Source organism: Drosophila biarmipes, chromosome X (assembly GCF_025231255.1).
Source record: "Drosophila biarmipes strain raj3 chromosome X, RU_DBia_V1.1, whole genome shotgun sequence".
NCBI lineage: Eukaryota > Metazoa > Arthropoda > Insecta > Diptera > Drosophilidae > Drosophila > Drosophila biarmipes.
In genome coordinates this window covers 6,593,981-6,863,965 of record NC_066611.1, presented here as the reverse complement: position 1 = coordinate 6,863,965, position 269,985 = coordinate 6,593,981, and the positions used below count along the sequence as shown (strand labels likewise).

At 39.3% G+C, this 269,985-nt stretch overlaps 7 protein-coding genes, 3 long non-coding RNA genes and 1 other non-coding gene across 15 annotated transcripts; 6 read left to right on the top strand and 5 right to left on the bottom strand.

The window, feature by feature from the left end:
• Positions 1 to 5,938: 5,938 nt before the first annotated feature.
• LOC108024440 (ubiquitin-conjugating enzyme E2-17 kDa) lies at positions 5,939 to 7,503 on the bottom strand. Its single transcript, XM_017094358.3, has 2 exons — positions 6,828 to 7,503; positions 5,939 to 6,273 (listed from the first exon to the last, which is right to left on the bottom strand). The coding sequence occupies exons 1-2, from the start codon at positions 7,305 to 7,307 to the stop codon at positions 6,040 to 6,042; spliced, it is 714 nt and encodes a 237-aa protein (XP_016949847.1). The 5' UTR covers positions 7,308 to 7,503; the 3' UTR covers positions 5,939 to 6,039.
• Positions 7,504 to 7,880: 377 nt separating this feature from the next.
• LOC108024292 (uncharacterized) lies at positions 7,881 to 11,748 on the top strand. Its single transcript, XM_017094192.3, has 3 exons — positions 7,881 to 10,099; positions 10,435 to 10,852; positions 11,453 to 11,748. The coding sequence occupies exon 1, from the start codon at positions 8,232 to 8,234 to the stop codon at positions 9,999 to 10,001; it is 1,770 nt and encodes a 589-aa protein (XP_016949681.3). The 5' UTR covers positions 7,881 to 8,231; the 3' UTR covers positions 10,002 to 10,099; positions 10,435 to 10,852; positions 11,453 to 11,748.
• Positions 11,749 to 19,481: 7,733 nt separating this feature from the next.
• Positions 19,482 to 21,056, top strand: LOC108024291 (serine/threonine-protein kinase GA29083-like). The gene has a single exon (XM_017094191.3). It carries the CDS (start codon positions 19,563 to 19,565, stop codon positions 20,790 to 20,792), a length of 1,230 nt encoding a protein of 409 aa, XP_016949680.1. The 5' UTR covers positions 19,482 to 19,562; the 3' UTR covers positions 20,793 to 21,056.
• A 3,273-nt stretch (positions 21,057 to 24,329) lies between these two features.
• On the bottom strand, positions 24,330 to 37,337 carry LOC127011557 (uncharacterized). The gene is made up of 3 exons (XR_007764613.1): positions 37,214 to 37,337; positions 36,757 to 36,913; positions 24,330 to 24,621 (listed from the first exon to the last, which is right to left on the bottom strand). It is a non-coding gene; the product is annotated as an uncharacterized LOC127011557 (long non-coding RNA).
• On the bottom strand, positions 35,861 to 35,933 carry Trnar-ucg (transfer RNA arginine (anticodon UCG)). The gene has a single exon. It is a non-coding gene; the product is annotated as a tRNA-Arg (tRNA).
• Positions 37,338 to 50,778: 13,441 nt separating the features above from the next.
• LOC108024290 (uncharacterized) lies at positions 50,779 to 53,987 on the top strand. Its single transcript, XM_017094190.1, has 3 exons — positions 50,779 to 51,149; positions 51,680 to 52,232; positions 52,998 to 53,987. Exons 1-3 carry the CDS (start codon positions 50,779 to 50,781, stop codon positions 53,985 to 53,987), a joined length of 1,914 nt encoding a protein of 637 aa, XP_016949679.1.
• A 2,623-nt stretch (positions 53,988 to 56,610) lies between these two features.
• LOC127012493 (uncharacterized) lies at positions 56,611 to 60,901 on the top strand. Its single transcript, XR_007765986.1, has 3 exons — positions 56,611 to 56,713; positions 57,004 to 57,178; positions 60,187 to 60,901. It is a non-coding gene; the product is annotated as an uncharacterized LOC127012493 (long non-coding RNA).
• On the bottom strand, positions 57,364 to 58,649 carry LOC108024403 (casein kinase I). The gene has a single exon (XM_017094315.3). It carries the CDS (start codon positions 58,537 to 58,539, stop codon positions 57,505 to 57,507), a length of 1,035 nt encoding a protein of 344 aa, XP_016949804.1. The 5' UTR covers positions 58,540 to 58,649; the 3' UTR covers positions 57,364 to 57,504.
• Positions 60,902 to 112,003: 51,102 nt separating the features above from the next.
• Positions 112,004 to 258,945, bottom strand: LOC108024497 (teneurin-a). Of its 5 annotated transcripts, none has more exons than XM_017094432.3 (18): positions 258,857 to 258,945; positions 258,434 to 258,643; positions 229,555 to 230,139; positions 180,212 to 180,517; positions 177,214 to 177,320; positions 165,388 to 166,569; positions 164,779 to 164,973; positions 161,976 to 162,185; positions 159,679 to 159,864; positions 155,444 to 155,590; positions 154,970 to 155,177; positions 152,544 to 152,570; positions 138,231 to 138,350; positions 133,427 to 133,594; positions 132,786 to 132,978; positions 130,459 to 131,843; positions 127,020 to 127,594; positions 112,004 to 119,902 (listed from the first exon to the last, which is right to left on the bottom strand). In XM_017094432.3, exons 3-18 carry the CDS (start codon positions 229,698 to 229,700, stop codon positions 116,034 to 116,036), a joined length of 9,024 nt encoding a protein of 3,007 aa, XP_016949921.1. In that variant the 5' UTR covers positions 229,701 to 230,139; positions 258,434 to 258,643; positions 258,857 to 258,945; the 3' UTR covers positions 112,004 to 116,033. The 5 variants fall into 5 exon arrangements, with proteins under 5 accessions (XP_016949921.1, XP_050746070.1, XP_016949920.1 ...); XM_050890113.1 differs by having other exon boundaries at positions 258,797 to 258,927; XM_017094431.3 differs by having other exon boundaries at positions 258,434 to 258,932.
• LOC108024498 (uncharacterized) lies at positions 223,732 to 224,966 on the top strand. The gene is made up of 2 exons (XM_017094434.3): positions 223,732 to 224,356; positions 224,412 to 224,966. The coding sequence occupies exons 1-2, from the start codon at positions 223,822 to 223,824 to the stop codon at positions 224,885 to 224,887; spliced, it is 1,011 nt and encodes a 336-aa protein (XP_016949923.1). The 5' UTR covers positions 223,732 to 223,821; the 3' UTR covers positions 224,888 to 224,966.
• Positions 258,946 to 264,517: 5,572 nt separating the features above from the next.
• LOC127011860 (uncharacterized) lies at positions 264,518 to 269,624 on the top strand. Its single transcript, XR_007765322.1, has 3 exons — positions 264,518 to 264,620; positions 264,918 to 265,103; positions 268,369 to 269,624. It is a non-coding gene; the product is annotated as an uncharacterized LOC127011860 (long non-coding RNA).
• The last annotated feature ends 361 nt before the right edge of the window (positions 269,625 to 269,985 follow it).

The window sequence follows — 269,985 nt, the reverse complement described above, 5'->3', positions numbered from 1 at the left end:
AGTCTGTCTGTTGCGATAAGGAGCGAGTGCTTTTGTAGTCGCACTTTTGACAAACTACTCCCACCACTCAACTCGACTCGACTCGACTCGACTCGACTCAACGCAGGATGCGGGCCTCGTCCTGGGGCAGTCACACTGTCACCGGCAGAAGTCGGTGCTCTAAAACAATTTGCCATTAACATTAATGACAGCAATCGCCGGGTGTTCATTATATTGGCCCGAAAAGGCAAACAAACCGGCCAAGCCATGGCCTTACGGCCATTTCGGCCATTTCGGCCATTCGGCCCTTATGATGACGTTACTCCGCCTGATGGACATGAATCTGTAATGGAATTCAATAAAAGCTGAGAGTGCAGAAACCGTTTGACACGGAATTCAATCGACTCCGGCCCCTGGCCATGGAAGCAGCCCGAAATCGAGGGGGTTTTCCAGGGCGCCTTTTCCGGGGGGCGTGGGCCACGAAACTCATCAGCCGGACGCTTGTCGGGCTCATTTGTTAATTTTGTGCAATATCGGCGAGTGGCCACCGCCCTGCAGCCGCCTCTCTTCGGCTTGGCCGCCCCGAATCACCGCATCCCCGAGTCCTGGCGCCCCCCATCCCCCAGTCCCCCGACTCCCGAGTCCCTGAATCCCCCGGCTCGAGCAGCCAAGTCCCTCCCATCGTCGGCGGGCGAGGGGCGAGCGAAACATTTAACATGCGGCAATATTTATTGCCAGGCGACACACGACAATGGGGTACATCGGCTGGAAGGTGGATGGAGTCGGCCCCGGAGATGGGAGTTTATTAATCTTCGAGTAGTTAATCAGGTACTGCCTATAATTAAATATAAAAAAAATAAAAATAAATATAAAATAACTAGGATATGCATTCAATTTAAAGAGCATTTGAGATTAAACATTTTTTGCAAGCTATTTCAAGGCCATCATAAAATATGTTCTTTATAAAAAAAGATTAAAATGTTACTATTTAAAATATTATATTTATATTTACTAAATATTTTAAAATACTACTTTTTGAAAGTAAAATACTACCTTTTAAAATTACTTCTATTAATTAATTTCAAAAGAATTTCAACAACCACATTACAAAATTATTTGGTTAATAAATATAGATATGTAAATATAATATTAATAATAAGTAAATAATAATAAATATAGATAGATATTAAAAATATATAAATAATAATATATACATTTTACTAATAAAAAAAGCCCATTATAGAGGCAATTATTTAATGAAAAGCATGGTAATTTTTATTTATTTAACAATAAAATGAAAAACAAAATTTAAAGCGAACAGTGAATTGCAGCTTATTTAATTTGGATTATTATTATAATTTATTTTTCAAATATTCTTACAGGCTTAGGAAGTATCTTAATAAGTAGGTGTATTTTTAAATACTTTAAATTACTTGTACCGCAAAAATCTTCATTGATTTGTCTCCTATTTAAAGAAATATATTAAACCATTTTTATAAAGCACTTTTTTTCTGATGAATGCATTAAAGAATAGGAAGGATATACACATTGTTTAAACAATAAATTAAATAAATTATTATTATTATTATTATAAAGTGTTCGACTATAATGTAAAATTTCAGGCGAACTTATGCGAGAATTATAGGTTACTGAAAAATGAGAACCTTGAATGGTTCCCAAATTATTCCCACATTCGCTCAGTGACCAAGTTTCGGCTGCTTAACCTTTGATCCCTCAATTCGGCGAAGCTGTAGATTTCGAATTGAATGCAAACTCAAAGGGGCATTAGCAGGGCCGAATTAGCTGGCCATGGAAATTGCAGTAAATGAGAATTGGATTGCGATGAGAACCGCAAACGGTCCGCGGCGACATTTCCCAAGTCCCCGGAGCCGGTGGTCCTCCTCCTAATTAACCGCCCACTCCCAGGACACCGCGTGCGCAATGCGATTATCGACCCAAGGCGCACCGTCCCACATCCCACATGGCCACAGCCCATCCGAGTCCCCATCCGAGGCTCTGACGGATTGTCCAAGTTATTTGCCTGTTTGCCGGCCATCGCCAATTGGCAATTGGCATCGGCTAACCCACTGGCATTAGCCCGGGTGCGAAGGCAGCGACGCCTGCCCGGTTGACACATTCGGCGGCCGAGGGTTAAGGGGCCATGGGGGGTTAACGAGAACGGGCGCAGGAAGTTCGAACGGAGTCATCACTTTTGTGGTTTGCCCCATTTGGAGCCACGAAATGACTGTTCAGGCTGGAAGGAATGGGGAAAGTCAGAGGCAGAATTTTTTAAAATTGTATTTGACATCAGGTTGGGTTTTTAAATTTTTCTATATTTATTATATTATTATTGTTATTTAAAAGAGTTTTCAATGCAGATTATCGTTTTAAATTAAAAAATAATATATATATATATGTATATTATATAAAAAAATATAAAAAACATTATACAAGATCCTTAATAGCAGGCAATAATTTAAAATTGTTTAAAAATTAAAAAAAGTAACATAATTAACATACAAATTTTTATTAATTATAAGAAAATCGTTTAAAATTAAATTGTGGAAATTTTACAGTTAGTTTAAGTACCAAATTTATATAACATTACATTTAAAATATTAGAAAATAGTTTGAAAAGTTTAAAAAAAAATAAAGATGTCATTATTTATACCAAAAGTGATTTTAAATAATATTTTAAATCAAGTCTTTGCTTTAAAAACTTAATTTATATTCGATAATAACAAAAATGGTCGAAATTTGTTTGTTATAGTGGTGAATAATACCATAAAGCTCAAAATTTAATTAAGACAATTTAATAGAATAAAATAATCATTTTAAGTGTACCTGAATAGTTTTTTCAAAGGAAGACTGGATTTTGCTGTCCATAAATTTTATTTAAATTTCTTTATATAATGTAGAAAATAAATTTCGGTAGTTTTATTTGTACTTTCTGTTTTAACATTTTTTAATCAATTTGTTTCTTAAAAACTATATATATTTCATAGTAATAAAGTTATATAATTAGCTAATTATTATAGGTAAAGGAAATTTTCTCCATTGTTTTGAGTGGATAAAAATCCAGTTTTAGTTGTTTTTTAATAAGTGATTTATAAGTAACATATCTTCATAAAATGTGGCTCACTTAAAAGTAATAAAATCATATGTGCATTATGGATGAAGGGCATTTTCCGCGTCGTTTCGACTTGGTCCTGAGACTTGGCTCTCATGCAGTGGCACTCCCATCTGCCGGCTGACTTCATTTTTAACGGTCAAGTTGTCTCGGTGCGAGCAACTTGCTTTTATTGCATTCGCCCGGGAAGAAAGCCATGCTCATCCTCATCCCCAGTCCCATCCCCAGCCGATCCTATACCATCACAGCCATCCCAGCATCCCATTCGATGCGATGCCATGCGAGTGGCCAAGGACTTTGACGGCCAGCCCGGATGTCGTTTCCAATAAAGGGGCATCGGGACAGGCGTTAAGCTGCGAGCTCTTTATACACTGTGTGTGTTATGTATTGTATGTGCACCGTATGTGGGTAATGTGGGTGGTGGGTGGTGGGTGGCAGGATGGTGGGCGGTGGGCCGTGGGTGTCCTGGCACTTTAATTAATTTCTTTAAGTTCATTAACGTTTGACTTGTCGGGGAATAAGGGACAGACAAGCGGCAGACAGGGAATGGGCGGCGATATTGGAAAGAGCTCGGCACTTTGATGACATTGTTGGCCAGACTCGGTTTCCCAGGCACTGGCGGGGGGCCGGGTAAAGTGGGGGCCGTCCTGTCACTGGGGTTATGCGTTCATCACCCTGGGACCCACGAGATTGCTGTGCGTTCCGGCATTTCCACTAACTGACAGTATCAATATTGTCACTTATTGCGGCGACCAAGCGGAGCAGATGTTTCTGTTTTATTAATTTTCCTGGAAATTCCATCATGACATCATTAAAATGGATTTGGTTAAAATATATTGCTTGATTTTTTAAGGTTTTTTATAGTCTATATACATAAACTTAATAAAATTTTCAAAATTTTTTAAATTTTTTTTAGCATTTTATATTTTTTTGAAATATGTTTTTTTGACCTTTCTGAAATTTTGTAATAGAACTCGGTGTTTTATTTTCTTAACAATTACTTAGACCCCTCCTATTCTAGGTCTCCACAATTTCTCGGTGAAGCTTAGGCCAATTTTCTGTAAAAAATAATTGTATATAAAATATATTTTAACTATAACTTAACTATAACTATAATAATTATAATTTCTATATTTAGGTTGTTATATTATAAATTAATTGTGACTGGGTTTAAATTAATTACTTTTTAGTGTAAGCAAACTTGAAGTAAATGAAGAATTTTTATTTTGAGTACCAAAATTTATATGGGACTGTTAAATATTAATAATGATCTTACAGAAACTTTCTGAACAAAATAATTGTATATAAAAAATATATTTCAACTAGAACTTAATTATACAATATTATAATAATGATGTAATTTTTCAATCCTATCATTTTTTAAAACAATGTTAATAATAAGTTTACTACACTATAGATTTAGTTTGGCTAAATCGTAATTAATTATTTTCCATTCCTATTAAATTGAAAGAAAATGAAACATTTTTATTGTTAATAAATTTGTGTAGAACTAATATATGTTAATAATAAACTTAAATCAATTTTTTGTTTTGAAGTAGATGTGTATAAAATATGTTTAACATTAAAATTAATTAATGTGTTTATCACACTGTAAATTTATTTTGACTGCAATGTAAATAATTTATTTACAATCCCATCAAATTTAAGGTTAATAAGGCATTTTTAATTCGAATAAATTTGTGAAAAACAGATAAAAAGGTTGCTTAAACATAAAGCAACTGCACATTAATGGGTTCGAGGACATGCCCTATTTATGCCCGAGCCTCCTGTGCTCTCCTCAGAAGTCCTCCTGTGCACACATGGACAATCTTGCCTGCTGCCTTAAGTGTCCTTTCTGCTCGCAGGACATTAATTGTGTTTGCCCTTCGCGCTCTCCGTGCTTAGTGCCATATGGGCATTAAAGATTGCCGGCTTGAAGAGCCCGGCAGTCCTCCTGAGTACGCCTGGCCCACTCCAGTGGGTGACCCCGTTTGCGTGGAAACCCTTTGCCGCCGAGGTCCTTTGAGCCTGTGTCCTGCGTCCTGTGTCCTGTATCGCTGATGGCCTGCATCGCCATCTTGGTGGAGGTGTTGGCATCCTTAAACCGTTCGCGTTCCAATTCATTTTTCAAAGCCAACCAAAGGCAACCCACCCACGGCTCCATTGGGCCGTGGTGTTTTTCCAACGTTCATTTTTTGGCAGCTCATGAATATTCATAGACATGAGCGGCCAAAGGACCGCGTGGACTATCTGACACAGTCAGCGATTCTGAGGGGGCTGGGGCATTCGAGGTGGCACATTACGCCGGGAGTATTTTGAAAACTGCTCGCCTTGAGGTGCCGGTTCGAGGGGTCGAAGGGTTGGTGGAAGCTCTCAGCTGGCTTACATTTGCGGCCCTGCGAAAAAACACATTAAAGCGAAGAAAGTGCCCTCGAAAACGGCTCGAAACACTTTAATATTTATATTGTGTCCAGATCGTACTTAAAGGGGTTAGATTTTAGAGCGCCATAAAGTTGTGTTCATCTCCTGCCGTTGCTAATTTGAATATGTATCGGCTTAGGACAAGAAGAATACAATATGAATTATTAAACGGTCTTCTTTGAGGGGTAACTATAAAAAATATCACACAGCTTCCAGCGCCTTTCAATGTCAAATATTTATTCTGGTATTATATACTAACTCTAATTTGTTAAAATAAAATAAAAATATCACAACCTAACCTAAAAGTATGCAACAGTTTATTTTGTAAAAGGAATTTCAATATATTTGTTCTCAAAAGAATAAAAACCTAAAGTTACTTTTACTGTGATTTTAATTAATAATATTAAATTTATTTTTTAATTTTATTTTTTTATTGGAATTGTATTGCACAGTAATTTAGGAGTTTTGCTTTATATTTGGTCCTTGGGCGTTGGATGTGTTTTCGACTTTTACTTTTCCGACTGACTTGCCACTGGCTCCTGTTTCTGGCTATCCTCTTGGGCCTGATCCTGATCCTCCTCGCCATCCTTGGTCTGCGCCTTGGTCATCGCAAACAGCTTGGTCCAGTGCCTGGCGATCTTGTCGTGCTCCTTGCGGTTGGTCTTGTACTGATCCGCAATGCACATGACCAGCGGATCATCCGGATTGCACTCACTCATCAGCACGTAAATGGACAGCAGAACCTAGTAGTTAAAGAAAATAAAAAAAATAAATTAAAAAGAAAAATACAACAAACTTAATTTAAGAGGGGCATGAGAGAAAATAAATCCTTTTTATGTCAGCTTAAATAAATAACAATATAAAAAGCAGTAAATAACTTAAAATATAACAACATTTATTTTAAAACAAAGTACAATTTGACAAATAGGTATTTTAAAAACTTTGGAAGACATATTTTTTAATAATTATTTATTTAAAAAAATTTTATAAGATCAAAAACAATGTTAAGAAAGTGATAAAGAAAATTAACCATTTTGTTAATAACATATTTTTTTAAGTTAAAAAAGAAGTTATAAAGCTAAGTTCAAAGAAAATATTCTTAAATTAAAATATAATAAAAATAAAATCTTTTTTTTTAATATATAACAGTTTTTAACAAAGATAAAAAAAAATGTTTTAAAAATGTTAAACATTTAATTAAAAAATTTTAAGAAACTCTGTACTCCTTTTAATTGTGAAACTAGATGGCGAACTTTAAATAAATTTAACAATATAATTTACAAGGAATCGAACCCACCTTGGACACATTCATCACCGGCGACCATCGCTCCCCGAGGACGTCCAGGCAGATGGCGCCGCGGCTGTCCACGTTGCAGTGGTAGATCCGGGTGGTGAACCGGATGCGCGGCGGCCGGAAGGGATAGCTGGCCGGGAAGCGGATGTCCAGCCGGAAGTGGCCGCCCTCGTAGACGGAGCCAGGCGGCCCGTTCACACCGGCCGTCCAGCGAAAGAGATCCTCGTTCTGCATTTCGGCGCTGCAGTTCGGCGGCGGATGCCTGCGAATGTCCTGCAGCTCGTGCTTGATTCGCACCACACAACCGCTGAGCGGTGCGGCGGTTTTGCCCGTCCGACTGGTGCTGGGCGCATTCTCCTCCACGGAACTGGCCACACTGGGGATCGAGGGCACTTCGGCTACCAGGGTCTCGGACTCCGCTTCCGCTTCCTGCTCGTGGCTGCCTTCCGCTTCCGGCTGCTGGGCCTGCTGCTCGCTGGACATCCTGTCAGAAATTCGAGTCCTCGTTTTCTACTTCGCGCAATTTAGACCTCGAGTTCCGCTGAGAATTCCACTGGCAATATGGTTTCGCGTAATTTTGAGAGTGCGGGGCTGGCTCACATGTTTTTCGAAGGCTCGTTTCCTGCCAACGCCAAAGGCCCTACCAGTTTTGATCGCTCGAACTGTGAACTATAACACTTAGGTTACTTAAGGGGAGAGGAAAAACTATAAGTAAGTAATATTAAATTAATAATACATAAATAATGAACGGTCTACGCCGTAGAAATACAACATTTTTCTTATAATTCCCAATAGGTTCTAGCTAAAAGTCATGACCTTGCGGAGTTTTTAGGTTAGCTATTAATTAATGAAATCAAAAGCTAATTTAGGAATTTTTATATGTTTTTTTATATTAAGCTTATTTAAATTATTATTTATTAAGAAAATATGGGTATTTGTTTAAATTTTTTAAAATTTTTTGTTTAAATACCGGAAACTACACAGTATAACCTATAGCATGCCTTTCATTGTCATTCACTCTCATTCTACCCCTCAGTTTCACTTTCACTCAATACTTCGTAAAGACAGCATCAAAAACTCTACACAAGTAAAACATACATATATAACTTTTTTTTTCAATATTTTTTACCGTGAATTGTACGGTTTGCACAATCCTTTCGCATTTGTGCGTGCCTGGAGAAGCACTGTCAGTGTCTTGATGGCGATGAGGCGAAGAAGTTCATCTGTGGAAAATGTGGCAGTAGGACCTACCCCATACACGTAAGAGTAGGCATCGAAGGATCCAGTTCCGAGAGTTCCGACGGGGAATCGCTGAAATCCGTGATTAATCGAAATATAACCTCCATTTTGAGCAATCAGAGCAGTAGAGACGATTCGAACAGCTCAGAAGACGGGGATTCTGAATCGATGGATGCTTTCGAATCTCCGAGCAATTCTTCTCTTGGACAAAGTAGTAGCTTGAGTGGTACCAGAGGAATTATGGAGATCTTGCACAATAGTTCCCACCTACTAGAAGTGAGTGTGGTATTCGATGAAGAGCAGTTCGAGGGTTATAGTTCTGAGAGTTCCGACGTGGAACACCTGCAATCTGTGATAAATGAAAACATAACCACTATTTTGAGTAGCCCCAACAGTCGAATCGACTTGAACAGCTCCGATGATCCTCAATCTGAATCGATGGAAATTTCTCAGATAAGTCAGGAAGATAAGCCCATGGAACTTATGCAGAAAATTCAGATAGCTAAACCTGTGGAAATTACACAAAAACATGGAGAAAATGTACCTGTGGAGAAAGTAATGGCCGAGACTTCATTCATTTCTGCCCAGGATGAACCGGAAATAGATACTTCTCAAGGAAATGAGGAAATTCTGCTTTCACAGGAAACTCACGAGAGTGAACTTATGGAGGAAATAGTGGACGAGACTTTTATTGTCCAGCATGATCCGGAAATGGAAAATTCCAAAGGTCAGGAAGATAAGCCCATGGAAATAATTCAGAAAAATCCGGAGAACATACCCATGGAAGTTCCCCTGCAGAGTCAAAAAAGTGCACCCATGGAGGAAACGACAGTCGAGACTTCACCTCTTACTGCCGTGAATGAACCGGAAATAGCTACTTCCCAAGGAAATGTGGATAATCCACAACAAAGTCAGGAGTACAAGCCTGTGGAAGTTCCACAGAAAAGTCAAGAAAGTATGCCCGTGGAGGGTAAATCATCCGACACTTCATTCATTTCTGCCCAGGACCTACCGGAAATAGTTACATCTTTTAACAACGAGTCTACAAATTCCAAGCTCCTTGGCTATCCAAAAGATGAAGACTTATACTCATTTTATAACAGCAAGGCTCGAGTGGAACCACCGCTTCCTCCTTTTAAGTATCCAGTGGTTTATATCAGAACAAAGTCACCATTTGCAGAAGACATTAGATCGATTACTGAAGAGGAGAGGTGTGAGAAAATAAAGCGCCTTAATTCGGGGTCCATATCATTATCATTAAGTCTACAGGAAAAATACCTGTACTTAAGCTGTCAGTTTTTGGCGAAACATCAGTCTCTGGGATGGCCCACTTCAGAAGCAAAAAGAGGTTTGCAAAACGATATATCTCAAGTACAACGTGTTTGCTTTATAGGCTCAAACTCTGATGGCAGTCCCACGGAAATAGTGGAGTGCCCCGAAATTTTCGTTCGCAATACCACAAAACACGTGAACTTACCCATTCCATTCGATCGTTTGGACGAGGACAATGTTTTGGTCCAATGCCCTGATGCCAGTTGCCAAAAATACCTGAATAGGTCGAACATCAATGGTCATTTGGCACATGCTCATTTGCTGTGGACCGTGATGCAATTAAAACTGAATGAGTCTATGACTTTTGACCTCGATTTGGCATACGTCTCTCGGGAAGCCAACTGCCAGGTGGTAGTTCAGCTTGAAAGAGTGATCAGCGGAAGTCCTTGGATGAATGGACATCACGAGGATGTGCTACCAGTCTGCATTATGACGAGGCACTTTTATTTGAAGGATAGGGGAGTTCGCGAACGGAACCGGCGACTGACACTGGTTTGGGCTGCCACTTTTGTCTCACAGGCGCTGCCCTTGAGAGTCAGCCTGACATTGTGGCCCAAGTCGGGAAACTCCGCCGGAAGTATGTTTTCGTACACCGGAAGTCCATAACTGATCCACAGTGGCTCGGTAATCATGCTAACTGCAGACCTGGTGGCCTCCCTAACGAGATATGGCGAGGAAAACGCATTTATTGAGAAAAAAAAATGGTAAATAAATTGGTAATAAAAAATTTATAACTAACTAATAACTCTATCCAATATTTTAAAACATTTTTTTAATTAAACAAACCTAAAAAAACCAGTGAAATAAAATTATATTATGACATTGACTCAATTTACATTTTAGTATCCTTATTTTAAAATTGGCAAAATATTATAACAAAAAAGTAAAATAAATAAGTTTTTGTGTGGATAACATTTAAATTTAATAGTAATTTTTAAAGATTTTTAGTTATTGTCCAAGTATATAAATTACCAAGCTTTTCCAGCCCTCGTTCCTTTCAAGCTTTCCCTATTCTTAAATCGAATTGGCTTCTTTTTAGGTACTTCTTGGCATTTTTCGCGCTGTCTCTTTTGGAAAATTAGAAAAGTGTGAAAACAGGACAGGATGATGTGGCCAGGACGAAACAGGAGGGCGAATAGATCTAAGGAAAGCGACACTCAATTTGCGAAATGCAATAAATTGAATGAAAAGTGTGAAAATGAAGAGGAGTCATCAGCATCGGCGACAACACTAACGACCAAACAGAGGCGGGAGATAGAGCGAGCGCTAAGAAAGCCAGAAAATGTAAATGAAAATTCAAGAAAATTTAATAATAAAAACATCAGCATAAAGTGAAACGCATAAAATCCAATGAAATGTAAAAGGCGCCCGCTGGACCTTCTTCTTGTTGTGTTCTCGTTCGCCGTCTCTTTCTACGCCCCATCACCCGTCTCTTTCTGACGCCGAAGGGCAGTGGCGTAAGTAGAGGGGGTGGTTACTAACACAATCAATTGCTTTGGGGTTCTAAAAAGATCTACCTTTTATATACAATAATTTATTATAATTTATTAGTTTTTTGTATAAGCGTAATTATGATGAATTGGTTTAGCATCAAATTTTTAAAAAGGTACCTATAATATATTATATTAAAAATACTTTTACCGATTTATAAAAAAGAATAAAAAAATCTTAAAGAAAGCTAGGCAAATTAATGTTTCTAACATTTATTTTGCTTTATAAAATGTTAAATACATAAAAAATGAAAAAAAAACAATTTTTGGTTCTTGGTTCCCAAGAAGTCGCGTTTGTATGGAGTTTTTTAATTTTATTTTATTTAAATCAATTAGGTAAAAATTTTAAATTTAATTAATTTTTAAATGTATTTGTTTAACAGTTAAAAAAAAATTATAATGGAAAATATATTAAGACAGAAGCTGAGTTAGAAATTATTTTAATGCTTACTTAAAAAAATTAGCAAAGATTTTACCATAAAAAACACTTAATAAGTTTTAGGCTATCCACGCTTACCACTTATAGATTATATAAAAAAATTTTAATTTAATTAAATTTTTTTTCAGGTCCCCTGAAGAGAGCCGAACTCTGCCTACGCCCCTGCTCGGATGTATGTGGAAAATAGCGTCGGGTAATCACATTTCTCTGGTATAGTATGGCAGTATGGCAGTGTCCTGCAGCCGGCAGGATATGCTCAATTGAACATGTTGATTGCTGACAGCGCGTCCTGACCCACCGAATCCGAGCACCCACCACCCACCGCACCACTGCAAATGAGGAGTCAATTGAAAATCAAGTTAGAGCTGGCTTTAATGGAATTAGTTCTACATGGCAACGAGGCATCTGCGAGATGCAAACGCCAGCCCGGGCTCAAAAGCGAAAGCACCCAAGGATGTATGCGAGCCCGGCATTATAGTATGGCTCCGGAAGTTCCACTTACTTACCTCTGAGTATCTGTGCGAGTGCTTGGGTGGCTCTGCGAGGGGCCGCACCTAGGCAAACATTTAAATGGAGCCCGATTGGAGCGCCGGGGAGCGTTGAAAAGCGTGTAAATGAAATTAGAGGGCTGCCACGCCCACCAGGCCAGCCAACGCCCCTGACAGGATGGCATTAGTTTTAACCCGAAGATGAGCGCATACGCTACCCTTTGGAAAAATGCGAGTCCCTGCAGATGAGCACTTCATCGAGCTGAGTGGGGCGTGCCAAGGCAGGTGTAGATTTCAAAAAGTTCAGTCCCTTGGGATAATAAATCTCTAAACTACAAACAACTATATTAATCTTAAAATGTGGTTTTAATCTTGCACAAAAATATTTTCTGAAAGGTAATGTTCCTGAGTCTAAAAGAAAGGTATTTGATTTGGAAGAAAGGGTTTATATAATACCAGGATTAAAAGTTAGTTGAAATAAGGGATATCAAAAATGTATAATATTTAATATATTATAAAGCCTTTTAAAAGAGTTCCTTTTTTTTATTAATAAACATTCATAATTATAGACAATATTATACAGATGTAAACTCAGTGTTAAACAGGTTCTTTATGTGTATATCTTCAAATCTTAAAGAATTTTATATACTTTTTAATGGCAAGCTTAGCATAATTATAATAATAGACTTAGTTTATCAGCAGAATAGATCATAAACCATCAAACAATTATTCTAAACATATGATGTTTATGTTAAGTTCTTAAGATATTATAAAAATGTATATTTTATTTGTAACAAGATATTCTTAATACTACTATATTATTAAAAAAAATCACTAATAAATACACATTTTTTTAATAATATCTTCTTAAATATGAAATATATATTTTTATAAAAGATATTATAAAAAGGTGTATTTAATATGTAATAAACATTTTTATAATAATATCTTAAGACTTCTTTGTTCAATATTTATGGGAGAAAATACCACTTTTTAAAGGATGCATTTTTTATAACAAACAATTGTAATGTTTAGCTATAATGCTTTAAAATTTCTATAATTTCTTAGCCAGGTATATATTTTTAAATTTAATTTTATTTTCAAACAATTTATCGGACCAAGAGTTGGCTAAAACTACAATGCCATCTTGAAGCATTTTCCTGCTGCAAACTAAAGCGATATCGTCGAGGACTCGGCAGAAATGATTGAATGAGTGTCGGCTTGAATGGCTGGGCGAATTGGTGCATGAATCAATGAATGAGTGAATGAGTGAGTGAGTGCACGAAGGGCAGTGCTATAAAGTGTAGCCACCGTAGCTTTAGTGGGTGCTGGTGGGTGGTTCGGGGTGGTCCTGGGTGGTGCTGGAAAACCCCGGGCTTTCGCCACGCGACAGCTGATGGGTTATTGGACGCTTGTGGTCCCCGGCCCTCGTGTGTGCGATGGTTCGAGCTGGCTGCCTTGTGCTCTGCCAGTGCCTTTGTAGCTTAATTGAATTTAAGTGCGACGCACAATATGCAATATTGCAAAACGAATCATCACATGTACACATGTACTGCCACCCACTCGCTGGCAATTTTCCACAGCTTTTCCTTCACTTTTCCGACCGTTTTCCACCGGCTGAAGTGCATTTGACTTTGTTCCACGATTTGTCGCCGTACTCGAAGCGTTGGCAAACCATCCGCCACTTGCCGAATCGTCGGTGTCACAAAGGCCACCTTCTCGGCAAACTTTGTTAGCCGGGCCGAAATAGTTTCATCAACTGCCAATGCATTGCAGTTGATAGTGTTTTAGTGGGAGGATATATTCAAAGCCCAGATCATGGGGAGTAACTGAAGGATTTAAAAAAAATATATTTCATAATATTTATAAGCATATAATAAATATCTCAAAATAAATACAAAAAACAGTTTGGCTGGGATATTTAATTGCAAGTATTTTTAAAGGGCCTGCACAAATGCACTCATGCCGTAATAAAATGAGGGAAATAGTTTTAGGACCATGAGAAAAAACAAAATACAATATATATTTAAATATCTGTAGGTTTTAATACTGCAAATTTGTAATATATAGTTGGTATATCAATAAGTCAAATAAACACTTTTATTATTATATTTCTGTTCATTTTTTGTGACCAGTATATTACAAAATATATAGAATTATTTATCTAGCTTAATATAATAAATATTTAGATATGTGTGTGGGTTTTAATTCTGCAAAGTTGTACTATATTATTTGTATATCCATAAGTCAAATAAAAACTTTTATTATTACGTTTATAATAATTTATGGTGTAATATACAGGATATTATAAAAAAAGAGATAATTAATTTTGTAATTTAATCTAGAGATTTATATAATTATAAAAAGAATTTTATCATTTTTAAATTCATTTTTATTATGTTATTATTCCTTTAAAACTAAAACGTGTACATTGCCAAAGAAAGCGAATCTCCTACTGATATGAAAGATGGCATCATTTAAGAACGACAATACTTAGTTTCTTCCTTTAATTACCATCTTCATGTTACAATATTCTGTATCTTGAGAGGCCATGTTCGAGTGCATTTAATATAAATAAACCGGAAATCGTTAACTTTAACCGAAGGTCGATATTCTTAACTTGAAATGCATTCCATACACAACCAAGGAGGCACTTTAATTGCTTTGGGTGCCCAGTGAGTACTCGCTGGACACATGATTTCCAGTTCGAGTGTGGGCGAGTAAATGAATGCACTCATGTGGCACTCACTCGGCCCTGGGAAAGTGTTGCGCTCAACTTAAGGGCATCGTTAAATGTCGCTTTAAAAAGTTTTGTCGCCGTGCCCGGTTTTTCCCGCCCCTTCCCCAGCCACGCCCAGTTTTTCTTATTTTTTCCACATTTCTCCCTGCCCCTTTCTCCCTTCTTGGCCACCGCCTTCTCACCAACCAGTTACGGCACATAAACAAACAGTGCCAAACAAACAACTCCGATGTACGGTTCCACCTTTCTCCGCTTTCTCCGCCCCCCACCAGCCCGCTCCCTAGAATGGCAAATAAAAAGCACTGAGCGAAAATCGATGTGCATAAAAGAGTAGCCAACAAGTGAGCGAAACAAAACAAAACAAGCCAACGAAAAAAGTTTAAAAAACCACGGAGGAACAGGAAGAAGGAAACTTGGACCAGTCCACATTAGGGCCGAACACTCCCCTTCCGTAAATAAAAAAGAAAAATGTCACACGGTTAAAAACGGAGACACTTTATTGGCAATAACGACCCTGAGGTACCCCTTGTATTTGTATTTGTAATTTGGGATAAAAAAAATAAGAATCACAATAAAATGCTGCAAAACATTTATTATTAACATTTAATTGAATTGAACACCAATGGTGTTGCTGTATATTTAAAATCTAAGAAGAAAGTTGATTCTAAAAATAAGAAAAATTAAAAAAAAAGCAAATTTTAACTTTTTAGATTTATTGAAAAAATTAATGATGTCCCCCTTAAAAATAACTAAATCCAATTTTACGCCCAAAATATTCAGTTTTTTAGCTGCCATAAAGAAACTAAACGTCAGATCGTTGTTTAATTTCCAATCCACTGGCACTAAAACCTAAAAACGTAAAATTTTTGAGATTGTAGCAAAAAAAAACACTTTCAAAAAATGAGAAATTTGCTCAAAAAATACATTTTCCCAAAGGTAATAGGGATCTATAGTAGATCCGCCGCCAGCTGCTCGAGACAGTCGGTCTTTTAGCTGTACGCCTTGATTTGGCCAAGCTATGGAGGAAAAACCACCAAAAAATGTGAATTTTTCGCTAAAATTGGAACTTTATAAAAAATATGGAAAAATTCTACAAAAAAATTAGAAAATTTCTCAAAAAAATAAAAATGAAGTGATAGGGATTGATAAGAGAGATTGATAAGTTGCCAGCTGCTCGAGACAGTCGGTCTTTTGGCTATACGCTTTGATTTGGCCAGGCTACGAACAAAAATCCACAAAATAAAAGATTATTTTTCTGAGTTTTAAAAAACCATAAAAATAAAATCACAAAAAATGTGAAAATTGGTCAAAGAAATTTTTTTTTTAACTGCTAAGAAACAAAACAGTACGACTTGAACTGGCGAAACTACAATTGAAAAACTGCAAGAAAAATTGTTTTTTTGAGAAAAAAAAATCGAAGTTTAGAAAAACTTTTAAAATTGGTCAAAAAATAAATGTGCCTAAAATTGATGCATAGTTTAAGACATAATACTTTAAATACTATTTTGCAGCGCATATTCGGTGTGGGTACTTGTTGAAAGTGTAATATTTTAAGCTTCAGCCATAGTTCTTCCATCTTTAAATATAATTTCTACATTTTTTATTTATTTAGTTATTATATACATTACTTTTTGAGCACAAATATGCCCCTAGAGCACCTGACAGCTGCGGGGTATAAAAATACAGGAGAGGAGAAACAATTTGTAGGGCCGCGTTTTGGCGACCAACGCAAACACTTGGCACTTGGCACTTTTTGATGTTGTTAGTGGCCATGTCTGCTCTCCAGTCTGGTCCTGGGATCTCGATGGGCTGCCGGGCCTGGGGAGTAGGGGGAGTCCGGGGAGCAGCCAGCTCCGGGCTGGACTGGCCGGTCTGGGGTGACCATTCCTGCAGGTGTCGCCGCGCAGACTTGCAAACTATGCACATGGCGGTAAATACTCCGCTCGCCACGTGGCCAAAACCGCGTTCCATTGCCGCTTCCGCTGGCCAACTCCTCAACTGCTCGTCCTGGTCGTCCAACTGCACACGGCCAGCAAGGAGCAACTCCTGGCGGCCGCTTAAATTTACTGCCCTCAGGCATTTCATTTGGTGTCGCGGCTAAATGGGGGAGGAGTGTCTGCCATGTGACACAAAAAAATGGCCAAAATGGGTGGAATGGGGGGAAAGTGTAGCAACAGCAGCTACAGATAGGTTAGCATTTTTGGCATCGGCCCTGGCTGAGAACTTTGGAAGGCAGCAACGAATATTTTACGGCTGCTAGGGCAGGAAGTTAACTTAGGGTAGCTATAAAATAATATAAAAAGTATATAGTTTATTTTTACGTACATATATTTTACATGGATGTTGCAAAGGTTATTTGTTTATTATTATATATTAAAATACAAAAGCTATATAATTAAATTAGTTTTCTGTTTAAAGAAGCTTAAGCTCTATGAGTTAAGCTATCAAAAAATAAGATTATATTACTTTAAAAAAGAATAAATTACCCAATATTGGGTAATATTTCTTGTTATTATTTTTACAACAAAGACATGTGTTGAAAAATCATATTTAATTTAAACTTAAATTATGTTTTATATATCTTTTCAAAATAGCAATTTAAAGTAAAAGTTAAATTTTGCTACATAATATAAAATTCGTTATAACCATTTATCAAAGAACACAATTATTTATTATTATAACATTTTTAATGACATGTTACATTTTTACATGTTTCTTATTTATTTGTATTTTAACAATACAAATTTGTTATACTCATTATTAGGGTTTTATTTATATTTTATAGACATTAAAAGTAAAATATTGTTAAGCAAAGTAAATTATACCAGATTATTTTTATATTATTATAAAATATCACTATATATAATTTAAGTAAAATATTGTTAAGCAAACTAAATTGTACCAGAATAACTTTTATTTACATAATTTATTTATTATTTTTCAAGTACCACAAAACATTGAAATATATCATTTAGGCAAAATATGTTTAACCAAAGTAAACTTTACCAAAATAACTTTCATGGAAATATTTTATTTATTATTTTAAAAAAATAGATTTAAATAACGAAATATATAACTTTTATAAAAAGCGGCAATACATTAATGGACAACCCTAAAAACAAGAGACACATTTTTTAATTAAATTGCATTTAAAGTAACGCATTCAAAACAAAATCAGATACATTTTTTATGTTGTTTTCCCAATTCCAACCAGTGACTGCAAGTAGTTTACCTATTTCTTCGAAGCCCTTCGGTTCAACAAACGCGCATTCGATTAGTTCGGCTTATGGCAGTCATTCGATTTACTTCACCGGCGCGGAGCTGCGACAGCGACATCCTGGCGCTGCCATCCAATAAGCCGCGGCTAATAATAAATTGAATCAACTTTAATTCGATGCCCCAGCCCAGGGCTCTGCCTGGCAGTGAGTTGGGGCGCCACCCACATCATTTCACGCGGAAATCAAAGACGCTTCCTTATTTTTCTTTAGTTTAAATTGCAGGAAATTACTTTCCAGTGGCGGAGTGCCATCTCCCTCCACTTTGCCATCATCTTTCCCGCTGATATTAAACCCAAAGGTGGGCCACCCCCCGCTTTTGACCATGCGGATATTGAGAAGAGCAGCGAAATCTTAACTGCTACTTATCGAGTCGCGCTTTCATTTTGGCCCCGTTGCCACGGAAATTCATCAAAATCATATAAACTTGTTCCCTGTTTGCTCGACTGCCCCGCCCCCATCCATTTTCCTCGAAACTCATCTCGGAATCTCCAGACTCGAGACCCGCGTCCCTGGCCCTGGCAGCACTGCGGTCTATCGCCGGCCAAAAACTTTCCTTTGGACCATCTGCATGTTTTCTTACACGGTTTTCCACGATAATCGGCTTGCTGTTGTTGTTGTTGTTGTTATTGCGGCTTGCCGGCGCTGCGGCTGCCAGTGGCACTTGAGCAATATTTGATTTTCCTCTTTGATGCCATTAGTTTTTCTTTCATTCGTTTTTCCATACCCTGCGGAGAAGCTCCTGTACTTCTCGGGGTTGTCTGAAAAGTGTCTGTTTCAGTCGTTAGAAAATTATACAAATATATAGATAATATATATATTTTTGTTTGTCTTAAATTAGGAAATTAAAAGTTCAATATATTACGATGAATAGGAAATTTATTCATATACTTTAAAGTGAATTGACCAAACTTATTCTTGTGAAATGTTTAGATAAACTTTTTTATTTGTCAGAATTGGGTTAGTCCATAATTTTTGTATTTATTTATGATTTTAATAATAATTTTTAAAATTGTAAATTTTTTATACAAATTTGAGGACGGCGCAACTGCACCTGCTCAAATTGAAGGAAAAAACGGGTAACGACTTTTGATCTTTTAAAAATCGTTTTTAAAACCCATAAACATTTTAAAAATACTTAAAAAAAAACGAAAAAAAATATTTAAAACCAAAATTATTTAAAATTTAGGAACAAAGTATGATGTTGTAAATTGCAGATAAAATAACTTGGCATTCTTTTTTTAATATACCTAATAATTTTCTGAATTAAATTGTCCTAGTTTATATTTATGGTTTAATGCTTAATATTATATATATTATTATTACTACTTTTGTTATATTGCCAATTTTGAAATGTATTGTCCAAATTAATATTTTTATATTTAATATTTATTAAAATACATGGAATTAAATTAATATCCATATTAATAATAATATTTTACCCTTAAGTCTGTAATTGAGCTTTCCAAGATAAGCCTCTATTATAGTCATAGCTATGAACCCCCAGAATAGCCAGTTAATATTGATAACCACTCCTCTCAAAAAAAGTAAATACTTTTTTTTTAAATAGAAGGCTTTTCTACGTCTAAAAGTTTTCCTTATGAAGTGTCACATGGGTTTTGCTCAGTTAGACGCGAGATCGACATAGGTAAAGTTCTCCCGAACAGCTGTGATACGAAAACAATACTTTTTTTTTTACTTTTCAATACATTGGGTATTCTTGTACTTTTCCACGATGTCGGCGAACGAGAAGTGTTTACACATCTCGCGGCTACACCACCGTCCCCTGAAGGCGTTCCGCGTGTGCTTCCTGCGCAACGGAGATCGTCACTTCGCAGGCCTCAACATGGCCATCTCCATGACCCACCTCAAGCACTTCGAGACCCTGCTGGAGCAGGTGACCGTGGCCATGCGCCGCCACGTGGTGCTGCGGTCGGCCATCACGAGCATCCTGCACATTGACGGCTCCGCCCTGACCCAGCTGAGTGGCATCGGCGAGGGCGACATGCTCATCTGCTGCTGCCAGTACGAGGAGATGATCGACATGGAGTACCGGGTCAACAAGGACTTCCTCAGGCTGCGGAACCTGCAGAACCGCTTCGACGGGAGGAGGATCTATGGCGACACCCTGGAGAGGGTCAAGCCCACGGATCTGCCAGAGGCCATTCGCCAGGAGCACAAGAACCTGCAGCCCCTGGTTCAAAACCCCAGGACGGTGATCTTTTGCGGTTTTGCCAAGATCACTGGGACCAAGCGCGTCGTGAAGATGGTGAACAAGCAGTACATGGAGCACAACAGCGACGATCCCTATATAGAGGGCGAGGCACTGCGCATCCTCAAATCCCATCCAAATATCGTGGAAATGCTGTACTCGGTGAGGGATGAGAGGCATCTGTATATGGTCATGGAGTTCCTAGAGTGGGACGTCGACGAGGTGATCCAGGTGTTCGGTCCCATGTCGGTGGCGAATGCCCGAAAGGTAACCAAGGATGCAGCAGAGGGCTTACTGTATATGAGGAAAAAGGAGCTGGTGCATCGGGACATCAAGCCCGCCAATCTTCTGATAAGGTATTCATGCGAAACTGGCGTGGGAACGGTGAAGATCACGGACTTTGGCATGAGCGCCTACTACAAGGGCTGGAAGCTGTACTGCTGCTGTGGCACCCCCGGCTACATGGCTCCGGAAATGATTGGCGTGCGCGGCTACGACTACCAGGTGGACGCCTGGTCACTGGGCGTCTCGCTCTTCCGCATGCTCTATGAGGAACTGCCCTATGCCTATAGCTACCAGACCCTCACCGAGATGTATGCGGCCATCATGGGCAGCGCACCCGGCTATCCCCAGGAAATGGTGGAGCACACCGATCCGGAGGCCAAGGAGTTGATGGATGCCTTGCTCGTGAAGAATCCCAGGAGCAGACTCACCATCGACGGGGTGGTGAAACACCCATTCTTACTCCATTAGTTTCGTTAACACATTTGTCAAAATTCACAGTGCTTCCGGGTTTGTTGGGGTTTCCTGAAAATTGCAAATGTTACCATTGAGGTTAGAGGTTGTTAGAATACACATTAAAATTCGTAGCAAACTAAGGATTGTTTGGGTTTCCCATTGGGCATAAAACCCGAGTCCTAAATTATTAAATTTACATTTTTTGTTACCTAATTTCTTAACATTTTTGATACTCTCAGGTTTGTTTAGCTTTTGCATAGATTATAATAGTCTCAAAATAGGGCTTTGTTTAAATTTGTAGTTATAGTATAATATAAGTTTTTTTTATTCAGAATTTAGGCCTTGGTAAATTATTTGCCATACTTCATAGTAATCTCAGGTTTGTTTAGACCTTTCAAAATCTAGAGCAGTTACCATTTAAAATGTATTAGAATATATCTTAAAATTCATAGTACTCTCAGGTTTGATTTGTATTTCCATAAATTATAATAGTTAACAAAATTATTAATAATTTTATGAACTAGTTCATAGTAATTTCTTGTATATATAAATAGTATATATATTTCTTAACCTTTAATTTAGTATTATTTAAATTTTGTATAAAATTTACTTTCGTGTTTTACTATACACTTAAATATTATTTTGATAAATTTTCAACTAAAAGTATTTTATTTTTAAATATTTTTTAAACATAGTTCGATTTTGTTTATATATAAAAGAAAAAATATAGAGCTTTCACATAGTATTGCTGAATATTATTAGTTTTTGGGAAAGGGTATTTGAAGATGCGACCACCCGAGTCTGACACTTGATGGCTTGATATTTTTCGTCCTGAGCCTGGTCCTTCACCTGAATCTGGGCCTCCTCCACCTGGAGCCTGGAGTCTGGTCGCAGTCGCATTCGCCATCGCAGTCCGTTTCCTGGCGCAAATCGCGCACTCCAAGATAAACTTTTGTAAATGAAATTGCAAAATATATTTCTTTGGCTCCGCTTTGCGCTCTCCACTTGCCGATTTCCCGCATTTGCCCCCGTATTTCCCCCGCATTTTCCCCCGCAATTTTCCCCCGCATTTCCCCCCCTGATTTCCCCGATTATCCCCCGCCACTTCCCACTTTCCACTTGACAGCTGAAGCAGATAATGCGTTTTGCCACTGTTGCATTGCCCCAGAATGGAGGCGAACGGAAAGATGAGGGGTCCGCCCGTAAAAGGGTGGCTTCTGCCGGGCTTCTGGGGGTGGCTTGGGTGTTGTGGGCGGCCCGGGTCCCCTTTTGGTGCTTAGAAACCGTTCGAGTAATCAAAGCTCGACTACTCGCAATGCCAAGGCAATCAGCTGTCGGGCCCAGGGAGCACCTGGAAAAACAGTTTCCACAGCCCCCCGCGTGTATTTCCCCAGCCAGAGCCCCTGTTTATATACGTATATGTATCTAAATATTTGAGTTGGCAAAAACAATCACGATTCGAGGTGTACTGGCGATGTACGATGCTTCGGGACACGAGCTTTAGTTTTAATATACGATTAACCCAAAATAAAACAATAAGAAAAAATTTAATACATCAATTGGTTAGTAGAAATTATTTTAATATTGTACTAATATTCTTAAATTTGATAAGTAGTAATAATAAATTATTTTAATAACTGTTCGTTTTTAAAAATATTTTTTTTTAATTTTGCAATGGTTCTAAAACCTTCGGTTAATACATTTTTGAATATACCACATCAGTGTTATATATTTCCTTTTATATAAATAAATATAAATTAAATTAAGTTAAATTATATAAATATAATTTGCACTATTTTGGACAATCTTGCTTTTACAATTTTTCTTTTGAAAATATTTATTTTTAAGTTTCTTCAAGGTTTACTAATAAATAGATTTTTTAATCCACTTCTTTAAATGTGTTCATTACATTTTCTTCACAGAAATATTAAATATTATTATTATTATTATTAAATATAAATTTTGAATTTGAATTTAACTTTGAATTTGTACTATTTTTATAAAATATATTCGTATATTATTTCTTTAACAGTATTTACACATATATTTTTTACTTATTCTACTTATATACTTTTTTTTTCATTAATCTTCAGCAACACAATAAACGTGTCAAATTTAAGCAGAGTATCTTATGTTTGTTTTATTTGTTGCTTGCAACTTATATTGTGATGTAGTGGCACCACACAAAAAGAGGCCAAAAAACGAATTTCCAGATTTATGCACCTCAAGAAGGCAAAAACATCGCCAAGTTTTCCACGTCTGCCATATGAGAAAAATGCTCGTTGGCTGCACAAATATATATAGCATGTGCAGAAGTAGCTGGCACACGTGGAGCAGCGCAATCTCAGTTGCATTTTAATTACCGAATCAAAAATCAGGGAAGCGGAAATACTTATGAATTTCTTATGAAGGAGACGTCGACCAAGAAGGCGTCGCCGTCGACGTCGCAGTCGCTGTCGCTGCCGGCGTCGCAGCTAATATCAAAAAGATGGCCAAAAAAGAGCAACAAGAAATTTAGCAGGAAAAGCTGAGGAAAAAGGCAGCAGCTGCTCGCATAAAATTTCAGCCCAACTCCCCCTGCCACGAAAACTGCTTTAGTTTTCGACTGAAACGGAGGACGGGAGATCGAAAAGTTCTTGGATAAATTACTATTTATTTATTGGCTTATATTATGACTTTATAATATTAAAAAAAAAGATTTACTCAAACAGAATTATTTACTGTAAAAATATATATTATTTGAAGCTTCTATTAAAATCAAGAAAAAAAAATTAATACAATATATATTCGAATAATTATATATTTTACCTTAATTTAGATAAATACGTTATCTATTTAACAAATCTTTAAGATACTCTTAAGATTATTTTGATACACTAAACAAATTAAACAAATTATTACATTATTTAACCTGTTTAGTAAATTATTTTCCAAAATCAAAGTCAAATATTTTTTCGGTGTTGTTCCTAAGATACTACTCGATATTTACTTCTATGATACAAATATTATTTTAACAACAATGTAAAAGGCTTTATATTTAAAATAAAAAATTAATACATTTGTAATATATTAAGAAATTAATTAGATATTGGGATGTGAAATTTTTTACATTATACTGTCTTTTTTATTTTTAAAACTCCCCTCGCACTGGGGGACAACAAAAAGAACCACAGCAAGCTCACTAACACATCTGCAGGCAGTCAGACAAATTGGTTTAACACACACAAGTGCAGGGCGTGTGTGCGAGTGTGTGTGGCTGTGTGGGTGCATAGGGAAGCAGGATTCTACGTACGATTCCGAAATGTGAAAGATGTTTAATTCAAGTGCGGGCGTTTTTGGGCCAACTTCTGTGCTCGTATCTGTGTGTGCCGCTGTATCTGTGTCTGGCCAAATATCTGCGAGTGTGTCTGTGTGTGTGTGCTGCCTCGTTTTGTGTCTGTGCACTTGTCTGGGGGTCTGGGTCGAGGCCACGCACCCTCCGCCGGCCGCCCCCTTGCGGCTGCTGCGGTTGCACTTCACTAAAAAATGATATACTACTGACATTTCGCATGTCTACTGCCCGGGACTTTGTCTCCGCGCCGGAGCCGGCATCCTTTTCGGGATCCTTGCATTACTTTCGCCACATCCGCAAGATACTCGCACTCACATTGCCACTTGGGCGGCCATTAGGGTGGAACCTATTCGGCATTTCGTCCTTTTCAGGGCGAAGAGGAGCCCTTAAGAGCTTAATGAGCCGTGACAGGCGGTCTGGATCCAGTTCGATTTGATATCCTTTGTCTTCGTTGGCATGCAATCAAGTGAGATGAAGTTGAGCTTAGTATTAAAAACGAGCGTACCATTCATGCTGTAAAATATATTAAAAGTTAAAGATACATTTCAAAGAAGACATTAGAAACCTGATTTTCAGATATTTGTCTTTATTGTTCTTTGTTATTTTAATATTTTTCTGACCTCTTAATATTTTTATTTTTTTGAAAAACACAACTTTTAAGTTTAAAATAGTTTAGTATTAAAAACAAGAGGACTATTAACACTAGAAAATATACTAAAAGGTAAATTTACATTCGAAATAAAAAAGTAGAGCCCGATTTTCAACATATTTGTATTTATTTAACTTTGATATTTTTTTTGTTTCAAAAAACATTAGTTTTGAAGCCTTTACATTTTTTTTATATACAAATTTTTAACTTTTTACTTCGATATTTTTAACAACTAAATGTTTTTTTCTTTCGAAAAATATTACTTTTTAAGCCTTTACATTTTATCTCTTCAAAAACTTTAATAAAAACAGACAAGCAGACGATTGAGATTCAAGTATTTTTTTATTATTAATAATATACAAATTCAGTTGTGGTTAAAAAAAATAAAAAAAATTACGTATACGTAATTTTAATAAATATAATAGCTTTGCTTAAAAGCTTAAATTTATATATAATATTTCAAATGTGTTAATGTATAAATACAATTAATTTCTTAGATGAACAAAAGGTTTTTAATCGGTGAGAGAAATTTAAAAAATTATATAAAAACCCCACAGGTACAACACGTGTAAGCACACACCCAAAAATTTGGCCCTGAGCGGGTTGAATTTTATTTGGAAAGGCCGCGTTGGGGGTGGCTCCTTTTTTCCTCTTTGGGGGCGAGGAACTTTTGGCAACATTTTTACCCGTTGGTAATTTGTCTGCTGCTGCTGTCAGTGCAGCTACACATATTTGCGCTTAACAATTATTTATTTATGAGGTAAACATCATTTAGATGCAGCGACGGTGGCTGCTTTATGAATACATAAATGACACGCCCCCAATGCCCATTAGATTGGCTGGCTGGCCAAATGACCGTTGCAAATTTGATTGCATTTACATATGCAGATACAGATACTTGTGCCTTTTGGGTGCCACTGGCGGTGGGAAAAGGAGGCCAAGCCGGCGTCATTATTTTCGCTTGCGGGACGACTTAATCCTTGCCACCTCATAAACAAACAGGCTAATCACATTTACAAGCGGCTGACAAATGAAGCAAAAAATATGGAAAATATTTTAGTACACCGAAAAATCTTTCTCACAAGTAAGGCAAGTGTAAATATGAATATAAATATGTTCTGGGAAAGTTGTAAAATGTATTTCAATAATTTAGATATTTGTTTGCAGGCTAATAAATGTAAAGAAAGCACAGAAATGTTAAAATGTTAAATAAAAGCAAAATTGCCATATATCTGATGTATAATATTTTTTAATATTTTTTTTTAATATAAATTTTTTTTTGTGGTTAAAGTTATTTTTAATAATCTGATATAATGTATGTTTTGCTTGAAAAGTTATTATTATTTGTATATTATATTTATTTTCGATATCTTTATATAATAATATTATCTTTAATTTTTGTTAGATTAATAAGTACGAATTTTTTAAACCTATTTAAGCACAGATTTTTAAATTAGCTTGGAGAGTATATTTACTAATTAACAGCTTAAAAATATGTAATTAACAAGGCCTCTTTGCTCTCACCTTAGCCAAATCCGACTTGAGCCCAGGCCCACCCTAAGTATGAACCCACATATATATTAGCCGACTCGAATCGGCACTATATTTGACTGTTGGGCGGCTCAATATGTGGATTTTATTGTGTGGGCCGGGATAATTGCTTCGGAGCTGAGGCCCGTCCTCCCAGGCCATCCCCTGCCATCCCCTGCCATCCAGCCCCGTCCAAGCCCATCTCAACGCGACTCTTCCCGTCTCAAAACGGCTTTGGCCCTCAGATAGAGCCGGGATATCCGGATGGATATGTATATATATGGGGATGGGGATATACACAGGGATGTGTGCTGGCAGTGGGACTCGGCCATTGTTTGGCTGCTGCTCATTTGGTTTTGGCTTATTGGAATGGCGAATTGGCAATTTGCTGCACTTGCCGCGCGTAACAACTGAATATTGAATATGAAGCGATTGCTTGGCGGCTTCCCCTGGCACGTCCATAAATATTTGATGCCGCCCCCCGGTCCCCGCCCACCTCGCACACACACTATTGCACGGCTGCAGGAAGAAAAATGTGTGTAATTGTGCACTACTCATATGCGATACGGATCGCAGGGGGAGAGATTTCATGAAATGCCACAGATCCAAGGAGGAGCGGCGCCTAAATTCAGAAATTCATTGCGAATCCCGGAGTCACCCTAGCTCACCTATGGTTTTGCAGGAGGAGATTCGCCATTTACACTGCAAGAAAATGTTCGCTAATTACTTATATTTGAAGAAAATATTAGAAAAGGTGCCTTTTTAATAATAAAATAATATACAATTTTTTAATTAATTTTTAAATATAACAAATATATTTTTGACTGTCTGTTATTTTTTACAAAATATAAATTTGTAACTGACTTACATTTTTAAATCATAAAGTAAAAATACTATAAAAATAATGCAATAAATAAACATTCAATAATATTTATACCTTTAATACAATTGATGAAATAATATTTTAATTTAAAATGTGATATTTTTATGCGGAATTTCGCTTTATAATAAAAAGTTTTAAAGGGTTTAAAACAGAATTCAAAATAATACAAATGGGGCTTACAAATATAAATTTTTTTAATAGTCTAACCATTAAGTAATTCATACTTTTTACTGAATTTTACATTTTTTAGCCGACTTTTTTCACAGTGCCCATGTTTTATTCAGCGGATTGGGCTGCGGGAGTCGGTTATTGTATATCGCAATATTCTTATTTAGTTTCATTGTGTTTTCTTGGTTATCCACCACAAGGGGCATAAATATTTGAGCACCTTTAGTGCCCGGCATCCTGCGAATTCCCATCATCCTGTTTTTCCCTTCCCATTGCCCATATTACCCCTCCGCTTTCCACTTTCCCCTTTCACTTGGCCTTTTCCTGTTGGCCCCGGGAAAATATTTGAAATTGAATGAAGTGTGGGTGCGAGGAAGCTAAGGAATTGGCTTAGGCCAAATGAAATCGGCTGGGAAACATCGTTATTTTATAAAGAGCGAAGTGAGTTTGCATGCCAATTTTCCCCAGCCGGGAATTGTTAATAAATTATGCTTTTTTTTGCTCAGAAAAGATATTACAGAAACCGTAGGAATTACTTAATTAATTGTATATAAATATATGAAAAAATATATAGATTATATATTTATTTTAATATAATATACTTGATAAGTCCCGAAAGAAAAGCCATTAGCAGAAATACTTATCTATCAATAACTTATCCTAACATTTATCATTTTAATATTAGGATTGCAGTTATCCAAAAGGTTTACAAACTTTCTCAATGAAGAACTTCTATGCTCTTCGAAGGGCAAGTCTTTTAAAAGCCCGGCTAGTCTCAAAGTTGACGAAGTGTACTCCCCTGTAACTGTCGAATGCCACAGGATATTTTGCCTTGAATCGAGTCAAAACCAAACCCGAATCGTTTAAAAGTTAAGGCCAAGTTTGAGCTCTTTCAAGGCCCTGCGTCTTTTGACAGGAGACTAATATGCCTAACGAGATTTTCGCCATGATGGCAAAACGCTTCCCTCGACTTTGGGGTCATTAAATCGCTGGAATGTGTGCCAGTTCCTCCGGTTTTTTTGGTTATTCGGTTTATTTTATTTTCGGAAAAGGTTGTGGAAAATGCGAAATGCGTTTGGCAAAAATGCCGACCGACTCATAAAATGCAATGCTGGAATAAAAACAAATTCACGCGGGTGCGACAAACCAAATGACAAGCCCATTAAGGACTCGCCCACACACCTAGTCATCCCCACACACACACACACAGATACTCGGCCACACAGATACTCACGCACACGGGAACACGTCTGTGTTCGTAACTTTTGCAATGATTTCGCCATTAGATTTTATTTGCACTTTCGTTGACATTTTGCGCAGCCCAAAACAACACAAAAACAAACAACCCAAAAAGGATACATGTTGGTGTGGGGCAGGGGGGGCTTTTCCAGGGGTGGTGGGCTGTCCTGTGGTGCATAACGTTTTAAAGCGGCTACAAAATCTCCAAAGCACACTTGAGTTAAATCCAAGGAATGTGCCACGACCTGAGACAGGTGCTCCGGCAGTCGAAGCATAAGGATGTGGACGTTGGTGGCTTGGGGGCTGGGGCGGTTCGAGGGTTGCGGAGTCCTGTTCTGGCAAATACGGAGTAGTGGATGTGCCATTACCACAGTCAGACAGATGGAGATACATCCAGCAACCACATATGACACTTGTTAACCCAGCAACAACAAGGGCCTCCGAAGGGGGTTCAAAGGACGAGTCCTGCAGATCCTTAAGGGGCTGCGGAAATGAAATGGCACTGCTGACGCTTGGCTAGAGCAGAAATTAGAAAACTGGCGAATTAAAAATAAAATAAAATAGGTATAGAATGTATTATCGGTTTGTCGAATAAGATACTTTTATAAATTAAAAAAAAACGTTTCCAAAAGTATGCAGTGAAAAAACATGTGTTGGAAAACTAGCCAAATAGTGGGTAATATTTATATACTTCAGTTTGTATATTTAAAAATATAAAGCTGCACATTTTGAAAAAAATTTAAATTATTTTAATCTTATCAAACTTAAAAAATAAAATAAATAAAAAAAAGTATCAAGAATTTGTTGATTATTATTTATTGTTAATCTAATGCGACTGTCTAAAAGTATGCAGTAAATAAAAGTCTTCGAAAGTAAAACATTAAATAGTAAAATTGAAAATATTTGGTGCATACTTTTTGGCACACTTAAAAATATTTTTAATATCTCAACGTAAATGTAGTTATTTTTAGCTCTAAAATAGCCAATCTGGCAGCTCCGCCGGGAAGAGCAGGTTTATAGAGCAGGGATTCCAGAACGGCGGATGGCTATAGGGGAAGCCCGGGGACCAAAGCACATTACACATGGAACTGGACTAGTTCAAGACAATTCTCGTCAGGATTTTGGACAAACACAGGCCACGACGGAGACGGCAGATGGCCGTTAGAGGATGACGGGCCGCGGGACAGAGAGGGCGACACACGCACGCCAATAAAAACAAACGAAACGATAGGACATTTGGAATCCTCATTGCAACGAAAGTGATTTTAATAATAAATGAATTTTTTGCCCTCTCTCAGGAGGGGCGGCGAAGGGAGGCCGTGGCCTTAACCTCAGTCCCGTTTTGTGGCCAACTATCCAGGAACCTGGAACCTGAGGTCCCCTGCTCCGCGCGAATTTTAGGACTCTTTTGGGTAAAATCGGGCGAGTGCCGCATCAGCAGAGCATGGAAATATTGGATGGTTTGGGGCACAGAAATCTACATTACACATTTGGCATTCAAAGAGTATGCAATATGTGCTTGTTGCGCTGTAACGATGGAAATATTTAATAAGAATATGTGATATGATGTCAAGTTCATAGAAAAAACTAATTTAAAGGGATAAACAATGAGTTATATATTTATTGAAAATTCAAGTTGTTGAAACAAAATTTAGGAAGCTGCTAAATTAAATTATATAAATTAATTAGAGGGCTCAAAATGTAAGAAAACATAAACCAGTCCGCACAAAGCTGATTGGGAAAGTTGAGTAGGTAAGGCCCCAACTCCTTACTTCAGAAGCGAGGATTTATTCGGGGAATCGACTTACCCATCTGTCAATTGCCGTCCACATTACTCATTCGCCTGGTGGCCGCTCTTCATCCAATTACTCGAAGGCTTCCCCAGCCTTTGGAATGGACTGTAAACTAATCCGAGACCGCGAAACGAAGTGCTCAAAAATTAATAGCCTGCCTGCGAACATAGCCTCAAAGAGCCTAGACCAGAAACTCATAATTATAAGGGGGCGGGGCCCTGCCTTGGCCATAACTCATAAACATAAATTTAAATTAGAAAACAAATGAAAACCGCGCCGTGTCGTTAATTTCCTCCAGCCATCCCTAACCCATTTTTGTGAGCTTGTCTGCCCACTGAATTTCCATCCGCCCCTTTCGAATTTTCCTCCACCCAGCCATCGGGCACTCTCTTTTAATTCCACTCACCTCAGGAAAATCCGCAAAATCGGGAAATATTGAAATGAATCGAGCGAAAGTCGGCGAATGGGGTCAGCGGGTCAAGGTATGCGTTCGGGGATCCTTTAAAATGGAGCAAATGGTGTGAGTTAATACAATGCATTCGGGTTAAAAGGTTCTTTGGAAAATCTATATTTTTAATATACTATACAAACATGTTTTTACGTAAAATATTTTGATTAAAAATACATACAAGTGTTGCCTTTCCATGTTTGTATCATAAAATAAATAGGGTTTTTATTTTAGGTTAGTTTACTTTTAACATATATAATAAAAATATTCACTTTAAATATTATAAGAAAAATGTAAAAAATTGTATTCTTCTTGGTTTTCTAGTTTATTGGAATTACAATTATTGGTATTATTTCTTAGTATTGTTTTTCAATTAATTATATATAAAATAAGATTTTTAATCAAACCAATGAAAACACAGCAAAAAAAATGTTAAATTCACCTTCTTTAATTAGGAAAACATGGACTTCTTCACCACAACACGTATGAAGTAAATCTTGTCTTGTCCTTTTATTAAAGGACTTCTTTTTTCTATCTTCCACCGTATGAAACTTCTTTCATATATTTATGAATTTCCATCCAGTAGTCATATTGGGGATATATGAAAACCGCAAACGGAGATAAGCGGATGATGAAAGTTTCGACGGACCGAAACGGAATACAACATAAACAACGATGGGGATGGGTCCTGAAAATGGGGTGATGCCGGAAAATGGGGGCTGGAGTGGCCTTGCCTTTGATGTGGCCAAAAAGCAGGACGAACAACTTTTTATTCCATTCCACTTGACTCGACTCCACTTTGCTTCGCTTTTTGTTGGCGGATCTTGATTATAAGCCACATTAATGCACAGACATGCCCCGAGAAGTGGCAGCGAGGACCCACAGAACGGAAAACGCGGGGGAAAACTAGGTACAGCTCTTTGGCGGTCAGCACTTTTAATTAAAACAAAACAAAACAAAACAGGGCAAAATCCAGCAGAGAATGGCGGACAGAAAATAGTTAAATAATGCATGAAGTGCGTGCGACAGGGACGGCATCAGCCAGAAAGAAAGAGATGGACAGTTCGCAGAAGAAAGAGACAGTCGGAGCCAAATGAAGAAGTTCCAAGTTTGCAGTCCGCAATAAAATGTAGACGCAAAATGTGCGGAAAATGTGATGGTCAACAAATTATCAACAACAATAACACCGAAAAGAAAAGCAGGAAGTCGCAAAAAAAAAGAGAAAAAAAAGGGAAATATAAAAGAGGAACGGCGAATACGAAACAGAAGCGGAAGTGGAACGGAAAACTGGACGGGTCGCAAAACAAGTGGCTGAAAAAGGCGATACAAATGAACAGCTGTGAACTATGACCCCAGTTTTTCTGCGCTTTTTTCAGACATTTAGCAAGGCCAAAAAAAAAAGAAAATAAATTATATGTGTGCATTGAAAGAAATAGTTCTATGTATATTTTTCTCGGTTTTTAAGAGGTTTTTCTTTGAATCTCAAACTAAAGTATGCTACATTTTGAATCTCTTACTTGAGTGCTCAAAACTATGCTACATTTTTGCTATTTTCACAGTAATTGTATTTTACTTTTGAATGAAGCTCTAGGTGCATTATTATTGTTAAAATATATACATTTTGTCTAGAAACTATTCCAAATAGGAAATTACACTTTAAAATTATTAAAGATATAAAAAATATTACCTTATTTTGACAAATAATTAGGCTTCTGAAATCTTCCTTTTGGAAGTAGCTTATTTGTTTTATTAAAACTATGAATATGTAATAAGAATTAATAACTATTATAATATACCTTAACTGACTTTTTCCCAGTGTATATAGGTTGATATAAATAAAAGTGGCCCACAAAACGGACGTAGGACAAAGGCCAGCCACTTTTTCCCCGTTATTTAAGGCGCTTGCCTTGGCAGCTTGAGTTCCTTTTCCCCTCGCGGTGTTTCTAAATTGGTATTATACGGCTTAAGTGGGCGTTGGGCGGAAAAGGGGGCGGGGCGGGAAAGGGTCAAGGGTAACTAACAAAGAGACACCTGATGATAGTTCTTAATAGAGCTTAAGGGAAATGAGCTCGGGCAGCCGGGGCTTTTGGATAATTTTTAAGCCAAGTATTCCAGCGTAAACCGACCTAATTTGATTTTTTAATTAAAGGTTTTTTTAGCCTCTATATATTAAATACATAAATTTTTCTGCATTTAATTTTACTATTTACTACCATAGCTGGTTTTTAATCTAATCATCTGTTTAAAAGGCCCTTATTCACTTTTTGGGTTACATTTTAATGGTACATTATTCTTTGCTAAAATTCTATTTGGTTTAAGTTCTATTTTTAAGTCATTTCCTCGTATTCCATTAAACATCTGCGCAGCAGAGATCTATTCTGTGAATTCCATCAATGGGAATCTTATCAGCTTAATTCTGTGTCCTTTATATGTTGGCAAAACTGAAATAATGACAGAGAAAATGTGACATTTTTGGAGCAAAATGCTTACAAAAATAATTTCTATAGAAAAGTAGGGGCGTTATGGACAAGTTTTGAACTTTCAAAAAGCCCCAATCATCTGCTAGTTGCAACCATTTTTGGCTCTCTGATTGATGGAGTAGGTTTCAATGTTTCAATGGATTGCCAATAAGCGAGCGGTATGAATTCAAAAGGGTAACCAAGCAGCAAGCGGTGGAAAAGGCCAGTAGAAATTAAGTTGTTACTTTTGTGAGCTCCTCTTTCTGTGTTTTCCGTGTGCTTTTCTTTTTCACTCCATCATATTGTCCCAGCGACGACGGATGGCAGACATTGAAGTGTTTGTGCACGGAGAAAAAATATTTTGGTTGAAGATTTAATATTGTATTTGACTTAAAACCTTTTCCCAGATGACACTTGAAAAAAATAAAAATAAATAGCGTTATATATTCACTGTCTAATGTACCTAAAAGTATGCAATATTTTACCACTTTTACTAAATATATTTATAAGCCACTGTATACTTTTAGGCGCTTTTATAAGTGATTTGAAACTTCTGAATTTTAATTCTTAATGCTTATGCGGATTTATATGTATTAAATAACTCGGAAAATATAAAAATCTAAGTTATTACTATATTAATTACACAACATGTATTTTCCTAATATTTGTCGTACTTTTTTTGCCGTGTGCAAATAGAGTTTTCCCGGGCCAAGACCGTTTTGGCCTGGCCCTTTTCGCCTCCTCAACTTGCCACTGACTTTTTTTGCCCCTTGGCCCGGCGAAAAACCTTTTGGTCTTTCATTTCGGTCAGCTTGCACTTGGCCAGCCAGTCGCTGGGCATGTTTATTGTTGCTGCCGTTGTTCTTCGCCTCCGCCTTCGACCCCACCCCTTGCCGCCTCCTTTTTTGTGGCTAAATACAAAAGGCAGCTGGTTTTTATGCCTACACCCCCTCTCGGGGGCCGCCACTGCCAAAGTAGCAAATGTCTGGCTTTCCGGGGGGTTTCGGGTGCCGGAGCCCTTTTTTTTGCGCCGGCTCGGTCGGTTGTTAGTTGCATGAATATGAAGTGGTCTTATAATCCACACCAAACAACAAAATGACCCAAGTGCGAAATTAAAAGGCGAAAATGTGCCAGGGGCGGGGGCGTGGAAAAAAGGCGGGGGGTTTGGGCGGTTGGGGGAAAGCAAAGAGGAAAAGGAAGCGGGGTGAAACGTGATGACTGCAAAATGAAGACGTTGGAACCGGAAGCCTCGAAATGTATGCGACACAAAAACAAAACTCCCGTCGCCGCGCCCCAAACAAAAAGGCGAACAATATAGTTGATGTTCCGGCTATAAGATAGCTGCTACTCAGGTTGATTTATTGTCTGTGGATTTTCGCAAATTAATAAAACAAGAGCACGGAAACTGTGGGCTTACTCAGCCTTAATGCCTATCCAATTCAAAATGGTTCTGTCTGGGTAATTACATATTTTATGGGGTTTGTTCTTTAATAAATCATACGTTTTTTTTATATTTTGTTTGCATTTTATTTTAAGAAATAGCAGAAATAAATAAGGTATTTTTAGGGCCATCCAAGTGGCTTGTATTTTCTTCTAACTTCATTTGCCAGGTAATGCACTTTTTTTTTATCTATATTGTTATTATAAATAGTTGAAGACAAAAATAAGTATTTTTATAAGTCATTTATCATTCTTCCCTATCCATTTTTTAGTACTTTAAACCTTAAATTTGCACAAAGACAGACAGAATAAATAAAATCCAACTCCTTCCTTTTCCCATTACTTGATAAAATGAAAACAAATACTTCACGTTGAGCTTGTGGAAAATCCTTGAGACTTTTTATTGTGTTTTTACCTACATTAGCACTGCCAGTGATTTGTTACTTCGTGTAATTGAGATTTATTTGCTTATATGGATGGAGAAAAATCGGGATGAAGGGTTAAGTGTGTGGGCCCCAGCTCAAAATTTAGCTGATATTTCGGTTAAAACAATGCTGTTCAAAATAAAAGCCGGCACGTCTCGAAACACTGTTAACCTCTTTATTAACAGCGATTTCTCCATTTCTCCCAGATTCTGCGCATTGCGAAACGAAGAGATTTGAGATGCTGTTCCTTTATATTTCAAAAATTATGGTTGGGTGTGAAACTTGGATAGGTCTATGGAAAAGTGGATGAACACAGAAAGAGAGTTACTAGTGGGTTTTCCTGAAATGAAATTTTCTCTTAGCCACTGTTACTTTTTGGTCATGCGCTGTTTTGACCCATAGCAGTCTTAAACTCTTAGTTCTACATAGCTTGCTCTTCGAATAATTTGTATAGCAGCTGTAGGATTATGTCTCGGCTAATCTTGGGATTCTAGCTCTTTTTTTCGGAATCCACAAGATACTTGTTGCTAATTTTATCGCGGATAAAAATTAAGACACCTTGATCTTTTTCTCCACATAATTGGAATATTTAAGGGAGTCTAATAAATTTTTTAATTGGGTTTCCGTACTTCACTTGGCTTACATAAAACAAAAACGCTGGTATTTAACAGTGTTTTTTTAAAAAACTCATAAGTCAATCGTCAAAAAAACTTATTTTCGACCGTGACAGGATTCGAACCTGCAATCTTCGGATCCGAAGTCCGACGCCTTGTCCATTGGGCCACACGGTCGGTTATATAAGCTGCATTATAGATTACCCACATAAGTAAGTAAGATCATGTTTTTCTGTGAAAAACCTACCATAAAAATTTCTACATTTTTATGTCAATGGGCTGGAATTCTTACATTTACTTGCATTATGCACTTATTTAGTTTTGTTTCAATAAAACATAATGCAGTCTCTTATTAAAAAGGATTTTTTAGGTTAGTCCAGCAAGTCGAATATTACACACCCTGGTTTCTACTATAATATATAGTTGTTTTAAGAACTGGGGATCTGAATTAAAATATCTGGATCTCCATTAAAATACTAAATATTAAAATATATTACTAATACTAATCTAAATGTATTATATATAAGTTATAAACTATTTAAAATAGAAAGAAAATTATTGAATGCTGTTAGATTAGTTGTTTATATGGGCTATGATCTATAATATTTATTTGTGTCCAAAGGTCTTGAGTCCATTAACAACATGATTAAAAGACAAACCGTTTGTGTATTTTACCAAATAATATAAATCAAAAAATTCTTATAAAATTATATTATAACTAATTAAATAGAAAAGAAGGCAAATTTTTTATGTAAAGATATTTGCATTAGCTTACAGAAATATTTGCAAATAAAGATATCAGAAAACATTGCCAACAGCCCATGGAAAGAAATTAGCCAATGCCTTACTTGGCAGCATTTCTCTAGAGACACTAAACTCTTTTGTGAAATGTAATAAGCCTAATTTTGTAGAAGCATAGTTCTTACTTAAGGCTTTTCTGATTGGTTTAGCTTAATGGGTAATGGGTAACTAAAAATATTTAATTCACTAAGGTACATACCTGAAAAAGTTTTCGATCCTCTGGTGTCTTAAATGATGACATCTCCATGTATATATCCCGTAATCATAGCAACACCTCCATGTCTATCCATACATATCCAGTGATCTGTCGAAAAGCAACAACACACACACAATCATTCGCTGGAACTTCCGGTCAACTTGTTTTTCGAGTGACCATAGCATCCATTTTACCAAGAAAGAAGAAGAGATCAACTTGTTATTAGCATTATTAATGGACGTGGGCAATTTAAAATTAATAAATATTACATAACAATTACATGCTTAACGTTTTATACAACACAAAAAATTCAACATATCTTAAGTTGTATGTTGAATGTTTTAAGTTAAATATATGTTACATGTTGGATGTCACATGTTGATTATAGATTTAAAAACTTTGCACATTGAAAGTTGCTTAAGTTTACCATTAGTGGCGACCATCAATATTTAATAAGCACCTGCATAACTGGATAGGATCTAGATGCACTGCATCCTGGAGTCCAGCTCTACCTCCATGTATATCCAGTCATCTGTCCAAGAGCACCAACACACACACACACAAACACTCGCCGGAACTTCCAGTCGACTGATTTTGGGAGTGACCATAGCCCATAGGTCATGCATTTTTGAGCTAAAACCAATTGGGAATTATAAGCTCCCACAGAAGAAATTAATTTGTAATTAAAATTTTCGATGACGTGGCCATTGTAAAATTTAAATATTACTTAATAATTGAATAATTTGAGGCTATTTTTAAAACAGATAACATTCAACATGTTGAAGATGTTAGTTGGATGTTTTATGTTGAGTGTTACATGTTGCAAATAAATTATTGAATTTTGCATGTAAATATTACCTAATATTTGCATAATTTATGATTATTTTCACAACATATAACATTTAAGGTGTAACATTTAACATAAAACATCAAACTAACAACTTAAGACATGTTGAATGTTATCTGTTGTTCGTTATTAGTCAATTATTAAGTAATATTTTTAATTTTACAATGGCCACGTCATCGAAAATGTTAAGTACAAATTAATTATTTCTGTGGGACCTTGTAATTCCCAATTGGTTCTAGCTCAAAAATGCATGACCTATGGGCTATGGTCACTCCAAAAATAAATTGGCCGGAAGTTCCGCCGAGTGTTTGTGTGTGTGTTGGTGCCTTTGGACAGATCACTGGATATACATAGAGGTGGAGCTGGACTCCAGGATGCAGTACATCCAGATCCTCTCCAGGTATGAAGGTGCTTATTAAATATTGATGGTCGCCACTAATGGAGAACTTAAGAAACTTTCAATGTGCAAAGTTTTTAAATCTATAATCAACATGTGACATATAACATTCAAAATAAAACATTCAACCTAGAACTTTAAATATGTTGAATGTTTTATGTTGTATAAGTACCTTAAACATGTAATTGTTATGTAATATTTATAAATTTTATAATTGGCCACGTCATTAATAATGCTTATAACAAATTTATCTCTACTTCTTTCTAGGTAAACTGGATGCTATGGTCACTCGAAAAAACCACTTGACCGGGAGTTCCAGCGAATAATTGTGTGTGTGGTGGTGCTTTTGGACAGATAACTGAAAATTAATGGATAGAGATGGATGGAGATATGGAGGTGTTGCAATGATAACTGGATATATATGAACGGAGTAGTCATTACTCAAGACTCCAGAGCATCGATAACTTCTTCAGGTATGTACCTTAGTGAATTAAATATTTTTAGTTATCCATTAAGCTAAACCAATCAGAAAAGACTTAAATCGGAACCATTTAAGTTGGAAATGACTTTATATACTTGCTCCCTTTCTTTTTGTTTTTGTTTTTGGGTGAGATAGACATTTTTTTTGAATGCTTTTACAAAATTAGGCTTACTACATTTCACAAAAGAGTTAAATGTCTCTAGTGAAACGCTGCCAAGTTGCTGTCATTTAAATTGGCTAATTTCATTCCATGGCATGTGGCAATGTTTTCTGATTCTTCCAGGATGTGTAATTTTCGGCTTGCCCATATAAGATTCCCTCCTTACATTTACATTTAATTACTACATTTAAAACTTCCATTTCCATGCCTCTTGTCTGAAACTGAGTCCGGCTACTTCGCAGCTTTGGCGAGGGCAAACAATTTTAAAGGTAAAAAATGTTCAGATTTTAAAACCAATTTATAAGAAATTTTACACTCTTCAGTCTGACTTCTATTTTTATTACAGCAGCCAAAATAAAAAAATTTAGGTCGGAAAACCCATATCCATATTTTAGTCAAAATACGATTTTTAAAATTACTACATTTGAATTCCATTGGATTGGATATTTAACTACAAGCTCATGGAGGTGTGACATTCTTCATTTGCACCTTTATTCATTACCATCTGGGTTTTTCCAGATGTTAAGCAAGTAGTTACATAACTGTAATGCTAATGTAAAATGCAGTGATCAAGTAGCAGTAACTTTTATTAACAGATGTTCAGGCTGTTTTAAAACATGGTATATCGAAAAACATAGCTCCTCCAGTTCGAAAGCTTTTGGGACACGATGGCCTTTGCTCGGAAAACTTTTCAGAACTTTCCATGTTCCGGAAAGGACATTTTCTGGTTGGGAAATTAATGAAACCAATCTGGGCGGGACTTTGCCACCCCCAACTGACCAACCCCTAAGGCCCACCACCCCCACCCCCGAGGACAGCCTCATCTCTTGGGCATAAGTGCTGGCGTTTCATAATTGCCCTTGTTTGTGGCCGCGTATTAAGTTGTTCTTGTTCCTGCTTCTGCTTCTGTTTCTGTTGCTGATTGTCCGCATTGCGTATACGCCGCGTGGCCAGCGAAAGAGAGGGAAGACGCGTATGGGGCAAGGCAGCGGGAGAGAGACAGCGAGACAATTGCATATTGATTACAGCAAAACTCCCCTGTCGACAACTCTGCAGTGGATAATAAATTTCCAATTATGATCGGTCAGCGGAGGAGTCCAAAAAAAATGCAGAAAAAAAACTCCCAGGCTGCGAAATTTATATGTTGAACAAATTGGATTAATTATGAAACCCTGAAAATGAGGTTAATTCCTTCTGGTTAAATAATCGTTAACTATTCGACCCGGCCTTTAACCAAATCCAATCCCAGACGTCCGGGTGTTTCCATATGGCTGGACACGTGCAACATGCAACGTGCAATGTGCAACTGCATCGGTTGCAATTACATGTGGCGTTAATAAAAACAAATGAGTTTCGGGCGGAGAGATCGGCCGCCATTAAATGTAATTATTTTAATACGATTTACAGTTTTGGACTCTGGCCACTGTCTCACGCGAGAACAACACTGCGAAGTGCTTAACTGGCATTTATGTTTTGATTTTCAATATATGCCATTAAGGGCGTCCTTCTGCACTCGGGGTTAATGCTTCTCCGTCTTTGTAGGCACGGAAAAAATATTCATATCATTAAACATTTTTAGGTTCGCAAATAGGTAAAAGTTACAATATCAATGTAGATTTTTTAAATATAGTTTTAAAAAGAATAAGAAAAAAATCACAAAAAAACGTAAGTCTAATATTCTGTGTAAATTCTACTTATAGAACACTTAAAATAGTTTTAAAGAATAAATAATACATTTTATTATTTTGCCCTGCTGTTACATTTTTTATACACATATACATTAAAGTGCAAAATTGTATAGCCTACTTTTGCGCACCTTCTGCACTCGGGGTTAATGATTCAGTAAAGCTACGTCTTTAAAATCATAAACAAAAATTATTAAAAAAGTAAGATTTTACTATATTATTTTACTATATTATATTAAAAAATGTATTGGGAAAGACAAATTTATAAGTTTAATATTCACTTTTAGGTCTACCTAAAACTGTGTAATTTATTAAAATAATAAATTTAATTATTTTGCTTTGGAAACGTTTTCGGTGGGACGCAGCCGCCACTCCCCAAATTTGGATTCCATATCTCCAAGTTGGTGCGATGATTTGTTGATAAATGTGCCGCTTGCATCTTAGAGATAGTTTGCTTTTCTTGTTTAGCATCCAGAATAATTGGTTCCGCTTTAGGTTGCACATTTTGACGACTCTGGCAATATGTTCTCGGAAGGTTAGGCGTTTGTCCAGTGTGAGGCCTAGGTATTTCGCCTTAGTCGCTTGCTCTATGTCCACATTATTAATGTGGACCACCGGAGTTGTTTTTCGGCGTAACGTAAAGCAAACGTTTACGCATTTGCTTTCGTTGAACAAAACATTAAGACAAATCACTGGCTGTGAGTGGTTCGTTAGCGGCCAAACGCTTCACAATGACCTAAGCCTGAGTCTTGTTGAAGACCAAATATCGTTCTTCTCAAGCAGGTACAACGACCGTCTAACTGCCCACCGTAATCGTCTAGCCCGGAGATTACAGGGGGCTATCCCAATTCGCAGGCTCAAAAGAAGACATTTTGGGCTGCTCCTAAGAGACTAATATGAATATATTATTTACTTGAAACTAGTCGTAATTTGATCTACTCCTATAGACCAAGTTGAAAACTAATTATAATTTATAATTAAGAGATTATTTACTTAAGAAAACATTTAGGTTAAAGGCTTTAATTAGATCTGTTCCTGGATTATATTAAATAAAGATGTTAATTAAAAAAAAAAAAAAAAAAAAAAATTATTTTGCTTTACTGAAAATAAATAAAACTCTAAAATTTTATAGCCTACTCTTGAGCACCTTCTGAACTCGGGGCTTATGGTTCCTTGGAGCTATGTCTTTATAAGCACAGAAAAAATATTCATGTCAATTAACGTTTTCAAAATAGGTAGAGATTACTACATATATCATTCAAAATCAAATGTATTAGCCACCACAATTTCATAGTCTGCTTTTGAGCACCACATAATATTATCAATTTTCGTAAGTAAACCCCTTTTTTTATATTTTTTCTCACTGTGTTGTCGATGCATCTGTAATTGGTATTGTTGCTATCCTGACTTAACCGATTTCGTGTTGCTGTCATTACCGCTATTGCAGCTCCATTGCATTTCCGTACTATTTCGCTCGGTACTTACAGCTTAGTCGCCAATGCGGTCTTTAATGCATTTAAATTCACAGTTTGCTGCCGAGTGAGCTGTCATTAACCTTGTTCAATTAAATGTTGTCACTGCTTACATGTTGTGTAACTACTTATTGGGCTCTTATTTTTACCGTCATTACCACTCATATATAATCTGATATATATCATTATATAGACCAAGTCTTTCGCTCATGTGTTTTTTATTTACAGCACTTTGTTTAACTGCCATTACAAAGTAGTTGAACATTAAGCTAAAATTAGAAAGGTATACTAAGAAATCACATTAATATATTGAGCTATATTTGTTTTAATAATACATTATTAACTATTTAACACTATTTTCATTTAACAAAAACCCCATATCATTAAAAATTCCCCTGCTGACTTTGTTAAGCGCCATCTGTTGTTTGAAAAAATTCAGCTGTTCCACTAAACGCCAGAGGGCGTTTTTCAAAGCTCTCGATAGTTCAATTTATTTACTATTTTGCAATGTTATTGATAGCTTTTGTACAATATTTACTACAAATCCTTAATAAATCATTTATGTGTTTAAATTCCTTGAGATTTCTATAGATTTATTATATATTTAAATATATACCAAATAATTTTCTTTTAAATAAATAAGCATTGCTTTTAAGCCAATTACTTTTTTTTACTAGAAAGTTAAAAATCTATAGGTAAACTTCTCATCCTCTTAAATTAGTAAAATTTTGGCATTTATAATTCCTCGACATGACATGACCTGAACCGTTGAGGTTTTGCCAATTTTGGCTTCATTTTCTGGTAGCTAATCAACTGCCAAATACCCGTGGAAGGGGTTTTTTCGGGGTTTTTCTGGGGCATTGTAATTTATTTGAATGCCTTCAATAAATAATGTTCTGCCCGTCGACGAGGCAGCGGCATGCATAATTTTGCGATGATTGTGTTTTAATTAATGCAACACACAAAAAACCATGGGCCAGGGGGGTTGAGGGGGTGGCAAAAGAGGCGGGAAGGGGGTTAAAGATCGAGCCGTAATAGTTGCAAAAAAACAAGCGGCCAGCAAACTAACAAGGGGCTATTGTTTGGCCACGGCGACAACATTTACATGCACTCGCATTTAACCCCCCCGCGCCCCTTACACACACACATGTGCAGAAGGACACACATATTGGGATGCACAGCGAGAAATAATTTCGTAAAAATAAAAAATAACTAAGAAAATACTAAAATGTCATTTTTTGCGATTTAAATAATATAGGGTAGGGTGATCTATTAATATTTGTTTTATATACAAAATAATATACTTTATGCTCTTCTAAAACATCCATTTTATTTTTTATTTTGGTAACCACAAGATTTTTTGAAGATTTTTTTGAAAAAAAAAAAAAATGTTATTGTTAAAAAGGATCTTTAATTGTTTTTGTAATTTATGTTTAAAAGGCCCAACATTATTTTGCAAACTTTTTAACCAAAGAATAAAAACTAAGAAGAATATTTTGTTTTCTTTTTTATTATTTAATTTTTAAATATAATCAAACGATAAAAAAACATTTAAAACAGCCTTCAAACATAATCATTAAAGTATCCCTCTCTAAAATTGGATTGGATTCCATTCTAAAAGCCATTGGAATTACAAAAAAATTGAACATTGAAATATTTTCAAAGTGTAAAAAATGTTTTTATTGAAAAATTTACCTTCGTAAGCTTTTTAAATAAATTTTAAAAACTTGTTTTCCCGCTTTGTAATTTGTTTTTATTGAAAACGAAAATGTTTTTTGCTTATTTTATGTAACCCAGTTATTTTGATAATTAGTTATAAGAAAAAACAGTGAGAAAAGTTTGATATTTTGTTGCCTATTTTAATGATCAGAAATCTATAAAAATATAAGATTATGTTTTATAAACTAAAAGTAATAAATATCAGTAAATAAATTAAAAGATGTATATTGTTGCTTTTAGTTTTCCAGAGTTTTCCCACTTTTTATCATATTTTTTGTTGTCTATAGCTTTCCCGTAAATGGTACCGTATTTTTTGCAGTGTGCTCGCCTTAGAACAATGGCCTCAAATTAAAAGCTGAAATCAATGGCCGCTCATCGACCCCTGCCGACCCCCTCTCCAATTTTCATTCAGTTTGTTCATCGCCTGCATTAAACATAATGCACGTAATTATTATCATTTTGCGGCAGCTTCTACATGCAGTCACACACTCCGGCTCTCGCCAATCGAAATTCAGGAACCCCCCGATTTTCGGTTGAAACTGCCAATTTATACTCCATTGTGAACTATTTATTAGCGCATAACTTTATAAATGAGTGGTGCTGGACAGGAGTTTTCGAATTAAAGAGGTCGTTGCACATGCATGTACTATATATACAAATAAATCCATTGATTTTGCCATTATAATTCGGACCAAGCTAAGTCCGTTGGCAACAGCAGTGCAGTCGGGAGTTTGGGCCTCCAGATCGGATCATTAGCCCTCGGGAGCCACAGAGTGGGCGATGTGTAATGATTATTTTCATGGATTTCTAATTTGTTGCCCAATTAGCGGCATTGAATTTTACACTGAATGCGTAGCCATTAATCAATGCTTCGATACTTGGACGAGATGACCACTGAATCGATCGGAGCATCGCCTGATTGATTGAGGTCCTGCCTAATTGAATTACTAGCTTGGTGTGTATTTCAAAGTTGAGGCAAGTATGCCTCACTTCTCTGTGGAACTTATTGGGAAATAATTGTCTAATAACCGGCACTTGAGGCTGACTCATACTTCAGTTTTAATTAACTTTGTGGCATCAATTTTGAGTCGATTTAGGGAACTCAAATTGGGAGTTTATGTGGCGGATATTTTTGATTTAATTAAATATTTATCTTTTCGGTTTTGAACATTTTTATGTATAATTTAATGTATTTAGGGGCTTGTAAAAAATCTGCCCTGCTCTGAGTATTTTTATTTATAATTTATTGTGTTCAGGGGTTTATAAAGCAGCCATTATTTATTAATTAAATATTAATCTGTCCTGTTTCAAATATTTTTTTTTTTTTAAATATGTTTTTTATAATTTAATTTTATATAATTTAAAGGAAAAATATAATTTGGCAGATATCTTATATTTTGAAACTGTATTTTAATTTTGTTTTTGTAATATTTTATCTTTTTTCATAAACTTAAGTTAAACAAAAATAAAAATATTTTTGCTGACATGGCTATACTTTTTCAGCTTAAAATTAAAAAAAAAAGAAAATAAAAACCATGTCGACCTAATTTTCAATTCAAAGCCATGTCATAATTGTTTTCCCTTCAAATTGTAGGCTTACATATTTGCCATTGTATGTTTAATTTAATATTTACCTTTTTTTTAAATAATTTCTATTTTAATTGATTTAAACATTTATATGTTTAAATATTTTTAATTGTGATTTATTAGCTTTTAAATGAGTGAAGAAAAATATGGCATTTTCGCCAGGTTTTTAACATTAAAACATTTTTGTTTCTATTTTTTGTGAGTTCTTATAAATTGTTATACTATCATATAGAGGTAAATTAAAAATAAATCAATTTAAGGTACCATTTAAACTGCCATTAAATGCCCTGGGAACTATTTCGACCTGGTTCTCGAATCACAGCCTTATCATAATTGTTTTCCCCTTAATATTTTTTCATTTCATTGGCTTTACTCTCCTCGGACCTAAGCTGTTCACCTGGCAGGAAGACAAAAACGAAGGAAACCCCCATGGGTCTGGATAATCCAGAGTAGTAGATATGGGTGCGGAATGGCTGCCTCAATTGCCGCTGTCCCCGGAGAAAATAAAGAAAGTCCCTAATCGCATTTGACTTTACCAATATCCCCAGCTGGCATGCGAGCGCAGTCTTGGCTCGCCCCAGTTTTCCACTTTTCCTGGGCTTTTCCCTGGGCTTTTCCTCGGGCCTCGGCCCATGTTTGTAGCGACAAATATGTGTAGCCGGCAGAATGCCAACAATATGCAGGTGCATATTGTAAAGGCAGATTGTGGTTTGTCGTTCCGAGTGCCTAACAAGTGCCAGCAAATGTACCGTGAAGAAACCATTTAGGATTAGTTTAATATGATACACAGAGCTGAAGGCAGGCGGAGGAGGTGCCTAGATAACGCTCCTGGAATGAGCAAACAGTACTTAAAACTGCCGGGCCAGGACTACTTAAGACGGGGGTGGTCGGGAGGCAGGAAAAATACAGCAAAAAAAAAGAAGGAATTTATATATATAGAGAAAAAGCCAGAAGCAAACGGACCGGGGACTCTGGCAAAATATTGGTGAGATAAAGCCAAGGCTCAGCCCGAGCTGCACAAAGGAAAAAAATGACAAATTTGCAAATGTTAAGACGGAAAGAAAACATCAACATAAGTTATAGGCTTAGTGCGTAATCGTTTTTCGCAAAGGACCAGGCCAGAGTCGAGCCAAAAAAGTGGGTGGTCCTCGGTGGTTGGTGGTTGGTGGTCGAGGGCTGGTGGCTGGTGGCTGCCATGTGGCAACATGGGTAATGATGCCACCAGCGAACAAGCTGTGCGATATTTGCGGTTTAGCTGGCAACTGGCAACTGGCGAATCTGGCCAGGAGCAGGGGATGGGGGCAGGGCGGCTCCCAAACTGGGGCCCGGCATTAAGTATTCAGGAGATATGCGGTTCGATGGGGTCATCCAAGGTGCACGACCCTCGATGTCGTTAGCCCAAGAGATTCAGCCGTCAATGGATACTCATTTATGCAAGCTAAATACCCATAAAATATATTTTATGGGTTTCACAGCGGTTTGAACCGTATGAGAAAGTCTTATAAATTATTATGATCATATCTACTGTTAAATTAATATTAATTGTTCTTAAAGGTTTCTAGGATACAAATATCAATGGAACCTTATTTATACATATAAATATACCTATAAAATATATTTCATTATAATTATTATATTAGAATCCAAAATAAAATAATTTTTTATGTGTTACATTTAAACTTCAAAGAACTAAAATATTTTATTTTAAATTTAAGTAGTAGTTGTGGTAGTTCTCAAAATGTTATATGGTGCCCAAGATAAAGCTATTAATGAAACCCCATTTATAGGGCTTAATAGACATTTAAAATCGTAAATATTTTGTATTATGTTAAAACCTTATTAGCACCTCCTATAAATGATTTTGTTTACCTTTTTTTAAATGCCAAAAAATTATTTTGTTAACTTATATATTATAAATGTAATTATAATATATTAAAAACAAATTCAACTTAAAAAATCTTACTAAAATGCTTAAGAAATTTATTTATTCACTGAAATGTATACTTAAATAGAAAATACCAATCCAGAACAATTGATATTAAACTAACTTTAAAAAATATTATTTTAAAAAGGTATATTTTAGTATATAAATTATATTTCTTAGTAGTACCTTATTTTATGATTTTAAAATTTGTATAAAACATTCTCCAACTTATATTTCCTGGTCGTTAAACTTTCTATCCATGTTCATGCCGTAAATCACGATTTTCCAGCATGTAATTGACATTCGGAGTATAGCCACTCCATCTATCTGTCTCAGATCTCAGATCATCGACTTATCTGCAGGCCACGGATACCTTCTGCCTCCATTAGACATTAGCCATGCGGATTTCCCTGGCTATTCAAATTAAAAATTCATAAAAGCAGAAATGCGAAATTATGATGATAAAATAAACACAGAAAAGAAGCCGCAGACGGGGCGACGGCCAGCGACAGGCTAAAAGAGCCGGAAAAGTGCACTGGCAGAAAAAAGAGTTATAAGTTATAAGGCAACAAATTAGAAAAAAATGATGGGATATCAATTTAAAATTATATTTAACATTTTTTAAATTAGATGATATCCTTTTTTAAACGAAATTATTTTTATTAACAAAGCGTGGACTTAGAAAAAATGTTCAATTTTGAAAACGTAAATATTCGAAGAGAAAAAATAGATTTTAAATATATTTTTGTAAAAAATTTGGTAAACAAATTTTTTAAAAATTTATTAGAAGCGTGAACTGAAAAATATGATAATTAAAATATTTACTAAATTGTTATTGTAGAAGCTTTAAACTATTTTACTATTTAGAGATAAAAATATAAATAATAAAAAATAAATTACACATTTTTACTTAAGCCTCTTATTAATTTCTTGATAATGCTTATAATAAAATACTATAAAAATATTTAATTAAATTAAAATTTATATGTAAACTATATTAAATTTAATTACAATTTAGTTTAAGATTTCGAAGGGTTTCTGAATAAAGTAAGTGGTTATACAGATATATCTATAATAGCACATAATTTTTACTCACAGTGTACATCCAGGAGGCGGAGTGCCGAGTGGGTGGCGAGTGGGAACAGAGTGGGTGGTGGGTCTGAACGTGACATTGGCCGGCTACTGTGAGAAAAAGCCAGCCGCAGATTCGGACCAGCTCCGGCGACTTGAGCGCTGATGATGTGGATAAAATAAACATGGGACATTGGTTTCGTGGAGGGGCGGCGAAGTGGGCGGAAAAGTGGGCGGAGGCTGGCCGAAAGGACGAAAGCGTGTTTAAACATTAAAAGGACCATTAGATACGCCTTAAAGTATGCTTCAAGTAGATTATCTTCCATCAGTTTTGTTTGCTTACTCGGAATTGTTTCGCTTCATTTTTCTCGTTTGCAAACACACACATAAACCAGGGTTTACTTAGCCTGTGAGCCAGTGTGTGTGTGGGTGGGTGCGCTTTTCTTTTGGCCAAGGGAAAGCATCTTTCCGAGGAGAAAGCCAAAGCCAAAGACGAAGAAAAGCCCGAGACGAAGACGACGTTATTATAAATTGTGCGCGTGTCCTTGTAAAATAACATCTAGTGAACCCAAAAGGCCCTAGAATCACCCAGAGCCACCATAGACCACCCTGAACCACCCTAGAACACCCAGCACCACCCCGCACCACCCAGCACCGGCCTGCACCACATTCTGGTCAAGTCGTGGCCCCGGCAATGCTTCTTAAATTACCAAGAAGTGCGCTCTGGGTGCCTTTCCTTTCGGCCATGGCTCACGGCTCATGACTGATGGCCCAGTCGCCGGATGGGCGGTGCAGAGTGGGTGGTGCCACCCACCGCCCCCACTCGCCAGCCTTGACTCAATTTAAAGCCATCCAATTGCTCGTAAATTTCTATTTCCGTCCTTGGCGACTCGGACGCCCGGAGATCGAGAGGTTTATCTTGAAAGAACATCATGGTCTTATACCTGGCGAAACGCTTAAGCCTCTGTGCCGGGGAAAGAATATTATTTAAGCACATTAGGTTTAATTTAAACGCAGCAATTAAATGAATTATATAATTTCTAGCGGTCATTTAAGTAGGGAAAAAATACTACTTATTTGTTGAATTATCTTTAATTTATGAACATCTACTCAATAACATGTTTGTGGTTATTTAATGGTGAGGTAATCTATAAAATAAATATTTAAATTTGAAAAAGAAATACTGTTTATTTATATTATGTTAAATTTACACACGAAAATTGAATGAATTACATTAAAAAATCGTTGATGCTTAATTACATTTAAAAAACAGCTTTTAACATTTTTAAAAGAACTAAAAAAAATGTGGTTATTTTTTGGTGAATTATAATATAAATAATTAAATTTAAATAAAAAAAATAAAATTTAAAATACTCTTTAATTATATTATGTTTAATTTACGCCCTAAAATTGAATAGGTTACTTTAAAAATCGATTATGGATCGATTATCGAACAAAACAAATGTGTATTTATATTTTGGAGAGGTAAAAATAACATTAAATTAAAAAACTTAAGGAAAATATTTTGGCCAAGCTTCCTCAACTAAATAAAAAAAGTAAATTACCAGGATTTATAAGAATGCATTTTTTTACCGTCATTTATAAATTACATTTTACTAGAAGCAACTTTCTGTTAAAAATAAAAATGAAACAAATAGTAAATGGTTTCTGAAGTGCGGCACATTCATTTAGCAGCACTTGAGCTCTGTTTCCTTTTCGAGGACGTTTTCTGTCCTCTTTTCCTATGAAACATGTACAATCGATATTGGAATCTTGGGACTATCCGCAATTAATTAACACCTGCAGAGTCCTCGATTCTCGTCCTTGCTGCATATCAGCTGAGTGCTATCACCAATTACATTAGCACTACATTAGCAATAACATGTTTGTGGTTATTTAATGGTGAGGTAATCTATAAAATAAATATTTAAATTTGAAAAAGAAATACTGTTTATTTATATTATGTTAAATTTACACACGAAAATTGAATGAATTACATTAAAAAATCGTTGATGCTTAATTACATTTAAAAAACAGCTTTTAACATTTTTAAAAGAACTAAAATATATGTGGTTATTTTTTGGTGAATTATAATATAAATAATTAAATTTAAATAAAAAAAATAAAATTTAAAATACTCTTTAATTATATTATGTTTAATTTACGCCCTAAAATTGAATAGGTTACTTTAAAAATCGATTATGGATCGATTATCGAACAAAACAAATGTGTATTTATATTTTGGAGAGGTAAAAATAACATTAAATTAAAAAACTTAAGGAAAATATTTTGGCCAAGCTTCCTCAACTAAATAAAAAAAGTAAATTACCAGGATTTATAAGAATGCATTTTTTTACCGTCATTTATAAATTACATTTTACTAGAAGCAACTTTCTGTTAAAAATAAAAATGAAACAAATAGTAAATGGTTTCTGAAGTGCGGCACATTCATTTAGCAGCACTTGAGCTCTGTTTCCTTTTCGAGGACGTTTTCTGTCCTCTTTTCCTATGAAACATGTACAATCGATATTGGAATCTTGGGACTATCCGCAATTAATTAACACCTGCAGAGTCCTCGATTCTCGTCCTTGCTGCATATCAGCTGAGTGCTATCACCAATTACATTAGCACCGCTTTGCAGATGTCCTGGCAGCCTGGCAGCCGGAGTCCTGGCATTCAGTCATGCGCCTCGCTATCCTGTGGCTGTCCTCCGGCTGCCTTCTGCTGGGGATTCCAGTTGGGGCATCGAAAATCGGCCAGGACCTGCTCATCTCGAGGATGGGCCCTTGGCAGGATGAGCTGCACACCCGGATGTTGGCACAGGCCACGAGTTACCTGACCAGGCGGTACATAGCCGACAGGATCAACACTTTGGTCGTACGGCGGAGTTGCCAGGGATGTCCCTACGAGATGAGCCTCCGCCAGCGGCAGCTCGTCGACCAGGTCCTGGAGAGCCTCGCCCCCGATCTCAGTGTCCTGCTGCACAGGGGCAAGCAAAAGGAGACCTCCTGGGAGTACACCCTCTTCGTGGTCAAGGACCACACCGCCTTCAAGTCAGTTATTAAGGTTATATGAAAGTTTTCGGTTTATGTTATATCTATATATATAATATGATTAATTTTTTTTTTAATTTATTTTTTTTGTTTCTTTTATTTGAAACTGTAAAATTAATGATATATAAGACTGCTGAGCCTTTTGATTTTCTTATGCTTTTATTGTTATATTAAATATTTTTTTATCATTTTGAATAATAAAAAAAAATAAATAAAAAAAAAATAAAATTTACATAAGGAGAAAGCTTAATGTTTTTTAAAAAATAATCATGCAATAAAAATATAATTTTTTATAAATTGGGAATTATTGCATGCAGTAGTATTCAAAACAGTGTTGATAAGTTCTTTGAGAAACAAAATCTAGGGTTGCCATTGTTCACAATAATCTTCTTATGATGTAAATAGCTACTTAAATAAAAAACAGATTTTTATTTTATTTATTTTGTTTATATTATTAGCTTATTATGTATTAAATATATTATATTTCTTTACCTTTGTACAGTTTCCTAAAGTGTCATCCACTTTTCCAGAGGAAAGGCTTTCTCCTTTCCCTACGAGCTGCTGGAGCGGGAGTTCTTCTGCCTGGTGGTGGTGACGGAGTTCCAGAGCCCCGAGACCGTCGAGCGGACGGTGGGACGCATCGTGGCCTCCAACCTGCGGCTGCCCCTTGTCAACGTGGCCGTGGTGGCCCAAATGGAGGACGGCTCGGTGGCCACCTACAGCTACAAACTCTTCAAGGCCAACTGCAAGCCGGGCATCACGGTGCGGCGCATCAACCACTTCGACAGGGCCACCGGCAAGCCGCTGGAGAAGATGCCCGATCTGTATCCCGTGCGCCACGGCCACCTGGGCGACTGTCCGCTGAACGTGGGCGCCAACCACCTGCCGCCCCACTTCATCTACAGGCGGCACCGCCACCCGGCGCCCGCCAACGAGATCGTGCCCGCCCAGGAAGTGTCCGGCATCGACTGGGACCTGCTCCAGCTGCTGGCCAAGGCGCTGCGGTTCCGCATCCAGCTCTACATGCCCCACGAGCCCAGCCAGATCTTTGGCGAGGGCAACGTCTCCGGCTGCTTCGCGCAGGTGAGTTGGTGTTATATTAAAAATAAATATATGCATGCAAAATATTAAAGAATTCATTTTAGATCAAGACTAAAATATAGTTATTATTATTTTCTTCTGTTGCCTTCTGATCTGTACATCTTCAGTATAGCAATAAATAATATTTGGAATTAAACAGCCGCTGCTTCCCATTTTATTGCCTTTTTATATAATATAAAATTTGTAATTTGTAATTGTAAATATTTTCATTAATAGAAGAAGAAGAGCTGTAAGTTTAGTACTTCCTATTTTCTATAAAAATGTAATATTTTCTCTATTATCAATGGGCTACATTAATGTTGTATATAAATATATTAAAAATAGGTGACATTATAAATTTGAAACAGTTGATTTGATCATAATAAGTATTATTATATAATTTTAAATTCTTATTTTTGATTTAAAATAAAATTTATTACAGATATTTTGTAAAATACCATATTCAATATTTAAATCTTCTTATGGAAGTTTTTAATTTTCTTTATTATACTTAACAACTAAGCTACATTTTTGTTTGGTTAGTAAGACTAAGTCTAATAGAATTTAAAATTGTTTTGTATTATAAAAAGGGGGAAAAATATTTTCATAATGAGATGGTAAATAATATATTTTTAATTGTTTTACTATTTTATAATATTTTTATATAAAATACTTATGTAGTTAAAGTTTAAGAGATTTTCTCTATTTTTTTAAGGTTTTTTTTTTATTAATTTTAATTGGGATTATTAATTTTTTTTAATATTTAAGCTGGCCGATGAGCGCGTGGCCATAGCCATCGGTGGCCTCAGTGGCTCGGACAAGCGCCGCTGGCAGTTCTCCCGCTCGACGGTGTACCACCAGAGCCACTTCGTGATGGTGGTGCGCAGGGATCGGTACCTGGGTCGCTTTGGACCCCTGATCCTGCCCTTCCGCGGCAAGGTGTGGGGCGTGATCATAGTGATGCTCCTGCTGGCCATCCTGGGCACCTGTGGCCTGAGATCCCGCCTCGGGGTGCGACGTCCCCTGGAGAACCTGCTGCTGGTGAGCGTGGGCAACCCGGTGCCCATTCACCGGGTGCCGGGAATGGGATTCCTGCGCTACCTGCTGGCCAGCTGGCTGCTCCTGACCCTGGTGCTGCGGTGTGCCTACCAGGCGCGGCTCTTCGACGTCCTGCGCCTCTCGCACCACCGCCCCCTGCCCGAGGACCTGCTCGGTCTGATCAGGGACAACTACACCCTGGTCTCGAATGGCTACCATGACTTCTATCCCCTGCAACTCACTCGCCGGCTGGGGGAGTCCTTTGCAACACGCTTCGAGCGGGTTCAGAGGGCACCTCCGGGCGAGCGACTGACCACCATTTCGCTGATCAGCAATCTGGCCTACTGGAACCACAAGAACCGGAACATCAGCCGGCTGACCTACGTGCGCCAGCCCATCTACATGTACCAGCTGGTCATCTACTTTCCCAGGAGCTCCTTTCTGCGACCCGCCGTGGATCGCAAGATCAAACAGCTGCTCAGTGCCGGCGTGATGGCCCACATCGAGAGGCGGTATCTGCAGTACGTGGACAAGCCGGATGTGGCCGCCAACGACCCGGACCTGCTGCCCCAGATCACCCACAAGATCATGGCCGGGGCCTACCGCATCCACGCCCTGGTGATGGGCTTGGCCACGGGGATGTTCCTCCTGGAACTCCTCTCGGGTCGCTGGGATGGCAAGCTGCGCCGCTGGATGGAGTGGGTGCACAAACCGGACTAGGGGTCAGCACAATAACTTCGCTTTTTAAATAGCATAAAATGTATACAAAATAATTAATAATTTGATTAACATTCTTTACATTTTTAAATTGATAAAAAATTACAGTTTATAATAATCCATTTTAGACTATTTTATAAAAAATTTGACTAACCCTTATGAATATTTTTAAAGGTTCTTCTTCTTAAAGCTTGCTCTAGAATATATTTCTTCTAAAAAGAGACAACAAAAATATACTCTTAATGCACAATGCAAAACCTCAATTTAGATTAAAAAAATTAATACAATTAAAAGGGGATGTGAACATTTTTTTAAAATACAAAATTACATAGTTAGTCAAAAAAATAATAATAAGAATTAATTATAAGAACAGTAAAAACATGTTTGCTTTTTCTATAAAAAGTGTTATTATAATTATTAAATTGTCTTTATTTTAAATCACTACTAAAAATGTCTAAAAGTATGCAATGAAAAAAAGATTCCGCTATTAGTACAACTTCTGGTCTCAAAATACAAATTTGTGTGTTTTAGACACCTGTAGAGATCTCATTTAATTATTTCTATATTTTTTTTATCAATTAAAAAATATAAAAAAATAAAGACCAGATAATTTTTTAATGGTGGGAGAAATTGGCTAATTAAAAGCGCCGCCTGAAGTGCATTTCTCTGCTTATCCTGGCTTCTAAATTAAAACCGCCGAAGGGAATAGCCCACAAAGCCACCAGATGTTCCAGTTCTTTCTTCATCGATGGAGAAATCCGCAGAGGAATCCGTGGAGGAATCCGAGGAGGAACCTAAGTGGTTGGCGCCTAAGCCGGACATGCTGCACTTAGATGGATTTTTGTGCGGTGGCCGGCTGGCCTTAAAAATTGATTTAAGTCTTGTAATGCAGGCGGGGTGGATCCTCCTTTTATTTCCACCCGGTTTTTTTTTCTTGTTTTTACCCAATCTGCCTGCACCACTCCACCGGCCACTCGGCACCACTCTGCACCACTCTTAGCCATGTGTGAGCAGCGGCAACTGGCCAACTGGCCGAGCGGCACGGAGCGGCACTTGAGTTAAGCTGTGCAAACGTTTGCATAATCACGTTCCAATTTAAATTGCTCTATTTGCCGGGGCTGCCACTGCCCACTGGCGTTCCGCCCACCCAACCACCCAACCACCCAGCCACCCATCGTTGTCGCCTCTCGAATTGGAAAAACCGAACCACTTTTATTAGCCGTGGGTGGGCATGTCTTCCACACCCCCATCTATCCATCCATCCATCCATCTATCTATCTCTATATCTCTGTACTATATGTATCTGTATCTGCCCCATCTGTTTGCGGAGACTGGGGAAAAATGGAATTCCGTTTTTACTTGGTCGCCATCCATCTGTGTGTTCGCTCTTCAAATCACTGTTTCCTGTCGGTGCGTAAACAAAAGGCAACAGTTGATAGTTCCGAGGAAAAGCCCATCGATTTGATTTACATAGCATGCATATTCCGTCGAGAAGCAGTCTTGTCCGACACAAAGTCGACATAAAAACATTTCGGTTTTAAATGGGGCAAGAAGAGCGGCAGAAACCAGCCGGATATCATTTATTTAAATTAATATTTACAAGGGGGCAGAACTTTAAGCATTCAAAGTACTTTACAGTGGCTCCCAGGGAGATTCGGACAGGTGAAAGTATTATTATTATTTCAGCAAGTTTTTTCATAATTTGTAGATCTAACATAGCGAATAAATGTAAATAAATGCAAAAGACCTTTTTTACGCTCTTGTCAAAAAGGAGGTCATCAGATCACGGAGAGCAATACCTCGTTGTTTAATTTTCAATCCATTGCCATTAAAATCTTGAAATTTTTAAATTTTGACTTTTTATGCAAAAAATCCTCATACAAAAAAATAAGAAAATTTCTCAAAAAATAAATTTTCCTTGAAGTGCTAGGGATCGATAGTATACTGCGCCAGCTGCCCGAGACAATCGGTCTTTTAGGTCTACGCCTTGATTTGGCAAAGCTACAGACAAAAAATCACCAAAAAATGAGTATTTTTTGTCGAAATTTGAATTTTACAAAAATATAATGAACCCCCTTAAAAAAATGAAAAATATTCGCAAAAATTAAATATTTCCTTAACTGATAGGGGTCGATAGCAGAGGTCGTCAGCTGCTCGAGACAGTAGGTCTTTTAGCTCTACGCCTTGATTTGGCCAGTCTACGGACGAAAAACCACTAAAAAAGGAGCATTTTTCGAAAAATTCAAAATCCCAAACATAAAACCTCCAACAGAAAACATCCAACTAACAACTTAAGACATGTTGAATGTTTTATGTTTAGAAAACCTTAAATTATGCAAATATTAGGTAATATTTACATGCAAAATTCAATAATTTATTTGCAACATGTAACATTCAACATAAAACATCCAACTAACAACTTCAACATGTTGAATGTTATCTGTTGTAAAAAAAAAACCTTCTATTCTATTCAATTATTAAGTAGTATTTAAATTTTACAATGGCCACGTCAGCGAATATGTAAATTACAAATTAATTTCTTCTGCGGGAGCTTATAATTCCCAATTGGTTCTAGCTCAAAAATGCATGACCTATGGGCTATGGTCACTCCCAAAATCAGTTGACCGGAAGTTCCGCCGAGTGTTTGTGTGTGTGTGTTGGTGCCTTTGGACAGATCACTGGATATATGTGGAGGTGGACCTGGAGTCCAGGATGCAGTGCATCACCAGGTATGAACCTTATTTAGGTGTTAGTTAAAAATTTACAATCACCACTTAAGGTGTTCTTAAGCGACTTTCAATGTGCAAAATTTATAAATCTATAATCAACATGTAACGTTCAACATGAAACATCTAACATGAAACATCCAACATGAAACATCCAACTAACAACTTAAGACATGTTGAATGTTGTATAAATAACCTTTAACATGTAATTATTATGTAATACTAATGAATTTTACAATTGGCCACGTCATTGAAAATTTTAATAACAAAGTGATCTCTTCTTCTACTTCTAGCTAAAAATGGTCACTCGAAGAACCAGTTGAGCGGAAGTTCCAGCGAATGTGTGTGTGTGTATTGGCGATTGTGGACAGATCACTGGATAGATATGGAGATTTTGCATTGATTACTGGATTTATAGAAATGGAGATGTCGTCATTCAAGACTCCAGAGCATCGAAAACTTCTTCAGGTATGTACCCTAGTGAATTAAGTATTTTTAGTTGCCCATTAAGTACTTAATACTTAGTTTAGTCTTTGAATCAGAAAAGCCTTAAATCAGAACCATTTTAGTTGGAAATCATATATTTGCTAATGCCAAAAAATGGGGTATTTTTTACAAACATCTGAATCCCATGTTTCTTTCCCTAAAAATAATTTTTTAATGGAATATAAAACCCCATTTATTTTTTCAAAATCCCACTCGTTCCGGAAAGTGAACTCATGAATTTGCAGTGACTATGAATTTGAACAACACACTTTGACTCGTCTGGGCGGGATGCGGGGCATCCCTCAAGTTCATGGCCAGTAGTTGCACTTCTCGTCCTTGACGATCGGCTCACCGCTGCGGCCCTCGTCCTGCGGCTGCTTGGGGGGGAAGACCCGGTGGCCGATGCCAGGATTTATCTGGGTGTTGTGGAACTTCATCATCAGCATGTCCCAGTCGTAGATGAGGCCGGGCCGGAGGTTGAGCCCGTTCCGCAGCATGCGGAACATGCGGCAGATGTTGTCGTAGTGGGGCCTCTCGTAGAAGCCCATGCCGCGGCAGTAGTTCAGGTACATGGTGAACTCGCAGGGGAAGCCCTCGCACAGCACCTCCACGCTCACCGAGATCTTCTTCTCGTGGATGCGCTCGTACTTCTGCATCTTGGTGGAGGCCTTCATGTCCTGCCAGGGCAGCGAGCCCCTGTTGAAGTACATGAGGACATAGCCCACGGACACCATATCGTCCCGCCGCGAGGATTCGATGCCGGCGTGGGCGCAAATGGAGGCATATCGGGCGGTTCCGGTTAGAGGACGTTCCTCACGATATGGTATGTGCACGCCGGTGGTTATGTCCTGGAACTTCTTAGACAGCCCGAAGTCTATGAGGTACACCTGCTTGGACATGGTGCCCAGACCCATCAGGAAGTTATCCGGCTTGATGTCGCGGTGCACGAAACCCCGGCTGTGGACGTACTCCACGCGGCGGAACATCTGCTCGGCCAGCAGCAGCACCGTCTTGATGGTGAAGGCCCGCTCGCAGAACTGGAAGAGCCGCTCCAGCGAGGGTCCCAGCAGGTCCATCACCATGGCCTGGTAGTGCTGCTCCTTGTGGTAGTACCTGATTCTGGGCAGCCCGGGGGCGGGCCGGAGGGCCCTGTACAGGCGCCGCTCGTAGTTCAGCTGCGGATGACGCACCCGGCTGCTCTCCACCTTGATGGCCACCCGCTCGCCGCTGTGGATGTAGATGCCCAGGTAGATGTCGCCGAAGGAGCCGCAGCCGATCTTCCGCACCACCTTGTAGTTGCCGATCCGCACCTCGCGGCTTTGCGACGATCGCAGTCGTTCCATTGTCTCGCTCTCGGTTCCGGTTGGGATTAGGTCGTTTCCGGTTTGGATTCAGGTCGTTTCCGTTTCTAGTGTGTTTCTATATCGATCCGAACGCGGCTACTAGAAATAAGTGTGTGAGTAGGACAGAAAAGTCATAGGGTTCTTGGATCCCTAATTATAAATTTTAAAAAGCAATGGTATAGTGCATTATTCATAGATAAAGGAGATAATTGCAGTACTCCAATGTTCATTTAAATAACTTGTATTTTATTAGTTTATAATATGGAAATTATTATTAATTTAAAGATTTTAAATCCATTTTTTATTAACGTTTTACGTTCTATAAATTTTTAGAAATCTCATAAAACACATGTTCAAATTTAGGCAAATGTATGCAATGAAATGAAATACCTAGTTTTTGGACTGCCATTACTTAAAACCTTTAGTGTTACATAATCACAGACACAATTATATTCTGGAATATAAACCTCAAGTGGTTTCATGGACCCCCTAGAAACATAATACATAAATTGATTGGCATAAATCACAACAAATTGATTTGAAACGTAGAGTCCTGGACGATATTAAGTATCCGCCCCGTTGATCGTAGTTAGGAGCTGCACTTTAACTGCGACTCAAGCGATATATATATACATATACATATACATATACATACTTTAACTTCGACTCAAGCGATTCCCTGGCTACTCTCGAACCCAATCCTTTAATGTGCCATCCTGTCGGCGCTGTTTGTGTGGGTGTGTACTTGTGCGTATCGATTATCCTGGCAGACGGCGGCATCCGTAGACGGAGACACAAATGCACAAATGAGGAGGATGTCGAGGAGGTGGTTGGAGATGAGGTTGGGGAGCAAGATGGGGATGAGGGCAAGTGGAGGCGACGAGGACGGATCAACTAGCCAGTAATAATGTCTTTCGCTGAAATTTGACATTTTGGCTATATATCACTCACATTGTGACAACTGGCAACTTGGCATTCAAATATAGCAGGAGCACCAGGAGCCGGGCTCTCAGATGTTTAAGAACAATAAATTTGTGGGCCTTCGGCCTGTGCGTGCGCCCCCTGCTACCTCGGGCCTCTTTCACCGCCATATCCCCCGATTTGCCTATCCCCCGGATCGCCCCGAACATATAGACGTGTATATCCCCCCGGCAAATGTTCGGCAGCAGCCTTACTGGCCGTACTGCCTGCAAACCCAATGACAAGACGGAAGCGACATATTTGAACTGGAATGAAGCGGGATTGAGGCTGCAGCAGGGCCCATTATCATCATCAGTACAGAGAGCGAAATTAAAGGGTTAAAAAAGCTTAAAAAGGTTTAACATTTATTGTAAAGTGATACTAATATTTTTGATATTTCATTTTTTATTCTAAATATAAGTAAATAAAACAAGTTTATTATACAAATTTAAAATATTTTTAATAATTTTTTTAAATGATTTTTAGTTCTATTTAAAAAAGAACAGTTTCCAAATCTATAGTCAACGTGCCTAAAAGTATGCATTAAAAAAATAACACTGTTTTTTTAGAATGAATCCGTTGGAATTTCGGACTAAAAAATATGATTGCATACTTTTCTATGCTTATTTAAATGATTTCCAACAAGCTTCTGATTGATTCTCGATAAATTCTTTATTTTTCCCACAGTGCCCGAGCAGGAACGAAATGAAGAGCTGGAAGCCTGGCATTTACATCATAACATGGCCGCCTGATGGATAGACAGATAGCCAGGCATTAGCATTAGTGGCCACCACAATGGGCATGCCGATGATGATGATATTGGGGATGATGAGGACGATGGCGGTGGCTGCGATGCCTGATGAAGATGATTGCCATGATTACGATGATGGGCAGATGATGATGACGACAGCCAGCTCAACTGGACGAGGATGAGCCAGGAGCTCCTGTGCCTGCCTCAAATTCGGATTTGGTCTCCGATTCGGATTCAGATTCAGTAAGCGATTCGCAAACCTATTGCGATGCCGGTTGAGATCCGGACTCAAGCCTAGACACTCCGTCTGGGCGTGGCCGGCGCTGATGTTGAAACATGCGGGTGAATTATCTTTTCATTTCATTTCCATCAATGTCGTCGTTGTCGTGGCTTTCGGTACGACTGCTGTTGTGGTGAAAATTGCCACTTCCATTCGCCCGGACGACTCCCCCCTTTTTCGACCACCTGCAGCTTGTAGTAACAACGGCCACACATTCGCCAATACGGGGGACTGAAAGTCGCCATTCAATTGTTTGGCTTGCTGTGTCCTTTTCGCCACGCCCCCGCGGCAGCCTCTGAAATTTTGGGGCATCATTAAGAAGGAATTGGGGGCCATTAAGGAGATGCCAGCACAAATGTCGCCCATTAACAGGGTCCTGTAAATTAAATTGATAAATTTTAACTAAAGTCTAGCGGAAAGGTAAGTAAAACATACCAAGTTCGAAAAATAACTACCTAAATTCTCAGCTTAAACTAGAGTTTTCAAATCTCTGAAAAAGTTTACCTAAAGTATGCAGCAAAAAAATAAAGAATCAATTCATATAACTTTCTAAGATCGCATTCCGTCTAACTGCCCACCGTAATCGTCTAGCCCGGAGATTACAGGGGGCTATCCCAATTCGCAGGCTCAAAAGAAGACATTTTGGGCTGCTCCTAAGAGACTAATATATATATATTATTTACTTGAAACTAGTCGTAATTTGATCTACTCCTATATACCAAGTTGAAAACTAATTATAATTTATAATTAAGAGATTATTTACTTAAGAAAACATTTAGGTTAAAGGCTTTAATTAGATCTGTTCCTGGATTATATTAAATAAAGATGTTAATTAAAATAAAAAAAAAATAAGATCGCACACATTGCTGCATACTTTCAAGCGCCTCTGCATAAAATACCCCTTTCTTCTGTTGTACTTTTTAGAATCCATTTTCTTAAATAAATTAAATATAATTGTAAGTGCTTCGATTGGTAATGCAGGCCGTTAACCCCTTTCCCTGACGTCCAGCTTAATTTCCCCCGTAATCGATAGCTTTGCCGGGTGCAAATGAGTATTAATGAATATGAAACTTATCCTGTCGCCGAGCGAACTAACTTGCCAACGTGTCGAGAACAAACGTGACAAAAGTTTATGTAGAACCGGCAATTGCAGGGCCAGAAAGAGACGGCGAGAGACAGACGGCACGGCCGCGAAAGAGACGGCCATAGGGGGGTCAGAGAGAGACACCAGAGGGAAAGAAGTCCGCTTTGATGGCGCTGAAGTTGGACGAACAACAAACAGCAAAATATAAATGACTTTAATAGCTCATCAATGATTCAGGCGGAAATCCGGGCTGTCCAAGTGCAGTCGGTTTATTGGATACCGGAAAGGCATTATGTTGCTCTCTCTCTCTGTCTCTCCTGCCCTCTGCCCGTCCCGCTCTATTTGTGTATTTGTTTGATTGTGCCGACTGGAGTAGTCTGACTTTCTGGTCTGGGGTTTTTGGATCGAAACCGTTGAGGGGCCGGGAGGAGGGTGCTCCGAGGTTCGGGGCCTGCCGTCTGCTTATCTGCAATGATTTTCACGCTGCCTCCGAAAAGTATGCAACAAAATTTGCATATTGTTTTGCTCCTGCCTCTGCCCCCTGCAATTTGTCCCGCTCCCTGTTTTTGGCACCCCTTCCATCAGCTCATCATCTGCCGTTGCACGAGAAGAAAAATTGGTTCGCAATACGAGTATACCATGCCTCATAATGAATCTTAAACGAAAAAAACAAAAAAAGGTGTCCAAAAGTATGCAATGAATATATGATTTTCCCCCAAAATGAGCACAAACAATCGTGCTTACTTATAGACACCTTTCCCTATAATTTTAAAAGTACACATTTTTAAAATAAAACAACAAATAATTACTAAAATATACATTTTTTAAGGATTAAATTTTTTTGGCCTTACATTTTTTTTAAAGATGTTTGGTTAGAAGAGTGTTATAATAAATGGTTCAAGTGGTTATTTAATATTTGTGTATCTTTTTTTCAAAACAAAATATATTATTGAATCAATAAATTTTAGTAAACTCTCATTTTCCACAGTGCGTTCTGGCATATGCAGCCCATTTGCATTTGTGTCCAAGTCAACTCTCACTTCAATTGCCCCCCTTTACACCTGTTCGGGCGAGTGTGTGCCGTGTGTGCATTTGCATCATTATTATCATCATTATAGATGGCACATGGCCAGTTTCCCCATTGGCCATGTGACAGTAGCCGCTTGGCTTTTGTGTCTCATTTATTATGCAAATCCGAGCCAGGGGTCGAAAACGAGGCGTGTGGCAGGCGTGGGGTTAAGTCCGGATGAAGGGTGGCCGATGGGAGTGGGATTGGGATTGGGACTGGGATTGGGGATCGGGGACAGTTTCCTTTATTCCTTGGCTGATTGTCCGGTGGTCTGGTCAAAGAGTTCAAGTCCTGCAACAATTATGCCGCAATAATCATCGATGTGTTGCAGTCTTTGCTGCCACATGTAGTACATGCACTCTGGCATTTGCGCAGGAACAATAATGCTTATCGCATATTAATGAAACGACAGCAAATATTACAAATCAACGCAATTGGAAAATTTATTCAGCTCCCTTTCCTTCGCCGCAAATGTTATTTAAAGTTTCGGCAAACACAAATCGAATCGGACAGAAGGGCTTTTCAGTAAATCGAAGTCTTGAATACACTTCTCAGGCCAGAGATTGTTATTCGTCTATATGTATGATAAAATAGGGCACAATTCAACCATAGAACTCCATGGCAGTGCTCACTTTTTGTTACTTAAAATAAGCTTTTAAATGGCAAATTCGAAATAATTGTAATCCCTAAAAAAAAGTAGAGCATGAGCTTATGGATAATGCAAAAAGAGGGAAGTGTGAGCGGTGGCACAATAATAAAAAGTAAATATAATTTCAATTTTTATTCTCGCTTCAATGTTAATCAATTACGTGCTTTAATTGAAATCGCCAAAGTCAATAGCGAGAATCAAGTAAAACCAAAAACAAAAACCATTTCGGCATATATACGGGAAACACACATATTATTGTGCGCGTCGCATGCATCTGTTTATTTATCTATGAATTTTTAAGCGGCCAAAAGATCCCGTCCGGCCACTCGTTCACTCATTCACTCATTTTCACTCCGGACGACAGTCCGCCGATTGCTGTTTGCCTACGAATTGCTTTTCAATTAACTCTAAGCCGTAAAAACATAATTGAAATGCGGCCGCCCCTTCTCCGCGACGCCACTGTCATTGGCCAGGCCAGCGCGCAATAAACCAGGAAGATGTCACAGGCGGAATGTCCCGACTTGGAGGTACCCATTACTCGAAAAAAGCAATCAAAAAGTGCTTCAAACAAGCTGAAGATAGTTTTATTTTTATAATACTTATTTAATGAATTAAATATTAACACACTCCAACTTTTTAAAAGATGATTGGATCTACAAAATCTACTCTTGAAATTTAATTTCATTATATATAAAAAGTTAGCCAAATGATTTTTTTGTTTAAGATGTTATTTTTTTGAGTTTCTGAAATGGGAGAGATGTATTTTATTTATTTATAAGAAAGTACAATGCCAGATATATAGCTAGTTATACTATAACTTTGTAAAATAATACAAAATATTTTAAAAAAATTAATCCAAACTTATTTAACAAGAATGTATTATTTTAGAAACATATATTATATTATATTATGTTATATTATTATATTATAATATGTTGTATTTGAAAATATTTAAATTATTTTTTATTAAGCAAAAATACCAAGATTCTTATACTATATACTTGCTTAAAATTTGAAGAGTCTATGCTGAGCCCAAATAATAGTTAGAAAACAGCTTTCAATTTTATAAAATATATTCCCACTATAGTATAACTGATTTTGATGCACGAAAGAAGTACCAAGAAATACCAAACTTAGTATTTTTATATAAATTACTATTTTTGCTTTGGTAATTTATGGTTAAGGTAATACTTACTTTAGTATTTTCTAGTTTTAATTATTTTTTATGAACAATTGCATAAAATTCAATAAAAAATAGCTCTAGAATTCTTATCAGGCTCTTAGAGGCAGGAAATTGTCAAGCCAGGTCATGAAAAATGAGGTCAGAAGCGTATAGTTGAGCCTCTGGATGGTGTCCCGGCACTTAACATCCTGCCTTACCTAATGTCCCGCTCCCATATACCATATACCAACCATCGCCCCCATTCCCTGAACTAAACCGAGGCGAACTCGACTTGACTCGAATGGGCCTCCTGTCGTCTGCGGCTGTAAATGAAGTTGTGTTTTAATTAAAATTCCAGACTTTATTTCTGTAATTATATTAACTCGCTGTTCGAATTCGTTTGCTCGTCGCCGAGCGCCGGGCCTTCGCTTTCTCTCTCGATCGATCTATGGGCCGTGCCGGTGGGCGGCGGTGTCCTGGGGCTGCGGGCTGGGGGCTGGGGGCTGGGGAAAGTGGGGAAAAGATAAAACCATTAACGGTAAAGTGGAGAAATGTGGAAAACGTGGCAAAGGCATGCGGTGTTCTCGGCCCGGAGTGCTGGTCCTTCGGCGCCGGGAGTTGGCTCCGGAGAGCGGAGTCCTGCGTCCTGCATATCCTGCTGTGTCGTCATTGGCATTGGCATCGGCATCGGCATCTTCGGCGGGGTCAGCTCACCCCTTGGGTCCTGCGGAGTCCTCCGTCCTGCGTCCTGCGTCCTGCGTCCTTTGCCCTGCCAGCTGCCCGACTGCAAATGGTGTTAAAATTAATTTAATTGAATGTGAAATGAAATTTGTTTTGACACACACCGGCACTAGCACTCGGAGTCCAGAGCGCCCCACCACCAGCCAACCCGCGCCCACCTACACCCACAAGAGCAACATCAATGCCAGCTCGAGCCCCAGCCCCAGATGGTGCACTGCGAGAAAAAAGTTCAAGTGTCGGAATGGCTGGGGAACTCTCAGATCAGTAAGTCACTAATGTTTAAGTTTCACTACATTAAAATAAAATATTATTTTTCTCTTATTATTTAAGTGCTTTACAGTTTCTTCCTACTTAAAATGTTAATTATTTCCTATCTTTATGATAATTAAATTAATTAAGCATCTATTTTAATAAATAATATTTTTTAATTATTATCTGTTTTTACATTATTTATGCAATTTATTTATATATTAAAAAAATCTTCCATGTAAAAAATATCATGAATATTTTAAAGGTTTGGTAAAAATTAATATAGGTATTGGATTTTATAAAAAATATCATAAATATTTTTGAATTCCTATTAAAATAATAAAAACCAATTTAGGCTTCAAAAATATAATTTAAGTAATGTATTACATAATCTTTTGGAACATATTTAAGAAACTTAGACGAAAGATCACATTTTTAAGATCCATTTTCCAATATTATCATTTTATTTTTTATTTTTAAATAGTTATTAAGCCAAAAATATTTAGCTCAGCATTTTTTGGTTTTAAAAAATCGTTGGATGATCTCCACCCCCTGTTTCTCCCAGTGCAGCATCCCAAGTCGCCCGTGGATTGCTGTGGATTCCTTTTGGCCTCTGCTCCCATTGTTTTCCTATCGCTGCATCGTCGCATTGTCGCACAATACAAATGCCGCCATTGCATTCTGAGGAATTGCGTCCCGCTGTCGGAATATCGAAATGCGAAAGCCTTGCATAAGTGGGAGCTTATTGGGTGTTTTCCGGAAATGGCAAAGGGGTTAAGTTCAGGGCAAAGGGCACCGGGGCCGGGCGAAGGGCGGAGAAGTATACGGTTCGCCAGGCAACGCAAACGCTTGACCAATTCCAACTGACGCCTTGCCAGAATTTAAGTAATGAACTCCCCGAGGCATTTTTGGCTTAAATATACCACCGATTTTAAGTTTGCACATCCAAGTAAAGCAACACAAATAATATAACATTAGCATTAAATAAATACCCCTAGATTGTGTAAAAAAGAATTATTATATAATTGTAAGTACTACAATTATTATTATTTTAGATAGATTAAAAACGGCTTAGTTTGCATTTTGTTTTGGGCTAAATATTTATTGGCATATATATTAAAAATACTATTTTTCTATTTCTATTACATAACAATATTTCATAAATAATATAATATTTACTTAAATCAAAGTATACCTTTTCAATCTGTTAAAATAAAAAAATAGGATTTATATAATTACAAATATTATTATTATTGCTACTTTATATTTACTCGTAAAGTTGTTTTACTCAATATATAAATAATTTATTTATAGTTCTTAAAAATATTATTTTTACTATATTGTAACTAAACTTAAACAATTTAATATTAGTATTATTTAAAATCGAAGTATGTAAGAGAGCATGTGTTAAAATACAGAAAAAAAACATCTTATTTATTTGATTATAAATATTATTATTATTATTGTTATTATTGATAGCTTACCAAACGATTTATAAATTTGTTTTTGGCGATATATTAATTAGCATTTATATGTAATTTTCAAAAAATATTATTTTTACCATATAGTAAACTTTTTAGAATTAGTACTCGGCAAGTTAAATTTGGTATAAAAATATGTTGGTAAAGTTTAAATTAAAATAAGTAATTTATTCCTTTTTATATCTTAAGGGCTTTGTTTTATAAACCTAGTTCTGGACTCGAAATGCCTTCACTTACCCATTTTAGATATAGGACTTTACTATCTCTTAGTATTTTCACGATCCCTTTTGGGTTCTGGTCGAAGATATATCTCTTAACCCATGGCATCCCTTGGCGGCGCCGCTCCTTGCCACACATGGCCGTGTGTTTGGCATTGCTGCGTTGGTTGCCTAATCAAAAACAGAAGCTCCGAAAGCCGCAAATTTTGGCCAGCGGATGCTGTCAAGTGCATGCGTATGTGAGTGTGCGGGTGTATGGGTGTAGCCGTGTGTGTGTGGGTGTGTGTGGGTGTGCACGTCCATTTTGTGGCGGCACACGTTGCGTATGCGCAACGCATTTCTATCGGCAGCAGCGTTGAAACAACTAAAAGCTACAATTTTTGTTAAAATTTGCTAAATTTGCATTTTTTGACGTTTTTGCGGTGCGGGGCGTTGTAGCAGCTAGAGCAAAGGCCTACGCCTCCCCCTTCTATTGCCAACTCATCCGTCCGTCCGTCCATCTGTTTGTGTTGCAAATATAATTTTTAATTTAAATGCAAATTTTGGAAATCATTTTCGAAGCATTATGTGCCCATATTGATACGCAAATTGCTGTCAGCACACGCACACTGTTGTCCCGGCCTAGACGCACACAGATAGGATAGAGGCACACAGATACGAGGACACACATGCAGATTTAATAACGCATACGCGTCAGTCAACCGCCGGCAAAAGCCGCAGAGCCAACAGTTTTGGGAGTTTTGGGAGCTACTCCTCCCGGCGGAACATGTCTATATGTGCGTCCGTGTGACCGCCGTCGAGGAGCTGACAACGTCAGGCGCCGCCTGCCCCGCCGGTTTTCCCCAGTTTTCCCCGGTTTTCCCCCAGTTTTCCTCAGCTTTCCCGTTTTCAGTTTCAGTCGCCCATCGATTTTGTGAGGAATCCGGCGGATAGTTGCTGCCGGATTGCCAGAATATCTGGTATTCCGTTCGAATTGCCGCTGCAACAGCCGCCGCCTGTCAGTTTTCAGTTGTCGACGTCAACGCCTGTTTTTAATGTTTATTGGCGGTGGCAGCATAAACACCGCCAGACCTGCGGCGCAGCTCTTGACCAAGAAGTCCCCGAATCGCCCCCCAGGTAATTTAGAATTGCCTCAGAAATATCTGTGCTTCAACACAGCCTAGAACATAAGCTAATCCATTAAACAGGCTAAGAAATACATAGATACACCTATTAGGAGGCGATTGCCTTTCCTTAAGTTAAACATGGACATAGAAATACTTTTGTTTTGATATATGAAAATATTTCTAGCAATTTATCATAAAATATTTTGTATAGGTCTCAAGTACTTAATAAATATATTTTATTTAGAAATAAAAAGCAAACAAAAAAATCCTAAGAAGGAAAACGCCTTAATTCCTAATAAATCTCAAATAAAAGTTTTGAGACAAACATTTTATAGAAAAACAAAGCTTACGAAATTATTACATATTTAAACAAGCAAATATATTTATTTATATTTTACTGCAAAGCATTTAATTTATAAGCCTCAGGGACTTCCCAAATATTAATATTTTTTAAAAAAAAAAGCAAAGCATTTGTATTTTAAAAGACTAAACCGGAAATGACTCAATCCCCAATATATCCCTAAAAAAGTTAGAGTTTTAGACAAACATTTTATTAAAAAAGAATCAATGCTTAAAAATAATAATAAATGAGTACATGAAAATACTTAAAGGATTATCAGTAGAATTTACTTTAATTATGATCCTCAGGGACTTACTTTATATATGTATACTTTTTTAAATAATATGCCAAAATTGAGTGGCATGGTTAATATATATTTGAAAAGCCTAAATCCAAAATGCCTTAATCCACCATAAAAACAATTAAAAAATGTACATAAAAACCAAAATGTATTAAAAAAAATATAAATATATTTCTAGATTATGCCTACAAATCCCCAAAACAAGTGGCTTGATAAAACCCAAAACAATATAAATAATGTATTTAATTTACCCCCTAAAAACGCTGATAAAGTTCGCCCCGAAAGAGACAATAGGCATTCCAGGAGGGGTAACCTAATTTAATCCACTAATGCGGCAAATGAAAAAGGTAAATTTCACATTTAATCAGCGGCAGCGAGGGCATTTCAACCATTTACATGCGTAATTCAGTTGCCCATCTGCCAAAGAGGAAACCCCTTGAAATTCCCAATTCCCCGGCCAACCAATCGGTGTCATTTAGTTTCTTTTTTTTTGCCCGCCATTCGCTCTGATGATTATAATTCCATCGGACTGAACGCCACCGAACACTGGCGCATTTAAAACCATTTCACAAGTCGTCAAATCCGATTATGAACTCATTTCACTATTCACTCGCCAGCGACTTTGATGTTTAATTTGCAATTTCATTTTAATGTGCCTACCGCGTGCCACGCCCCCCGGCGGCCAACGCCTTCCTTCCGTCCGCCATTAATAAAGGCACCCCCCCCCCCCCCATAAAACCGCCCCTTCCGGTTTTCCGGTTCGCCATTTTGTGTCCACCTGGGCGTATGAGCAATTCATAAAGGGCAGCTCCCTTTTCCCTTTTCGGCGATAATTTTATTATTGCCGCCAATGTTGGCGTTGTATTTGCCGTTTTCACTATTACTTGGTTGCCAGCAGCTGGCCATTAGCGTCCATTTAGCCCGGTAAGTCGGTAACATTTTCTAATTGCCGCAGCTGGCTAAAACAGCGCAGGTCAAGCAAATAGCACCAGCCAGGCGATTTACGAACAGCGAGATTATTGTTACTATTTATAGAAACTTTGCTAAGTTATATAATAATACATTTTCAAGCTTAAAATATCATTAATCATAAACATAATTTTTAGATTAACTTGAAAGGACTCAAGGTGCCAGGTCTTGAACAATAATTTTTTTTAAATTATAATTCTTATTCTTATTCTTTTTTGTGTATTATTTTTATATTTATATTGAAACTTTATGTATTTAAAAAAAGTTTGTTTTATTGGACTTTCCAGTCCTAAATTGTTTTTAGATTAATTATCACCCCAAGTAAAAAAAAAATTCTAAATCAAAAAATTTTTTTTTAATTTTAATAAGTTTGATTTTGTGAATATCAATATAACTACAAATAACAATTAAAAATATTTAAGCAAAAAATTAAAGTAAAAAATTACGAATTTAATTTAATTTATATTATTGTGAACACCATAGTTAATAGTGAGTGGAGCGGTGTGACTTGAACGTTGATTACAACTGACAGCGACAACAGCAACATTACGGGAAAACCGGGTGAAAAGCTGTGGAAAAGCGGGGGAAAAGCGAGTGAAGAGCGCACCGAGCGGGGAGCTAGAGCGTTTTGCATGCGATGGATGCGATGGCTTTGTTGCCCCTGCCAGTTGCCATTGATTTCACCCACTTTGCCCGCCAGCAATTAGTGCAACTCCAGCAGCAACATCAGCACACCAGCAGTGTAAACTTTCAACCTCAGAGGGGCTCTGCCGGGGGGCTCTGCGGCACGGGGCTGTGGAACCCCACCTTATCCCATTAGCACCCGACAAACTCTTTTTGCATTCATTTATGAATATTTTAAAATTCATTGCTGATGTTGCTGCCGTGCAAGTTGCTGATGTTGCTGTTGCACTTGCTATTGCTGCTGCTGCTGCTGCTGTTGTTGTTGTTATTATTGAAATCCAGTCGGAAATTAAGTTGTCCCGCTCGACCGTGTGGCAATAATGGAGTGTGGAACTACCCGTAAAGGCCAATCCCAGTCCCCTTTTTCTGCTAGTTACCTGAGACATCTTAATGGACATGGAAGACCAAAGTTCGGCCTGGATGCAGCTTGATGTACGACTAAAAAGCCAGGGCACAAAGGGTTTTACATTGCATTACTCTGTCATTTGTGCAAGGTGAACAGTTCCAGTCAAAGGTTTCGGGCGAAAACATGGTCAGCAAACTCAGAAATTCGCTTAGATCGAGATAACTGAAATTACTGAGCCAGTTTGTTATGATTTTACGTACTTTTGCTGCATTTCTATTGAGAACTATACGTGTTTCTAATTTGTATATATGTGAAAAATTATTTTATCTTAATAGCTTTTGATATTCTGGTGCCAAAGGCAGGCAAGACTTTATTTCTAAAGGCATTTATATTTTTAAATGGTTGGCAATCTGTTTGGTTTACAATCGATTTAAAAATAAATTGTACTGTACATTCACATGTATTTTCAAGCTTAAATAAAATAAGATTTAGTTAAAAATATATTTTTCTTGACAGTGATCTTTTAGATTCGAGTGTTAGAACTTTATTTTGCCTATAATTCAAGACAACGGATTTTACCTAGAATTGTTTCCTACAAAAAAAATGTTGTTTGCTAAAATTATTAATATGGTTTCAAAAGATCATAATAAAATAATTATGCATTTACTTTTAAATAAGTTTAAAATTAAAATAGTTTTAATTTAAAATAAAATCTGACTTCTATTTGTTGTCATTATGATTAAATTAAGTTTGATGTGTTTGAAAAAGTATACAAATTATAGCTTACATTAATTTAAGATTTGTATAATTTTTGTAATAAGTTTCCTACCTCCCAAATTTATAAATATTTTTTTCATCAAGTGATGTCCTTTTTCAAGTGTATATCTCAGGAGTGGCGAACTGAGCCTTACATCTGGCCTTAGAATTTAGGGTGGAGGTCCTTGGCTGTGCATCTTGGTTCGAGGCTCCGTCTCCGCCTCCGTCTCCGTCTCCTGCTTTCTGGCTCCAGGTCACGTGCAGGATGCTGACGCTCCTCGGGTTAACAAGTAACAAGTAAGGACCTCCGGGGGCCAGGCGAGGTGCTGCGTTAATGTTTCTTTTACGTGCCCACAGTGGAGCCCCCCTAGGTCGCACCCTCACCGTCTGCCCGGGCACTTCTTAGGTAATGTAAGTTAATAGCCATTGTTGTGCCTGCCCCTCGACCTTCCGCCCGGCCACCCAGCGACCTCCACCCCTTTTCTTCCTCTAGCCGAAAGCCATTCTCCTTCCGCCCAAAAAAAAAGCAAGCAAAAAGGTGGAACGGTCAGGTTTATTGATAATTATTGTGCCCGGCTTCCTTTGCCCTCGCACTCGCCCCTCGCCACGCTGTTGTTGTGCATAAATTTAATTTGGTTAATTAATTAAGAAAAGCTGCAAGTGTGAGCGGGCAGGTGGGCGCGGAGTGGGTGGGTCACTTTGCGAGGCACTAATTGAAAATAAAGACCAATTTTTTAATTAAACTTTAAATTAATTTATTGAAGTGCTCCTGCTGGAGGGCAGGCGCAAGTGGGGGCAAGGGCCGCGCCCAGCTTGTCGGGGATTATGAACTTTGACCCGCGGACATCTCACCTGCTGATCAAAGTGCTCGCCAATTAACTGAAATAAAACGGAAATCATTCAAATACTCAATGGACTCAGCAGCCATCACTCATACGCAGCGTTGCCGCTGGAAAATGTTATTTACAAAGTTGTTGGCTTTCAAAATAGGCTTAAATAAAAGCTTAAATATATTTTTATTGCTGGGAATATTTCACATAATATGAAGATTAGTTGGCATATATTTGTTCTTATTTTATTTAATATTTAAATATCTCTTTTTGGTTTTAACAAGAGAACTTCATTTCTCTGACGCATAGGGAAGCCATAAAATATTTCAATTTCGGGAAATATCTACTGTGCACGGCTGAATCCTCTCATCCTAATAATAAAATTTAAATTCCGGCTTTCATTTTAGCCCTTTTAGAGGGGTGCGTTGGGCGGTGGGGGCGCTCCACTAAACCAACAATGCGCTAATGCTCATTTAATGCGATTTCGCACGTTTGCATTTTCTATTAGACGCACACACACAAACGCACTGTCATAAGACCCCGCACCCACACCAAGGCGGGAAAAGGGACATGTGTGAGCGGGGTTTATGGGATGGCTAAAATGGCGTATATTTAGTTGTAACCTGTTCACGAATTATTCCTCTGCTAAAGAACAAAAAAGTATTTTTTTATTTTAATTAATTTTACTAGCTTTTGAAATATAAAAATACACTTTTTGAAATAAATATAATCAAATGTATAATCAAATTCCTTGACTTATTTTAAAAATATTTAATTATTATTAGTAGTTATAAAAAACAATGTAGAAATCACGCCATTAAAAACAAAGAGTTAAAAATCTAATTCGAAAAAAATCATTTATTTAATTATAATTTAAATAAACTAATATTGTCCTATTTACTATAGCCATATTTAACATTTATAAAACTGCAGTGAATATAAGTATTTCCTAAAATGAACACAAAATCTTTCAATAAATATTTATTAAAATCAATACAAATATTTTATTTTTAGTTTTTGGTCTTATAGTTCGAACGTTATAAAGTTAGATATCATACCTATTTAATTCGGCAACTTTTGCTTTTTTAAGGATTGGAAATTACCTTTACAGTGCCAATACAGATTTTAATCAGAATTTGTTGATATTTGTGGAGGGTTTTATTGTGTAAAATATATTTTTTTGTGTAAATATATGAAAATTTAGAAGTGCTTACCTCTCTCATCTTTATCGCTATTTATGTTGCACCCATAAACGATCGCAGACCCATCTGCTGGCCATGCAAAGTGCATTCCTAAAACGTATTTATCTAAGTTTTACGCAATATTTGCACTATATTACATAGCCGCAATGTTCCCACCGCCAATGAAGCTCAAAATGAAAAGCTAGCCCATGCAAAAAACTCCAAGAGGGCGGTGGGCGTGGCTGGGGGCGAAAGTGGGCGGTGGGAGTGGCAGGTCCGCTGCCGTGCAAAAGGTAAACACAAATTGTTGCATGGGCGCGCTCAAGCGATGACTTACACTGTGGTATAAATAAAAAAATATAAATAACCAACAATTATCTTGAATTCTTAATGTTAAAAAAATCACATTCACTTTAATATAATATTTTATTAATACAGTAACATCACAAAAATAACATACAACAAATAACATCTCTATGCAAAGAATTTTAAAATATTTGAATAATTAATAATAAATAATCAAGTACCAGTTATACATAATATTTTTCAGAAATAAAACATTGATTTTCCCAAATTTAAAATTTTTATAGTTCTATTTTTTTAATATACAATTTTTCCCAGTGCACTATTTCCCATAAAATACAACAAGGTCCGCAAAGAGATAGAGTTGCGAGGCGAAAATCTGTGCTGGCCGGCCGAGGTACACGTGGAGAAAAAAGGGCGAAAATATTAATTAAATTAAAACCACAAAACCAAGCCCGCAAATATCCGCATACAAAATGTTGTAATCACAATTTATGCTGAGTTGGTTATTTACACTTTGCACTTAATACACACAGCCCATCCTGCCGCCGGCGTCCTGCGTCCTTCGTCCTGCGGGAAATGTGCATACATGAGTGCATGTTGCACACGTTGCGCGAAGCTTTTTGCATGTTTAGCAGAAAATAATATGCAAATTATGCAATTATTTTAGCTTCGTCTGTGTGCGTCCTTATCGCCCACTATCCACCGTTGCACCTAGCCACTATGCCACCTTTCCAGCGCCATCCCCACCCCCTTTTGGCAGGTGACCATCGCCGGACACAGCAGCAACACATCCAAGGCACAGCAGCAACAGCAGCAGGAGTAGCAGGAGCAGCAGGAGCAACACATCCCCCGCACGGCAGCAACACGGAGGCACTTTGCCTGATTGCACCCGTCTGCTCGGTGTCCAATTCCATCTAGTGTCTTCCAACTTTCCCCTAATCGCTTTGGTGCCGGAGCTAAGGCAGGAGTTGCCTGGGGGGAGCAGGAGCTCCGGAGAGGCGGTTAAGGCTACTTTTTAACGTTCCTGATTTCTGGCAGATCATTTGCCAACTTTGCCAAGCAAGTTGCTCAGAACACACCCCACAGCCGGCGAGTGTTTGCCATCTTTTTTTGGCCCAGACTACCGCACTCGTTGCGCTTTGTTTTTGCGCCTTTGTCCCCGGCCGTTTGGCACGGCACATTGTTTCCCAGCACTTGCAGCTCCCCAGGAACCCCAGGCTCCCCAGGACCTCCGGACCCGGCTTGCAGGTTTGTCCTGTCGGCGCCAGAAATTTATGACAGCATTTGGCCAAAACATATGCCGGCAGACGGGCATTAGCAGCCTTTGCCGCCGTCATCTTAACCTCAAGCCGGAAAATCAGCAGGGACGGACGGTGGTGATGGTGGTGGACCCGTGCTCGCAACATTTCGGTGGAGATGTCACTCGGTGGGCAGCCCGACCGGGGATTTAATAATGCGAATATCATCAAATAAATTGCCCCTTAGAATTTACAGAAATCAGTTAAAGTGCTTTCCAAATGTAATACGCATTGAGTGTCCAAGGGACCTCAGCTAATATGTGCACTGATAAAAAAGCATAAGTAAATGTTTGCATTGTGAAATGAATAATAAGTATAGTATTTACCATTATTAACTGATGAAATTGCATGACTGAAGTTTAAAGTTAAAATATATTAAACACAATGTTAGTCATATTTATTTTAAATATTATATGCCAATAAAAATTATATTTAAATTTAATTTAATATTCCTAACATAATAAAAACGTCATGGATACAAAACACATTTAAATCTTTAAATTTTTTACTTATTTTATAAGTGTATTCCAATTTAACTTGTAGACAAGGGCATTCGGTGTGAGTGTTAATTGCTTTTAGTCCATAAACTCTATTTAACAAACCATTTGTTTATTGTTTGTCCCAAATTCAAAGCTGAATTGAGTTATTACATTTAACCACTCAAGTTAATGAAAGTAAATTTAGAAATAAGACTACCCTGTTAAATGGGATAAGGTTTATTATTTAACCGATTAATTCGAGTTATTGTTAATTTTGAAAATGGAACAATGACTGAAATTGGCCTTTAACGCTGGAATAAAATAAGAAATAATTTAAGTTGAGCAATTAAAATCAGTTTAAAAATATTATTAAAATTTAATTAATTATACAATTACTTGTACTATTATTATTTAGTTTTATTATTTCAAAGTTTATACCTATTCTTGAATATGTTTTGTTTTCGAAGTAGATGTGTTTGTATTCATTGCAAATGATAAATACCCAAACCACTTAAATTCAATATACAGATGAGTTTTATTTTTTGTTTGGATACTGATTTACTTGTTGAGTTCGCTTGTGACTTTTGAAAAACGTGTATCGCCAAACTATTAAATTTATTGAAATTTTTCTATGACTAAGACATTTTCCACTTGCTCAATAATTCAAATGCATTGCTTTTCAAGCATAAAGTTCACTTTTAAGCCCACCTGCAACTGACGGACACACAGATACGCATCCCTTTGAAATGAACAGCTTAATTTGAATTAATTATAAATATTATTTAAATACATTGCTGTTTTTAAGCAATCTTCCATATTGATTCATACGAATGCGGCCGGCCACCGCTTCCACTTCGCATTTCCCCCGAGGAAAACTCTTCCGCTCGAATGGCAAAATCAAAATTCACTTATCCGAGTGGCGGGCCGGGGATGGGATGGATGTGAGGGCTCTTCGCTTATTAAGGCGACTCCTTGAATGCCTAATGAGCGGGATAAAACGATGCGGGGGAGTGGCAAAAATCCGTGTGTGTGCGTGGAAATTATTTATTGACTTTCATATGCAATTTGGCAGGCCGGCGAGCAAACAGACAAACAAATGCTAAATTATGCACCCCCGTTTTCTGGTCCGCTCTCATTCCGACTTCAGACATCGCGTAACCATAACAAAGTCACTTGTCAAATGCAGCCTGAGCCAAATATCAAACCGAGAAATTAAAAGACTCGGCACACTTAATGCCAAAAATATGGATAATGTCCTTTTTCTATCGAATGCCCGGCCCCCGTGCCGAGAAAAACCCATCCCCACTTATTGGGCCCGTCGCTTTCCGCTTCCTGATGTGATTATGATAAAATATCCTCGAGCTGCGCCTCGCTCCTTTTTTATGATTTATGACTTTGAATATGGCCAACAAAACGGCTTCGATTTGTGTGTGTGTTTCGGCAGGGGCGGCGCTGGTGGCAGGGGGCGTGGTAGGACAATAAGCACTCGAGTGCGTCGGCATAATTTATCCTTGTTTGCCCGTCGAGCCGCAATTTCGCATTGGTAAAACTTTTCCCGGCTCTGTTTTCTCTCCCCACCCCTGAGTGTTTTCTCTTTCCTTTTTTTTTTTTAATATTTCCTCGACCAGCACCTGAAACGGGGGTGTCTGGCCACCCCTGTTGGCTCGCAGGTCCTTCGAAAACAAAACCCCATCGATACACCCGTCTGGCCATCATTTTTCGCGCATAATTTGCTCTATTATGGCGCTCGAGTTCCAGTCCGAAGCCCGTGTCCTTGTATCCCTGTATCCTTGCCTCCTTGCCGGGGTGCCTTCGATTTTCATAATTTGCGACTTTTTTCGGGGGTGCCACGAGGTCAACTCACTTAGCACTGTCACGCCCAGCAAAAAGTATAATAATAAAGGCGAAGTGAAGGCGGGCAGCGGTGGAAAAAGGATGTTCTGGGGGCAGTTTGAATACGCTTGAAGGGAAAAATTGATCATGAACAAGGGGTGAAATCTTATATGAGGGTGTGGATTAGCAGGATGTAATATTTTTTTAAATATTTTGAATATCGAATATATAGAAAAATCTCTTACATATATATAGATTAGATTTTTTATTTTATCAAATGTTTATTATATTTTTTATATTGCTTTTTAATCAAAGCCAATGTTAGTCTATGTTTGTAAAAGCCATATAAAAATATAAATGTTCAGAAAAAGAAATCTCTAACATATGTTTCATAATGTTGCTATTTTCCACACAATACATCAATTTTTTTTTTTTTTAGAAATATTTAAATACTACTACCCATTTAACAAAATTGTTTTTATATATTTTGCTTTTTTTAAGTACCATACAGTTTCATATTTAATTTGTTAAATTATTTCATTAATTGAACTAGAAATAATAAGCTGTATCCACAAAAATACCCAGCACAAAATGAAACCCTGAGTTCATGGGAAAAATTCAATAAAAGCAAGGGGATAAGAAATTCCTCTTTGACGTACTCCAGTAATGTACAGAGAATTGAAATAAAAGCCAAATTATGGTGTATTTTTCCATTTCCCCAGAGATTTTGCCCCGGTGCGAAGGTGAGAGGACCAGTGCTTGAATACTTCTAATCAAGCGAATGCAATCAGTTTTCCATCGAAGAGAAAGGCCAAATCAAATCAGGGCAGCACACTCAATTACCATATGAGTTGGCGAGTGTATTCATTGCATTCGTTTCGGACATAAAGCTCGACTTGTTTACATCCCAGCATCCCGGCATCCTTCACTTCAATCTTGGGCCACTGACTTTGCCCGTAGATTGCGTATACGCCATGTGCAACAAGCCCAGTCTGGGCTTTCCGTGGGTCTAGACGGCCTCGCTTTTAGCCCAACGTCAACACGAGTCTTCGCCCTCCGCAAAAACTGGCCATGGTCAAGTGCGGCTGCCTTCGAGGGTTGTAAAGTGGATGGGTTTTGCTGGGTTGGAGGGTATGATATGAGCTGCTGGGGGATGGTGTGGGATGGCAGGGCTTGTCCGCGAGTCCCGACATTGTTGAGCCCCCTTCACGTCTCAGCTGGCCAAAATTCCTTGTCATCAAGCGCGGACTGGAGGTGTGGAATTTGTGTTTTAGAAGGCTTTCTGCAGGGGCTGCTTCGCTACACAGGCAAAAGTTTGAAGGTATAATAGATGCTCCCCCGTTAAAAAGGATTATTTCAATGTTTCTTTATCTAAAAATAAGAATGTATTTCTTAAGATGAATAATATAAATGAAAAGCATTTACCTATGTTAAATTATAATTCAAAATAAATATATTAACATTTATTTTTTATTTTTTTAAGGTTCATAGTAATGAGAAAGGTACTACTTAAGTTATGTAGGTTTATCATTGTTGGAAAAAACAAAACATTTTATTAAAAATTTCCTAACAATTTTTAAAATATCTTTTAAGAACCATAAAAAATTCTGGTATAGTTTTTATATATTGATGATCTAATTCTCTTAAAATTTTGTATTAATTTAAAAAATATAAAAGAACACCATTACTTAAAATATCTCTAAATCCCCATTAGATAATCCTGGTTTTTATATAATGGGGGTATACAAGAATTTTCTATTTATTAGTTTATTGCTCTCTTGAAAAGTTGTAATAACTTACAATAAATCAACTAATACCCTTACAGTCACATGAATATTTAATTATTTGCAATTTATTAAACGTGACTAGAAGGTGACTTTATATTATTTTTTCTCCGTGTGGAAACATTATTTTTGCCACTCGAATTTGGCTTTTTCGATGGCCCCGCTGCATTGGTCACGCACAGATGTCACATACCCCCAAATATATCACCCAGATATCCCCCAAATACCAACCCTGCGATTTGGCAGACGAAAGGTGCACAAATGAGGACGCCACCGCACAGCAGACATATGTACGAAATGAAACGTAATGAATTTGATGATCTATTGTCAAAGTGGGCTGCAACTTCGGGGGCTTCGGATTGGACTTATCGCCGGGAACGGTGCTCCTCGTAGGCCTCTTTTAAAGTCACTTCGTTGGCTTACTTTGTATGCGTGTCTCGCAGAATGCCAGCGAGTGTGTGGAGTGCGTGGAGAGTGTGCATCCTTAGCATCTATCAGTCTGTAGAGCTTCCTTCCTTCCTTCCTGTGCTCCGGAGCGAACGTGCGGCAATGCGTGTGTCTGCCCCTTATCCAGCCACAGACCCAGCCCCCTGCCATCCATCGTTCAGTGTTATTTCGGAATGCGTCGCCTGATATGCATATGTGGAGGTGCACTGGGAGAAAACATGGGAGTCAGGTGGATAAAAATAATGTTATTAAAGGAGTCATTCGCGGAGTCAAGCTGGAAAGCTAGTAATCACTAAAACGCAAAATGCTGAAGTATTCGCGGTTTTATTGAAATAAAAATGAGCATGTCTTGGTGAATTACTATAATTAAAAAGTAATACTTTTAAGTGTATTGATGTGGAAGAATCCACGTGCATAGAATGAAAAATACCTATAGAAATAAAAAGTGCAAAATGCTAAAGAATTCGCGTTTCTATTGAAAGAAAAATTAATCGTATATTACTACAATTTAAAAGTTAAATTTTTTAGTGTGTTGCTGCTGAAGAATTCGCGTCCAAGGAGTAAAATAATAGCTGAAATGCGAACTTCTATAGAATTCGGGTTCTCATATACACGAAGTATATCTGATGGATTGATGCTGAAGAATTCGCGAGCAGAAAAAAAATTTCTAATGAAGAAAAATGTGCAAAATGCTAAAGAAGTCGCGTTCTTGTTTATAAAAAAAAATATACATCAAATTTTATTGGAGCAAAAGAATTCGCGTTGAAAATGGGTTGACAGTGACTACAAGCAATAAAATGATGCCAAGGAATTCACGTTTTTTTTTAATCAATAAGAAAAAAGTTGTAATAGTAAAGACTATTTTTTTTTTTGTTGATTTCTTAACTAGATACTGTTTTTTCCAGTGACTGTCTGTGCGGATTCAAGCAGGGACAACACGACACAACCACGGCCTCATCGCATCCACACCCACATGTGTGCTCATTCATTCATTCATTCATTTCGGAACCCAGGAAACCGGGAGGCAAGGAGTCCTGGAACCCAGCCCTGGAACATCCCGGATTTGGATCTCGGGATCTGCTCTGCTCAACTCAGATAGCGATAGACTGAAGGGGGCGGCCACAGAGGCATATATGCCAGTGGGCTGGACACGGGGGCGGGGCAGATCGGGGGCATATTCAATTTAGCAACACACGAGAAGATGACAAAACGATTGCTTTCGACTGCTTGTCATATGGATGATGAATTGTTCCTGTTCCGACCAACCGACCAAGTCCCAGCCACCAGCTCCCAACTCCGCCGTCCTTACAAAACATCCTTTTGTTTTTGCTGCCGCTGCCAATGCTGCATATTAATGCCGACTGCGTGTGTGTGTGACAAACTTAAAGCGGAAATTAAATTTGGGGCAATTAAGGTGCGTTCCCCCCTGCGAGTCGAAAGTGAAACGGCAGCATCTGGAGAGCCGGCTTGTTTTTCGAAAGGTGTGACTTGCATAGTTGCCACATCACTTTTTGCGGTGACTCGAGGAAGCTTGGCAAATTGAAATAGTCTTTTCGGCACTCGAATGAATGCCTCTGGCATTCAAATAAAACCAGTTGCTACAAATGATGAAGAAAACAATAGCTCTACTTTAAATTTAAATGTATTTTGGAATTTTAAGTATTTAAAAAAATGTTTCAAATGATAAATGAATTTAAGAATATATATATATTGAAAACATAGCTGCCACAAACCTTCGGTACACAATTTATAAAATTTTGGACTACAACCTTTAATAATTGTGAAAATAAAAAGGTTAATGACTACTTCCACAAGTCATTAGTACAAGCTCTATAAAAATGTAGATTATCGACCTTAATAATTTTAAAAATAAATAAGTATATTGGCATAATTAAAAACTATATTCCCAAATATCTTTAAAAAAACCTTATAGAAATACAGACAATAACCTTTACTGAATCTTAAAATTTATATGTATACATTACCATGCTTTACTAATAATTTAAAATTTATTATTAAACATGTTTACTAAAAACTTTATAAAATTATTTACAATAACCTTTAATAAATCCTAAAATTAGTAGGTATATTAACTTACCTCACTAGGAATTTAAAAATGTATTATCAAAAATCTAAAAACTTTATACAATTATTGACAGCAACCTTGAATAAATGTGAAAATAATCGGTAAAATTTACTTACTTTAATAATAATTTAAAACATTACTTCCACAAGTATTTAGTACAAACTCTATGAAAATGTAGATAATCACCCTTAATAATTTAAATATTAAATAGGTATATTGGCATAATTAAAAACTTTATTCCAAAACATCTTTAATAAAAACTTTATAAAAATACAGTCAATACCTTAAATATATTATAAGATAATTAGGTATTTTAACATACTTAAATAATAATTTAAAAATGAATTACCAAAAATCTTCACTAAAACTTAAACAATAACCTTTAATAAATCTTAAAAAATAAGTAGGCATATTTACATACTTTAATATTAATTTAAAACATTACTTCCAGAAATCTTGGCTAAAAACGGTGTAATAATATTGACACTTACCTTTGATAAAACCTAAAAAAATAGTTTTATTGTCATACTTATGACTAAAATCCCTCTGTTTATAGGAATTAATTGGAATCCCAATCAGCCTAGGCCATCGAGCATTTTCATTAGCTCGAGTTCAGTTTATTTAGAAATTGTCATTAAAACTGACCCCCTCGCGGCGGCTGCAGCGGGTCCTGTGGCTTCAGGCCGGAGTGCCGAGCTCCGGGGGCGTTGTGGCCCCCGAAACCCCTCGGAGCGGAAGCCGCGACCCCTCCACCCCTCCACACGGGCGCTGGCGAATCAATTAGTTCAATGCATGTGAAGAGCGCAGCGTTGGCTTTATTTGCTCTGGAGCACTTCCGCTGCTCGCTGCCAACAAACAAAACTAATTACAAGCATTTTCATTAACGCCTACGAGTGAGCAACTCCCCATGCACTTGCATCTGGCCGGGAAACGCGGGGGCAATGGGCTTTGGAATGTGGGGAGTGGAAAATGGGGTGTGGAAAACGGAAAATGGGCGGGGAAAGTGCTCCGATTTCTGCGGGGATGGGACAACTACTTAAAAGTCGATGCGCAAGCAAGGCTAAAACACTTTTGCAGTCACTCAAGTGACAATGCAGACGGCCAGTGGAAAAGTGGGGCGGGAAAAGCGGCTGGGAAATGGGGCTACCAACTGGGAATCACAACAAGCAGCTCGCCGAGGCATTGGCCAATATTAGCTAACAGCTAGGTTTTGGCAGTCGAGTTCGAAAAATGTGTGCTTTAAATATTTTATTTTTAATTTATAATTATATATATATAATTTTTTTAAATGATGATAAATACTTGAACTATTATATAAAATAATTATAAATACTTGAAAAACTATTAAAATAATTATAGACATTGCAAAAATTGTATAAAAAGTAACTTACTATTATTTATGCTTTCTGAATTTTTAAATACTTAAATTCTAAAAATAACATGTTTTTAAATTCCATTTTTAAGAATACGTTCTAGAGAACAAGCTTTTTTTTTAGTTTTGCCTTAAAAAGGATTTATATAATATTGCTTAGTGTTATAGCTCATTAACTAAATTAAAAAATTTGAAAAGCGCTTTCAAAATATATTTAAATATATAATAATAATTTACAATGCAATCTTAATAAAATGTTAGTACTTGTAAATTGGATAAAGAATTAATGATATAAACATGAGAAAATATATATAATATATAAATATATATATATATATATATATATAATATAAAAATATACCTTATAACACAAATAAAAGTAGATGATAGGACCTGTAGCTCTCCAAAAATATAGATATTAAGAATTTGTTTTAACCTAAATTCAATTGTTTATAATATAAATATTAATATTACTTATATTTTTTATTTCTGAACTAAAGAAAAAAGACCTTAAATTATTTTAAATTATTAAATTATTTTTTTGAACAGACTTTTAATTAAACAGAGAAACCCTTTGAATTACGTGCACCCCTTGAACAATGGCTAATAACCCACCGAGTCCGCAGCACTGAAATGGAAAATTGGGTGGGCCAGTGGACCCGTGGGCCAGTGGGCGGGGGAAAATAGTAGAGTCACCGGAGACGACGACAAAGTTCGGCGGCGCAAACTTTACCGCCAATGCGGCGCATCCCGAATCTGTGCCGTCAACAAAAAATATTCGACGCTGCGAGCGGCGAGTAACCCCAAAAAAGCGGGGAGGCCATCCAAGTCCGAGGTCCTGGTCCAGGAAAATCAGGAAAATGGAAAAGCCAGGGGTTGGGCCGGGGAGCAGGGGGAGCGGGGGGAAAAGGGCGAGTGAATTGTCTAATTACAGCTGCCAGCTGCAGGGGAAAACAAAGGCGGCGCTGTCAGGAGCAGCGGGAAAATCCGAGGCGAACTGCGCCTTTTGTCGCCGCATCGTCGCCAAAGCGAGTCGAAAACATCTTAAGCACATTTTTAATTAATTTAAATGCGTTAAGTTGCCTGTCACTTCATTTGGCGCCCAGTCTCTCAAGGACCCGCACTCGAGTCCACGTTTCGGCACTTCAGCACTTTGCCGTTGGTGCGAAGGGTCCGCCTCGAGGACAGGTGTCCTTCGAGCCAGCCGGACAGCCGAGTGCTCAGGCTGCTCAGACTGCTCAGGATGTTCGCGAGCCAAAAGGTCCTGGAACCGGGAGAACCAAGCCCAACTCCAAGCCGTCTCGATGACGCTAATGGGCTTTGTCCGAGCCCCGAAAAGGTCACTTTCGCTTAGACTCTAAGCTCCCCGAATGAGCGGAGGGGAAAAAACCTTTTAAAAATCTGTAAGGATTAGCCAAAGATCAAATCAAATTTTATTAAAATTATGACCAAAGTGGAAAAGTAATCAAAGCAATAAACACTTATAAATAACATTCCATTTGAATAATATTTACATATAAGAATTTCCTATTATAAGTAATTATTATGGGGATCAAAAAGTTAATTTTGTATCTGATTTTATTTTTTAAGATATTTTATTTTTATTTTAAATTTTTTAAATGAAAATAATACACATTAAATTGAAAAGAAAACTTGCCTAAAATTATTAAATACAATAATGATTATGACAAATAATATTAATTCATTTTTTTCGGGTTCTGATCTTACTGTGATCTTACTCGGGTGCTTTACTGAGAACCCGAAAATATTTAAATATTTTTATTTATCTGCCTAGGTAGGCAATTTATGAAAATGTTTGGAATGGGGGAATACATTTTACTAGCATTAAAAAAATGTTTAAATCAGAAATCTTAATTAAATGTAAGTACATCGTAACTAGAAGGAAACTATTAAAGTGAAGTATAACTTACAAGTAGTTCTTGTTATTTGTAATTTTTTTAACATAAGTTACATATTCTCAAGTCTAAATAATAGATAGGCATTAGGTTGTGAGTGTTTTTTTAAATCAGTAAAAAATATGGCTGGTGAATAACATTCAAGTTGGCCATCCGTCGGCAGACCGATGAATATTTTCAGGTTTTGGTCAGCGATGGAATGAAATTCCCCTTCTGCCCCCCGAAACTATAAGCCAGGATCTGTTCTTTATGGATGCCCTCACACATATAGACACAACAAATGTGCCACAAATAACCCGGGCTCCATCAAACGGCGACTACTGGCAAATGGGCCAAAAACTCTATTATTCCATTCCATTCGCAACGACTGGCTACAAATTGTCCAACTTAATTAAAGAAACGCTGTCTTACTTTGTAATTGAGCGGCCGGCGCATACGACAGCGCCATCTACCGGCCCATCACGAGTATGTGTGTTTGCGAACAGTGGGGGCCACAAAAATATATATAATAGGTTTAATTATAGAATAGTCTATTCATATATTCGAGATAGAATTAAATATTTATTTATAAAAAAATTATTATGCAATAAGTAAGTAACTTAATTAAAACAGTTTTTTAATTACTTAACAAATTTTATCTACTATATATTAATAAATTGAACTAGAGTACTTCAGCCCATATAAATCCCAAATATTACCAAAATATTTTATATATTTATAAAACCATATCCACCCAACCAAATAAACCACTCAATTATAATAGCAACACTCTCTTTACATTTGTTTTCCCATTAAACAATGTATCTATTTACAAATCTGTCGGACAAACAATACCTCTTTAAAGAGAATCTCTTTCTGCCAACACAAATAAGGTATGAGGGCCACCTCTTCCTTTTAATATTTAATTAATCAGAAAATACAAATATTTTGGTGGCAAAAACTAGAGATAACAGCTGTGATTCACAGGCCAAACAATTTGCCCGCGGCTGTTTGGTGGGTCAGCCGAAGAGAGATACAAATAGCTATCCATCCCGCTTGCGCCTGCAACGTGGCATGTACTTCATAAGCTGGCCGAAATAAAGCGAGGAAAAAAATTGAATACTGGCCCGAAAAGCAAAAACCCAGTCGCACACTCAAAGTGAAAAAAGCGGGGCAATTTCCGTGTGTGTTGACGGCGACAACATCGCAACTGCAACAGCAACAGCAACAGAAACAAATATTGCAGCTGGGATAAAAACAAGGGGGCGTGGCAGCGACATGAAATTGTATCTGGACAAAAAGTGCACCGTTGCTTTTAATTGAAAACGCAAATTGGTCATCAATTAATTTGACATACATATAGACGTTGACATTGCCCGTCGGTTTTCCCTTACAAAAACAGAAGAAAAAAAATGGCCAAACAAAAACCAAATAAAAACTGAAAAATTGGAGGGAAACCCCGTGGAAAGCCCCGGCCCACCTCCTGTTTGCCAGGTCATTATCCTCGAATGGCTGCGATCAAAGTTGCCAGCATTTTGGCTGCCTTATTTTCGCCGGCGAAGGCAAATGCAAATCCCCCGAAATTCGTTTAAACGGTTTTGATTACTTCAAATGCAGCCGCAAATGAAATGGCGGAGCCGCGCTGCAGGAGCGGTGCACAAATAAATAAGTGTATGTATGAAAATAAATAAGACGGTGGCCGCCGCTCTGCTGCCGCAGCTCCCAATGATTATCATTATTATTTTGGCGCTTCCTTTGTCTTCGTCTGCCAGCGTTTTGCTGATGCTGCTGCCATGGCGTTCGATTACCCTGTAATTTTGGGCGAGAGGGGTGTTTTGGTAGGGAACCCCTTTAATGCTTCCCCAAAGTGGCTTGGTATTAATCATACGTCATGTGTCCCCGGGTGCCCGTAAAAGTATGCTATAATTTTTGAATTCACGGAAAGTAAGGAAAATGTATTTCTAAATGAAAGAAAATTATTGTAAAAACTTGGGGTAACATTTTTAGTTGCTTGAAAATATTTTTTAATAGAAAGCTATTGTACAAACTTGTAATAATATTAAGTAAGCCTCTATATGTTTATGGGAGTGGAAATTTTATTTAAATGAATTCATAATTATGTTTATTTTGTAATCCCAATATCCACTTAAAATTAACTAATCAATTTATGATCTTATAATAAATAATTGCATATTTTTAAATAAAAACATTAATTATAACAAGGATTTATATTTATTTAAATTTACTTTATGAAGTTAAGTATACATTTTAGAAGAAGATAATTTAGTATTGAAACGATTATTAAAAACATTTTCTATCAATGCATACATTTTTAAAAATACTTATTATTTATTTAAAGTTGTAAATTAATTTAAAAAATTATGATGTCTCTAAATAAGTCGGATAACAACATTTATTTTGTCAAAGAAATAAGTTTTAATTTGTTATGTTTAGAAGAAAATAAATCTAATATATGAACTAGATATAGAAGGAAAACAAAATCTTCTAGCTGAAAAATATTAATATTTTGGATAAAACAAATGTAGATTTAATGAGTGCTGATCTTGGAACCTAATCACTCTACCATTAAAAAAATATTGAAATAGATAAAATGGGTGTTGGAACTTTCAAAATTCAAAACTTCAACTTGCGAATAAGATTTCACCCCAAAGCAAAAATTTTACCTGACTAGAGGGTATCCTGCGGTCCGTAGAGCCCTTCGGCTCCATCCACTTGCCGTTACTGCTGCAGCTTATGCTGCTGCCGCAAATGTTGTTGCAAATGCTGCCGCCGTCGCCGCTGGCGGTGCATTTGCAATGGAAATGGGCTGCCAGGACGGCTACCAGGAGGGCTCCCATCGCCGCCGTCATCATCATCGCATGCGAAATGCATTTTAAATGCGACTCGAGCCGAAAAACGGATCGTATCGGTACGGAACGGGGCGAAACGGTTCGGTTCGGTCCGGTTCGCCTACCCAAAAACTCGTTGACAATTCGGCGACGATGAAAATAAATAAATAGGCGGAGGCAAAGTTATGTCCCCCATTTGCAGAGTTTTCCCACCCCCAAAAGCCTGCCCCCCGCGCTGCGCCAGCGTAAGCATGCAAATATTTAGATTAATGCAAGACTTTTGCAACAAAATACGCGGCGCGCATATTGCCAAACGAATTTTTATTTATGCCAAGGGAGGAGCCGCGAGTCCAAGTCACTTGTCAGTCGCAACGCCAACGTCGCTGACAAAATTAGTTTTGGTTTTCCCCGGCTTTTTCTTTAGTTTGCCCTGCCATTTCGGTTTCATCAGGGGATGAGGGTCCTTTTTCCCTTGCACACATATAATTTTTTATACCCCTAGCTACATTTGATCCCTGTAATTAACAGCAAATTAATAAAGTTTCAAATAATAAAAACAGTTTTCTCAACATATTGTTGGTCTTTCGCCATTCTATTTTTATGTTTACATTTTTATAAATTATAGGTATCTTTTAATATATTTTTTATTTTGTTTTTTTTTTTAAGTTGTATAATTAAAACTCAAATGCTTTTTAAAGCTTAGAAATATGCACATTTCGTTTTTTTGGGACTGAGAGAAATTAATTTATTTGACTTAATATTTTTAGTAACCTATACCCACAAAAGGCAAAATATATGTAAAATATGTTAAAGAAAGTAGCAATTTATTTCAAATTTATGTTGCTTAAAAGTCTTAAAATACAGATTTTAATATTTTTAATAGTTCAAAGGCTTTGTGAAAAGTAAAGATTTTGGGAATGATAAAAATTCGCACCATTGTTTTTTGGTGCAAAGGAGAATTTTATTTATTAGTAAATTTCTTTCTGGTTTCTTTCCCCCACACAAAAACTAGAAAACCATAAATTTATTATGCCTTCTAATAAATCTTGAAGCCTCTTTACTAAATTCAAACAGACTGGTCCTTACAAATTCCATAGAAAATATTTCAGGCAAAAAAAAGAAATTTGCGGGAAAGGTGAGAGAAAGTTTTTTAATTGCCAATCGATTGAGATGCCGACAATGGCCTGAACTTACTTCGTAGGCTTGGCAATCTTTGTTTATTACAGCTGGGAATCCCCCTCAAAGGGGGTCCTATGTAACTCCCCCATTTTAACAAACTCTCTTACTCTCTTGTTCGGCTTTCTCCAGTGAAAATTTCTCTCTGCATCTGCCATAAATCTCGCTGGAATTTGCTATAAAACCTGCCTGCGCTGGTTTGAAACCCAGCTAACGTTCGGCACAGAAGTGTAATTAGAAACTGACTTTGCAAATGCCTCAGCACCTGTAATTCGCCAACATCAAATTGTCTTGCAGCTGCCAAAGCTAATAATAATGATGGCTATACAATTGAATTTGAAGCTCTGCAAGTCAAAGATATCACTGTCTTGCTGTTTTCTTTTGTTTTGATTTGGAGGAGTTCTTGGCAGTTAAATGCACCTGAAAAAATTATTATTGTCGGTAAAAATGGTACATTTAAATAATAATTTTAGGGGAATCAGACCAAATTATATTACTTTAAAAACTAAAAATGAATGCCTATATCTTGTCCGAAAGTATTTCATTTAGTTTTATGCCTCTATATATTTTTTAAAAATTATTTACTTTGTTTAAGGAGACAAACTTAAATGGCTGTTAATTTTTTTTTAATTTACTTTGGCCTAGCGTTAAAAATATGTTTTTGAATATTTAATGTGCATTAGTACTTCACTAAAAAACTAGTAGTCTATATATGTTTATAAAAATATTTTCTTAATATTTATGTCCGTAAATATTAAAAAAAAATATTTACTTTGTCTAAAGGGTAAAAATATATTTTTAAATATGTAATTAAGGTATTTCACCAAAAAACTACTAGTCTAAATAAATTAAAAAAGTATTTTCTTGAGACTTTTATCTGTAAATATTAAAAAAATATTTACTTGGTCTAAGAGGTGACAATATTTTTTTAAAAATATTATTTAAGTATTTGTAATTAAAATAAAATTAAATATATATTACTCTATTATTTTGAAATATTATATTATATTTTCTAAATAGAATTTTCAGCTGCCAGTGGATACTTCTCTTTTAATATTTCTTCAAAATTATTTACTTTGTCTAAAAAAATGAAATGTAGGTATTTTACTTAAGAATAGTAATGAATACAGTTAAAATATTCTTTTTTTTATTATTTAATATTTTGTAAATAGAGTTTAAAGCTGCCAGTGGATATGCCCGCCCAATGTCTGTTTTAGCAGTGTCAGGCTACTGACGTGGTGCCACTGCGATGCATATGTGAATTTGGTTAGCCGATAAACTGGAATTGCACTTGAAACTTAATTACGAACTGGTGGCCGACTGGCAAGCAGCAAAATGCAAATGCAGATGCAGATGGAAATGCGACTGCGAATGTTAAATCGGAATACCTGACAGCCGGAGAGCTAAGGCTGAAAGCCGAAACTAAGTGCCACTCGCCCCGCAAGCCCCGCCAGCCACCCGATATTCCGTATGCCGCATTCCGAGCGCCGACCCTCTCGTCATACATGGCGTATGAGCAATGCTGCCGACCGGCTGCCAAACTAAATGTGTCCATAATGCCCCATAAACCCGGTCCATCCGCACCTCCCACTGCCCCACCCCGCTGACACACTTATGTAATTAAGTGTCTTGTTAAAACGGAAATGGAATTCGGTTTCGGGTTTTGATTTTAATTTACATTAATTGCAGCTGCAACTGCACTCGCCTTTGGGGGGAACGGCGGGCGAACATGGCCAACAGGTAAGGCCAACAATGGTGTCGATTTCGAGGCATTCGTCTTGCATTCGGATCTCTTAAAAATGCATGAAACGAAAGTGGATGGCATTATTATTACTCGGGCAGGGGACTTGAGTGGGCCAAGGCACACGCTAGATATTCCATTGTCGATCGTGCCTCACTTATTCATGGGCCAAATGAAATCAAATCGAATGAAATTAATTTCGAGTTGGGGGATGAGCTTAGAGAAATTTGCATCCGGCCAGGATTATAATGGTTCGCACATGGGCGATGATTTTAAGACGTAATGCCACGTAAACAGACCAGATTTACCAGCTGCACTGGGCTGCCACTGCTCTGATGTCCGAGTGGATAATACAATCCAATATTAATTTAATATGCGGCGCAGGGGTCGTCCTGGCATTGAAGTGGTTGTCTGAAAGGCATCTACTTGAGCTAAAAGTCCGAAATATGAGTTCTTTCTTAAACATTTCACGTTGAAAATATATTTTTAGAATTCTTTTTTGATATTTGAGATTTTATAATAAATGATATACTGTTTTTGTAATATATATGCTTGCATAACCTCAATTGCAAAAATTCTTCCTTTTCATTTTTTAGATTTAATGTGTATTTTTATTAAAGTCGCTTCTAAATGCTGAAAATGCTGGAAAAATATTTCTAGATACTTTTGTTATATTTGAGGTTTTGTAATAATAAAATGACCTTTAGTCTGTACTTATCATAACATCTAATAAAAAAAACCTTCCCTTTCATTTTTCTATATGTTATTTTTTTTTATTTATTTGTTTATTCCAATGTATTATTTAAATTTAAAATGTTTGAGGTCATTATAAGCCATTTAAACTATATAAACTTTGAAGGCTCACAAAGTGTGGGTCTTAGAAAAAGGTTAATTAATTATATTTTAATATTTGCTAAACCAAAAAGCAATTATTAAATCTTTACAGTCAGAAGAGAGTCTAAAATTATAATTTAATTCTTTTTAAAATTTAATTTAATTTTAGTTTTATTAATTATTTGTTGGGCTCACGCATGGGGAAGTTATGAAGTTAAGAAATCATTTTTACTATACATAGACTTAACAACGAAATCGTAAAATTGTTGGAAATAAAATTAGAAAATTTAAAATTTTGTCAATTTTTGTATTTATAAATATAGCTATTTTTAAATTATGTTGCCTAAATATCCTGTGTTTAAAATGTAAATTCAAAACGAGAGGCTGTAAAATTTGCAGTGCCTTTTTGTGCCCTTCGTCGTAACTGTGGTCACAATTATGCGGCGGCAATTGAATGCATCCTTAATTGCCGGTAATGTCGGACGGCATTGGTTTTCCCCTTGATTTTCCCCTTGATTTCCCTGCGCGCCTCTCCCTTAACCCTTGGCTGCCCCAGACGCAAACAAAACGCCCGCTGCGAGGCTCGCCGCTCACCTGGCTTTGGGGGTTTCTTCGGGTGTGGGGTGTGTGTGCACCGCCCCCTGAGCCACCCCCGAACCACCCCCGAAAAAACCCCCTTGGCAACCCCTCCAACCAAGCAGCTTCACATCATTTGTTTGCATATGCATTGACGTATTTGCCGAAGCCAGCGGAGCGTGTGATTAAATTTAAAATATTTAAGCATATTTTACGCGTTGGCCAAAAAAAAATGAGTGAAGGCATGGAAAAAAGGAAATCACACAAAAAGCGAACCATTGACCAGATGGAGGAAATGGGGGGCGTGGAAAAGGGGGCTGGGTTTTTGGGGGTGGTGAAAAACCAGCAACAATGAGCGCGAAAATAATAACAATAAAAAAATTAACTGCAAGTGCAAAAAATGGCGCGCAAATTAAAAAGAATAAAAATCCAATGGAAATTGCTCTCTATAAAAATGTAAAAATGCGGCAAGCATGGCAAAAATACAACAACAACAAATGAGGAAAAATACAAAAATGAGTGAAAAAAAGCAAGATACAAAAAAAAGGCAGCAACAAAAGCGCAGTACAGTAAAACAAAATAAAAGGAAACTGTAAGCAAACGGCGATGAAAATGCGCAATTGTTTATGGCGCACAGTGGTGGGGGCGGGGGAAAGTGAGCAGGGGCTGCCCGCCGGCGCCTCTGTGTTTGAGTGACTGCCAAAGGGGGGCCCAGGCGGGGGGTAATGGCTGCAGGGGCGTAGGCGAAGGGGGCTCCCGCCAAGGGCCGCCCTTGTTGTCTGCTAGGCATGTGGAAAATCAGCGTCAGCCAAGCGGAGACGGAGGACGGGGTACGTAAAAAAGAAGGGGGGGGGGGGGGGGGGGGGAACCAGGGGCGTAGCAAAAAAAAGGAGATACGTAAGCCCCCCACACACACTCACACACACACAATATGTTTCCAATGTAGCACATTTAATATTAACTTTTCGAATTTATTTTTATTTCCGCCCGGCGCAAAATACATTTGTTGCCCATGTGCAACTGTGTGCGTGCCCGCGTATCTGTGTGTGCGTGTGTATCTGTGTGTGCCACATTCATTTCGCTTCATTTCTTGCTTTCTTGCAGGAAATTACAGCATGTAATTTGCATTCAGTTGTAAAGTGAAATGGAATAATTTCACGAAGCTGCCGCCGTTGATGGTTTCTTCTTCACACGAGTGTGTGTGCGGGTGTGTGGGTGTCCTGGTGTGTGTGTGTGTGTGCCCCGCCTGTGTGTGTATTAATTTCTCAATCATTCAATCATGCATTCTCGCAGGCATTTGCCCACCCCACAGCCGCCCTCCGCATCGATTCCCATCTCGATGTGCAAAAATTTGACATGCTTTTAGTCAAGACGACATCACATGCTTATGAGTGTGTGCAGCGTTGTGTGTGTGTGCTGTCTGTGTTACAGGGGGGTGTACGTGTGAGTGTGTGTGAGCGGAAGTTGACACTTTCGCGTCTAATGGCGGCGGAAGGAAGAGGAAGAGGCCTAGGGGCCAACCAAGCAAACTGAGATCTCTGCCTGGCGGAATGCTTCCATAGCCTACTTTTTGGGGCTCCGTATTCATACGGTTTTGTGGCGGGGAAATATTAAGAGGTTTCCCCAAAATAAACATCTGTCGTGGTATTTCAGAGGGGGTAAATAAAGGCGATGCAATGTGTTTGACCTAAGATTTTTCCCCTTTTGTATACTATTATTTTTAAGCGATATAATAGTGTTCTACTTTCCAAATTAATCAATTGTAATGTTGGGAAAATAGTAAAAACTAAATACCATATTATTTTTCTGGGCTCTATATTCATAAATATTTTGTGATGAAAAAATTATTTTAGAATTCTATAAATATCCAGTGTTACTTTAATTGAAAGGCATAATATTGCAGTTTATATAAGGTGGATTATAAATGTAATTAGTTTGTTTCTAACATAACTATTTAAAAAAAGGAAGGGAAAATACAAAAAACCAATTCAAGTACTATGTTTCTTTAGGAGGCACTAGTAGGGTTTCTAACTTCCATAAAAATGTATTAAATTATTTTCTATTATATAAAAATATCATTTCATAACAGCTAAATAATAATTTGAACTTAGCATTTTAGGAACAAAAAATAAGAAACTCTTTATTATTTAGTAGATATTATTTAAAAATATTAAGGTTTAATGTTTATTATGGCTAATATTTATCCAAAAAAAGCCCCATATCGCTTTTAAATTCTTAAAATATTTTTGAAACTGCTTCTTAAGGGAAATATATTTATATCTATTTAAATTAAAGTCTGTTCCGCTCTTGTAAAGGACAGTTCCCTGCGTTGTAACCCAATTTCCATGCGAATCGAACTCTTATTCAAAAATATTAACTTGCTGCCAAAAGCAAAGGGTCAGGCATAAAAAGTGGGACGTAACCCAATTTGCACTGCCAGTTGACTTAAATGCTCGGAAAACGTGCGCCTTTAAGATGAAGTTTTCCCCCGCCCCCATCTCTTTCGCCCACCTCCCCCTCGCACTTTCTTTTCCCACCCCATTTTTCTGTATCTTTCACAGTGGTCAGCATTCATAAGCACATATATAAATATATGTGGAAATATATAGAAAAGCCATTTTGCGAAAGAAATCAAATTAAGTGCTCGGGGCAGCCATTTTGAACATACGCTATATCAAATTATGGCCACATGTAAACCTATGTAAGTGCATTTATATAACAAGTATATATGTAAAGGGAAATGAAAGTGTGAGGGGGAGGGGGAGCGGGGGTGGACGAAGAAATGCATATCCCTTTTACCGTTAAACGGTCAACAGTCGCGGCCATGCCAGTGAATGCTCATTCGCCGCTTAAATTTTTAATTGAAATTACAAATTGATGTCAGCAATCCACTCTCCCGCTTTCCCCTTTCACCTTTCACCTGCCAAAAGGACAAGTCCGCAAAAAGGACAAAGAGCGGTGGAGAGTGGGGCGGGGGGCGGTGTGCAGCAACAAAGGACACACATGGGCGCTCTTTTTGCTTTTGTGTCGCCGGCCACTTGAAAAGGTAAACGGAACAAGATCAGCCGCCATTGCCATTGCCAGCTCAGCCGGATCCGGAATACGGAATCTGGAATCCGAAATACGCAGTCCGGCCACACATCGGCGCAGCACTGAGAGAAAATTCCTGCTAGCATTGTTTTAAACATCTTTAAATCGCCCATTTTGGTATTCGATTAATATTTTTATAACATTTTTTTCAAATGTATTTTTTATAAAATTTAATTTAGTGGTCCTGACAATTAACTTTAACCTTTGCTTATTTATTCAAAAATATATATATAAGATTGTTGTAAAGTCTATATTTTTTATTTTAAATATTTAAAAAAAAATACTTACTTACTTAACCATTTACTAAATATAATTATAAAATAAATTAAACATGAGGAATGCGTAAAACAAATGTACCACATACTTAAAAAAAAAAACAAAACAAATTTAAACCCAAATTAAAATTATCTATTTAAAGGGAGAAAAAATCTAACCATTAAGTTTAAAATTCAATTCAAAATAATATAATTTGATTTATATTTTTATCATTGAACTTTTCCTAAGAAACATAAATCAAAAAATACTTTTACTATTGTCACATTTTTTACCAATTCATAATATTTTTTTCAGTGTCCCTTCAGTTGGAGCTGCAACAACAACAACACTCGGTGGCGACCGCTCTGCTCTTTTGTTGTTGTTGAGGTCAGAGCCGCATTTAATACCAACACGCCTCGTTCATTATTAACAGCTGACGCCAACGCGGCCCACTGTGCGAAGGATTGGGAAGGATGCAGTGCGAGCGAGGGAGAGGGGGCGGAGAGAGAGACGGGTATATGGGTCGAGAAAAGGAGGGCAACAGTGGCTGCCAACGCCATCGCATTGACAGTTATTAAGGCGAGTGAACGAGTAAATTAGACTGGTGCCAAAAACTCTGCCATGCAAAACAATTCGCTTTTATGCGGTAATTTCCCACTTGAATGAGATTGGAGTCCCACTGATTGCGGGAAAACAAGTGTTCAAAATGGAAAAGCAACATTTAAAAAAGAGGTAATATAAATGTGAGGCCTGGAATTAGAAAAGAATGCTAAATATACAACAGAACTATGTTGTTTATAAAGAATTGCACCTTGATTTTAACAAACTAACACAGTCAAATATATTTTTATTTTATGAACAAATGTTTCGTGTCTAAATATTTTTATAGTAACATTTTATTTTAATTCTATGAATAAAATGTATTTATAAAAAACGCTTTTCTTCCTTACATATTTTTGTTTCTTAAGAATATATATTTTTTATTTATATTGTTTTATAAGTAAGAATTTTGTATTCTAAGGTAAAAGGGTATATATATATTTCAAATCACTTGATAATTAAAAAATGTATATTTTTTAAGACAGCTGCATTTTGGCAGCGTTTCTCTGAGCTCTGGATAATATTTTAAAAAATACAGTCCTTTACACATGTATGTAAAAAATATGAAGGATGCAAGACCAGTCAAAATAGAAAGGGCCTTTAAAAATGAATGTAAGAACAGAAAAATTTGGAAAAGGCAGCAGAATTCTAGTAAAAATAGGCCCTGAACTATTTAGAAACAATTATGTACTTTCCAAATTATTTTTCCAAATAATAAAACGAATGAAAACATAAAATTCAAATAATTGTGGCACAAACTTAACTTTTCCCACTCCTTTTATCAATAAATCCCATTTAATCCAACCCAAACCCACCCCTCAGCGGGGCTTAACTCCTTGAAGCCTCACCTGTTGCCCGGGCTAAAATGCGTTTTTCAATTACACCTCCTTCGCCCGGATCCATCTTTTTTATTTCACACTTCTCGCGGCCAGGGAAGTCGGCTGTTTCGGGTTTGAATGTTTTGTTTAACACCTTCACGTGATTCCGGCATTTATTAAATTGCTTTGTACTTTGTTGCCATTTCCGTTTCGCTGCACGACAGAAGCCAAACATGCGACGTGACGAATGCGAATGCTAATGCCGGGCTGCCTTTTTCCAGGGGCGGGGGAACTGGGGGTCGCAGTCCCCCGTTTTCCAGGGGGGGTCCGCGGGTGAGTGGGGCCACCGCAGCGAGCAGCACAATAACAATAATGAGGTGTACTTACGAATGCATCTCTGTCGCCGAGCTCGAGTGTCCCATTCCTTTGATTGTAATGATACACTGGGGAAAAGCAGCTGCGAGATTGGCCATTAATTTGAGCGGTTTTGTAATTGCATTTGGGAATTGTGCAGGTACTAAATTCAGCCATGAGTTAATACATTTAAAAGAAATCCTAAAAAACTTGACATAAATATGTCACATTTTACCATTTCTTTGTCAAATAAATTTTTAAACTCAGATGTGGTATACAAAATATATTAGATATTCCTAAAACTAGTTAAATCCTTTATATATATTTTTTTATTTTGATATTTCCTTTGCTCTATTTCATATTTTCTTAATTTAGAGATATTATAGATAGTTCTCCTCCTTATAGATAAAGCTTTTTGTGGGTGCCTCTACACCTCCTCAGCACTTTTTTCATCACCCCACCCCTTACCAATTTCTTCAGGGATACTTATGGATAGTTAGGCGGTTCTCCACCTTATAGGTAATGCTTTTTGTAGGTGCCTCTACACCTCCTCAGCACCTGGTTCAGCGCCCCACCCCTTACCAGCTTCATCAGCGTCCCAGGCGACGCAAATTTGTCTTTTAAATTATGCGCATCTCTGGGACTATGGCTTGGGCATGGCTCTGGCACTACGTATGTCCACGTGCAGGGGCGTAGACGCCGCACAGGCTTACCCCGTCCTGGGACACCGGCGCGTTTTAAAATGCGACGCATGACTTTCATTTCACGTTGTTTACTTCGCATGCGGTCGCGTGATTTTCATACGGGGGCGTCTCAGATCGCTTCACGGGGGCTCGGGGGGGAGTGCCCCGAGAGGGGGTGGCACAGGGCGGTGTTAAGGCCGCGGCACGATGCGGCACGTGTCAACAGTTGGAAATGGGTTTTTAAGGCGCCGCAACGTATGCTACAGTTTCTTTGGCTACAACTTTTGTTTCAATTACGATTACCTGTTACCGCCCCGGCCCCCCTCAGACGCCAGTGCCCTGGCTTTGGCCCCCTGTGGCCCCCTTTGACCCGCCTTAACCCCCAGCATCCCGCACCGCATTTGCATGGAGTGTCACGCTCCAAGATACCACACTCCCAGCTCGCCCGCGACTTTTTAGCCCCGCTCCCCAATAAGTTTGTTGATGTATTTTGATGATTATCTGTGTTGCTAATACGTGGCCAGTGTTGGTAAGCAACCGCCGGGGAGGGGCTCTGGAGGGCAGGATCGTGGGGAGTCCTTAGACTTGATTAATATATAATGGAGTCTGCCGGGGAAGGAGGTCCAAACTGCTGTGTGCCTACTTTATTTTTGATTTTTTGCCTGGCTTTGGGGATTTGCTTTTCTTTAATATTTGAAGTTGAAATGCAGTGTAGATTTCTTTAAAAAGCATTAATTTCCTTTCCATACTTCAATGAAAATAATATAAAATAATATGTATTTCCTAGGTGATTAGCCAACAAAAAATATTCAAATTTTGTACAAAGCCTAAACTGTTTTTAAGTAAAAAATAACTATATATAATTATAATAAATGTAGTATATAAATGTAATATTAAAGTAAAGTAATATTAAAGTAAAGTGTAATATTAAGTTTTGAAAAAATCAGCTTAAGCCCTTGTGATGGTAAAAAATCTTTGCAACATGGAAAGAAAAAGAGTGTAGCCTGACATTTTAAGAATTTATATATTAAATAATTTTTTTTTAAGTAAATTCCGTAAGTTGTTCAAAAATCAAGCAGGTGTCACCAGGCCTTTGGGCTTAAGCCTTCCTTCAACAGTGCTTTCCAAACGGCAAGGGAGACTCTGCTGACTCTGTTGACTCCGCTCAATGGGGGTGGCAACCCTGAAACTGGATACCATTACAGTTGCCCCGAAATCTGTGCAGCCTTCGTTTATGTCACCAATTGCCACCGAAAATGCCAGGGCACCGAAATAATTCCTTGTCATATTTTTCGGGAATCCCCCTCAGCTCCTTTCTGGCTATGTGTGTATGCGAGTGTGCAAGTGTGCCATGTGAATGTGCGCTGTGTGTGTGTGCCAGTGCACGTGGCATATTATACACCTAAATGCCGCCAGAGCCATTTGACTCCGATTTCGGTCTGTGGCCAAGTGAAATTTATATGGCCAGACATAATGAACTTGAGGCACTGGCACGTACACCCCCACCCGGCTCCCCATTTCCGCCCCCCTTTCCACACCTCTGCGCCACTGCAAGTTTGGTAACATTTCACTTCGGCCCAAAGTGCAGTTTGGCTGGTTGACTGCCTGGTTTGTTTGGTCCTTCGGGCATTTCATCCTGTCTCGAGGAAAATTGGGGTCTTGGTGGTCGGCGGTCTGGGAAGTGGGGCCACCCCTGTTATTAAACAGCGAGAAATACGAATATCGATAGGACTGTGTGTTCTTAGTTGATTTTTGGTAAGTTTTCACAATAAATATTATTTTTAAAATGCAGAATGTCCACTGAATTAATTAAAGATTAATGTATTAATTTTGTATACATTGGTTTTTAGATTTTTTGTTCAAATATCATGGTTTTACACTTTCATAAGTAAATTAGATCAGCTAATGTGATGTGAATAAATTCTTGTATATTTCTTTTAAAATTCAAATGAAATAATAAGATGAAAAGAATATAATAAATAAAATAATAATATTAAGATGAAAAATTAAAATGTTTAGATGACGATGCTCATTTAAAACTTTATAGATTTTTAGTAAAAAATACAATTCCTTTTTTTTTAATTATTTATAATACATTCTAAATTCATAGCAAAAAAAATGTTATTTAGGGACTTGAAAAATTGAATTAAAATGTCTAAAGAGCTATTTTTTAATCTGGAAAATTGTTTCAAGTGCAATTCTTCCTGTGTGCGTGATGCAGGAGCTCGAACGGCAGTTGCCAATGCATTTGGTACATAAACTAAACTGCGCCGTGAGGGTTCCCTTATCATCCTGCTGTCCTGCTCCCCTTGATCCCCCTCTCTCTCACTCTTTCACTGCCTCTCCGCATGCCCCATCGCTTTCACCATTTCCCCATTTTCCCTGTCTCCTGCCAGGGAAAACAGCATGAAAATCATATTATAAATAAATTATGCAATTATAATTACACAAGAAAACTACTTGGGGCAAAACACGCTGCACGGAGGGAGCAAAAGAGACGGTGGCGTTTTGCGTGAAAGAGACAGGTGGCCCTGGGCAGAGAGGGACGGGCATACACATGGACATTCAACGCCAGGAGCCAGGTTGCCATGTGTGTGTGCGGGGAAAAGAGCGTCCTGAGTGGGGCTAAAAATCCTCAAAGTTGTCATGCCAGGCGCGCGAAGCTTTCCCATTTCCCAACTTTCTCCACTTTCCCAACTCCCCACCTCCCCCTGCCCAGGCCCACGAGTGTGTGTGTGTGTGTGTGTGTGTGAGTGCCGGGCACAAATAGCACAAGTACAGGAAAATAATTACATTTTACGTGTTCCTATTAATCTTGCTGAGTTTTTAGTTTCAGTTTTAGTTTTGCCCACTAATTCACTTGCCTTCCATCCCTGGCAGCCCCTTCTCTGCTCCCTGCCCAGCCCCTCTGCAGGACCTTTCTTCACCCTTTCTCGAATTCAATTTTCTTGGTTGAGTTTGCTTTTTACTTTAGTTCAGTTTTCCCCTCTGCCATTTTCCCCAGAAGTTCTTTGGCAGTCCAGTGACAAACAGCCCTCTGAAGTGAGTCATTCTCAGAGGCAGTTTTCCGGGGAGAAGGTCATCCGTTGGCTAGGGGAAAAACAATATCGAACCCTTACGATGGTCCCAGGTAATCACTTAGCCGGCTCGCAAATGAAATTAATTTGGCCATGGCCAACGAAAAATTTACAAAATCATTTGGCCTAATGACAAGTCATGGGCTGCGGTAAATAATATGGGCTGTTGATTAATTACCTGATGGGGTTATTAATTGTACGAACATGTGTCAAGATGCACATGCCATTCATTAATATAACTTAGCAGCATAAACACACAGAGGAAGCTTAAAACACTCGAGTAAAGTGCCTTAAAAGGCGGGTTTATAGATGTTTAGAAATAAATACATTTGAATAAAGATTAAAAAAGAATTCTAAGAAAATAGAAAGACAGAACATTTATAAGATAAAACTGGAAAAAATTATTTATAGAGCTTAAAATATAAATATAAATATTTCGACCCTTTAAGCATTTATAAAATACTTTTGTTTTCTTATAAAAAAAATGTTGGGTATTTAGAAGATTTCTTTTTGATTTGTAAAAAGATAGAAAATTATGTTTTAAGACAATACATTTTTTATGAAGCTAAGAACAATATTTAAAAAGATTATATATCCTTTAAATATTTTTAACAGGAGGAGGACTGTTTTCCTAGAAATACACGATACATTTTTTATACAATTTCAGTAAAAATAAATAATTATCGAGGAGAAAAAAACGAAATGAGCTGGAAAAGCTGCAGAAAACAATTTTCAGCTTTCGACTTTAATGGGTTTCCGGAAAAGTCCTTTTCCCTTTCGGGGGGTGGTGAGAAAGGGGGCGTGGCATGGCGTGTGTGTGTGAGTGAGTGTGTGTCAGTGGCCATGATGTTGCATGCAACTAATTATGCTTTTTACCATTCGGTGGTTTGCTCTTTTGCCACTTAGCAACAACATAAGCCGCTTAACCCACTAAAGCCGCAGAATACACGAGCACACATACGGGCGCACTTATGCACTCACACAGTCGCAGGCAGAGCGAAACACACACGCAAATCTCATTAAAGTTGCGAACATGTTTCAAAATTAATTTCAGTAATTCTCCACTTGACTGCGGCTCTGGGCGAATGTGTTCACCGCTCATCGCATTTGATGTGCTCCCTTTGCCAGCCCCCTGTTCCGGGACAGGACCCTGCGCCCCATCCCGCACCCTGCAGCCCGCTGCCCTTCCAGGACCCGACCCGAACCCAGGACAACCGCAGTTCGAATGCAGCACTCGCAGGATAATCGCATCACTCGAAAGTCTCACCGAAACGGCAGCGAATACAATTGGATTGCAATTTCGTAGTGTTGGGGGTTATAAAAGCCCCATATATGCACCTAACGGCCGTATAAACATCTGAAATCAGTTCGGGCAAAAATTAAAATGCATATAAGGTATATCTTGAAAAATTAATGGGTTGTGAGCAGTTCGGAAATTAGGCTTAAAGTACCTTAAATTATCTATCCATATTAAAAATGAAAGACACATTTTTTACATAGCCACCGGACAATTTGAACGGAAAAATCAGCTGAGCTTTCAGATGCAAAAACGGTTTCATAATTTTAATAAAAGGTAAACGGTTCTTGAAAATTTTATTTTGTATATTTTAACACTCTTTATTTTAATTAAATATTTTCAAATTTATTTGTACTCTAGAACAACGCATATTTTCTTTTTTTTATAATATATTGAATGAATTAAACAATATGTACAGCACTTTGTTACGGTTTAATGTAGTAACTTTTAAGATTAGCACATAATAAAAAATGTAGCTTATGATAAAAATTAACTATTACTTGAATATAAAAGCTTATGCTGAAAAATGTAATAACATAATACTAAAAATGTAGTTTATAGCCTGATAAAAACTTATCTATTACTAAAAAAATTAGCTTATGCTAAACATAATAACTCTTCCGCCACAAATATTGTTTCTCCCTTCAAAAATTTCCCACTTAATATAATCTATAAAACACATTTAAAAAGTCTTAAAGGAAAATGGAAATTTCCTCTTCAGGGCATCCGTAACCTAGAAGCTCTGGCCGGGATTCCGGCTGAGTGGTGACCCCGATGCCCGCAAAATGGCTGCCCCGGCTCAAAGTGCCCTTTTAGATCCCATTACCACTGCAGGCATCCTGGCGAGCAGGGGGGCCTTAGCGGGAGCACATTTAGAATGACATGTGGTGGCTGCGGAGTGGATGTGGTGACCTCCAAGGTGGACCGAAAGCCAGGAGACTGCTTCCTGGATCCACGAGCCGGCAGCCAGCAGGGCGAACTTCACTTAATGTCAACTTAATTGCATTGTTTCAGCCACAAATTACAAAACGAGTTTTGCACAAGGCAGCAAACATGTCGTCACTGGCTCCAGTTTCCAGCTCCTCCGGCTCCAGCCGCCTCTGCTCCTCCTGCAGATCCTATAGTTTCTGTTCCTCCCACTAGTGCGCGTTTTACCTATTCCGGCACTGAGAGAAATCGGGATGAAGCTTGAGTTTTAGTACCAACATTTGACGATTACAACAATTGTTGTATTTTTATTGCTACTGCAATGTTTTTATTTATTTTTCTTTAAATATATTGTTCAATAACTAACTGATTTTTAGAATATAATTTAATAAATATAAAAACACACCCTTTATTCTTCTTTTCTAAAAAAATTAAAAGATAATCTGTAGAATAATACATACCATAGAATAAATTAATATTATGAAATTATTAAAGATAATGGACATGAATTATCATATAAATATAAATTAAAATTGTAGCTCACACAGGTATTTAATATTTATTAAAAATACTTTCCAATTATAACTTTAATAAAGAAAATAAATATAAAACATGAAAACTTGGAGTAGAGGGTGCTAGAAAACATCACACTTCTAACCATTTCAGCACTTAGGAAATACTAAATCTGTGGGAAAATGGGGCCCATTTTCTCCCAGTGCAGCTGCAACAATGGCAGCCTGTGTGTGTCTGTCTGTGGGTGGTGGCCCGGTTGCCAGCACCTGTAAAAAGAATCAATTGTGTGTGACCAAATTAAGTTCACTGACTCACACACACACTCTCTTCGGGCGGAGGAAGGGGCGGGGGGAAAGGGGCACGCTGCCATTGTCAAGTGGAAGCCAAATGGGGATTCATTTGAAAAGAGTGGCGACCACGGGGGGTGGGGCGTGCAGCGGGGACTGCAGGTCCTGCCAGGACGAAGCTCACCTCCCTCCGAAAAAGGGGCTGCCGTGTAAATGGAGAATGTAACCAAATTGAAAACAGAACAGAGCATCACTCTGAATGCACTCCCCCGAGGGAGGACGCGGGCGGCGGGGACTGGCGGAGTGGAGGTCCTGCTCGTCCTGGCTCATCCATTATCAGACCTGGTCAGAAGCGTCCGACTGGCAAACGCTAATTGAGGCCGCACTTTAAACCGCTTTCGATCTCAAACAACCCGGCTTGATCGGCCAAGGGGAAAAAGGTTGCAGCCTCGGTCTCCATTAGCGCATCAAGTCCTTGCCTCGATGAGCCTTGCTGCTTAGTCACTGAGAAGCGAAGATAATAGTAGAATGTGGTTAAAGTTCATAAGCCTTTTCGGCTCATAAGTTTTAGCATGGCTTATAACCTGCTCAAAAGAATCGCTCTGTCTGGTAACGACTTCATTTGGCGAAACTACGATTAATAACCAAGAAAAAAAAATCGTATTTTTGACAAAACTCTTAGTCCCATATTTTGCCCTAAATAATAAACGTTAGATCAGGGATTGTCATAGCTCGTCGCTTAAATTCCAATCTACTGGCATTCAAACCTAGAAATTTTAACTATAGAGATTTTTGAATACATGTATGATGCACCCCCTTAAAAATATCTAAATCCCATTTTTCGCCCTAAATTTTCAGTTTTTTGGCTGGTATACAGAAACTAAACTTCAGATCGAGGAATGTCATACCTCGTTGAGCTCGTCGCTTAATTTCCAATCTATTGACTTTCAAACTTAGGAATTTTTAACTTTTGAGATTTTTCAACAAATTTATGATGCACCCCCTTAAAAATATCTAAATCATATTTTTCGCAATAAATATTCAGTTTTTTGGCTGCTATACAGAAACTAAACGTCAGATCGAGGAATGTCATACCTCGTTGAGCTCGTCGCTTAATTTCCAATCTATTTGCATTTAAACCTAGTAATTTTTAGACCTTTAAGATTTTTCGAAAAAATTTATGATGCACCCCCTTAAAAATATCTAAATTCCATTTTTCGCCCTAAATTTTCAGTTTTTTGGCTGCCATACAGAAACTAAACGTCAGATCGTGTAGTGTCATACCTCGTTGATCTCATGGTTTAATTTCCAATCTATTTGCATTCAAACCTAGAAATTTTTAACTTTTGTGATTTTTTGTAAAAATTTATGAAGCACCCCCTTAAAAACATCTAAGTCCCATTTTCGCCCTAAATTTTCAGTTTTTTGGCTGCTTAACAGAAACTAAACGTCAGATCGAGGAGTGTCATACCTCGTTGATCTCACCGCTTAATTTCCAATCTATTTGCATTCAAACCTAGTAATTTTTCGACTTTCAAGATTTTTTGTAAAAATTTATTATGCATTTTTACAAAAAATTACAAAAGTTAAAAATTTTTAGGTTTGAATGCAAATAGATTGAAATTAAGCGGTGAGCTCAACGAGGTATGACATTCCTCGATCTGACGTTTAGTTTCTGTATAGCAGCCAAAAAACTGAATATTTATTGCGAAAAATATGATTTAGATATTTTTAAGGGGGTGCATCATAAATTTTTTGAAAAATCTCAAAAGTTAAAAATTCCTAAGTTTGAAAGTCAATAGATTGGAAATTAAGCGACGAGCTCAACGAGGTATGACATTCCTCGATCTGACGTTTAGTTTCTGTATAGCAGCCAACAAACTGAATATTTAGGGCGAAAAATGGAATTTAGATATTTTTAAGGGGGTGCATCATAAATTTTTTGAAAAATCTCAAAAGTTAAAAATTCTTAAGTTTGAATGCCATTAGATTGGAAATTAAGCGACGAGCTCAACGAGGTATGACATTCCTCGATCTGACGTTTAGTTTCTGTATAGCAGCCAACAAACTGAATATTTAGGGCGAAAAATGGGATTTAGATATTTTTAAGGTGGTGCTTCGAAAATTTTTACAAAAAATCTTGAAAGTCGAAAAATTACTAGGTTTGAATACAAGGAGATTGGAAATTAAGCGGTGAGATCAACGAGGTATGACACTCCTCGATCTGACGTTTAGTTTCTGTTAAGCAGCCAAAAAACTGAATATGTAGGGCGAAAAATATGATTTAGATATTTTTAAGGGGGTGCATCATAAATTTTTTCGAAAAATCTTGAAAGTCAAAAAATTACTAGGTTTGAAAGCCAATAGATTGGAAATTAAGCGGTGAGATCAACGAGGTATGACATTCCACGATCTGACGTTTAGTTTCTGTATAGCAGCCAAAACACTGAATATTTAGGGCGAAAATGGGACTTAGATGTTTTTAAATAAATTTTTTCGATAAATCTTGAAAGTCAAAAAATTACTAGGTTTGAAAGCCAATAGATTGGAAATTAAGCGACGAGCTCAACGAGGTATGACACTCCTCGATCTGACGTTTAGTTTCTGTTAAGCAGCCAAAAAACTGAAAATTTAGGGCGAAAAATGGGATTTAGATATTTTTAAGGGGGTGCTTCATAAATTTTTACTAAAAATCACAGAAGTTAAAAGTTTCTAGGTTTGAATGCAAATAGATTGGAAATTAAGCGACGAGCTCAGCGAGGTATGACATTCCTCGATCTGACGTTTAGTTTCTGTATGGCAGCCAAAAAACTGAAAATTTATTGCGAAAAATATGATTTAGATATTTTTAAGTGGGTGCTTCATAAATATTTACAAAAAATCTCAAAAGTTAAAAATTTCTATTTTTGAATGCAAATAGATTGGAAATTAAGCGACGGGCTCAACGAGGTATGACATTCCTCGATCTGACGTTTAGCTTGCTTATGGCGGCAAAAAAACTGAATTTTTTTGGAGAAAAATGGGATTTAGATATTTAAGCTTAATAGTTTATAGTTCAGCCAAATCAAGTCGTATAGCAAAAATAACGACTGTTTTTGTAAGCTTACATTATTCGCTAACGATTCAAGGAATTCAAATTATTATTAAAATAATAACTTTGCTTTATTTAGATTGAGATCTGCTTAAGTTTATTTGTACTTGAACTAAATTATTTTAGCTTGGTATGCGAGCGGCTTTCTTCAAAAGAAGACAGCTCTTTGACCAGGTTCGGAGTCCGCATTCTCAGGAGCCTTGGATTCTGGGCCTCGAAAGGATTCAGCCCTGTGGGGTGTGCATGTGTGGGTGTGTGGGGAGGGGTTGGGCCCTTCTGAAGAAGGGGCGATGGCAGGTGGGTGGTTATGGGTGGCTGGGTGGCTGTGGCATCTGGGCCTTGGAAAAGTTGAGGTCGTGTGCATATGACAAAAGCATCTGCCTTTTGTTTGGCTGGCGCGCCCTTGGCTTTTCCCCCGCCCCCTTTTGCACCCTCTTTTCCGCCCGCTTCCGCCCCCTTGCCATGTGTGTGTGAGCTGAAGCATTCAAATAATTAAACTCATCAAGCCGGCTTCTTCTTGGCCTCCGCTCCGTTTAGTCTAATCTTCTTTGTTTTCTTTTTATTACAGGCCGGAGTCCTAGGAGCGCTTTTCCTCCTCTCTCACCGCATCCGGAAAATACACACACCCACACTCGCACCCAGCCGCACCCAGCCGCACCCACACACATGCCAGTGGACTGAGCACGCATAATCCTTGATCTTTTGTTAGTTGTTTGCACAACTTCTGGGCTTTCAGCCCTCCCCCGCCGACCCGCCAGCCGAGCAGCCTGCTCTAAATTATTAATTAAAGTATTTAACAAATATGCTAAAGTTTGCCATGGCTCATGAGTCTGTGCCCATCCCCGGCGCCCTGCTAATCCCGGAACCCGCCCAGGAGTTCATTCTGCCGAGTTAATAATGTGGCCAGTGCGTCTTTGTGTGTTGACATTGCATCTTTTTGATGTCCCGCTGCCGCATCAAAGGCGACTCGCAAAATAGTTGGCATTTCCCTCCTTTTGTCCCCGCTCGCCAGCGAATTCCTTGGCTTTGAAATGCCATTTTCCCCATTTCCCCTTGCCGAAAGATCGCTGCTGTGAAATACCTCGACTCACACACCCCCGCCCATCCAGCCATCCACCCATCCACACACACGAACAATTAGGACGAGGTCCTTTGACACCGTGCTGGGAAAATAAAATGGAATAGAATGGCTCTCACACTTGCCTTTAGTTGGTATATATTTTTTTTGCAGCTCCTTTGTAAGCGACGATTCAAGGAAAATACTTCACATAATCAATTTGCCCTCCTTGATTTATTGCACTTCACAAAGAGCAGGAGAACAAAACACAAATATTTCATATTTCCCTGGCAAGGTTTGCATATGCGTTTCTCTTTGCCCCAGTTATTTTTTTGATTTAATAAAATGCATAACAAATGGATTTTGGCACAAAAATTCCAGGGCTTCTATTTATAAATAAAGGCTCTTCCAATTAGGTTGGTGAAAATGGTTTATAAAAGAAATACACATTTGTAGATGCTGTTGCTGAGGGCTAAAGGAAGTTTTATTACTTCTAAAGGGTTTAGGAAGGGAAGGCATTAAAAAAAATCGATCAAAAAAATATAAATAAAAACCAAATCCTTAGATTTAAACTTCAGTAAGTATTCGATTTAATACACCTTAGATTCTGTTTAAACTTATATTTTTCTAATCTTTCGGTGCTTATAATGTTGTGGCTTTCTAGTCTCTGTAACCACATTTAATCCCTGCCACGTTAATTTACCTAAACGGATTACTTCTCCCATTGGCCCAATGGCAAAGTTCAGGGCCTTGGGAAATAACATGTTCACGTGACGGAACCAAAGCCTCATTAGAGCAGGCAGCGTCGTCGAATTTCAGAAATCATTCCGTATCACAGACGCAGGCCCACATGCCCGAACATATGCATTTATGGAAACAAAGTAAGCACCTGCATCTGTCAGATGCATTTGGCCCAGGGTCGTAGATAATTATGCCAGGCAGTTTATTCGATGCGAGTGGATGCATCTGACAGGCCATATATCCTGGGATTGCCCTCTGCTGATTCTCGATTTGCAGCAAGGCGAAATCGCTGATCCGGAACATTTTGTTTATACTTTATCCAATCAAGTATATTATTTATTGATTTTAACTAGTCACTAAATTATTTTATGTGGTGTTGAGAAAGGAAAGGTTGGAATAGAAATCTTTATTTATTTTAAATAATAAGCTTAGATAAATAGTTTTACACGATTTAAATCACCTAAATGCTTAGTTTGTAGTTGGTAATTCATATAATAAGCTTAGATAAATATTTTTACTTGATTTTAAATCACTTAAATGTTGTTAACAAGATTTTTTAAAAAATCAATGAAATAATTTTGAACTTCTAAAGTTAATCAAGTCTCTTGGATTTATGCAAATCACCAGAAACAGTTCCTAAACTAAATAATTGAAGACCTTGTCATATTTTAATTGGAAATCAAAGTGAAACTGTTGGCATTTTAAAAGCATTTACTGGCATAATTAATTTTTTATTGCGGGAATATAATATTTAATATTTGTGTAATATTAGCTTATTTTAACTGTAGTTATTTTAAAACAAGAAATACGTTTTTAAATATTTTAAAGGGATCTTAAGTTACAAATAAGACCTTTTTTATTATTCAAAATTTATAATCTATAAAAATTCCAGCGAACTGCTAAAAATCTTTTCATATTATAAGATATTGTGGAGCTAAATTATTTTACTTTTATAAAGAAGGTATGGATAATAAGATCTTCCCTAATTTTATATGACAAGCTAAGAGGATAGTTTTTTAGGGAAAGTAATCACAAGAATGAGAACTTTATTAATTATAATTCAATTTCTTGAAAACAGCAACGTTTCTAAAACACTAAATCCGTATGTTTTTTAACAGTTCCCGAGGAGAAGACCTCGACTTCGAGAACCAACTAGCTGTTGATGGGCTCACCTGACTCGTGTTCCGGGTCCTTCTATTTGTTTCTGGCATATTAACATTCCGGATCGAAACTGCTGTGGGACTTTGACTTCTGGCACTTCTTTGGCGCCGGCTCCCAGCTTTTTTCCCCCATTTTTGGTATTCGGAATTCGGCCGGGTGTCGGGTCTAGGCTAGAAAACAGCTCCTGAGGCTGAGGTAGGTGCATACTGATGATGCAGATGATGATGACGGAGGTGCAGATGGGGCTGGAGATGATGCAGATGATGGAGATGACGGAGGGTGCCAGCAAGTCTGTAATTGAAATGCAGAAAATGGAGAGCAGCCTCGACCCGGCTGAGGTGAGTGCCCCGCCCCCCACCGACAGCCCCCTTTTCTGGGGATAAATAATGCAGCAGCAGTCCCTGAAGGAGGGCGAGGGGGGAGATGGTGGCTAGGGGGGTGGGGGGTGTGGGTGATGGGTGGACTTTGGGGGGCAGGAAGTGGATGCTTTCTTCATCTGTCTCGGCCTGAGCCGCTGTTGACACATAGTTTGTAGTTGGTAAACAGGCAACACACAACTGCTCAACGAGCACCTGAAGATGCTTTGTATAAATTTGAATATTTAACTGCAGCTGCGGATGGAGGTGGAGCTGCAGAGCTGCAGAGATGCAGATGCACCGGCACTGCCGGTCGCTGGCAGCAGTTACAGGGCCCCCAGAATCCAGGCACGAGCCCGGGAGTAGCAACATTTCACTCAAATCTAGTGCAGCTGGCTCCGGCATCGTGGGCCTGGCCAAATCTTTTGGCAAATGCCGGTTCCCCTTAGCCTGCCTGCCCCTCCCCCCCTCCCCTTTCGCAAAACTCATTTGGCATGCATGTGTGTCAACGCTCTGGCCAAGACAGCAGCAACATCCCGGCAGCAACAGCAACATCACGGCAGCAACACCAACGCAGATGATTATTATGTATGCATTTCGGGGGCTTAACTTCCTTGGGTGGCAAATGGCTCGACTGCCAGGCACCCACTGCCTCAACGATCACGTTTCCAGGGTATTTGAACAGCGGCATTTAGGATGATATATATAAAGGCCACTTGGTTGGTCTGCCATCTATACAAAAGCAGGATCTTTGGGGGTCCAAATATCGAGTTTTCATTTTAAAGAACCCTACTAGGAATGTATCTTAGGCAAGGTATTATTAAAAGTACTTTAAATATTATTTATAATAAATTAAAAAATCCCTTTATATAATTTATAATAAATAACATTTTACTATTTTATTAATATTTTTATAATAAATAATATCTAAAGGGATTTTTATCTGAGAGGCAGATACATTCCCTAGGATACATTCCCGGTAAGGTTCTTTCAAATGTATTTAAATATTATAACATTTAAAGATTTAATTTTATTCCATATTTATACTTACTTAAAATCCTGTATTTTTTGTATTAATTTTATTAATATTATTTATAGTAAATAATATTTAAAGAGATTTTAAACTGAGAGGCAGATGCATTCCCTAAGATACATTCTCAGAAGGGCTCTTAAAAATTATTTTAAAAATTTTAACATTTTCCTATTGTGAAGAGTTATAAAACGCTACATCAAAATACATATCTGATAGATTTAGATGTATCTCACATTTATACTTACTTAATAGCCCGCACTTCAAGATATTCCACTCAAATAAGAACACAGGTTTATGGCTTCACATTTAGTTTTCATATTCATTTATTTATTTTTAATTAATTCATTAGTTTTTATTTATTCTTAGACCCTTGATATCCTCAGAAGTTGTGTTGTGTGTGGTTTTCTTTTTGTTTTGGTTTATTTTATCGCTTGTCGCATTCTTTTTTTTTGTTTTTCGTTTTTTTCCATTTATATACTTTCATATATAATATAGTTCAACTTAATACGCTTAAAATATTCTCGTTTCGCGTTGAAATCATTACATATATGGTATATCATTATCATTATTGCAATAATTATCGTAATTATTTTTACTTGATGTCATTTTATTTTACTGTTCTGCTGTGGTAATATAATGCCATATATAATTGTTCATTTACCGATAGATATATGCATATGCCTAGGGGGATCTAGGTGATGAATGGGGGAGGGGGGGTTGTTATCGTTTATCGTTTGCATTGACAATTGCGGGGGGCTGTCATGGGTGGCGAGGGGGTCCCCGCCCCCCGGGTTCTCCACTAAGCTTACACAGACAAAAAAAAGTGGGGGTGCCTTACGTTCTTTTCCGTTTTTCGTTTAGTTTAGTTGAATTTGCCCTACAATATTCCTTAGGTTTGCTTGGTTTTGCCTCGGTTTATTTACTATTTGTGAATTACATAGTTCGATATACTACAGATTCCTCTTCTCTGCTATTTTGTCTAATAAATATAATTTGTTCTCCGCTTTTTTGTGTTGCTCTCCGCTGCGCTTTATTTGTTTATAATAAGTATTTCAACTTTTCTTGTTGCGTCGCTGCCTTTTGGTTGGTTTGTTTATATTATTTTGTTTCGTTTATTTGTTTATTATATCTCATAAATTCTTGTTGTTGCTAAATTTTGTTGTTTGCTTTGCTGTCGAGTGTTTCTGCATCTGTATTGCTGTCGCTGTGAGTGTATCTGTGTATCTGTGTGCCTGTGTATCTGTATCTGTATCAGTTTCTGTATCTGTGTCTGTGTGAGTTGCCTTCTAGTTGTTGTTTAGCTTGTTCATTTTGTTTGTGGTGTGCAAAACGTTTAAATGTTAATTTATCTCAATTGTTTCCCTGTTTCTTTATTTGCTAAGTATTTCTCCTCCCTTCCGCCCGCCGACTTTAGCATTAGTTTAGGTTTAAGTTTAGGTTTAGTTGTAAGTTACTCCTTCGGTTTGAGTTGAAGTTCGTGTAGCTCTAACATAAATATCCTAAAATACTTGGTTTTTTTTCAGTTATGTACACATAAATATTTGTTGATGCGTCTGCTGTTCATGTTTTATTTTACTTTTACTTTTAGGTTTTACTTGTAATTTATTTTATTTCGGTTTCCGCCGTTCTCAAGCCATTTCATAGTTCGCTCTAATCCGTAATATTAATTTTAGTGTGCCATTTGTTTATATTTTTTGTTTGCTTTTGAAGCAATTTCATTTCGTTTTTTTTTTTTGGTTTTTCATTTTGTTGCTTGCTTGCTTTTTATGCTTGCCAAATTCTAATAGGTAACTGACTCCTGCTCTTTTTCGAATTGTTTTGGTTTGCCAATCAACGAAACGGAAATGGAAACGAATCGAAAACCAGATGGGAGAAATTCGAGCGGAAAGTACAGTGGTACCCCGCACACGTACATCTAACACATAGACTCCTATACATACTACATATATATTAATGTATATATATATATATATATATATATATATATATATATATATATATATATATATATATATATATGCCATTTATCCCATAGCTTGTCTCGTTTATTTTACATCTAGTTAGGCGCGACAACGATGGAGAAAAAAAAGCAAAAAAATTGCGCACACCTTGCGTGTGGGCCACTATTTTGTTTGTTTCTATAACTAGCGATTACGATGCACGGTGCCATATACGATATAACACTAGTTTACGTTGATTAGCCTTAATATATATACACAGATACTCCGGCAAATATCGGGAGACACCGAATTTCCTTTCTTATATTTTGATATAACGCTATCGCACGCACGCGGACCCTACCTCTCTCGTGAACGGACACCGTCTCTCTGTTGAGCGGACACGCTCTGCTATCCGGGCATTCGCTCTCTCGAGCGGACAGCACTCTCTCCCTTATGCGGACACTCATACGGACACTCATTCTGCTCTAAGCTGCGTTCTACTTGGCTGGCTCCTGCAGCTCCCTTCTTGTCCAACTGATCGCTCGTTTTGGCCTCGTTTTGTGGTCTGGTTTTCCGTTTTCGAGTTGGTAATTTTTATAAAATTTCGTTTTCTTGCTCGTTCGCAACTAATTCAGCAATCTTTTGTTTTCCTTCTCTACGGGTTTTTATTAGCAACTCTTCGCTTATTCTCTAGGAGGCAAGGAAACGATCAACACACACGCGATTATTCAACTATAGCTACACATATAGTTGTGGCAATAAATTCGATAAGCACCAATTCATGGAAAACAAGGGAAATTCGGGCTGCACAAATGTGTGTGTGGTATTCTCAAGCGAAGCAAAATGGTCGAAAATCATCCGATTAAGTTCTACTTTAATTGGCATCTAACATCTCTCTGGATCCCTGGCTATCTCAATCAAATTGGACGGAAAGCTCAACGATCTCGATCAAGGTTCCAAGCTGAAATCATATATCTATTTCGTGTTTGTGTTGTTTTTTTTTAATACTGTTTTTTTATAAGCTTTATTTAGTTCGATTCGTTTTATGGTTGTGAGTCTATATATGGGCCGCATTGAGCTGAGTTCGAGAAAAGCAGACTTACAAATAATAACATAACATTTCACATTCCACACAATAATAGCATTACATTAGGTATAATTAAAATTAGTTCGATATATATTTTTGACGGTTTTCTCTCTTTTTTGGATTGTGGATTTCTGTGTGTTTGCCCTTGCCTCGGCCATATGAACAATAATAATGAATAAATTAGTTAATTAAGTAGGACAAAACTTAAACTTATCTATCAGGACATTACAGCTATAGGTTTCTCTCTATAAATATGTGTGTGTGTGTTTTCTATATTTAATGTATATCCATATATATGTTATTAAAAAAAACACTTTGCCTAGCAGCTAAATCTTCTTCTTCGATCTCTATAAATACTTTTGTTTTTTTTTTTCATTTTTTCAATTTTTCCCATTGAATTTTCGAAGCTGACACTGTGCAAAGCAAATGAGAGAAAGCTTTCGCTAAGCAAAAATCTCCCACAACCCCAAAACCGGTTGTCTAGTGTAGTTAGTCCGTCGGTCTGTGTGTGTGTGTGTGGGTTTGGTCTGAACTGTCCCCCGAAATTCCACCTCCACTTCCGTTTCCGGTGCGCCCACCACCCTCCTCCTCACCACTTTATGTACACTTGGTTGGCTGGAATCGATGGATCCGCGGGATCAGCTGCTGAAGGTCCGTCGGTCGTTCCCGTTGGTTTTGTTTAAAACTATGCCAGTCTCAAAAAGCTCGAGTACCACGAAAAAAAAGGATACGCCCGCCCCGCCCCCGAGTGGTGAGTGGCCCGCCTTCGCCCCTTATTGTGGTGAGTATGCATGTACATATGTCTTGTATGTGGGCTATGACTACTACACTATGCTATCCGTTATCTGTATATCCTCATTACATATATATATCTGTATATCTATAGCTGCTCTATATCCGCGGCCGTGTATTCTTTATTCCGTATCTGTATCTCTATTCCGTATCTGTAGCTGTAGCTGACGTCACACACACACACATATAAACGCACATGCAGCTACATGGGATTATGTTGGCATGTCGCTTCCTTAATTTCCATTACTTTCTCTTGTTCTTTTACTTTTCTCTAATAGCTAACAATAAAAAAAAATATTTTATGTATACGTGTATATATATATATATATATATAATGTTCCTTGACATCAAAAAACTGGTTCGATAACATAGATTTATGTACTATATATATATATACTTGAATATATATATATATATTTATAAATATAAATAATTATGTCTCCTGTTCCTCGGGTTCTCGGGTCGCTCCTTGCGACTTAGTGGGCTCTCCTCCGCCGTTGAGCTAACAGTCGACCTCCTCCGCCGCCTGGACAGGATCGATGGGGTCGGTGGATCGGCGGCGCCGCCTCCGCGAATTTGGCACCCCCGCGGCACCGCCGGTGGCGCCCTTCTTCTTCACGAACTTGATGTTGTAGGGGTCCTCCGCCAGCTCCGGATAGAGGCTCACGTCGTGGATGTACTCACCCTCGTAGTTGTTGGCATAGCTCTGCTTGAGGATCTCCTCGGTCTCCTGCTGGCTCCACTCCAGCGTGGTGGTCAGCCCGCTGCGCAGCGCCTCCTTTTCGCGGTGCCACGCCTTCCGCACCGCCGTCAGCTTGGCGTGGTGCATCAGCCGCTGCTGCTCCTTGGCCACGGTGGTGCCGTACCGCAGATTGATGATGGCATGCGCCCCATGGATCTTCACGTCCAGATAGTTGCCGCCGTTCGCCGCGGAGGAGCCGCTCGACGACGAGGAGGAGGAGGTGGCTGCACCGGCGGCACCGCCACCACCCACAGCCGCCTCCCTGGTGATCTCATGGAAGGTGGTGTTCACCTGACCCTGCAGCCGCTTCAGCTGCTGGCGATCCTCGGTGGCCCGCCAGGCGTCCTCCTTGACAAAGAAGAACGAGTCCTGCTGGGCATTGTGCACCACAAACGTGAAGGGCAGCAGCTTGGAGCGATTGAAGACACTCGTGTAGACATCCCGGTAAATGGCATTGGCGGCCGGAACACTGGACACAATGGCCTGGCCGTCGGCAGTGCGCGATACGACGATGCCCTTGCCGAATGGCGGCTCCGTATCCGAGCCAATGGTCTTGGGCGAGGGATCCATCACATCGCACTTGAGGGCCGACCTTGGCGGCGCCGACAGCTGCTCAAAGTCCGACATGCGGCGCACATTCAGGTGGGCCAGGAAGCCGCTCTCCACCGCCATGGTGGGTATGTTGTCGAAGGGCCGACGCAGATTGAGGGCCACCGGATTGGCCGGTGGACGACCCCACAGCGCCGGCGGTTGCCACAAGTCGCGGGCCAACTGGGGCACCAAATTACCCACATTGTAGCCCAAGGTGCGCATCCAGGCGGCAAAGTCCTCGGGATAGTGACGTTCATGACCCACATTAATAGGATCATTGCCATTGAAACGGTACAGATGCAGCCTCGTGGGCGTAATGATCCTCTCGGCCACCCTCTGCCAATCCGGCGACATCCACTGGCCAATCAGTGGGTCATACACCCGGCCATCGCCCATGTGCACCAGCGTGGTCACCTGGTCCAGAATGCCGCCACAGAAATCAATGGGCAGATAGAGATAGGGATTCGAGTCGTAGACAATGTGGCCGAAGGGCGAGCGCATGATCTCGCGGATGCCCTCGCCGTACTGGTTGAAGAGCATCAGCGGAGTGCCACTCTGGTCGGTGGCCACGTAGTACTTGTGCCTGTACACCTGCGCGTAGATCAGGTGACCCACATCGTCGTAGGTCAGCGACATCAGCTTGCCATCCCGCGGCGAGTAGATCTGGCTGACCTCGTAGGGTCGCTGCTGGTTGGTGTAGAAGAACTGGGTGACGTTGCCGAAGTTATCCTTCCTGGTGGTCAGACGCTTCAGATGATCGTAGTAGTAGCGCACATCGAAGCGACCTCGCTTGGAGGCCCTCACCAGCAGGCCCTGGGTGTTGTAGTGGAACCTCTCCTCCCTGGCATTCTGGGCCACCAAGCCGCGGGCATCGTACTTGTACTGCCCCTCGCCGAACTTCACAATCCTGTCCTGCGCATTGTACTCCATGGGTATGGTGTTGCCCCGGTAGGTGAGGGACAGCAGATTGCCATTGTCATCGTAGCGGAAGCCCCACGGCTCCTGGGCCTCCACTCCCACCAGCTGGCCATCGCAATCCCAGGTGTAGTTCTTCACATTGGTATAGCTGTTCACTGCCATATTCCTGGTGTAGGTCCTGGTCTGGCTGATCCGGCCGTGCACCCCGTAGGAGAACTCCATGCGGAACACCTCCAGCCGGTGGATGGCCAGGGCCATTCGCTGCGTCTGGAAGCGACCATCCACTGTCCTGGTGAAGCTGGCGGTGCCATCGTGCAGCTGCGTTTGATTCTGCGCCGGCTGCGAGAAGCGGAACTGGCCAATCAGCGAGGGTCGCCCCGTCCGAGGATCGTATGCGAAGGCCTGTGAGGGCAGACTCTGACCCCCGATCCTGCCCTGCAGGGCCACCACCCTCAGCTGGGAGTCGTACTCGTAGCTGAACTTGGCATTGCTCAGGCCCGTCTTGGCCACATAGTCGATGCGCTCCTCGGCCAGCAGGCCGGCGGCGTACTCAAAGTCCCAGCGGTACTCCAGCTCCCGCTCCGTGTGCGACACTGTGCTGGGCATGCCGGTGGCCTCGTTGTACTGGAACTCACTGCGGCCATCGCCATGCACCACCTCGGTCAGCTGGCCAGCAGCATTGTAGCGATACACAATCCGGGCTCCATCTCCTGGCAGAATCGTCTGGAGCAGGGCTCCCGCGTGGCTGTAGTGCTGCAGGTAGGCCCTCGTGCTGCCCGGCGGCGTGTAGGTACACCGAATAAATCCTATAGAGGTCTGCATGCTGAAGCTATGCCTGGTTCCAGAGGGCAGGACCACATGTCTCAGGCCACCCGCATCATCGTACTGCAGCACAAACTTCCGCTGACTGGCCAGGCCAATCTCCGAGACCAGATTCCAGTCGTTGTATACAAAGGACACGATGCCGTCCTGCTGCGAGGTGATCTCGGAGAGCAGGCCATGCCTGTCGTAGCTGTACTTCAGCTCCGCCGGTCCCCAGGCCCAGCCCTCCACGCGGTTGAAGCGATCGTAGGTGATGTTCACCGGATAGCCATTGGTGGGATAGTAGGACTTGGGCAGGCCCGACTGGTCGTAGGCCACTATCAGGATGGGGGTGCGTCGGGCGTCGTAGAAGGTCTCCCGGTTGGTGAACTGATCGAACTCCACGCCTATCACGCGCGACTGGTTCACCCAGATCTCGCGGTTCAGCGTCTGCTGGGGATTCCTCACATCCCCCACCAGACTGTACACCGAGTACATCGAGTTGGTCAGCCCCTCGCCCATGGTCACGCTCTGGTGCGACCACATGGCCAGCATCTCGGCCTCCACGGGTAGGGCGGCCTCCAGCAGCGGATGCCTGGCCACCGCCGAGGCCTCCACCACCACGCCATTGTCGCCATGGATCACCAGCGTGTTGTTCGCCTTGAGTTCCGCATCTGCATGGGCCTGTCCGCGCTTCAGGAAGGTGGATCTCACACCACCCAGCACTAGCAGCTCGTTGGCCTCGCCGGCAATCCTCTCGCGGGAGAACAGCGACTCCACGGAGGCATGCACATAGACAGTGAGTCCCTGGCTATCGGCCAGCTGGGAGGTGATCCTCACGATCTCGCCGCTGGGCAGGATCATGCCGGTGACGCGGCCAAACTCGTCGTACTGATAGATGTAGGTCTCGCCGCCCGAGGAGCGCGAGTTGAGCAGCCCCGTGTTGCTGTCGTAGTCCAGCTCGATCTCCTGGCGACCCTTCTCGCTCAGCTTGGTCATGATGCCAATGCCGTTGATCTGGATCTCCGACTTGTGGTCCTGCGTGTTCTCGATGGAGCTCACCACGTTGCTGTAGTCGCGCAGGAACTGGATCTTGTTGCCGGAGGCATCCGTCACCGTGGACAGGCGGCCGAAGCTGGTGTTCTTCGAGTAGAGGAAGCTGTACCTGGTCTTGCCCGAGGTCAGGTCCTTGGTGGCCACGTGCTGGCCGTACCGGTTGAACACGTAGATCTCGCTGGACGGCGGGAAGGGAATGTGGAACTCGCCGTTCTCGTCGTGCGAGGGCAGGTAGTGCTCCAGGGCCAGGACGTGCAGGGAGCCTGGAAGTACAAGGGACGGGATTTTGGGGGTTAGAGAGATAATAGATTTAAAGATTTTGCATTGTTATATTTAATTATTTTTAGTTATAGGTTTAGTAAAGAAAATCTCTAGATTAAATTCTAGTATAAAGATACTTAAGACATGACTATATAGTATATAGGTACATAAATAAATTAAGAAAAGTATGGCACCCTATAAAATGTTATATCCAGAAGACCTTAGTTTAAAGTCTAGCACAAAAACAAAAAATGGTTATGGTCATATAAGAATTATTTAAGATGCAACTTTATAGAATACAATACGTTTATTATTTTTATTCATTGTTATTTATTTTAGATTATTATTATTATATATTATATTATATGTTACATTATTATTTTATATTACATATCTATTTATTATTTTGAATATATATATAATTATTATATTGTTATTATTTAATATTATTAAAAATAAAGATATGGGTATGCTCATATAACACTTAATTAAGATAAAAAAAATATAAGATTTGATTTTAAAAACCATGGTACCCTTTAAAATATCATATTTCTTCTGCCTTTGTATGAAATTTCAACTTTCTTTCTTTAAGTTTTTTTGTTTTATTTTAACAAATCCTTTATATGTTTTTTGTGCTCCTTAATTAGTGAGTTAATATAGTAAGCAAAGCCATTACATAAGCTTTATTATATCTTCTATACCTTATAATATACTTTATCATATCTAGTAAACCTTTTGATAACCCACTTAGCCTTAAAAGTACCTCAAATAACCTTTAAAAACGCCCGAATTAATTAGAAGGAAAGAGTTGTTCATCTGATAGTTTCGAAAGGCAAGTTAATTTTTAATGCATGGAACTTTTTACACCCTCATAGAGGGTGCACAGCACTGGAAGTCTGGCTTATCAACTTTATTTACTGCCTAATGGGTGGCTGGAAAAGCGGGAAAGCGGGGGAAAAGCTGATTTTTCCCGGCGAGCATCTGCTCGGCATTTGATTACCTTTTCGCCAACATTGAGGGCGTCGTAAAAAAGTCGCACGCCCGTTGTCCTCGCCAGATAATTGACTCATTTATTCATTCGCAGATCCTGGGACAATTCCTTTTAACTGGCCATCAAATTTATTCGCACTTCCTTAGTTTCCCTTCGGTTTGTTGATCATTTGCTTAAGCTAAACGCCAAGTTCCTGCAGTTGTTTGTTTTTACTGTTCCATTGCATTTTACAAACCCCCCTCCTGCGAATTTTCCAGCATTTTCCAGCCCCTTGTGCAGCCCCCTCCTAAGTTTTGAATCACTGCAAATGCACAAATACAAAATGGCGTAGGTAGGTTCCATCTGGGAGCGAGTGTCTTAAGTATTTTTGTGCAATTTGCCCTGGCTCCTATCTGGGGCCCCCCTTTGGCACGCCCCTGGGAAGCGTTTCATTTTAGTTAGTGTTGAAAATCGCTTTGGATTTGCATAAATTTGCTTGCCTTCCCCTATCATTCCGTCCCATCCCAGCCCCCTACTTCTTTCAACACTTCTGGCAGACCCCTGCTCCTACGGCTTTGCATTGCAAACAGACAGCAACAAAAGACGATGATGACAGCGTTTTGTATAAGAAACCAAGTGGAGCAGGGTGTCTACAAGTCTTAGGAGCACATTAACTTTACATCATGGTGCACAGAGCCACATCCATCTGAAAATGCCACAAAACTTGGCCAGCCAGCCCCGGAAAGTGCGCTAAAAGAGTTGATCGAAGTATACTTTCTCGGGAATATGTGTAGGTATTAAAAGATAAAAATGTTTAATGCTAAAAAAAAAATGTGTAAAAATATTTAAGGGAATTAAATACTTTTTAAATGATGTATTTTCCTTTTTTAGGGCATCTATAAGCTCCCCTGCTCCCCTTTTAAGTATAAAATTAAGTATTTCTATAAACTAAAAAAATATATTCTACAACTTATTTGCTGTTCTTACATTTCCCAACTATTAAATAACACTTTCCGAAAACTACCCCTGTCCTCGACGAACCGTAAACATCCATTCCGCACAATTATTGTATGCAACAATTCACCGCTGATTGCGAATTATGTGCCAGTTGCTATTTGCACATATCACAATAAAAATATTAAATACATTGTGGGTTATTCTCAGGGCGGTGCGGGCAGTAGTGTTGATTTGATTGCGTTACAGTTCATTTACCCGGGGGCCAAAAAGCAGGGCAGCCGGCAGGGGGAGGAGTTCCTCCAGGAGACACATGACCGACCACCCGCCATCCCACACGGTCGCCCCACCAGCGACCCTCTGCAGCCGGAGCGAAAGCCATTATGGTCTCATTTTATAGGAGCTTTTTGGTTTCGGGTTTCGGGTTTGCGTGGGTTGTGCAGTAAAAAAAACCATCATCTTGTTAGCCCTACTTTTTAAGATATTTACAGAAGTTATACCACATTTATATCATATCATATAAAGCTTTAAAAAGTATCTAAATTATTTTGTTGGTAATAAATATGTCCCAACTTAAATGGAATCTTTTTTAAAAAGGCTTTTAAATTATTATATTGATATTGAATTTATACAAATTATCAACTCTAAAATATTTCTCAAATTCATTGTCAGATATAAGAAGCCAGAACTAAGCAATAAATACATTTTAAAATACTTAATTTACAGCATTTTATTTTATGCACATTTTTTCTTGGAATAAGTTCTATCAAATTTGTAAAAATCAATAGTAACAAAAAAGATTTTAAATGAAAATATAAATATAATACCCAAATATACTTAAATGTTATTTAAAAGCCATAAAAAATATATTTGTTTTGGAATATTTCTGTGAGCTCGGTAAAATTAATTAATATTAAAAGATCACAACAAAAATATGTAATAAATTTATTAGGTCTAAAAATTGTAAAAAAAATTGAAGATCCAAACAACCTAGACTAATTATATTAGCTTTATAAAATGTATACATTTTAAATAAATATAAAATATTCTATAAGGCCCAAAGATAAAACATTTTTATATCCTTACTAAGAAGAGAATAATACATTTTTATAATACCTAATTTATGGCCCAACTATCGTAATTTTTTCCCAGTGCAGGCATTTGCTTTTCCAAACTGAAGCTGGGGCATTGGCATTCGAATTGGCAAAGCGCCAGGCCAGCGATTGAGCGAATTTCAATGCAATAAATGTGTGACGCTCAGCTGGAGGTTACCCAGCCCCCGGAACCCCCCGAAACGTACGCTCATGTGTGTGCGGGTGAGCTGTAATGTAATGGTAATGACCCCATAAACTGAACAACTTGTTTGTGCCCAGTGCAAAGGGTTGTTGCCATTGTGTCGCCGAATGTTTGCTGGCGGAGCAGCCCCCGCTCCCGGAAACCATCCATGGGTGGGTGGGTCTGCCCACTCCTGCCCACTCCCACCCACAGGGATCTCAGATCGCGGGGTGTCCTGCAATTGTCCCGAGCGTTAAACAGTCGTCATGGCCAGCTGGCATATGTCCAAATCGCTGGCGCAATTGATATCGATGGGGCTGGGGGATGTACTGTACAATGGGGAGCAGGCCCTTTGACCTCGCGATTTTACGGCACCGATATAAGGCAGATAATCGCACAGACATGCGGAATTATACGAATTGGCGAGCTTTGAAGTGCCTATAAAGGGCTCGTATGGAGGCGTTTGGGTTTATAGTAACTTGCTTTCTTTTAATCACAATTATTCTCCAAGCTTATAAGCTGCTCTAAATATTTTTAAATATATTTTTGGGGCTTTTATATGATTAAAAACCTTCTAATATGAGTTCGTATTAAAAATGGGTTCTTTGAATAAATTAATCTTTGCTTAGAAATGCCTTTAAAATTATATTTAATATATTTATAGGGTATTTTTTGGAGTTTTTTTCTATAAATTAGTTGAATTTTGTTTAGTCTACTAATAATGGGTTCTTTAAATAAATTTATCTTTGCTTAGAAAAGCCTTTAAAATGATGTTTAATATATTTATAGGGTATATTTATATATCATTTTGTTCGGAAATTATATTTAATATATTTACAGGGTATATTTTAGAATTTTTACCATAAGTTAGTTGAATTTAGTTTAGATATACTACATATTTAATCCTTTCCTGCCATGTTCTCCCTGCAACTCAAGACTGATTAAATTTGTAAGCTCATTAGGACACCTTCGCTTCCTCCACACTTGGCGTACTATCTCATTTTATTCTCATTTATGCTGTCACTCTTCGATTCCATCGATATTTTTATTTTTAGCTCGCATTTCCTCCTTTTTTCCCCGGTGGCAGGGCAATTAATGGAATAATTTTTCACACACTCGCCGGGGAAAAAGGCCACTTAAGCTTGTGAGCTGCTAATGAAGCTTATTTACGTTTCCTTGGCCAGCAGCTACATTTGCTCACACAGACACACACAGCTACACAGGCACACAGATACTCTCCCACACACACACACATGTATATATTCCTGATTAATGTTGTAAAGGGGCGGAGTTTTCCCTGGTTTTTTTTGGGGGGGTTGGGGGCGGAAAAAGTTTTGCCAATTCAATGCGGCGTAGGTAATAAGATTGATTTTCACTTTTTCGCTTTTCACACTCACACAGCTATCACTCACACGTGTGCACACACACACCGCACCACCACCAGCGCAGACTAAAACTTGATTAATTATAGCCATTGATTTGCTTTCCACGGCTTCAACTCTCGCCGTGGCCTTTTCATTAATTTCCGCGTCGAGTTGCCGGCTTCTTCTTCGTCGTCGGCCGTTGATGATGATCCGCCAGGTTTTTCCCACCCAAAAAAAACCCCCGAAAATCCACCCTTTTGTCCATCGTTAGGGGAGTCCCCACCCCCTATCCGCCTCCTGCTCTTGTGGAAATTTATTAATTACGTTTTTGGTCTTATCAAATTACGCTCTGCTAATGCACTCAAATTTATACCTTCCGTGCTTTTTTGAGCTTTTGCTTTTACAGGGGACGCGCAATTTATGCACTGAGAAAATTACCATAAAACTAATTTGCTTAAAATATATTATTCTGCCTTTATATATTTTGGAATGTCTTCCTTTTGAAGTGATTAGTATTACATTTAAAAGAATTTATTATTATTTGACTCAAGAAGAAATTCTATACAAAAAATATAACAACCTGTTTATTTTTAATTTAAATCAAACCTTTAATTTAATTTTAAAAATATTTTGAGAGTATTTTAAATAAAATCTAAGCAAAATAGTTATAAGAAATTTTATTCAATTATTCATTTTAAAATGTAAATAAAAATTGTAATTAAATTTATAAAAAATTGGAAGGATTTTAGATCCTAAAGCACAGTTTGAACAAAATGGTTAAAGTAACTGCACAAAATTGTTAAAATTAAAAATATAAATATAAATAGTAATTAAAATAAAAAAACTATGTTTTGAAAGTAAAAATATAAATATTTCCACATTTATAATAAAAAGTTTGTATTAAACTCTACATTTTCACAATATTTATAGGTTTGAACCTACTTTAATTATTATTTAATTTCAAAAAATATAAACTCATCAAAAATAAGGATTCTAAAATCCATTTTTCTCCGTGACTTTTCCCCGAATTTCCTTCGCTTTTCCTACCTTTTCCCCGAAATTTATTGGCGGCCATTTTGTTTTGTGTTTTCCTCAGCTACCTGGGAAATCGTACGCGCGTGTGTGGGTGAGTGGGTCCTAATTTGTCCTCGTTCGAATTGTAACGGAAATTGGTTTCGCTCTTTTCCTCCGCCCCTGCCCCTGCCCCACCCACTTTTCCAGCCATCACCGCCCCCCCAGCCCCCTGGCCGTAATGGCCAATTACAACAACAATTGCTTGTTCCTCCGCAGCTTGTCCATTGTTCGAGTTCTGCTGCTATTTCCGTGGCTGTTGTTGCTGTCATTATTATTATTGTATTTGCTGTGGTTGTGTTTTGCAATATGTCGAAATTCGACTTCCGGTTTTCCGCATTTTCCTCCGGTTCTTTTTTCCAGCAGTTAACATTTTCTATTTTTTGCTCCCTTCGCCGCTTGTTAACACAATAACATGGCCGAGGAAGAGCTGAAGAAGTGCGAGGAGTCGAAGAAAATTTGCCAAAGGAAATGCTCCATTTTCCATGCCGCTGTGTGTGTGAGTGTGCGTTTGCAATACAAAAGCAAATTGCCCCCCAAATACACACACACACACATGGGGGAAAACACAGCGCAGAAAGATGACAAATTTGCTGTATCAGATGACAGTTGTTGGGCCCGACTGTCAGGACACTGGAAAAGCAATATGTTTGGGGCTCTACGAGAGCGGAATCCCTGAGAGCCCCGGAAAATGCTTAAGAATGCAGCCCAAGCTTTGCGAATTTTCCGAAAGCCTACTTACTCCGAAACAACACCCCTTTTGCAACTAAGCGACAAAGAGTTCAACTTATTATTATTACTGTCCTTAAAGGAAGCTTAATTTCACCTATCATTTCAATTTAGCATTTTCCAAACCCTTAGTTATTTAAAATTCCTAAATATTATTTTTTAAGTATTAAAGAGCTTGTTTTAAAAATTCTACCTATTTATTTGACTTAATATAAAGTCCTCTAACAATTTCTAAATAATCTTCTCTATCATTTTAATAATTCCTAAATTTATGCATTGGTTTATACGAAGGATTTATTAAATATAATGTTCATAGAGCCATAATAATCAAAATTTATTGATTAATAATCCAAGTTTTAGAATAAAAAATGTTGTATTAGGTAAGCTTGTCATAAGAAAAAGTTCTGTGGCTTCTGGATTACTATTTATATTATATTTTGCTTATATATTATTTATGGTTTTATAATTAAAATTCGTAACCTTCTTTCATTCTTTTTCTTTTACATAGACTGACTTTTAAGTAATATTGTTTGTGGTTTAATAAATTATACTTGTTAAATTTTTCCAATCAATTGGAACTGGGTTATGGATTTTTTATAGGTTTAAAAAGAGGAAAAACGTTTTTATGAAAAAACAACCCATATTTATAACTATAATAAAATCCGCTTTACGTATAAACCTCAGCAAATATATAAACCTAGTTCCCTACTTTTTAAGATTAATTCCCAAAAGATATATTAAAAATTCGGCACTCACCTTGATCGGCCACGTTGATGACTCCGTCCTGGGCCACCGCGATGGCGGAAATGGCCTGGAAGCGGGCGTTGGAGGAGAGCAGCGTCTCCGCGTTGCTAAGGGTTCCGTCGTCGTTCAGGGTGGCCGCCCCACCGCCGATGCCCGCCGCCGTGGTCTTGGCGCCCAGCAGGACGGTGGTGGTGGTGGTGGGTCCGGTGGACATGAGGCCGCCGCTGCCCACGATGCTGGCCAGGGTGCCGCCGCCGCCGTTGCCACCGCCAGTTCCGGAGCCCGAGTTGGAGCCAGATCCGGTGGACAGGGCGATGCCGCCGGCACAGATGCAGGCACCACCGCTGCCGTTGGCCCCGCTGCCGCCGCTCGAGCCACTGCCGCCGGAGCCGCCGCCCGAGGTCGCCGACGAACCGTTCCCATTTCCGCTTCCGTTTCCGCCCGACGGGGTGGTGGGCGTGGTGCCGCCATTCGGACGCGTGGGGTTAACGGTCGTCGAGTAGGCGCCGCCGCTGGCCCCGCCCACTCCCGCCGAGGCAGCGCTGCCGTTGCTGCCGCCCCCAATCGCACAGTCGCACGTCTGGGATCTGCGGGAAAATGTGGGAAAATTCGAGGAAACGGGTATTAGTTGTGCATCAAAATTAAAGTAATTAGTTCGAAATTCCAGCGAACATTATGCTGGATTTGATTAAATTAATTAAATTGCACAAGTTGCAAATAAATTTAGAATTAAATTAGAAGAATGTGTTTTCCCCTTTAAAAATAATAAATAAATAGGAAAACATGAAACTGAAACTATACCAAATTTAAATACCTTTTATCTGATAGATTTACATTCATTAAAAAGTTAAAATAATTGTAAAACTAGAGGAAATATATTTTCTTTGTCAAGATAAATAATATATTTTTACATTCCAGTACTCGTTAATAATATATTTATACTTTAAAGCCAAAAAAGTGATTCTAATGGGTTCTCTTTGACCAACTTGTATGTGATATTTGAGGTAAGCTAAAAATAAATACACATCTAACAGGCCAAGATTATACTTATTCTTTAAAAAATAAATTATAATGGGTTTTTATCATGATATACAAATTATATAAACCATCTTAAAGAGTAAAACAAAAGAAAAATATGTTCAATTGACCAAGATAATTAAACTAGCTATCCTTTCAAGCCAGACGAGTGATTCTAATGGCTTTTTCTGACCAACTTCCATATCACGTTTCATTGTTATGAGGTACTAAGGGCGGAGGGAGCGAGCAATCAGCCCACTTCCACACCCACTTTCCTTATTTTTCCTATCTCTGGACGCACCCTTTCTCCAGGCTTTCTCCGGGAATTCCCCCTTTGCCTTTTGGCTCTGGCTGCTCGGGACGCATATTTATGATGACATTGTTTGTTCGATAAACAGTCTAAAGTAAAGCGAGCTCCGGGCGCCGCTTATCGCTGCCACGCCCACGCAACAGACACGGACACCGAGCGCCCCTCAACCCTCAACGCCCCCTTGCCACCGCCGGGCCCTTAACCCCTTTTGCTACCTCTCGAAAGATATGGCTCCGCACAAAAGACGCCGGGGGAAGAAAACGAAAAAAGAGTGAAAAGTTGATTTATAGTTTCTGTCTGTGGCGCGACGGCCGCTAATTACTTTGCCACGTCTGCCGGCCACGCCCACTTCAATCGCCCGCCCCCCTGGATACCCTTTAACCCCCCTGGCACCTGGCGCCATTCACATGACCCCCACCCCGAAGGGCCGCTGACTGGAATTGTTGTATAAAGTTGCATAATATTTCATTACTCTATGGAATTTATAGGATTTTTAGGTATTATTTACGATTTTAAAATCGCTGAAACTGTACTGCACACATTTTGCTTTATTTGGAATTTACCAACACTGTTTTTCACAAAAATAAATACTTTTATTATGAATATTAGTTCTTACCCAGTCACTATCCTAATTAAATTCCCCTCAAATAATTTGTATGATTTTGTAATTGACCAACACTGACTTGCTTTACAAAGCCCTATGCAACACTGAACTCTTGCGTTTAGCCACATGACATGAAATTGTTCCGTTTGCGTCCGGAATTTAAGTTCATTGACTGCTGTTTCCGTTTCCGTTTCTGACCCCCTTTTTAATCAATGCACAAAATGCAAATGGCTTTAGTGCCTCTGGAGCACCAACACACATTTATATGGCACACACACACGTACGTACGTATGTGCATTTTTGTGTGTGCCTGTACTGGGGCAATGAAAAATCAGACAATGAAATTCCCCAACGTGAGAATTCCAATTAATTTCTGGTCACCGTTTTCGATGCCTTCAAAATGGGTTAATAAAGTCAAATAAAGTTAACATGGCCTCGGTATGGCAAAAAGAGTGAAGGAGAGGGCACTCTGCAGAAGAGGAGAGTGGGAGAGAGATGGACGACCTCTAAGGGGTATTGCCTAGTTGGCCTGACATTTATGGCCGTTTTGGTGCATTGGCAATTTTGTGCTGCTCTTGCTGAATTTTTATTATTTATGCCCCACTCTAGGGTGGCGTAGCATCCTTTCCCGCTCACTCTCCATACACGCCGCTCTCTCCCTCCCTCTCGGACGTCCTGTGCGTTTTGTCCCGTGTGTCGTTTGGTAGACATTTTGAAAAATTGGCTGATATCGTTCGGCAATATGCAAATAGCCCGGAGCTCACTTAATTGGGTCAAGTATGCGCATAAACAAGTCCGAGTGGAGTCAATCTGCCCCCCTTTCTCCGCTTTCCACCGCCCATCTCCCCTTCCTCCACCCCGTCACATTTTCATTCCATTCGGTTTTTGGCCAGCGGCCTGCTGACCAAATTCCCTGTTATGTTGACCCAGTAGCCAGTCAATATTTGAGGGCATAAAACAACTAAGAATCCAATAGTCGGGTATTCCAACTACATATACTCGTACAGGGGCATGCTATGCCAACTACTGGGAATTATTTATTTTCTGTGCACTTTGATAACTCGGCGTCCGGCAAAGACCAAATATGGAACCACCACCACAATGACAGCGGGAAGGGAGCCCCTTGATTTACACCATTCCAACTAAGCCCCCAGCGTACTACGTGAGATATTGGTTATTAAACTACGGAACAACAGCCATATTTTAGAATCAGGATAGCTGCTAATGGGTAATAATGGGTGACTCTTATTATTGTTAAATAAACATGGAGCCACAATTTATATCTTGGCCTGATGGCAACTAACATAAATTATTGAAAAACGGACAAGCGGAAAATAAATAATAATAAAATTCAAAAAATATATATAACTAAACTAAAATAAAATGCATTTTTATTTTAATGACCTTCAAATAAAACTGCATACAACATTTGAAGTCCCGAGCTCATACAGACCCTGAGATCTCAGAGCTTGTTCTCAATAACGGACAAACGGACAAGTTTATTGAAAGTCTTTACTCACCCTGTGCCCTCCTGTTTTCCGGCAAAGTATCGCATATTTCCGGCCGTGTCCACCACGCGGATGGAGTTGACTCTCCTCGAATCGCTGTCCGCGATGTAGAGATTGCCGAAGGGCGAGAAGGCCATGGCCAGAACGGTGCCCAGCACATTGTCCGCTCCCGTCTTGTTGACCCTGCCGTCCTGACCGCCATTGCTGCAGTGCAGCGGTGTGCCGGCCACCACGCGGATCTTCATGTCCGAGGTGAGACGCAGGACGAGTCGGTCGTCAATAAAGTGCAGCGATCCATCCAGAGGACTCAGGGCCAGTCCAGTGGGCCACTGGAGCTGGGCCTGATTGGCCATTAGGGTGCCGCTGCAGGGAGCCGGACTCCAGTGATTGTGATGTCCATGATGTCCGATTAGGGTATGGATAATGCCCTTGGGATCCACGGCACGAATATTCGTGCCATCCGCAATGTACATGGTGCGGTCGGCGGCAATGGCCAGACCCTTGGGATGCGAGAGTCGAGCCAGCAGGGCTGGTCCCCCATCGCCGCAGTTGCCCTCGTCGCCGGGAATGCAGCGCTGGCCACTGCCCACCACTGGGTCACTGTTGATGCTCGGATCCTTGACCTTCTCGAGGCGCAAGAGTCGCAGGATCTGGTGCCTCTCCGGGTCGGAGATGTACAGGTGTCCGTCGGCCGGCGAGACGGCCAGGTAGTACTGATACGACACCTGGGTGGCACTCAGCTGCAGAATGGTGAACACCTTGCCGTCCGGCGTGATGCGACGCACCAGATTGAAGTCGCCCACATAGAGACTGCCGTCGGGTCCGGTGGCCAGGGCGATGGGGGTCAGAAGCTTGGCATCCTTGGCCACCCCGTTGCAGTAGTCCGGACAGGTCAGAGGTCGCTGCAGACCGGTGCCCATCACCACCTTCACGGTGCGCGGATATTCCTTCATGTGCAGCGTGCTGCCGTCGCCCTTCTGCAGTATGCCCTCGTGGAAGTTGTAGTGGTGATGGATGTCCAGGCCCCATCCTCCGATGTCGGATATATCCACATCGTAGCCCTGCAACTTGGCCGTCTGGGCGATCCAAACTGGCGACTGACATGTGCTGTGCTGATAGCCCACCGAAATGCGGGCCACCGTAACGCCGTAGACCTTCTGGCGGTACACGTTCCGCTTGTTCCACGCGAAGGTGTGCACCAGACTGGGGTCCGCCTCGTAGGTCTTCACATGCAGAGCTCCCTCGATCTCCACGCCCACATGGACGTGGGTGAGGGTGGGCGGAATCGTTTCGGCGGTCAAGCGCATGCGCACAATGCTCAGGTAACCACTGGCCTGCGAGGATTGGTAGGTCAGGTGGAGGTCCGAACCGGGGATCTGAATGGACTCCTGGACGATCTGTGGGGAGATACAAAACAAAAATGGGTTAGAACTCTTCTTAAATCTATTTTTCAAGCAGGTCATTAGCTCTTCATCGGTCCATATTCATCGGTATTTATATTTTCCCATTATAATAACGTTATGTTGACGTTAAAGGCTGTCTGCAGATTAGGTTAACCTCAGGTTAAGAAAATCAAAAAAAATATATGCCTTTTGACTTCTTGCAGAAAATTAAAGTTAACCTGCAGGTTAAGTTAACCGAAAGTATGCTGTTTAAGACATACTAGATATTTTTCTAGCATATGGTTTGTAAATTGATTTTAAGATTTAAGAACAAGCCAAGAAAATAATGCAAAAATGTTGTATTCGTCTAATTCTAACTAGCCGTAGGTTAAGCCAAGGTTAAGTAAATTGGAGTTGAAAGCAGTTGTAATTTGAAATACTTAAGTTTCGTTTTAATTCTTAGACTTGATATGCCATTTTTATGTTTTCCCCCGTTGTTGCTGAGACCTTAGCAACTGTTGACCCGGGAAAACTTAACTGGACCTGAGAAAATAGCTCTTGGCGGAGCGGAAAGGTACGAGTAATGGGAAAAGAGACAGGGCCAAGTGTCTGCTGGTGACCGCAGCTGGACAGGTTCGAGTGCTGCAATTAAACGCATTGCGAATCCGCCGGGGACGAGACCTTCGAGCCGGGCTTTCCCGCTCGCTGGCAAAATTAATGTCTACCTCGCTGGCCCTTTCACCCCGCATCATCCCACTCCGTCCTCCGCGGGCAGATGCAAAGTTATAATGTCATTAAGGCAAACTTTAAATTAATTAAAACTGCGCTGCGTCCAGCAGCTGCTGCCAGGACTGCTAATTAGGAATGGCATTAGGTACGGGGGGTAAGTGGTGTAGCAAATGGCAAATGAGAGGGACCGCTGCTGGGTTCTGGTTGCTGGTCCCACACTCCACCCACCTGAGTCTCTGCAAAGATGACCCTTTTGCCGGGCATGGCGCCCACTCCGTTGGGCATCCAGGTGCTGATCAGCTGGGGCCGTAGCTTCTCGTGATCGTGGTCCATGCACACCTTGCTGGCATCGTTGGCCTCGTCGGCCGTGTGGTAGTGGATCGAGTTCAGGAAGGTCAGGGCGGGATTCAGAGGGGCCACCCTAGGGAAAAAGGAAGAGAAATAAAAAACAATTAGAAAACCTCTTTGTAAATGGCACTAAAGGATAAAAGGATTCGATATCCATCCGACTTCTGGATTAAATATATATCATTGCCTACTTTTAGGCACTGGATGGATTTCAAACTTCTACAGTTCATTTTGACGAATATAACCATTAAATAGGTTTTTAAATTATAGAAATGTTATTGGAAAGTTTGGGATAATGAAATAATATAACAATAATCTCAAAGATTAAAAATTAGTGACTAAAGTGTCTAAAAGTATGCAATGATTTTTAATATATCTGTACAGGTACATAAATACATTTGCTATAATCTTATTTCTTTTAAAAAATATTTTTACAAGAAAAGTACTAACACTAAGTTTATTTAAATGGGTTAGTATGTCAAGGATTATTTTATTTGGATGGATAAGACTTAGAGACTCACTTGATATTCCTGCTGGTCGTCTCGTCGTCGTCGCTCAGCTGCATTTGCACGGGTGGCAGTACCACAATCCTGTTCCAGGGCACGAAGACGGTGCGGGTCAAAGGTCGGAAGGGGGAGCGCTGGAACTGCAAGGTCACCGCCCCGCCGCCATTCACCAGCACATCGAACCTGTAGGTGCAGAGAAGGGAGGGGCATTAGAAATATGAAATTGAATACGAAATTAGTGCAAAAGTTGGCTGGCAAACATGCAAATTAATATTTTAATGAACTTGAGGGGAATTGCGAATCGCGTCCCTCCATCTAATGCCAAGGTGGGGCCGCCAGATTATACCTCAATTGTTTGTGGGAAATTGAAAAACTTTAGATGCTGACTGGGGGTGCAGAGCATAAGTTAAGATACCCACCCACCGCCAGCACCCCCCGAGTCATGCGTTAGCCGCATTAAATATAATGATGGCGATTGCGAGCCGCCGCCATTATTACAAGGGAAAATTCGCATTGCAGCTACGGAAAAGTTGCACAAACTTCTGCCAAGAAGACGAAGATGTTGGAAAACAATGGGCCAAGACAACAGCAACAACCGGGTGGGTTGGGGCAAAGAAAATGCAGCAGCAGGAAAAGCGGGAAAAGCTCAAGGTGGAGGCACAAGGCCCAAGTCGCGTTGGTAACTCAAGAAATGGCGAAAACTTTTGCTTTTGAAATATTTAATTAATGCGATTTTTAATTGTGTTTTGTGCGTGCGCTGAGGATAGTAAAGTCACTATATATCTGCTACGTATATCCAGTGAGATAGCCTGCATCTGGAAAATGTTTGCCATTTTTCAGAGCCCTGAGCCCGAAGCAAATGACAAAACATGCAATTGAATTGCCTCGTAAACAAAGCGACCAAAGCTGGCCATAAACATGTCCATAAACAAGGACATGCATTTCATTAAAAATAAAGTGCTAACAAATAAGGGCGAAAAAAAACTAAAAATATATGCGAGGGATTTTGTGAAATTTGTTACAATTTTTGCTAATTTAATTTAACTGTTTTGCGTTGTTGCTGTTGTGGCTGCTACAATGGCCTGCATAAAGTAGTTGCACATACACTCGCGGTCAAATTAATGGTTTTCTGAAACATTTCAAATAATATTAATTTGATTTAAATAAAACTGATTTGCAGCAAAAGTTTCTAATTAAATCGTTAAATAGTTTAATTCAAAATTGTGCATTAAAATATAGCATTTTAATTCAAAATTGTGCATTAAAATATAGCATTTTATTTAACAAATAAACAAACTAGTAATAACCGTAAAAATACAATTTGTTAATTAAACATGTGCAGTAAAATAAGTGCACTACGTTTAAGCTAAGAACTAGTTATCATCTCTAAATATTCTTTAAATTCAAAATTTAGAAAACCAATTAATTTACATTGTTTAAAAACTTAAATATATGATTGAATTAAATATTTGAGCACCAAGAAAATAACAAATAATTCGACTTTTAGTATTTTTTTCAATTTAAAAATTAAATTTTTTAATGAAAACCATGTTTGACCTTAATGTATATTAAGTATAATACCTAGAATGACAAGGAATAAGCCACTTGTTTTAGCCACAATTTTAATAAGTTTTGTTTTGCTGGTGGTGCTATTTTTCCTCCTCTGCTGTATACAGCTCTGGTCCGCCCTGGTATTGCATTCATTCATTTGTAATTGAATTGGATTTTATGAGCATGACCAGAGCGAAAAGCCAGAGAAATGCGAGGAGTGGCGAGTGGTTCATTGGGTGGTTTTCGGGTGGTTTCTGGGTGGTTCAGTGGGTGGTGCGGCGCCTTTCGAGGAGGCAGCTACCCAAAATCATACACCCCCGCCGTATAAAGACATACGTTTCGCCGGACGGGCGAACTCTAATAATACTTATGCAATAAAAAATGCCAACGATAATCCCCTGCAGCACAATATAATGACTTTTATTACCTTTATTACTATGACAACAACAACCAACAATGCATGTCAGCCGGCGAGTGGAAAAAAAAATAATAAAAATACAAAAAATTAAGCAGGACAACAAATGGCGCGCCAGGCAAAAGAGCAACAAGAAGGAAACCTCCCGTCCAAAGGAAAATGGAAAATGCGAGTGTATGCGGGGGGTGGCTAATAAAAGCATAGAATTGAAATAAACATTATAAATACAAAACCATAAAATCCTGCAGCAGAGTAACGGCAAGAAGCGGCTACAGCAATCTGAGGCCAAATGTAAGAGGATACACATATGTGCAAAGTCAGGGGCGGGCTGGTGGGAAAATGGCCGGGGTGGAAAATGGGGGAGGGAGGGTAACCCGCTAACAACACACTGTTGCTTATTGGGCCGCATAACATGGCACAGCAGCTACATTAGCAACAGCAAGACATAAACCAAGCTGAATTCAAGGAAATAGCTACTACTTAGTGCAGGGAAAGCACAAGAAACTCAGAGATATTGCTGTGATTTACATTTAATACAGCAAATAACTAACCTTTTTATTTTTAAAATAATAAAATTATAATTATATAACTTTCAAGACAAGAAAACACCATAATAAATGGAATAAAAATGATTTTAAATCATTTTCCTTTCATAAATAAATATAATTCACCAACTTTTTCAACATTTTCTTCATCAGAATAATTTTTAAAAATAATTTGAATGTTTTAGCTTTAACCGTTTCATTTTTAATATTTTTTTTAAGTAAAGTTTGTCTGTTATTTAATTCTTAAGACAAGAAAAATATTTGTAATCATTTTTTCACTATAAAAATAGGTCTTCTATGTCAACTTTAATATTTGTATTAAGTTCTTAAGACAGCAAAACATACTTTAAATAGTTTTCCACTACAAAAATTGGCTAACTATATCAACTTGTATTTAAAAAACAATTTTTAAAGAAAATATATAACGTATATAGCCTAAAAATAAAATCTCAAAATCTCCCTAAAACCAAAACGAAGTCCTTGGCGACTCAAAACCTCTATATAAAACTCCTTTCAAAGCGAGTGCAAAAGCGTAGCTAGATCGCTGGCCAGCACTGTGCATGAGAAGCCAAAAATAATGCGAACATAAACAGGAATTATTGCGAGCCAGCACACACAGTGGCAGCGCGGCAGCGTGGCAGGAGCATTAGCTGCCAGGAATAAGGAGGCCAGCGGGGACATAAAAAATAACAAGGACAACTTTAAAATCCCTCCAAAAATAAATAACAGCAGAAATGGTCATAATAAAAATACATAAATACGGGCCGAGGCAGGCGCACTTCAGCCCCGGCAAGTTGTTGCAGTTGCCGCACGGCAGCAACATGCAACATATCGCTTACTTGGCCATTGGCCTAATGAGAAATTATGGGCGCTCGGGTAAAAAATCTCCCTTGCTGGCCCACAAAGATAGGCTATGCTGTAGGCCACACCTGGCTATTTGTCTGGGCTAATGTGTGTGTGTGCGAGATTGAAATAAACAAGGCGACAGTGTGTGTGTGTGGTAAGTAAACACAAATAATCATCAGACAGTCGGAGCTTCGTCTGTCTGCTGCACAGATTTTGTTTGTATTCCTCCGCTTGGCCATAATAAAATCAGGCAGACTCGGGTGCGAAATGTTTATTTAAATTGGCCAACACACACACACACACACACACATGGGCAAAGGAAAATGGCAAAACAACAAGGACGGCAAACAATGTTGCTGATGGCAGCAAACGGAAATCCTTTTTACAGAAGGAAAAACAACTGCAAAAATATTTATATTAGATATATTGGATTGCCAGGCGGATAGGGCAGTAGACAGCAGCAGCAGCTTCAGCAGCAGCAGCAGCAGCAGCAGCAGTGACAGCATCCGAATTCTGGCATCCTTTTACAGTCGAGAAAATATTCCCTGTCCTTGCATCTTTGATGGGCTCAATTAGAGCAAAAGTTCTCCGAGCATTTGTGCTTAAAAAGCAATCCGAATGAAATGTCAAATAATTGAAACTAATGTCCCCTTCTTTGCTCTGAGCCCCAGCCACTGAGCCACTGCTGCGGCTTCTGGCCAATTGTGGCCGAGTCTGCTCTAATTATGCTAACCACTTGTGTAAACTTGGGGACAGCCGCGTCGCAGGGATCCGAAGAAGTTGCGCGCACATCAAAGCGAAAGATTTAATTAAAAATTTGATAACTTGCCCTCGCCGGCGTATCTTCACCTTTTATTTTCTCGTTTTCTTCTTTTTTTGGCTCTTTATTTTTGGCAACTGCGCAACTGTGCTTCTGGCCATCGGCGGATTCCATCAGCAGAATTTAATCAACGGAAAAAGCTAGCCCCGCGCTGGAGGAACTCATCCATACGTAAGTAATTTGCATTTACCGAATATGGCGTGCACACACGGGCACAGTGGGGCATCGAGAAAGGGGACTAATTCAGGGCGAAACTGGGCTCTTTAAAGTGTACAGTATCCACTAGTTCAGAAAGTATTTTTTCCAGTATTTAGTATCCAAGAATATATTTTTGAGTAGTAGTTTGGTAAAGTGTAGTTCAAATAAGAAGCATTATGATTTTTGATTTTGAATTTTAAAAGTCTCAAATCTCTGTTATTTGCAGTTTTTAAAAGTTGAAAAGTAAAAATACCAGATTTTTGGTATTTTATGCTTTGACCACAACAGTATTTTTTTCTTTTTTCAATAACTCTTATGTTAAGTGTTGAAAACTCTTTGCTTTATCTTATAAATTTGATCACTTACTATAAGTTTCGGTCTTGAATTACAGCCTCTTTCGGTGCTTTACTTAATATCTAGAAATCATATGGGGTTTCTACTCACCATCCGCCTTGACGAGTCAAAGTAAATCCAAATCGGGAGTCGCGATCCACGGAAACTCGAATGCCCACGATGCCCAGTCCTTGGGGAGTGATCACCTGACCTCGCATCACCGAAACGCGACTATAAGAGATTTCCAGTCCAAAGAGTCCAGGTCGAAGTTGGTTTGTTTTTATTTTTGGTAATTGGGGTTATTGCAAAAGACAAAAAGATATATGTTAGTTACTTGGCAATACTTGCGTTCGAGTTTTCGATTTTCTTTGGTTATTTTTTTTCTTTTGTCGATTCTTTTCATTTCTGTTGGTTTCTAATTTGTTTTTGTGGTTGAAATCATACGTTTTGAAAAGGTGAAGAAAACATTGAGCAATTGTCTGTATTGATGGAATGGGAAAACTGAAAAGCGACTCGATTGTTTTCTCAGCACTTGGCTCTAAGGACAAACCGAAAAAAGTTATGCAATAATTTGAGGAAATATTTATAGAAATATATATGTATATTTATATATATAATATAGCTATGTTTCGTATGCATATGTATGGGTATTTGTATTTAACTAGGAGTGTATGTAAAGAGACAGAGGGGGAGAGAGACGGAAGAGCGAGCGAGCGAGACGGAGAATGAGATGGGATGAGAGTTCTGAGAGTTTTGTCGCCAGGAATGCGTTTTCTACTTTGTATCTGTATCTTAGTATCTGGTATCTCTGTGTATTTGTATCTGCGACTGCAGTCTGTCTGTGTGCGTGTGTGAGTGTGTGTTCCTGGGGAATTCTTTGTGGGACTATCTCAAAGTGTTTGCCTGGCTTTGGGTAATTCAATTATTGGAGCTGGGTGTGTGGATGTGTGGCTGTGTATCTTCGAGTGTGTGGAATGAATCGAATGAATGTCCAACAATGAGCTACGGAAAAAAGAGGGCAGGGGACGAGCAGGAAGCGGGGCTGGCCTCCCCGGTTCGTACTTTTCCCGGGGTGCAAGTGCAAATGGCATTTGGCACGCAGCTTGTGGGGTGGGAAAATGTGGGTGGTTTGGGTGTATTCAGGGCCCGACTTTGGAATGCCAATATATATCGAATCCTCCAGCATTTCTCAGCGAGTTCATCAGAATTTCAAGTTGGTCTCGGTATTAAATTGAAGCTGCGACCAAGGGGGGAAAGGGGGCGGGGGTGGTGCAACGACTGATGGCTTATCGATTGGTGGGTGAATGTTATCGAAGGCATTCGCCACAAGTTTCCTCTGCAGAGTTAAGCGTGAAAAGGAATTAAAATTAATCAACAATCATTTCTATCGATAAATAGTTTAATTATCGATAAGGTCGATAAATGTGTACAGTCCTTACAAATTTAAATTTTTGCCAAGCCACAGTTAACATAGACTCGATTAATTAAATCACTCGCCTATCGACAACTTTCCCCACCGATCTCGGCACCACCAAACGCTCGATAAACGTATTCGAAAATGCATGCAATAATCAACAATTATTATTATGGAAAAAAACTATTTCAAAATTCATTTCGATATATATCGCAATTGCTGCGATTCACTGCGATATTCGATAGATGCGGCTAACGGCTAACAAGGCCAAAACGATCAACTGAAAATCAATTAAGGTGAAACCAACTGAAAAGCACAAAGCTGTGAAAATCAAAAAACATTTGACCCGATAACAAAAATCGATTGCGGTTCGCTGTGGAAATGCGATACTTTCCACGGGTCGCAATGCAAACCGTGCCAGTTGCCCTTGCAGTGTCCTCTGGCCGTGTTTAACCCTCCACTGGCCCCCATCCTATCCTATTCACGGGGGACGCAGCTGCGCGACCCAAAATCATTTTCATTTTCATTTCCATTCACATTTCCATTTTCATATAATGAGAAGAAACTATGGCAACCCGCTTTCTTTGTCACTTTCTCCGCGAATGGCGATGGGAATGGGGGCTGGGGGCGGCACACCGATATCCGATTTCAAGTTTGCCAATTTATTATGACAAAGGAGCACACAAAATATTCGTTGTATATTTTCAATAAATGGAAAACAGCAGGGCTCCCGGTGCCCGTGTTTGGTGTATTTCCAAAATATATACATATAAATTCTTCCGGGCAAGTTCTTCCGAGCGCCAGACGCCCCTTGAAACAAAATGCCGCAGTGAGGCTTAAAAGGCAGGGGCGTTCACAGAAGGGGGAGCTCTTTTTTGTTTTCTTTTTTTTTTGGGAAAGTTACCAAGGATATCGGAAACGAGCGCAATTGTTTGCACTAATTACTGCAGAGTTGGGGGTTTTTCACAGGGATGGGAGGGGGGTTTTCTCCCCCCCCCCCTGGGCAGGTGCAGGCTGTGGCCCACCCCCCTCGTGGCACTCCCTTTCCAGCGTCCGAGGACTGCAGTTGGCCTCTTTTAACTTTTGTGCCAGCGCAAGTTCTCGAAAACATTTTCAAGTTTTCAAGTGTTGCAATTTCTCAGCCCCCCCCTGCACCTCTGCACCTCCGCCCCTGCCAAACCCCCCCTCTTACTGTTGTGCCGCCCCCTCATCTTTCTCCGCAACCCCCTTCCCCCTCGGACTTTCCTCCTTTTTCCGGGCAGACATAAACACATAATGTACAGTATTTGGGTCAGAGTTTTATGTGCCCAGTTGCATTTTTATTAGGAGCGAGCAGGGGCGTGGGTTGCGAGGGGGGCTGCGAGTGCTTTTCAGAGGCCAAAGGTCGCCAGGGAGCGGGCCGAGGCCCATTGGCATTCCTGGAGAGCAGCGCACTTCTCCACTGACTCCTAATTGCAACTGACCAAAGTCCGAGGTTCCGTGCTCAAGCCCAACTAGCTCTCCTTTTTTTCCAGTGTGCGTGTGGGTAGTATTTCTTCCACAATTTCAGTTTTCCAGCCTCGATTCGATGCAGTGAAGCAACATTTTATTTGAAATCAAACCCAAAAGCAAATTGCATGGCTATAAGTATTTTTTTGTGCCCACTGTGTGTGTTAGTTGTGTCGAGTGGGTGTGCTTTGTACAAATATATAAAATATATATAATATATATATATTCCGAGTCATTGAAGTGAAGTGAGTGCCATTGATTTTTATTCCGCATTTGATTCGTTTCGTTTCATATATTATTTATTTGATTTATTTGCACTGCAGCAGCCAAGAAGGAGCCTTTTTCGGCCTTCCAGGTAAATCACTCATACGCCACCGACACTTGAATGTCTTCAGCACACTCCGTTTTGTTTGCCCCGCCTGGCATTCAATTCGATTCGGCTTGATTTGGTTATGAGAACACTTTTCACTTTGATTTTGTTGCCATCGAAATGGAAATGCTGCACTTGGTGGTGGAAAAGCCAGGGGCAGTGGCCTCAAGGACCCGCATTACGTATACGCCACACTGGTCGCCGCAAAAGAGTTGGGGCGAAAATCGGTTCAGTGGGTTTCCAAGCGCTGCAGCTGGCCTTTCTTTGGGTGGCTTTAGTTTGGAAATTAATTGAAAAAAATGTCTGACTCAAGAATTAATTAGGAAATATTTAAGTTTAGACCGGAAAAACCAGTGATTTCTCGTTGAATTTTGCCCTTCTGCTGACTGAGGATGTTTTTCATCTTTATTATAATTATGTTTTTGGTCATTAAAAATCCTTTTCTTTCAAAATATTAGTTGAGGCTTTTTTATATGTGTGGAAATATTTAAAAAATGGCTATTTTAGTCTCTTTTTAGCTAAGAATGATTTAATGAAACCTCTTGGTTAAAATTTTTAATAATTAAATATTATTGAGTCTATTTGAATAGTTGAATGTTATTTAATATTAGGTCCTTAATTTTTGTCTTTTATTTTTAATTATTTAATTAAAATATAGTTCATTATTTTTTATCTTTAATATGTAATTTATGTTAGGAACAGTGTTAAGTACTTATTTCCTAAGCCATCATTTTAATTTGTTATTTCATATTTAAGAAATTTCACATCACTTATTTATAAACATTCTCGATTTAGTTAATTTTCCGACTGGTTAATACTGTGTTAAAAACTTCTCAGCTGGCAAATGCAGCCATTTTCCTCCCATAAACTCTGAAAGCTCAATCAACCAGTGAGTCAGCGTTTTCGGAGGACATTCTTTTCAATCAGCTAAGCGCAATCATTATTATCAGCAAAGGCCACTCAAAATTATGAGGCAATAAAGGCATTTAGCCCGCCAGAGGAAGTGACAAAGCCAGACTGAAAGCGATCGAAAATATATATGCGGTATGTATATCTACATGGGAAAGCCAAGGCAATCTGGCTCGATGAAGTGAAAGCAATGCCACCAAATGCTCTAATCTCGAAAGATGCGCGCCCTTTGCACCGCTCTTTTTTTTTTGCAACAAACATTTTCCATTTTCCGCCCTGAGAGCCACCCACCGACTAATCGCCCTTGCAGCGAATGAGCAACAAAAGCGGGCGAAGGGGGGTGGTGGTGCTCGGCGGCTAGAGTGGACCAAAAACCAGGAGACGGCATTGTCGCCACTGCACCTTTTGTGTCAAAAGTGCACTTCCATTATTAGCGCATTGTGGAAAACCCGGGGGAGGGCGGGCTGGAAAATATGAGAAGCCCGGACATAAAGGAAGTGCATTTAATTTCTTTTCTTTTTGATGCTTTTTTTGGGCTGGGGTGGGGAAAACTCCCGGGCAGACAGCGAGATTTTCCCAGTGTGTGTGTGTGTGGGGGGTGGATTTTTGTGGCCATTCATAAAGCGGCTGGCTGCCATTCATTTGCACCGCACCACCACCCCCTCGTCGGGGGCCACCTTTTGCTAACTTGGCTTACCACGGCACACAAAGTGGCGACGTCGTCTTGCCATCATAAAAATTGAGCACGACTTAGTTGACTTTTGTGCATACAAAAGGACGCAAAAACCCCCTCCCCCCCCCCCCCACACACACACACACCGAGAGAAAAAGGATATAATTTTAATTTGGCTTTATTTTCATGACGCCCACGAGGATGCAGCTTCAGAGGAAGCTGGCAGGAAAAACAAAGCCAGGACTGCAGGCGATTCGGTTTTGTTTCGGTTCGGTTCAGTGGGTGGTTGAAGTGGGCGGATGGCGCCTAGGGTGGCTCCCGGGGTGGCCCACTCGCTGCGGTGGCCCGCTTTATGTTCATTTAGCCTGAAAACAGTTTTTGAAACATTTTTCAGGGCGAAAACCCTGGGCCACACTTTTCTTTTACGCTTTTGTAACCACGATAAATGTGCTTTATGTAGCGAGATGCCAGAGATGAGACCATTTTGCACCACCAGCGGCATCGGGGGGTTAAGAGCGGCGAAGGAGGCGGCGTCTGTGTTTGTGTGTGTGGCCTGCCTGATGAAATGTTTCCTGCACTTTCGCCATTTCTTTTGCCTGCCCCTGTTTGCATCTTGCATCTTTTTCATTACACAAAAAAGAAAGGGCTGAAAAGGAAAAAGACGAAGGCAGAAAGAAAGTAGCGGGCGAAAAAAGGGGCAAAAAAGCGAATGGCTTAGGCGGGAAAACCCCGACAATGGACACATTTCAATTGCTTTTTTGTTAAAAAAAAAGAGAAAGGAGCAAGCCTACATTGTTTTTTAGTCACAGCAGTCTTGATTTGCGGAAATTTAATTTACAAATATTTTTTAGAAATATTTGTAAGGTTTAAAAAATTTTAAATTACGTTTTTTAATGTTAGCTATAAAAAAAATTGTTCTAATAATTCTATATATCATATTACATTTGTTTTCTTTGTAATATTTTTGGTTCCATCAAAAATCATCATTTGATCATTGAGAAATAGTAATATGTTTCCCCATTACTTTTAGTATTTTATTTTTTCTTAAATGCTGATAAATACTTTTTTAGCTTTTCCCAACGTTTTCCAGCTGAGTATATTAGCCTAAGATTGATTTTAATAGATTCTACTTTTAAAAATCATAGGTTGTCCTTCCCTTTCAAGAAATAGTAATATGTTCCCCTATTACTTTTAGTATTTTCTTTTCTTTTAACTGTTTTTAAACACTTCTTAGCTTTTCCCATCGTTCCACTGGCGCAGATGAGGGCTGCAAAAATCCTTACACATTTTAAATAAATAGTAGCTGCAGGGCGATTCTACGGAAAATTGCAAGGGGCGTGTGTGTGTGCGAGTGTGTGGCAAAGGTGTGGACTGGAGAGTTGAAGCTGAAATAGGGACACCCGTGCACACACACACACACACACACACAAAGGCCGGGGCGTGTATAGAAAAGTTTGAATAGCATTTTTAAGTTTGCCATTTACCAACACACAGACACCGTCCGATAGGAGAGAGCAAAGAAAACCTTTAGTAGCGTGTAATTTGCACTTTGTAAATTTGCATAAAAGCTGCACTGGCATAAGTCCAAGATAGAGACGATATGTAAATGCCATGCCATGTGTCGTCGCTTTAAGTAAGCAACTCGGGCGAAATTAGGGGGTGGCGTGGGGTGTGGGGTGTGGGGTGCCTGCATAAAATGCCATTCATTGGCTCCAGCATTGCCATTTAGTTTCGGGGTTTTTCCTTCCATTCCGTTCAGTTTTTCATTACAGATTAGCTGGCGCCACCTGGCGGCTAATGCTGCCAGCTCACCAACACACGGACGCCGGAAAACTCTCTCTCACACACACACTTGCCGGAAAAGCATATCTACGCTTTCCACATTTTGGCTGTTCAATTTGATGCACACAAAACAAATTTCATTTGGCAGCATTTCACTGGCAAATTCCCTGGTCACCGGGAAAACCGGAAGGTGAGGTGTGGGTGGTGGGTGTCGGAAAATCCAGTGGCCCAGGGGGGGGGGGGGGGGGGTGGTCGCTGGTCTGGGGGTCAGAGCAGTAGATTGCATGACACTTTTGTCCCTAAGAAGATTACAATTGCCACCTTTTGCCACCTGGCTTTAAAGGCAATGCAATGGCAATGGATCGACTGTTTTTGCCATTCGACAGAAAAAACGCTGGCCAGATAAACAAAAAAGGGTTAAGGAAAATGCTCACTTAGGGTTTATGCACTTGAAAAAAACAAACTGGCTATATAGGATACAAATTCTCTATTTTTTAGCACTTTTGGTACTCTTCAATAAACTAAGAGTCCCAAAGATTATTAATACTTTTATCAAATTGGTTGAGGGCTATATTTTATTTATAAATATATATTTAAATTATCCATTTGTTTATTTAAATATTAATAAATTAATGGGATCTATATATTTTTAAAATTTAAAAAAAACCATCTGATTGATAGGAATTATGAGCTTAAAACACTGAGATTGCTTAGTAAATAAAAACCATCTGGTTTTTGGGAACTTTGAGAGTAAAACTCGGAGATAACCGCCGAAAACCCTTAATAATCCCTCCGAACACCATTGATTTTCGCTCCCTGTAGCCATAACCCCTTTCAATCGAGGTTAATAAATATTTCCAAGAATTGCCTGGCACTCCCTTAGTTTTTTTTATGCCTCGGGACAGAGCTTCCCCCTTTCATTCCACTTCCGTTCAGAATCATTCAGGGACCTCCGGTTCGGTATCGCCTTCATTTTATACCGCAATCAAAACAGTTTTCATCAACTTTTGCCGCAATGGCCGCATGCAAGCAGGGCCACCCACTCATTTCTCATGTCGCCGCCACAATGGAACACGGCTTATACATTTTATAGTTATATGAAGCCATTACAGTGGTCTGTCCGTACGGCGAACGGCCGCTTCTGCAGCTCTGGCTCTGCAGTTTGCACTTCACCTAAATGCGCCGCACGACGACCGTCAGAGGAATAACAAAAATGTAAGCTCACCCACCGCCCCTGCCGCCCACTCAATGTAAACTTATGGCCAGGGTGGATTTTCCAGCTGCCCCCGCCGCAGGCCATTAACAATTTTGCACTGATGTCGAATTAGCGAGCAGAGCTGCAACTGCAACTGGCTTTATATCGGCGGCGGCGGCGGCGGCACACAAAAACACATAAATATATCTAATCTCACATAAAAGTAATTACTTTCAGCTGCCGTTGTGTGCGGCGCTATCGAAAAATATTAAATTATATTGAGTGCATATGCGATATGGATACGTATCCCGAGGATTGTGGAAGCCGTCGACCGCAGACCATAACTATGGCCAACTACTACTACGACTGCTACGACTACTACCCCAAATGTTTCCTTTTGGCCCCGCCGTCGACATATTTGCTTTTTTCCACATTTTTTGTGCGACTGCAGCGAAAATTCCGCGAATTTCTCGTCGCGTTTTTTCCCCTTTTCCCTTTGGATGCCAAAAAACAGGGAGTGGGGGGAGCAAAAAAAAAGAGGAAAATTAAAGGCAGAATGGCAGGGAGGAGCTGGCGGATATATGGACTTTGGCATAAAGTTGGCAGCGATCAAGCGATGTACACATATAGGGCTTATGCGAAAATATATATGTGCAACATATGAATTCGGAATATTTACAAAGGGGCCGGGTATAAAAAGGGAATTTCTGTGAAATTAACTGGAAGGCATTACAAGGGTAGTCTGATATCAAGGCTTTACCTTAAAATGCTATACAGTTGCTTTAATTCGGAACTATGTATCACAATGGATCCTTTATAAAGATCTTCAAAAGCATATTAACTGATAGAACCCAAACCATACGAATATGTTGGACTATTCCCATGGTTACAAATTTATTACCTTATTTTTATGGAATATTACCATAACAATCGCTTGCCTCGAAATATTTTATACAATGGCATTAGTCCTAGAAATATTAGTTCCTATTTTTCATTTTCATTTATCATTTTATTTCATATTTATTTTTATATTAGTTTCAATATTCAATAAACTGATAAAACCTTAACCTTAAACTATTCCCATGATTAAAAATGTATTACTTTTTTCTTTTTTATGGAATATTACCATATTATACCATATAATATTCCTTGAAATATTTTATGTAATTGCATTAGTCTCACAAATATTAGTTTCAGTCTTTTTTAAAGATGTTCTATAGAATATTATTAACAATTTACATTTTTTTGGAACACTTATCTATTTATGATTAATGAAAACCTCATATTTTGATCACCATTCACCACCTTAGTCCAAAGTGCATTCCCCGTTCGCCTTCTTCTTATCTGCCAGATATTCATTCCGTTTTCCCTCTTCCACTGGCCTTTTTGCTTGCTTGGCCCGTGGTGTTTTGGCCATTTCTATTGGCCCCGTTGACCGGCGCAGGCTGTTGGCTGAAAGCGGGTTAACTGCCCCAGCACTTCCCCTTAACCCTTATCCGCCCCGCCTTTCCGCTATCACGTACGCCGCTTGCTCGAACCGTTTGAAACTTATACGGGTATTAATTTTGGTTTATGTGCAACTTGTACGCTGTAAATTCCTACCTTTTCCAGAGTGGATTCCTCTCGTTTTTTACCCTTTGAGGCGAGCGGATGGCGATAAGAGGCGCACCACCGCCGCCGGCACAATAACGATTCCGGCAAAGCCATAGTCCAGGCCATGGCCCCGTTGATAAGGCAAGGAAAAACGCAACAAGGACAACGGCGAGTGTCCTGTCCTGTTTTCGCAGGCGGACTGGCGCCTTTATATTTATATATAGCCACTATATCTGCATTCGAATGCACGGCGAAGGGCAAACAAATATATGTGCCACACACTCGGCATGTATCTCTCGCCATAAGTCTTGGAGGGAAAAAACGCGAGAGCAGCCGGAAAAAATATGGCAGATGGGAGGAGATTTCTCAGGAAATATCTTTGAAATAACACAGGTTTTTGGTGGTCAAACAATGGTTATAGCACAGTGAGATACATCATGGGTATGCGAGTGGAAAGGTACAATCCACAAATATATCTGACAGTTGTTTTGAGTACATCTAGATATTATTTGTATATTTTTTCCACCTTTTGTATATATTTAAAATGTATTCTCCAATTTTATTTTATGGAATTTATGGCCATGGATTTTTTTAATATATCTAAAGCTGCTGAAAACTTGTCTAGAGGTAAAGTCACACAAGAGATACCTAGAAAATTATCAGTTAATTAAACTTATGGGATTAAAGGCTTAGTTATGGGTTTAAAAAAATGTTTAAGAATTGTAGCACCTAAAAAAGGTATAAATATTTGAATTATCAATTTCTGTTGCAAGCCCTTTAAATAAATGTGGTGAAATGTACCAAAGACACCTGACTTAGCAAAGAGCTACCAGGATTTCCGTTGTTTTCGCCACCTAATCCACTTGTATCTACATTCCTGTATCCTAGGCAGCATTAGAATTTCCCTTTTTTAGCACACAAGATCAAGGATCAGCTGCTGGCGACACTTGACAGCCGGCGGGAGCCGCAAAAAAGCAGCTTAGCGGCGCAGTGGGAAAAGGGGAGGCCGCCGAGCAGTTGTCAGCGACAAGCCTGCACCACTCTAAGCCACCCTAAACCACCCTGGACCACCCCAAACCACCTTGCACCGCCCCCCAGAAACCAGCGACTTTCTCCAGCAGCCACTTGATGACTGCCAGCAAGTTGACACTAATCAGTTTAGCTTTAGCCCGGCGCAGACAACTTGATTTGCATACACAAATGTGCAGGGGCGGCGAGTGCCAGGGGGGTGGGTCGAAAAGGGGGGGCGGCTGGTGGGAAAACCACTTAGGCGGGCAACTAGCCACACCTAAGCAGGCCGTCAGTCAGTCCTAGGGGGTTTCCCTGGCCCACACTTAACCCCCTTTTACGGCCCCTTCTCAACTCGCTTCGTGGCTCCTTTTTAACCCTTTTTACTCCCTTTTTTTAGCCTGCTTGCCACCCCCGCCCACAAAATGGCAGCCAAAACAGGAAGTAATCTATAGTCGCTGCGCCATTGTTTATTGTTTAATTTTTAGTCAACGTTGTTGCTGTTGCTCAACTTTTGACTCCGGCCAAGTCTCCGTTCTGGTTATGCCTGCTTCCTGTTCGCCCTGCGTCCTGCGTCCCTGGTCCTTCGTCCTGCCACCCAACTTCTTGTATTATTTCCATTGTTAACAGTTTTTGCATTGCCGCTGCAAGTAGCGAAAACTTTTCACAATGGACCTTTGTTCCAGCCCCCCCCCAATCACCACCCCCCCTTCTTTTTTTCCCGGACCCCCACCCCCCCGCCTGCCCTGCCTTTCAACGATGCCACTTGAGCACTACAAAGCAAAAAAGCAAGAAAAGAGGACACCGAGGGAGTGGGCACAGCAGACAAAGACGGCCCAAAATGCCAAAGACGAAGACGTTGACAACGGCGCCCCCGAACCACCCACTGCCCCGCCCACTAAACAACGCCCCCCTCCCCTCCCCACCGCCAGCGGAGTCATGACACGCCCGTATCGCATTTACTTGGATTTCGCTTTATCGGAGCAGCAAGGAAAACAGCAACCCGTCGACGACAACAGCGTCACCCAATTTCCATGGCACCATCATCATCTGGTTTTCTCCGCTTGCCTACACCGGGAGAAAAAATGAATAGCCCGTCCGGAGGGTAGGGACATTGCATCAGATTTTAGTAAACGCCACTACCGAATTTCGGTTTTTGATTTCACATTTTTAAAGCAAACCCATCAACCTTTAAATTTATTTTCATTTATGTATGTATAGAACTTTTTCGCATATTTATGTTAAGGGTAAGTTTCAATTTTTTGTTGGTAATTTTTCTTGGTGTACGCTCGAATATCTTTTTATTTTCCAGACTGATATTTTCTCCTCCTACCGAGTCAAGGCAAATGCATTATAATAGAGCTGCGGTGCTGGCAATAGTCCCCTTAGAAGAGCCCTGCTTTAAGGCCACGTTGCAGGCCAACTTTAAAGCATTTTCTTTTTTTGGGGCAGTAGAAAATAGAGTTTGACTAATCCCTCGGCCGGTAAGGCCACTTAATTAATGCAGTGAAAGTCAGTTAATTTACGGTGTTCATTTGGGGCCGCAAAATGCACTCGGATAACTGTCAGTGCAACCCGTTCATTAACTTAATAGCTACCTTTTTTTCGCCATTGATACCCGGGCATTAACACTTTTTCACAATTAATGATATCTTTAATACGTTTTTATCGAGCCCATCATTGAAATTCTCTTGTCACTTGGAAAGAGATGCCAAAGTAACACTGCATTTCCCGGCTTTAAATCGCTTTCAAGGCACTTCTGCAAGGGCATTTTCATAGACTTCGGTGGACCGAAGATTAGTATTTGCATTGGCAGTTGGAAAATATATATATACATATATTTAGGGAAACAAAAAGGTATAATTAAAGTACGGAGAACGGAAAAGGAAACGCAAAAACCTGATGGAATAATTTGCATTAAAAATTGTTTGTAAGAATTTTCTGTTCTTCCTTAATTTTATTGTTTTGCTTTCATTAAACTTTGATTTTTTCGTTCTGTTCTTCTTTTTCAATGAAGAATTTGATTTGTTTTTTTTCGGAGCGGATGGATGTTGGCGTGTGGATGTGTGTGTGTGTGTGTGTGTGTGATTGGGTGAGTTTCGTTGTATTTGGAAAACATATAAACAAATGGTTTAGACGCAGACAATTAGGACATTTAGGGATACGTTTGGGGGGTTTGTGGGGATGTTTTTTTCTTTTCTTTGTTATTTTTTTTAGTGATAACATATAAGGATATACAGATATTTTCTTTCGTTTTACTTGCATTTTTATTAGCTTTGATCGGTTCTCTCTTTGTCTTTGTTCTGCTGCTGACCTTTGGGTTTTCATTTATTTTATTTTTGGATGGGGGAATCCTAACGAGTTTCTGGTTTTTTTTTTTTTTTTGTATACTTAATTCCTTCGTTTGGTTAACAAAACATCATAACAGAGATATTAATCGATACGGAAACTGATAAAGTGATTCACATTTGATGAGATTTGTTTACCATAAAAAGCTTTGATCAAAACTCAAATGAAAACCAACGAAAGAGGAAAAGAGATCAAGAGATTGAGATTGACAGAGATGAGGGAGGAGATCGGTGGAGTTTCGTTGATGGAAAATCAAAATAAGGACACAATAACGATCAGGGGGTGGCGACTGGCGGTGAGAGACATATATATATATAGAGAAGGTGAGAAAACGTGATGGAGAAGTGGAGAACATTGGGGGAAAAATCAACCAAAATTCTGCTCGAAATGCTCACATGCCAAACTATGGGTAGAGTAGAGAAATGAAAATCATAACAAAGGTATTCCGATGACTTCGGTTTCGGGTTGATGGGTTAGTATGAGTGTTAATATCGATGGTTGATTGGCAAAAGGAAAAACACAAATCGGAAATCAAACAAAATACACATATAGACACGGTACACATAACACATACAATTATTTATCTATATATATATGGGCATATATATATCGAGATTCTTCCATCTTGCCCTATAAAGTATGCCAACGAAAAACGATGAAAATTAATATGGAAATAAATATGGAAAACATACTCATGATATGCATGTGTTTATATTTTCTTTTTTTTTGCGAGTGTGCGTGCTGTTGTGTTGGTGAGATAAAAAATTATGAATGCATTTTTTCCGTCGTTAATTTTTATTTTCTCTCTTTTTTTTTGTTGTCTTCACTTCTCCTGTTGTCGTGTTTTATTTACATGAATGATTTGTTGACTTTTCGATCTCTGTGTTTTTGCGGTTCTCGGTTTTTGTGTGTGTTGAAATGTAATTTAAAATCACAAAATGGCATTATATGCAAGTGGGGTGCGAAGGGGATAGGAGCGCTGGTACAATTATAATGCAATTACAGCCATGGGGCATTTAAGGGTTGATCAAGGCCTGGCTGACAAAAAATTCGAAAGCCAATTGGTTACAAACGTTAAAGAAGTGCTACAAGTTAGCCGGAAAAAACTTGGCCAATGGATACAACGTTGTATGGATGACTAAGCTCATAAAAATGGACTTTGAACAGTATAATACAATATTTTTTATTAATTAATACATTACTTTATGTTATTATAGCAAAATTAAATTGATTTGCCGCGGAAGATTAAGAAGAAAATACTTATTGAAATTCTTTTTAATATTTTGAAGTTCCCTGAATTTATTTGAAGGTGTGGGAAATATGGTGAAAGTTGGGAAAAGGGGTGATGAGAGATGCCACCTACTTTTGTGAACCAAAAAGTCTCGAGTGTGATTGCTTGGATGCATTTTACGGAACAAAAACCGAAAGCGTACAAACAAATATCGATGCATTCTGTGGATGGATAAGTGGATTCGATGGATCAGTGGATCGATTGGATGCTTGGATGAGGGGAACTTAAAATTCCGAATCAACTGAAGAAGATGCGACTGTAACAAAGATTTTTGTTTGGTTTGGAATACCCAAAAATTGTACGTCTGTGTTTCCTTTTTCAAGTGTTTTATTTTTTTTTATTTTCGACTTACCAAGGTGTGAACGAGCTCCAGAAGAGACTACAAATTCACGGGTTGAAACGTAGGATTTTTTGTTTATTTTTTGTGATTTTTTTTTTTTTTTTGATTTTGATTTGCATATAGGAAATGCATTTTGATTTGGTGTTGAAATTGATTTGGATTTGATATTTTTGGTATTTGGTTTTGGTTTAGCACACAACATGAAGGTATCGAGCCACAGCAACAGAGTAGGACAGTACACAATTAATTGACAGGACAATAAAAAAGAAATCAAAAGACAAAAATGCGTTTCGTTAACGAATTGATCAAACTTTGATATTGCTTAACAATTGGTAATAATTTCTGTTTTTTTTTTTTTTTTGGTTTTGGTTTGGTTTTACTTTTAGCATACCTAAAGGTGGAGATTTGTACTTTCATAGCTTAGTGAACCAAAGAGAAACGAAACGGAAATGGAAACGAAACGAAACGATAACGGAAACGACACGCTGAGAAAAGAACGGAAAAGAACACATTTGACGAACACACTTAGTCGGATGATGAGACGAAGACGAAGACAGAGACGGAGACGGAGATCGGCAGACATCTTGGGGGCTTGACTGACATATCATCTTGGTTGGTTTAGTATGGTTAGTTGGTTAAATGCGAAACGGAACGGAGGGAAACGAAACGAAATGAAATCGAAACAATTGGGGGAACGGGGAACTCCGAAACGAAAACGGAAACAGAAACAGAAACGAAAGGGAAACTCAAAGTCAATTTCGCTCATCGGTCATCCTCAGTTTTTTGGGAATCCTCTCCTCTAGGTCTTGGCATCGGCGTAGTTCTCTTTATTTTTTTTATTTTTTTGGTGGGGTCTTCAAATCAGAATCGAAATCATAGCAAGAACTCAAGAGACACGCTAAATAGGTTATATATATAGATACAATGACAGACTATACTTCGCTTAAGAAACCAAACGAAAGCAAATCAAATGTAAAGTTAACTATCGATAATGTAACTAGGTCTGGTCTTAGTTTTACACTCGATCTGATCGATCACTTACTCATCGATGGAGGCCTAACTTTTGGGGGATTTTTTATATCATTTGTTTTGGTTATTTTTTATATTTTGTATTTTTTTTTTTTTTGGGGTAAGACGAACACAAGGAGGTTTAACACTAGACAACACACATACTCAATGAAGTGCTATCATTATACGGTCGCTTTTCTCGCAATGTTCTAATCAAGTAGTTCTGATTTTTCTTGCTCCATGTAGAGTTCGAGGGAATGATAGAAATGAGGCGGCAAGAAAGGAATGGAAATCAAGTGGAAAGCAAACGGGGTGGACCCCAAAACTCAAGGCAATCAACTGAAGGTGGTAAGTAAATTCTTTTTTCTTTGAAGAGAAAACTATGGAAATATATATTATTTTCGGGTTTCTTTTTTCGCGCTGGAAGTAGTCATCATCAGCGTTCGACTCTTCTCATTGGCTTGGCATTTCCCAGGCGGGCAAGAAAAGAAAAAGCTCAAACTAGGAAAATGTCATATCGTTTTCCTCTTTTCTTTTTTTGTTGTGGCAGAAATTAGGAGAAATAAGGATTAACTAACGAAAGAAAGTATTTCCAAACGAATCGAAATGGGGCGGGAAAAGAACTCAGAGGAACGAGAGAAAGGAAAACTTTGAAAATTCAACATTTTGACTTTTGAGATTCTCACATTCTCAACTCAATATTCTTTTCTTTTTTCAGCGCATAAATGATAGACTCATTGAGGGGAGAGAGGCGTTCGGGATTGTGGGAATGTGAATGGGTTTAGATTTTCATTTCTTTGCTTCTTCTTGATTTTTCTTTTTTTTCGACTGATTGATTGATTGAGACTACTGGCAGTGTGTTTAGTTGAAGTTGGTATAAAACATAAAGACATTCTTTTTTTTTTCTTTTTTGGTTCTTGTTTTTAAAGCATAACGTAAGAGTATAGCATATATGTATATATAGGTGCTTCGATGAGCCTTCCGGCATCTGGTTATATACACATATATACGCTTCATATAGAATAAATTTGAGCTTTTTCCCTTCATTGCACCCGTAAAGCTTAAAGAATACTCACATAACCGAAAACGGAAAAAGTTCAAACGCAATTCCAATGAAAAAATTTCTCAATCCCAGACCGAAACGTCGCCGTATATACCTGTCAGATATACTCGCGACGATCGCCGTCTGCAACTCAAAAACGTAACTCAAAAGATCGAAATAGTAACGAAAAAGATTCGAACTCAGGAAGGAAACTCAAGAGTCGCTCAATGGCAAGCCCTCTTATTATATATCATATACTTTATATATATATGGTCACTTTTGGGATCCCTGCGCACTAAGAGTCAGACGCATACGTATATGTATATATAGGCTATGTAGATATAGGGGCGCTACGAGTTAGGGCTTAGTTCTAGGGCGTATCACTTACTTCTCGCTGTACTCGTCCATGTGGGCGTACGACTGCACCGAGTTCTCCTCGATCAGGAACTTGACCCTCTGGTAGAAGGAGGCCGTCACCGAGGGCGGTTGCTTTCGGAGGAGCACCTCCACGGGGTCGTTGGAGGACAGGCACATTATGTGCTCCGAGCAGGCGGGATGGGAGCAGCACTCGCTGTCCGAGCAGTCGGTCATGCCGTCTGCGTACAGGGTAGGAAATTGATTAGAAACAGGTATTCTTTTATATTAAAAACACAATATATTAACAACAAAAAATCGGAATTGTTTAATTAGAAACTTAAATCAATGGCTTTTTCGAAATCACCTATAAAAATGCCAAAAAGTATGCAACAAATTATTTTATACCCGAAATTAGTCTGTATTCATAATTTTATTGCATACTTTTAAGACACATTTTAAAAATTTGTATAAGAATTTCAATTTTTCTTCAGTTTTTCAAACTCACCGCCATCATTGTCGATGTTATCTTTGCAATTTAGTTCCAGTGCAATGGAGCAATCACTTCCAGCCCATCCTTCAATGCAATCGCAGCGGTATTCGCCATTTTCCAGGGTACACTGTCCGTGTCGAGAGCAACCATTCTCGCAACCAGCTGGAGGGTTATAAAAAGGGTTTCGTAAGGTATTATTTTTTTAATTTATATAATAATGTCAAGTCTTAGTTTTGTGAAATATAATATATTTTAAAAATATTTCCCTCCTGTTAGGATTATGGCTTGAAGCAATCTCCTTCACACGCCATCTTTTCGACTTTTGTGCGCCACTTTATTTAACGGGCCGGGGTTTTTGTGCCAAATGGTTCGCTGTAATTAAGAGTAAACTGTCCGGATCGAGTGGGGATTCAAATTGAATGATAACACCCTGCCTCCCACCGCCATTTCCGCTGGTGCTTCCATTTAAAAAGCCAGCCTCAACCCCGTTTCGCTTCCCTTAGCGAGTCAACATCATGAATATAAAAATAATGTTGATGTTTGCTCTCACTCTCAGTGGCAGTTAACCTTCGGCAGAACACTCGGCGAAATGTTGGGCAAACATAAAAACCCAACGAAACGTAACCTAACGATAGATGATTTGGCCCCATTTTTACGTTTTCTTTTTCTCTTCTCCCCCGGCTTTATTTGTTTGTGCCACGACAGCATTTGACGCAAAGTTAATGTCACTTGACATGTGTCATTTGCGAAATGGGGTAAGGTAGCACGCCACCCAACCCCTCCACCTTCTTTTTTGGCCTTTACACACCACTTCCATGGGTGGAGGGCAAAAAAATGATACGGCGAAAAGGGGGGCCTGCTGCTAACTCAGCTTCCGGCATGTTAAAAAGTTTGCGGCGCATAAAATGACTTCCCTGGTTGTTACTGCCTTCCTGTTTACGAGCAGCCCCCTCTCCCTCGCGGAGTGCGTGTTTGTGTGCACATATTGGCAATAACTTCAAGTGGCCTTGCAAATATTGAACTCTTCGGGGGACGGCAGCAGGGGGAAAATGTGTCAAATCTCTTGACTGGATTAGACCCCGAAACCTGGGAGGACCATAAAAAAAACCCAGCGAAATGGGCCACTTTACTGCATACAAACTGGATTTTAGTTGGAGGAACAAAGTTGCATTAACCGAGATTACGTTGTACTAAAAAACAAAGAATTCAAGCCAAACTAACGTTTGCTTTAACTCAGAAGAGCAAATAAATTTATCTGCAGAAATATGTAAAGGAGTTAATAGTTTTAATTAAAAGTTGATCCTCTTAAAAACATATACCAAATCCTTTTTACAAATATTTGCATAAATGAGAGGCGTTTCACTGTCCCCCGCTGTTTATTGTTTTCGCTAACCAAACCGAATCGAAATGTGAATTCATTTTTAACCTCATATTTGGCCATTCACATTCCCATTACGTATTTTTTCGAGTTCAAGTTTGCCAGCCATACTATTTCCGTTTTATTTGTATTTAACGCAGCAGTGTCTGCAGCTTTTTCACCTACCATTTCCCTGGCCCCATGGCTTTTCCACCCTGTGCCGAGCTTATTTCTCCTCTATTTTATCACTTTCGGCATACAAATCCCTCGTTTTTTATGCCTGGCCATTCAAAAAATAGTTGTAATCTCCCCAAACACACTTCTGCACATATTTTACAATCCATAATAAAATCCCAGCTAGCATAAAAAAAAAATGCCAAAAAAACGAAGAAGAGAAAGGTTAGCCATGGGGAAAATGTTGTAAATATTTGAATGAGACAGCGGGTGATAGAAAGGCGAATAGAAATGGATGGCGGGCGGGTTTTTCGGAACTAAATGTAACTACAACATCAAGTATGCATGTGGCTTTCGGGTGTCTGTGCCCCTAGAAATCCATCTGAAAACGCCCGAAACCCCCTCTTTTTCGTCCCTGAAGAGGGCCAATCGAGTGGAGTTTTCGGTGGCGCGTAATTCGCTGGAAATCTCTGTTTCGAATTCAATCAACTCTGCCGCATTGAAGTCGCCTGCTGACTGCAGTTCGGCTGAAAGGTCTAATCTGTGCAGAGATCCGCCTTTGGGGCTTAGCTTGGGCTGTATATTTAGCGAATTTCTAGCTAGAAACATTTTACCAAAACCAATATACCTAAAATATATCAAGCTTTCTAAAATTTTTTCCAAAACTACCTAAAATAAGGATTTGCTGTCTAAAAGTAGGCAACAAAATTTGCAAAACCACTGGTTACCTCATTTAACTGCATACTTTTAGGCGTATTTAAAGTATTTCAAATCCCATGCCATTTCACCCCTAGGAATTTTAATTCCTCTGCTTAAATCAACGCTAAAATGCAAACGTCATAAGAGTATAGCCTTTTTCCCAGCCCCTCTGTTTCCCTTATGGTAACCCATAGGTGGCAGCACTGAGGCAAAGTCGTTAAGTACTTTCCAAAAATACAAAACCCCCAGCCAGACACAGATACCATGTAGTATAGCCCCCCTTTTCCCTTGAATCGATTGCAAGAGTGCTTCCCGGGGGACACAAAGAGGGGCGCAACCGAAAAGAGTGCGAGGGGGACGGCCCCAAGATTGCTTGTGACTCTGAATGACGTGGAAAGTTTTATTGGTTTTGCACACGTCAACGAAATGCTGATCGCGGGCAAGGGGTGGTTTTAGCCCCCGACTACCCGGTGCGCTTTTCAAAGGGGGGTTCGTAATGCCATTACATGCATGCCCGGCCCGCCCGCCGCCAGGGGACGCCACACGTTCGAATGTTTCTGTAACATGACTGTTTGTTTTTAAAGTTTTAATCACTGTCAATCGATAGCTACTTATCATGCTGCAGTGCCTCCCCGGGAAAACTCGTATCCTGCTGCCGCCGCTGCTGCTCCCTTTCATTGATGTTGTTTTTTGGTTGCCTTGCCTCAAACAACATGGTTAAGTCATGGCGGCAAAACTGTCAAACGCACTTCCAGCCAACGCAAAAAAAAGCGAAAGAAAAGCAGGAACGGCGGAGGAAAATCGCAAAACGGGGGGGGGGGTTGGTGGAAAATCAAAGGGTTTGGAGCGGAGCAGAGCTGAAGTGGAGAGCAAATGGCGTAAACATGTACAAAATACTTTGGTGCATCGACTCCAGCCGGCAAGAAAAAAGACCCGAAAAAACGAATTGATAAAAAGCACGACAGCCACGTTGGCAAAAAAGAAATGTAACCGAAAAAAAGGAAAACTGAAAATCAGCCACGACAGCAGATACATTGACAGTGGGCGGCGGCGGGGCGGTGCTGTTTGGGGGGGCGTGGCAACTGCAGTAAGCACCGCAATGTTGCTGTTGCAAAGTAACTCCCTGTATTGCCTAGCTTTCGACTACTGCCGAAAATTAAAGATACATTTAAGTACCAGGCACCAAATTTATCATGAACTATGTTCAAAAAAATTGAATATAATCATTATTTTTAAGTTACATCAGAAATAATTATTTTAATAATAATAAGCACTATTTTGCTTTAAAATGTCACTTAAATTGAAGCAATTTTAGAAAACTTATTAATATTATCGATTACTATATACAGTATCATTTATTTTTAACTGGACTTATCATCACATTTTAGCGACAAAAAAGAAAAGTATTTTTGATAAATTTCATTTGATTTTTCAACTATTATAAAAATTAAACATAAATAAAAATTTAATTAGAAGGTAAATTTTGATCCCTTGTTTTTTTTAATACAGCCAGAAAAAACACCATTAAGAATTTTTATTTTTTAGCCTGAATTTTCTTAGTTAATCGTTCGTTTCTGATGCATATTTGAACAATGAGAGATTTTTCTTTAATATTTTTTTCCAATCTCCATGTAGTTAATTTTTTAGAATGTTTCCCTAACAACTATCATTTATTTTTTATGCTGAAGCTGGATTTATCATCACATTTTCACAAAATAAAGAACAGTATTATTGGTAAATTTAATATGATTTTCCACGTTATAAATGATGTAAAAATCAAATTAAGAGAAATTTGTTGACCCTGGTTTTTAGTATTTAAAAAAATTTTTTTAAACTTGTTCAAAATAAATTTTTTAAACATTTAATCGTTTGCTTCTGATGCATATTTAAACAATTATATACTTTTCTTTAATACATTTTTCCAATCTCCATATAGTATATTTATTAGAGAGTTTCGCCAACAGTTTCATACTGTTTCTCCCCGTGCACTAATCCCAATACGAAATTCCCATCTACTTACGCAGCGTGCAGTGACGACCGTTCCATCCTTGGGAGCAGACACAGGTGCCATTTTTGCACTGGCCATGCTCCTGGCAGCGGGAGTCGCAGGGCAGCTGGTCGCACAGGTTGCCCGTCCATCCGGAGTTGCAGCGGCATTTTCCGGACTCACACACGCCGTTCCGGCCGCAATCCAAACTGCAGACGGCTGTGGGAAAAAATGCGAAAATATGGCATTAAATTATAAATCACTGTATTCAAAAGTAGAATGTAATAATATTCCTTTTAGAAAAATACAAAAAATAGCTCTCTCCTTTTTACTTAAATTTTTGCCACACTGCCGGGTTGTTTTCCATTTTTTCCACTCCATTTTCATATTTGCCCATTGGCACATTTAAATTCATTAAAGCTTCTGTTTCGCCGGCGTCTTCCACGTAAAGTGGAGGCATTTGGCTGTTTGGGGTCATAAAAACAGCATTATAAATGTTACATTTACGTGGTGGCACACTTTGCTAACAAGACCCACACCATTGCCATTCGCATCGACCCCCCGACGTGGCTTTTCCTTCTCCCGGAGATGTCGCCCTTTCTCGACCCGACTGAAGGATTTTCCCTGGGAATGGTCAACAGTTCTGGTTCGCAAGTTGGTTCATAGGTCGCTTGTACGATTACTTCATGGATATTGACTCGGCGAACATGACTTGGTTTCCGCTTTGCCTTCAACAACTTAAAGGGTCCTTATAAATACGGTTTAGACAACTACCAGGCACTTAAATATATTTAAAAAATACATACTTATTATAGTATATATTCTATACTTTTATATCTCTTATTTGAATCTACAAAATCGTAGCCAGTCACAAATGAACTCATCTTTTATTAAAGCTTGCCGAAATTTTAAAATGGTACATTTTTGATTGGATTGGTTCGGGGACTTCTTGTTTTTCTTCCCCGGCCCAGCTTCAATTTATGGTTTAGTTCATAATCTGGTTTTTGGGGGTTGCTTCACGACCCCATGACTTTTGTTGCCAGGCGTAAATTTATTTTATTTGCCTTTGCGAGGACCGAGCCAACCTGCGTATTAAATAAATAATGCATTTTTATGAGACTCTGCTTCATTACGCCGGGAGGAGTCGTCAACGTGGTCCACCGCCCGCCCTCCCCCACTACACTCCATATATATCCCATATAGTATGCAGCCCCTCTGGCCGGGCCACCCGCTCACTTTGCTCCTTCTGGTGCTAAAAAGTTAAGCAAATTAGGAGTACGTGTCCTTTGGCCTTCGGTGGCATCGTAAGCCGCTTGTTTTATTGAGCTCCTGCCCCTGAATATTCCACCGATTCTCTGCTGATTTCGCCCGCTACCTCGGGATGATTATGGGCCCGGGTCCGGGCCTAATTGGAAGCCCCGGCTTTACGGCCCAGCATTCCATTCTAATTTCGGGTTTAGTTGTGGCCATAAAACATCATCATATTCGCCGGATGGAGTGGAGCTCTGCTGGGCGGGCAATATCATCTGACAGATCTCGTGAGTGATTGCCCGGCTGTGTACCTGATTTTCCTACGGGTACTTTATGGCCGCGGCATAAAATACCCGGTTTCTGGGCCGGAATTTAAGGCAATGGGATTACTTGGGTATTTAAAATGTCTGTTGACATGACTAAGTTAACTTGGTATTAAAACAAATTTAATATTTTTAATCAATATTGCCTTTTACTTTCTCATTCAGAATGGCATTTCAATGTGGCATACCCATAAAATGTGGTTTTGCATTCTTTATTTTATTTTATTTATTTTTAAAATTTTTTTGACGGTTAATTATTTATATTTTTTAAATTGGTGACCCCAAAATTAATTTCTAGAGGCCATAACTTGATTATTCGAACTTGGATTCCAAAGTGGTAAGCCCTAAAACAATTGTTTTTGCTCGCTCCTCAATAAACCTAACCATTTTTAAACAGTTACCTAATGTTACCTTTAATGGTGACCCTAACATTTTTTTTTCATTGGTAATAGGATTTCAAAGTGATATACCTCTAAACTATTGAGAAGTGTTTTTTACAAACTACATTCTAATTTAAAATCGTATCAAAAGTAATTATATAATTAAATTAAATTTTTCCAAAAATGGTGACCCTAAACCTAACTTCCAGACCCCATAACTCAGCCATTTGGCTTCCGATTTCCAAGGTTCATGCCTCTAAAAAATGGTGCTTTAATGCTCTTCTATATAAGCAAAGGTTTACCCAGACACTGAACATTTCAAGACAGTTAATGGAGGTTGTTGGGGATATGAGAGGAGGGGGGTCATCTCACTCACCTTGGGAGCAGTCGGGTCCCGTCCAGTGGCGCTCGCACACACACTGCCCCGTCTCCAGGTCGTAGGTGCCGTGCTCGGAGCAGCCAGGCAGGCACTGGTACACCTGCTGGTCGATCGTGCCGCAATCCTCGCCCTGCCATCCGGCCTTGCAGTAGCATTGTCCGGCGACACAGGTGCCGTGTCCGGAGCACAGGGGATCCAGGCAGTCGTCTTCGCATCCATCATATCCAGCAGCAGCATCATCATCATCATCATCATCGTCGTCGTCGTCGTCGGTGGGTGTGGTGTGGTGTGGGTGGTGGTCAGAGGTCAGCGTTTGGTGGTTTGGGTAAAGAGAATACAAAACGATTGTTAGTCAACACACAAAATACACATGGGCGGCGTGGGGTACAGTGGTGAAAGCTTAAGGTGGAGGCGGTGTCAAAGGGATTTCTTTGAAGAACTCAAGCTGGCCGCCCGCTGGGTTTTATAATTAGTTTTTGGGTTTTACTAAAAGCGAATGCAATTCCATTTTATTACAACAAAATTGGAAAGCAATTTGTTGTTTACAAATACGATTTTCTTTTCTTTTCCCGACTCTATAGTTAAGTTTTTATACCATGTCCTAATTTATTTTTAATTGTAATAACTGAATAGTAGTTTCAACCAAGTTTTCACTGTATTTAGGGCGAAAAAAAAGAGTTCAGGGGCGGAAAGAGCGGAAATATATACATTTGCTGGGGCAGTAAAATCGTGACAGTCGTGGCTAAACAAAAAGCTTTCCGCCATGAAGGCCTCTCCCCGTCTCTTTCTGGGGGCCTCCTCCCTCTCGCTCCCTCCCGGGCGCACACATGCACACATGACATGATTAGTATGTTAGACACGTACAAAAGTGGTCATTAAAATGAAATTCCAGTTTAGTTCAAGTTGGTAATTTTGCGCAGTTGTTGCAATTTTTCTTTTGGCCCGCTTTGTTTTGCCTCTGTTTATTTTCCTTTTCCCCTTTTTTTTTTTGGTTCGGTTGGCTTTTGGCCATGCTTTCCCCAGTCAGCCCACTTCGGCCCACCCACTTTTCCTGTGGCCTGCTGATATTTTACTTTTCGTGTGTTCCTGCATGTGTATGAGGAATATGCTCTCAACATATAAATTCGATTTTATACGTTTTATGTTTGCTCAACGTTTTTTACGTTTTCCCTCCGTCTTGGTGGATTTTTTTGTATTTTATTTTTTGTTGGCCCTGTTTCTGTTTCTGTTTCGGATTCTGTTTGTTGTTTGTCCCTGTTTGTTTTCGTATGCCAAGAGTCCGATGCCCAAACACACGTTGAACACATACACAAGGGGCAGGCCAACAAACATACACGTGTATTGTTGCATGTTGCATATTTTATGCGCCATTTTTTAAGCCATCCTCCTCTGGGGTACACAGTTTCCTTGCCATGTACAAGAGGTTTAATAATTTACAATTATTTCAAAAGTTGTATGAAGAAAAATTCCCATTATTATGTTTTTAAAATCTTCGAGAACTTATGCGTTTCAGCAAAAAAATAAACTACAAATCTTACAATAATATTGAATATTCTTTTGTTCTAAAAAAAATATTTTTCTATCAAAAATAAATGTTTTTAAATGTTTCAATAATTTTATTTAAAAAAAAAATTCATTTGAAAAATATCAGTAAAATATTGAACTACAAGTTCCTGAATTATTGATAGATTGAATATTCAGAAAAACTCCCAAAAGTGTTCAAATTAATTTCCCAATATAAAGCCATTACAGTGGCATTTTGCCACTTAAACTTTTTTTCCCGAAAGGGTATCTCCCCCTCAAAACATTTATTTTCGGCCGCATTTTCCTCGTTGTTTTTCGCAGCGAAATTTTTAACAATTCTTTGTTTTTACAGCTTTTTACTGGACTCCTCGTCTTTCGCCCTTTAAAATGCTCCTCGAATTTCGCTGGCTGCTTTTAGGCTAATTCAAAGTTATCTGAGTCGCGGGCAGAGGGCTAAAAATAGAAGAAAAAAAAACGAGAGCCGGAAAAATTGTTGGCATTTCTTTGCCTTTCGCTTTGTCAATTTAGGGCCCACACTCACACATACAAAAAGCGAGGACGGAATATTTTTGGCCAAAAGAAGTGCCGACGGTGGAGGAGTAGGTGTCGTCGGCATAATAACTGAAATATTTTGGCATCCACTTGGACCGACCGCCACCTCCCAGCCTCCTGGCACCCACCTCCCGTCCCCGCCCACTTGTCCTTGTCCGCCGGCCTTATCGGGCAGTGTCAACATGGCCCGGAACCGAGGCTGGCTCCAAATTGCAAACAAGGCAAATAAATAATTTTAGCATTTTTATGCCAAGTCAGCAGAGGGCTCACACACACACGTTACGTAAAAAATTCTATACTTTTGTTTTCCACCTTTGGTTCAAAAATTTATCGTTTCTCTTTATAAAAATATTTGTAAATCTTTTTGCGTCCTGGAACTATTTAAAAAAATTTTTTTTTAATTTTCCGGAAAAAATATATTTATACATTTTAGATAAAATGGTTAAAAATAATACATTTTAAAATAAATTCCGGTGTTAGATGTTAGATTAGTTGTCTAAAAGTATGCAACAATACATTGATGTAAAATTCACTGCATACTTTTAGACACCTAGAATCACATCTAAACGAATTTAAAATGTAATACCACATAATATGTATATTCTGTCTTTTTAAATCCTTTTTTTAAATGTAAATATTTTTTTCTAATATGTAGCCTGTGATATTGCCTTGACTTTTTGGCATTAATTTTTTAGAGTGCACGGGGAGGGTCCTTGACACTTACGTTGATCGCAGTAGGGTCCTTTCCAGCCGCGCTCGCAGTGGCACTCGCCCTCGATGCAGCGTCCGTGGCTGGAGCAGTTGGGCACCTCGCACTCGCCCACCGGAATGTCGCACTCGGCCCCCTTCCAGCCCTCCTCGCAGTGGCACACTCCTCCTCCATAGTGTCCATGGGCCGAGCACAGGACCGGACAGACGCCTGGAAAACAATGTGGAGGGTGGTGAGAAAGAAAATATATTTAAATGGAAAAGCATTTCCCTGGCCCCGCACAGTGGGTCAAGGATCTTGGGGCACCCTTATCTAGCTGATAATTGAAAAGTTTAAAGTGAGAGTATTTTTACAGGAACGATTTCATATTTTAAAGACCAGAAAATATTTTTAGCTTAACATACGGACAAGACATCGGACCTAAGTCTATCTATCTAGCTAATATATTATATATAATGTAAAATAAATAATAATTTATATTTCCTGTGTGATAGGAATATATAATTTTAAATTAACTTGTATAATAACTGACAGGATATTTTCTTTAACTACTTTAAGGTCCTCTAAGAAGGTCTACCATTATTTCATAAATAAATTGTTTAATATACCCTAAATAACACTCACTTTTGGAGCAGTCCACGCCCTGGTAGCCGTCGATGCAGTCGCATTTGCCCAGATAGCAGCTGCCCCGGCCGGAGCAGTCGTTGGGACAGGTGGTGCTGACGCCCTCGGCCTCCTCGGCCAGCAGGGAGACGGAGTGGGCCACCAGCTCGTCGTTGTAGACGGAGATGAACCACAGGCCGGTGTCCAGATACTGCAGCAGCGACACGTTCACCGTCATGGCGTCCACATCCAGGGCGGGCAGGCCGTCGCCGGCGGATCGCTTGTTCAGCCAGTGGCTCTGCTGCGGCTTGCCGATCCTCTGCAGGTGCTGCTTGGCCAAGTCCATGGGTGTCTCCACATCGTACGACTCGCTTGAGTCGAAGCTCCGGCTCTCATCCTGTTCCGAGTCCTGTTCCTGGCCAGATTCCGCACTCTTCTCCGCCGCCTGCTCCTGCCGATACAGCTCCACATCCTGGCCAGACAGGCTGCCATTGGAGCTGCGTCGGTGCCTCAGATGGCTATCGAGTCGGCCACCCTTAATGAACTCCACAAAGTCGTGCTGCGTCACCGAGGGCGCCACATTGCGACGCGAATAGACCGCAAAGTGGGCTCCCCAGGGCAAGGTGAAGTTGAAGCGGATGAATGCGGGATGTTTGTTGCGGAATTCCAGGGTCCAGAACTGGTAGGCGGGTATGGTGGCGTGATAGGCCTCGTTGAACTCCTTCAGCTCCACCACGCCGCCCAGTTGCGGCTGCAGGGCCTGGTGATGATGGCCGTTGAGATTGCCGCCCGGCTGCTGCATCAACTGGCCACCGAGTCCCCCATTCAGACCGCCATTCAGGCCACCTCCCACACCGCCGCCCAGTGCACCGCCGTAGGTCAGCTGGTGGTGATCCTGCAGCTGGGTATTCGTGGCGTCCAGTGGGGTCAGCGGCTGGTTGATCGAGTGCGGCTGCTGCTGCTGCAGGAGCAGCTGCTGCTGGATGCCCGCATTGCTGGCTCCGCCGACGCCTCCCGCCGCCTGGTTGTGGGGTCCGTGGTCCGAGGTGCTCGTCTGGATCGACTCCTCCGTGGGGAAGGCCGTGGCCACGCCCTTCTCGTTCGCCTTGGCCAGCCCGCCCCGCAGGTCGTGGGGCTGCGACTTCACGTCCTGGACTAGGATGCAGTTGGTGCTGTCCATGTTGGGCTTCATCGAGCTGACTGCTGCAAAGGGGAGAGGGAAAATGTCTCGGTTAGCAAAGGGCTTTAGAAATTAGCATTTAGCAATTTATTTAACATTAAATCCAATTTTATATCAAGTTATATTTTATATTAAATTATACTATAATTTATTTTGATATCATTTTATATTATATTATTTTAAGTCATTTATTTATAACTTTTTGCTCATAACTTTTAGTTAGACTCAGGGTATTCTAATGAATTAAATGAGAGAGATTAAAGAGATACCACTCATAGAGCGAGATACTTCTTATCTGGCGACAGGAAGTGCAATTAAAGCCCCGATTAGGGGGCATCGTCTGTTTGGAGTACGGAAAACCGAATACCCAACTAACTGTATGCCACATCCCACTGCCTCAGCTCTGCCTCCTGGCTGGATTTTCGATTCGGCTTGGCCAAATGTGCGCCCATAAATCGACGGACAGAGAGGGATATAGCCGGGCAGGGGGGCCAGGAGCGGGTCGGGGCTAGATGGCCACAGTGCTGGCCATAAATCTGGTCCTCATGCTGCCATTCCGGCCAAGAGAATCGCAATAATGTCTTCTGTGGTGCTGTAGTTGGTGGCTTCAGCTGCTGCACCGCCCTGTTTTTCACACATAAATTTTGGCATCATATTTTAACGCCATATTAATATGCACACGAGTATAAATCAAAAACTACCCCCACCCACCCCGCTGACCCCTGACCCCCGCTTACACACACACACACACACGCAAACCCATACAGGGACACAAAGTGGCCGTTGTTAACACGTTTGCATTTTGCTAGTGGAAAGCGTAGGGGGGGAGGGGAACTATTGGACCTCCTGGCTATCGTTTATCGATAACTACGACCGGCGATTTATGGCCATTGGCAGTGGGAATGCGGCGCCAGCAGGTCCTGGCCACCAGGACATCGAGAAAGGAGGGCAGGCAAATGATTGAAGGACTCGATGGAACTGAGAACTCCGGCCAGCCAGGGTTAAACAAGTTGGGACCGAAGTTACGAAGGCAAAGGGATAACTTTAATATAATTTATGAAAGTATCATTTTACAGAATTTTTTAAGTAACATATTTTAGTAGTAAAAATAGGCTACATACAGTTAAGTCTAATATTTCATTGAGTAAAATGGCATTGCATTTTGCATAGCATACTTTTGGGCGCTTGTGTGAGTGATTTCAAACCACAGGCAGTTAAAAACGTCCTTCTCCTTGAAATATTTTAATATGGGATGGCTTCCAACTCCCTAACATTTCAATAATCACTTTGCAAAGGTTCCAATCATCTCACATTAGACTATCCTTCCAAAAACCCAAAATCCCGTGCGAGCAATTAACTTTTCCCCCATTCATATCGATCGAAATTATGCTAATGGGGCATACAATATATATCCCTTATATAGAGTGTGTGTACAGTGCGGACTGGCGCACAAACAAACATTTGGGGACGAGAACGTGCGGATCATAAATATATGAGTAATGGCTACAAAGTGCTGTCAGTTCGACGGGAATTGCGTTGCGGGTTATTGTTATTCTTAGACCAATTCCAATTTCGGACACTTGACAGGACACAAAACATTCCGTTGACATGTAAACTAATGCACACACTCGGAGCCCCCAATTTCGGGGTAGAAGAAAGGAAAAAACAAGGCAGAGTCCTACGAAAGGGAGCAACTGTATGTGGCGAGTATCATTAATAAATTAAGAGCTCGGCCCAGTTGGTTCTATTAAGTTAACAAGCTTTTCATTCAAGTGTCCTGTCACCCCCGACCCTTCCCAAAGCACACAAACTTCCTTTTCGAACTGGGTTGGGTTTCCTTCCACTCGATTCGATTCGATTCGGGTTTCCTTTTCCACCCGTTGTTTTCCGTGCACCAATTAAATTTGATTACAATTTGCTGCCCCAACCCGAAAAACATTCATTACCACCCCCACGTTTTACTCTCGCTAATGGTTATTTAGTTAGTTTTTATTCCTCAAGTGGGAGCCAAGAAAAGCTATGGATTTTTAGCTATAAAAGGGGTATTAGAGATATATCATTAAGGTCAAATAAAAAAAGAGATAAGGTATAACTAAAAAAAAATAATAAAAGAGAGACTAAACACTATTCAAAATATAAATAACAAAAAATAAAATAACAAAAAATATATATAAATATAACAACTTAAAATACAATAATTAAATTGAGTTAAAATGCCAATAAAATATCCAATAATTCATTGATATCATCGCCCTTACTTTCTAGCACTGCATACTTTTAAGCTTCTGTATAAGTGATTTCAAATCACTAGTATTTAGTATTAATATTTAAATATCCTTTTGGATATTTAAATATTAATGCATTTTATTTAAATATTAATGGATTGTTTTGGTATTTTAACTCTTTGTAGTGATTCCCTGGTTCCCAAAACATATTTAAAATAATTAAAAATTAATTACCAACTTTCCCGTTCACCTACATGTTCAATGCACATCATTAGCGTGACACATGCCTCCTCGCATTTTCCTCAGTTTTCACCAGAGCCCTCCTGCCCCTCTGCGATATTTTTTATAGCATTTTCCTATGTGGGCGGGCCGAGGCACTCCCTTGGCTTTATTTTTAGACCCACTCAAGTTCTGCTCCAGTTGCTGGCTCAAAGGGTGTGCAACGGATGTGTTCGATTAATTATTTCCGCCCCTCGCCCTCGGGAAGTGGGCAATAAACTTTAGAAGCTCCTCTCCGCTTTCGAGTCCTGGCCCATGAATAAAAGAGTTCTCGTCCTCGTGCTCGCCTAATGAGACACATCGTCAGGCTTTCGGCCAGGACTAGGACTAATTGCTCCTGCCGGGCTGAAGAACCGGAGAGCCGGAGAGCTGGAAGCCCATGGAAGCCCAAAAACCATGTCCAAACGTCCAGTGTCAGGGTCAGGCAAAAGTTACAACGGCTGGGAAATTTATGAAACATTTTCTTAATTGCACTTCCTTGAGGAAAATAATTTATTTAAACGACATGCGCACACCTTTTTGGGCGAAAGGAGAGAAAGGCGGCCGGGCCGGGGAAAGGAGGAGAAAGCAGCACGCCCTGCGGCCATTACAGCTGAAAGTGACAAATGTCCTTTTTGCGAATAACTCGTGTGCTTGTGCGTTTTATGTAATTTAAATTGAAATGTCTTTCGATATGGTCTTGTGCGAGTGTGTTTGTTTGCCACCTTTTGAACGAACGATTTTAGGCAAATTGTTTGCGGCCTACGCATTAATTGAAACCAGCTTGTTTTTCTCGGCTTTCCCACCAACATTCTTCGGAGTTTTCCCCACTGCTAATTGACTTTCTTTGTTGCGGTTGTGCGTGACGTTCGCATTTCCGGATGATTGGCCCGGCCCCCCGGCTTCCTGCCACGCCCCACGCCCATGTTTTTCCCATGTTTTTGCAGCCCCAAAAAGGAAACACGAAATGCGAGCAGGACAATTTCCGAGTGCTTTGCATAATTCGTTAGGCGCAAAGGGAAACCGCAGAAAAATGAACAATTCCATTCACTAATTGGCAGCTCGGTACAGTGAAGCCACAGTCGATTGAACGATTGTTGTGCATTTGACAGGACACTTTTGCGGTCGACGGGGGCATTTGTCTATGGCGAAATTGGAAAAAAGCAGCCAAGGCAAAAGTCAATTACTGCGGAAGAAGTCATCAAAGGGGGAAACCATACTCAAATAAAATGTGTGGAAATTGTTTAGTTGGACATTTCACGGACGCCTAGATGATATTATTATTTTAAAAGCATTTTTAAGCTAAATTTGAAAATAAAATCACTAGAACCTTAAAATCACTTAAAGTGTGCCTTAAAGTATGCAATAAAAATTGCCAACTTCCTATAGTGAATGGAGATTAACTGCAAATTTATGGCTGCATACTCTTTTACACCTTTTTAATTGCATTAAACCGATTTTGCACCCTTTCAATTTATTAATTTTTATTTATTTTAATTTTAATTAAAATACCTAATAAATTACCTTTAAATCCACAGCAACTTTAGCAGCCTCAGTGTAATTAATGCTAGGCTACTTAGTTGCATCTCGGTAATTAAGTGCGCACCCAGTTAGTTACCTTTCGAGCGGCTAAGACGACCTTCCATTGGCCATAATAATAACAGCTGGCATAATCGGCTTACAGCTGGCTTAGACCACGCCTGAATTTTCCATGGAAATATGCATTCCCTTACTTGCAATCGCAGACTTTGAGGGGGCCGCCCCAGCCTTCGCCCACTGTGCACATCTAGTTCGCATTTCGCAGTTGCACGGCCCTCGGAAAATGTGGGCGTGGCTGGGAAAACCGCAACAGAGCCAAAGGCAGCAACAAATTAAATTTCCAGCAAACCGCAACGCAAAGTGAAATGAAAATAAAATCGCATAAACTACAAGGCCAGCTGCTGTAAATGACAACGCCGATAAGATGTTAAAGGGGGTCAGTTGTTGGGTTTTTCCAGCGGGGTTTTCCAGGCGGGATGGCTAGGAAAATATAGAGCGGGCTGGCGAGTAAGAGCAGTGCGGAATAAGCCCCATGGGGTCATTGCAGCAGCTTTATAGTACAGTAAGTGCAGAGGCAAAAGCAAAAGCAAAAGCAAAGGCAGTAAGGCATGCAACCACACAGCTGGTGGTGCAGTGACGTAGCCAGGAAATTTTTCAGGGGGGGCAGTGGCGAGGGAAGCTCCGCACTGGAGTTTCAACACAGATGAATGCACGAACGCACTTCGCCAGTTGGCATGGCCAAAAACACAGAGAGAAATAATTATAGGCCTTATGAAGAAACTAAAAAAGTATGTATTTCAAAATTACGGTCATCATTTTAAGCCATTTTCTTGGGTTAATGGACCCCGATTTTTAAAAGTGATACCTCTATGAGTTTGTCTTTCAATTCTCTAATATTCTACATTTAAATTCTCCTTTTTAGGGATGGTACGAATTTTAACTCATTTTCATGACCGGTTTTCTCGTAATTCCATGGATCTCACTATGGGACCCCAAAGCTGCCCTTCCAAAATCCTTAACTTGGGTAATTGGATCCCGATTTCAAAGGTTGATACCTCTATGAATTTTTGGTTGAATTCTCTGTTATTCTACATTTAAATATTGATTTTTTAAGAGGGTCTAAATTTTGACCCATTTTCATTTCAGATTTTTCCGTAGTTACTCTTGCTTTTAGTACAGGACCCCAAAACTGAATTTCCAAAATCTGTAACTTGGGTAATTGGATACCAATTTTAAATACCTCTGTTACCTCTATGAGCTTGTCTCTGAAATCTCTAAAATTCTACATTAAAATTTTCCGTTTTAAGGAGGGTCAAAATTTTAACCCATTTTCATGTCCGATTTTTAAGTATTTCCAATGGCTTTCGGAATGGGGACCCAAAGCTGAACTTCTATATTCCATAACTTGATTTATTAGACACCGATTTTGAAGTGTGATACCTCTATGAGTTTGTCTGTGAATTCTCTAATATTCTACATTTAAATTTTCCTGTTTAAGAATGGCAAAAACTTTTACCCGCTTTTATGTTAAATCAATCGAATTGAAAATAAGTATGTTGATAATTTTGCAGTACTTAAAAACAAACATAAGTTATTATGTGAAATAAGTTTTTCTTGCCGTGCATTCTTCAGGGGAACAGTGTGTCGGAAAAGGGGGCGTGGCGGGCCTCCGTCTGTCTGTGAAACAGTGCATATCGAATGAGTTTCCGATAGTTATCCGCTTAAAAATCGATTAACCTATTTCCGATAACTACTGCAATGCGCATCCTGAAAAGGTACAGCTGCCAGTCAAGCATATTAACTGCCTTCAGTCTGTCTGTCTGTCTGACTTGCCGTCTCCTTCTGCCGCCCCTCGCCCCGTCTCTTTCGCACCAAGTGCTGCCGTCCTGCTCTTTCTGCCTTTGTTGTGATAGAAAGTGGCACATTTGTAAATCGCTGGGCAAACATTTATGCAACTTTCTGGGTGGTGGATGTGGCAGTGGATGCTGCTGCGGTTGCACTTCTCCCTCCGCTGTCACCGCCCCTTCCCTCCCTTTCCCACGCATCTCCAGCTCTTCCCTCTCGCTCTGGCCCCCACTCTGCTGACACTGCGGTCGATTATCGGGACAGATATGACAGCTGCATGCAGATCGCTGCATGTGCATCATACGCAAATGTGCAAATGTGGACTTTCAGCTGTCAGGCGGCATCACTTTGCCAGCCAGGGAAACAGGCGAAAATGCTTCATTTCCAAGCATAATAACATTTATCTCGGGCCTATTATGACATCATCGGGCGGGCAGCGGAAATGTCCGAGTTCTTTGGGTTAATTATACTCCATAGTAAGTAGGATTAAGCAACAGAATATTATATGGAAGTACCTTTGAATTATAATATATATTATAATTATTGAAGTCCCTTTGATTATTAATATTTTAATATATATTATAATCTCACTGTATAGTAAAGAACTTAAAAAAAGAAGTATCTAGAGATTATTTTTGATGCACTTTTTAAGTCCCAGCTTTTAATAATATAATAATAATATTATTTAAAAATTTATTTTAATATTTTACTTATGGTTTCTGACTGAGATAATTTTCTGTGTATGAAGTTGATTCTTTTTTACTTATATCATTATTTATTTTAAATGGCAAAGGCTAGAGCAGATTGTAAATATGGGATTTGCCAACATCAGACACGTAAAGCTAGTTTAGGCAACCAATTTTACTAGTTATATTGGGTCTAATATTGTTATTTACACACCCATAATAATATTTTCCAACGGCCTGAGCCATTTCAAGATCCTTGAACCCCCATCATATCCACACACACACACACACACCCCCCCAGCGACGCAGCTGCTTCCCCGGCGCTGCCCTCATAAGTAGGCAACAGAAAATACACATTTTATTTTCGCAGCTTTTTATGTTAATTCGGTCGAGGCCCGGCCTTCTCCCCTCATCATTTGGCCGATTGTTTGTCTAAGGGGGCGGGGCGGGCGTGGCAAAATGGAGACAGTATGTAAATCAAATTAAAGAGAACAACTCGTGAGGCTGACAAGGCAAACAAGCGAACGCAAGCTGTCTGCCTGTTAATTAACTGACAATGGGCCTCACATATTTGTATATAATTATACAGTTTCCTGCGCCTCCGCCTGGCTGTAGCTACGCAAATATGTATCATTTTAAATGCCCCGAAACAGCTGACTCTCGGCAACCGCAAGTGCTGGCTAATTTTATGGCGAAACGAAACCCTTAATTAATAGAAAATTATTAAGCAAACAGCAGGCGGCGGGCGACAGGCGGCGAGGATGAGAGGGCAAAAAGTTGGACTACAACCGAAATATGTATATAAAAATGAGGTAAATTAATTTCTGGTTCACCTGTTCCCCAGTCTGTATCTTAACCCCACAGTTTCTAAAACTATTCAACCGAAAAACGACCCCCAGGCACACAACAACACACACAGAAAGATACCGTGAAAATACAGAGGAAAAGCGTAAATTCATTTGCCACACTCACACACACACACAGAGACGCACTGAACAAAAAGCTTTTTACACAAATGAGTTTATGGCGGTTAAATGGAAAGGCGGAGGCGAAGGCGAAGGCGGAGCAAGGGGCGCCACAAAAATTAATACATTATTTTTAAAAGATAAATTTCAAGCATGTGCTGCTGCTGGCTGCCAACAATTAAATCAGTGAAATCCACACGCAGCACCCCAAAAATGCCACCCCCAATCCACAAAATGTTCACAACTTTTCAACTTAAATTCATTTTGTGCCAAAAAAAGGGGTGGGGGCGGGCGCGAGGCAGGGGAGCGGGCGATGGCGATTGAGAGGGGGCGGTCTGGGGTGCCATGTGCCAAGTGGCATCACATATATATTTTTCCCGTGGTTTGTTGTAAATTTGTTTTCGTTCACTTGCAATCCTGTGACACCGCAGCCCCATCAACAGCAGGAACAACAACCTTGCCGCCCAGAAAGCCCCCCTTAAGCCCCCGCCCATGCAACCATAAAACCACCCAACCACCCACCAAACAAGCCGCAGCTTTTAGCCAACTGTAAATCAGTGCCGCCTTCTCTCGAGCAGCTGCTGCTGCTTCTTCTGCGTAGATAATAAATTAAACGCAGGGAGAAAGTGGGGAAAGGGGCGGGAGCGCCACGGAGAAAGTGCGCAGATAGCAGGAGAAATGTGGGGCTCAAGTTTGGAGTGAACATCACCCGGGAAAATTCATAAGATTAATACAAGTAAATAAATATTTAAATATGAAAATAATTAATATATATTTTGATATGTTGTTTTACCTTGAAATCCCCTAAATTGGCTTTAAAAAGATTAAAACCAGGCTAAAAAACAATTGGCCAACATTTTAATGAATGAAAGTGTTTCAAAAAAAATAAAATATTGCAAAATTTAAGCCTAACTTGTAATCCCATAAATAGCCTCTAAAACCCTGTAGTCATATTTATTTATTTTTCAATGAATTTAGAACCCCAAGTCTCAGAAAGGCTTATAAAAATGTATTTAAAGCTAAAATCAGAGTGAAATTATTTTCCTAAATAAATTTTCCCTTTCAATTTGTGAACAACAATCATTCTGCGATTTCCGGCCAACTTGTTTACCTGCAAAACGTCAGGGAAAACAACGCAAATCACTCGCCCAAACAAATTCCGCACACGAAAGGCTTGCTTTCTTTCCCTTCGAAGCTGAACCTGAAGTTCAGCCACATAAATTTGAATGCCTTCGCGTAGGATTTATCAAAAAAAAAACAGAGAAGAAACCCCCATCGGAAAATCTGGAAAAGTGAGAAGAACCTGGCAGCCCAGATGTCGACGCACAGACGCTAAAAGTGTCCAAAAAGTTGTGCCAATGTTTCACTAGATAAAATGCCGGGGCACAGCGGCCACCGCAGCAGCATTTCCAGGGGGGTCGGAAAGGGCCGAAAAAGGGGGGCTTCAAGGTGGCTGAGCAGGCGTCGTCATCGTCGCCATCGCCGTCAACGGTTGGCGAGGGCTGACTTGCCTGCCAGCCGTCAACCCTTTTGTTTCAAATTAAAATTTACATATTTTAATGTGCAAAGTTTTTGCCGGTCCAAAAACAAGTACAACAAGGCACCCACGGACAGACAGGCAGGGGCGTGGTGTGGGGTGTGGAAGGGGTTTTCGGGGGAGCCCAGGGTTCGCCGGAGCAGAAAAGAGAAATGGGCAAAAAGAATTAAATTGACCTGTAAATATAATTTGGAAGGCAGCAGCCAGGGATGGCACAAAACGTGTTTAATTATCAAGTTGTAAACAAAAAGCAGCAGGAAAAACAGGAAAATAGAGGGAGAGCATCCGAAAAAAATAGGGGAAAAGTATCCCTCGGATGCGGCGAGTGCAACTTGTGAAAGGGGGAAGACATTAAAAAGCCATTTTAATATCTGTTGCCAATGCAGGTGAGCTATCCGACAGGAAAAGCATAACTTTGCTGCAGTAATTCAAAAGCCATTTAATTGTATACCATATTTGGATCATTAAAAAGCTAACATTTTGTTGAAAAACTAGTATTATTAACCCTATTAACGTCTTTTGTTTGCTAATTGTTTGCTTTGCTGCAAAAGTAAGGTAGTTAAAGCTAACCAAGAAAACAAACAATATTTAATTCGATTTTAGGGGCTTCCTTAGGAGTGACATCATCATCGTCATGGCTTGTCAATCGATGTGGCGGTTTTTCTGATGCCATCGAACTTCGACCTCGGCTGCGAGGGATGCGGTTTCTAATTGCTTGTCAATTGTGCAGGATTCTCTACCAGCAGTCGGCACATTTATCAATTAACATTTTGAGGCGGCCCAGGAATTTATACATCAAGTGGATACACCGGGAAAATAAAATGAGGAACTTAGTTCTTGATTTAAATCCTAAATTTCATTTACAACATGGAAACAAAATAAATAATGCAATATTTAAGAATTGTTAGTTTATCAAATTGACTTCGAATAATATATTTCAGAAAACTGTGAAAATATTACATATCTGGTTGTAAATCAAGAACAAAATACTCTTGAATAATCTGTGAAAATATGATTGATCTTTTTGCTAATCAGAAATTCAATAACCTTAAATTATCATAGCTAAAATAATATGTTAAGGTATTGTATAAGCATTTCAGAATCAGGAATTAAATACTCTTAAGTCATAAAAAATACATATATTTGTAAATCAAGAACAAATTACTCTTAAATAATCGGTGCAAATATGATATATATTTGCTAATCAGGAATAAAATATTCTGAAACTAGGATGTAAATGATTTCTGATCTCTCTCAAATTAGTCTTAGATAATCAACACTTTTCCTTATTACTTATTCTCCCAGTGTATTTACACGTATATGTGTTTACCTAGGCCAACGCTCCGTGTTGGCTTTCTTAGCTCGCCGGTGTGTGTGTGTGTAAGTTAACACCATTTAACGCTAATGTAATGCAAACACTTTGATGTATTTGCCTTGTTATAGCTTGTTTGTAGTTTGCACTTATGTATACACTGAGCGAATATTTGTCCAGGTATGCGAATACATATGACCGTGTTTCGGTGCCGGGGTGTGTGCGTGTCATGTGTATTTTTCATTAACCGTGTTGCCATTATGGCAATGTCCGATGTTTTTAGCCGGAAGTTCTTCTTACCTGCAAAGTATGCCAACATGGCGGTTAGGACGACGGATACGAATATTAAGGCGATGCTCAAGCATTTCCAGGAACATCGGTGCTGACAGCGTTTATCTATGTGAAACCTGCAAAAAGTACACAAGGAGAAAAGAAGAACGATGATGAGAGATGGTAGATAGTGGGATGGCAGATAGAAGCGTTAAGCAAACTGAGCAATGCATTTGTAATTAACAAAGGGGGGCGGGGGGCGACCGCAAGACAGGAATAAAGCCACTAGCCCCCATCGCCTCCATGTCCACGTCCTGTCCCCCACATATCCCGTACTCTGTCCTGTGGCTTTAGACGCTTGACATATCACAAGGACCACAGAAACCAGCCAACCAAACAAACACGTTTCGCATACAGCTAGGAAAATCAAGGGAGAGCACGGAGAAAAAAATTCTAAGCTTGTGGATGAGGAAAACGATCTATCTAAACTCTACAAAGTACAATAACCCAACAGTTTCCTTGATTTTACTGGTTTTAATCGATTAGTGTGACCATGTGCCCTAAAGGAAGCAAGGTGTGACCATGCGCCTGGCAGTGTGACCATGCAATCCGCTGCTTTTAAAATACTATTTGCTATATTTAATTATAGTTATAGAAAACTACCTTAGGGAAGCGCACTTTTCCAAATTTCTCATATTTTCTCTGCATGCCAAAAACGCAGAGTTAGTGCGCCAATGAGTTTGTCAACTGCCGGCAACAGCTGGCAACTTTTTTAATAAAGCTCCCAACCAAAAAAGGCAACGCATGCAAAATGATGCACAAGACTGAGGACAAAGACCACAGCTCCCTTCGGGCACCCCACTTGTCCCCCTGCGCCCACTACATTCTCGCCCCCAAAAAAGGGTGTTAATCACACATACAGCCAACAAGTCTAAGCCGCCGCAGGCAGAGCTGTCAAGTCTTTCGGCGTGGTCGCCTCTAATTGCGTAAAAGTTGAGCGAAACGCTGACGAAGGGAGTTACGAAATTTTAGGGGGAAAACCGGGCCGTCCGGAGGGGGCGTGGTCCCAGCTTAAAGAGAATTAACAATTCTTGAGTTGGCAACTTTCGAAAGTTGCTCAGAATTGGGTTAGACTCGAAAGTGTCCGAGTCAGGCCTTCAAAGGTGATTCAACCCGGTGAAGGAGCAGGGAAAAAAAAGAAAAAATAAACGAAAAACAACAGGGAGCTGAGTGGAAACCCTTGGGGAAAATTCCTTAAGGAGTTAGGCACTAACTAGGGAGCTCTGAACTGCGAAGAAGTTTCTGCTTTACGTTGACTTACTAAGTCTTTAAGGTAAACAAGGAGGAAATCTTTAAAGGAGCTATTTCAAAGGAATACACAAAATGTTACTGTGCTATGCTAAAAGTTAGTGGTCTATTAACATAAGTAAAAATGTTTCATAGTTCTCAGTTCAATTAAAAATGAGTCACATTTTTCTCTACAAAACTCTGAGAGTTGCCTATACTCAAGCTTAAATTTATTATGATGAGGCATTGCTGCACGACCATGAGTTACAACACTTTTAAAACCGAAAATAGTTCCATCTAGCGGGAGAATCTGTGCACGTCCTGGCCATCCCTACGATATCTGCATTGGATCCTGATGGCCAGACCATCTTCATGTCTGCCGAGTGCTCCACAATCTGGTGGAGCTTCGCCCGCATGTCGTGGCAAATGTTCAGGGGCCACCAACAGCTGACCAGCTGGCGGAGTTCCAGGGACTCGCAGCTGTTGCATCTCCTGGCCTCCATGGTCCTGCTGCTGCCATCGAAATCGCCGTGACCCGGATAGGATTCCGTCTCGGAATCGGAGTCGGAATAGGAATAATCGCGCGATGGTACCTTGTGAATTCGGGCCCAGGAGTCGAGAGTCTCCCGATTTGGGCTGGCCACCGCATGGACCTGCTGCCGGTGGTGGCGAAGCCATTTCGGAAGGCGACCACGAGTCCTGGATCCTGGCGCATCCGCATCCTGGCTCGCATCCCGCAGCCAATGGGCACTGCACACCTTGTGGGCCAAGCTCAGAGTCCCGATTAACCCCATTGTGATATTTCGATTGCCCAAAATGTAAAACGACCGTGTAGTCTTGTCAATTTTGATGGAGAAAAATGGTTGTCCGTGTAGGGCGAGTCTGGCAGGAGTGTCTGTGGCAACTTGGCGCTTCTAGAGAGGCATATTTTGCCTAAAAAATAGTTTACTTTATGTTAAAATAAATAACATAAGAAATATCCTTTATGAAGTTGACAACAAAAACTATTTTAGTAATATCTGAACTTTTTTAAGTGCTAGAAAATTATTTATCTTTAGTTAATTGGCATTAAAAAACAAAATACAGTAATAATAATTTAATAATATATATTATTAAATTCTACTATTACTCTAAGATTTAAGGCTGAATTTTCCTAAGCAAAAAATAGTAATAAAAAAAAGTAGTAAATTAGCACCAAAAGAAATTTTAAATATATAATTATTATAATTTACTTAACATTTTTTATGAACAAGCAAAATACAATGATAATAAATAAATAATATATATTAATTAATTCTACTTTTAATCAAGGATTTCAAGCGGAATTTTCTTAAACAAAAAATACTAATAAAAAAAGTAGTAAATCAGGGCCAAAAAATGTTTATAATATATAATTTTTTTAAAGTAATGCTTACAGAAAAATAACAAAATCAGTTCAAAAGTCTCTATAATATTTTACTACCTTAAGTTGGCCACAAAAAAATAAGGAAAAACTCCCGAAAATATAAAGGTTATCCCAGCTAACAGCGCACGAGGAAAAACAGCCTCCACTTGAACAGAACCAGTTGACTGGAAAGTCATATCCAGTGCACCCCCACTTCTCAGTCAATTTAACGCTCAGTCACTCGTGGAGTGTTCACTGTGACCCCGGGGCAATGTTGGGGGTGGAGAGGGGGGTCAGATAAGGGGGCGTGGCTGCGCCCAAATGCGTTTTTTTGCCGCTTCGCAAGTTACTACATACCTGGATGGCGAATATGGCGAATAATGCGGTGCGTGCGCTGAGTGGGAATTACGCAACGGGAATCCGGGCATGACCAGCGGCTGTGAGCCGCTTATCTGGCAATTGCCACCGTTACCGCTCCCGGGCGGTCCGACGCCCACCTGCGGTCCTCCGGGCCCGCCCACCTGGCCGCCGCCGCCCACGCCGCCGGGCATTGTGCCGGCGCCCATCGGCAGGCCGACGCCGCCGCGATCGATGCCCCCGTGGCCGATTGTGTTGCTGCCAGTTGACATACTCTGGGGCATCTGCTGTGGGTGGCCACCCAGTCTGGAAAAGGCGGAAAAGATGGATAACTCGGTTAGCCAGGGACTCGCAATTTTGGGGGCGGTGCACTTGGAGAGCAAGTGGGCAATGCAAGTTGTAATATATGTTAGAGTGAAAGTGAAAAAATCAAATTATTGTTCTTTTTCCGTTCCTTAATTGTTTCTTAATACTTAAAAATATTGCACGTATTCTTATTCATGATATATTAATTAGTTAATCAGTTATTAAAAAAAAAAAACTTTTTTCTGTGCAAGACCGTTTTAAAATTTGTAAAACCCTTCTTTGGCTTATTTCAACGAAATCAGCTTAGATGAGGCTTCAATGCTAACAAAATTAAACACGCAGAAATTCATTACAGCAATTCCATATTCTACAATTATTGGGAATCCTATTTAGGCACCTTAAACGATTATGAAATAATGGGAAATATCTTTATAAATATTCCTTGATTTAAGCATAACAATATAATATTATAATAGATCATATTTGAAAATTGAAATTTAGCCCAATATTTATTTCTGTGGCTTAACGATTTTTTTTAATGATCCAATTAAAGTTGTTTATCAATTGTTGCTTCAAAAATTCCTTGTAAAAATTGTGATTAAAATTCTGGACACTCCTTTTCTCCCAGTGCACTGTTGCTTGTAATGCGGAAATTAAAACATGTGCGAAACTTTTCGCTCCACATTGGGCTCTCGCATCTCGTTTGGCGATGTTACAATATTTAAATCGCATCCCCGCGGACAAAGGCTTATTGTTGTTGCCCCGGCCCGCTGTTATTGTTATTATTATTTTTAACGGTTAAGTGATGCGGAAATTTTAAATTAAAAAACATAAATCAATGCATGTGTGTGTGTGTGTTGTGTGCGGCAACCATTGTATGGCGAATCGCAAATGGGGAATGTGTTGAGCGAAAAATGCAAAAAAATAAAAAAAGAGAAAAGGTTTCATTATCCCCGACCGGCAGTCGGGCGATTTTTGTTGCTGTTTGTGTTTTATTATCGCTCAGCATTAAGCGGAAATGCAGTCGCTGCTGCCATTTCTCGATAACTGCCGCCATTGTTGGAAATTCCAGTGCGTGTGTGTGCGTAAGTGTGCCTGTGTGCGTGGCTGCCATTTCCAGGCGCCGCCCGCAAGTATGCAACAGAAATTGCACTTTTTTCGCGCCTCAGAAGCACGCGTTATTTTTTATGAAGCGAAAAGATAGACGTAGTTTGAGATATTGTCACTATTATTGAAGGGCTATTGTTTAACTTTAAATTGCTAAGATCTTTTCGTTAGTATTGACCCATTTATTTATAATTTTATTCAGACATATTCTTCTCTTGATTTTCACATATTTTTGAGACATTTTATTTGCCAACTGCCAAGTCATAGAGAGTTTTCTGAGCGTATACTTTTAAGGCAAACACTTGTATTATTTATGAAGCTAATATTTTGAATTCTTGGGAATTTTATTTTATCTTTCTTTACTTTCTAAAATATTTAGAAATATTAGTTTAATAGCTCAGACTAAGGTGTATTTCCTATGGAGTAAGCTTTTCATTGTTGAATTGTGCATAACATTGAATGTTTGTATTTTTCCCAAAAAAAAAGGTGAAAATAAACACTTTTTTGTTTATTTATAATTTTAAGACGGCAAAAGGTACTGTACTTGGGTATTTATACCTAATAGTCTCTTGTATTGTAAGGAATTTAAGTAACTTCCAACATGATTTTTGTTCTAGAAAATATTTTAAAAATTAATTGAATACTTTAAAGACGTTTCCATATTTCAACAGTTTAATAGCTTCAATGGCGGAGCTTAAAATTCGAATTTCCCAGTACTTTTGCCTCGAAAGCCAGTGGCTGGCTCGCGATTTAACCCCTTTCGAGGACCTTTTCGGGGCCATGGTTATTCTTATTCCCAGCCCGGGCGACCGACCAACATCATTGTCATTGTACCGGGCTCATCGTCAGCTGCTGTCGCGTGCATTTGACATATCACATTTGGCCCTATTCGTATCTCTCCGCTTTGCTTTTGGCCCGCTTTGGTTTTTGGGTTTCATCGTATTTGTATTTGGATTTTTTTCCCTCTTCCGATTTTTTTTTTTTGGCTGCGGCTCTCCGCTTTGGCCGCCATTTTGGCTTTGTTATTTATGGCCATGTCAAGCGGTCGCCGGCTGGTCAAGCGTGTGCCACGCCCCCACCGCCCCCGTCCTCAGCGATTTGGCCTGCATTTGACATGCGGTTGTTGTGTGCGGGTTCCTTTATTTGTATTATTTTTTTACATATATTTTTCCATTCTTTCCCGTGACCATCGAATAAACTTGTATATTGCACCCAGCTAGCCCTAAAATAATCCCAAAAGTTCTGTCTGATATTTCATATTCAAAATTTTGGAAAAAAAAGAAAAGGGAAAAAGAAAACCAAAAATCAAGCTGCAAATTTACGAGTTTTTGCCACAAAAGTTACTAGATCAGTGTAATTTATGGCGCGAAAGGGACGGCACGAATGCAAAACAGAACAATGAATGGCACCCTGGGGTCTGGGGAGCGAGAGAGACGGCTGCAGCGGCCGAGAGCGAGAGAGACGGGAGCACAGAAAGCCGCTTACACCAGCAGGCACAAGACAAATGTGCCTCTGTGTGCGTGTGTGAGTATCTGTGTGAGCTCGGGACAGCTTAGCAAATACTAAGCCAGCCAGCGAGCAGCGCAAGCTGTGCCTGTGATTTATTAGCAACAATAATAGAATTAAACAATTTAAATTAAGTTGTAGCCAAAAACCATAAACAGTCTGCCAAGCGGCCCTGCGGGTTAGGCTCCACCACCCCCGTCCCACCAATTTTCCCCAGCTCCCGTGGCTTACACACACACGCAACGTTTTGTTGCCACTAAGTTTGATACCCTGGAAAGTCAGGTGGTGTCGAATAACCAGTGGATATTGTAGATGAAGATGAAAAAAATCGACAAAAAAGAATCCGGCTCAGAGGACCATTCTCATTTGATATTATAAACATTTACGAAAATATAGTATGTTAAATGATTACATTAGATTTTTATTATTATTTCAAATTAATAAAGAAAACAGGTTTTTAAACATCTTTGGACGGACGAAACTCATTTATAAAGCAAAAATCCGGCTCAAAGGACCATGTGTATAATTTCATGCAGAGCAAAAAACACTTGCTTACACTCTTGTAAATCTGATAGTTAATCCAATTATTAACAAACAGATATTACGTTTCATTTAAGGCAAATATTGCCTCTGCAATCTGAAACCCACTTAAAGAAGTACCTTCAAGTTCGTGGCGCCGAATTTGAATGTATCGCTTGACCAGCAGGCGACAGAGCAGCGGAAGCACAGCTGGGGGAAAGTTGGAAAAGCGGGAGGGAGAATCGGAGAAAGGGGGCTGGAGAAAGCCGGCCGGGGAACTTCCTCGCGCTGCTGGCGGGGCATTACAAATGCTTCCTGTGCATACATTTGGCAGCAGTTTGTGTGTGCTGACGCTTTTCCACTTCGTGTGTATATTGTTGCCATTATTATTGCCGTTGACCAACCACAGCAGCAGTCCCACTTTCGCCCCACGTTCGCCCCACTTTCCACCGCTTTCCACACACCACCACCATCACCACCACCATGACACTCGACGAAAGTTGTGCACACGCAATATGGAGTGGTGCAAAAAAAGCGCACAAAAAATGTTGCATACTTTTAAGTGCAGCGCATTTTGTAACTCAAAATGGCAGTTTGTAGTAGTGTGAGTGCGAGTGTGCACTTGTGTTTGTGTGCGCGCGTGTGCTTGATTGTTTAATTTAATTTGGATTTAAAAGCAACGCATAACAAAGATTGCCAGCAATTATTTTTTGCCCGACACTCTTGTTATTCAATCAAATAATATTCATTTCATTTGCAATCAACAACAGCAGCAGGAGCAGCAGCAGCAGCAGCAGCTGCAGAAAAAGTTTTGCTTTTATTAAATTCTGTTTCTGTTTATTCCGCTTTGTGATAATAAATACTGTTTTTCCACTGGCCATCGGGGAAAACGCAGTGGCGATGGCAATGGCCATGGTTTGCGTAAAAGGGACATAAATCCAGTTGGGCAAGCTGCAATCCCGAAATCAAAATAGAAGTGCAGTTCGGGGACAGCATTTGAGATTGAGTTGAAGGACCATTGCTGCTTTCATCATAAAAATGTATTTTTTTTAGTTTATAAACCATTTTTTTATTTTATTTTAAATCAAAAAATGATAATTCCCCTTTCTTTGATCATTACTGACCCTTTGTTTGAATAGAAAACAGTTTGTGAAATATTCACCAACATCGATTGAGAGATTTCCCTTTGACGGAAGTGGCAGCAACGACTGTTAAATAAATTTGATAAATTTCCCTGGGTTTTCCTAGGGCTCTTTTCTGCCCTTTTCCTACTATTTTCCCTATTTTTTCATTTCTCATTTTAGTTGCTTTTCCCCTGCACAAACGATCGAGCCTCGAGGCCATGGAGCATTTTGTGCAAAGTTTTCAATGGCCCACCCACACACACACACACTCGCATATTGAGTGGAAGTGGAACAAAACTATGAATTTAGTTTTTCTGGCATTGTTGGGTTAACTCTGCCCCCTGCCATGCCCTGCCCCTTAACCCTTGGCTGCCCCGTCATCGGATTCGTGCCTCACAAAGCGAAAACTAACAAAAACGCCCACCAAAAACGTGATTTTCGCCAAATTTCACTCACACACACACACACACACACTGGCGGAAAGTTGAAGAAGAGAAAGAGAGGGCATGAGAGGAGCAGAAAGAGATGGCACGAGCGAGAGGCAACCAAGATAAATCCAAACAAAATTACACGCTGTGTGTGAAGCAGCGCTGAAAACGTGCTAGAAAAATGAAGCGCGAAATCAATAATAACACACAATGAAAAGGGACAGCTGCAGCGGCAAGCGGATGGAGAGAGATAGCCATACTGGGCGCGAAAGAGACGGGGCATCTAGGTGAACAACAAACTGTGGCAAAAGGCTACGTGCAACATTACCATCTGCAAGTGCAACCAAATCAGAGCAATTGCATTGTCCTGTCACGCATTCGCGAAGTGCTGGAATTGGCCAAGGGAAAAACAACGATTTTTCCAGCGCAAGAGTGTCAAATAATTGCTGGAAATAATGGATTAGAGTTGCTTATTTTAGGAAAGAAAACAATGCCAGAAAATAGAATTAATATATTTTTTTAATATTAAAAAGCTATGTATAGTTTGCTTCTTATAGAAAATGATAGATCTTATAATATACTTTTTATAAATAATGGATTTTATTGGATAATTTAAAGAAAGGAATTTAATAATCAGAATAAAATATATTTTAATAATTTAAATATTACAAAAAAGAAACTCATATAGATATTGATAAGATGATTATAAGCCAATCATCATAGTTAGTTTTTTATGGAATATAAAATTCTTTATAATATATTTTTGATATCTTTTAAATCTTGTTTTTTTGCCAGTAAATTGTATTTCTTTTACAATAAACCTTTAAACCTTTTCCGCGGGACTTTAAAATGTTTCCAGCTATACAGTATTTTTTAGCATTTGCCGCAACCGCCTTTCCTTTGAGCATAATTTTCTTTTCTCCTGTCTGAGACAAAAGGCAGCGAGATGAAAAACAAAGGGAAAATCGCAGCGATGGCGCAGACAAAGAAAGTTTTGGGGCAACATTTTGCGGCAGTGTGCTGGAGGGCAGGGTGCAGAGGGGGCAAATCAATTTAATTAGTTTCTGACTTTCATTTACAAATTATGCATAAATCTGTAGACAGCGCCCCAGAGACCATAAATTAAGCGCCAGCGCCAAACTCAAACTCTTGGCCAAAAATAAAAGAAAAAGCCGGCGGAGGCAAAAAAAAAAACAAAAAGAAGAAGGAAAAGCGAGGGAAAAGAGAAAAACTTTTACGGAGCACAACACAAACAACAACAAAACTTGTATCTAACTACAGAAGAGGAAGAAAATAGGAGGAAAAACGAGGGTTGGACGCAAAATTAATTTGCGCTTTTATTAAATTTTCTTTTGCCGCTCTTCGCAGGACACGAGGCGAAAAAGGGCAGTGGGTGGTGAGGCGGTGGGCGGCGGGTGGCGGGGAGGCAGGTAATCACGCCCACAGGGGAAAACTCAAACACACACACACTCATCTACCACGCGTATGAGCAATTTTTATCGAGCGTAAGAGCAACAAGCGAATAAAGCAGCAAAAGGATATCCAGGGGCGCAGATACGGGGGGGTGGAAAACGCCAGGGGCGGGCGGCTGGAAGGGGGAGGGTGCAGAATTTAGCCAACGCTGCTGTCAAACAAAAATGCAACCCCTTGAACAATTTTTTATACACGATTTATTTCCATTTTCTGCTATCCCTTTCCTTTTTTTTGCACAATTTTCTTTTGTGAAGAGGGTTTGGGGCCAAATGCCCCTCGAATTTTCCATGCTCCAATGCACGCAATATTAAGAGGGCACATGAAAATTATTACAAAAAAAAATGGCCAGGAAAATTGAAACAAGTACTTGGATTTTTTCCCTCAAGAGATCAATCATTAAAGTTAATTTAGGGAGGAAAAATTGGCAATACGTGGGGGGAAATAGATTTTAGGACAACAAATATTTGAAGAGTTTGCTTTCGGTGAATTAAAAAATATGCACTGTATTTTTATAATAGAAAAATATAAAATATAACTTGAAGACTTTTTAATTGCTAAAAAATATTTTAAATATTTATAAAACATATTTTTCTATTTTATGTTACGTTTTTCTTATAACAGTTTTTATTTTGTAAATAAAATAGTACACTTTTTTTTATTTATAAATTTAATAGATAGGGGGAAGACTTTTTTATTGCTGACGATTTTTTTCAAATATTTACATAACATATTTTTCCTTATTTTTGTTTTGTTTTTTATAAATATTATTATTTTTTTTATTTATTCCATAAAATGCCTGCATGTAAGTTTCTTAGCTATTAAGTTCTTCTTTTACTTTGCAGACTAACCTCAGCTTGCGGCGAATATTTAATTAACAATTTCACAAATCCCCCTCAAAGTCTTGTGCATTTCGCCCCATTTTATTGCCACGTTTTTCGCCCACTTAGGGCGGCCAACAAATTGCAAGTTCGCGACTAAACCGAAAGGTAAATTATCTAAAAATGGCAACTAAAGGGGCGGCGTGCGGTGCCCTTGCGAGGGGGGTCGTATCAGTTACGCGCTCTCGTGGCAGATGATTCTGCAAAATGGAAGCGCAGCCCCGGCCTTAACCCTCCGCCGGCCCCCTGGGTGAAGTCGGGCGACTAATAACACCCCGAGGGAGCAGCCAGTCGCCAGGGGGCGTGGCCATGGGGGGAAGGGGCGGCGACTGCCAATGATCAAAGAATTTTTCACTGCGCTCTGGTTCATCCTTTTGATTTTTTTCCCTGCGAGTTGCCAGGCTAAATTTTTGTTATGACGGCGGAATTAATATTATTAAGGGTCGCACAGACCGCTTGGTCCCTTTTTTTTTTGTTGTTTATTTTTTTGCAGCCGTTGAGTTGATAATTTCGCGACGGGAAAAAAGGGAAACTCCGGGAAGGGGGACTTTCCACGACGTCATTATCAGCAAATGCCGCACGCCGCTGTGTTTGACAAAAGGGGGGGCACCCAAGCACCACCCACCACCCACCAGCCCTGTTTATGGCCCTTATTAAATATTTACAGTTTTGGCAAGTTTGAAAAGCGCCTTTAATTGCTGTCACTTCTAGATTAATTATTTACACAGCCCGCAGAAGCACACACATTGGCGCCCGTGCACACCCTGTGCGAATAGATTGAATGAATTTAATTAGGGTTGGCGGTCTGTGGAGCTTAACTGCGGCATAAATAATCAGTAAGGGGGAAACATTGGGATAAATGTTTAAAAGCCTAAAATAAATTTTACGAAATAATTAACAAGGCTGCAAAAAATGTTTTTAAATTTTTTGTATAATTAAAAGGGTGATTTCTTTCAAATTTGCAGATTAAAGGTTTCAAATAAGAAAATCTCCTGTTTTATTTTTAATATTTCCCTTATTTACTATTTAAATATAGACAAAGAAAAACCCTGTAGTAGCAAATAAAAACTAAGCTTCCTGCTTTGCCAAGTCGCAGGCAAGTTCCTCTCCTTTCAGAGGGCATTCTCCAGTCGAGTTTTCCCATTTCCCCGCGTTTTCCCACCATTTTGCCAAGTCTGCATTTGTCTGTCAGCCTGCGGAAAATGGAAAATGGCAGGGGGCAGGGGGGGCAGGGGGGAAGGGGCGCGGGAAAAGGCCTGAAAAGCGTCGCGCGATAAGCGCCTCAAACATTTTTCCAAGCGCTTATTAATTGTGTTTGTCGAGTGACGACGGCTGCTTGAGCCCGGCGCAAAAGGATACGCAAGGTAACGAGGGTGTTTGCCAAAGGATTATGCAGCGATGTCCTCGATGCGGCGCGACGCGACGCGACGCCCCTGGGCAAACACACTCCGGAAAATGGAGAGGAAAACTTGGGAAAAGCGGCTGAAATTTAGTGGGGCCCTGCGACTTGCGCCGCCCTGCGCAGCCACCTGCTGGGCAGCAGAAAGATTTTTAATATTTGCCAGAAGTGTGGCAATAAAATCAATCGAGCTAATAACGGAAATTGCCCAAGCAAGAAAGGCGGAAAAAACGCAGGGCAGAAATTGGGAAATCGAAAAACGCAGCGGGTCATCGGCCAGCGAGCACGTGGCATTTCCCTCAACGGGGGGAAAAATACGAGATATATAGATATATATATTGCTATGCCTCGATTCCGATTTGAAATGGCATAAATTGAATTAGACGCCATGTCGCCGGATTTTGGAACTGCTGCAGCTGCAAGTGCAGCGAAAAGCCACCACCAGCAGCAAAATGGGAAAAATGGAAACGTGGAAAATCGGCAATACAACAAAATAGCATCCCTGATACTCGGCAGTCCTGCGATCCCGGGAGCACCCCCTCATTCTGACCACTTCTGGGCGTTGCCGCAAGGCAAAGTAATATGCTCGCCCATCTGGCTAATAATCAAATCAAGGGGCGTGGTCATATTTTCAGATTGCCAACAGCCCGCTTTTTATTTCCGGTCCATCAATTATCGAAGGTCCTGTGATCCCAGAAAAAAGAGGAAGGGAAGAGGGACCTATTTCAAGGTTTTTCTGTACTATAAAAAAATTGTTCAAGTTCCTAATTTTGCTTAGAACATTTTTTGCCTTTGTATTTATATTTATTTTAGGATATATCGTAGGTTTTTCTATATATAAGAAAATGTTTTTCTATTAAATAAATTGATTATATTTTATTTTAAATACATTTTTGAAATAACATTAGAACATCACTGTAAAAAAACATAATAATGTATACTACAAGGCAAACCAAATAATCCTAGGATAATAACTAAATAAAATTCTAATGTTCTCAACAAGAAAACCCTCCTTATCGAGGCGACCGACCTGTAATTATACAATCTGGGACCGCCTTTCGTAACCATATTAATTTTCCGGCATTTCACAACGCACAATGCTGACGATCTCCACGGGTCCGGTGACCGCCCTCAAGTTAATTTGCAACATAATCTTTTAATCTGGTTTTTGTGTCAAGCGCAGAGACCGACGAGCATTGCCGGCAAAATAACGGGTGGTTATGTTTCCCATTTCCCATTCTCGCCCACCCACCCGAAGGGGAAAAGCCACCCCATCGAGAGGGCCGTCAACCCTTGATGGCGAAACGGTGGATGGGATTTATGAAAAATTCATTAGTTCCGTGCGCTCTGCTCGCATCCATGGGATGACATATGAACCTAATGACGCCCCAGGCACCCACACACTTTCGCTGCTCGCAGGACATTGTCCACTTGGTGGTCGCAAAAAAGGAAAATGATAATCACGGAGACGGGTTCGGAAATATGAGCAATGCATTAGCCAATAAATACATCCGCCGTGGACCATTAATCCGTTCCGACTTCCTGCATTGCAAAAAGTGGCATTGTCTGAGTTTTGGCAATTGCTGGTGCTCAGAAATGGAGCGAGGTTTTTAAATAGCATTTTTTGGGGGGCTGCAGAAGGGCCTTCTCAGTCTACGCCCAAAAAGATACATTTTAAAGAAATTAAAAAAAATGCTGAATGAATTTTTAGATCACTTGCTGTACTTTGCACTCTACGTAAAATATTTTTATGTATTTAAAAATAGTTACAAATAATTTTAAAGAATATTATAACATTATAAATTTACTGGATGTATTTGCAGAATTTTTCAATATGTCGCACATTTTATTTCGACTCCAAAAGGGCAGCTTTAATTACTTTTCCAATGCAAAACAATTTTTTTTAGATTTTTAAAAATTTTTAAAAATGAATTGTTGAAATGCTGTATATATTAATATTTTACTTTTTTTTTAAACATTTTTATCCATTTAAATTCAAAAAGGGAACATTTTAAAGAAATTTAAAAAAATCTGAATGAATTTTTAAATAATTTTCTGTACTTTGCAGTCTTTTTTAAACATTTTCATATATTTAAAAAATAGTTGAAAAATAAATTTAAGTAATTGTAGAGCAATAAAAATGTACTGGCTTTATTGCAGAATTTTTCTAAAAGTTGCAAAAATTTTTTTAATTTTAAAAAGGCAGCCATGCTCAAAAAATATGCTGTATAATTTTATATTTTTTAAACATTTTTATCCATTTAAATTTTTAAAAACATTAGGCCAATGGAGAGCATTTCCTTCCCCCATTGTCGAATTTCCGCATATGTGGCAAACTCAAATTCGAATCGTGATCCAGAAAGCCTACATCAGCGATGTATTATCGCTTTTTCCACACATTTTTCCCCGTCGTTTTTTGTTCGCCCTGATTTACTTTACTTTAATCTGAATGTAATTTTTGTGTGTGCAATTTTTTTCGGCCTTATTTCCGACGGGTCGCCTATCAATGGGCAACAAAACGAGCTCAGGAGCATCGAAAAAAGCCGAGATGTTTGGGTGTGTGCGTCTGCGGCACACATATCGCCATAAGTCAGGATGTGTTCGCTGTGCATGTGAGTATCTGTGTGTAGCTGAAATTCATCAAAATCCAATCAATCTTTCATTTAAACATTTTCATTTCGGCTCGTTGCGTTGCGCGGCATTCGCATTGAATGGAAATCCATACAAAGGGCAGCGAGGAGCGGCCCAAAAAAGAGGGAAAATGGCAAAACAAAGGGTGGCAGGGGGCAGGGGGCAGGGGGGCTGGGAAAAGTGGGGGGAAATCCGCAGTAAAGCGCAAATATTTGCGCGTATAAATGGGGATGATGATAGATGGAAAACCAAAAGGCAGCAAAGCCAAAGAGGAAAAACAAGCGAGCAAAGAAGCCGATGAGGAACCGCAGAATAAGGATGGCAAAAAATAATCCAAAATTTAAGGGAAATTAAATGGAAAGGGCCTGGTTATCAACAGGATGTTTTTCGTACCGATGAAATGGTTGAATATATTATTAATATAATATTTTAAGAGAAATTTATATAGAAAATAAGTTAATTACTATTCAACGAATAGTCTTACTATCTTTCTAAAGAATATTTATTAAGATTAAAGTTTACTTTTCTTTCGTTTAAATGAAATCTTCTACCCATTATTAAGCATCTCTTCAGTCCGATTAAGAACCTCAAATTCATACTTACAGAGGGCCGAAATTAAAAAACCCAAGAGCTCGTGAAATATTTCCCCCCCAACTAATAGAGAGGCCAGATGGTTCGGGGCCTTGAGAAGAAGAAAGTGGGTGGCCCTGCGCCCACAATCATCTAAATTAGTTGGCAAAGGCAAAGGAAACGCTATAAATAAACAAAAGCCACAAACAACAGAGCGAGCTGAAAGCGAAACTTGAAATTAATTCCAAGAGCAGGATCTGGAATATCTGGGTTCTGGGCTATGGGCTCTGGGCTCTGGGCTCTGGGTTTCGGGAGGTGGAAAGTGGAAAGTGGGCAAGTGGCCGCCCACTGAAGCGAATGATGAGCCTGTATAAATATCCGGGACCAGGCCAACTGGAGGGGCATAAATCATATGGCCCAAATACAAATTTTATGACGCATCCCCAAACAATTTCCTCCGTTTCTCCTTTCTCCCTTTTTTTTCCACTTCTCATTTGAGAAATGCCAAGGCAAACAGGCAGCAAGTGGGGAGTTGGAAAATGGAGACAGAAGACTGAGGACCGGGAGTAGGAGCAGGGACCCTGGCGAGGAGTCCAAGTCTCTGTTTACCGCTTTGCATTTAAAGCTTAATCCCGGCCAAGGAAAGCATGAATTTATAATTAAAAGTAAATTAAAAGTAAATAAAAGCGAAGAGCCCACGACCTAAGGAAACCCAGTGCGGGGGAGGTATCTGCCAGATACAAGATACAAAATAATATTTGACCAGGACGCGGCACCAAAGGGGGTGGCAAAAACAAAGCTCTGCCCAAAAATAGGCCTTCAACGTCCCCTTCTTTTGGGTCTCCAAGCTTGCCAATATAGTTGTATCTTTTAGCAAACATTCAAGTTTCTTAGCCCCCAAACAACTTATTGATTTGGGAGTTTGTTGCCTAAGTATACAATTTTATTCAAATAATATTTTTATTGTTAATATATAAATGAGAAAATCACTTAAAAAATGTTATCACATAAATAGGAATTTTTTAATTTTAATATTAAATATTTTTTTAAAGGGATTTTAAATTTTTAATAATTATTTAAACCGATTTGCGAGCAGCATATAGTGAGAGGTGCGAAATCATTGAGAATTTTTTAATATAAATATATAACATTTTTAAAAACGATTTTAAATTTTTAATACTTTTTTAAACCGATTTGCGAGCAGCATATCCTAAGAGGTGCCAACGCATCCTTAGATAAATATGCACTCGGCCTAAAATCGAAAACTTAAAGCTCATCGGAGCCCCCTAAAAGCAAGTTGAAGTACAATCCCACAATCTCTCCCCGAAATCAAATTGGTGTCAACGCATAATCAGATGCTGACCCCCCTTTGCAGCTGACACGTTCCCCCCAGCCGGTTGCCTTGAAAATCCCCGATCCCCACCTCCACCCACACCCATGACTTTCCACAAATTTGAATATCTAACAAGGATGAGGAGCAACATTAGCAAAAGACGAGAAAAGAACAAAGAAAAAATGCGAGAAAAAAAGAAGCGAGAGGAAAATGGCGCCCAAAGTAGGTTAATGTGCGTCGATGTCGATAAAAATATATTGACAGTAGGACATCTACACACACAGCGCTTTTTTGCATACACAGGAACACGGAAAAAAATATTTATGTCCCGTGAAAAAGATAAAAGTAATACTTTAATTAAGATATAGTAACTACTTTTGTTTTTTAAGTTCCTAAAAAAATTCTGTGAGCATCAAGATGGACCTTTTTTTATTATTATTTTATTTTGGCTCTTTATTTTTTTCTCTCAGTACCTTTGTATATTTATCAAAAAGTAAGCTTCAATCTGTCGATGTCTAGGCAGGAGGAAATTTAAAATTCTAATTGCTTCCCCGAATGTGTGTGCTTCGTCTCCTAGCCAGACGGAATGAATAAAACATTAAATCGGATTATAGAATTTTTGCATTTCTCGAAATTAACATGTTTATCCTGGCCGAAAAGCGAGAGGGAGAGGGCGATTTAAACAAAAAATGGCAGTGTGGAGGGTTTTCCATTGAACTGTCATTTTCCGAGCGCCCCCTACCCTCCCGGAAAAACCGCACTCAAAGTGTTCGGCAAACATTTCCACTTGGCAACTTCTTGGCATCTCCCATCGACACATCGCATGCAAATTGCAATTGCAAGACCAGAAAACCCCAAAAAAGGGGGGCGGCGGCTGCGGAAAAGTGGGCGGGGCGGGGCGGAGCGGGGCGGGCCACTCAACGGCAGCAATTAAAACAGACATCCAACTAAGTGGGCGTGGCCTAATAGGGTTAAGCATTATGTCTAGGTGTGGGAAAAGTTTCTGGCAAGGCGATAAGAGATCGATGAGAATGCAATCAGCCGAGGAGGAGGAGAAAAGCCAGGGAAATCGGGGAAACGCAATAAAGTTTTGCAGTAAGTGGCAATGTGGGTGTGGTGGGAAAATTCCCATTTGGAAATCTTCAAGATGGTCAACCAGACCAGAAATAAATATTCGGAAAAATAAAATACTGCCTTTAAGATATTTATTAAATAAATACTTTTTCAATAATATATTAATCCAATTCTTCAAAATAATACATTTTAAAGACTTTCAAAAAACGTAAAATACAAGATATCACCTTTTAAAGCCTTATAATATTTTTTCCCACCGAATAACTTGCCGTAAACATATTTTGCCAATTTCTCTGGGCTTTAAAACCAAATCCCAAGGGCTAACTAACTCTGATTTCGGGCAGATAATATCTGAGCCACCTCGAGTTTCAAAACAACTCCACCAAAAACCCTGAAAGGCCCCGGCCATCCATCCCCTCGTCATCTTCAAATGGCTGAAATGAAATCATGCAATGGACGCCCGACTGGCATGCGTTTGAAGTGCCATAATGGGATTAGTGTCTTAGTTATAGGGTTTTCGCTCCGGAGTATACAGATTCGAGTTTGGGATGATGGCGGGTGAGGGGTTCCGGTTTTTCGGATTTTTTCTTCTCTTTCAGTTTTGATCGGCCAGCTGTCGTTATGTGAAGTATCACATGGTGATGAGGGTGCAACAGTTGCCGGGATCGCGGCCCATAATTAAGTCGAAAGACTTTCGGGCGATAATTACAGGTTAGCCGCGCTGCACGCACAAGATAAAGGCACAGGGAGAAAAGGCGAGTTGATTTGAAGGCATTTATAAAATATTATTACAAAATGAAATTTTACTTGAGCAGATTAATATATGTTGAAATTAGCTGAAGAGTAAACTTTCACGAATTTATGCATGTAATTTATACATGTTTTTCAAGAAGATAGTATAGTTTTACTATTTTTTCTGTTACACTACATTATCGAGTAACCCTTTGATATTTTTTTCAGATTTTTTTCGCCGTGCCAGCGATCGGGAAAAGACACCTTGGGCATTTATGACGCAACCATCGACACTCCATCGCCGCGGCCGCATGACAAATAGCCAAATAACCACTTCCCGCGCTGCCGGCGCACTCGGTGACTTGTGACTGGCATGTGTAATTAGCCTGTCAACGTTGGCACCAACACTCCACCACCAGCGCCACCCCGGTTTTCCCACTTTCCCGCCTTTGCCCGGCCCCCCCAGCCACCCCCCTTGGAGCATTGTAGTGCCGGCTATGATGACGCCAACTGCAGGCGATGGCAAACATTATTTGATTGCCGAAAATGCAAATTGTCGAAGCCATTAACAGTGGCTGATGTTGCCGCAACACAACATTCGCAGCATTCACAGCACTCACAGCATTCGAATCATTCGAAACATCCGAAACATTCGAAGCCTTGCAGATGTCAAGATGCGCCAAACTTATGCAATGTGCTGGTTCGCTTCGGTTGCCCAAGACAGGAAGTCATAGAAAGTCTGACGGAATCGCAACTAATTTGGGGGAGACGCAGCGGGAAAGTTGGGGAAATGTACCTAAAGAGGGGAAAATGTGGGGAGTTAATAGCTCAAAAGAAGATATTTCGACCTAAGTGGTTAGTATACCAAATATACTAGTGAATAATATATTATTTCATTCATAAAGTGATCCTAAGTTACTCAAACTAATATTTTTATTATTTCATATTTTTATACAATATATATAAAGGGATTTTTCCCAAAACTATATCATTATATTTTTCAAGAACTGTATTGCTGTATAAAAATGTAAGGAAATAATGGCTCAAAAAAAGATATTTCGACCAAAGTGGTTAGTATACCTCATATACTAGATGGATAATATATTATTTTTATTATTATTATTTAAAGGGGTTTTTTATATATTCTACATATATCATTATATTTTTTAGGAACTGTATTGCTCATATACCAACTTCAAGAAATCCAAAAAAGGGAAGGAAACCATAGTCACTACAACAAATATTTCTTTCAACACCTTTATAACTATATTTATAAGGGGGATTCCCTATATGAACATAATTATTATCAAAACTATATTATATACACATTCTTTTACACCACCTACACTTTTTAATAGACTTGGCACATGATAAACCGAACCCTGAGGAGCATTTTCCGGCCTTCCGCAAGGTGTTTTCCATCCCCACAGACGTTCTTGAGTTCTGCCCGAGCCCAGATACCACATCCTCCATACGTATTTGTCTCGATCCTTATCGCCGCAGTGTCGTCGTCCTGGCTCCTTCTAATTTCTAATTATGTGGCCCATCCTGAGCGGTGCTAGCGTGCATATCAATGCGATATCAAGATGCGATTTATGCGCCTCTCCCACACCGCATACATCCTCTGCCAGGCGTGTGTATGAAAAAGTCATTAAAATGTAATAAATTAGCCCGGGCAAAGAAGCCGCACCGACGAAGATGGTGAATCACAGATGAATCAGGGTGCCCACCCCAGTCTTTTTCCTCATTTCGCCTCTTCCTCTTCCACTGCCACCAGAGTTGCCATGACGTCGTGCGGCCCGCGTGCGTTTCCCCAGATGAAAAGTGTATTAAATTGATTTCACTTGATTTTCCCGCTTGTACTTTATTTATTTTGTTAGAAGGGTGGTGGTGGTTGGGTCCAGTGTCCTGATGGATGGGTGTTCCTATACCCCGACTCAGCCTGCCTTTTTCGTTGTTGCCATTGCCGTCGCCCTCTGTGTGTATTCATTTCGCATTATTGCAAAATCCACACGAGCCGGGCGTAATACGTTTTCCCTCCATTCCACACCTCCTAATTTATTTTTTGCCTTTGTGGATAATGAATATCACGCGCTGCTTATTAAACCTTACGCATCGCTGCGAATCTAATAGAAAAAGTCGAGGAGGCAGCAGAAGAAGGAGCTGCACGGAGAAAAATCTTCAAGTCGATGGCGAAACTTCAAAGGATATTTATCTTTAAGATGTTTTTTTTACACCTAAATCCTGGAAATTGCCAGGGATGTTGTAAATTTTGAACTCAAAGTAGGGTGTATTTTTTAAACTTTGTTGTAAAATTGTAGGATTCTATAAAAAAATTTACTAGCAATCCTTAATACTTTGATTTTACTAACAGTGAAAAAAACTATGATATCAAATTTATACTTTAAAAACATTTTTTTGTTTAAAAATATTTTTTCTGAATATATTTTACTCCACATATTTTCTTTTTATGTAAAGGATGGGGGTTTATTTTTTGGGGGGTTTACAAAACGTGCCAGTTGGGTAATTTAAGCAAAAATATCAAAACGAAGCCGATGAAAGCAAAAAGGGCGGGAGAGAGACGGCACCAGGGGCGAAGAAAGAGAGGGCCAGATGGTGTGTGGTGAAAGCCGGAGGTCGTCTTCGAGGTGAGTAGAGGTGAAAAGAGTGAGCGGCGGTGCGTTTCTATTTTACTCCAGGACCTTTTCCTTTTTGTTTACCTGTATGAGTGCGGAAGTCCTCCACGTGTGCGCGAGTGTGTGTGTGCGGGTGTGCTTGTGTTGTTTTGGGCCAAATATTACAAAACACAAACGCCTGTTTCCGTTTTACTAATTCGTATGCTGTTTGCATTTGCATTTTGTGGGCAGAGCGAAACGGATGCCACATGAGTTGGGTGGGAAAACTGTGAGAGGGGGGAGGTTGAAAACAAGGGGGGAGGGGTGGAAAATGGGTATGCGTGCGTGCGACATGTATGAAAAATATCCTTGAGCTTGGTTTGAGTGCCGCAAAAGGAGGCAAAGTAAACGCGAAATCGAAAATATCGCGAAATTTCGAGAGGGGTTTTCACCCCCTCACACGCGCTGCGCCTTGTTGTCGTTCATTTTGCATAGCTCAAAAGCAAAGTGCCAAAATGGTTTGCAAACGCAATGGAGATGGGTCCCAAAAAAAAAAAAGAAAATGGCAGGGGTTTCGGGGGGTTTGTGTACCCAAAGTGCAAAAGGAAATTCATGCATATGTGAGTGGTGGGCGGGGCGGGCGGGCAGAGCAGGAGAAAGCGGAAAGCGTTGAAATGTGCTACAAATTGAATTTTATTGAAACGTGTTTGAAATTTTTCGTCAGACATTTCCACCGTTTTTGGCCCCCACTGGGGAAAGTGTGTGAGGCAGGGAATTGGGTTTTTGGGGGGCTAAATCGAGGGGTGGCAACTCTGCTTGTTTTGGACCATTGTAGAATGCAAACACGGGCAATCGCCAAGTGTCGCACACTCATTCCACAGACATCGCCAATGGCCAACTATTCAAAACGGGTGGGGAAATCCTCATTCCAGAAAAGGGGAGGGCAGGGAGGGGGCTGATTTCCAAAACACATAAGCGGGGGCGTCCGAAACTAGCGCCTGTCAAGCGAACAAAAGGAGATGCCAGCGCCAGTGCGCCACAAAGGAGACAGAGAGCAGAAAGCTGGCCAAAAAGTGAGCAAAAACCTAATCTACGGCAGGGTTGTCACCCGCATTGCAGATGCAGCACACAAAGATAACGGCGGTTCGCAGAGTTGCCTTTGTTCAGTGTCACACAGATGAACTATTAGCCATAAGCCAAAAAAAGTTTTCAATGCTTAGAATCTTTTAAAATCAATGGAAACAGGGTTACCATGCTCATCTATGAATCACCACTTTTAAAAATACATGATTCAAAATCGGGGAACAATCCCGAATAACATTTTTCATGGCTATCTGGCTTTCATTATTTTACCACGCATTTGGGACTAGTTCTGATTTGAATTTGAATACCTTTTTTTCCCCAACTCAAATGCAATGGCAATTCAGGTAGCCCCCAAATGCTTTTTATATGGCCTACGACCCATCGGTTAGATGACGTTTCATTAGCCAAAGTGCCGGTAACCTGGCCAAGCGACAACGACAGGCGACAGTGACAAATGTCTGAGGAATGGGAGCGAGAACGACAGTAGCCGAAAAAAATATATCACCTTAGCCTCACCTGCTTCACCTGCTTCATTCTACTTCCTATTTCAATTTCTATTCCTCTTCCTCCGTTTTTCCCTATTTTTGTATTTCATTAAAATATCGACAAGTTTGAAATTTGTTGATTTGTATATGATAAATCAGGTGGGTAATCCACTGTGAGAAAGTCATTTTCAAACTATACCTTATACACTCCACAATAATGAACTGTTTTACTCCTATAAATTGTAGTTCGCTTTCCCGTTTTTTGCAGTGCTACTACAGGTAGAAATAAGAACTGCGAGCAAGATGCTCGGGGACCTTCTTGGCCCGACTTCAATTCGGGTTCCGGCCTGACTTTGCCTTGTCAATCGGTGACTAATGTTCAGCAATTTGGCTAAGCGACAGACACTGGAGACAACAACGAATTCGGGAAAGGAGTCAGGTAGTGGGGATGAAAGAGCCTGAAACGAGCTAAAATGCCAGGACAAAATCGTTAAAATGTTAACAACAAACTGGCTAAAATAAATCAATGCGCTTTTCGTTATTTATTCCCTTTCAACTTTTATTTCACTTCCATTTGTATGTATGCCCCCAGGGGCAGAATCTACCCCCCATTCTTCTTTCCTTCCTCTTTTTTTTTTGGGTGGAGAGTGGGGACAAGTTTCTCGGAATCCGCTTTCAATTTGTTTATCAGCAAGAAATTGAGTGAGTGTCACTGAATGAATCAAGTGCCAAAGTGCCCGAATCGGTGCTCAGTCCTTCGACTGCCACCCAACCCAACCCAGTCCCCGAACAGAAAAATCCATCCCCCTCAGGTGACGGTGTTTTTGTCATTAGTTGCATTAACTTTCCGCTTGACAGTCAATTTCTTTCGCTTCTCCTGGCCTTTTTTTACATTTTTCTTCGTCTTTTTTCGACATTTTTGCCTCCTTAGCGTATGCAAATTTGTTTTGTTTTAGTCCGATATGCGAGAGATAAAGAAATACGAGCCCGAAAGCGATGACAACTTGGTTTAGCAGACGCAATTTACCGATTGATGGAGGGATCCCTTTTAAATTGCGGGATTTCGAAAGGAAAATAAAAAGCCTTCTGATATAAACACATAGTCAGCGACAGGGTTGTCGCCCACACAGAAGATTAAGCCAACAGAGTTGCCTATGCTGTGTTTGAGTAATAGAATATTCTTCTTTGGCTATGAAAACCTTTTAAGGATAATCTACAACTAAAGTTATAAATGAGATACTTTTTAAGAATTAATAAGTATTGGGAATAGCTATTCACCAACCGTTTTGGTCGTTTTTTTTTTTGATACCGATAAGTGGCGACTTCTTAATTGGTGCCCAAATTCCAAGTGCCACTTAGGCTAACTTCTTAATTCATGTTCTCTCCTTGGAATGCCTCACTTTCTGGTATCTTGGGTCGGGGATTCAATTTCCTGACTCAGTAGGGCCGGCATTTGAATGCAGGCAGTCACCTTCGAATAAAGCGATAACACACATGCAATAAATTTGGTCACTAATTTTTGTCGCCTCCGCTTTCCTCTCCTTTATCCCCTTCCTCCCTTTCCACCCCATCCCCTTAATGAAGCCAGGAAGCAATAATGAAGGGGGGAAGCGGAGGGAGCGATAAATCAAAAATGTGAGACGGTTAAAAACAAAGGCAACATCCGAAATATGTCAAATGATTCATATTAAAGTGCGCGGTTATGTTCTCCTCGCTTGGTTATAAATCAAGCAAAGATACAGATACAAAATACACCCACAGATACGAATACCGCCACGGACACGGACACGGACACAGATACAGATACAGATGCGGAGACAAACGCCAAGTGCGTAAATGTCGCCTGCGTTTGTCATTGTCGTATTCGGTTTTTGGGTTTGTACATCTACAATGGAAGTGAGGTTGGAGCTTCGGATGGGAACTTTGGGGCACCGAAAACCGAAACTGAAATGGGGGAGCACTGGATGTGGACGTGGACGTGGATGTTGAATGTAGGATGTCGCGTGCAAACGCGTTGATATATCGATTTGGCCCGGCTACTTAATCAAAATAATTCCTGGCAATGCGACGCGCTGACAATTCTCGGAATTTTGATAGAGTTGCTCCAACGGATTGCGGTTCTTGTGACAAATCTGCGTCGGAATGGAGTTTCGTGGTAAGCTAATCGAAAATGTTGATAAATGGCCATGGGGTGCGAAAAACCATTTATACGCAACCAAAAATACGAAAGTGTAGGTCCCGAAATTGATCGAAACTCTTAAGGTTATGTTTATCGACAAGTCACCCATTAATCACTGAAGAAACAAAATTACTAAGAAATGTAATGCATAAAAGACTTCTCAGGGAGATTTGTGTTGTCACCTACCATGTTTTGCAAAAAACAAAACCCTTTTCAGTTTTGTTTTAAATTAGAAGATCTGTTCAATGGAGATGGCAAGACTTCGATAAATTTATCTATTGTGTTTTTCCAGTTTTAAAGTATTGCTAACTTATGAAGACCCTCAAAATCACTCTGGATTATTTTGCCAAGCCCAAACCCTGTTCAGTTTCCATTCATTTTTGGACTTCTTGGCATTTTCATGCTGCGGAAGTCCGCTGGCAAATTTACCGCTCAACTTTGCCGCTCATCCAATGGCTCAAATTGCCCAAAATGTTACCCAAAGGATCTCCGAAAATACACGCACACACGCAAAACAATTGAGAACTCGCAGGATAAATTCGGCATCTGCAGTTTCGCTGAAGTTTCGGCGTCGTGTAAGCGTATTTAACTTTATTATTTATGCCAAAACTCCAGTGTGTGTGTGTGTGTGTGTGTGTGTGTGTAGCAGTGTGCCAGTGAGTTTGAGCGCTTATTAATTTATAATACACTGCGGCCTTGCCTTTCTGGGGTTGCCCAAAAGCCCCTCGTCCCGCCCCACGAAAACTTTGTATTCAATAAAATGCCGCCGTTGTTGTTTGCTTTGCTCGTGGGTTTCCGGGGGTGGGCATTTTTTTGTTTTCCACCCAGAACTTTGGGAGTTTCGAGAACTAAAATGTTCCGTAGTTCCTGGAGGCCAGCGTGTGTGAGTGTGAGTGTGTGTGGATGCAACTCATTTACATAAAATGCTGTTGAAACATTTATGCCCCTCAGCAGTCAGTGGCACACTTGAGATAATTCTAATTAATGTGGCAATAGTGAACCAAGCTGACCCTTTTAGCCAGTACCAAATCCAAAAACCCATTTCAAACTTCAATTTTTGCTTGGTTATTCAATTTTCTACTACTTCTTCTAAAGGAAGTATCATTTTCTGAATGCCTGGGCTAAACTTGCCACCTTCTCCTGCCTCTTTAGCTGTGTTTCCCTTAAAGTGTCATATTTTTCCAGCAAAACCATATCAGATTTCTTTCTGAAATTTCAAATTTATACACATCTAATGAGTCAATGAGCCACAAAGGGAAAACACACACCCGAAGGCAGTTAAAAGGGACAATTCAGGGGTTGATGGGTCGAGGAAAATAACCCAGACAATGGGCTTTTCTTGGCCTGGAACTTCTTGAGCTTGGAGATACTCGTTGTGGGAAAACAAATGAGGAAAGCGTTGCCCAAATGTTGTTCAGCCAGAAAGGCCAGAAACAAAAGCAGGGGCGCAGTGGGGGTGGGCAAAATGTGGGGGTGTGGGCTGAGTGGTTGGGAAAATCTCCGACCAACATGGAACATAATGGCATAAAGCGTTGATAACAAATTTGCGCATTTCAACATGAATGAATCCTCCAGAGTGGCGGAGCACACATGAAAACGAGTAGGAGCGGGCGGGTGGGGTCTCCGAGCCCAAAAGGGGGGTTGTGCTCACTCACTCAAGGATTTTCCAGGGGGTGGAATACCCCTTTGGGGTGGTGGCTGGCTTGGTTTGGCTTGGCTTGGCTTCTTCAGTTCTTGGGTAGGTGACATTGTTGCCTTAAGTGGCCAAGCGGCAAAATGACAAACAGACGGCCCAGCGACGTGAGTGGATACCCTCCCTCGGAGCCCCAGGACCAACCCCCCGCCCAACCCATTTTCCGTCTCCCAGGACCATGTAACCGAGTGTCCGGATACGGATCCATGTCCATGTCCGTGTCCGTGTCCGTGTCCGTGTCCGTGTCCGTGTCCATGTCCAAAAGTCCAAAGTCCAGTCACGGCTTGCTGCCAGCATGTCAACATTTGCTCCGGCGCCTTGAGAAAAGGCTCTGGGTCCCAGGACGAGCGGGGAAATTCGGGGGCAAAAGCGAAGGAGCGACCGGGGGACATCAGCCTGATTTTCCGGCTTGGCCTCTGTGATTTTTCGGCCGCCGTCGAGACAAGAGATGAGAAACGCTGACGCAGCTGAGGAAGGTAGTAGGGGAATGCGCAGCGGAGTCATCAGAGCACTGGTAGAAACTAAATGTTTGTGAGGAGAAAAGTTAATGAAAATGTTTGGGTGGGGAAATGGGACAGCTAAGAATAAGCTCAGTAACACTTTTAGCGTTTCACATTTTAATCTTCTACATAATAAAAGCTATTTCCTGGAAACTGAGAATCAATCCACCACTTCTATGATACTATTGGAATTTTTATCAGTACATTTGTGAAATTGTAAATGTATTTGCTTAGGAATTGGGGCTCCTCAAGTGATCCTAACAATATTATAGAGTTGACAGTATAATTTCTATTAACCACCTTTTCTCTCAGTGGCCCAGGCAGCGTAGACAAAAGAAATCAGTGAGAGGAGGACAAGGACAGCGGGCACAATACGTGCAGGCTGCACAGGATGCCCCCAAGGACCCCACATCCTTCGCTCTCGCTCCCTCTCCCTCTCGCTTGTTGACGTTTCATTTATCGTAATCAAGTGCGCAATCAATGCGAAGAGAATTGCACTTAACTACCCGTCTCTTTCTGCGCCCATCTAGCCGTCTCCCTCCATCCCTCCCTCCGGCTTGGTTCTTGTTTTGTGTCTCAACTTCTAATTTACTTTGATTTGTTTGGGTCGCAAGGAGGAGACAAGCGGGCCTTGTGGATGACTGACTGACTGACAGCGACACTGATCAATTCGTGAACTTTTGACCCGAGTGCCACTTCCGGGAAGAAAAGATGGAAGCCCTAGAGCAGCGACCTTAACCAAGTTCCTCATTTGTCACCTTAATGAATACGTTATCAGGATTTTTTTATTTTTAAGGCAGGTTTGATTGGTATCTTCTTTATAAAAATATATTTGGAAATATTAAAGAAAAAAGATGACCCAAAATGTTTTACTTATTGAGTATTATCTACTTAAGATATTAATTAAAAAATATGCCTTGAATATACAATTCTTTTTTCGGGTAAAGGTAACATTTAACAAATTTTTTTTACGAATATTATCTAAGTATGGTGTCTAAATTATTTTTAAATATTATAGGGGGTTTCGTGGTCATAAAATGTACAACACTTTTGTGTTAAATTTAGTTTTTCCTATATTATTCCCACTCTCCGTCATTTTGACCGCCTGCAGCTTAAATCTAACCCGAAAAGATGGCCAAAACTGCAGCAGTTTAGTGCCGGATTTGTCCCCTTTTAGCCGGCTTCCCGAAAAGCCCGACTGATAATGACAAAGCCAGCCAAAAGGCAGCGAGCAGAAGACCAGTACAGTCAGCACATTTTAACGCTGACTGACTGACGAAACAAAAAAAAGAAGGACAAAAATGGGAAAAATAAGCGGAAAAAAGGCAGAAACGCCGGGAAAAAAAGCGAAGGAACTGAAAATGGTTGTTTCGCTAACCGAAAATCGTGCCCAAAAGTTTGTGGCCGAGCGCTTGACTGGCGGGTAACTTTGCGGCGGTCCAAATCCAAACCGCCTGGCCATCCCCATCCCCATCCCCAGCCCATCCTCTGCCGAAGCCAAATCCGAATCCGTTGTCAGTGGCGCTTCCCTTTTTCATCTATCTCACTCTATATACACGAGTGTGTGTGTGTGTGTGTGTGTGTGTGTGTGTGTGTGTGTGTGTGTGAGTGAGTGGGTTTTCCAGGACAAAAGGAAAAGCGAGGACGTCGCGATATTGTCAGCGGGCCCAGAGAAAAATGCAATTTCTGTGCAGCGCGCACACCAAAAATTTCCTCGACGACAACGAAAATTGGATGAGCACTTCTCCTCTGTGCCCCTGTGAGGCGAAAAAAAAAATAGATATCTATATAGATATATAAAGTGGGCGGAAAATAGTAAAAGGGGGAGTGGCAGGTCCCTGGCAACTGGCAGACCGACGGAGCATACAAAATAACCACAAACCCAAGCTGCACATTATCTATGAATGTGGTTTTTGTTGTGCAGCCCCTCGGAGAGCCGGGTGGTTTTTCCTGCACTTTCCCCCGCCCTCCCACTATTTTCTTCTCCTATTTTCCTGGACTCCTTTTTTTGAGCGCCAGCAAAAATCGCAAAGGGGGCAAGCCAAAGCGGAAATTGTTGAACAGAACTTAAATCTCAACGAAATTGTTTTTGGCGACAGTTTGTGTATGCCGGGCCTGTGCCACTGTGGAGTGGGTGGTGCTGGCCCCCTAAAGCCCCCCTCGGCCGGCGCCCCTGAAGGTCCGAGCCTTGTTAGCAAGCAGCATCAGCAGCTGGCGCTGTGCATGTGCCAGTTACAAGCGGCATGTGTGTCCAGGAACCGGCAAGGGGGAGCCACCCACTGAAATGCACCATCAGCCACCCAAGGGAAACCTCATTTTGGGGTCCTGACGGCCAAGGTCTCCTACAACTCCTCTTGAGTGCCACAATCCCAAAATATCCCAAATATAAATGGGTTTACCAGGATTTATAGCAAGAGATGCAACCAACTCAGAGTTAAACTGAATCGATAGAGGTTTTAAGATCACTTTACCATACTATACTTAGATATAAAGATTTATTTCCATATTATCTCTTAAAAACAAGACCAGATAAAATACTCATTAGTATTTTCTGCGTTCCTAACTGAAATAACTTTTAATACTTGATACCTAATTAGGTATACGGTAAGCCAAAAAGTCAGAGATACTTTTTAACAAATACTACATATCTCGATCAAAGGAATACTTATAAGTATTTTTCACGGTTCCTAAACACAAAAAATTCAGAACTTGAAAGTTTTGGGTAACCTTAGAAACCAACTCAAACTAAGATCGATCTTAAGATCACATGACCACCTTTAAGTTTGGGTATTATTCTGGTTTTAAATACCATACAATCAATTGCCATATTTCATATTTTCATATTTTTACTCCGGGAAAAGGATAACATTACCATATTTCATTATTTTTTTATAATTACGATCTATTACAATATTTTATCCCTCTCAAGGCAGGAATACTTATAATACGTTATATTACCTTACTTTATTACTCCCAAGACACAAAATACCAAAAGGAATACCTATAGGCATCTTTCTTGCTTTCCAACTCCCATAAAAGTTTCATAACTTGCTGGTTTTGGTAACCCAAGAATCTGGAGAGTGCAATCCTAGGCTGTTCTAACCGAAGCTTCACAGGCTGCTCAGTTGGGTGGTTTTCAATTTTTTTTCTGGTGGGTGGCTGGGAGTGGGAGTGTGGGTGGTTGGGTGGCTTAGCTGGTTGGGCTGGGCCTGCACCAGCATTGCAGAGATTTGTTGGCTTGGAAATTGCCCAACAAATTTCTGTTGGCGGGCCACAAACGACGACACACGGCTGCTGGGTGGCGAATGTATGGAAAGTGGGTGGCAGTGGGTGGCGGTGGGCGAAAGGGGTAAGGCTGGCGCTGCCATGTAAGCGCGTATCTATGCATACATCTCTTTGCCTCGCTCTGGGTGTGTGTGTGTGCAGATTACTTACTTTTCGAGCGTTGGTCGTTAGTGCCGTTATTTCATAGTTGCCGTCACGCCCAAAACCGCAACTGCCACGCCCCCGCCCACTCTTTGGGTGGGCTGAGAGGCGGGGGGTGGGCTACTTAGACGACCAAGCCACACAAAAGCGCAAAAAGCGCAAAAGCCGTTCATTGATAATGTAAACTCAGCACAAAAATATCTCGTAGGTAGGTAGGCCAGCCTGAAAATTTCCACCGAACTGTGGAAAATTCAGGGGGCTGGTAGGGTGAGTGTGGGGGGGAGGTGATGGTCTACGGGCTAACTAGGTGGCAAGAAGGCCAGGGCATGCAGCTTGCCACACACATTTATGAAGCCTGCGAAAAGTTTTGGCCTCCTCTGCTGCCCAAAAAATTATGTGGCTATATTTAAAGTTTTCGTGGGCTTTTGGCCCGTAGTTGGGCACTAGACTGCGTAATACTTTTTCAGTTAACTAACGCAAACTTTCGCCAGAATACATCTATATCTAAGCCATGTATACGTGCATATATGATGTGCGGTCGGCTTCGTTGGGCCCACTCTATATGTGCAGGGCCATTTGGGCTGACCCCCGAGGGGAGGCTTGAACTTTGGTAACATACCTAAAACGAAAAGAAGAAAATGGTAAATTAATAAATATTATTAATATATTTTATTAGGAAATATATATGATCAATTAAAAAAATTAATAACTGGTTTAACATTCCGTATTAGCTTCTTAATCCAAAATAATCTACATTTTGTGTTCATTGCATAGCTATTATTGTGGTTATTTTCAAGGACCTCTCTCCATTATCAGTGTATTTAGTATATATTTTAGCTCAACAAGGCAGCCAAGCCCTTCTATGGTCGCATTCTATTATTATTGGCCTCATTATGAACCACATTAAGGCCCCTTTACATTTATTTTTTTTGGGTGTTACACAAAACATTTGACTCATTTAGCACATTGTTCAAATATAGACCGGCGTAACCTCAAAAATACAGAGCACAGACAGCAAAAACCAAGAGGAGTTGAAAAAAGGGAACAGGACAGGCGAAGTTTTACCTCCCCTGAGGTTTCCATGTTTTCCTTTTTATTTTCTGTCGAAACGCCTCCAACGCTCGGAGTAATTTTGCATAAATTAAACATCGACGGCGACTGCGAACAAGGTCCGAAACACATAACCGTATTGCTAATTACACCATGATGTCCGAAACTAGGCGAAATTTGGGATTGGAGCTGGACGGTGGGCGGGTGGAAAAAAAGGGGGAGCAACAAATTAGCATAATAACCTCTAATCATACAAACGAAAAAATTAAATACCCGGCTGGGGGAGGTGGGGGTAAATATGCTAAGTAGGCACACGACCAGACCGAACAATTTTTTTCGGCTTCTCCTCTGGTTTTTTGTAGCCCCGTTTTTTGTGAACACTACAAGCCATTAACGCACATTAGCAGAACTTATAAATTTATTGCCGCCCGCCTCGATATGGATGAATGTTTCGCCCGGCCCGGGTTTTAATTCGAGGACCTCGTCGAGGGGTTGTTGCCAGCCCCTCTCGATAAACAATGACCCAAGGGGTTGCTGCTCTTCCATTGCTGTGAAAGTGAGCGTGAATCGAAGTGGTTTCGGGATTTCGGTCCTTCGGAACAGTGATTCGAGGGAAATATAATGTAATATAAGCAAGTCTTGATATGGGAAAAAATATGGAACTAAATAAAAAATATATTTGTATCATTAAAAACATATGTATTGATATAGAAATATTATAAAAAATCTAATAGATCTTTAAAATCAGACTGTAACCATATAAAAACGTATGGAATCGGGAAATCTTTTTAGAACTTAGCTTGAACATAACCTTATCATTTAAAATATATGTATTCATAAATAGTATAATAAAATATAATAGGTCTTTAAGATTATGCTCGAATAACCCATCTAAAAATATATAGAATTTAAAAACCTATTTGGAATTCAACTTTAAAATAGTTTAATTGGTGTAAAAATCGAATAGATCTTTAGATCATACTCGTATAGCCCATATAAAAATATATGTTATCGTGAAATCTTTTTGGAACTTAACTTGAACATAAACGTATCATTTAAAAAATATATATTTTGTCTTAAAAATATTATAATAAAATCTAGAAAATCGTATAGCTCTTATATTTAAAACACATAGCTATTCCCAGGACTTTTAGTCTTTTTTTAAAGCGTTACCTTATAAAATAATTATAAAGAAACCCTCCCTACATTTATCAACAAATTACTTTCCATCCACTGTCGGACATTTACAGATTGTACAATGATTTTGCTAATTTGTTTGCCTGCCCGTAGAATGTTGTGTTGTGTTCGCCTTTTCCGGCACAACTAACCCTTAACCCTTAAGCCGTAAAACGACACCGTACAGCCGTAACCCCCTCCCGGTTGGCCTTAACCCAAGGATGCCTACGATGCGGCACACGTGCGAAATCTCTCAAGCCAAATGCAGTTAGCCGGAGCATTTTCCATTTTCCGGCCACAGAAAGCACAGACACACGTGCACCAAAGAAAATGCAGTGCAAAATGAATATTTCAGCAGGTCAGTGGGAGGATGGATGAGCTGGAGAAACGAGAAAAGGGGGAAAGGGGAGGGGCTACTGTGGAAATCAACGCTATCCCATAAGAAGAAAATTGCATTTCGCATTTAAACCTACATGCCAGGTGTGTGTTTCTCCCCTTTCTTTCTTTTCCGTTTTTTTTTTTTTGGCCACCCCCTTTGAAAGACCCTTCCTTATCCGCATGGTGGTACAAACATTTAGCTCGTGTTTAACCCTCAGCTCGACAAACAGCTGAGAGGTAGCCATAAAAAAGCAGTAATATTAAGGAGGGAAGGGGGCCCAGAAGAGCCGACGGAAGAAGGGTTAACAAAGCCAAAGAACGGTAATTCAACAGCAGGCTTCCCTGGGGAAGACACTCTTTGTAGGGGGAAATTCTCCCCGAAACCGTTCTCTTTCTACCCGAAAAAACAGCACGAGTCAAGGGTTTTGGCTATCTGATGGTTAGTAGGTGTTTTTTCGGGGGTTTCTCAGGGTTCTTTGGCCATTTACAAGAACCCAACAAGCACCTGTTGTGCAGGGAGATTCCCCCTTTTCGGCTGTCAATCACTAGGAATTCCATCGCACTGTTTATAAGGAAGTATGTACTAAGTAAGTACCATTGTAGAACAACCCAATTAAATCCATATAATATACGTTTTTGAAGTACTAAAACTTTGAATGATATGATATGATATTACAACTTGTGAAAATATTAACCCATTATAAAAAAAACACAACCTTTATAATATAATATTACGATATTAATAAAGATTCTTTGCTAAGAATAAAATTGATCAGTTTCTAAAAATTTTGGAAATTTTAATAAATTATTAAAGATTGTTTTCTTTTTAATAAAAATTGCATTTTTTATAATATTGTACTATAATATTATTGAAAATTATTTTATTATAATAAAATTGATCAATCTTTATTAGATAGTACCCAACAAAACTAACTATGAAGTGGATTGATTCTTCATTCTTAGGATAGGATTCGGTTCTGCTCAAAAACCCTTTAAATAAAAGATCTTATAGGCATACCGGGTGGCTTTACGTGCCACAACAGTAGCTAGTTAAGGTTTATCTTACGATCTTTCGAATGTTCCCGTCCTTTCATATTTTCCGCGACTTTTCCCTGGGTTTTTCAACCTTCTGTTCCACTTTGTGTGCGCTGCAATTCCGTTATTTATGCGCGGACCGTTTCCAGATATCCCGATGTATGCACATATATGTGTTCGCTATATTATTATTATTATTCTTATGAGGCAACTCCTGCTGTTCCCGGTTACTACATACACTGCTGTTCCTTACTGCTGTCGTTACTGCTGCCGCTTCTCCTTTCCCCTTTCCCGTTTTTTGTATTTTTATTTTTATTTATTTTTGTTTGCGCCCCATTTGGCTGTTTGTATTCATTTCGAATCTTCATTGCCTTTGTTTTACAACAATTGCATGCCACATTGCTCCTGCTGCCGCTTTAGTTGCTCCTGCTCGTATACCCTGGCCAGTTTCGAAGGTATTCCTGCTATAAGGAGTATTATATTGAGTTAAGATGACATTCCACCAAGAAAATTTTAAAACCTACGAGAAAAATTGGATATATCATATAATATCAAATAATATAATACCATATTATAGATCATTAAATATCATTTAAGAGTCTATAATATCATACATATCCTACAATATCATATAATATAATATCGTATTACATATCCTACAATATCATACAATATAATATATCATATAAAATAATACCATATCACACATCATAAAATATCATATCATGTATGGTATCAATATATGATACAATATTTCATCATATTTTCCAAACACTTTCTGGTGAAGATGCAATACCAAGTAATTTTCTAATGATTTACCAAGGTTGTAAAATGCTAACAGCTCTTAACTAAATACCATATTATAATGTGGTTATGATCCTCATAAAGGGTATTCCCACCTTCGGCCTTTTGTTTCCTGAAGTGTTTTTTTTTTATTTTCGTACTTCTGCTAAACTCAGCATTTAATTTTAGTTGGCCCAAAGGGTTGAGACGATGACGAGGACGACAGTCAGTTTCGGTTCTCCTCAGTTCAGTTCAGTTCTGCGAGTTCTGTTCAGTTAGGTTCGCTTTCTGCTGCAGATTGTGTGTGTGCGAAAGGTTGTGTGTATGCGGCTCGGGGTAAAACGCTTTGCATTTTATTTTATTTCTCGTTGTTTGCCACAATAAAAAGGGTGAATTTTTATATATTTTGCCATAAGTTTTTATGGCTTCCGTGTGTGGCGGCTGTCGGGAGCTGTCCGCATGTCCGTTTGTCTGCTGTCCGTTAACCCTCGGCTGGCCTACACTTCAAGAAAAGAAAGTGCTTTCGAAGGGCAGAAGAACCTAACATATATTTTCAGTAGCAATGAAAACCAATACATGATAAAATTATTTTTTGCAAGATAAATAGTTTAGAAAGGTCGTTTTTTATATCTTTGATATGGTATGGTATTTAAAATATGGTATTTATTATTTGGTATTTATGACAATGTATTTATGAGATAGGATTTTTGAGAAAGTATTTTTGAGATGACTTCTTAATTGTATAATAATTTTATAAAAGCTGGTTTAGCACTTTCATATAAACAAATTCAACTTTTCCCAAAACACTTTAATCTTGTTATTTTTGCAATCCAATTTGTTACGTTTTTCTTTTCTTTGACAAAAAGCGATGGTGTATTATAAAGAATATTAATTTTATTAAAAGTTGCAGTGCACTTTACTTTTTCCACTACCGTTTTTTGTCGACATTTTGTCAAAAGTTAGTCCAGTCAACCAGGATTTAGGGGCGCAAAGGCGGCGGCGGGGCGTGGCTTGCGGTGTGTCTAACATGACGCGCCTTTACACTTAACTGTTTTAAAAAGTTTTTCCCTCCCCCCGGTTCCGCTTTCCCATTTCCCCCCCGCTTTTGGCACACTCTTTGCATTGTTGCTCTCCTTGTTTTGCACTTTTAATTCGGTTTATTTGAGCACAATTTATGAGTGTCTGTGTGTGTATTTAGATTTTAATCTACTTTGCCGCTGCAGCTGCAAAAAACTTTTTGGCAACACACACACACCCCCCGAAAAAGGAGTAAAAACACTCCATTTATTTTTTTGCACATCAAAATTAAGCAAAAAACGGGGCTCGTAGCTTGCAGTGAAATTTTTGCGAAAATTGAGGGGCCAACTCCTAATTGGATAACAAATTTCGACTGTAATTTGATGGGTTCACAAAGGCCCAGAAAAAATTTAAAGCTAAAAGCCTTTCAAAGGGCTACAAAAAAAATTAGGAAATAGTTACAACGATTTTCTTTTGACGGATTCCCATAAAAAACTACAAAATATCATCATAATTCGTATAAAAAACATTGCCGCAATGTCAGCTGTAGTCCGTGGTTTTTCAGTTGTCGCTGAACAATAAATTGAATTTTAATGCTGCAATCAAACTGCAAACAATTAATAAATTTGTAAAGTTTTTTCGTCTAAATCTGTCAAAACCATTTAGCAAACAAATTTGTTTGCACACAAAGGCCAATGATAAAGTTAATTGAAGCAAATTACTGAATGTGGCCTGTGCCAAAAAAAAGCCTTAATTTAAATGGTTAAAGCGAGAGTTTCTTTTGAATCAAGGAATGTATTTTGTTAATATTATTCACAAACTTTACTACACAAACAAGAGCGGGAAAGAAAAGTTATTTTAAAGTGTACTTGCTTTAAAAAGCCGTCTTAATACTCCTCTACAAACGTGGTGCTACAAAGTGCACCAGCAGTGGTTATAATTAGCAGAATTCCCACTCCGATTCCGGTGCCCAGATATTAGCATACTATGTAATTCAACACACAATTTCCCTTCCCCACGTTCCCCATAAAATTACACTTGAATCATTCAGCGAGTTGGGAATTGCTCACATTTGATTGCACACATTAATTTAGTCGCTGACTTTTGCCGACTGCCCACACACAAACCGCCACCAAAGGGGATGGAAAATCGAGGGGGAAAATCAAGGGAAATCCAGGGCGTGGGGAAGGAAGTGAGGACCGGCAGGGGGGTGGTTGGCCCAAGAAACGTGCTCTGCAAATGAATGCAAGGGCCAGTGTTCAATTTCAATGCCAATTGCAGTTTAAAGTGGAGAATCGCCCGAGGAGTCGCCGGCATTTGCCTCGATTTTTATGGCTTTTTAAATGCAAAACGCTCATATACATGTACTCACTTACATAAGTGCACCGGAAGGGGGATAAAAGATATTACTTAGTTTTAAAAAATACCAAATATACCTAGCAAAAAATACCTAGTTAACTTTATACATATGAATATTTGAAAGGCGAAACCAGAACAATATGTTTTTATAGGTTAACAATATTTAAAGGAATTAAATGCAACCCTTTTTAAAGTTTCCTATAAAAATATATTTTTTTATAATATACTAAAATAAAATACTAAATAACAATATACTAAATGGTATGTCAACTATTTAACAGATACCACTTGGTATATTTTTAGTATTTTCATGAAAAGTAATATATATCTTCAATCTTAGTCGAGTTCCACCAATTTCTCCCTCTGCACGCGGCTCTTTTGTTAATGCCACTCGATAGATGCGGGTCCATCCTCTGTGATTCCTCAACTTAAAAATTTCATAAGTATTATTAACATTTCAGCTATCGTCTCCCGTTTTCCTCTGACTTCCACTCCCTTATTCCTTTATGTTTTTTTATTTTATTTTCGCCTTAATTAAAAGGAAAGGTTGGGGGGTTATCGGAAAGAATTAAATGTTCGCTCAATTAGCAATGCCGAACACTTTTCACATCCTTATTAAGAGTTCCTCTTAAGAGTCTTTTGTTGGCGGATTTTCCGCCTGCCATATAAAATAATAAAAAGCAGAGAGCAGAGGAGCCGAGGCAGAAGAAATCCCCACCGATTGTTTGATTGCCGCCGTCTTATGCACATCAATTCTTCTTTAATCTTCGCTTTTCCGTCGTCTTTTTCATTTCTGCTCTGCTCGTTCCCTTGGCTTTTCCTCTCGGCGGACTTTTCACTTGAGTGACACCACCCAGTGCGTTTTATTGACTTGGGCTTTTTCGGAGCAAACAACATGACCAACATGAAACAGCCCGCATCTGACACATCATAACCATAAAACGATTCCGATTCCAATTCCGAATCCGAATCGAACAAAATTTTATGGAACGCCCAACAAAATGTTTTCGTTCTATATGCAAATTCAAATGAATTCAAATTTTCCCGTTTTCTGTTTTCTGTTTTTCCTCTCTAATCAACGGCGTCATAATCATCGGCATTAAAGTGGCCAAATTAACGGCTGTCAGGCGATCAGAATGAGAGCTGGAAAAGCAGGTTCGTGAAAAATAGAATTTCGAGTATGGAGAGTGTTAAATTTTTCTATCTTTAAGATGTCTTATATATATTAAATAATTATTTTCCAAACCCCTAATTGCAACTCAACTCCTGGCCAATCGCAAGTCAAATGTGAAACCCAATCCCGTCGGTCAATCAACCCCTTAACTCGAGCTTGCATTATAATTTGTATGTGCCATACTTATATAAATCAAATTTCGTGTCAATTTTAATTGCAATTTAATGATAAACGATGTCCGATGTCGCGACCCTTTCACAAAAGGGTTAAGTCTTCTTGAGGGGGTCATTCGAATCAATAAATGCGGGTGGCCCACCCCGTCTTAACCCCACACTGCCCACTCCTCGGACGGCGGCATTTAATTTGCAGTCGTTGATTGAATGGCGAGACGAATTCCCATCAGAGTTCAAACATCGGCAATCGAAGAATTATGAGAGAATAAATGCCCCATTGCAGGCAGCCTCATCTAAGGCGCCCCATTCATGACGAGCATTAATTCAATTAAGCTCTTTCAATTTCAACTTCAGTTCCAATAATGAAACAACATAAACATGGAAAACGGAAAACAGGGAGATGTATTACAATATCATAAGCATAACATCATATTATAATCTAATGAAAAAGTATCACATAACAATATCATATGATAATACCATCTAATAATATCATATCATATATCTAATATATCATATCATATAAAATATAAAACATCCTTGATTTATCAAGGATCAAGTTATTTATTATTTTTGATGACATTTTTAAACACTGTTTCATAAATTTAAATAAATAAGTATTATATCATTAGGAGTTCCCTTGTTTTCAGTGAACACATTGCTCCCTTTTGGACCTCCCTGATTTGCCCCTCCTAACTTTCCACTCGGGCTTCTCCACACTCATACATATACGTACACCATCGGATACCTATCTGCCCTGTCTATATGCTTTCTTTTTTCCCTGGCTCCGGCTCGTCCACACAGCAAAGTGCAAAAATACGTTTTTAATTGATTTTTAATTAAATGTTAAATTGTCAGTTGCAGTCGTGTTGGGTGCTTTTTTGTCGGAAGGGCGCTTTTATGAGTCAGCAAAAACCCTGCCTGTGTGCCGAACGCAAAAACACGCAATTATTTTGTTTAGATGTTTCGAAAAGGAAAGGTGCAGCAGAGCAGTGGTTGTAATATCTTGAATAAAAAGCCTGCAATTGGCATACTGGAAAACTAATAGCTTCTTGGGAATTTTTTAATGAAAAAGCGAGACATTCCCCATCGATTTCTTTGCTCCTTTTTCTATGTGCACTAAAGTCTAATATAGCAAAGACCATTTTCCAGTGACAAAATTATCTTCAGCCATTAGTTATGTCAAAGAAAATCCAATCTGCCGGCGAGACAAAAGCCGCTGGAAAATCGGATGAAAACAGGTCAAAATTTCCAATCTGGCCAACATAAAATCCAATGCCAAGTCTCTTTAATCACATTAAGCTAAGAGGTCTGCTCATCAGCCACCATAATGTGGGGGCGGGCGGTAAAAGTATGGAAAAGTCACGGGAATTTCAGGGGCGGAGGAGGACGAGGAGGAGGAGGAGGCGGAAACGGGGCCAGAAAAGAAAAGTTTTTTTGTGTGTTGGAAAAGCGTGCACACAGGTGGGCTCGATGCTTGTTGAAAGCTGTTGTCGACGCAAAAGTTCCCTTCAGCCTTCATTATGGCCATTACCGAAATGATGATGATCAGCAGGAGCATCGGCATTATCATAATCATCGTCATGATGATGTTCATCATGGCAGTGCTATGTGGCATGTGAGCCTATCACGTACATTCGCCATCAATAACGCGACGATTTAACTTGTCTCGTTCTGGGCCCGGGCACGTAGTAGTTCGCCAGTAGGTTGCCCCTTGGCCTCCGGCACTGAGCCACCCGAAAAAAAAACAAGAAAAAACAGGTCCACCCTGCACCACCCACTCACCACCAGCGGGAGCCCAGACCCACTCCACCGCCTTTCAACAGCAGCACGTACGCATCCCATACACGTGGCTTTCGACTAAGACCCATCCATGGAGCTGCCTCCACTACACTGAAAAAATCTAAATAAATAAACAAAAATATGAAGGGTGTTCTACTGGCTCCCCAAGGATATTATACTATAAAAGCATTTAAACGAAAAATGCAAAAGATATAATAATCTATATATAATATTGATTTTAAAAGGGAGATAAATGTATTGAAATATTTACTATACTAATATAAGGACCCAGGAAAAGTCCCAAAATTAATTAAAATTAATTAAAATACAATATATAATCAGTATATAATAATCTATAAATAATATGATAGATTTTTCAAAAAACTCGAATAAATATTTAAATATATACCAAACTAAAGTAGGGTCCTAAAAACTGGCTAGTTAGTTTTAAATATTGAGACTTATTATGATAAGGATTTTTCTAAGGACCCTAGAAGGACCCCATTATAAATTAAATGAAAAAATTACAAAAAACCTTATCACAAAGGGATTCAATATTATTTCTCCCAGTGTCTTTCGAATCGCTGATGTTTATTCCTACTTTGTTTATCGATATAAATATTGGCAACTTTTTCACATTTCGACCTGGCACGTAACACCGTTACAGACAGCCGAGAGCACCGCTGGCCAGGCACCCAGCCACCCAACCACCACCCACCGCACCACCCAGGGCACCACCCCCAGCAGCCTGGGGCTAAGCTTTCAGTCTACAAATCCACTTAGTTGCTAATTGGCGGCAAATCAGCTGGCTAAAGCCTGCTCTTCTCTTCAGCTTTCTTCTCGAATCGAATCCAATAGAGTCGCAGTCTTTGGAGCTGCTTTCTTGGCCTTTTTATAGCCAAAGGGGATTACGGTTAAGGGTTCCAAAAATCTTCGATAATATTTTTTAAGGGATATTTCGATAGGTACTTGTGTGTCATAAGCCCTTTTCTAAACTATTTTAAAATATACAATATTTATACAACCCAGTAAAAATATAACCTTTTTAGTATCTTATTTAAAAGAGATTTATATCTTGTTAAAAATCCCCAAATCTTCATCTCACTTTAAGCCAACTTGGCTACTTTTTGGTGAGATACAATGGTCAGCACTGATTGTTCTACTTGTTTGGCTTTGTATCTTTGTATCTTCTAAGCCAGCGAGGAATCGCATCACGTGCATCATGGGAGCTCCCCCCTCCCGCTGACAACCCAGCCCCCTTTTCTCGCTCTGTATCTGTTTTTTATGCTTCCTTTATTTTTATTTTGGCTCTCTGTGTTTGTTTCTGTCCAAATCCATTTGAGGCAGGAGCTGGCTACTTTTTGTTGTTCAGTTTTTTAGGTTTTTTTTCCTTGGCTCTGGGTCTTGGCTTTAAACCTAAACCAGAACCAAAACCAGAACCAGAAAAATACACAAGGGACAGAGGGGCAGAGGGAGTGGTGGGGCGAAGTCGCGGCTCTTGGGCGCCTTGGCTTTTGTGGTCAGTCTTTTGACCGTCTGTGATAGTCGTAAAAATACCCAAGAGATGTCGAAGGCATGTTGCAAAATTTCAAGCTCAAGTCGAAATGGCAGCCAAAGTCTGTTCCACACTCACACGTAGCAAACTAAGCAAAAAAAAATGAATATATATATATATATAAAGGAGCACACATAAAAGTTGCCTGTTTGGATTTCAAATGGTCAAAATGTGGACATTTGCTTAAAGAAAAAAGGAGATACCAAGATACTTCGCTGTAGCTCCCTCTCTTTCGCCCATTCTACATCCCTCTCTTTCTCTCACTTTAGTAAGAAGTCTAGGGAACGAAGAGGAGCTTGTTTTCGCATTTTTATGTCCAGTGCAAAATGCGGTTTGGACCATTCAAGGAGCTTATGTAATGCCCTACAACTGAGATTCATCAAACTAAATAAAGAAATCAAATAAATTTTAAGTGTTGGTAAGGTGTAGGTAATATATTGGTAGTGTTGGTAAAGACTTGGTAAAGCTTTGCTAAAGATTTGGGAGTGTAGGTAGTGTTGATAAAGTATTGGAAGAGTGGAATAGATTGGAGCTGAACCAAAATTTATAAAAAGCCTAAATCTATAAATTCTGGTTATAGTAAAAAATTATTTTTAGTTATAGTATTTTAGTATTTTTATGACATACCTAATATTCTGGCCTTGTGAAATGTATGAATATTATCTTTTGTATATTATTTCCCTACTTTGTCTATGAGAAGCGCCTTTTCCCTGTCGACCTAGTTGAGTCCCCCGGCACACAAGTTGGGGGCCAATCTCAAAACTCGGGACCTCTCGGCTGCACTCGTCGTCTCTGTTTTATCCAATCCCTCTATCACTTGCACGCACTCACACAAAATTCCTCCTCTTATTTTTCCCATTTTTTTCCTTTGCCCCTGACTTTTTCCTTTTTTTTTTAAATAAAAGTTTGCGTTTTAGCTTTAGCCAGATTTATGTTTTCCTGCTTGCGTTTGCAGAATTGTTGTCGGAAGTTTTTTGTGCAGCATCATGGCACACACAGAAAGTTCTCAAAAAGATGTAGAAAAAAAGAGGAGGGAAAATGTTGTAAGGAAAAGCCGGGCTCTGTGGCAGCTGGAAAATGGAAAATGGCAATGGGCGGGGGGAAAAAGGCAAGGCGACCGCAAAATATGCTCAGTAGCATTGATGCGCCTTTTGACCCGGCCTCTGACTTTGACACTGAAACCGAAACTGAAACCGAAATAGAAACAGGAACTGAAAAATAAAAATGAAAATAAAGAGCAAGGGCGGCGAGAGCTTTTCCCTTTGACTTGGCATTGGTCGAGCAGGAGTGCGTCTTATTAGCAGTTCCGTAGCGGGCTTACACTGCGAGAAAAATCGTAGGGATGGTTTCGATTTAAGCATTAAATGTTTTTGGGGCTAATACAAAAATATCACTTGGGACGGATTTTTTAATGTCATGGTAAATTTTGGTTAAGGAGTTATTTGCTGATTTGGAAATATTAGTTTCTCAATATTATGCTATGTTTTTTTTCGAACTATTTAACTTTATGTTAACTTTATCTGACCGATACTTTAAAAGATAGATAAGATGACATTGTTAAAGATACCTTTGCTAAAGTCTTTAAATATATTTTAGTATTAAAATTTTTTTTAAATTGAATAAATTTTAGAATTTTAAAATGTTTAACGACGGTTATGAAATATTTTAATTTATAGATTGTAGATTTTTCGAAAAGGTGTTTTTTTCAGGTGTGCTAAGTAATTATTAAATATTAAATACAAATACACTACTAAATATTTTGCTGAGTTTTTTTTTAGTTTATACAAATACACCAAGTATGAGTTATAATTATCTGTGCATCGTTGTGAAAAACATATTTTAAAGATCAAAAGGAAATCACAAGAGATGTAACTTTGTTTCCCTAATTAAAGGAAACACAAAGGTTTTTCATTACAAGAAAGCCATGTCCATGTAATCCAATTAAATAAAACATATTTTGCGCCCCCCCGGCATCTTGCCCATTCCCAGAACCCAATTATGGCCCGTGTTTATTTTGCAAAGTGTACGATTAGCTGGCCATCGAATGGTGCCCCGTTCCTGGGAACAAAAAACTGGACTGGGGCCAGGAGCCCATTTCACTTTCACTTGTCCAATTAGCAGTCGAGGATGTACCGGCCTCCCAGTGTTTAGTACTCCAGATGTCATGTAGCTCGGCCTCCGCCTTTTCCGCCTCGGCCTCGGATTTGTTTTCGTTTGTTCTGGCCTCCGGGGAAGTCGGATCGAACACTGAATTGGACATCATTAGCAGGGGGCGGGCAGTTGGCCAGATGGCCAGGGGTCAGTAGGTTAAGGAGTTCACCTTGGAAAGTTACCCCTGGAGGCAGGTGAAATGACCAAAGGAGTCGGCAAGTTGTCGGGGTCGGGGGCTGTGGCGATGGCGATGGCGATGAAGATGACTCTCCGCTGAAGGACTGTAATTGAGATGGGTGCAAAATAGGGCAGAGAAGAGGTCCTTCGGTCCTTTGGTCCCTGAGTCCTCCAGTCGAGTGGTCCCAAACAACAAGATGTCATATCATCGGAATGGCAGTCTCATTACGAGACTTTGTTCCTCGCTTTTTGTTCGCTTCCCTTCTTGTGTCTTTTGAGCCGGCATTAATCGAAGGTCTTAGGGTTAATGTTGCGCCAGCGGACGCGTGGTGTGGATATAGCATAAGCACGATTGCGGTCATAATAATAGCGCTGGGAATGGGATATGATTTGGCAGTGGTGGGGGAAGCGTAAAGGGAAATTTGTATTTTCTTCTTTATGCTTTACTGAGAGACAAACTGAAATGTGACTGGCACTGGCTTGATTTTCAAAAAAAAAATTATTTTATAAAAAATAAAAAAGTTTTACAAGATTCAGAAAATAAATTCATCAAATTTTGATAAGCTGTATACTTTTCCATCCTCTTCTTTAACTTATGTCCTTATGAAAAAAGCTTGATTTCTGACTAACTGACTGAATTTATTTGAAAATGTTATGACAAAAAGTAGGGTCCTACATCTTTCCAATTTTTTTTTTTAATAAAGGTTTATAAAGTCCTATTCAGTTTTAGTTTTTCTAAAACATTGGAACTCTTTGGAAGTTTTCAGTAAAAATAAGATTTAAGCACGATTTATATATTTTTTAATTATTATGTCTTGCTTAGGGCTATTTCCCTGACCTTGCCTGTGCATTTACAAGGTACATTGTATTTATTTACCACACACACTACACTAAGCGGCTGTTAATGACGCAATTTCCGCAAGCCCAACCTCTGAGGGTCAGTTGCGTTGGCCAACTTCTCGGTGTTGTTGGCCACAGCTAATTAGCTTAGCGCATTTAAATCGCCTGAGCATCGCATGGCATCGCTCATTTCTAAGGCATCTCTCCGATAACCCAATATATATATATCCCTATATATACACGCCTGGAGAAATGGCAGTCGATAAATAAAATGGGGTTTGGCAATTGGAGGGGAGTTCCTACAGCAAGCCACAACATTCGAAAACAACAACCCTTTGCCCGGCAGACAATTCCAAGCCATTACACTGAGAAATGTGACACAATTTGAATAACATTTAAAATATAAAATTGAGCATCAATTCGGTTTGCTTTTCTGGGGGGGAATGGCCTGTATGTTTGGGTGGTTTTTGGACACAAGCCCCCTGTTCCAAGGGATTTTCCTTAGGCCTTGCCAGCTTTCTGTTTGTTTTATTTCCCCCCCCATCTTGAGTTTTTCTCCTCTCCTTTTTTGTATTTTTTTACTTTGTCTAAATTGCGTAAATTATTGGCATATGTTGTCTTCGCAGTCCTGTCGAGGCAATGAAACATTTTTAACCCTTTTCCTCGTAGACGTCGTCGGAATTGACAGGGGCGTAGGAGGGGGGGCTCTTGGGGCGGGAAAATGTCGATGTCGGCCTGGCATTTTATTCCATTTTACTGGCCCTTTCCCCATCCACAGCGCCTCTGTCTTCTGGCCCCCGTCCTTTCTCCGGGATTCTCCCCATTTTTCTGGCTCTTTTTTCCGGCACCCTGACCCCCCTTTACAGCGCCTCTGTCTGGCTGCCAGTTGGCTGTCATTTATCCCCACTTCGGGTTCAGTTTGGGCTTCCACCAATTTTCTCCGCCCTCCTATTCTTGTTTTTTTTTTATCATTTATGGCCGACGTTCTTTGGCTTTTTATGTGCGCTATTTCGCGAAGTAGAACAATAGCCACCCGCCAGTCGGGCTCATTCATCCCACTGCCAAAGACCTGGGATCCCAGGATCCCAAGTCCTGAATCCTGAATCCTGAATCCCACTCGGCTCCTACTTCATCTTCGTGTCCTTTTGTTACAACAAAACCACTGTCCTTCACCACTATCCCCACCAGCGCTGCTTTATTGTCTTGCCAAAAGAAATAGACTTTTAATATACTTGGCCATTCAGAGCACAAAACACCGAGCTCCCGGGGAAAACTCCTTTTTGCCCAACAGAGGAGCCGCAAAAAAAAAACAAGACAAGTGTCTGGGAGTGTGGAAATATTAGGCGATTTTGCCAGTTCATTGACTTGCCACAACAATAGTTTGAAGTTTGTCTGCCAAAATATGAGAGTCCGCATAAAATGCTACCAATTCCAGGGCCTTGCAGGGGGGAAAACAGAAAACAGAAGCTGAAAACTTTTTCACTTTAATAGTTCGACCAATTTGAGAGTGGCTAAAAGGCCGGGATAATGGCAGCTAAGGGAGTGCAAATAAAATCGCACTCCGATTTATTTGTACTTTTCTGGGGGGGCGTGGGCGGTGCACATTTTGTGACTTTATCAATTTAAAACACTGTCATTGGGGGCGAAAAAACTGTAATGTCAGGGGATAAGCGTGTCATTTCGTATAAAAACTTGCTATCTTGTCGGCCCAAAAAAACTGTAACTATTTAACCAATGTTATTTTTGTTTAACAAATTAATTTAAAATATTTTTTCTATGAGTAATTTACCTACACAACCCTTGATAGCACTGCCAGTTTTTAAGTTATATAAGTTTGTAGGCTCTATTTTACACAACAAAATTTGAAATTTCCAGCTGAGGGCAAGCTAGGATTTAAAAATGGCCGAAAAGAAACCCGAGGAGGATAACAAGAGCTTAAAGATCACTCCCAGTGGGTCTTTGAACCGCTCAAACCGCCTGGAAGCCCAAAATCGCCAGCGGGATCAGAATAACGCCCTATTTGCCCAACTTTATGCCAGTTTGGAGGGGGAACATCGTAAGTTGAGGGAGTTGCAGCAGCGCCGATCGAAGCTCATTGAGGAAATGAAGAGTCTAAGGGCTCTTCTGTTTGCCGAGAACAAGAGACTGCGGCAGACAGTGGCCCCCATTACTGGCGTGCCAATTCCAGTGCCCAGTGGTAATCCCGTAGCCAAAAATCCTGCCGAGACATCACCCGGTCCTAGTACCTCTTTGAAATCTCCCCGCTTGGAGCGCAGGAGTTCCACAAAATCGGTGACAATTGCCGAGCCGCCGGAAAGAAGTTTAACCATTACCGAAAGACCCAGGGCAAGTAGTTCCCAGAGTTTGCAGAAAAAGGTTAATAGGCGTAGCCTTAAACCTTCACTGAATAAAACTAAAAGGAGAAAGCCCTTAGGTAAGTAAAATATATAGAAATCAACATAAAAGTTTATAATATATTACATTTCTAGATAATATATCCAATACCCGAGAGGACTTACTAGACGAGCTCGGTGAATCCGCTTTATCCATATCCGTGGGCTCCAATTTGCAAACTCTGGTGCAAGAAAGATCGAACTTTGAGGAACGAGAGGATAGAGATGAAGTGGCGGTGCCCCTTCCCGAACTTTTTACCCTGATGGATTCCCAATTCGCAGACACAAGTCCTGCCATTTTACCAACTAGTCCAGACACCAACGATTCTAAAGCTTCCGAAGAACCTCTTGGTCTTTTAAACCCCGATCAGGATCCAAGTTTTTATCTGCCAAGTGCTAGGTCTATATTCGGGGACCTGATAGGAACTGATTCCGCTCCCTTGATAATGGATTTGCCAGGGGTGTCACTGGAATTACCTCCTTTTGGCATTGCTGAATGCTCAGCGAATGCGGGAGAAGTCGTTGAAAACGAACCCGAAAAGGAGTCGGATTCAGCATCCCACAAGTTTTAAGAGCTATTAAACTTTGAACTACAAAAATTACTGGATCTGGCAACCTTATTTCACTAAAAATACATCCCTGAAAATCACAGATTCTTTAGTTTTATTTGCACATAATGAAACAGTGTTGGAAAGCGGTTTATAAACCAAAATTTTCACACCCTAACTATTTCAAAACCGTTTCAATATCAAACAAATATATATTCATAAAGATCTCGTACAAATGGTTGAAATTGTAGAGAAAAAAAGTTATTTCAAATGGAGTGTCAAGTATGACTTTAAATTACTAGGTTTTTGGCATATTTCTCCACATAAATCCTAAATTCCTATAAAAAGGGCTTAAGGGGATCAACAACAAATATTAATTTCCCTGTTGAGATCTATCAGAAATGTGGCATAATATTACTGTCAAGCCAGGAGGGTTCCCTTATTTTCTGGGGCATGGCTGAAGGAAAATCTGCACATGTTCATGGCATTTTCGGCTGCCTGCTCCTTGTCTCCGAATTTCTTGTGCCTTTTTTATTCAATTTGCTGACCCCTGACCCCTGGCACCCCCGGCACCACAGCCACAAAGCGAAGTCCTGGGGGTCGTCGAGGACACTCTCGACATCCATTTCAAAACAAATTAGTTGCCAACTGTCCGAAACAAATGTTGTCTAACGAGCAAAATCGAGTTGGGCCCCCAGTGCCATAGGAATACGATATGGTATGGTATGGTATGGTATGGTATGGTATGGTATGGTATATATATGCTATATGACATGTCCCCCACTTCGGAGTTTTGTGCGACTTGTTTGTCCAACGAAATGATACGAAGCTCGGCATTTCAATCATAATGTTCATCACGATTTTTTCCGGGAGGGGGGGTGCTTTTCCTTTGCCCAAGAAGATGAGTGGCGGCGGCTTATTGATTGGACTGGGTCAAGAGGTTATGTTTTGTGTGGGATTTTTGGCTAGTGAAATGCACTTGAAGTGCAAAACTAAACTTGCAAGTCAAGTCGAAAGCTGAAAATAGAAAATAGAAAATGGAAAACTGAACTAAGCCAAGCCAAACCGAAAACTAAACAAGTTTCTGGCTACCGAAAAACCACCTGACCCACACGAGCACACACAAATTACTTATGTGTGGTGGGTGGTGGGTGGTGCCAGAGTGGGTGGTTCTGTAGTGGGTGGCTCACCGGTGGGTAGTCATACTTTTTTCGTTACTGTTGTTGTTTGTTTTCAAGTAGGTCATTAGAGAGGCCTTCGCCCTTCGCCCGGCCACTTGAATTATTAAATTCCCCCGGCTTTTCCAAGTTCTGCAGTGGCGCTTTTCCTGCCCTCCTCGCTCCTCGCTCCGCGCTCCTCGAATATGCATGTACCTATATTTATACCCACCCCGAAGCATACATACATACACTATATAGTCGCATTCGCATTCGTATTCCTGGGCTGCCAGAATGTTTCCATAACTTACCTAAAAGTGGCGAAAAAAGGGAGAGAAAATGGGAAAATATTTATTGTAATTTTTTTGGTTTTGAATTTGTGCAGCTTAAATGCGAAATGGAACTTTGACATTCAGGGGGACTTAAATCGACGCGGAGAAAAGTGCTTAAAATTCTAGTTTTTCAATACATGTATAAATAAATCTAGCATATTTACTAGTGCCAGCATATTCGCATGGCTTAAAATGGGGCGGGTATCCCTGCTGTCCCAGGATAGTGTTATTTTTCCCACTCTCTGGTCTGGTATTCAACTATTTAAGTTGGCCCCCTCTGACGGTAGTCCCATAAAAAGTAATTGGAATTTTCATTTAATATAAAAGCTGAGCGAGCACAGGCAGCGGAACACAATCTAACCCACTTCGCAGTTTGCAATCGCAGAGCCAACCGAAAACTATGCATATAAACAGGGCCACTGATGCTGGGGAAGAGCCCCGCTGCCGAGGTCCCCCGTCCGTTTTTGAGCTGGAAAAAGGATACAATGTAGCCAGTGGAGCATCCTCGTGGATATGTGTATCCCCGCACAGGCTCGGCTCGTTGCTCATAAAACTCACTCAAGTAAAAGTACGAATGGTTTTCGATATGAAATGCATGAAACTGACAGGCAAACATATTGCGCCGCACTGCCGAAACACACAGCGCCCACGGCCACGCCCACGCGACCAAACGCCCACTGCACAGCGGGAAAATAGGCACTACTTTCGTACTTGTTTTGTAAATAGATATGCTTTTTATAATTTTTATTTCTTAAATTTTGAAATGGCAAAAGATACTGTTTGATTTTTTTAAGTCATTGGAAATGTCTTTAATTTTTTTAAAATGTTAATATTATCCTGATTTGATTTTTTTCTCGGTGTGAAAATTACTGAGCGTTAAAAATATTTTTTTAGTTTAAAAAAAGCACTGAAATAATTGGTTGATTAGTTTTAGCTGTTATAAAATATTTTCCTTTCTTTTATATGAATTTTCTAAGGTAAAATGTATATATAATATCATATTTGTTTAATGCATTTAAGTTATTAATTAAATTAATGTATTAAAAATGAAAAAAATATAATTTTATTTGAATTACCTCTACCAACTTTGGAAAAATAGTTTTTGATTGGTCAAAATGTGATCTTTCAAATATTAAAACTAACTATTTTAATATTTTAAAATATTTGAATACTTTAATTTTTCTAGGTGTAACAATACCAAAACTGTCAAAATGGAAACAGAATTTATTACCAAACTATCCCAAACTGTTTTAAAAAAAATTTTTTAAATGTGTATTGTAAATAAATAAAATATCTTATATTTTTAATCAATCTTTTTCTCAAAAATAAACCCCCAAAACCTGACCAATTGGTAATATTTTTTTTCCTGTGCATCCCGCCTCTTGTACCAGTTGGCTGACTGTTGGTTACCACTTGGCCGTTGTTGCCCCTCATCCACATCCACATACCCATCCACAGCCTCGTCCTCATCCACATCCTCGTGAGCTCGTCCTCGTAAGCTCTTCCATCTGTCTGCCCTCGTTACCGCCCCCTCGCCCCTCCGGCCATTGTTGTGGGCTGCACATATATAAATATACATATAAATACATATATATGTGAGTATAAAAGTATTGTATCCCAGTGAGAACTCCGCACCTCTCGCCTGTCTATTTATTCAGATATGAAAATGCATATTGTACACTCGACTCACGCCGCTTTATATGGGACATTTCTTTATCATCCGCCCGGCTCCTCCATCTATATACACACATATTTTCCTTTTTTCAATATGCAACTCTGTGGCATTTGAGTGGGAGGATGGACAAAAAAACGACGGGGGGAAAAAGAGCTAAGGATGGGTACAAAATATAGGAGCTACTCATCGAGGCGTGCGTTTATTGCAATTGTGTTCCAGTTTCTTGCGTTTGAATTGGGCATGATTGCGCCGGAGAATGGAGTTTTTTCGAAAAAAAAAAAAGGAAAAAGGAAAACAAGGCAACACCTTAAGGTGACACGGCAATAAAGAAACTGGGTTTTTCCAGGGAAATCTCAAGGGGTTAACATACATTCTGGGTCACGGATATGTTTTATTTCAGCCTTCACTTAAAGTTATCATTAAAGCTCGTCTTGTCCTAGGATTTTATAGATGATTTTAGGTTCTTCTATGAAACAACATTTGTGTTTCTCGTTTAATTGAAAACCATAACAAAAATTAAACCCTTTTATTTAAACCCTAACCGCCACTTCCCCTAATTTAATTTACCTCCTGTCATGTCTACAAATACTTGTAAGGTAAACCGCTCAATTATGATACAAAACACTTACAAGGCACATCATCTTACAAACGCCGGCTATATTTTCGTATTGAAATTGCCATTTAATTATGGTTGAAAGCACTCGATATGCAAGGCTTTAGTTTATTTTGCGATTCAAATTAAGATTGAATCGCCAGAGAGGTTTGCTTTACCCCGGGACTGCTCTATTTTCAAATTATTATATGCGCTTCAACGCAACAGACCCGAGGACTCGAATGTTAATTAAGTCTTGAATCTGTGGCAATATTTTGGCAATGATTTTATGGCCGTGCCAGGCAGACGGCTCTCGAAGCAGTTGACCCCAGTTGACCCGTGCATAATCGCCATTTGCCGTTGTCCCTGGCATTTTGATGGCGCTGTAAATTCGCGATGACACTCGACTTAATTACAATTATTTGCACAGGTGTGCAGGTGAGTGCACTGGGAAAAATCATATGAAAAATATCGTTATAATTTAAAGAAATATAAAACGTAATTATATTTAACATTGAATTAATGAATATCTTATGCATACTTAAAGTTCTAAAGTATTTAGGGTCATTTATAAAAATTTATAAGTAGTTTGAAAAAAATTCTTATAAAATTCTTTCATAACTAGCACCTACAGATTATGTCAAAATTTTATATTTTTATTTCAGATTTTAGAAAAACATTTCTTTATATTTATCCCCTTGAGTTAGAAGGAATATAATTTAACCTGGTTCAGGCAATTAAAATTAATTAAAAAAAACTAATTAAAATCTACTTTAAAATAATTAAAATAAAATATATAATTTATTTAATGTAAGAATATTTAGGTTTTCTAAGAAAAAATTTGATTATTTCCGCTTTCAAATATGCTATTTGACCTGAGAAATATTTTCTGACTACAAGGGAATTTCTCCCAGTGCATTAAATGTATTATTTACCTGCTGGAATGGTTCGGCTCGTGGGCAAAGGGCTCAGCGTAGATATTTCGCACGGGGGGCACTCGGCGGGGCAGGGGCGGTGGCACCGGATTGTAGCCATCCATGATGGTATCACAATCGGAGTACTTCATCGATTTCATAGTCATTTTGTGTCTGGTGTTCACTGTACCGAGGGTGCGAGAGTGCACACTTCACTGCACGATTTATGTCGATTATTTATTATTTAATTATGGTTGTTTGTTTTCTCTTCTCCTTTCTTTTTTTGCGCTCTCGTCGCTTATTAATTACTACCACTATTATTATTATGATTATTGTTAATGGCAAGTGCAGGGATTAACCCTCAGCGGCGATCGCGAGTCGTCTGCACCCCGTTCGATGCATGGGCAGGGGCAGGGGCAGGTGGGGCCCACAGGGGCCTCGGTGGCATCGCCACCCACGGATGGCAAGATATCTGCCTCGATGCGCTGAAAATGCCTCCGTCGAAGTCCCGTATCTATCGGATTTCCACTCGCTCTGGGCTCCGTTATCCTTTTTCCTAAACGGTTTTAGATCTTTTTCATGGCTGCTGGATGGGTTAATTCGGTTCTAGAAAGGGGAGTGCAAAATATTTGGGTAAATAATTAAGTTGGGTTGTCTGAGAGACAACAACCTTGTGACCTTTCGTTACGCTTTACCATCATCTTTGGGGTTTGCCTTTTATTATTTATATTCTTTTCGCAAGCAAATCTTCTTGTTTTCCTTATTTTTTAATATATTTAATTGTTTATTTTTATATAATTTAGGGGTAATTATGAAAAGTATAAGCATTTATCTTTTTTACCTTATTTGAACCTTATTTAAACCACAATTAAGATCAAAATTCTACTACTCCCCCCATTGCCAGCGGCTCTGGTCACCGCTTATCAAATGTTAATTGTTTTTCCCCCCCAGTTACAACGATTGCATCCGCCCAATCTGCATTTATCCCCACAGTTGAACTACAATATATCCATCGATTTCCCGAAATGCTAACCAAAAATCATTCTTGGCTCCGGTTCAGCATTTTCAAATAACCCAAAACTGGTTTTCCACCAGCCAAAATGGACGGGGGAGGAGCAGGAGGAGCAGGAGGAGAGCTGCTGGGCAAACAATCAGAATAAGTGTGGATTCCATTTTGGTATCCGGCAGTTTGTAGCTTGTAGCTTGTAGGTTGTAGTCCCATGTCCGACCGACAGCCAGTGCCCAGCATATTTGTTACACTTGCCGCCCTCTTTATCCGATTGGAAACTGGTGCTGGCGATGGTGCTGGTGCTGGTGCTGGTGCTGGTGTATCGCTCTAATCACAAAATCCCACCCATGATGTGCCCAGACAAAATATTCAAAGTCATCGTGTAATATTGGAAAAACACTTGGGGCATGGGCGGGGGGGCTTGGGCTTGGGCGGGATTTGGGAGGGAGCGAGCGCCAATGCCAAACAATTTCGAATGTAATCCGTTATTGCGGCCGGGCGATCGAAACGTATCTGTATCTGGGGCCGCCGCATCTGTGGGATACAATGGGCCAGGCCAGCAGCACGGGCTCTGGATAATGCGGCATATCTTTGGGATTTTCATCTCAAATTAAATTTATGATATGGCACAAAAATTGAATAACACCCAGCCGGGCACGAAGTGAATCGAAATCAATCAAAAGAGAGTTGCCCAGGGAAAGGGCGAGCTGGAGAAAGAAGGCGTAGTGCCAAAGTCACTCGAGCAGCCGGCAAACACCTCAAATGAACCGCAAAGATGCAAATGCAGATGCGAAGTACGAAGTACAGACAGTGGCGCACAAAGGATTTTGTTTAGGGAAAAGGGGTTCCTAAGAAATTTATATATAAGAAATTTATATATATATTCATTAGGTTATAAATATAAATATTTATAAATATTTTCTTCTGGCTTGAGGGAAGAATCCAAAATATTTATACAATATTCTACAAGAAAAAAATGTTTATTTTTAGTTACAATTATTGTTTCAATATTTTAATATAAAAACAAATGTTTAACCCCCTAGAAATCCTCTTTCTACTCCCCTGGATACAGTCTCAGACGCAGCTGCAGTTGCAACAACGGCGTCTCGACCGCAAAATGGTCAATTGCTTGCTGCATTTGCATAGCCATAGCCAGAGATACAAATGTATCTTCCGCTAGCCTGGCAAACCTGCCATTAATCAAACATCGAACCACCGACTGATTTCAGGGCGCATTAATTAACACAACGCAATGAACTAGCACATTCCGCGCCGGCGAATCGGACGCCTCAATAGATACAGATACATTCACTCGTATCTTTTCTCGCAGCGGCAGCTAATGAAATACTTTCAATCATAAACGAAAATAATTTCACGTTCATTAGGGGAAACGCAAAAAAAAAGAAAACAATATAAAAGAACCCAAACAATGAACCCACAAATCCAATGCTGTTGTTCAAATATTTCAACAACACGCATCCGACGAATCGAAAAAAAGCTTGTAATCGCATAATTACTGCCCGAAAGGCGAATACAAAAAAACTCCTGAATGAAATACGAACAAATTATGACAAGTGTTAAGAGAAGGGTGAAAAGAATGTCGTCACCACGACCAAAAAATTGAAATATTTTTTTGGATGTTTCTTTGGAATTTCTGCAATCGAATTTTTAAGTGCATTTTAAAAATGTTTTCGGGGGGTATCGCTGATAAATTGTAAACAATAATTCATTGACTGTGACTCCATTGGGAGTTTTATTATTGTTTTAGCGATTAAAATGTGTTTGATGGGTTCTTTAATGACCGAAATAATGGTCATTCATTTTAGTCTCACATAAAAATGTTTTTATAATTCAAAAATTGTATTTTCTTTCAGAAATTCGTTTCAAAACCCGTTTAAGCCGGCAAATATTTATTCATTAAGCGCGCCAGTTTATTATCTCACCTCTTCTAAACTTCGCTCTTTTGCTATCTTCCGAAATGTATCTTGCAGATACTGGGAAATTTCATTGATGCTTTTCTGAAAAATCCCCAGCATTCCTATGATTGATCCTCGTGGCCTGCTCCATGGCTCCATGCATGGGTTCTCGGAAATTCCCGGCCAAAAATATCTACTGGCCCAAAACGCATCGCGCCGATAGGAAATCTACTTGTTGGCCGAGGCCGAAAAGCAGCCCAAGATTTACTGGCCAAAGGCACGAAGACCGCTCCCCGTTTTCCCAGCTGCCCAGAAATATTCCAGCTGAGTTTGTCTGGCAGCGCATTAATCTCCGGCTTGGCTACCAAGTTCGCTGCACTCCACGCGGCCTACGCGAAAAATGCAGCGCGAAAAAGAGGCAGCAGCGAAAAAGGAAGGGATTTACACTGCGAAAAATAAGTGGAAAAAATAAGCAATTTACAGGAAAATTGGGATTCTAATGACAATAATAATTCAGAGTGAAATAGTATTTCTTAATACTTTTAACGCTATGCCAATACTTAAAAGCGCAACAACCTTTTAAAAATATAACTATAAAAAATGTCGTTTAAAAAAATCGTTGATAGTAAAAACATTGAATTAAATTTAAGTTTGGGAGCGTTCACACAGAGTCTTCTTTAAAGCAAATGAAATGCTTTCAAAGTGCTTTTCCAACACTGGATTTTTTATTTTCCTTGAAATCTTTGCCATTTTTCCCCACTTTGCAGTGCATTTAGAGAGGAGCGACTGCTCCTTAAAAATTTTTTGTTTTGTAGTGCAAATCATGTCGACGCCCCTCCGCCTGCGCAACCGAACCGTTCCTGCCCCCTTCGCCCACCCAAAATGCTACCAAACGAGTTCGCAGCAAGTTGCTCTGTCGAACAGAGAAAAAAAACGAAAAAACTAAAAACAACGACAAGTTTCCAGGTTTTCGTTAGGATGCAGCTTATAAGAAAAATAAAAAGGAAGAAAAAATATACCAGAGACCAAGAGGAAACCAAAAGCAGAGCTGGAACTGGGACTTAAACCGAGCCCGAGTCTGCGACTTGGACTTCTACGACCGACCGAAACGGACCATTGAGCATTGGGGGTTGGGGATTGGGGATTGAGGATTGGGCAGAACTGGTTTTCGTCAGAAGAGGAAGAAGAAAAATTGAAGAAAACCAGAAGAGGGCCTTGGCTTTCCCCCCTTTTTACGCTGCCTGTCAGCCATCAAAATGTCAGCGACTAAATGTAATTAAAATTGATTTTATTTCCCTACGAACACTACGAACATAAAACAATTAAATGGCGTCTAAGCCAATCTGCTGCCTCGACTCTGCCGCCCCCCAACCCCAAATTGTGTCAACAATTTTTGATTATTTATAAATAGCCGGGGGAGTGAGAAAAGTATGCCGACTCTCGAACATTTGCCACAAATGTCAAAAGTAATCATGATGGCCAACACGGCATTTCATTTGACATCGCCCTCCACTCCACTGCACATCACTCCGTTCCATCTCCATTCAAAAAAAATAAAAATTGGTAGACAAAACCAAAGGGTTGCCCAACAACATTTTTATGGTCGACGGGGCGAACACATATTTCTCCTCCGAAAAATGTTTCCAGTTTTTATGAGTGGGAAGTGCGTGCCACAAGAACAAGGGGATCGCCGGGCTGGAGTCCCGAGAAAATCAGGGGAGAAGCGAAAACGCACAGTCCATATAAAATATGCTTTTCCAATTAGCGTTTATTTGGTTTTTCATTTTCTGTTTTATGTTTGCCCAGATAAACAAGCAAACACAGACTCGAATAATTAAGGCACACTGGGGCGGGAAAGGGGAGCCCATTCTCACTTTTAATATATCTGATAACTTGGGATCGTCTTTATAATATTATAAAAAAAATATTTAATATTTCCTAATTAAGTATTTAAATATTTCTGATATTTTTAGATCATCTTTATTATTTTATAAACTTTTTTAACATTCATAGATATATTTAGACAATGTATCTCACATTTTGAGATCATATTTAATATTTTAAAATAATATCTTATATGATGATAACTATTTTGATATATCAATTTATCTGATATTTTGAGATCATATTTACTATTTAAAAATAATATTTTATACCCATAGATCTGAACTCTTTTTTTATTATTACATTTAATATTTAAAAAACGCTCTTCGATTTTTAAGTATTACATAAGCACCTCATTTTTTTCTCTGCCTTTGGAAAGGGTAAATGGGGGGAGGGAAAATAGAGGCTGGGGCCACTTGGGGGATTCGATTTGGGGCCAAAGCTAATTGGCCAAAAGCCATTGGTGGCGAGTGTCACGCAAGATCATGAGGCCTCGAACAGCTGGCATCTCTCCAGCCAGAGATTTTCCCCAGCGCCGAGTTCAAGTATCTTTTTCCAAGAAGATCACTCAAAATAATCATGGGACTAGCAGCGAAAGCTCTTGTCACGATCGTTTCGTTTATGGAATTGGGAGCAATCTGTTTGATTGTTTTTATTTGGGCTTTTCTGGGGAGGGAGAAACAGAAAAGATCACGAGATTCATATTCCATAGGGCCCATAACTGGCTGATGAACCTAAGGGAGAGCCCCGAGTCACCGGCCATTGAGGCAGATTATGGTGGCCATAAATGTTGATCCGCCTTGATAAATCCATTGGCGAATGAATAGCAAATCCCAGATCTTCAGATTGCAGATTCCAGATGCAGCACGCCATCGGATCGGCGATCCTCAATGGCAATGACGCACATGATCGCCCAGAAAGTTGGTATCCCCCCGTTTCGCGCAGTCTCACATAAATTAACGCCCCTGTCATAAGTACACATATCTGTGGGTGCATTTGTATATGCCTCCATTGTGCATTTCAAGGTCTGGCGATGGTGTGGCATGGGGATATGCTGGGTTATGTATGGATGGGCCTGTGTACAGGGCGATCGGGAAACCGCACGCACGCGTCTCGGGGCGTAATGATTCCCCCTTTTTCGTTTTTCCTTAAATATTTTGCGTGCCTCGAGATTTATGTTGGTGTTGCAACAACAATTGCAGTCGCAGGGCAGCCGCATTTATTTGTCTTGAAAGTTTTATTGCTTTTAAATTTATGGCCTGCCCGGGTCTGGCCTGCTTTTACTTTTCCTTTTTGATGATCATGTCACAGGGCGAGTGTTCACACCTACATAATTACAGAAGATACGAAAATATGGCGCGACACATCTGCCGTTTGACTTGCCTTCCAAGGATCGCCGAGAGATACTCATGGTTTTATGACCCGCATTTGGTTTTGGTATCTCAAGATAAAAGTAAGGGTACCAAATTATAGTTTTAATATATTTCAGCAAACATAAATTCACACACTTCCCATGATTGAGTGCCTTTGGTTTTTCGGGTTTTGTGGTCTCGATGATGAGCTCTTCGGTTCTTGGAGATTTTCTGCTTATTTTCCGGGGGGGAAAACTTTTGCACACAGCCACTCGTCAAATGTGAGAGGTTTCCTTTCTTTTGGCCTTGTTAGAAGCCAGGTTCTCAGCCTTCGTTGATAAGTTATCAGGGGCGTTGGCCTGCGCTCCTTTCCATTTCAATGAGATTAAAATCTTTAAAGACATTTTATAAACATGAAAAATGTGCGTCAACTAAACTAAAAATAACGAAAGCCCCGGAACGTTAACAACGGCCAAAGACAAAGAAGGCCGAAACTTTTTGGGCAAAATGTGGGCGGGGGCAGGATGATGGAGAAGGTTACTGCCCGGCTTTCTTGCGAAAATGTTAATATTTATTGAAAGCATAAGATAGAAACGCGACACAAAGTTTTTTGAGCCGCGTCTCCTTAACCTTCCCTTGAACTTCCTTTATTCCTCCTTTTTTTGTGCTACTGCTCCTGCTTTTTATTATAGACAAAACAAAAAAAAGTGAAGTGCACACACATAAGCCTGCATAGACATCATAAAAAAGTTAAGCTCAAGATACAAAGACTCAGATACAGATACAGGCACACACATGCACACACAACAAAAGAGCAATTTGTTATTTAATGAAACTGAAAATGAAATAAACTCGCAGGCAAAAAGCCAGCAGACGAAAAAAAGAGGAGAATGTATCTGTAAGATGAAAGCATTAACGCACAGAATGCTAATATCTTATGCACACACGCAGATACATTTACAGACTCAGCTGCAGATACAGATACGAGTGTACAGATATATGGGGCGCTTCTGGGGAATTACAACGGCCTATGAACTGAAACCGAAACTCAACTCGACTCGAACCGAGGCTGAAATAGAAGTGGAATAAAGTAACAGAACTGAATCTGTCGTGTCTTTGATTATTATCTTGGTACAGAGAAAGAAACCTATTTCAAAATTTGATACTACTAAATATTTAATAATATATTTTAAAAACGATCCTAAAATATACCACAGCTTTTTTCGTAGGCCAGCAATTTTAACCACTTTTACACGAAAACCTTTCTTAAATAAATAAATATATTTATTTATATAAATAAAAATCAACCTTTTTTCACATCAATAATATTTATATTATTCATATTTCTTTATTTATATTTTTCCCTAAAATAAATATATTTTTTCAGTGCAGCTCAGCCCGCGATATGCGCTCATAAAACCCAAAACACACACATGGTCACCCATTTGTATCTGTATCTGCATCTCGCACATTAACAGAGGAGCAGAAAAAAAAAGGAAAATAAAGTTAAGCTAACAAAGCAAAGCGCCGAAACTCAAGAGGAGGTGGCACGGGGAAATTCGAGGGGGGGAGGAGTTTTCCACACGGGAAAGGGGGCGCTAGGAAAATGTATGGGGGATAAGTGAAAAATCTTGTATGGCAATTTCTGTCGTTTGCCTTTATGGATTAACAAAATCTCTGCAAAGCAAGGGCAGAAAGCCCAAGCTCCACAAAAATATAATATGTTTAAAATAAATCAAATATTTATTATGAGAGTACTCTCGGCCTTATCGATAATACACTGCTGCATTCATAAATCCCACGCAAATATGCAAATGGCGTATTTAAGTCCTACATTTTAAATAGCATTAGCTTCACCGCCCTTTAGACTTTATTTACAAATTATACAAATAACCATCCAGACAAATCGATAATGGCAACCTAATGCATATTAATGGCTTAATTATTCCTAAATTTTAAATCACATTTGGCTTGTGTTACGAACATTGCAATCAACATTTAACGAATCCCAACGCCCTAATGGGTGAGCATGTAAAATTCCCATTCCCACAGTTGGTACCTCTTGGTAGACGAGGTAATCCCCAGCCATTTGCCAGCACTTGGGCAGTCGATTGGGTAACTCATCGCATCTATCAATGATTCCCATCGATTTCGAGCTAACTTCCACTTCCTCTTCGGCTGACACTTTTCCCCCCGCCACATTTCCCGCTGAAACAACCCGTCAAAAGGGCTGAGACTGACTGACAGCTTGTTAGGAAAATACAAAAAAAAAACAGAATACGATACAAAAAAAAAGCGTTGGGATGCATCTGCCGATCCGATCCGATCCACGACGATCTGCCCACACGAAAGACACCCAAAACGCAGAAAACCAAGCCCCGGAGTGATGGTGATGATCATCTGAACCCTTTTTTCGTTGTCTGCTGTTCTCCCACCCCTTCCTCCCAATTTCGAACCTCCACCCACACGGCCAGACTGCACTGGAAGAAACTACGAGATATTCCTGGCCAAATATATTTCTGTATATTTCTCAAGGCAGCTTATATTCTGTCTACCTTTCTTTTATGATCTTAAAATTCAAAAACTCTCTAAAAGATATATCATTTCATTCAAATCAAATATCATATCAAACATAATATCATATAATAAAATATCAAATCATATCACATCATAATATATCATATATTATATCATTTAATATTATATCAAATCACATCAGAAAAAAACCATAACATAAAATACCATATCTTAAAATACCACATCATAAAATGTCATATCATAAAATATATCATAAAATACCATATCATTTTAAATAATTTAAAATAAATTCATATTATATAATGAAAATACCATTATATTGAAATATGAAAACATTTTTAAATAGAAAAAAGTTAAAGAATAAAACAATATTTTGGTTGGTTATTATTTAACTAAAATGAGTCCCAACTTCCCATATATTTCCCCCTGTGCAGAGACACAAATCAGTAAAAGACTGTAACATTTATTTGTCGCTTCGGCAAGCACTGAAATTGGATGGATTCGATGTCTGGGACTGGGACTGGGACTGCAACTGGGGGTTAGTCTAAGGAAAGTTCCGCATCAGTAAACCGTCAACATTGTTGCATTTTAACAAGCCATTTTCGAGTAAGGCCCCACACATGGATCGTTAACGGTGCCACAACAGCTATAAAGGGGGGCTATATCTCCGGGATCCCCCGGATCCGATACGATCCCATCTCCAGTCCGATCCCCAGCACCTCCGTAAAACCTTGTAACTGGCTTAAAGATCTTGATCGGCTTATCGCCGACCATCGTTTTGCATTCGAAATGAGCGGCGATCCGCGGGTCTTCGGAGTATCTGTATCTGTATCTTGGTATCTGTGGCTCTTTATATCTGCATATCCATCCGCGGCGACCGCCTGCGAAACGTTTTACACCCAATAAAGGCGTCAAGAGCGCCATAATAATTATCACAGACACAGGCCAACATTCCCATTCTCATTTTCCTTTTCGCCGGGCGACTATTAAAAGCCAACAAAAACAAAGACGACGGGGGCAAAATGCAAGGAAAAGCGAGGAAAACCCCAAGATGCAGCCCATAAAATGAGCATGGTAAATAAAACAAAAGTTGCCAACGAAAAAAAAAAGTAAATCTATGCACGAAAAAAGTGACTAAGTGAAATATGAAAGGGGTCGAGGGGAGTGGAGATACTTTGGCTGAGATTTTCTGGGAATTAATTAAACAGATGCAACATATTTTGGAGTCAATGTCGGTGATGTTGTATAAATTTCCAATTAACAAATTCCTAAAATAATTATTTTTAAGTAGCTATTTAATTTATGAAACCCTTAATGCAGTACCTAAAGTATTTAAGCATCAAGAAATTCTCAATTGAATTATATTAATATCAGTTTTATTCGACTTTGTCCTTAATTTATCAATTTTTATGTTTATAAAAAAAGTTCTATTAGCTAATTAAAAAGCTATAGACTCTTAAGTAAATGGTCAAGTTAATCGGCAGTACTTTTCAGTATTTTTAAACGACTTGCCGCCCCAAAAATCACTCACACCTCGGGGCTAAGGAGAAAAAATGCAGGAAAAAACGTATCCGACAAATGAGAAAGTATCTGACAAATGAGCAGATTGGGGGCGGGCCAGGGGGCGACAGGTGGGGCGAGGCAGGGCAGCAACTGGGGTGTTGATTGGCATGTTCGGATGCGGACTGCAATTAGGCGGCCAATGCACTTTGCGCCCCATTCCACCGGCATTTCCATATGAAAAACACTTTCTTCGTGTATTTGGCAAGTTGATTTCCATTTTCATTAGCCGCCTTCTCGCCCCCTTCCCTCTGCATTTTGCAATGAATGAACATTTTTGCGAGAGGAGGGAAAAATGCAGCCCAGTTGGCCCGGGGAACTCACAACTTCTTGACAACCGGGAGACAAACGTGCAACAATAATTGGCACTCGGCCAGCTATTCCAAGTCCATTGATGAAAAGCAGCCACATCAGCTGCAGATACAGATACAGATACAGCTGAGGATGCAGATATGCAGATATACAGATACTTATGTGCCAGATGAAGATGCAGCGGCAGCTCTTAACCCAGCGCTTTCGATTTAATTTTAGCCACTTGAATTTCCTGCCCTGCCGCCTCTACTTTTTTACGACCCCGACTCGACAGCGAAAAATGTTTACAAAATAGAAATAAGAAATAAGAGCATAAAATATTTTGTCGACTTCCGCTCGTAATCACCAATTAGTAATGCCACACTGACAAATATGCCAAACCGAAAAAGTTGGACAAACAGCCGCTGGGATGATGGGATAAAATGCGGCTGGGTGGGTGGATGGGATGGGATGATATATTATTTGTAATAAATTGCCGACGCTGCCCCGAAAAGACGCTGGAATCCTGCAAATGGCCCCAAAACTTGGGTCACACTTTCATCATTAGTCAGCCGACTACGGCCACTAAATTCAAATGAAATGCTATCAAATGAAATGCCCAGCATCTGCAAGATACACACACAGTTACAGCTACAGATACAGATACAGACACTTTGCGCATTGTCAAATCTACCAAATCGAAGTGTATCCAATGGAACGCCAATTCCCCGGGGAGCAATTCACGCTTGGCCGTAAAAATGTATCTGTATCTGTATTTGTATCTGTATCTGCGCTGCCCCGTATCTTTGGCAGCGAAATGAAACCAGAAGAAATTAAATAAAAATAGCAAAATGGCCGAAAAGCCTTCGATGGGCCAAAGGCGTTTATGCGTTGGCCCCCTCAAAAATTAATAAAATATTACAAGAAATAAACTGGGATAATAAAAATATTAACTAGTAAAATCACGAGCAAAATAAGCAAATTGGACAATAAAAATGCAGCTTTAAGATATAAAATCCTGGAAAAATATTTTACAAATATTTGTAACTATCCAAAGAATTTAAAGAGTAATCTTTTGATAGTTCCCACATTTGATTTACAAATTTCTCGGAAAATTCCCGCATAAACATTGGGAAAATTCGGTGAAAACTTTTAACATTTCGTTTGCCTTTGCATTTTCGCTCCATTTGGCTGCCTCTTTCGGGTTTCGCACTTCAATTGCTCCGCCCAGTCATCTTACACATTCGTATATTTTCACCCAAGCTGACCAATCAATCGATGTGTTTTCCCTCCTCGTATTTTCCTTAGGTTTTCCCTTGATTTTTCGCGAGGCTTCCACGCCTGTATGTTCTACAAAAGAAAGATCAAAGCGGGAGAAAGGCAAAAGAGAAGAGGGGGAAAAAAGCCTGGGAAATGAGCTCAAGTGTTTGGTCTCCTCTTTGATTTCTCGAGTGGGTGTGTGTGTGTCTTTCCCCCCATCGCCTCGTGAAAAACGTGAAAAGTCCCCCATGGCAAAGGCATTCTCCATGAGATTTCAATACGTCGCGTTCTAGTTTCACTTTCGCAGATTAATTGACGATTGTCTAATCGCATTGATTGATGTCTTCCCAGCGGAAACTTTTCCTCCAGCGGTTTTCCAAGGAGTCCACGCAAAAATCTTGTTAAGTCGTGTGCTCTGCGGTCTGTTTGTTGTGGGTTTTTCGGTTCGGTTTTTCGTGTTTTGGGTTTCGGTTTTCGGGTTTCGGGTTCTAAGTGCTGACTGCACCGCGATATAAATTAATGAAAAGCGCTTAAGCATCTGGAGATATATATTTTTATATACACATATACGTACGCAAGTGCCTTGAGAAAGTTGCCGTAAAGTTCGACGTGCGGTTGGGATAATCTTTGCACAGCCACAGAACGAGAAACAGACGGAAAACAGGGGCAATTCGGTTTTCGGCAACAAGAAACACTCAATGGAAATTAAAGCAATTTCCTGTAGCAATTTGAAGGGGCTAAATTAAAATACAAACGACGGCGGAGCGAGAGATACTCTGCACACACTCCACTGTATCTGCATGCCGCCATTCGGCAAATCCGGCAACTGGCAAACTGGCAATCCGGCAGATATAGATACAAATACAAGTACAGCCGGGCATACACCGCACACCCGAAGAATGCTACGATACGACCGCCATTCATAGATATTTAATTAGCAGAGTGCCGGGCGTTAGACAGAGACGGGCGGCCTGGGAGCGAGCGAGAGAGCTGGGCGGCTTGTAAATTGGCAATAATCTCAAACCGAATCTGTGCACTGGTAGAAAAATCTATTTCTAATGGGGAAAAAATCTATCAACCAACTTATTTTACATATTTATAATTATATTTTGAATAAAACCCTAAAATATGTGGGAAATATGTTAATTGAACTGTGTTTCCCAAAACTATTTGGCAAAAAGAGCACTTTTGCAACACCTCTGTACCAATAAATCTCTTTTTTCAACACTGTTCCCAATTATAGAAATCATAAAATATCCTTGGGAATGTCGTATATTTTAGGACTAATAATTATATTTTTTTATGTATAACAAACAGTCAAAAAAACGTTTTAATTTAATTTTCTTTATAAAAAAAAGTAATGAAAATATATACTTTTTACAGAAATATAAAGTAGGTATTGGAAAATTATTGTTATACGATAAGAATCAAAGAAATAATATATAGTACATTTAAAAAGATATTTTTGCAGTTCATCAATTTAAAAAAATATGTGTTAATTTCATAATTTTATTTAATATTTATAAAAGATATAAATGATGGGTTTATTATAGCAATATTTGTATTTTTACATCAAAGGACGCTTTAATTTTCTAAATATTGCTTTATTGTAGAATGCTATACCCAAGTTTGGAACTTTTCCCTGAAATCTTTGATTTGTCATAGGATTTTTTTGCAGTGCACTTGGTGCACAGAACGGCAACCGAACAGTGTCATCCGCAAAACCGAAAAACGTCAAGAGACGGCAGCGACAACAAAGTAAATGAAGATGAGCACTTCCTGCAACAAAAGCGACAACAACCGAGGAGTTGAGGAAAAGCGTTGGGGGGAAAATGCGCGGGGAAAACGAGGGAAATGCGGCGGCCGGGGCACACACGAAACATTTTTAATCGAGTGCAACGCCATGAATGAGCAGAAGTTGGATCAGAAGAGCAGCTGAGGAGCTGCAGAGCCGGGGAGCCGAAGAACTCGCCCATTTGTTTGTGCATCCAATCCACAAGCCGCTGCACATACACACAGATGCACCCAGCGAGATACAGATACTCGCGGTTTTTGTATCTTTTATACGAATGAGTTAAATGCTATGCTCGAGTTGAGTGAGTGATGCATCCCAGGGCGCATCCGTAAGATAAACAGGCGCAGCACGCAACGTTTAACTTTTCATTTGCAGCCCTTGCCGCATTTGCAAGTATCTGTATCTGCATCTGTATCTGTGTGTTGACTGTTGCATGCATTTTGTATCTTGTATCTTGTGGGTGCCGCTCGGCAAAGGTCACGGGCATATGCACCGCCGCAGTGCCGATTGCCCCGTGCCCGAAAAACATGCTCGGATTGAAGAAATCATTAAAAATATTTAAGGAAGGAATGCCGCTGAGCGGCGCGCACAAGATAAATATGGGTGAAATAATAAACAAACTGAGTAATCTCCGCAATTACGGCATTTTACAAATATTTGTGCCTGGCTTTGGGGCCAAGAATGCGGCAAGATTTACAAGTAATTGTGGGATTTTTCACATTTTCAATAATAGTGCGAGTAAATATTTTTAAATAGCAGGCAAAAATTCATAAAAATATACATTGAAACTAGCTTTGAGGGCATTTCATTTAGAATACTGCCCAATAATGCAGCAAATATTTGCACACCCAATAACTGAGCACTGAGGACTACGAAAACAAAAGTCAAACTCCAGTCGACGGGGCAAAGAGAAACTTTTGTGTCTTCTTGTTTCTGCCCCCGCCCCCAACCTAAATTCGGAATAAGCCAAGTTAAGAAAAGACCAAGATAAACTTGGGAAGGCTTTTTATTTTCGGTGAAATGGTGAATCAAGTCGAGAAAACCCTCAAATTTCCAAATGATTTAACTTGCCAGACACTTCAATCGGCTCAGACTCTCTTAAAAACTGCTGAAAGTGAAGCTACTTCAAATGAATGTGCGTGATGTGAACCCCTTAACCCCCGCGCGTTGCCGCCTTAACCCACTGACGGCCAACTACTTAGCCCATCAAAACGATTGCGATAGAAAATGGAACAGACGGCGGGGCGTTGGGTCTCGGTTTTATCTGGCCTCTGAAACGGGATGATGAGATGGGATGCGATGGGATGAGAAGAGGAGCTTTGGAGATTTCTTCGCTCTACGTATCAATTTGGGCATTAAGCCCATACGCAATTGAAGCCAATTGAAGCTAATCATTTGCCATTTAAATACGGGGACAACAAAGCACTGAACCCATGCTCGAGACACGGCCGCAATAGATACAGATGCACTTATCTGAGCTAGAAAAAGATACTGAAAAAAGTGGATAAGTCTCATATAAAATGACTATGAAAAAGTAGAAAAAGCAGACATTTTTGTTGTATTTTCCTATAAATAAAAAAATAGATTATATTTTCTATACCAAATTTAAAATATTTCTGTAGAATCTCAAAATTTACCTATACATTTCTCCTATACATTAAGAAACTATGCTATGTTTTCTAAACTTAATATAAAAATCTTTTTAAAATATCAAACTTTCTCTCTGTGTATTTACATTTATAACCGTTTTAATTTTTAAGAACTACATAAATCTCAGTTGATATTGATAACCAAACCATATATATTTTCAAAATTGTTATTTCGCAATTATTAAGATCAAGGTCTTTCTTCCTTTTAGTAAATAATTAAATCTTTCTAAAACATGAAAATTTCTCTCTCTGCCTTTTTATGACTAGGTAGTCTAGACTCCAGTGGGTAATTGCTGACTGAAATAGGGGTTACAAAGTGGATATCTCTCTATTACCGCCATGGAAAACCACAACAAAACATTTCACATTCCGCAGCATGCGGAAGTTATGGAAGTGATCCCCATTCTCTCTCTTTATAAGGGTGAAAATTATAGGGGGCCATAATGGTCCAACTAATAGGTATTGTTTTTAATTTATTGCCATAATAAAGTGGATTATTGGGCTGTTTAAATACACAGATGTTATATAACTTTAATAAAGTATAAATAGATAGATATTATATAACTATAATCAGTCTATCCATCTATAGATTTATACCTGTGTATCTCAATCTTGTAAATCAGCGGATTTGTAGTTATTAAACTTGAAAACAGCGCTCGACTCACATATCTTTGAGCTGCATTTATTGCAGCTCAGGCATTTTCCTGCCCGAGGAAAGCTCAGAAGTTTTCCCGGCTTTATGAAATACTTTGTAGCGGCGAAATCTCATCGTCAGGCAAATGCATTCCTCTCTGGGGTTGTGGGTGGGCGGTTTTCTGGGGGGTTCTCTAAGGGGCTTTCCCGGGGGCTTTTCCAGGGTGTTGGGCCCTCTACATAGCCGCTACAGTTGGCTGCCAAATTGAGACTCTCGCATTGGCACGCGTCCGCATTGCATTTGACCTCGTTCTCGACTAAGCTATGGGTGCCATAAAGCCCCCTTCTTGGCAGCCCGCAACTCTGAAATTCCGAAATGCTGAAATTCTGGCAGGCAAGCAGGCTCTGATGCGAGCAGAAGCAGGGCATCAGCATTAAATTATATTTTATGCGCAAATTATTTAAGTCGAGCACAAAGTTGGGCAAAAATAGTGGCATTAAGCCCGGGACGGCGATGTATTTACACTATATATGTATATATATTCCAAATACGGGGGCTCATTATTTGAGTTGCATTTCTTCTCTCACTTCTCCGCTTTCCATGGTTTTTTTCTTGGCTGTTGGCCATGGCAAACAAAGCCATTAACTGGGCGGAAAAGGGGGCGGCAAAATGGGTTTGGCAATTGACTCTTTAGCTTTTGATTTCGCCCCTCGGAAAATGCAATGATGCGTTGCATTTTCTAGTCCTACTCCTCCTCTTTCTTTTTTTTTGGTAATTTCTGTCCTTTTTCTTTGTTTTTTGGCTGCAGTTTTCGGGGATTTTTTTGGTTTTTTCGATTTTTTGTTTTCATGCGAAAAGTTTTCAATTGCTCTGGCGTCACTTTTTGATTGCTTTGATGTGTTTTTCTCGCACATTTCCCCAGCCTCAATTCATGACAAAAGTTTTTCGGCTGGGGGTTATATGGGGCTAAGCAAAGTTTGCCGTGGGAAAGGATGAGTCCTGCGGACAGACAAAAGCCGAGAACTTTCGCTTTGATTTTCAAATATCTTCCCCGGCTGCATTTTCCTCATTTTCCTCGTACTTTCCTCTATTTTCGGTTTTGCATTTGTGTGTGTGTGCGTCTGTGTGTGTGTGTGTTATCCTTGGCCTGACAGAAAAATGAAAGTTTAATGCGTTTGCCAAATACAATTTTCACAATTCCTCCTCACGCACACAACACACTCAATTCTTTTTTTCTTAGTTGAATTTAGTTTGGAAATTGAGTTTTTCCACTCGCGCCCTATCTCATTCTATATAAATATATATATATAAATCTTAATACAGCTATACGTATGGCTGTGTGTAAGTACTTTGTTGGCCGGAAAATGTGTGCGTCTGTGCGGAAATTGCATTTTCCACCCTCCTTTCCACTTCCCGCCTTACTTTCCCTGTACTGCGATTTTTTCCCTTTTCGAATTTTATTTTGTGTAGCATTTTTGCCCATCCCCCCTTTCTAGCGCATTATCCAAGGGCGGCCAGTGCAAGTTTAAATGGTTTAAAGTGCTTATAATGCAAATATTAAAAGAAAGTTGAGCGCCCGAGCAATATAAAAGTTCAAATCGCAAAGGGTTCAAAAGTATCTTTGTTGGCAATAAAAGAGCACTTAATGATGTGCCGACAGAGGGGGGGGTATTAAACAATTTTAGTTTACTTTTGGACACATTTTGAAGCTCTTATCAGGCTGGAAAACGCATTCGGCGCCCTGTTTACCCACCATATCTTGTTTAAATACACTTGTTTGCCCTGGCCCCGGGTTTGTTCATTATTTCTTTTGTTTACCCGCCTGCCAATGGCATTTTCCTGACATAATCCCAACTTGATTTGCATAGACGCTCAATCAATTTTAATCAATCTGCCCCGTGGGGCTGCCCCAGCCCCCCTTTCTTTAATGCCCAGCTAATTCCTTAATTCACCGCCCCCTCCTTTCGCCGGGGAAACCGATACAAATTACAATTTCGTTTAGTTTTTAATTGAACATTTTTCGAAGGCAAGACTGGCCGAGGAAAACCCACGTGGCTATTACGGGGAAAGTGTGTGGAAAACAAAGCAAAACAAACACCGAACGAGGGAGTTCGTTTTAATCTACAAATTGAATTTCCCTACATGGGGAGAAGGCCCTGGATGGATGGATGGATGGATGGATGGAAGGTCCTTTTAATTGCCGGCCGACGCATGTTTACACTGGGCGAACAGGATGGCATTCTCGCTGCCCCTCGGGCACCACGAATTTGTTGGCTGTCAAATAAAACAAGACGCTTCAAATTATTTCAAATTTATCGCGACAAAGGTGTCCTGTCCTGTCCCTTCCTTCTCTTCCTGGCAGCTGGCGATTTTCAACCCCGTCCTGGGCAAAGCAACCACCCAAGGGCAGACAAAAACTATACAGAATGCGTATCTGTGTATCTGGATTTGTGGGTATCTGGGCATCTAGGCATCTAGGCATCTAGGCGCGTATCTCAGGTAGAAGGAGGGGCGCATATTTAGCCACAGATTCGTACCGCAAAATGACAGGCCGGCGACAATTAATGGCCATCCCAGAGGAACGGCTCGATTCGTAAATGTATCTAACACACAAAATGATATTTTGACACGCAGCCACGGGTAAAACTTGCAATTAGCCGAGACCGAAAACCGAAAAAAAAAGAGGAGAACCGAGGAAAAAACCAAACACAGATTGTGTATCTTTTGGCTTTGTGCAATTGTGGGTTAATGGCACTTTAAACTGCGCTCCACACCGAAAACCGCACAGGAAGCGGACGAGAGTGGAGTAGAATATCTCGTGGATACGTTCTGTTTTTGATTCATATTTGGCACGCAATAATGCAATCTACGAGCTGAGGAGAACCCAGAACCAACGGATAAGTCCGGAGATCTTTTAGGTGTGCACGAAAAATCAGAGATTTTTTGATGTACTTTAATTTGTGTTCCATAAAATAATTATTAAATATTTTATTTATTATTTTTATTTTTTTAATTCAAAAATTCAATAAGGAAAATATAAGGATAAATAAATTCATTTTAAAAAAATAAAGAAAAGAGAACGGATTAACCCCTGAGATATTCATATCTTAAAGATACAATTTCTATTACTGTTGGAATTGTTATTATTCAATTTAATAATAAATTAATAAATATGATATAGTTCTAGCAAAACTAGAATTATAAAAGGAAATAAAAGATCTAGAATTAAATCGCATCTTACAGATACAATAAAAAGCAATCTCAGAGATTTTTTTGGTTTTAAAATGAGCAATATATAGTTTTTAAATATTATATATATCTATTATTCTTATTCATTGAAAAGAAAAATATTCAAGCAACCTAAAAAGGGCCTAAAAACAGCCAGATACAATCGCGAAATACTCGCATCTCACAGATACCTTTTTCAGGCACCTTGAGCCGGCGATTGCCCTGGCTAGTAGACGACTCGAAAAGGGGGCGTTGGGCCTTGGGCGTGGCCGTTATAAATCAAAACGAATGGTGCAGAAATTAACGAAACGCGGAGAGCTTAAAATGCAATTTAGTCGCTGCAATTAAGGGGCGACCATGACTCAGACAAGGGCTGCGAAACCCTCTTTCGCTGGCAAAATAGCAGGGGCGTGGAAGGGGGGCTCTCTGAAGGAGCCACGCCAAAAGAATACAAAAGCGTCGACTGATTTTTATCAACTAACCAAGCGTAACGCAGACAAACACTTCCTAAATCACTTGAGTGCTCCGTTCGCTCCTCGCTCTTGTCTATTTTATTTTATTTTATTTCGGAACGGAACCGAACGGAACAACCCCCAGAAGGCAGCGCTTCCTGTGCCACATAAAACATAAATTATTTAATTTTTTCCCTCTCCCTTTGAGGCAGCTTGGTATATATACTTTTCCTTTTTTTTGGGAGCTAGCTGCCTTTGCCGCTTATCGGAATTTTCGATGGCGACGGCGGCGGCGCTTAGAATTCGAAAATTATGAAACACTTCGGCTCGGCGCTCCTTTGGCTCTTACTCAAATATATGACCATCTCCTCTGCCCTCGCCAGCTATCATTTACTTCATTAATTTCTTTATATTTATTTGGCTTTTGTTGGCTTTCTTTTGGCCGCGGGAAGGAGAAAGGGCTTTCTGCACTCGAATTTCATGGGGTTTTGTGCGTGGAGTATCGAGTTCTTGGCGAATTCAGCTGCGGGCGTCGTTATAACGACTGAAATCGGGGCTCTAATCAAAAGATCTCGCACAAAAGGTTTCGGTAAGCTGATCCGTGAAGGGATCCCCCAACACGGCGAGAAAAAATCAGACAAATTGGTCAGTAGATTAAATTATTTGTAAAATTATAGCAAAAAAAAAGTTTGAATACAAGAATAACCCATATGAGTAAAACATGGCACAATAAAATACATATTTTTTCGCTGTATACATTGGAATTTATCTGTAAAAACCATAAACATGATTTTATCTTTGTTATGAATAAACGGATTTCTGCTTTAAAGTAATAATGTTTTTAGGAAATCTCTACAAAACCAGTGTTGTAATGCCCTTGCTTTACAATCTGCACAGCAATACATTTAAATATTATGATATTTTAATGACAAAAGAATATCAGTACTCGCTGCTAAAATCCCTAGAAATGACTGTGGCTTTGGGATTGATTTACCATCACTCGATACCCGATGCCAGCTTCAATTTCAACCCATCTTCATTTCGGCTTCTACTTTCCTCTTTTCGGCGGGGGATTTTTTCCCTCTAAGTCCCCGCGCACAATTCAATCAAACTTTGGTGGGGACCAAACTTTATGACACCCCAACTTTTGGGAGGAAATGAAAAACTCGCGGCATATGAAGAAGGCTAAAAGGAGAAAAGTCAAGCGTTTTGCATGGGAAATGGGCGAAAAGTCAGTGGAAAGAGAGACTCTAAGGGAAGTCTATAGGGGAGTAGGTGGCAGCGACAGGAATAATAAATATTCAGTTTAAGTAAATGGGCTTTTATCGCGCATCTCTGGGGTGCCATAATTTGCCATTTTTGCCAGCCTGTCTGCGTTCTATTTTCTGCCCCAGCTTTTCCTTACATTTTCCTGGGTTTTTCTTTTTTTTTTTCCTTCTGCCCTACCGCGTCCCTCCTTTGCGGGCAAAGGGAGCAGCCAACTGCCTGTAATTGATTCAACAAAACGACGCAAAGGTGCAAAAGGGAAACAAAAAGCGAAAACTTGGCGACGAGGCAACAACAATTATACGCATAATATATTTTCAGTCATAAATATGCAATGTGTATATATGTACGAAGGTATATACGTAAACAAACACGCGTGTACTTTGGAAAATAAAAATTATCAAAACCAAAGTCACGCTCAGAGCGGCAAAAAAAAGAGGGAAAATACCTCAGTAAAAACATTGCCCATAAAATGTGAAAAATTTGCGCTGGCATCTTTTGTTTCAGCTTCTTCGCCTCTTTTTTTTTGGCCGTTTTCCTTCGGGGGGAAAGGCAAATCACTTCAGCGAAGGAGAGGCAACAATTTAGCTCATTTATTTTTATACATTTTAAGAAACAATAAACCAACGGCCCATAAAACACAAGCCACCAAATGAAAATGATTTAAGGCGCACGAGAATTATTTCCCTGGAAAAGTTCAACAAAATAATTGCAACGTTTTGTTGGATTTCGTTCTTCCCGCCGGTGATTTATATTACCAAGTGCGTTTCCATGGCCGGGGCAGTGTTGTTAAGCGGCCAATTTCCAGGAAAAGTTGGTTTTTTCGCCAACAGGTCTGCGGAAACTCTATTACTGAGCTTGATATTAGCCAAGCCATTGAGTTGGAAACTCTGAGGTAAGCAGCAAAAATAGTAGACCGCAATTAGCAAAGCTTAAGTAAGCTTATAAACTTTTCCAACACTGTATTTTTTTAGTTTCTTAAGCAGGTTGTTGCATTTGAGGATTAGACTATTTGAAAAGTCCACTAGTTCTAGCACTTTAATGCCCTGTGTCTCCATTCTCCGTAGTTTCTGCCTTCTGCATGTCGCCAAGCAGTGTTGCACAACTATTTAGAACGCATTCATGAACTTTGGCAACATGGCGCCGTGTTGGCTGTCACTTTAGCTATCTGGCAATGGAATTGAATTAAGCCTGCTTTGGCCATCCAATTAGTTGGCCCCGTTTTTAAAGCCGAGCGGACGGGGAATTTGTCGAGCGGCCCAACTAAAAAGAACTTTGGCAACCCTGCTAACCCCGCAAAAATGCAACGCTGTCATTTAATGAGTTTCCTGCACACCATTTTGTGCAGCAAAAGCCTTTCCTTGTCAGCCTTTAAATCCCTTGCAAATATATATATACACATAGGGTATATACATTTATTTGGCTCTGGATTTTTCGCGACAGGATGCTGAGCTGGGAATGTTGAAACTTGAAATTTAATTATGCCGACTGCGTTTCGCTTCGGTTTGTTTTTACTGTGCTGAGGCTGGGGCTGCCGTCGCTGCTGCAACGATTTGCCTGCAACATCTTGAGATGCAGGCGAAAACACACAGCAGCCACAGCCACTTGACTTCTGGAGTGGCACTTTTCCCCGGCATTTGCCCCGCACCCCCAAACTCCCACTCGAAACGCTTGAATGCTAAACACGCCTGGCAAATTAGCTCCTCACCGCCGGCCAGCCCCCAGCCGCAATTTCCTTCAACAGGTTCGCCACGTGAAAGTTCTCCATCTACCATCTACCATCTGCAATCTACAATTGCAATTGCAATTGCAATTCGAAAATCCACACCACTGGCTTATCAAATTTCCAAACTTTCAATTGCACTTAACAGCTCGAGCTGATATTATTACTCGATTTGATTACATTTTGATTCGATTTCGTCGAGGATTTCGTTTAATTGGTCTCCGGAAAAAGCAATTTCGCCTGTGTCTCCATGACATTAGGTCTCTGGATCCGAATCCGAATTCGAATCCGAGTCCGAGTCCGAATCCGTATCTGTATCTGGGAATCCGAGAGATTTACGATTTACGAGGCACCCTTTATCACCGCCCTCCTATTTTCCACACGCTCCAATTCATTTGGAAGCGATTTGTGTGGATTTATGGTTTGTTTGTCTCATTGGCAACTCGCCGCATAAATTTCCAATAATTATGGAAAATAAATCTAGCTCTCGCTGTAGTGCTGTGTAAATGCAAAATCAACAAGAACAACGCGAAATCAGTCAAGTATTTTCCTTGGTTCTCTGCTCGTTTTTCTCCTAGTTTTTCAGTGTTTTTGAGTGGAGCCAAGCAGTTGTGCTGATTCACACAGGTAAGAACGTGAAAAATGCCAAAAGACAGGGGGCGAGAGGTGTGAAAACGGTTTCGGAGGATGGGATGGAGCACTCCTCGACTCCTCGAGTGTTTGGAAAATAAACGATGTTGTCTATGACAAGGCATGACGGTAATGACCAGCGCTGCTGGACCAGAGATTCAGCTCCTTCTTGGCCAGCCAGCGAGCCAGCCTTCTTCTTCCACATACAATCTGCTGCTGCTTTTTAGCCTCGTCATTGTTGCCAAGCTGCGAGGCAGCCTTGTTTTTGATTTACTTGTAAAAGAAACACTGACAAAATGGGCGCTTTGGAGGGAAAATTAACAAGGAAAATGTATAAATGTGGCCGAGAAAATAATTTGGAAATCTAACTCTAGAATTTCAGAAATTATGGCTTACAGCAAATATTGTATCTTTGACCAACGTTTTCTAACATATTTTTAATACCCTTTAAAAAACATAATTTCAATCAATATATTTATTTATCTATCTACAGTTTAAATGGCTAATAAATTAAAAAAGAAGAAAATTTGGACTTCCAAATTCTTGATGATTCTTTTAAGGCACTCTTTAATATTCTATATTATATAGAATATTATTAATTAATTTTTTCTTAATAAGAAAAGTTAATTTGCAACCATTTAGTACCTAGCATTGTAATATTTTTAATAATCTTTAAAGAAATATTTTAAACGGTATTTTAATTGCATTTTTAAGTTTGACATAAATAATTACAATTTTAGCCAGTTTAATATCGATTTCTGCATTTACTTTCTTAGTATTCAAAGATATATTTTTATAAATCAAGGAACTGATTTATATTGTAATTGAGTGATTATCAAGTATTTTTCCTCAATATTATTTTTCCCTGGAGATTTGCTCTTTTGGCAAAGACATTCTATCCTTCACAGATTTAATTACCCTGCTTCGAGCCCCCTTTTTCGGCCAGTGCACTTCGCACATATTTTTGCAGGCATATTTTTGTTTTGGGAATTTTTCAATTCAAGGTTTTGGCCCGGTGTGCTTCACACCTCTCCGAAAAGCACCTCGCCCCCGGTGTTTTTCGCCGTGTTTCCTCTTCCTTGGTGTTTTGTGCAGCCTCATGGTCCCAGGCCCTGGGTTTCTGGGTTCCAGAGCTGCTCGATTCCTCGCTTCCTCGGTTCCCCGGGTCCCTGGATCCCTGCGAGAGGCTGCCGACTGCCTGCCTGCCTGCTATCAATGGCAAAACCTTTTTGGATTGTTATTTTTGCTGTCTGCACTTGTGCGAGGAGCCGGAGCATCGGGCTGACTGGCATCATAAATCATCTCAAGTGGCTGCCGCCGCCGCCGCCGCCGCTGCCAGCCCTCTAAGCCCCGCTATTTCGGCCCTCTTGTATATAACTATAACAATTTGCAAGATACAGATACACACGGCCATACACTCGTCGCGCGGACTGTCAGTCAGCGCTTTTGACATTTTCGCTGCACTAATTTGCGCACTTGAGCGCATTACAATGCCAGTGTTTTGGGATGCAGTTGCCATATATCAGGCGCAAGGCTGACGACTTAATCGGGGCTCCGGAGCCGGGATACTCCTGTGCAGCCACATAAATAGCCCTGAATGCAAATACCTTTGTGGGTATTTCGATTCATGAATAATTTTCGGGGTATTTATGAGCATTTGGGAGCAGGTAGGCTGCTTACAGGTTGTAAAATGTAGTTGTAATAAGGTCAGGTAACACTGCCTTTTAATATAAATTATTTCAAGATATTTTCGATGACTTAATAAGAGGTAAAACCCCTTAAAGATATTTTTAGAAAAGGATACATAACACAAATGAGATACATATCCTTTTATCTAGTTATGTAACCCATAAAAACCTGTATTGTATATTTCTACATAATATTTCTAACAATAACGCTCCCTGGCTATTATTTATAAACATCTCCAAGTGCGCTTTCATTATAGTATCTAAGACAGAGGAAAAACTATTCCGCGTCTCCTCATTGAGAGCCTTCTTTCATCTAGCGCTACAAATACATCTGTTGTGCCGCAGATACAATTTCCACTTCCAAGGAGCCCTTTCTCACAGTTTAATCCAGGCACAGGTACCTCGAGGTACTCGGCTGCATCCCTGAGATACAGATACGCTCGCCTTTTCGTGGCGTTAAACTGACAACAGCTGTGCGGCACATTTGCGAAACGATAAAGGAGAAAGAGGCGAAAGAGGAGCCGATAAAGATGCGGGGAAGGCGGCGGAGGAGGAGGACGAGCAGGTCTTCTGATTTCTGCACTCCTCGAGCAGGTTTCATAGGGTATAAGCCGCTTCTGGCCGACTTTATGGCCCCAGAAAAGCGGCAACAGCGCCGAAAACAGCTGCTGGAATTCCTAGGGATTGATGTATCTTTTCCTTCGACCCGAGAAACCCGAGAAGATCGCGATTGAAATTGATATTTCGAATTGGTTAGCTTCGATCTGGGACAGCAAACTTAGGTAATGGAGTTTTTGGGGAACATCTTAAGGTTTCAACTGGCTGTAAATTAAGAAAATCATACATATACATATCTTCGTTTTCCAATTGAGATATATCTTTATTTAGCACTTCAGATTATTTTGCTTCTTGAGTAAACACATACAAAAATGTAATTAACTATTTTTTGAGTAAGACCATTTCGGAAAAAGACAAAAAAATGTCTTCAAAAATCTTATAGTCTTTTTTGTTTATTTTAAAATAAACAGTATAACGAGCTTCAAAGCCAAATATAGGAAAATATTGTTATAATAAATATTCGAATTTATGTTTTCCTGTTGGTTAAGAAAAAATATATATGAGATATCTTTTAATTTATTTGCTAAATATTTAAAGATAAACTCTCCATGATTTTAGTTTGTAATATACTCTTAAAAATGCCCAATTTTTCTATTCTCTGATTTTAATAAAATAAATTCCCCTTGAAATTTGGAAAGAATATGCTCCCTTCTTATATAGGGATTTATGGCCATTCAATTAAGCTAAACTTTACAAAACTCCGGCTGATTGAATCGATTGTTTTCGGACTCTTTCAGCAATTTGCTTAATTGCACAACGCCACGAATCACTTCACATTGTCCCAGAAGACGGAAAAGGGGTAAACGGGCGTCCCGGGAATCGTTCTTGGCCCTCAAGATCGGCGGGCTATATGGACCATACACATACGCCTATAAATCCGCCCGTTGATTGCCGACGGCATTGATTTATGGCCACAAGCGGCGAAGATCGCGGATGCCAGCGGAAGATACAAAGATACGCAGATACGCGGATACGCGGATACGCGGATCCAAAGATACATTTTGACAACACATGCTGGAGCTGTAAAAGCAAAAATGGAATATGGCTCCGCAATAACCATTTGCGTTTGTCCATTAAACAAATGTGCAAAAACAAAAAATAAAACCAATAAACAAACAGGCGCACAAATTGAGCAACATTTTGGAAGCGAAGAAAAAACATTGGACACCAGGCACAGAAACTAATGAATATAAATTGTTAACTATATTGGCACTTTGGCTAATGTATTTCTGGCTTTCCCCCATCGAGAAAACCCAATCTTTTTACACACAATGTGTTTAAAGGATGTCAAAGTGTGTTTCAAGTGTCAAAATATAGTTTTACTGCGAGTTATTGGCTAAATGTTGGCTAATTTGGGCTTATAGTTGGGGGATTTAGTGACCATTTGTAGTTATTTTATTTTATAAAAATAGTTATTGTTGCTTTGAATGTAGGGAATGTATAATAGAGAACTTAGTTTCCATTTTGTTTTTAGTAACAGTATTATTTTAGGGCAATCGATTGCTTAAGAATACGATTTTTTCATTGCCCCAATAATCAATAAAAAGTGTCTTCATTTTTGCTTAAATTTTTATGTTTTTCCAAGTATTTTTGCAACTCTTTAAATGCAATTATTAAGTGTTTATTCCATTTTACAAGAATTTTTTACTGTTTATACTTTATATTTGCATTAAATTGCCAATATGTTGGTTTTGCCAGACTAAAGTTTTTAATTATGCAGTCGTAGAATTTTTATCTTTTCTAGTAAAAAAAATGTTATGGGAATATGATTTATTAGTGGAAACGATTTTAGGAAACATAAATAGCAAAACTGTTAGGAAACCTATAAAAATATATATTTCTTGAGCATTACTTCTTTTTAAGAACATTTGTTATCAATAATTTTTCAAATTTACTTTTGTTGTAAGTTCAAATTGGCAATTATTGCGTGCAAACGATTGCAAAAGTAATAAACTTTTATTGTCCTGAAAATTGAAATTTTATATCGATTTTGCAAGTAATCCTTATTTTAATCCCTATTTTATATTATTATAAGAAGATAAATTGGGAGTTTTACGAGTTTGTATTTCTTTTATATTATATTTTCATATTGAAAAAATGGGACAGCAATAAAAAAAATTAAATTTTATATAGACATGGGTTTTATATCTTTATTATATTCCCTCTGTTAAATAGTTTTTTAAAGAAATAAAATGGGAATTTACTATTACAAAGGAAGTGCACTTTTATTGTTTACCAAAATTAGAATTATATAAAACTGCCAAGAGGAAAATATTTCCTCTATTTTATATTATTATAAGAAGATATATCTGGTATTTTACAATTACAACATTTAGGCACTTTTCTTGTTTTTAAAAATGATATTTTATATAAATTTGTTAAGTAACCATTGTACTTCTTTTATATTATACCACTACTTATAATGTCCTGCATTTTTATTGTTTTTAAGAATGAAATTTTAATAAATTGGCTCATTATATCATCAATATATTTCCTCTATTAAATAGTGTTATAAGCAGAAATGCACTTTTTTGTGTTTAAAATATTACATGTTATATCAATTTGTTAAAAAACCATTATATTATATTTTTATAAGGAAGTAAATGCACTTCTACTGTTTTGAACAATGAAATTTGTTAAAGATTGGGTTATTATATCACCAATATATTTCCCCTGTTTAACAGTGTTATAAGGAGATGAAATGGGAATTTAATATTACAAAAGAAGTGCACTTAAGTTGTTTACCAAAATTGAATTTTGTATAAAACTGCCAAGTAATCATTTTCTAAATTTCTATTATTTGAGAAGATAAATCTGGAATTTTACGATTACAGGATTAAATCACTTTCTTTTTGTTTTAAGAATGAAATTTTATATGAATTTGATAAGTAACATTATATTTCTTTAGTATTTCATTTTCATAAGGAAAGGAATGTATACTTCCTCTATTAGATATTGTTTTAAGGAGATGAAATGGGAATTTACTGTTTCAAAGGACATGCACTTTTTTGTGTGCCAAAATTAGATTTCATATAAAACTGCCGAGTAGTCATGATGTTTTCTCAATTTCATATTGTTTTAGGGAAACAACAGTGCACTTCTGTTGTTTTCGAACATTTTCCACCGTTTTGCCGAGTAATCACCGTGCTTTGCGAATTTCCCCCGCCCCCTGCAACCACAACCGTTATTTGTTGTTCCCGTCCTTCCCCGCAGAAAACACTGTGTTTTTCCCCGCCTTGCGCCGTTATTTGCATTTTTGGCAATTGGCTGAGATAACAAAGCGCCGTTAGAACGGTATAACGGTAAAGCGTAACGCTGCACAAAGTTGTTGTTGCTTGATTTTTCACGTTTCTCCGCGCAAGGAGAAAGGAAAATGTTTTTCATATATTTATCATATAGTGACCTACATTTTACTGTTGTTTTTTCCCAGGCAACTGCAATCCGCGTAGTTGTAGTGTGTTTTCGTACACTCTTGTTTTTTTTTATCCAAATAACGGGGCTGCGTTGTAATCCGTTTGGGGCCGCTGCTTTGCGCTCAACAAACTGGCATTTTCTCTCAGTGCTTTCGAGTTTTTCTCGGATTTCTTTTATTTTTGGCTTAATCTTGCACTTTAGCACTTGAAAAAAAAGGTGGCGACAAGGAAACAGAGATTAAAAACGGAACTAACGGGACAAACCGAAAATCGAAATCAAAAGGAGCGAGGAAAAAAAAAACGGTAGGACACTGAAAACAACAACAAATGTTCCGCAAAACGCACACACACACGCACAGTGGGCGGGGTGGGGGGCGCACACGTGTGCGAGCGAGAGGCGGCGATTCACGCGCTTACACGGAGCCGCATAAAAAACCCGGAGTGGCGGAGTAGCGGTAAACGGCCGCGGAAGAACCGTTCGATTTGGCGCTGCGTCGACGAATACGTCCTCTGCCGCCGACTTTGTTTTAGCAAGAATCTGTTGAGTCTACGGTCACACTTGCGGCGCCAAATGGCGGTATCTTGCAGACCTGCGTGTGCGGTCACACCTTCTCCCTTCGGCGCTCTCTCCGCTCTCGGGAGAGCGGGAGCGGAAATCTTGCATCTCGCTCTTTCACTGACACTTACGCTGAGGCTGTCTCCCTCTTTTACTGGCACTTACGACAAATGCGAGGACTGCAGCCGCGCTCTGCGCTCTTCGCGCCCGCCCGCTAACAGCGGAAGAGCGCGCGAAGGGAGAGCGGCTCTCCGGGTAACAGCGAGTGCGGGCAGGCGCTAACAGCCCTGTTAGCCGCCACAGGTCTCTGTTGTTTGTTTTTGCTCCCTTGCGATTTTCCTTTTGTTTATAAAACAGATGTTTGGTTTTTTGTTTTTAAATATTATAAAAATTAACTTTTGTAATTTTAACAATTTTGTTGGCAATAAACACTTGCATCAAAAAGATATAAGCATTTTTGAGTAGTTTTATTTATATTTTATTATATTTTATTAAGGAAATTTGGCAATTAATTTTATGTCAACTTATAAAGTAAATTATACTACCTATACAAAAGTAAAGGTAAAAGAATTATTATCCACATTTAGAGACATATTTTAAAGCCTTACAAAAATGTTAAAAACTTTAATGTTAGTTTTCTTTTTATATATATAAGTACAAGTTAATCTGACAACTTATAAAAAATAAAGGTAAAATAAATATAAGTGTACTAAAAAAGTTTATTAAAAAAGGTATGTTTGTTAGGCTTTATATAAGTATATTTTGATAGACATTTTATAACCACTCAAAAATTAATACAATATTAATGTTAAGTATATTTTTCGTTATATTTCACATTTTAAGATGTAAATCTGACAACTAATACAAAAAAATAACCTTAATGGAAATATAAGTGATATTTAGAAGAAGATAGATATTTTTCAACCTTAAAATAATTAAAATAATATTTAAAGGCATTATATTTTAAAAGACATTTTATGATCATACACAAAATTAATATAATAAGAATGGTAATTATATTTTCAGTGATATACTTAGAAAATAAATAGTATTAGTAATATTTTCTAAAATATGGTTTTAGCTTATAATCTTATTAGTACCATTTGAACGTTGAGATATATTCTTTAAACTTGCAATAATTAAAATAATTTTCATAAAAGTTGTATTTTAAGAAACAATTAATAATAATTAAGTATGTTAATATTATTTATTGTTGAAGAGATAAAGTTAAGTTAATACTATAAATATATATTTTAAAATGGAATGTATATAAAATTCATTTAATGATGTTTCCCTGCGATGCTTAATGTATACAAAACTAATAAATTACTTATTTTAATACTTCGAGTTTCTATAATTTCCAAGAAACCTTTTTATTTCTTAAAGTCCTGTATAACAGTTAACATAAGGCATTAACTTGTCCAAATGCTCTTACTATAGGAATCTCTTAATGTTTTATGTAACTATTTACTGTGCTCTTACAACTCTCACTTCTCGCCAACTCTCACTTGCTCTTACTAACTTCACTTACTAATTTCTCCTTACAGAACTTTACTCTTCACACACTTTCTCTTCCCCCACTCTTTTACCTGCATCCTTGTGTATAACAGTTGCAGCAGCCTCTCTTATGTCCTGGCGAAACTGGTTGCTGCCCCGGCTAACTTTTCGGACAACAACCTGTTGGAGTTTTGCATTTTTATCGCATTTATTTGGCTTTGCCATAAACTTAGTTTTCGCCTTGACATCTTAATTTTGTATTTACTTTGAGCCATTTTAATTTGCATTTTTTCTTGCTTATTTCCTGGCCCTAAGCCCTGTGTGACTCGTGTGTTTTCGCCCGCCAGAGATTAATTGCGCGCATTAAGAGGAGGAGCGTTATAAATGGCGATCGTAACGCGACACTTTCGGGCGTAAAAAACAGTTACAACATTTAAAACATTTCTCACAGGGCAGCGAGGAAAAGATCGAAAAAACAATAATAATAAGGTCAATCAACGGACTCAGCGGGCGGCGACTGCGCTGCCGGCGTCGCTGTCAACAGCTGTCGCGCATGCGCATTAAAAAGGGAAAGAGACGGCTGCGGGGAGAGGTGGTGAAAAGTACGGCGCACAGGGAGAAATTAGGTAGTGATATTTCTTAAATTTAGAGAGATAGAAGAGTATTTGTATTTATAATATTTTGAGAGAAATTATAAAACCTTATAACAAATATAATAATAAATGTAACAGTATATAAACTTATATGACTTTAAAAGCATTTAGGTATTTTGCTTAAAATTACAATAAACATGTATTTTTCTCACATTTTAAAAGTAATTTTAGACAATCATTTGTTCCTCTTTAATAATAAAATATAAGTCAGCTTACATTTTGTGTTTTTTTAGCATATTGAAAATTATATGACTGTTAATGTATTTAAGTATTTGTTTTATAAAATTAGAATAGACAAATATTCTTTGACATTTTAAAAGCAATTTTAGACAATCATCTTATCCTATTTATATTTATATTTTATATTAAATAATTATAAAATGTTTCCTATGATTATTTTTCTTTATATTTGTATCATTAGCATTTAAGTAAAATAGTAATAATAACCTATAATTTTTTTGTATTATAAATATAATTACCCTAAACTATTTATTAATACCTATTTGTTTTTATTAATATATTTCCTGAAATATGATTCTTAAAATATTACCTTAAACACAAAATATTTAATAAATAAGCTATTAAGTACTATATATTTTATATATTATATATTTTTTTGTAATTTTGATGTACTTAAATTATAATACACACTTTCCTTCTTCCCAGTAAACCCTATTTTCTGTATATATTTTATATTCCTCAAATGAGAAATGCACCCCACCTCCTAATTCTTAGTCAATTATTTTTTCAGTGCACCGACGGCAGATTAATTGCATAGTCGGCGGCGTGAATTTATGAATTTCTCATGAGTGATGGGATCCCACTCCAGTTTTTCTTTTCAGCGCCACTTGAGAAAGGGAAAAGCCAGCTACATATTTTCAAATTTTCCATCTTTTCGCTGTTGTACTCGCGTGGGCCCGCATTGTTGTTGCCTTTATTATGCCTGATAGTTGGCCATTTGTTATTGGTAAGCCGATCCGTTTCGGTTGGTGGATATATCTCCCGTAAACTAGGGATAGTGAAAATAATGGGCAACTTGCAGCCATTCATCAGAGGGATTCAATGGAAAAGCATCACACTCGATGGCAGTTTATGTTGAAAAATACAAATATTGCACAACGGATTTATAAGATATTAAGAACAATTTTTTAAGGTATTGAAGTCTTTGAATTTTAAAATTTGGGATATAAAAATTACATTTTTAAATGGATTTATGCCTTTGAATTTTATGTTTTGGATATTAAGATCTTAATTTAATTAAACAGTATCTATACATTTTTAAAAGGATTTACTTCTTTGATTTTAAATTTTAAAATGTAAGATATTTAGAGAAAATGTTTTAAATGATTGGAGTTTTTCAATTTAAAAATTGAAGATATTAAGATACATTTCTAAAGGATTTACACCTTTGAGTTTTTTAAAATATTAAAAAATTATGATACACTTTTGAAGCATTTACGTCTTTGATTTTAAATTTAAAATGTAAGATACTAAGACAAATTTTTTAAATGATTGAATTTTTAAAAATAAAGATATTTAGATACATTTTTAAAAGAATTGAAGCCTTTAAATTTAAAAGGATTTAAGTGGTTGAATATTCAATATAGTTAGATTAAGGAATGTTGACAATTATATATTAGACTTTAGTATTTAAATTTTAAAATATATTTGGACAACCCAATTAATGTAAGGAAGCCAATGATTTGAAAATATATTTAGCATTTATTTTTTAAATTAATGGAATAAAATATTAGGGAAATTTTCCGCCTTATAGACTGTCTTGGATTACTTAACCCCCAGCAGAAAATGTCAACGATTTCCGCTGCGGGCTCCCAGGCCATCGGGTTCGCCCCTGGTTGAACTCTCAACTTTGTTTTGACATCCAGAGACAAATTCAATTAAGCCAAATCAGTCGACAATTAGACAATTGAATATAATTACGCGAAATTATGAGCGTCGGCGAAGTCGCGGATTTACCAAGTTTCATAAAGAAGTGGGCAACAGTGCGATGACGAAGGTTGGAAGGTCGGAAGGTCGGAAGGTTTGAAGGTCTTCCAGAGTCCGAGGCGAAGAACCCAACTCGGTGGGGCGTCTCTGCGGTCAACTCCCACTGCCTTGGGCATGTTTTGAAGCACTCCAGGCCTACCCTATGCCGGGCCATCCATTTGTTTGGCCTGCCACCTTCTCAACTCCTTTAATGAAGTGGATAAGCAAACCGAGCCGGCGTCCCACGGCGTCTGCAAATGTATCTGTATCTTTGGGATGCGGATCGCCCGGCGGATGTGTGTGTACAGTTATAATTAAGTGATACACATAAACGGGCGCCCCAGACCTCCCCGCCGTGGCCCAGGCCTCGGTTTCTGTTTAATGATTGTTTTCAATTAGTCAGTTCGCCCTCCTCGCCTTCGATGCCCGCTCTTTCGCTTGGGTTCCCCAGGTATACCACACTTTCGGATATCTCTACCTCGGCGGGCATCACATTACCCAAGATTGAGAGGTAAAATCACACTCTTTCTACCAGAAAACAAATGTTGATTTCGATTTTCGATCTATGGAATGCGTTGTTCATTGCGAAATGTTTTCTAGTATTTTCCAAAATTCGATTGTTGCTTTAGTGTATGGTAGTGTTATTTTAAACATTTTTGTATTATTTGGTATTTATTGTTGAGTATTTTTTGATCCACATAAAGTCTTATGTTTGCTGTATAGCGTATATTCTTGATGTTTTTTTTGTACAGTATTTTTAGTTTATGGGTAAACCTACACCAGTTTTGTTTTAGTATTATTTAGTATTTATTTTGCAAGTTTTTTAAAGGCACTTTTTCTACATTTGGATTCTTAAAAAATATGTAAAAATATAAATATATAATAATTTTTTCTAAAAGTGATTAGGATTGGTAGCAGACGTCGCCAGCAGCTCGGGACAGTCGGTCTTTTCACTGTACGACTTGATTTCGCCAAGCTACGAACGAAAAACCCCCAAAAAAGTAGTATTTCAAAAATTTATATTCAACATGTAACATTCAACAAAAAACATCCAACTTACAACTTAAGACATGTTAAATGTTTGATGATGAAAAAAACCTTAAATTATTAGGTAATATTTTCATGCAAAATTCAATAATTTATTTTCAACATGTAACATCCAACATAAAACATTCAACTAACAACTTCAACATGTTGAATGTTGTCTGTTGTAAAAATAACATTAAATTATTCAATTATTAAGTAGTATTTACATTTTACAATGGCCACGTCAGCGAAAATGTGAATTACAAATTAATTTCTTCTGCGGGAGCTTATAATTCCCAATTGGTTCTAGCTCAAAAATGCATGACCTATGGGCTAGGTCACTCCCAAAATCAGTTGACCGGAAGTTCCGCCGAGTGTTTGTGTGTGTGTGTTAGTGCTCTTGGACAGAGCACTGGATATATATGGAGGTGGACCTGGAGTCCAGGATGCAGTGCATCACCAGGTATGAACCTTATTTAGGTGTTAGTTAAAAATTTACAATCACCACTTAAGGTGTTCTTAAGCGACTTTCAATGTGCAAAATTTATAAATCTATAATCAACATGTAACGTTCAACATGTAACATCTAACATGAAACATCCAACATGAAACATCCAACTAACAACTTAAGACATGTTGAATGTTGTATGTTGTATAAATAACCTTTAACATGTAATTATTACGTAATACTAATGCATTTTACAATTGGCCACGTCATTAATCATTTTAATAACAAAGTGATCTATTCTTCTACTTCTAGCTAAAAATGGATGCTATGGTCACTCGAAGAACCAGTTGACCGGAAGTTCCAGCGAATGTGTGTGTGTGTGTATTGGCGATTGTGGACAGATCACTGGATAGATATGGAGATTTTGCATCGATTACTGGATTTATATAAATGGAGATGTCGTCATTCAAGACTCCAGAGCATCGAAAACTTCTCCAGGTATGTACTTTAGTGAATTAAGTATTTTTAGTTACCCCTTAAGCTAAACCAAGTATTTTCAATCAGAAAAGCATTAAATCAGAAGTCATATATTTGGTGAGTCATTTTTTGTAGTGCTTTTACAAAATTAGATTTACATTCCACAAAAGAGTTTAGTGTCTAGTGAAATGCTACCATGTAAATTGGCTAATTTCTTTCCATGGACTGTTGGCGATGTTTTCTGATACCTTTATTTGCAAATACTTCTGTAAGCTAATGTAAACATATCAGTTTATCTTTTAATCGTGTTGTTAATGAACCCAAGACCTATGCAAATAAACCTGTGTGTAGTTATCGGATAATGCATACATGTACACAAATATATATTATAGATCATCATCAAACTAATCTGTCAGCACTCACAAGCATCATTTTATTTTAAGTAGTATTTAAGTATTATTTAAGTATTATTTAAGTAATATTTAAGTATTATTTAAGTAGTATATAATACATTAAGCTTAGGATGTGTATTACTTGTATATAGTTGTTTTAAGAACTGGGGATCTGGAAAAGTGGAAGTTTCCCTCCTAGTGAAACATTTAAAAAATATAATTTCAATGCTTCTGGCCTGAATCTTAATCCGATTCGTATGGGCAAAAAATTCAAAGGTTCAACATTTTTCAATTCTAAAAACAATTGGAAATTAAACAACGAGCTCTTCTTCTTTTCCTGACAAACAAATCTGAAGAACAGAACAACCGAGCCAGTCACTTAGCGATTCACTCAATTTCTGACTCACTCTCCGTTGCGGGGGCGTTGGAAAGGTTTTCATTCTTTATTTTTTTGTAAAATGGGAGGGGTGATGATTAAAAAAACGACTGAGTTTAAGTGTCTACGCTTGTTTTATTAATTTCCATCATACATCTTCGACTGTCAGCGGTCACCATCGACTTCTTACACTGTACTTCCAACGAGCAGTCGCTAACGATCTCAGAAAACTACCTCTGAGAAAACCAACCCATTGAAGAATACCGAGAAAAGTAATGAATAAATTTATATATCCTACTTGATTGACATATTCCTACATATGTAAAATGATGTGTACCAGCTCAATCATATTTTTTCCCAAATCTTAAAGGATTTTGGAATTTAAAGCGCCATTTTTTGGAGCTGTCGCTTTTTGCCAGCGCCTGTCAGTTATTTTGGCAACTCGGTTTCCGTTGCCGACTGTGACAGTCCAGACCCAGATCTGCCAAAGACAACTGGCCCAGATGACGGCCACAGTGCAGTCAATTGACCGCTAACTGTTGCAGGACTCCTCGCTAGTCCATGTCCTTCGAATTTGTGGCAGCCACAACGTGTGGCAGACAGCTTAAGACTTTGCCTGACGGGATGTCCACATACTTGCTACACTCGGCCAAAAAAGGCGTGGAAACCAACGAAGCTACCCACTATTTAAAGAAATAAGTATGCATTTTTATAGAAAAATAAATTTAAAATTTAAGTATTTTTTGGTGAGTATTAAAACTCATATCTTAGATATAAAATATGTGGTAGGTTTCACTGATTGGTAACGATTTATTTTCCAAACTCAAAAATGGAGTCTGGAAAGGTATAGTATATAAAGTATATACTGAAATATATCAGTATTTTTTTAGTATTTAGTATTTTTCAACGCAAATACATACCAAATATTTAAAATAAGTCAATATAGAATATGTGGTAGGTTTCACTGACTGGTAACGATTTCTTTTCCAAACTCAAAAATGGAGTCTGGAAAAGTATAGTATATAAAGTATATATATCAGCATTTTTATTTTTAGTATTTAGTATTTTTCAACGCAAATAAATACCAAATATTTAAAATAAGTCAATAAAATGCCGAAATGCAAGGTAAATATTATCCCAGATTTAATAGCAAACCACCCAGCACTTGCAACTATATTTACTTAGTTTCCCAGATTTATGGCTGGTTTTTTATGGTGCAGGATAACGTTCGGGGGCACGGACAGTGGCAGTGGGCCAGGATAAAGGCCGTGTCGTTGACAGTCGTCATGCGCAGCTACTTAGACGGACATAAAATTATGATTACAGCAAATGCCACATGCTCCACATGGCACTCCCCCCGGCGAGATGGCAAAAAAAGATGTGGGGGAAAATCAGCGGAGGGGCGGAAAAATCCGAGGCAATTCATTACAATAAGCTCACGAATGTGCCATAAAAATGGCAGCCCTCTTCCTGCGGCACTGCACCCGAACCATGAAATTGCCAATTCCAATCCGGTTTTAGTTGTAAAAACTTTCATGATCCCCACATTAATAGAATATGCCATGTACTCCGCTCACTCAGCCCCCGATAATCTCTCATCTTTTGGCAAGGCCATTATGGATTGTTCCCACCGCAGGTCCTCGCATCTCCTGCCCCGAGCAGCAGGTCCTTTGTGCGTCAATCTGTTGAGTTTATTTTAATACTAAGAGGACTTAGGGCCGAACTAAAGGCTGTATTAAGTGTGGCTGTCCTAAGGAAATGGGAAATATTTCATTTTTGGGCAATGAACCTGAGAAAAGGTTTATAAAAACAAGGAAATAAATATATTTTATATAGTTCATGGCCATGAAAAATTTTTTCTTTAGTCTTAAAAAAGCATTAAGAAAAAGAAACACTGGAAATATTAAAATTTAAGGTATATTAAATATAAAAATTACTGCTAAAGTAACTTAATAAACAGGTAAAAAATATATTGACAAATGTTTAGAGTAGTACAAGTAGTAAAGATACTTTATAAGCAAGAAAAAAAGTATTACCGAATATTTATTATCAATAAATGATTTTTAGTTCTCCATGATTAATTGTTTTATAGAAAATATATATTATATTTTTCTTATAGCACAATCAAATGAGGGTTTTTGGCTTTAAAAAATCTACAAATCTTAAAGATATCTTATAAAAAGAAAATCAATAAAAAAAGAATATTTATAGTCATTGAATCATTTTCATCTTTCTTGATCTACTTTTCTTTATTTTTTTTTTAAAAACAATAGTAATAAGTTTTTTGAATTATTCAAACAATTAAAATAATTTATTTGTTCTCTTTTGTTGTATACAAAATAAAAAAATATAATAATAATCATTGCCTTTAAATAATAATCGTTTTAAAAAGAAAATGTGAAAATAAATTATTCACAGGTTTTTCTAAGGATATATTTCTATTCATTGCCTTTAAAATTGTTTTCTTTTTCATAAATGATTGTTCTTTAATAAAAAGGGCGAATTATATTATTTACAGCACATTCTTAGGAAGTATTACTCCCTTTTATAAGAATTATTTGGAAAATCTTAAGTAAATGCGCCGCTATCCCCATGATAACCCAATTATTCCCTCCATAAAGACTTGGGTTTCCCAGAGCCACAAGAGCTCCCTGCTTTCAGGAGCAAATCTTACCCACGCCTGACATAATTAACCGTCGCAAAATCTCGCCCAAAACTAAGACTCTCCTGCTCCTGGCCCCCCGTCCGCAGTAATTTAGTGTAAACAAACCACTTGACTATATCTCGACGTACCGGCGGAAAATCCACCGGTTCCCGCCTCACTTTTTAAGCCGGGTCCATTGTTTGTGCCCCATGGTTTCCATTCCATTCAGGGGAGTATCCGTTGCTCGAGGAGCGCTCCGGAGCCCTCGGAGCTCCTGGAGCTCCGCAATCATTAGCTGTAACATTAGCGTCTGTCTTGCGGTGCAAACTTTCGGCTACCTGAAACGCTTTTCCACCACCCACCTCCTCCCTGGGGTGGAAAATCCAGCCCAAAATGTGCAAGAAGCCCGGACAAAAGTCCTGCGGAAAAGCCGAGAGGACGAGGGAATCCAATGGCAATGGTTAAACCTATAAAACCACGTAATCTCCAAGCGAGTTCTTTAATTATGCTGCACACAGCCACTGGAACTGGAATTGGAACTGGAGCATCAGGTGGCAAGTGGGAAAATTGTGGGGGGGGAGGGGGAGGTAAATGGTGGCGGCCAGGACACACAAACAGGCCTGAAGGACGAGAAATCCTGAGGAGGAGCGAAGAGCAAACAAAATGCGAGGCGAAAGCCGCTTACAAAACCGCAAAATGCTACGGACATCTTTTTGCCAGATGGGCTGGGTTGGTGGCCCACTGTGGAGCTGGAAAATGGGGAAAAATTCAGGGGGAGCAGGAGCGTGGTTTTGCCGGAAAACTGGGGACAAAAAAGGCGAATCCAATGGCCACAAAAGGCAGCCATTTTGAAGTTTGGCGCTGCGGCTTTGGTGTCTCCACATCTGCCTGGGATTACAATGGAGCTGCACTTGTAGATGAGATACGAGACGGTGGCAAGCCCCGGGAAAGCGAGGAAAAGCGGCACAGGCCGAGTGCGAGATGGAGAAGGCGACGGACTGGCGGACCGATAAACAAACAAACTGCGATCCGGCGAACACGGCTGCCAATGCGAAACCATTTTGCGAATTTAATTGCCGTTAACATGAGGCGAGCTGCATTTTACCCGAACTTTCGGAGCACGGAAAGAAAGGCTTTCTCTAGGTAAAACAATTATTATAATTATAAATATTTTTTAAATACAATGAAAATATTATAATCACAAAAATAATGTAATTCTATGAATTGAAAAAAATATCACAATATTACACCATTTTGTAATCTTATAAATATTTTTTTTAATTCAAAGAAAGTATTATAATCACGAAAAGGAATTCTTTCTCTAAAAAGAAATTAAATATTATAGTGTTATGTCATTTTTTAATATCATAAATAGTTCGGGTAGACTTTCTTTGAAAGCAACAAATATTTGATTACATTATTTCATAAAATATTACAATAAACATTTTTAAAATGCATAAAAATGATCATAATCACAGAAAGGGTCGACTT

Bases quoted from the DNA above. Each gene is read 5' to 3' on its own strand.
- LOC108024440 (XM_017094358.3), bottom strand. From the start codon at position 7,307: ATGTCCAGCGAGCAGCAGGCCCAGCAGCCGGAAGCGGAAGGCAGCCAC. The intron at 6,274-6,827 runs GTGGGTTCGATT...TTTAACTACTAG, and splicing joins CGGTGATGAATGTGTCCAAG to GTTCTGCTGTCCATTTACGT.
- LOC108024292 (XM_017094192.3), top strand. From the start codon at position 8,232: ATGGATGCTTTCGAATCTCCGAGCAATTCTTCTCTTGGACAAAGTAGT.
- LOC108024498 (XM_017094434.3), top strand. From the start codon at position 223,822: ATGGCCGAAAAGAAACCCGAGGAGGATAACAAGAGCTTAAAGATCACT. The intron at 224,357-224,411 runs GTAAGTAAAATA...TTACATTTCTAG, and splicing joins TAAAAGGAGAAAGCCCTTAG to ATAATATATCCAATACCCGA.
- LOC108024403 (XM_017094315.3), bottom strand. From the start codon at position 58,539: ATGGAACGACTGCGATCGTCGCAAAGCCGCGAGGTGCGGATCGGCAAC.
- LOC108024291 (XM_017094191.3), top strand. From the start codon at position 19,563: ATGTCGGCGAACGAGAAGTGTTTACACATCTCGCGGCTACACCACCGT.
- LOC108024497 (XM_017094432.3), bottom strand. From the start codon at position 229,700: ATGACTATGAAATCGATGAAGTACTCCGATTGTGATACCATCATGGAT. The intron at 177,321-180,211 runs GTATGTAGTAAC...TACTTTTTGCAG, and splicing joins TCGCCATATTCGCCATCCAG to GTTTCACATAGATAAACGCT. The intron at 133,595-138,230 runs GTGAGTAGAAAC...CTGCACCTACAG, and splicing joins TTGACTCGTCAAGGCGGATG to GTTCGATGTGCTGGTGAATG.
- LOC108024290 (XM_017094190.1), top strand. From the start codon at position 50,779: ATGCGCCTCGCTATCCTGTGGCTGTCCTCCGGCTGCCTTCTGCTGGGG. The intron at 51,150-51,679 runs GTCAGTTATTAA...CCACTTTTCCAG, and splicing joins AAGGACCACACCGCCTTCAA to AGGAAAGGCTTTCTCCTTTC. The intron at 52,233-52,997 runs GTGAGTTGGTGT...TTAATATTTAAG, and splicing joins TCTCCGGCTGCTTCGCGCAG to CTGGCCGATGAGCGCGTGGC.